The sequence below is a fragment of the Macrotis lagotis genome, chromosome 1 (assembly GCF_037893015.1).
Source record: "Macrotis lagotis isolate mMagLag1 chromosome 1, bilby.v1.9.chrom.fasta, whole genome shotgun sequence".
Lineage (NCBI taxonomy): Eukaryota > Metazoa > Chordata > Mammalia > Peramelemorphia > Peramelidae > Macrotis > Macrotis lagotis.
The window spans coordinates 870,845,042-871,088,834 of record NC_133658.1 but is presented as its reverse complement, the minus strand read 5'-3'; the positions used below and the strand labels follow the sequence as shown (position 1 = coordinate 871,088,834).

Here is a 243,793-nt window from a genome sequence, read left to right as displayed (position 1 = left end):
GCATGCATCCAGTCCTTAAGAAGGTAAGTCACATAATCTCCCAGGGCCTGAGTTTACTCGATGGTCTCTAAGGTCCCTTTCACCTCTCTTTTTCTGATCCTCTGATCCCTTTCACAAAGACAGAGAAGAGAAGGGATGGAGCAGGAGCTTATACTTCCTGTCTCTGATCCTTAGTTGCTTCATCCTCAAAACAGAGGTGATACGCCTTGTGCTACCTGCTTCATAGAATTGGTGAAAGTGCTATAAAGTCATGAATTTTTTTTCTGGGAGAGGGGAATCAAGGAAGCAATGATGCCCACATCTTTGGTTGGAGTGAGATCAGTTTGTCCAGAAGGGGCCATTCTGGCAGAGGTCTAATAAATAGTAGGATCAGAGATGACCAAAAGGAAACAGTCAACAATAATGGAATTATGGTGTTATTTAGATACTGTGGCCTCCAGTTCATTGTTTGATTCACCTGGAACAAAGACCTGAAACTGGGGTTTCTAAGCTTAACAACCTAATGCCTTAATTCATCCATCCATCCATTGATCCATCCATTGATCCATTCATTCATCCATTCATCCATCCATTTATCCATTCATTCATCCATTCATTCATTCATTCATTCATTCATTCATTCATTCATTCTCTCACCAGAGCAAGGACTTAACACAAGCAAAATAATCACAACATGTATGGGCACAATATACGAGATGTCACATGCACAAAGTCAACTACTCAAATGGTTCTTTGCTTTCTTGAATGTAGGGATCCCACCAAGGATGCAAAACCCAACCCCTCCCCAAGCGACCCATCCTTTTAAGTTACTCTATTTCTGCCTTCTCCCATATGTTTGCCATGGAAGATCTACTCAGCATGATAAGGGCCTTCCTCAATCCCCCTCCCTTTTTTCCCCCATATCTCTCTTGATATTACTAGGAGGCCAATGGAACACATAGATGTTCATTCCATGCTCTCATTAGGTGATCAGCCCATTTTTCAATCCAAGAAACCTAGAGAATTTTTAGTATGACCCTTTTATAAACAATATGACTTTTTTATAAATACACACTTTTGTTGCTGGGAAATTCTGCCCTTCATGAATTTTTTTTTGTCTCCTATTTTATACTGGATGTGCTACAGTGGAGGCTGTAGTTTTCCATTGGCCACTAGGTGTTTTTTTATCCTTGCCCAGGCTCATCTTTGTCATTGCAGAAATAACAGTAGATTCAGTGTTCTGTGAGGGCATCGTTCTGCCATTTATTAGCTAGGTAAAATGGGTTCACTTCTCTGAAACTCAGTTTCCTCATGGGCAAAATGGGTATAATATTTGCATTACCTTCTGAATATGAGAAGAAAGGCAGGAGGAGAGTTTTTACAAATTGTTAAGCACTACAGAAAGGTGAGCTATTATTCACTCATTCATTTAATTTCACTTTATTAAACATTCATTCATTCAACATCAATTTATTAAACAAAGCACAGTACTAATTATTATAAAGAGTAGTGAAGAAGCACAGGGTATTATATTCAAATATAGGCAGTATGAATAAGTGAAAGTTAATAGACTCAAATGAGGAAACGATCACAGGATCACAGAGTTCAGAAAGAGAAGGGAAAAGTCAGAGTATAGAGGGTCCTTACAACCCAGAATGTCAGAGTTGGGAGAGCCCTTAGAACACAGAATATCAGTACTGAGAGGGCCCTAAGAACACAGAATGTCAGAGTTGGAGGGGGTTTAGAACAGAATTTTAGAGCTTGGAAGGTCTTTAGAAGCCGGAATGTCAGTACTGAAGGGTCCTTAGAACCCCGAATGTCAGAATTGGAAGGGTCCTTAGAACACAGACTATCAGAGCCTGGAGGGCCCTTAGAACACAGGATGTCAGAGCTGGGAGGGCCCTTAGAACACAGGATGTCAGAGTTGGGAGGGTCCTTAGAACACAGGATGTCAGAGTTGGGAGGGTCCTTAGAACACAGAATGTCAGAGCTGAGAGGGACCTTAGAATTCATTAACCCACTGTCTAATTTGTAACTGCTTTCTATATTTTAGAGGAGGAAACAGGTCCAGGGATGTGAAAAGGTCTTCTGAAGGTCATCCATCTTCCCTTTCTGGGCTCTGGACATGTGAGGCCACAAAGGCCGGCCAAATAACAAAGCTAAAGGCTAGGAGAGCCTCTGGGTCAAAAGGGAGATCCCTGCTCACAGCAGCTGACGTCCAACAGCTGGCTGGGTAACAGCTGAAAGTCTCCCCTTTCTCCAGGGGTTCCTTAACAAAGGGCTGTTACCAACTTTGCCTGGAGACAAAGGCCCTGCTGGGAGAGAGCTGTCTCCTGACTACTCCTGGGGAAGAAGAGAGGGGAAACTTACTGAGATGGACACTATGGCTTGCCCGGACCCTTTTTGGGCAAGGTCTTGCAGAAATGGCAAGGTCTCTGTGATCTCAATTGGGTCACAATTTCTGGGGCCATGGTGGGGGAGGGCTGGTGACAGGCTTGGCCTGCTGGGTGGGAGTCTCTCTGGTCCAGGAGAAATGGGGTTCCCAGATGCCTCTGCTGGAAAGAAAACAGACCCTGTAACTTCAGAGAGAACTCAGGGCTGGCTCCCCCAGGGAGAATGCTTACATTTTCCCAATTTACTAATTCATTCCACATTGGGCCTTGACTAGGGGTAGGACTAAGGAAAGTTTGGCAGGAGGGGAAGGGGGGTTGGGAGTGAGAGACCAGATCATAGGCTCTAGAGCAGAAAGGGGCCTTGGACCATTATTTAGCTCACCCCCCTCCTTTTAGAGATGAGAAAACAGACCCCAAGCAGGAGTATGACTTCTTCCAGTTCACATGAGGCAAGCAGCAGAGCCAGAATCAGAATCAGACTTTAGGATCTGATTTAACATTTCTTTAAAAATGGATGGGGAGGGGCAGCTAGGTGGCGCAGTGGATAGAGCACCAGCCCTGGAGTCAGGAATACCTGGGTTCAAATCCGGTCTCAGACACTTAATAATTACCTAGCTGTGTGGCCTTGGGCAAGCCACTTAACCTTTGCAAAGCACTGCAAAAACTTTAAAAAAAATGGATGGGGAAAGTAGGGATTGTATGATCATATGGGAGAATTCTCTCTTCCTCTGGAATCTTATGGGGTCCCCCCTTCATCATGAGGGGCAGGAAGCCCCAGAGGTCAATGGGAATAATAGTTCTAAAATTTGACTCATTTCAGCAAATATCTGTCAAACCTCCTCAGGTTTGACCAATATGCTAAATGCTAGGAGAAATACAAAATTTAGATAAAACCTGGGCCCTGCCATCAAGAAATTTACAGTTCAACTGGGGTTAAGGCACCCAGATAGAAAAAAAAATCCTAAAACACAACAGAAGAGTCATCAGCAGAGGCTTAGATGCCAACTGGAGACATTTGATCACAGAACTCTTGATGCTGATGGAACTATGTGTCTTTTTTTTAAGTCTTAAAGGTAAAAAAGGGCATAAGGAAAGATGCCCTCCAAGGCTATCTTAAGATTTAGTGAAGGAAGAGCATTTCTTTGTTGGGAAAATCAAAGAAGACCTCCTAGAAGCAACACCCACATTGGGTTTTAGAGTTGATATGCATCAATTTATTAAGCACTTATGTCCTAAGTGGTGGGAATCTAAGTACAAGCAGAAAAAAAAAAGATACTGATTTAGGTTCATTGATTTAGAGTTAGAAGGGAACTCATCTGTCCCAATGCTTTGTTTTGTATATAATTAACTGAATACTACAGAGGGTCAATAATTTTTGCCACCTAGTTGGCCTTAGGGCCAAGAAGACCTGAATTCTGGTCCTGACTTTGATTCATCCTATCTATAAGAGTCTTTAACCTCTTAGCACTCTAGATAACTCTTCTCAAACTATGGTAGAGAAAGTACTGGACCCACATTGGTTTCTAGAGTTCCCTTTGTCAATGAAATCACTGGTCTAAACCTTATCTTTTATCACATAGGTGGCATAGGATTCTTCTCACTGGATCTCATCACCTCCAGGGATGGACAGGGATTGGTCCTAGGACTTAGAGGGAAGGGGAGCCCTCTTGGTGTGGAGGATGGCCTGAAAAAAGTCTAAGAAATCGAGAAGTTTAGGTCAGAATTTGACCCTTATGGGATGCCCTGATTTACACAGGTCTTCCATAGAACTTTATTATCTTGCCACGTAAGATTATATATTATGTTTACATGTCTTATGTGCCTACTAGATGGTGAACTGTGAGAACTATGTTATACAAGTGACTTTATTATACAAGCTGTGTATCTCCACTGTTTCACACACAAAAGAGAGTTTAAATGTTTGTTGAACTGTACTGTTCAGCTTGGCTGAAGCATGGATTATTTGTTGGGGAAGAGGAAGAAATAAAGGAGGAAGGGTTGGGTGGCATCCTCCTGGAGGAGAGCCTTCTCTGAACCTCAGGTTCATGGGGTTAGACTTTATTTGGTATTCAAAAATTATTAAAGGATTGGGGAGAGAAGTGGATAGTTAGTGGACAAGGGAGATTCAACTAGAAGCATGTTAAAGATCATTGAGCTCCCAGTCTAACCAACAGTAGCAAGAGGAGATGGTCAGGGGCAGCGGTTCTATTATGGGGGACTGAACTGATTCAAGTTTTGGCAGTTATAAAATAGTTGATGAGATGTGCTATGAAAAGATCTCTGGATCAAGAGTTAAGAAACCCAGGGTTTGAATCCCAGGGATAGAACTTAGTATCTGGGCGACCTTGGGGAAGTCACTTCCCCACTGCTGACTTGAAATTTCCTGCCCAGTGAAATGTAGATTTAACTCCCAGGTCCAGTTTCTATCCTGCTACATTGATGCCTTTGAATGGATAGTTCCCCAAATTCTAGGATGATTCTTCCCAATTCCCATTTCTTTATGTAATAAAGCTCCCATTTCCACAGTATTTCATAGGCCACCCAGGCTGAAAGCTCAAATTCTGTTGCCATTACAGATAGGGTGATTTTTGTTTGTTTTGTTTTTTACATTTTACAAGTTTCAAAGGGGAAGTGATTTGCCCCTCCTTGGTCACATACATGTTGGCAGGTGTTAGTGGGATTTGAACCCAGACATTCTGTGTTACAGACTCAGATCCATTGAATGAAGATGCCTCAAAATCTGTCAGGGGTAGGCAAGGATTGATGGAGAGAGAAGTATCTCAGAAATGGAGTAAGAGATGAAGGGATATCAGGGACCATTTCATCCAGACCCCAGGGAGGTTTGGTGACTTGCCAAGGTCCCTTCCCATCCCTCCCCGAAGGATGCTGCTTTGGGAGGTCCTAGGATATCTTCCAGGGGGCACAAGAGTTGTCAGGTAGGATGAGGAAGAGTCTAACTTCAGGGAAAGTCAGACCAGAAGCCCTCTGAGGTTCCCCGTGGTTCTGAGAAGCTAGGATTCTGTGATTTCACCAGTGTCGTCTTCTCTTTACCAGAGTAGGGAGCTTTGGCACCTTATCTGTACCTTACTGGATCATCTTCACCAATTATTTTGACTTAGGGATGAATCCTTGCACCTGTTTAGGCTGGTCCTTGCAAAACAGGGAGGTTAGGAGAGAACAAACTTTTTTACTTCATAAATCATATGATTATTCCCATTTTACACTTGAGGAAACAGAAGCAGATAAAGGTTAAGTGACTTGCCCAGGGTCACACAGCTAATAAATTTGACCTCAGATCTTTCTGACTTCCAGGTCCATCATTCTGTCCATGCACCACCTAACCGCCTCAGTGGACTCAGGACTCGTCACAAGATCTAAAGCCAAAGCTTTTCAAGTTGATAGTACTTGCTGGGGCAGCTAAGTCATCCAGCCCCCAAGAATGGGGGGAGAATTGCTGAAAGTAGGCATATTCTGCAAAGTAGCCAGCAGAGGGAGCTCCAAGAGTGTCATTTTGTGGATGAACCGGTAGGAGAAGGTAAAAGGAAGGAAGGCCAGATCTGCAGCCTCAGCTTCTGCTTCAGGCGCCCATACCTAGCCTTCCCTAAAAGGGGATGGTCTGGGTCAGAGTCGCACTGCATTACAAAAGGGAGATCTGGAAAAGACCTTGGAACATGACATGTCAGAGCTGGGAGGCCCTTAGAACACAGGCTGTCAGAATTGGGAGGGCCCTTAGAATGTGGGGTGTCAGAGCTGGGAGGGTCCTTAAAATAGGGGGTGTCAGAGCTGGGAGGCCCTTAGAACACAGGGTGTCAGAACTGGGAGGGCCCTTAGAACAGGGAGTGTCAGAACTGGGAGGGCCCTTAGAATGTGGGGTGTCAGAGCTGGGAGGGTCCTTAGAACAGGGGGTGTCAGAACTGGGAGGGTCCTTAGAACACAGGGTATCAGAGCTGGGGGTGGTGGTTTATAATCTGATCCAAAACTCTCATCAATGTAGAGGTGAGGCCTCCCCAGGTGATTAGGTTCTCACCTTTCCCCCTCACCCCCCACGCGCCCCCCCTTGGCTGCTCTCAGACACAGACAGGTGTGGCTCCCAGGTAGAAGTCCTTTATTATTTCAATTACAAAAGTGCCACAATGAAAACTACAGTAGCACAAAAAATAAAAATAAAAATCCCTTTCCCCCCGAGTTCACACATCCATCACATCACATACTTGGTAATGGGGTTAAGCAGGCAGCCTGAGCCCCCCACCAGCTCCCGCCCAAAGCAGCCCCTGACCCCTGGCTTCTTGTCCTGAGGGCTCCTGAGGAGAGGGGCAGGCCCCACTGTCTCGGTCTCCAGTAGAAGCCTAGGCAGCACCCGCCCTGAGCAGAGGGGAACGGGGTGGCCTCCCGGCTCCTGGTCTTTCCCTTCCATTTTTCTCTTTCTTTGTCTTGCCCCCTCCCCCAGCCCCACACATGTGGAAACAATCAGGACCTTCCACATTCCTCTGAAGGATTACCCGGCGATCACTCCCAGCTGGGATACCAGGTCGCCCTTCACCCTGCAACTCCTGAGAACAGAGACTAATGGAGGGGGTGGAGGGGGAAGGGAGGAAAAAGAGGAGGGAAGGAGGAAGGGGAAAGGAAAGGAAAACCATGGAGAGATGGGAAAAGAGGAAGGAAAGGAGAGAAGAAGAGGTGGGAAGGAAAGAACCAGAAGAAAAGGAGGCAACCACCACCAGAGGGCACCCCCTCAGACAGGCGTACTCTAGGACAGACCAACATATGCCCCAGTGATTGGACCCTGGCTGACCCTGGGTGGGTCACTTTGGCTTACAAGTGGGTCCTGGTCCACTAGCTTCAACTTCTGCCTTCAAAATCCTTCCTACCTTCTTTCCTCCTTCCTAAAAGGCCTCCCAAAGTCTGTAGAATTGGCCTGGTCCCCACCCCGAGAGCCGCAGATTTTTGCCCAGCACGGTGGGGTGATTGCCTAACACAGGGAGGTGCAGGAGCCCATTCCACCCGGACTAAAGAAACCGCTACATGACCCAAACTTAAGAAGATAATCAACAGACGGCTTAGGCTGTCTGGAGGCCCCGCTCAGAGTTCTGGGTCTTTGGGGGGTTCCAGACTTTAGCTAGCTTGAGCCTTGAGTCTCAGGATTGGCCTAGGGTAGCGGATCAATGGACTCTCAAAGAATAGGTCCAGGTTGGGAGGGAGGGGTGTGGGAGGTGTGGGCGGCCTCGAAAGCCAGTCAGACACTTGGTGCAAATTCTTTGTGGGAAAAAAAGAGGTTTTCCTTAGGGCAGAGCCCTAGATAAGGCACTAGAACTGAAAGGCTGGGCTGAGATGGGGCCAAGGTCACGGTGGGTGGGTGGGTGGGTGGGGGACCAATCCAGCCTTAGAGGCAAGAACTGCAAACCCTAGAGACCCCGGTGGTGTGGGAAAGAGGAGCCTCGAGTCCTTCAGTGCCCAAGAGGTCACTTTAACCCCACAGGTAGCTTGGGGTCAGCCAAGGGCAAAGAGGACGGACACTAAGATGTTTTAGCTTAAGACATAGCGGCTCGGGGGAGTTTTCTGACCCCCTACTGTTTCTCTCAGCATCCTCGGGCAGATTAGATTGTCAGCTTAGCCAGAGGACCCACCTCTAGCTGAACTTGGCCTGGGAGTGACCAGTGGATACTGAAGTGCCTGGATCTTGGAGGGGCTGAGCGTGGTGGAGGGAATAAGCAATGGGTACATATTACTCAAACAAAAAAGAAGAAAACCAAGAGCTCTGAAGCTACAGTCATCCCTTTTTTATGGGGCAGGGAGGTTTGTGGTTTCTGTTGGTAAATGCAGAGGATCTAAGTCATCCCACTCCCCAGCCCATTCCTCTTCCTATAAATTCCCTTTAAAATGTGGATTACAGATGGATGGGTTTTTCTTCCCTATTCCCATCCCCTGCTGGAAAATCAGAACCCTTGCTCAGGGGCTGAGCACTGGGTAGGGACCTCAGGATTTAGGTGCCAAGGAAAGGAAGGAGGGACGATGCCAGAGGCTGGTGCTGCCATTTTCAATCTCTCTTCCCCTAATCTCTACTTCATGGGACTCCTGAGGTGACCCAGCAAGGGAGTCCTGCAATTACTCTGAAAGCCTCAGCATGGCCTTCTGGCTCCCAAGGGCTTGAGCTCTGGGAATCACGGTCTCAGTTCAATACAACCAGCCCCTGCCTCAACTCAGCAGCCTGGGGAGGGGGCTGGAAAAGGTTGTCATTGTGGGGCTTCCCTTGTCCACAGGTTATTTAAAAAAATTAATAAATATACCAATCCTTTCTTCCTTTTTTTTTAAAAAAGTGTTTTAAATGCATTTTTTCCCTGAAGATTTCCAGTGTATTCCACAATGTTCCAAAACAAATTTCCCCGAAATAGATTTTTTTTTTAAAGCACTTAACATGGTGGTGGGTGTTTGTGGGTGTATCTGTTGTTACCCAGCACAGATAGGGCAAGTATAACAGACAATGACTCCAATTCCCTGCCCTTGACCCCAAGCAGCTGGACAGACACACAAACACCTGTCATGGCCATTACAAAAGTTGACTCACAAATGATTTGTGATTACAGGGGTTTTCACAGTGGATCCAATCTCTGGTTGGCACCAAAAGTCCATATTTTGGGACCCCTTCACATGGAGAGCTCTTCGAAGGAGGAGAGGGAGGGTGCTTAAGCAAGGAGGAGGGCCAGGGCAATGCCCTCGAGACTGGACAGACAGGGCCAACCTTTTCTTTCCTTCTTCCTCCCCTCCCCTCCCCCCAGGGTCTTTGTCCTGCCTGTCCTTCCCATCACGCCCATCCTCCTCCTTTCACCTGGATTCACCTCTACCAGACTTCACACTTTCGATGGGGGTTCATAGGGGAGCCAGGAGCACACTGGAAGTGTTCAGAGAACTCCTTGGAGTTGGAGACAGTGCCGATGACCCGGAAGCGAGAGGGACTGTGGGGATCAGTGATGAGGCCTTCGTGAGAGCTCTCGGGGGTACGGACTGAGCACCAGACCTGCATTGGGGAGCAAGTGAGAGAGGTCAAGATGGTTGGAGATGTGAAGGGAGTTAGAGCAGGATGCCTTCTTTACCTACTCTGGAATCTTAGCAGGAGGAGAGGTGGTATGATACAGTGGCAAGATTGGAGCACTTAGATTTATGGGTCTTGGGTTAAAATAGCAGTTCTGCCTTTTCCTACCTAAGTAATTTTGGATGAGCTGTTTAATTCAGTAGGGTCTCAGATTCCTCATCTATAAAAAGGAGGTAGTTGAATAAATATGGCCTTTAAGATCCTTTTACTAAGACCCAATAATAATAATGATGATGATAATGATGATGATCCATCATCATCATCTGACCTACTTTTTTTAGCTCTCTAGGATTCAAAAAGCACTTAAAATTTTCATTTGAGCCTTACAAAAACCCAATGGGGTGGATACTATTAGTATCATCATTTTATATATAGAGATATTTGTGGGAGGAAGAAAACAGGGATAGGATGGGTCTTCTATCCAACACCTTCTGGAATTGTAGTGGGAATAAAACCTATTCATACTCCCTACTGCATTTCCAGGCATGGTGGTCTAGGAGTCATCAACTCTCATATTCTCATAGTTTTAGGATTGGAAGGGAGTTCAGAAGATATGTGATTCACCCTTCTGCCTCAGTTTCCTCATCTGTAAAATGGGGGGTCATAGTAGCACCAATCTTTTTTTTCTTTTTAATTTATTTAAGGTAAATGGGTTAAGTGACTTGCCCAAGGTCACACAGGTAATTATTAAGTGTCTGAACCTGAATTTGAACTCAGGTCCTCCTGACTACTAGGCCAGTGCTCTATCCACTGTGCCACCGAGCTGCCCCAGTAGCATCAAGCTGATGCATTATTATTATTCCCCGGCAGTCTTCCCATTTGATCGATGAGGAAACTGAGGTGCTCAGAGATGAAGTGACATGTTTCCAGTCATCCAATTCATGAGTATTTGAACTTAGGTCTCTTTGACTCTAGCCCTAGTTGCCTTGTAGGATTTCCCATAGTCCATGTTCTTCTCACTCTCCTTACACTGTATGTCAAAGGGTTGTCTTGGTTGTTGGTAGAAGCTCAAGACAGTCTTGTAGAAGATAGACCAGAGAACACACCTGAGCAAACCCAAGGAAGAAGAGCTGGTTGTTGGTGAGGCCCAGGGTTGGCAGTGTCTCCTCCTCCCCATTCTTCTGCACCCAGTTCTGATAGGCCTGTTGGGGGACAGAGAAAAAAAATCTTAGTGGCTCTGTAGAACAGGGAGCTGAGGACATAACATTCAGAGAATGATGATGATGACTGAGCCCACTAGGGTCTTTTGGGGTCCTCCACTCAGCCTAGGAAGAAGAGAGATCATTCACTCATTCATTCATCAAACATTTTAAGTGCTAGGGATGACAAGATGAAAATGAACAATCTCTGACCCTACTTACATGCTTCTATTAATTACCCATTCAACAAACACCAAGCGCCTTCTATGTGATGGGCACTGTCCTCCTGGTCACCTCACTTTTTCTCATGTTCCCCATATCTAAACTGTTATTTCCACACCATCTCTCACATAGGTCCCCCTTTCTCTATTCACATCTTAATTTAGGACTTCTAGGCTGGAGGTACCAATGACTTCGGGTGGGCTTCAAATGTGACTCACAACACTTCCAAATGCAGCCCAAGCCAGATTAGAATGTAACTGGGAAATATTTTACAAAATAAATAAAAATATAATAAAATGCAAAGCAGAACACATTTGAAAAGTAATTTACCAAGCATCTCATGCATGGAGACCCTTATGTATGGATAGTGGCTCCTGTTTCTATTTGAGTTTGAAACCACTGCTCAAAGCTTAAAAAAATTAGTCTTTGTTATTCTGAATTTGAAAAACCCCAACAAAAATGAACATAAAAAGAGAATAATAGAAAAAAGAGGATTTCTATACAAAACCAAGAGTCTTTGCTGAGCCTAGCTTGTCTATTTTTTAACAAGATATCATAAAGCTATCATTTGAATTTCAAAGTGGTCCTACTTATTTGTATTTCCTTCTGAGCCCCTACTTCTTCAAATGATTCACCGGCGCTCTTTTCTTCCTCACCACTAGCCTCAACAACTCCCCCCCTTCAATTAAAAAAAAATATTTTTTTCTTATAACAAATGAGTGCGAACAATCAAAATAAATCCACCTAAAAATTTATGTTTCAATCTATTGGATGTAAGAGGCAACAGGGAGCCCCTGAAGTTCTAAGCACTGCTTAGGAAGATTTCTTTCTTTCTTCTTTTTCTCTCCCGCTTTCTTTTCTCTCTCTGCTTTTCTTCTAGCTCTTTCATTTCTTTGCTGCCTCTTCTGTTGATTATTCATTAAACCCCCCTAAAATCCCCAGGGAAGTTGCTTAGATCTTCAGGGGACTCTCAACAGTGGCTCCTGAACTTGCCAGGAAGGAAAAATGAGGGACATGGTTCTGAGCCCCCCCCACCCCCATCTTCTGCTCCTCAGCTTTCTTGCCTTTCTCAGAAGAATCCTTCTCCCTGAGGTGGGCAGTATCAGAGGCAGGAGCAGATGGATACTGACCTGATTTTTCAGCCTGTAGTTTCTCCTCCAAACCTGTTTATTTGGGTTTTTCTGGTGTTTATAAGGCCATGCTGCTCACCCTGTCCCTTCTCCAGAATACTCCATACCTGCCATCTTCCACATTAAAAACTTATACTATAGAAACTTCTTCCCTTCCCCATGCTCCAGTCCCTTAAATGAGATCTTTCCTTACAAGAATTAAAATCCACCAATCACAAAAGTCTACTGCTTTTAGCATCACTGGCTGGCCTGCCTCCTATTACTCTCCTCATTTTAACATACTGAGAGGTGGAAGACTGAAGGAGATAGAAAACAAGTCTTGGGGTCAGGAAGCTCTGTGTTTGAATTCTGTCTTGAAAACATGGGGCTGTCTGACCTGAGCAAATCACTTACCCTCTCATTGTTCCCTAAGCTCATAAGTTACAGGAAAGCAGTTGACTTTAATTAGACGTCAGTCCAAAAACAAAATCTCTTCTATGTTCCAGTCAAACTGGATACCTTTGTTCCCCCAAAAAACATTCTCCAGAATTCTACCCCCAGAACCTTCATCCACAAGTTCCCTACACCAGAAGGGCAGCCCTGTCCTCCAAACACTTTGTTGGATTCTTACCCACTCCTCAACGTACAGTTCAAATCCCACTTCCTCCAGAAGCCCTCTTTGATCTTTCCTGGAGGCCAGGGGTAGGAAACCTCTGGTCCACAGGTCATAAAAGGACTGCGAAATCCTTTGGTCTGCCGCACAGCAGGCAGGACTTAAAATTCAAAAAATCTAGGAGCTTTGTAGGGCCAGATTGTTGATAATTTTCTTTGGCCAGCAAATGATGCTATAAACATCTAAATGGCCCTTGACGGAAAAAGGTTCTCTATACCTGCTGAAGGCAATTTTTATATAGCTCTTAAAGACTTCAAAGCACTTTGCATGTGTTGTTTCCCTTGGTGTTAAAAAGAGTCACATAAGTTATATAGGTGAGGATCATTTCCCCTTTTTAGCCGAAGAAATCAAGAATATAGATTTGTTTCAGTTTATTTCTTCCAACTCTACTTATAGGTGCATGTAGGATGAGATTTTAAAAGCTGGTGAGTCTGTCCTCTAGATGAAGGAAACTGAGGCATAGAGAGCTTAACTAACTTGTGCAGGTGCTGGAGGTGGAATTTGAATCCAAGTCTTTCATTGTAGCTCCGGGTCTAGTTCTCTATTCACTAGAATGTACTGACTCCACCATGCTATTTCAGATAGAATGTAAGCTCCCTGAGGCAGTCCCATTTTTGTCCTTTGAATCCATGGTTCCCTGGCTCAAAGTCCAGTGCTTTTATTACTATACGATACTGTTTTTCATAAACTTCCTCATTAAAGCTGATCTAGAACATGGTTCTATACCTCTTCAAGATGTCAATCATCTAATAATGGTTTATTGTGTCCATCATTGGATTCTGATGGTATGTTGTCTCTACTGAAGAGTAGACTGTATGAGGGCAGAGTCTATTGCTGTAGTTCTACCCCTAATGTCCAGCCAGGCCTATGGTAGGCAGTTAATAGATATCTATTGATTTGAAATGAAGCTACGACCAATCATGATTAGAGAGGCTCTGTGAGGAAGCCTCCTGATGGAGAATTGATGGACTCAGGATGTAGCATGAGACAGACAATGATGTAAATGGCCAATATGAGAATTTTTTTGTTTGATTGTGCATTTTAGTTACTAGAGTCCTGTTCTTTCTTTTTCTCCACCCTGAAATGCAGGTTGGAGTGTGGTGGAAGGGAAAGAAAACATAGTTTTCTTAATTGGAAAAAAAATTAAATTAAAGTCCCTCCCCCCCAAATAAACAGTGGTTGACTGAAGAATTGATTTTTCTCAGGACCTAGTACAAAGAAGTCATCTAGTAGATGTTTTTTAGGATGAATATTTTATCCCTATCAGTAGACTTTGCAAAAAAAAGGCAAAAGCTGCCATGTCCCAAATAAATCAAAGAAAAGGATCTACAAAATTATTTATAGAGCTCTTTTGGTGTTGGCAAAGAAGCCGAAACTAAGGGAATTCACATTAAGTGGAGAGTGACTAAATAAGTATATAAATGTGATGGAATTCTATTGGGTTGTGAAAATGATGAAGGAAACAGTTTCAGAACCTGAAAAACTTGGATGAACTGATGCAAGATGAAGAGAGCAGAACCAGGAGAACAATTTACATAGTAACAGCAATACTGCAATGATAACGAACTGTGAAAGACAGAGGAATTCTGCTCCACTAAATGATCAACAATAATTCTAGAAGATCAATAATGAAGATATGATGGATTCACTATGCAGGATGAGACATATATCTGGGACATGGACAATGTGGGAATTTATTTTGGGTGTGTTCTAATGGTAGGAAAGACTGGAAGGGAAAGAAAATAAATTTTTGTTATTTGAAAATAATTAAATTAAAAACAAACAACCCCCATCCCCCAATTTAAATTTATATATACTTCAGTGGTACATAATAGATGTTTAATGCATATTTTTTTCAGTGAGGGATAACATCCCAGTAAAATATATCTAATCTCTCCTTGTTTCAAATAATAATAGCTATCCTTTGATTTTTCTTTTTCTTTTTTTTTTTTAAGGTTTTTGCAAGGCAAATGGGGTTAATTGGCTTGCCCAAGGCCACACAGCTAGGTAACTATTAAGTGTCTGAGACTGGATTTGAACCCAGGTACTCCTGACTCCAAGGCCAGTGCTTTATCCACTACGCCACCTAGCTGCCCCGTGTTCTTTGATTTTTCAAAGAAGACCATGCCAACCAATGGTGGTGTGACTTGTACCATTATGTTTATTATAGTGAGGGATATGTTGGGCAAAGACATCCTTCTCACTTGCCTCTTCCAGAATCATTTCATCCCATGACCTGATCTGATAGGAAACAGGACTTCTAGTAATGTTCTAGATGCTATGGGAGTCTCTTGACCTGTGAATACGGTTTCCTCACCCATATCAGTGAGATATCTCAGTGCTTCTCAGAGCTGGGAAAAGCACCAGTATGAGGTTTCTGGCAACTGAATGACCACACTGCAGTACATCCAAGTCTGTTTCTCAATGGACTAATTGTCAGTATAATCTTTTCCTCACTTATCAACAAGGTACCGTGATGTTTCACCATTGTTGGACTGTGACAACATAGTACATTCATGTCTGTCTCTTATTGGGCTAACTGTCAGTGAGGCCTTTGCTCTTAGACTTTCAACCACACTCCTCTTGGAACCCAAAGACTTTGCTTTCCCAGAAGTCTCCCGGGGAGTTATGGGAATAATGCTGCCAGATTTGTAGTTATCATCATTTATGGTTAGAACTATGATGGTATCTGATCATGTTTGTTTGTTTGTTTATTTAGGTTTTTGCAAGGCCAATGGGGTTAAGTGGCTTGCCCAAGGCCACACAGCTAGGTAATTATGAAGTGTCTGAGACCGGATTTGAACCCAGGTACTCCTGACTCCAGGGCTGGTGCTTTACCCACTACACCACCTAGCTGCCCCTTCTGATCATCTTTAAATCCCCAACTTTCATTCTTGATTAATGAACACATTCTTGTCAAATGTCTTGAAAAAACCGAAATTGGGGCAGCTAGGTGGCACAGTGGATAGAACACTGGCCCTGGAGTCAGGTGTACCTGAGTTCAAATCCAACCTCAGACACTTCATAATTGCCTAGCTGTGTGGCCTTGGGCAAGCCACTTAACCCCACTGCCTTGTAGAAACTAGAAAAACAAAACCCAAACCAATGAAACCCTTAGGCCTCAGCCCTTACCTTATAAGCTGCTTTGAGACCCCCATTGTCAGCAATGTTCTCCCCCAAGGTATGGCGCCCATTCACTGCCTCTCCATTAACTGTATAGTTGCTGTACTGCTCCACCATGCATTCAGTCTGCTGCTTGAAGGCCTCCACTGAGGAGTTCTTCCACCATGGTCGAAGATTGCCATCTTTGTCGTACTCCCGACCTAGGATCAGAGAGAAGCGTCTTGAAAAGGGGAAACCAACATGAGCCAGGGACCTTGCATCTTCCTTTGCCCTCTTCTCCAATGAAAGAACTTATGGTACCATATGTTATTATAGGAAAACTGGATTGTAAGCCTAGTGGGGGCTTTGTTTTATCCAAACTCTTTTTTAAAAAAATATTAATAATAGCTATCATGTATATGGCACTTAGAGAAGTACATGACCTTTTATTTGATCGTTGCAATAATGCAGGTTATTGTGATGTGGGGATAATGTCCCCATCTTACAAAAGAGGAAAAGGAGACACAGATCAAAAGCTCTTCCAAAGATCACATTGCTGAGAAGCGCTACCCATAGATGCGGTCTGAAAACGTTAAATGAAACACTGATTTCCCTGGGGTGACTGGGATGTGTCCTGAGGGACAGAGAGCCAACTGTTCTTGAGATAATATATAATAACCATTTTGAAGAATAGGAACATGAAGCCTAAAATAAAATAACTTTCTCATGTTCACACAGATCCAGACCCTCCAAAGATCCACACCTAGATTCTTAGCTTTATATCCAATCTGTATTGATTGCAACAAAGGGGGTGAAAGTGGGATCACCAAAAACTCCCTAGGAAGGTCTTTTCTATGATCAAATCACTTAATTTTCCTTGACTCAGTTTCTTTATATGTACAAGAAGAAAACAAGTATTAAGCACCTACTATGTTTTAAGAACTTTACAAATATCTCATTTGACTCTCACAACAACCTTGGAAGGTACATTCTATTAGTATCTTTATTTTTCAGTTGAGGAAATAGAGGCTGGGAGAGTTAAGTGACTTGCTCAGGGTCATACAGTCAGTAAGGTGGGATTTGAACTCATGTCTTCCTGACTCCATCAACGTTCTAATGCTTCTGCCACCCAGCTACCTCAAATGTAAAATAAAGTATATTCAATTAATAAATAGTCAAGAGATGTAAACAGGCAATTCTCAAGAAAAAATTTCTCAAGAAAAATTACATCTATCAACAACAATGTGAAAAAAAAATGCTCCAGATCACTAAAAATCAGAGAAATGGACATTAGAATAACTGTGTTAGTTTTATTTCACATCCAGCAGCTTGGCAAAGGTGACAAAGAAGGAAAGAGACAAATGTTAGAGGGGCTACAGAAAAGCAGGCACACTCGTGCACTATGGGTGGAATTGCCATTGTTGATGGTCCAGCCATTTTGAAAAGCAATTTAAAACTATTCCCTGCAAATCACTAGACTGCATATTCTTTGAACAAGTGACATTGCAACTAGGCTATACCCCTAAAAAAATAAAAGAAAAAGAGATGACATGGGTACAGTAATTTTTTTTTAATTTTATTTTATTTAAGGCAATGGGTTAAGAGTGGCTTGCCCAAGGTCACACAGCTAGGCATTTATTAAGTGTCTGAGGCCCGATTTGAACTCAGGACATCCTGATTCCAGGGTTGGTGCTCTATCCACTGCTCCACCTGCCTGCCCCCCCCCCCAGTAATCTTAATAGTAGTTCTTTTCTCTGGTGACAAACTTTATGGTGACATTCCCCATCAACTGGAGAATGGTTGAACAAATAATGTTCACATAGCCAGTGTGTGTTAGAAGTGAGACCTGAATTCAGCTGAGTATTCTGATCCCAAAGTCAACTTTTTATCTCCATCATACCTTTCATTAACCAAAATAACAGAATTATTAATATTTATTATATTTTCATTCATTAATTAAATGACTAATATTTATATAAGTGTTTTAAGGCTTATAAAGTGATTGCTACATAATAACCATAGTGGATTGTAAGGTCCAAGAAGGCAGGCTTCAAAGAGCAATTGGATAGGGGTGGCAATTTGTCAAGGGAGGATAACTATCTCAAAATTTGTGATGGAGGAGAGAAAACCTGGGAATCATCTAATATCGACACTAAATTTTGGGACAGCATCTTTCAAAAAGTTTGGAGAAAGAGTGAGTAGCATCCTATGAACTAAAATGATAGAAAAGTAAAAGTTCAAGATGGATAGAAAGTTCCCAAGAATAAAATCCCAGGCATGCAAAGAGAAAGATTCCAATGAGAAAGCTAAGGGGAGCTGTTTAAAGAGACTGGGGTAAGGGCATAGGAAATTTAGATAAGTTACATTTTTAAAATAATATATAAGCAAGGGCAGGAAATTGATAGTAAATACAAAACCTTGGCACAGGACTAAAGGAAAGAATGCTAAGAAAGTTTAAACTCTGAATAAATAGGGGCAAGCAAAGTTGGTTGGTTATTATCCACCAGAGGACCAAAATGGTACTATTATGTTGGAGTCAAGGTTTAGGATGGCCAACTATGGACTGATCAGACCAATACACGCTTAGAAGGCTCTACCGCAGGTCAGACTATAGTCCACACAAACATTTGGAATGAAGATGTCTCTGAAATTGTGCTCCTATTTCTTTTAAACTACTTCAATTCTGCTTTGTTCAGAGAGCACAACTTCTTTGATGTGGGCACCCCATACTGGGTGGTCCTGTGCAGTGTCTCCCATGTCACAAATCACTTCCAAAGTTCTTAGAGAGGCATTGAGTGTGTTATTGTAGCGTTTCTTCTGCCCACCATGTGAGGGCCTGCCTTGTGTGAGTTCTTCATAAAAGTCTTTTAGACAAACATACATTTGGCATTTGAACAATGTGGCCAGCCCATTGGAGTTGTGCTTTCTGTAGTAGAGTTAGAATGCTCACAGTTTAGCTTAAGATAGGATCTCAGTGTCTGGTATCTTATCCTGCGAATCTTCCTAAGACAATTCAAAAGGAAGCAATTTGTTTTCCTGGCATGGTGCTGGTAGACCCTCCAGGTTTCACAGGCATACAACAATGAGGTCAGCACAATAGCTCTGTAGGCCTTCAGTTTGGTGGGCAGCCTAATATTTTTCTCTCCCCCACTTTCCTTTGGAGCCTTCCATACACCGAACTAGCATCTCTGGAATGGATGGATCTTGGAAAGTAACTGCCAAGATAAGTGAACTTATCCAAAGGATTCAATAATTTTACATTTTCTGTAACTGCTGGTTCTATGTATGGATGCTGTGGTGCTGCTTCTGTTTTCTTAGTGTTAATTGGCCAAAGAAAATTTATACAAAATTGGCACATGTAACAGAATTGATCCATACTTCACTGCATCTCAGCTTCAAAGGCAGCATTGAATGCACAATCATCTGCAAACAAAAAACTATCCTTCCACTTTAGTCTTCGTTTGAAGACTTTTTAAGTTAAATAATTTTATGTAGTTGCTGACCTTGATGCCATTTTCATTCTCAATGAAGGCATCTGCCAACAGTGCTAAACATCAATATAAAAAGCATGAGAGTAAGCACACATTTTTTCTTCATTCCACTGGTGACTGGAAAAGTGCAAGAATATCATCCACTATTCAGAATCTGTGTATGCATACAGTCCTAAATCTGGTACACACTACTGATAAACTTCTTTAAGCTACCACATTTTGTCAGTTTTCCATTTTTCCTCATGATTGATCTCAAAGGCTTTGATCAGATCAATGAATATTGTGTACAGACTTCTATTCTGCTTCATATTTCTCCTGGAATTTCTGGGTAGCAAATCACATTGACTATTCCCCAGCCCTTTCTGAAGTCACACTGGCTCTCAAGTAGGTGACTACCTTCCAAGTAGAGGATCAGCTTATTAAGGATAAGGATGACTCTGGCAGGAATCTGGCCAGCAAAGACTAAGAAATAGCTATCCCTTCTCTCTCCCTCCCTCCCCAGCCCCATTATTGTTTCAGGACAATCTATTCTCTTTACCTTTAGAGAAATGTACCATGGAGATATCCTGGGACTTCTAGGGATTAACCTCTTCTTGCCTTATAACCCAGAAGATTTCAACCAGATTTTGTAAGAACAGTGGAGTCACTGTTTTATAAATGTCAGCTAGAATAAAATCAACACCAGGTGCTTTGCTACATTAAAAGAGCATAATGGCATTCAAAACCTCTTCTCTAGTAGAACTTCAGTTAAGGAGAGATTGACTTCAATCTGAAGAAAACAAGTCAGTGGCTTCAGTACTGTTTGATGATGGTCTGTTGAGAACACTAAGGAAATATTCCATTCATCTTTATAGGATCATGTCCCTATCACTAATCAATGTGGTTCCACAGGCACTGATGCACCATAGTTTTTTTTCCTTGCCCAAGGCCAGAAAGCTAGGTAATTATTAAGTGTCTGAGGCTAAATTTGAACTCAGGTCCTTCTGACTCCAGGGCCAGTGCTCTATCCACTGCACCACCTAGCCACTCCTGCATTTTTAGGTTTTTGAACTTTATATAGCCTTCAGATCATAAAAGTGCTTTGGATTGTTATTATCCACATAAAACTTAATTTCATCTGCCTTCTTACTAAGTCAAGAAAACCACATTGCTCTAAGCTTCACTTGTTCTTTACTTTTGATGAAATTAAATACTGCCTTCCTAGAGATAAACAAACTATTCTGCTGATAAACCTGTGGAGTCCTCAATTTTCATTTAGCGGCTTCTAAATTTCCCTATCAATCATTTTTTCTCTTTTTTTTTGAAGGCAATAGGTTTAAGTTACTTGCCCAAGGTCACACAGCTAGGTAATTAAGTGTCTGAGGCTGCATTTGAACTCAGGTCCTCCTGACTCCAGGGCCGATGCCCAATCCACTGCACCACCTAGCTGCTCCCCATCATTTTCATCAAACCAGTATTAATGTTTGTGAGTGTTCTGACCCTGATAAACAATGTAGTATTGTACTCCAAAACTCTGAAAGCTGCCCACACCTTTTCTAACCCTCTATTGCCAGCTGTGTGTTGGTTCAGTTTTCCCTTCAAGTTAGCAACAAAATTCCTGCTTGAATAAGTACTCTAATCTGTTGAAATGAATTCTTCCGGTAGTTAGTAGTTGTCTTGCCTTGGGGTCATCGTAGCTGTTGAATGCAAATACTGAACTTGGAGAGGATGAATCTGTGAGCAGTCCAGCATCCTGCACCACCCATTGTCTTCATCACTCTCACATCCTGTCTACCCCTTCATCATGACTATTAAATGTCATTGTTTGCTGTGAGAGTGCATCCATAAAGTTTTATTGTGCTTAGGCAAAGAGAAGACAGTGTTGGTGAAGAGAAGATCATAGAGATACACAAGTCTTCAATACTATTGCTGTTTCTGATTCTATTCCTTCTAAGGTCTCCCTGCCTTATCTGGTAAACTATACCCATACTAGCATTAAAGTCACCCAGAATTATAAATTTGTCCTCCTCTGGCACCGTGATAATAAGGTCTCCAGGTCTTCATATATTTTTTCTTTGACCACATTAAAGTTTCTCATGATGGAAGCATACGCACTGATGGTGGTTTGGCTTTTTCCTTCAAATGGCAATTGTACTGTCATAAGACTCCTTTTACTAGACATACAAGCTTATTGACTAGCTTAGTTTTGATTGTGAAACTTGTGTCAGCTTCAAGGAGCTCCTCTTCTTGTCCAGAAGAACATGTATCCAAAGAGCTTGTCCAAAAAAACATATATCCAGCTCTGACTTTAGAAAGCTTCATTTGTCAATTTTATTTCACTCAGGGGTACTATTTAGATGAAATACCTCCTGATTTCTCTTGCAACAAGGGCTATTTTTTTTTCAGGTCTACTGCATTTCATGTTGACCATAGGCATGCACACATTCCATGTACCAATAGTGAGTAAAATCACCTTGGCAAAAGTTTTTGTACTTTTTTGGTGTTTTGATTGCAAGGGCAGAATCTTTACATGCCATAATAAGCAGGCCAGAGTTGGATAAGCAGACAATTTTTAGGGCACCTTTTCCATAAAATATAGAGTACCTTCTTTATACTTGCACTGAAGGTGAGCAGTGTGATCCTTAAAATGCTGCTCACACACCTAGGGGACTGCTGAATCCCTTTGCTGCTTCCAATGAGTAGACAACCTATGACCTGGGTCATTTGTGCACAGGGTTGTGATTACAGCTCCCAGTGTATTTGAACCTGCTGCTTTGTCACTTGCCTACAGCCAAAGGACTTTGAGGTAGATAAAATGATATGAGTGATGCCTTTTGATTCATACATAAGTGAAGCAGAGTTGCATAAAGTTGTTGACCTCATTTTTTCTTCCACAGTCATTGAAGTCCAGTGGCAGGGCAAAAGTCAAGATGACAAGTGATGACTTGGGATGTAGAGGATGTAGATATCATCTTTGATATCTAACCAAACTCTAAGTGCTCCATAGTGCCTACTTCAGCCACAAATTGTTCTCATCTGCTTATCCCATCAGGGAAAGTCTTTATGTGTTTGGTAGACACCTCCCCAAACTGCCAATGAGCTTAAGAGACCTTAGTTACCCTCAACCAAGTTTAGCTCTTCTGCTGAAACAGTTTACCAAGTGTGACATCTTCACATGCTACAGCTTCTTGAGGCCACAGGTGAGAGTTGGGACCCCAAAGGTGGATAAGCAACTTTAACACCAGAGATACCAATCTTCCCTGAAACTACCCCTAAACCCCAATAGGCAAGGCATTTTATGAATAATAAAAAGGGTTATTGGAGTTTTTTAAATCTAATATATATAAAGTGTGTCTCAGTCCCTGAAGGCCTATATAAATGTCAGCAGTTCTGTTATTATTACTATGAACAAGCTTGAGCAGTGAAAAGAGCAGGATCAAAGAACAACCTAGCTTCCTCTTTGGAATGCATGGGGCAAGAATGATACACAGAGGACTGAAAGCTTTGGAATGGGAACTGATGAACAAAACTGGTTAAGTGGGAGTTGAGACTCAAGATAAGTAGGGAGATAATAAGTACCTGGTTGCTCTAAATGAATTCAAATCATCAAGGCAAAATAATGGATGCCTCCATTCTCAGGTATATTGTAAGCACTTGCAGACTTTAGTGTATGATGATCACAGAGGATGACTTAGCTATTCTCAGCAATATAATTGTATCAAAGTGTTTGCCTTCTCAAGGAGGGATGGAGGGATTCTGGAACTCAAAAATTATTTTTAAAATGTTAAAAATAATTCTTACATGTAATTGAGAAAAAAAGCATTCTTTAAAAAAAAGAAAGAGAAGTTACAGATGTGATGGCTTAACCATCACATTAACTGTCACCATTGCTGAAAGACTGTTGGGAAGGAGAGTTACCAGAAAACTGGAGAAGGGCAGTTATCTGAATTTTCAAGAAGGGAGGAGAGTGGCATCTGAAAACTGTAAGCCAGTGTGTATGACTTGGATTCTGGCAAAATTCTAGAATGGATGGATTAAGGGATGGCAAATGAACATCTGTAAAGGGAAAAAGTGACTGGCTTCATAAAGAACAGGTCATGCCAGATTAACTTTACTTCCTTTTTGACAGGGTTATTAGACGGGTGGATCCAGGGAATGCTGTCAGTCTAGTTCAGCTAGATTTTAGTGAAGCCTTGGGCAAAGTTTCTCAGGCTGATTGTGTGGACCAGTTAGAAAGCTCGATTTATTAGACAATAAAGAAGTTAAGTATGTTCTGCCTGGTTGAATGGCCAGAACCAATGCTTCAATGCCAACTTGGGAAGAGCCCTCCAGTGCAGTGACTTAGGAATCTGACAGCTGTTTGAGGTTTTTATGATCTAGATACAGGGAGAAATGGAAGGCTTATCCAATCTATGAAAAATACAAAGCTGGAAGAGATAATTGTGGGATGGTGAGATCGGGATTCAAAAGGACGACTTTGTGACAGATAAAAGACAGGGCTGAATAGATGGATCTTAATATGGACAAATGTCAAGTCAAACTTGGATTCAAAAAAAATCAATGTCACAAATATAAGATGGGGGAAAAGTAACTGATGAGCAGTTTTTAGAAAAAAATCTGATGGACATTTTATTATTAATATGTTAAATTTAACATACACTTTAAAAAACACTATGTAACATAAGTTCAGATTTCGATATACAATTCTCATTTCCAATCTTCTTTGTATAGAGGGTGTCAAAAACCTTAGTGAGGCTTTAAGCTTTCACAGCTTAAATACAAATATGGAAATATGAATGTTTGTCACATTCATGATAAAAATGAAATGGAGGGGAAAAGATCTGCAAGTTTAATTTGAATTTGAATTAGTTGTGGAATACAGGTGCTAAGAAAGCTAAAAGGATCTTAGGCTACTTTAAGAGAGGCATAGTATCCAGGCCATAGAGGTGATAATCCCCCTGGACTCTACCCTGGTCAGATCAGATCTGGAGTACAGCATCCACTTCTGGGCACTATAATTTAGAAACAATGCCTGCAGGCTGGAGAAGGTCCAGAAAAGGATAACTATGATGATGATGAGTGTTGAGGAAATTGAAAGAATGAGGCATAGAGACTTAGTGGGAACATGAAAGCTGGTTTCAAGGATTATTTGAAGGGCTGTGAATGGAACAAAGCTCCAGAGCATTGAACTAGAAACAATAGTTGGGAATTGCAAAGAGGCAGATTTAGGTCTGTTGTAAGCAATTAAAGATATCTGAAAAGCAGGAGATGCTGCCTTGGGAGGCCTCTGGTTTCTCCTCATTCTCCTTCATCTTTAAGCAAAGGTTGGAAGACTGGGAGCCAAGCATCTGCTGTAAGAAATTTATACTCAGGTATGGGCTCCACTAGATATCCTCTCAAGTCCCTTCTGACTTTGAGGGTCTACAATTCTGCATCTGAGCTTTATCTGAATTTTCTCAGGGCCTACCATAGGATTTTGCACACAGAAAGTACTTAATAAATATTTGTTAAAGCAATGTAATTATTATTATTGTTAATTTTATATCAAATTTAATAGTTTAAAATATATTTAATATAATAAAAAGAATTATCATAAACTATAATTTAAAATATAATAAATAATTATTTATTATTACAAATAGTAATAATATATTAGACTTATTAAAAGTATTATATTCATCTAATATTGATTACCAATTTAACAATAATAATATTATCTTTATTTTGATTTATATTGATTTATATTTTAAAATTGATTTCCACCCAGACAAGAAGTACAGGGGCTAGTCAGTCTTTTTTAGGGGATGTGGTGATTCCTGTTCCCTAGAGGGTCACCATATCGATCCTGGGTTTAGTGAGAACTTTTGATTGACTGGAAGCTATACCGGAGCTCAGAACTCTCAAGCTCAAGATATTCACTAGTCTTAAAGTCTTTTCAGCAGCAGAGGGGTATAGGCAAGCCCCACTATGCTTGTGTGGAATTATCACTCATTTTACAAATGAGGAAACTGATTCCCAGAGAGGGAATGCTACTTGTCTTAGGACCACATAATTCATATTAGAGGCATGATTTAAACCTAGCTTTCCTAATTTCTTTGTATTGTATCAGTAGTACCAAAAGGTTTTCTACCTGTGTGCTACCTCATATAGGCTGGTGGAAGTATATGGTGCACTGGGAAGTATGGCAGCTTATTTTCAAGGTTCAGATAAGGTGTCTGATTCTGGACTGCTCATGTCTGGGCAACAGCAAAATCAGACACCAAAACTGGCCTCTGAAATGCTGGGTCTTAGAAACTTCAGAACAGAGAAAACCCAGTAAGATGAGGGGTCTCAGGCAGCACAAGAACCCTGCAAATAACTCACCTTGATCATCAAAGGCATGAGTCAGCTCATGGCCCACAACAACTCCAATTCCACCAAAATTCAGTGACCTGCAGAGTAAGGAGAAAGGTGTTACATGGCAGATATAAAGGGTAGATTAGAAGGATAGTTATGAAGGGTAGATTAGAAGAATAGATATGAAGGGGTGCCAGCTTTTTCCTGTGAGAGTAAAAACCTTAGCTGGCCCAGCCACTATTTTAAGCTAGCCTCAGACCACTATGCCTCACTTTCTATCCAACCATTCACCATTGTCATCCTAGCACCTATACCCCCGTCTCCCATATATTTTTCATCTCTGGCTCTAGGAACAATAATTGAATCAATATTTACTTTGATAATTAAATCAATAATTGCTCCAAATGCAATCCATTACTTTCTAAGACCATGTACATAATCTATGGAACTGCTTGGACGCAAACTCCCTTACCTGATATGTTATCTCCTCCTATTTGATGTGAAGGGGAGGGAATGGTTCTCTTTTGCAGTTGTGTGCCCAGCACCAAATTAGTCATTAAGTCAAGTAAAAATTTCCAGTACACAGTAGGAGTTTAATAAATGCTTCTTCACTCATTATTTCCTATTCTAATGTCCCTCAAGTCAGAGGACTGTGGGATTTAGCTCCTTAAGAAGACTAAGTGGTCTCTAAATTCCATTTTCTCTCTGCATCACAAAAGTCAAAAGTCAACATTTATTAAGCACTGACTATTGGTTGAGCCAGTATTATACTGTGATTTAAGATTTGCAAAGCACTTTTTAAAAATATTATCTCATTGGAGATTGGCCACAATCCCTTGAGGCAGTTGGTATTATGCCTGCTTTTTCTGAAGTGATTAAAAACTTTAGCTGGCTCAGTCACTATTTTAAGCCAGCCCCAGAGCACTTGACTATTAAGGTAGAGGAAGATGAAGGGTCACATAACTCATAAGTCTCTGATTCAGGTTTTCCTTACAGAAACAATTCTCTGCCCTCAAGCAGCTTAGTCTAGAATCCCCTTATATTAGAGAAGGAACCTGATGCACAGAGTGGGGGAGAGCTTTGCCCAAGGCAAGTTGATAAGGAAATTCAGGTCATCAAGCTCTAGCTTTGGGGTTCGTTCCAGTATATGTCAGCTCCTTTATTCATTTGGGGAATGGTGAGTCCACCTACATGCTACATGTGACATAGATGACTCTAGCCCAAGCCACCAGCCATGAGCAAAGCCAGGTACCTGATATCTTGGTCTGAACAAGGCTCAGAAGGAGAAGAGGATAGTGAGAGTCAAGGCTCTATCTGCCAAATGTCTTGTCCCTGTCTCTCAGCTCCTCGTGGATGTAAGATTCTGTTTTTGCTTTTTTCCCTTTGTATTTGCATTAATTTAATCCAGTGAACTTTTTAAAGAAAAGTTTTCTGACCTACTGATTGAAGGAAAAGGTGATGGAAAGGGTGACCTAGGCAACAGGGATAGTCACTCTAGAGTCTCATACTTGGGTGATGTACGGGTGTAGAATGGAGCCTGGAGGATGCCAGCTGGAAACACAATCTCGTTCTTGGTGGGTGAGTAGTAGGCGTTCACCGTAGGAGGAGTCATACTCCACCTGTATGATCACAAGAAATCAAAGCGGAGGTCACTGGTGGAAGGGAAGTAAAGGATCACTCCTCTGTTCTGAAGTTTTGTTTAGGTCTCTAACACACGCCCTACCTTGCAATGTAAATATAGCAAATATATTTAGCCCATTTGTGTGGGATGACAGGATTTACAGCTGTAATGGTCCTTAGAACTCATCAGGCTATCTTCCTTACTATTTAGAAAAATGAGATCAAGAGAAAGGAATCTGTTTGTCCAAAGTGATGCAGAGAATAAATTTCAGAGCCAGAATTTAAACTTAGAATTTTGACCTCCAAATCTAGTGCTTTTCTTGCCTTGCTTCTTTCCATTTTATAGATGAGGAAATTGAGGTTTGGGTACATGTCTTGCCTAGCTTTTACATAGCTTTTACAGTGGTAAAACCAGGGTTAAACCCTGGCTTTCTGACTCCAGGTTCAGTGTTCAATCCCTTACATCTTGTGGCTTTACATACTACCTGTGATATTCAGTGGTGATCATCAGATAAACTGCTGAATTTATTAGCATTTGTTAAGCACTGACAATGGGGATACAAAGGCAGAAACAAAACTATCTGTCCTCAATGAGGTCATTTTCTACTTGGTAACACAATAAACACTCAGCTGCCACACGATTATAGATTTTAGAACTGGAAGAACCTTGGAGGTCATCTAATCCAATTCTTTCATTTTAAAGATGGGGAAACTGAGACCTGGAGAGGTTAAGGGACTTTCTCCTGGCTGCACAGGAGCTAAGTAGCAGATGGATGACTATCCTCCAAGCACTTTCCTTTTCTATCTAATGGGGTCTTATGGTTAGAGCCCTGATGCCTCCCCTATGATCCCAATGAGGACAGAACTTACTGATCCCTGTTGGGAGCTTTTCTGAGCTGGTCTGCAGTGACTCTGGATGAGAAATTGAAAAACCGCATGGCATTCTCAAAGTAAAGATCTGGTACAGCGATGTACTGGAAAAGAGAAAGATTTCTGAGACACATTCGGGTAGAGCAGTCTCCCACTTCCCTGGGCATAGTCCCTTTCAGCCAGTCACCAAGTATTTCTTAAACTTCTATCAAATTCCAGGCGATATGATAAGAGCTCAGGATACAAAGAAAGGCAAAAAAAAAAAAGTCCCTGCCCTCAAGTAACTCCCTAATGGAGGAGATGACATGTACATGATCTTTACAGAATAAATGGAAGGTAATATTAGAGGAAAGAGGCTAACAGTGCCAGAGACCAGGAAAGGTCTCTTGTAGAGGATGGGATTTGAACTGAGTCTTAAAGTAAACCAGGAAATCTGGGAAGTGAAGGTGAGGAAAGAGAACATATCAGGAGCTGAAGATAGTTTATGGCAAGCATTCCAGGTCTTTGTATGCTATATCCCAGGTTATTTTGAAATAATTTAAAGAAGAAATTTTCCAAATTCTGGTAAATGAATAGACAGAATTATAGTAAGGGGAACAGTTTGTGAACACTTAAAAAGAGTGAGACGATCATTAAGGAACGAGCTTGGGTTTACTAAGAACAAGTCATGCTGAACAAAGTTCATTTTCCATTATTGATGGGGTTACTAGATAGGAAGAATGAGGAGATATCATGGACAACACAATAAACTCAGGTATTGGTAAGGCAGTTGGCATTTGACTTAAAAATAGCATAATATTTTTAGTAAGCATGATCACCTAATGAAACCAATAGTAGGTTACTGTAAGTCATCATAGTTTTAAGGGAGAGGTGAAATATAAATATTTCTTCTAAGGAAATATTTCAGTTTTATGGTTCTAGTTTAAAGGAGAGATTTACCAGATGTTCTGACTATGATTTGTGATCAACACAGAACCTGTAACAGATAGCGTCTAGTTCCTCAAATTCAAAGGACACTGTGGTTTAGAAGATGGACCTAGTTTGTTCTATCCCTTTAAAATTTCAAGTTCAAGTTCCAATTTCAAGTTCTAAGAGGCTGGAAAGGGACATGTTTCTGGGAACCAAAGGTCACCAGAACAAGGAGTAGTTCTGTCCTGGGTATCTTTGGAGCCAAATTCTTGCCACTCCAATAATGCCCTTTGGGCACTTTTGGGATATGCTTCCATATCCTTGGGATATGGGATAGTTCCAGCTTCTTTTAACACCCCACACTTCAAAGGAATTCTGATCACTTGCAATAAAGTAATGGGGAATTCACCTGACTTGTTCATTTCTTCTAAAGGAGGTTAATGATTCAAGGGAGACATTTAGGTGGAATAGAGAAGGTGAGGATTGAGATGCTGAAGAAGAAGGAACCTCTAGGGACATCTTATCTATTGAGTACTTGAACAGAAATTTCCTCTACAATATGCCCACCAAATCATTCAGACTTCATTTGGAGTAATAGGCCACCATCTTTCTGAATGGTCCTTGTGCCTACCCAGTTGTCAAATACCATAGCAGGTTGATTCTAGAAGTGGCTCTGCTTTTGTCTGGAAAATGGAGCCCCCCCTCATCACTTATTTGTGACCTCATTGGTAATAATCTTCCACCTTGGGTCTCATTGAGCATTGTACTCTGTAAGGTTTGTACTCTCTGTGGCACATATGTAATGCTATATATTAGAGCTGCTTCCATTAGTATAAAGTAAGCTCCATGAAGGTCAGGGTAATGACTTATATAAACTTTGTCTCTTTTAGTGTCTGGCATAACATACAACACACAATAGATTCTTAATAAATAAATGTTGGATTGTATACCCCTCCGAAATTTGAAAAGCTACTAAATGTACAGCTTTTGGGTACAATCCTGTCTCCCCTCCTGAGTCTGCCTGGCAGAGGGGAGCCCCAGAAGGGATTCTATAGTGCAAAAGAAAGTGAAGAGTCATGAAGCCAACTCACATCATTGAAGACCTTGTCCAACTCCTTGGGATCCATGATGAAGTTGGGGTAACCAATCATATTGTAGATTGCATCTGCCTGGTTTGGGGAAAAAAACAATGAGACATGTTCAGTGCTGGTGGTGCTCAACAGGAGACACCTTGGTAGAGGGTAGCTTTTCTTAAAGTGTGGTCCAGAGAGCTCATTAGGGGGTCTGCAAAGTCAGAACTATTTTCATTGTAATTCTAATTTCTAAGAGTAGATATTGATAAATATAACTCATATAAACAAAAGTTCTTTGTGGGACAATCCTCAATAATTTTTCAGACAGATGGGGGCTTTTGCAAAAGGTTTGAAAACTGCTATTTTAGAAAATAGAAAAATGGGGCATGGCTGAGAGAAATGGAGTTCAAATTGAGACACTGACACTGAAAATCCAAACAAATTATTGTGTACCAATGAAATGGAAATGCTCAAAAGAACAAATGCAGAGAAACTCAGGAAGATTGATAGGAACTGGTACAAAGTAAACAGCGACAGGAGAACAATTTATAATGATTAGAATGTTGTAAAGGAAAACAAGTTGGACTTAAGAATTTTAATCAATGCAATGACTAATCACAACTCCAGAGGTCTGGTGATGATACAAGGCAGACTGCCTCCTGTCAGGGATGGGAGGAAGAATGTGACACACATTTTCAGATGTGACCAGTTTGGGAATTTGTTTTGTTTGATATTATATATATTTTTTATAAAGGAGAACTTTTTTTCTGATGGGGGAGATAGATGGTTATAGAGGAGGTAGAAGAGATGGTAATAGAAATTCAAAAAATTTCTGTGAAACAGTTAAAAATACAGAAAAGAAAGTAGAAAGAAGTTCAGAAGGGCTCACAGACAAATAGAGCTGCCTTTTGAACCATGTTTAATTTAATATGTATTTTCTTAAAAAAATGAATCTAATAGATATTTTACAATTTCATATACAATCCTCTTTTTTGCTTTTTTTTCCCTAAATGGAAATATTTGTATTTGTCAAGCTTATAATAAATTTTAAAAAGAGAAGAGGAGAAGGGGGGGGTCTAAGATGAGAGAAGGAGCCTCAAGATCTAACAGAAGAAATAGACACAGGTTCTTTGAAAATGTGAGTCAATTTACTGAGGGCTCATTAGATTCCATCAGTGGCTAAGAATGTAGTGAAAACGAAGGAAAGGTCAAAGATTAGGTGGTTCCCAAACAGGCTGATTGGCTCCACCCAGACAAAATGCTTCTTTGTACATGTTACAGACAATACCCTTCCCCCTACTCTTGGCTACAACATAGGAGTATGAACAGAGTGACTAGCCTACTACAACTAACCTGCAGTACTGGAAAAAACAACTAAAACCTCTAGAAGACAGTAGGATTTGGGGCAAGATAACCTAAGTTCAAATCTGGCTTCAGACACTTAATGCCTGTGTGACTTTGGGCAAATCACTTTGCCTCCTAGGCCTCAGTTTCCTTATCTAAAAAATGAAGGCTACTTAATAACCTCCAAGATCTTGTATAGAGGAAGCTTTATGGGGCCATAGTGCACAGAACACAGTCCTGAAGTCGGGGAAGACTCATCTTTCTGAGTTCAAATCCAGCCTCAGGCACCTCCTAGCTGTGTGACCCCAGGCAAGTCACTTCACCCTGTATGCCTCAGTTTCCTCATCTGTAAAATGAGATGAAGAAGTTAATGGCAAGCCCCTCCAATATCTCTGCCAAGGAAACTCCAAATGGGGATCAAAAAGAATCAAATATAACTGAACAACAACAAAGGTCCCTTCTAGCTCTATTACTAGCACTACTGCTATGACTTTTACCAGCCTTCATAGAAGAATTTAAGATGTACAGAAGTGCTTTACAAATGTTATATCATTTTATCCTCACAACAACCCTGGGAAATAGTGCTATTATTATTATTACTATTTTATAGAAGAGGAAACTGAAGCAAATAAATATTAAGTGACTTGTCTGTCTAGTCTTCCAGCTAGAAGTGTCTGAGGCAGGACTTGAACTCTTGTCTTCATGACTCCAGGTTCAGTGCTTCATCTACTTCACCATCTGGATGCCTATCTGTTCGATATGGTTTCTGAGGTGACTTACCTTTTCTTTGGCTGATTTCCGAGTGTCCTCATCCATCCACTGCAGGGTGCTTAGACTTTCTTCGAATGCTTTCTTGATTTCCAGGATCATTTCACTGGCCTGGGGAATACAGACAGGTATTAGTGGGGGCCTGCACAGCTGGCATAATGGGAGAAAAAATGTTCTGTAAGCAGGGAGGTTAACCTCTGGGCATAGTTTCAACCTGGGCAAAGAGGCTCTGCCTCCAAAGAGCTAGTACATTGGGCAAGTCGTTCCTTGAGACTTGGTTTTTTCCTTTGTAAAATGAAGAATCTCTATAGTTTGAGTCTTTCAAGTTCTGTGAACTTGCTTTTAAAATGTGTTTTGATCATTGTACTTTAATGTAATTGGTTTCCTTTGTCATTCTATATGTCATCTTTTCATTTATGCATTTAAAAGGCTACAGTGGTTTGACTGCCAAAGGGTCCAGAACACAAAGCCAGTGAAGACCCTCTGGAATGGACAATCTCTAAGGTTCCTTCCAACTCTAACACTTTCTGTTCTCAGGCCCCTTCCAGCTTTGAGTTAGTATTCTGATGTCTTTTCTCTCTCTGACAACTGTATATTCCAAGGTCCCTCCCATCCCCGACAATCTAGAATCCCTCCTCCATTTTAAGTTTGCTTCAATTCAAAACTCAATAAAATTCAATTAGATCCAATATCTATTTATTAAGTGCTTATTATTTGCTGTGCTATGTACTTAAAAAGGTTCTGTCTTCAAGGAGCTTACATTCTACCCACTCTAAATCCTCTAATGTTCCATGTGCTCGTGTCTAACATTTGTGTTCTAAGGTACTTCCCAGCTCTGACTATCTAGGACAGCTCTTCTCTGTTTTAAGCTCTTTTCCAGTTCTAACATCTTTTATTTTACAAAAGGTCCAGCAGACACATTTGAGGCTTAAGAGGAATGACTGATGTCCATGGGGCACCCAGTTATTGGCCCTGACTACTGTGCAATTTGCAAAGTTTGTCAGTGTTAATAAAAAAACTAAAGATAGATGAAGGAATGCAAGGCCAAGGACTCCCAAGAAAATTGACATTTGGGGAAAGTAGCATTTTGGTGGGTGGACAAAAGGGATCAGATTGGAGAGGGGAAGAATGAGAGCAGACTGGATAAATAAGAAGTTTCACGCCTAGAAGGGAGGCACTTGGCTAGGGTGACAACGGGGAGCGCCCCCAAGGGAAGGACTTACTATGTTCTTGCTGTCCTCTGCAAAGGTGGCTTTCACAAACATGGCTCCCAGGGCAAAGCCCAGGTTGTTATCTGTGTCACTCACGCAAAACTTCCAGCGTGGAAGGCACGTCTGTGAATGCAAAATAATATAGATGAATAACTCCAGTCTGTAGGAAGCATGGTGATGTGAAACTCCACCTCCACCATCTACTTGCCTGTAAAATGAAGAGATTGGACAAAATAACATCTAGGTTTTCTGGAAGTTCTCAATCCATGGGCCTATGCTTATCTGATTTCACTTTAGCCATCCTCTCTTGACCTGGCTCTAACACAGTGCTGTCATTTTGTTTCTCCCTTTATCTCTCTTTCCCAATGTCAACATGCTCTCACATCTTCCTTGTTATTCAGTCTTTAGGACCCTATTTGGAGTTTTCTTGGAAAAGATACTAGAGTGGTTTGCATTTCCTTTTCTAGTTCATTTTACACATGAGGAAACTGAGGCAAACAGGGTAAAGTGACTTGCCCAAGGTCACACAGCTAGCAAGTGATTGAGGTTGGATTTGAACACATGAAGATGAGTCTCCCTGAATCCAGGCTAGGACCTCTATCCTCTGTGAGACCTAGTTGCCCCATGTGTTCTTTAGATAACATTTAAAAAAAAAAACAAATGCTTTTGGACTCAATGAGGGCATTTTAAACACTTGAAATGGGTGATCACAGTATCCCTGAGAGGAAAAGGGCCTTGAACCCACTGTGATATAGTAGAAAGAGATAGAGATACTGGTTTCAAGTTCCAGCTCTGGTATATATAAACTATGACCTTGGGCAAATCAAGTCTCTTCTCTGGGGCTCAGTTTATGAAATAAATAGAATGAACTAACTGGTCCCTAAGATTCCTACCTACTCTAAATTATAAACTTCAAGGTCATTTTATGCAGGACTACAGACAGCAAGACAGATAAATGACAGCTGATATCACTGAAGATATTTCAGGGGACAAATAGGTGGCACTAACTCTGAAGTCAGGAGAACCTGAGTTCAAAGTTGGTCTCAGACATTTGCTAGCTGTGTGACTGTGGGCAAGTCACTGTAACCCCGATTGCCTTTCAAGAAAGAAGGGAAGTGGGGGGGTGGCTATGTGGCACAGTGGATAATGCACTGGCTCTGGAGTCGGGAGTAACTGGGTTCAAATCCGGTCTCACTTAACCCCGTTTGCCTTGCAAAAACCTTAAAAAAAAAAAAAAAAAGGGAAGGAAAGAAAAAAGAAAAGAAGGAAGAAATGAAAGACTCTATAGTCTTCTTCAGCTGCCCATGTTGATGGTTCCAAAATCTTATGGTCAAGAGAATCTTTTTTTTTTTAGGTTTTGGCAAGGCAAACGGGGTTAAGTGGCTTGCCCAAGGCCACACAAATAGGTAATTATTAAGTGTCTGAGACCGGATTTGAACCCAGGTACTCCTGACTCCAGGGCCAGTGCTTTATCCACTATGCCACCTAGCCACCTCCAAGAGAATCTTTTAATACAAAGCACATCTCTCATCTTTACATTCTTAGTCCTGAAAAGTCATTTTTGATATGATCTCCTTTTATACCTTAAGGCTACTTCTATTTTCCATCCCCTAGGTTGCATCATCTCAGTCTCTTTAACCTTTCCTGTCCTTTCCTTGACCTTCCTGACTGTTCATCCTTATCTGAATAGTTTAGAAGCAGACAGATCATTCTATGATGGGTCCAGTCCATGCCTAATACAATAATAAGTTCTTTAATTCTGTGTTCTGGGCAAATCTGTGGCTACATTTGTGGCAATGTTATGGTAAGTTTCATATCCACTTTGACATCCAAATCCTCTTCTAATGAACTCATATGGAGGGATTTTTCCTAGCCTGAATTTGTGTCACTACCAGAGGTCAAATCAGTTTTTCTTGGGTTTGGGGAAAGTTCAAAAAAATTCTTGTGCTCTTGCTGGGAAATTCCCTCCATTTGACAAGAATTTATTAAGCACCTACTATATACCAGGCACTGGGAATAAGAAAAGGCAAAAGTGAGACATTACCTGGCCTCAAGGAGCTTATATTTTACTTTGAGGATACAGGACAGCAGGTAACTACATAGAGAATAAATGCACTGTGATTTTTTTTTTTCTGAAAGCAAAAATAGAGCCCTAAAAACTGGGGGAACCAGGAAAGTTTTCTTTAAGGAGGTGACAGCTAAACAGTGCAGCAGATAGAGCACTGGAAGACCTGAGTTCAAATCTGACCTCAGACACTTATTAGTAGTATGATCCTGGGCATGTAATTTAATTGTCTGCCTTAGTTTCCTCATCTGTAAAATGAGCTGGATAAGGAAAAGTTAAACTACTCCAGAATCTTTGTCAAGAAGACTGCAAAGGGGGTCATAAATAGTCAGACATAACTAAAAAATAGTTGGACAACAGTACAAAGATTCTGAGAATATTCCAGATATTCAGAACAGAACCAGAAAATAAAATAATGTACTCAGAAATTAGCCAGCAGGCCAGCTAGGGAAAAACACAGATGCTCATTTGTAAAATGGTAATATCAATACTTGTGTTGCCTAAATCATAGGCATACTGAGAAATACCAGTCAGATAAGCTCTGAGAAACAGAAAGCACTTTGTAAACTTTCTAAGAAGCTACAGAAATAATAATAGCGATAACTCCCATGAATATAGCACTTCAAAGTTTTACAAAGCATTTTCCAAATCTTATCTCATTTGAGCCTCCTCATACCTCTGAGAGGTTATTTCCATTTTACTGATGTGGAAACTGAGACAGGCAAGGTTACCCAGGGTCACATAGTCAGAAAGGATTAAACCAAGTCTTTCTTCTGGACTCCCAGGCCAGCTCAACCCCCCCTGTAGCCTCTGTGGGTTAGTATTATTAATTGATCATTCTTAACATCCCCAAATCCGGTGGAGCAGGACTGTACTCCAGGAAACCTAGGAAGCCATTTTATTTATTTTGATTATCCCTTTCCTGTTAAGAGATGGCTAGACAATTAGATCAGAGGAAAAGGAGGTAAGTTTTCCACCACTGAGGGTCTGGCTCTGAGAGACCCACTTCCGACCATTCATTGCCTACTCTCATCTGGGTCTGTGTTGTCTCAAGAGACATGCTCAGTCTCACACTGGAGGAGGGAAACTCAGAAGGAGGAGGAAAAGAGCAGCAGAAAATGCCTCCAAAGAGGAAAAAATAATAACAGAAAGTCACCTTCCCAGAGCAATGGTGTAAAGCTTACAAAATGCTTTCCACAGAACTAGACCCTTGATAGACCCCTTCACTACCCATTTTATTTTTTAATTTTTTTAGGTTTTTGCAAGGCAGATGGGGTTAAGTGGCTTGCCCAAGGCCACACAGCTAGGTAACTATTAAGTGTCTGAGGTTGGATTTGAACCCAGGTTCTCCTGACTCCAGGGCCAGTGTTCTATCCACTGCACCACCTAGCTGCCCCGCCAACCCATTTTAAGAAAAATAGATTGAGTCTCTGAGAAGTTTAAGTGACATGGCCAAGATCACAAAAAAGCTAGTAGTTGTTGAAGTGGAATTGGAACTGGGATCTCCAACTGTATTCAGCATACAACAACGACTATCCAAAAACTTAATCATTCCACAAACATTTATTAGGCACTTTTTTATGTCCCAGGCACTCTGGTGGGCGCTAGGACTCTAAAAAATGACACAATCCCTAATCTCAAGAAGATTATATTCTGATGGGGAGACAGTAAGCACTTGTGTAAGTATATTCAGAATAAATTTGAAGAAAATGAATACACTATAGAGTAAGTAATTAAATACAAATTGGCAGATGGGAGGATCAGGAAAGGTTTCATGTAAAATCCAATGCTTAAAATATAGAATTATAGTCCAAAAGATACTAAAGTTTTGACCCAACAAGGACATACTTACACCTATTCCCTAAAAAGATATAAGAAGGGACCTATCTGTACCAAAAATGCATATTACAGCAGCTCTTTTTGTAGCAGCCCAAACTGGAAACGGGATATTCACCTACTAAACTGGTATATGAATGTAAAAGGTCACAACAAATCACCTTATGGAGAGTATCAGAGAAAACTGGGAAGACCTCAATGAACTGATGCAGAGGAAAGTGAGCAGAACTAGGAGAATGATTTATGCAACAACATCAAAGATATAAGGAAAAACAACTTAGAAAGACTGTAAAACTCTGAGTAACATAAATATAGATCCTGAATCCTGAGAACTGAAGATGAAACATGCCACCTACCTCCTGTCAGAGAAAGCTTAAAATGCGGAATGAGATATCTATTTTTGGATGTAGCCAGGATGGAGATTAGTTTTTCCTAGATTATGTATATTAGTCATGAAGATTTTCTTTCTTTTTTTTTAAATTGCTCAATTGGGCAGGGGGATAGAAGGAGAGAGAAGAGGGAAAGATAATAAATGCTTGTAAAAATAATAGCTAGCATTTGTAAATTGTGAAGTTTATAAAGCACCTTACAAGTATTACCTCCTTTTATCTTTACAACAACCCTGGGAGAGGAGGTGCTATCATTATTCCTGTTTTACAGATGAGGAAACCTAGGCATTTGAGTGTTTTATCCAGAATCACCCAACTAGTAATTGTCTGAGGTCAGATTTGAACTTAGGTCTTCCTGACTCCAGGTCCAGTGCTCCATCTACTGGGACATCTGGATGACTAAGATTTAGTCTTAGTTTTCTGGGTAGCCCGCATGTGTTGGAGACAGCACTTGACCTCAGACTTTCTTGGCTCCAAGCCCTACAGAAGGCTGACCATTGTTTTGTTCATGAAAGGTACTTAGCTTTAAGAGGAAACTGAGGACCCTGTGGTGAGCAGCAGAGCTAAGATCTGACCAAATCTCCTGACTGGAAGCTGTATGCTTTTGTTCATCATCAGCCTCCAGTAGATTGAGGCAGGATCAATGGGATCCCAAGCTGGGCCTGGGACACTTTCCTCCCATGTGAGAGAGGACTCCCCTCACTCACCTTCTTGGTCCCATACATCACTTCCATGAATTTCTCTTCAGCATCCTGAAAACGCTGATCCAAGAATGGACTCGTTTTTTTCACCAGGTTCCATATCATGTAGTTGTTCAGGAGGCTGTTGAAAAGAGGAGAGAATGTCGTGAGTCAGAAGGACCCTCGGATACTCCCTCCTCTATGAAGCCTTGTTATTCATGTGGGTGGTACCTTAGAATGTAAGAGGGAAGAGACTGTCTCACTTTTTCTCCATTAGGTGTTTAATAACTGTCTGCCAGAACAGGAGAACATCGCACACAGGAACAGCAACATTGTGTGATGATCGACTATGACAGACTTCGCTATTTCAGTAAGAGAGTGATCAAAGTCAATTCTAAAAGACTCGTGATGGAAAATGTCATCCGGAGAAAGAACTATGGTGCCTGAATGCAGATCAAAGTAGACTGTTTTCACTTTTTAAATTTATTTTTTCTTGTGATTTTTCTCCTTTTGTTCTAATTCTTCTTTTGCAACATGATTAACATGGAAACATAAGCGACATTATTGTAAATGGATAACCTATATCAGATTGCTTGCTGCCTTGAGGAAGGGGAGAGGGAAAATTTTACAAAAATTAAAGTTGTAAACTATATATGTAGTTGGAAAAAATATTATTAAGATTAAAAAAAAGATGTTTGCTAATTGACTGGTTTGTTGGGAACTCCTAACTGCCTTCAAGGTTCAGTTCAGAAACCACCTACTCAAGTGTTTTGCCAGATTGTCCTAGGTGTCTTGCCCTTTCTTCTAATTATTCTAGTGTTAGGCTATGTTGTAGCACAGTCTGGCAGTTAATTAAGTAGATAACTTAATATTTGACAGACATAATTTTCAGTCATGTCTGACTCTTCCTGACCTTATTTGGGGTTTTCCTGACAGAGATATTGGAGTGGTTTGTCATTTCCTTCTCCAGTTCATTTTAGAGATGTGGAAACTGAGGCAAACTGGGTGAAGTGACTTGCCTAGGGAAACACAGCTAGTAAGTGTCTGAGGCTGTATTTGAACTCAGAAAGATGAGTTCATGTACAATGGTGCTCCCAGATGCCCTTTAGTTAAGTCTGAGAAGACCGTATTTGAATCTCCCTTGTTTCTTCGGATCTCTCCAAGTCAATTAATCAACATTTATTAATCACTTACACTATGTATTATCAAATACTATGCTAATCACTGAGGATACAAAAAAAGGCAAAAATACACAGTCCCTGTCCTTAAAGAGCTACTTTCTAATGGGGAAGATGACATGTAATAAAGACACAGATAAAATAAATGGAAGGTAACCTCAGAGTTAGGCACTAGTAGTAGTGAGGAGAAATACAGGGAACCTGCATTAGGCAGAATTTGGGAAGACTTTTCTTTTTGAAGCAATTGGTGTCAAGTGACTTGCCCAGGGTCACACAGCTAGTATATATTTGAGGCTGGATTTGAACTCAAATACCCCTGACTTCAGGGTCAAAGCTCTATCCACTGTGCCACCTGCTATCCCAAATTTAGGTAGAGTCTTGAAACCAAGGAAGCTAGGTGGAAAAAGAAGAATATTCCATACATGCAAAGACATTAAATTGGGTAATGGAGTATATAGTATATGAAGAAAAGAAAAAGGGTGGCTAGGTGGCGTAGTGAAAGCACCGGGCCTGGAGTCAGGAGTACCTGAGTTCAAATGTGACCTCAGACACTTAATAATTACCTAGCTGTGTGGCCTTGGGCAAGCCACTTAACCCCATTGGCCTTGCAAAAACCTAAAAAAAAAAAAAAAAAAAAAAGCAAAGATGCCAGTGGGCATCTTTGGGCAGAGGAGAGTCTGAGAAGACTAGTAAAGTAGAAAAGAATCAGGTAGTGAGGGGCTTCAACTATCAAAGAAAGGATTTTATAGTTGATCCTGAAGGTAACAGGGAGCCAATGGAGTTTCTGGAGTGAGGTTATAACATGATCAGATCCATACATTAAGAAAATCTCTTGGGCAGTCTCATGAAGGATGGACTGATATAGGGAGGGTGCCCAGTTAGGGAGCTACTGTAATAGTCCCAGCAAGAGAAGATGAAACTGTTTTAGATATAGTTGTTTCCTCTCAGTAGAATGGAAGCTCTGTGAAGGCAGGGACTACTTGGCTTTTCTCTTTGTATCCTTGGTACCTAGCCCTTTGGTCAGTACTTCATGAATGTTTGTGAGACTAATCCAAATTATGTGTTCTATTCTGGTTTCTTGGCTCAGTCCCACTCCCGAGCAGAGGGGCAGAAGAAGAGGAGGGTTAGCAATGGGAAAGGGCATCAGGAGGAAATTCTAACCTTTTATTTATTCTGTGATTTTCCTTTAGTCACTCATCCCTGGCCCACTCAGACCCTGGGCCCTGTTTACCCTTAGGCCCTCTTTTGAGGGCTATTCTTGCATCCTTCTGAATGAACATCAAAGAGGGAAAAAGGAAATGTGTGGAAGCCCCATGTCAGGAAAGACTTTCTAACAATTAGAGAACAGAGGTGGCTAGGTGGCACAGTGGCCTTAGGCAAGCCACTTAACCCCATTTGCCTTGCAAACAAAAACTAAAAAAACAAAAACCACACAAAAAACCCCAACAATTAGAGAACAATCCACAAATTAAATGAGATTCCTTGGGAGGTGGTTGGCTATCTTACATGGGTGGTCTCCAATCAAGGCCTAATTACCATTTCATGGGGAATCATGAGGAGACTTCTATTTGGATACTGACTGGGTGTGTTCTGAGGGGGAACTGGGTAAGAAGTACTATGTGCAGAGTCTTAAGACCAGAGATATGCTTATTGTCCTTTTATTTCCTGGATCTATGACCTGGACTAGTCCACTCTCTGGACTTTGTCATCTATAAAATGGGGGGTGGGGGGTTGGCCAATTCCGGACCTAAATCTATGATCCTAGGAGACTATGATCTTAGAGATACTCTATTCTAAATCTTTATTATACAGAAGAAGAAGATGAGACACAAAGAGAGAGAGAAGGCACATGCCCAAGATCACCCAGTTGACAGAATTGAAACTTGTATCTAAGTAATCTTTCTCTTATTACTTGCTACAGATACAGCAATTCAGTCATAATGCTATGTGATTTACAGAATGCTATAATCATCCCTACCTAACCAAGACTGAGATGGACAAGACAGTCATATAGGAAGAGTCACCCGCTGCCTGAGTGAACCCTTTCCTTGTATTTTCCCCAGAAAGGAGGATCACCTTACCATTTGTCAGTGTTGTTGATGAGGTTAGAGACTTGCTCCAAGTATTCTTTGGCATAGACCACCACAGGCTCTGATTCATTGATCTCCACAGGGTAGAACACAGTCGTAAGGAATGGCATCCAGTTGATGGCAGGTGCCAAAACCTGGAAGAGAAGCCAAGGGTGTGAAACTGGCAGGCCAATCACTTGTCACAGCCCACATGGGTGCAAACTGTTATTGAATGAATGCCTACAGGAAATTTTCCTGACCCAAAGTCTTGACCGTGGCCTCCCAAGCCTTGCCAATAAGATTTCTGGTTGGCAGACCTTTCTGTAATCTCAGTAACACCTGGCACCATCAGAGCTTGGCAAGCTCACCTAACTGGAGGTGGAGCCAAGGGACAGAGAAACAGGAAGCAGACAGGACCAGAGATGATGCACCGGCCTCACAACTTGATGGCTCTGCTGAAATGTTTCATTCCAGGGTCTTTTGTGATAGACAATGTTGATGGCAGAGTCTCATCTTTGGCTATTTCTGCTCCAGGGTGAAAACTGAGGAAAGGTATCAAAGGTATTCCAGAACCCAATTTTAGGGCTATATATGGAAATCTTATTGCCTGAGTCCTAGGACTTCTGCCATGAATGGAAGGACTTGCCCAAGTCACCCAGCTGACAGAATTGAGACTTGGACTCAATTCTTGTGTCTAAGTAAAACCTCTTTCTCTTCTACCTTGCTACGGTAACAACAATTCAGTCATGGTGTACAGAATGCCAGTCATTAGACCCTCCTAGTTCTGACATTCGGTGTTCTAAGAGCCCTCCCACCTCAGTCTCTGTTCTAAGGGTCCTCCAGTTCTTATATTTTACGTAAGGCACCTCCCAGTTTTGACATCTATTCTCTAAGGTCTCCCATGTCTGACATTCATTCTATTCTCCCAAGATTACTAACCTTAACCTATGTCACAGACCCCACCCCACTTTGGCATACTGGTGAAGCCTTATAGACCTGTTCTCAGAAGAATATTTTTAAATACATAAAATAAAATACATCAGATTACAAAGGAAACTAATTAGTTTCTAAATATTGAAAACAAAAACCAAAACTAAATTCATGAAGCCCCTGCTCTAGTCTTTCTGGTCTAGCTCCTTGGTTCTAGTGGTTATAAGGCAACCTGGCATGGACAGCGGGGGTGGGAGGTGGGCCATGGGACCAAAGTCCTTAGGAATGAAAGGCAATTGAAAGAAGACTGAGCTTGTACTTGGAGGTCTTGAGTTCAGCATCTTGGTGCTGGTAGGTTCATGGTCAAGGCATTTCCCCTGAATTTCTTAGTTTCTTAATCTGAATTTTCAGGTAAGTAGGTGGATCTAGAGGGTCTCTCCTGGCTCTAATTCTCTGATCTTGTGATAAAGGACCTTAGAAAGGACTTAACCTAACCCTCTTATTTTGCAAATGGGGAAATAAGTAACTCCCTCAAGGTTAAGGTAGGATAGTTAAGGGACACCATAGTGCCTAGAATGCTGGAGTCAGGAAGACCAGAGTTCAAATCTGGCCTCAGTCACTTACTAGCTGTGTGACTCTGGGCAAGTCACTTAACCCCCTTGCCTCAGTTTCCTCATATGTAAAATAAGGTGGAGAATAAAATGGCAAACCACTCTGGTCTTGTTGCCAAGAAAACCCCAAATAGGACCATGAAATAATGGACACAACTGAACAACAACCACAAGGTTTAAGTGCCAGAGGCAGGATTAGAAACTGGGTCTGTATTCCAAACCCAGAGCTCTTTCTACTATGCTAGTAATGAGCTAATGTGCTCTAGGAACAAGATTTTAGGAGTGAGCTTTGATTCTTCTGCCATCAAATTAGCAAAATCTATCGATTCCAACTCAGCATTTGCCCCATTCACCCTGACTCATTCATGCTCTACTCACTATATCACTGTATATATCACTGTCCACTTACACTTTGGCAACAGATCTTCCTGCCCCTTTATGATCACAGAATTTCAAAAGTGGACATCCATGAAGAAGCAAGCCTTTCACAGGACATCTACCAAAAGTAGAACTTTGCAAACTTTTATCAGACTTCAAGGGTGGGAGCCCTATTGATGGTCCACTCTACTCTGGGACATCTCTTCACAACAAGAAGTCTTTCCTGACATCAAGTGCTTGCTAATCATGGGAGCTGAACCCATGAACCTAAATCTAGATGCTCCATTATTGCCACTGTAACTTATTGCCTTCCCGCTTCTGAGACTCCAGAGTAGGAAAAGAAAGCAAGCTGCCATGGCCTTGATATCTCTCCCTTGTTCCCCCCATACAGGTCTGGTTCTCGGTCTATATCTGCAAGAACTCTCATGAAGGTCTCATCACAGATCCCCCACAACCCCTCTTGCTTCCAGGTCACTGGCTCCATCTTCAACTCCAAGGAATTCTCTAAATACTTCCAAGTGTGCCCCTGGCACCCCTATGAACCCCCATTGAAAGTGTGAAGTCTGATAGAGGTGAATCCAGGTGGAAGAAGGAGGAAGGGGAGGACAAGAAGGACAACTACCCAGAAGCGAGGGAGAGAATGAAACAGCTGTCTGTCCAGTATTGAGGGCATTGCCCTGGCCCTCTTCCTTGCCTTTAAAGAGCTCTCCAAGAGCAATTTGGAATTATGCCCAAAGGGCAACAAAAATGTGCATACCCTTTGACCCAGCAATACCACTACTGGGTCTATACCCTGAAGAGATTATGAAAAAGCATAAAAACACCACTTGTACAAAAATATTCATAGTGGCCCTGTTTGTGGTGACAAAAAATTGGAAATTAAGTGAATGTCCTTCAATTGGGGAATGGCTTAACAAACAGTGGTATATGTATGTATGTCATGGAACACTACTGTTCTATTAGAAACCAGGAGGGAGGGGAATTCAGGGAAGCCTGGAAGGATTTGCATGAATTGATGCTGAGTGAGATGAGCAGAACCAGAAAAACATTGTACACCTTAACAGTAACATGTGGGTGATGATCAACCTTGATGGAGTTGCTCATTCCATCAGTGCAACAACCAGGGACAATTTTGGGCTGTCTGCAATGGAGAATACCATCTGTATCCAGAGAAAGAATTATGGACTTTGAACAAAGACCAAAGACTATTGCCTTCAAATTAGAAAAACAAAAAAACTGTTATCTTATTATGTAATTTTACTATCTCATACTTTATTTTTTTTCCTTAAGGATATGGTTTCTCTGTCATCACATTCAACTGAGATCAATGTATACCATGAAAACAATGTAAAGACTAACAGACTGCCTTCTGGGGGCGGGGAGGGAACCAAGAATGGGGGAAAATTGTAAAACTCAAAATAAATAAAATCTTTCTAATTAAAAAAAAAGGCTCTCCAAGTGAAGGGGTCCCAAACTCTCAAGACAATCAAGTCCAACTCTCTCCTTTTGCAGTTTCAGTAGTAAAAGTGAATGAAGCTTTCTTTGGAGTTAAGATGGACAAACATAGGTCAGAGACATGCTGTCTGAACTCCAGTTATTTTTCTCTTCCTCCTCTGGGATGCAGACTCTTCTCCTAAGTGAGCTTGTACTTGGAACCCAGGCACCATAATGCATCCTTACTATTACCAAAACCAAACCACACTCTACCACAGGGACACTTCTTGACCATTTCCAAACCATCCTGCCACTACTCTTGGAGGCCCTTGCCATTGTCACTTTATAATCCTACTTCCCCTTTATGCTTCTTTCTTCCCCGAGTAGAATGTAGACTTTCTTTTGTTTTTTGCAAGGCAATGGCTTAAATGACTTGCCCAAGGTCACACAGCTAGGTAATTATTAAGTGTCTGAGGCCAGTTTTGGACTCAGGTCCTCCTGTCTCCAGGGCCGGTGCTCTATCCACTGGGCCACCTAGATGCCCATGTGGACTCTTTAAGAGCAGAGACTGTTTAGAGACCTGTTTAGGTTTTTATCTTTAGGACTAAACCTGGTGTCTAGTACATAGTAAGCACTTAATAAATGCTCATTCATTCATCCACTCACTCACTCACTCATTCATAATAAAGCACAATTTCTCAACATAGTAGGTACTCAGTACATTTGTTGAATGAAATTAATGACTATCCAAATGTTTCTGTGCCATAGATAGGGCATGTATGTATGGAAACTTTAATCAACTCACAATTTCATGTCTACTCATTCTGGAGCCCCAGGCAAATACAGGAGAAAACCCTTTCTTAGAGACAGGGCCTTTTTTTGTCTTTTGCCTCTCCAACATCATTTTTGTCTATGTCTCTCCAATGCCTGGTGAAGTGGGTAGAGTACTAGCCCTAAAGTCAGGAGGGTCTAAGTTCAAATCTGGCCTCAAACACTTATTAGCTACCATTGCTTTACAAAAAAAAATAAATAAAGGACAAATATCATCATCAGTAGATCCTTAATATATCCTTGCTGATTGATTAAGAGAGCCTTAGGCCACAAAATGTCAGAAAAAACAGATGTAACTTTAGGAGGCATCTGATCCAACTTCATCATTTTAGTGAGAAAAGGGTCCACAAAAGGAAACAGATCCATCTTGAGGACAACGCCTGTCTTTGTGCTTTAGTATACATTTTTTTTGCAAGGCAATGGGGTTAAGAGACTTGACCAAGGTCACACAGCTAGGCAATTATTAAGTGTCTGAGGCCAAATTTGAACTCAGGTCCTCCTGATTTCAGGACTGGTGCTCTATCCACTGCACCACCTAACTTCCCCTTACATTTTTAAGTTTAATTTAAAATTTAAAACTAAATTTTAAATTTTAAAATAACTAAAAATTTTAATATTATTTAAATTAATTCATGATCTTTCCTTCCTTCCCTCCTTTTCTTCCCTTCCTCCCTCCTTCCATCCCTTTTTTCCTTTTTTCCCCCTTCCTTCCCTTCCTTCTTTCAAAGCTTTCCTCTTTCCTTTCTTTCTTGACTAGCCTGAGGTATTTAATAGTAGAACTAGGATCAGGACCCAAGTCTCCTTCCTTCTTATTCTCAGGATGAACAGAAGAAATGGATTAAGACTTCAGGAGCATTCAGAAGACGAGTTTCTCCCAAGGGGAGCCATTGCCTAGCCTCCAGTCTTTCTCCTCTCTCTTCTATCAGAGGCTGGGCTTCATCAGATATTCTGTACCCAAGTGACTGCTGCTTTGTATTGCTATGACAGCAACAATTAGATATTTTGCTCCTCAGATCTCTTGAAACCAGAACCAGTAGGTCACTGCAACCCAATGATTGCAGTCTGACCTGCTAACTGCTTTGGGAAAATGAGGAAGTCTACACAAAGCCACTGTTTACTCACCTCACACTGCCCTCCCACACAGGGTCAGGAATGTTAAACAAACTAAAATGATGAGAACTCTCTGGTCCAAGATATTAGATGTTATGCTTCTCTCTCACCATTATCTTCCTCCTTTAGGGAAAGCAAGTGTTTTGGAGAATGAAATGCTCACAATGGCTCTAATGAGGCAAGAATGTGGAAGGAGGGTAAAATATAAAAAAGCTCTAGGAAATGTATATCTCTATTTTTAAATCTTTTTTAAAAAATTCAATTGCCTTTCAACTAAAAAATTCATTTTCTCTTTTCCAATCCCTGCACCCCACTGGAAAAGAAAAACAAATTCCTTGTAACAACTATGCCTAGTCATGCAAAACGAATTCCCACACTGATCATGTCTGAAAGTGTCTGTATCATTCTATTTTCTCAATTCCCCACCCATTTCTCATAAGGTGGTCAGCACACTTCCTCACTGGTCCTAATGGAATCCTGTTTGATTATTGCATCAATCAGGGCTTTATGTCTTTTAAAGTTTTGTGTCTACCATTGTTGTCATGATCCTATTTTAAAATCTTCACTTACGGCTCTGTCCCTGCCTTGCTGCATCATCTGGATGAGATATCTTTTCTTGTCATTTTGTTCCCCCTTAAAATGATGGGAGGAGGGAGTAGTTCAGGAGAGCCTAAGCTAGAATCCTCTCTATTCCTTATCAGCTGTGTGACCACTGGCAAATAGGACATTGAGAAGAGTCTTGGATTTGGAGTGAGAGGTTTTGGGTTCAAATTCCAATCTATGTCTATCTGTCTGGCTTAAGACAACTACCCTCTGAGCCTTACTGTCTACAAGGGAAGGGATTGAACTAGATGATCTGTAAAGTCTTCTCCAGCTCTGACTATGAAGATGATGATGCTAAGAAGTAGCTGTTTTAATTTTGTGGGCCTCAGTTCCATCACCTATAAAATAATTATGCTGATAAAAGAATCAAAGAATTTGAGAGATGGAAGCAGTCTTCTAGTCCAGTCTTATTTTTTGTTGTTCTTTATCCTTTGTTTTGGAAGTGGAACAATGACATCATGGAGCAATGTCTTGACTTGAGGGGAAATTTGTATTTAAGTAAGGCAGGGTTGTGTCATTCTCTCTTCCAGAGTCTAGTCACTAGACAAAAGTCAAGGTGACTGATGGCTGGGATGCAGTAGATGACCTTGTCTTCTATGTCTAACCAAGCTCTAAATACTCCAGTACCTGCTTTAGCTGCCTTCATGGCTATTGGAATGAATTACTCTCATCTGCTCATTCCACTGGGAGAAAGTCTTCACATATTGGAGGCATCTATATCACTCCAACTTCTCAATAAGTTTGAGGCCTATTGGAATGATTCTTATCCTTCATTATTGAAGAAGACCAAAATGACATCATTATGTTTGAGACAACTTACAATGTGTCTGACTGTGGTTGATCAGAGCAATGCAAGCTTGGAATGCTCTACCACAGATTGGGCACAACTAGTTCATGTGAGTATTTGAGGTGGGTCCTCGAAATACACAGATATCCCATTTCCTTTAAACTGCTTCAATTTGGTCTTCCCCACAGAGCGCAGCACCCTCACTGATGAGGTTATACTATGCTGCGTGGTCCTGTGCCAGTGTCTCCCAAGCTGAACAATCAGTTCTAAAGTTCTTCAATGAAACCTTCAGGGTGTCTCAATATCGCTTCTTCTTGATTGATGCAATAATCCCTTGTGAGTGCTTGCCCTGTGTGAGATTTCCATAAAATAGCCTTTTTGGCAAGCATGTGTCTGGCATGCTAAGGTGTCCAGCCCATCATCATTAACATTCTCTGTAGTAATGTTGGAATGCTTGGCAGTTTAGCTTGAGAAAGGACCTCAGTGTCTGGTATCTTCTCCTGCTGGGTGATCTTTAGATCACCAAGACAATTTAAATGGAAGTGATTCAGTTTCCTGACATGGCACTGGTAGAATATCCAGGTTTCACAGACATATAGCAATGAGAACAGCACAATGGCTCTGTAGATCTTCAGCTTGGTAGTCAAGTACTCCTCTTCCAATATTTTGTTTTGGAGCATCCCAAATACTGAGCTAGCTCTGGCAATATGAGTGTCAACCTCCTTGTCAATGTGTGCCTCCTTGGAAAGGACACTTGCAAGGTAAGTGAACTTGTCCACAGTACTCAAAACTTCTCCATTTTCTATAATCGCTGGTTCCACATAAGGATGGTGTGGTGCTTGCTGGCTGGTGGAGCACTTGGGTTTTCTTGGTGTTAATTGTTAGACCAAAATGAGCACAAACAGCAGAGAATCAATTCATACTTTGCTGCATCTCAGCTTCAGGAGCTGCACTGAGTGCACTATTATCTGCAAACAGAAGATCATGCACCAACACTCCCTCAGCTTTGGTCTTGTCTTGTAGCCTTTTCAAGTTGAAGAATTTGACTAGTGCCCACACCTGACAAGATTTCCAAGGAGGCAGAACCCATTGGCTTTCTTGGCAAGCTATACTACTTTGTTGTTTCAGTCATTTCAGTCATGTCTGATTCTCCATGACCCCATTTGGGATTTTCATGGCAGAGATAATGCCATTTTCTTCTCCATTTATTTTATAGATGAGGATACTGATTTATTTTTTTTTATTTTTTAGGTTTTTAGGTTTTTTCGTAAGGCAAACGGGGTTAAGTGGCTTGCCCAAGGCCACACAGCTAGGTAATTATTAAGTGTCTGAGACTGGATTTGAACCCAGGTACTCCTGGCTCCAGGGCCAGTGCTTTATCCACTACGCCACCTAGCCGCCCCCTACTGATTTATTTTAAAGATGAGGATACTGCAAATGATTAAGTGACTTGCCCAGGGTCACAGAGCTAGTAAGTGTCTGAAGCCAGATTTAAACCCAGGAAGATGAATCCTCTTGATTCTAGGTCTGGCTCTCTCTCCAGACTCCATCACCTAGCTGCCCCCATTTGGGGACTAGTTATTATGAAGATTTTCCTGACATCTGGCCAAAACTTGTTCTTTTGCAACATCCCCAGTGCAGAGATTCTGCCCTCTGGAGTCAAACAAGAGCAAGGCTGGTCTCCCCTCCAATTGACAGGACTTCAAATATTTGAAGACTACTCTCTCATGGCCCTGAGTGATCTCTTCTGTGGTTTCTTTCAGCCATTTTCCATAAGACATGGACTCTCTGGTTCTTTTAGTGTTAGGTGAATATTAAAAAACAACACCAACAACTCTGAAATCTCCCTGGAGAGGCAGTGTATGACCAAGGAAAGAACTCTGGGCTTGAAGCAAGAACACTTGGGTTCAAATCTTTGGACCTGGAAGTGATGATCCCCTGGCTCAGTCAATCACTAAGTTCAGTGATTAACCATGCATCATCTTTCCAAGATTCAATTTCACTCTTTTTAAAATGGGGACAGTAAAACAAACACAGGTTGAAATATAAGAATATGAACAAAAGCCTCTTATAGCTATAAAATTCCATCTAAATATATCAGCTATTACTGGTTTTGAAACTTCCAGACAGAGTATGCTTGGCTTGGCTGACTTCACCTACAGCACAGCCTGTAAACATTGGTGGTGTCTCATCAACTTGGGAAGACCTGAACACATTACAGCATGTGAATATGTGCTCCATTATTATCGATCCATAAGAAATAAATTTGATTAATATAGGATTATTTAATAAATAATAATTAATAATGTAATTATTTGATGAATATATAATTAAAAGAACTATGGTAAAACTTGATATGGTCAAATGCTGAGTAAATGAGAAAAACTGAAACAATGGACACAGAGTGTAAAAGAGACAACACTGAATTTGGGAATCAGAAAGATCTGAGTTCAAATCCCATCTTAGACACTACTGTGCAATCCTGCTAAGTGATCAGTCAGTTGGTAAGCAATCATTAAGCACTTTCTGTATCCCTGGTGCTGTGTTGAGCAGCAAGGAAGCAAAGAAAGGCATAAACATGATCCCTGTTTCAAGGAGCTAACTTTCTAATGGGGAAACAATATGCATACAGCTGTTTACATGTGAAATATATAGAGTAGGGGCGGCTAGGTGGCGTAGTGGATAAAGCACTGGCCTTGGAGTCAGGAGTACCTGGGTTCAAATCCGGTCTCAGACACTTAATAATTACCTAGCTGTGTGGCCTTGGGCAAGCCGCTTAACCCCATTTGCCTTACAAAAAAAAAAAAACCTAAAAAAAATGAAATATATAGAGTGGGTAAATGGGAGGTGTGAAGGCAATTTTTATTTTTAAAGAATTAAAAAAACAGTATTGGTTTCTGTCATCACAAATCAAGATTTAAAGATCACTTGAAGTGATGTTGAAAAAAATGAGTGTGATATTTGGCATTTGGTTTCAGTATGGGAAATAGCAGAGTGAGATGATTTCAGCAAAATAAGGAAGGAAAAATTTGAGGAAATAAGATGGTCTAGAAGGGTGACAAGGGAGAAAGAACACAGGGTTTGGAGCAGGTAGATCTGGATTCAAATCTTAGGACACTTACTAGCTATGTGGTCTTGACCCAGTCTTTCAGCTCTTTGGACCTCAGTTTTCCTATCTGTAAAGTGGGGCTAATAATCCTTGTCTTGCTTATATGGCAATGTGTTAAACATGGCTGAACATGTATAACCTCTATTAGATTATTCGTCTGCATTGGGGTTTCATTGTTTTGAAGACATAATAATAATAATAATAATAATAATAATAATAACTCACATTTATACATACACACACACAGCCATATATACACAACCATTTATATATATACGAATATATATAGCAGGGGTGGGGAACTCTGGTCCAAGAATTGAATTGGTATGGCATTGTCAAGGAAGCTGCAGATGGGGTCTCGAAATTCAATAAATCTAGCAGCTTTTTAGGGGGGGAATTAATTAAATATTTGACCAAATATAGTCTGAGAATGATGTTAAAATATCCAAAAGGCCCTAAGCAGAAAAAAAAGGTTGCCCACCCCGGGGATATAGGATCAGCATGCATTACTATGTAGTGTTGAATGGTCCTGTCTTTTTGAGGACTTTGTACATATATGTATGTGATATATACATACATATATATATACATGCATATATATATAATTTCCTTTGAAACTCATAACAACCCTGTGAAGTAGCATTATTATTATCATCCTCATTTTTACAGATGAAGAAACTGAGATCTAGAAATGCCAAAGGGTAAAGAGCTGAAGCAACATTCCATCTCAGATCCTTTCCCTGCCTTCCTTTTCTTCCTCCTCTCCTTCCCCTCCCTTCCTTCCTCTCACTTTCCTTTTCCCTCTCCTCCCTTTCCTTCCCTTTCTCTTTCTTTCTCTTCCTCTTACTTTCCCTTCCCTTCCCAGTTGCCCTTATTGGGGACCACATTGGCTGACTCCATGTCCAGCCCTCTGCTATTGTCTAGAGGGTACTCTACCCACCCACATCTGGAGGGTCCCAGCTGGAAAGAACTTCAGAGGTGACCAAATCCAATCTGTTTAAAGTTACACCATTAATAAAAAAAAAAAACAGAACCAGACTTGAACCTGGGTCTGTTGACTTCCAATTCAATGTTTTCTTCCATAACCAGGGTCTCTTATGTCTTTAATAGAAAAGGACTCAGAGTGCTTATTTAAATCTGGGACCACCCCCCAGTACTCAGAACAGTGAGTGATTTGTATCAAATTATCTCCTCTGGCAATTAGTAAGAACTAAACAAAAGGTGAGCCTAGGTAAAGTGAAGTGTTGGAGGCAGGCTTCAGGGAGAGCTGGCACCTTTCCTCTGCTCTTGGGAGGAGCTGCCTGGAGAGCAAGCTGCCAGCTCCACCCTCCACCCCAAGCACCTCGGGCTGCCACAAAGGTGGGAGGGCTCAGTCTGGGTGCTGGGAGCCCCACAGCTGGAACTGACCTAATGAATGAGATACACACAGCTTGACCTTCTAGGGTTGCAGAAGAAAAACAGTGCCAGATGTCTCCCCTGGCAACAGGGGCCAGGGTTCTCCCTCCCCCTGCCCTCTGTCAACAGCTTCCACCTCCACCGCCTGGTATCACCTGCCGCCTCTCAGCCTTTACAGATTCACAGTGTGTCCTTGGACATTTTGGTTCCCAGGGTTAAGAGCTGTAAAACATCCCTTGTGTTCTCCGCAAGGGGGCAGCCTTAAGTCATCGTGAAACTCTCCATGGGCCAGAACTGCAACAGAAGCTCAGAGCTAGAACCACAAAACTTTAGAACTGGAATTGGAGAATTTCAGAACTGGAATCTTAGTATTTCAGAGCTAGAACCACAAAATCTTAGAACTAGAATTAGAGCATTTCAAAAGGAGAATTATAGAATCTAGAACTAAAATCACAAAAATCACCGAAGTTAAAGATTTCAGAACTGGAATCACAGAAGCTCAGAATTAGAATCACAAAATCTTCCAAATGAAATTAGAGAATTTTACAAAGTTCAGAAGCTTAGAACTGCAATCACAAAATCTCATGACTAAAAACACAAAATTTCAGAACGGGAATCATAAAATCTTAGAACGAGAATTAAAGAATTTCAGAACTAGAATTAGAGAAATTCAGACCTGAAATAAAAAAAAAACACTGGAATTCAGAACTGGAATCACAGAAGTTCAGAACATAGAGTCATTTGTTCAACAGTCGAAATCATTCTCTCCCCCCAACTTGCCCTAGTTGCTCCAATTCTTGTCCTGAGGGCTAAGAATGAGCCTAATCACTCCTTCATGAGGACAGTTTGTCAGACTTTTGAATTCAGCTCTCAGAATTCCCTCTGAATCTTTTCTTCTTTAGGCTAAACATTCCTATTCCCTTTGATCAATCTTCAAATGACACCAAAGTAACAACAAATAAGTGACAGTTAAACACTGACTTAGCTTTTTAAAGCAAGAAAGCTTAGAGGAGAAATGTGAGAATGGGCCCCCAAAAAAGCCCAACAAGGTTTGAACCAAACAGGAGGCTGCCCCCCTCTGCCAGGAGAGACAGCCTGCTTACCTGCAGGTCTCTAGCAGACACTTTGTGGTAAATGACTTCTTCATCTCGGCGCTTCTCCTGGGGAATCGTGATGTTGGCCAGTGCAGTCTCAAAGTCCAAGATCTGCTGCATCTGGTAACGGATGGATTCCTCATCTCCCCCTCCTAGGAGCTTGCCCAGCTGTACCATGTAGTTCAGGTAGCCCGTCAGGACCTGGGAGAGACAGGGTGACATGGTGAAGGGGCAGTGGATGGAAAGAACAGGAATGTGAGCTCTGTCCTACCTTGGTCATTAACTCTGTGGGAGAGTGGGCTTAATTAAGTCAGCTTCCCAACTCTGGGCCATTTCCTCAAAAGTAAAATGAGGACCTAAGATAACAATTTCTGGGGTCCTCTCTAGTTTTAGATCAAGATTCCCATTATTTTAAAAAAATTTTCTTTTTCTTCTATTTCCTATGCCATTGGAAAAAGAAAAACAAAACCCTTGTAGAAAAACATTTAAAGAATATGTATATAAAAAGCAAATTCCTGAATAGGTCATGTCCCAAAATATGTGTCTCATCTGGCCCCTGGAATACTGGGATTCCTTTCCCTGGGGACCTTGCTTATGATGTCTTCCCTGGTCCTCACACCCTGGAAATGATTGCTCATTTTTCCAATCCTATGGTATTTTGTACTCTTCTTATGAATTTATCCTATTGTGGTCTACCTTACATTTTATTTATTGGTGTACACAGTCCTATTAGACTGTGTTTCACCCATCATGTTATCAACTTTCACTCCAGTATCATGAACAGTGAAGTACACACAGTAGGCACTCAATAAATGCTTGCCGACCATTGAAAGAATGATGTGGCCCTCCAGTGTTGAAACCCCACTTGATTCTGTTCTTTCACATAATCCCAGAACTTCAGAGCTGGAAAGGGAATCAGACAACACACTGGACAGTTGATTCTGCCCACCTCTGCCTCTGCTCAAAATGAGGACCGCTGGGAAAGGTTTTCCTGACCTTGTCTAAATCTGTCTCTCTCCAATCAGCACCCAGTCTTCTGAGGTCAAGTAAAACAAAAGCCAGGGGCTCATCCTATGACAGTTCAAAGATGGATGGATATATGGATGGCTGATGGACGTATCCTACCTCCCACCCTTCAGATCTCCTTTTCTCCAAGGCAAACATCCAGGTTAACATCTAGTTCTTTTAAATCAGGGATCTTTAACATCTTGTGGGTCTTTAATAAATTTTGGGGCAGCTAGAATGCCAAAAATCAGAAAGATCTGAGTTCAAATCTGACCTCAGTCACTCAAGAACTTTATCACCGTGGGTGAGTTGCTTAACTCCGTCTGCCTCAGTTTCCTCATCTATAAATGAGTTGGAGAAGGAAATGGCAGACTACTTCAGTATCTTTGCCTAGAAAACTCCAAATGGAGTCAGTAGAGTTGGGCGTGACTGAAATGACTGAACAACAACAGCCTCTTCTGTGTCATGATTTCCTCTGACAGTTTGGGGAAGCCTAAGAGCTTTTCCTCAGAATAATGTTTTTAGATGCATAACATAAAATGCATAGAATTATAAAGAAAATCAATTATATTAAAATACAGAAATCAAAAAGACATATATATATATACATATATATATATATATATATATATATATATGTATATATATATATATACACATATATTAAAATGAACCTCTGCTTTCAAAGATCCTTGTCCAGCCTGGATTCTAGATCTTTCAAGATTCTGGATACTGTCCTCCTTTACTCTCTAACCTATACAAGTCCTTCCTAAAGTGGGAGAAGGACAGCCTTCCAGATATAGTCACTGTTTGACCAAGGGAGAGGACAACAAAACGTTAACTTCGCCAATCAGCTCCAGACGCGATGTCTCTAAATGCAACCCAAGAGGTTATTTTTGGTGACCATCTTATACTGTTGATTTTGCAATCCCCTAAAACCAACAGATCTTTTACCCCCCCAAAATGTATTTTATTATTAATTTAATCATTTAACATTGTCTTGATGAGATAAATTAAACTTGATTTATGACTAGTTTCATTTATAGAATGAATTTTAACACTCAAGCATTCATTTATTCATTCAAAAATCATTTATTTTTCTTTCCCATGCTAGGCAGGCATGTTTGGCATAGCTCTCTGCCCAGGGGCATCTCCCACTGTAACAGAGAGGAAGCCCATTTATCTCCTGCACTCATGTGACTTGTTCAGGAGAGGCTTAGGGGTTTTACTGCTGAACTACCATCAGTCAAATGTCATTTTTGCTCTTTACTAGCTTCCAAAACTCTCTGGTGGGGATGGGCTCAGTAAAAAGGGCCTATAGGAGGGGAGGGGAAGAAAGGGAAAGAGGAGGAAGAAAGGAAGGGAGGGGAAAGATGAGATCCTTGTACCTGGAGAAGGTGATCTGGGACCACGAAGGATATTTATCTGATCAGTGATACTCACCTTCTCATTTTCTGTCTTATTCAGATAATAATCTCTTGAAGGTAAGCCTAAACCAGACTGGTCCACCTGGAAGAAAACATAAGAAAAAAATCATCAAGAACAGAGGCCATACCTATCTCATTTCTCAAATATACAGAGACATGACTCATATTTATAAAAATAAAAGCCATTCCTCGATTGATAAAAGGACAAAGGATATGAACAGACAGTTTTCAGCAGAAATCAATGCTCTCAATATTCACATGAAAAATGCTCTAAATCAACACTGATTAGAGAAATGAAAATTAAAACAAGCAAGACAGAAAAGGAAAATTCAAATGCTAGAGGGGATATGGAAAAAATAGAAACACTAATGCACTATTGGTAAAGTTGTGAACTGATCCAACTATTCTAGGGAACACTTTGGAGCTATACCCAAACTACTATGAAGTTGTGCATATCCTTTGACCCAAGAACACCACTACTACTACTATAGTCTATAGTCCAAGAAACTCAAAGACAAGGGCAAAGGACCTACCTATATGTAGAAAAATATTTATAACAGTTCTTTTTGTGGTGGTTACAAATTAGGGGAATGCCCACTAATTGAGGAATGGATGAACAAACTTGTGATGGAATACTGTTGGAATGTGCTGTAAGAAATGATAAGGGAGACAGTCTCGAAAAAATATGGGAAGACTTTCATAAACTGATGAAAAGTGAAGTGAGCATATGTGGGGAGAACAGTATACACAGTAACAGCAATACTGTATGATGATCAACTGTTGAAGACTTAACAATTCTAATCAATACAACAATCCTAGGCAATTCCAAAGGACTCATGATGAGAAATCATCTCCAGAGAGAGAACTGATGACATTTTAGTGTAGGTTGAAGCATATTTTCCCACTTACATTATTTTTTCTTGCTTTTTCAAGTTGCTGTCTGCAATATGACTAATATGAAAATATTTTTACATGATTTCACCTGTATAATTGATGCCATATTGCTTGCCTTCTCAATCAGTAGAGTAGGAGATAGAGGGACAGAGAGAATTGGAAACTCAAAGTGTTAAAAATTAAATGTTAAAATAAATAGTATAATGAAAAAAGACATAAAACATTGTCCAACTGAATCATGAGGTTGGGGATAGAGCACTGCATATGGGTTTCTTGGAGGCTCTTCTCTTTGGACCTCAGTGTTCTCATTTGAAAAAGGAAAGAACTAGCAATGGTTGGGAGAAAGGGAGGGGCGCACAGATGTTCTGGGCAGGTAAGAGGCAAACTGCCCAGATGTTTTCAGCTACATAGGATGTCTTTAAACAATTCAGAAGTTAGGAGCCCAAATGGACCCGGGGTAGAACTCACCTGAATCACATTGCTGTTAGAGTTCTTTGAGTCAGCACTGACGTAGACAGAGAAGAAAGGGGAAGTTCGATAGTGAGCAGTGACCACCTGCAGAGTCTCCTGGAAATTGTCCTTGTCCCATGGACCTGTGATGTTCCAGCCACCAAGCTATAGGAGAGGAGAGAGAATAGAGATAAGGAATTTGAGGAGCTAATGAAAGTCTCTGTTTAATCACAGTGGAGCAACAACAGTAATGGCGCCTATTGCCATAGCCCTGGGATTAGGATTCTCATTTTACAGATAAGAAAACTTAGGCTCACAAAGGGACTTGCCCAGTTACACAGTCAGTAAAAGTCAAAGCCAGAGTTTAAAATCAAGTGTCTTCTTATTGCAAGACTCAAGTCCCTCAAGTTAAATGGGAATAAGAGAGACAATGAAATTCAGTAACAAGGTGGATAGAGGGCATCAGTATAATAAACTTGTGTGATGGTCATGAGTCAAATTTTGGAGAAATAAAAAGTGACTGTTTATATTTTTCTTCTAAGGAATATACACAGGATGTCAGAGCTGGGAGGGCCCTTAGAACACAGAATGTCAGAGCTGGGAGACCCCTAGAACTCGGGGTTTTAGAGCTGGGAGTGTCCTTAGAACCCAGGACCAGGAAGGGCCCTAGAACCTGGGACGTCAGAGCTGGGAGAGCCCTTAGAACATAGAATGTCAGAGCTGGGAGGTACAGCATTCAAAGTCTTTCGTCCTGTGCCTGCGCCTTTGTTAGCAGCTCATCACTTTCCAGCTCAGCTTGCCCACTGTGATGTCACAGGGAAGAAGATTAGAAGGAATGCTAAATGGCCCCCTACCTCCTTCCTGAGGGGGAGGGGAGAGGCCACTGGGGAGCCCCACACACAGAGAAGGTATCTCTCTAATCCTGGGCCAAGACCATCTGTCTTTCATGCATATACCCTTCGAGGAAAAGGAAGTAGCGACTTTGAGAATTTCCTGTTCAAAAAACATGCTACCCTGCATCAGATTAAAGTGAGAAGCGGAGGCAGTGTAGAAAGAACGGGGGAAAAAAAATCACTGCAAATTTCATTCCCCTGGGCCTCAGTTTCCTCAGCTGTCAAAACAAGAGATTGGGCTCAACAGCTTCAGCGATCTCTTCTAGTCAAGAAGCATCTCTCGTCTCTGATCCTAAAGTGCAAGCTCCCTACCTGCAAAGGTGATCCCCCAAAACCCTGGGCATCCTTGTGACTGCCTTATAAATGGCTTATACACTCTAAAATTCTTTTTAAAGTTTTTATCCTGGGGAAAGCTTGTGTTTGTTGATAACTGTTAATAAAAAGAAAGGGAGCCTCCTGAGAGGCCTGGATATGGTAGGACTGGGGAGAGAGATGAAGGGAGGACAAGAGGCAGCCAAGCCAAACCAGAGGGCAGGGAAACCCTACCTTCTCAATCAAAGCAATCAGAGGCTTTGCCCTTAGCTCCTCGATCTTAGACTCATTCATACAGGCCTGGTAATACTGCTGGGCCTTGCGTTCAGCCTCATTGGTGCTGGCGGTGGCATTTTCTGCAAAAACAAAACAAAACAAAACAAAACAAACAAACAAGAGGCAGTTAAAGCTGGGATCCCAATTGGGGAGATTTTACTCTTCTTGGACCAAACTCTCAGAAACTCTCAGTGTAATCCTGGACAAGTCACTCAATTTCTGACTGCCTCAGTGTCCTCAACTGTAAGGTAAGGATAATAATAGCAGCACCTTCCTTGGGCTTTTGAGGCTGAAAGTCATCTTAAAACTTGGGCTGTTTGAGCCAGAAGAGGACTTGGAAGTCAGAACTAACAGGGAGCTCTGACAGAATTGGTGGGACAGAATAGAGTGGACCTTGGGATGCAGAATATTAGGACTAGAGCAGACCTTAGAACCATAATGCCAGAGTTGGGAGGTCCCTGAAAACAAAGACTTTCAGAACTAGAAAGGAGCTTAGATTATAGAATATCAGAACAGGAAGATGAATTAGAGATCATTTGATTTGGCCTACTGGCCCAACTACCTATTTCTGTACAACCCGTGAGCAAAGACTGGATTTTTCATTTTAAAATTTTATTATATTTATTAGAGTCTAATCCAGTCCCTTGATTTTTTATAGATGAGTAAATTTTGGACCAGTGTAAGGAAATGACCACCCAAGGTCACACATGATTAAGAAGCAGAGGTAAGATTTGAAGATCCAGATGTCCTCACTCATAATTCATCATTTTAGTTCTTATCCCTGCACATCCATGCTTTTTCTTTGTATTCCTTGTTAGTAACCTGGCTAGGTCATCACCCCATTTTATTTAGTTTGTCAATTAAAATTTCAGAGACATGGTGTGCTCTGAAAAGGGCAGACTCCCTGATAATCCATAACAGCAACCTGTGTCTCTCCCTATTCGCTAGAAGGGAGGTCTGAAGCACATCCCCCTCCTCTACCCTTCCCTCAGATTACAGCTGAATCAAGTTAACCTAGCTGCTGCCATAATTTCTTCTGCCAAAGGAGACAAATGGTGGTAGCACAGTGGCTAGAACTCTGGGTCTGGAGTCAAGAAGGCTTGAGTTTAAATCTGACTATAGACATTTACTAGCAGTGTAATCCTGGACAAGTCACCCAATTTCTGATTGCCTCAGTTTCTTCAACTGTAAAGTAAGGATAATAATAGCAGCACCTTCCTTCTCTATTGTGAGGATTGAGATAATATTTATAAAACCATAGCACAGAGCCTGACCATAATAGGTCCCTTAGAAATGCTTATTTTCTCATTCCCTGTACAATTTAGGCTTGGGAACCTTTAGGCATAAGAAGGCATTTAGTGTTTCCATTCTTCCTCAAAATCTTCTCATTTGGAGGAGAGAAGAGGTGAAGAGAGGGAGAAGGGATTAGGGAATATGTAAGTCTGTTCTAATTTTCAGCTCCTAGCTCATATTTTTTCTATTTAAGGTTGTAGCTCACATAAACTCCTCAAAGTCTCATTCATTACTAATTAATTTCCCATCTCACTTTATCCTCTTCAGGTACATAGGCTATTTAAAGACTTGTTTTCCATTTCCCTTTTTCTTCCTTGTAAACTGCATCTTGTTTCATTCCTTCCTTTGGGTTTTTAGTTACCCTTATACAAAATCCATGCGGTTTCTTTATGGTTCTCCTTAGTAACCTGGATAGGATGACATCCCATTTTACTGTCTTTTTTTTTCCCAGTTAAATTTTCAGACATGGAGTGTTCTGATAAAAGCAATTCCCTGCTAACGCCTATTGTGCTAGGATCGGTTTCATACAATCAGTGTTTAAGCTGTAAGGGACTTTAGAACACATAATGTTAAAAACACTGTCAGGCCTGTAAGAATCCTTAGAACACAAAGTGTATCTATGCAGAAGGAAACTTAGGATGTAGAATTTCAAAATTCAAGACAACTAGAAGGGAGAAGACTGTTGGGGCATGACATGTCTGGGTTCAGAGAGATCATAGAATTTTAGAAAATAGAATATCCAAAATAGGAGACAGACCTTGGAACACAAGGTTAGAGCTAGTAAGGCACTTGGAATGTAGGAAGTCAGAACTTGAAAGTATCTGCAAGTGCAGACTACTATAGCGCAGACTGTCAATGCTAGAGGTTCTGTGTTTTAAAATCCCTCCCAGCTTTGACATTACGTGTTCTAAGTCTCTTCCCAGCTCTGATATTTTGAGTTCTAAGGTCTTACCCATCTATGATAGTCTATATTCTAAGTTTTCTCCCTATTCCTGCATGTTATGGTGCATTTCTAGCTCAATAATCTATATTTAATTTGTATGAAATAAGGCTATGGTGTGTCAACTTTTACTACATTGATGCTGACTTTATTTAATCATCTGAATTGCTTTTGTAAATAATAAATTTCACACTGTAGCACTGAGACATGCTTTTCTACCATAAGAGATTATGAAGAATAGCTAAGAATGGAGTGGTAGAAAAAACAATTTACAATTCTAAAATGATTTAAGGTTTACAGAATACTTTAAAAAGTCTGGGAAGGAAGAAAAAGCCTTCTGGAAAAGGCAGTGGTTTTCTTTGCCATAAGAAGAGGAAAAGAAAAAGATAACAGAGATGAGAATGAAAAGAAAAGGGGATGGAAGAGGAGGGAGAGGGAATGAGGAAGAAGGGGAAAGAGAGTGCAAAAGAAAGAGAGGAAGGAGAAAGAGGAGGAGGGGAAAGAGAGGGAAATGAAGAAAAGAACAAAGTAAATAAGATGAAGAGGAGAGTAGGCATGAAGTAAGTAAAGGAAAGAGGAGAGGAAGATAGTATAGGAGGGGAAAAGAACAGAGGAGGATAAATAGAATACAGAAGGGAAAGAAGGTACAAAAATGGAGCAGGGGGAATAAGAAGAAAAGAGGAAGAAAATAGGGATAAGAAATGAGATAAGAGGGAAAGTCAGAAGAGTGGGGAGGGAGAAAGAAAAAAAAAGATGTCTAAAGATGGGGAGCAGAGGGGCGGCTAGGTGGTGCAGTGGATAGAGCACCGGCCTTGGAGTCAGGAGTACTTGGGTTCAAATTCAGCCTCAGACACTTAATAATTACCTAGTCGTGTGGCCTTGGGCAAGCCACTGAACCCCAGTGCCTTGCAAAATCTAAAAAAAAAAAAAAAAGAAAAAGAAAAAAGATGGGGAGTAGAAAGAGGGAGGGGTAGGAGTAGAAAAGAGAAAGGGAAAGTGAAATAGGGAAAGGATAGGGGAGAGAGAAGAGGGAGAAAAGAACAAGGGAGGATCAGGGGTAAAAAATAGGAAGAGAAGTTGAAGTGTTTGGATAAAGTAGGGGAGAAGAGGAGGTAGAGGAGAGGGTGAGGGGAAGAGGACAGGCAGAGGGGGACTTCCCAGGGATCCAAGCCAGAGAGAAAGCAGCCTGGCTTTTCAGCACAAGACTTGTTTGAGAGTGAGAAAGCAGCTGGGAGAAGGGAGGGGGAGGAGAAGAGGTACCACAGGCGAGTCACATAGAGAAACCTGCGTTTCTATGGGAACCCCTCCTCAGCATCAGCTCAGAATCTGCTCCTCCTCCCCCTACTTTTTGCAAAGATAGGAGGCTGAAGGTCCAACCCAGAGTACGGGGTCAAATACCACAGGGCCCCCAGGAAGCAGAGGCTTCCCCAGCTCAACATCTGGCTCCAGTTTAGATCCTCAGTGCCAAGGTTGTGGTGGTGGTTGGGGGGAAGGGAGGGGCTGGAGTCTATGCCAGAAAACCCGGAGCCAGGTTGGGGCCCCCGCCCTCACCCTCCCTCAGTGACCAGAGGAAGGTCACTGGAGATAAGAGACTCAAACAAAGGATTGGAAAGAATGGTGAGCCCAGTCCTAAGCAGACCTCCCAAAGTTCCAGTAAATTACCAGGTTTGGGAGACTGGACCCCCCCTTCCCATTATGACTTCCATTCCCCCTCCAAATGTATCAGCACAACAAAGCTTGGGGAGGAGTCTGATGCACCAGAAAGTCCCAGCAGAAGGCAGATGCAGACTTGGGTTTGTACACCAAGGACCATAGGATTCTAACTGGCCACTGCCACTTGGACGCAGAGGGACTGACCACTGTTAAGTTATGTTATTTCTCTCAGTCCCAGTTTTCTCATCTGTTGAATAGGGATAATGGAGGAACTTACCTCTGGAGGGCTGATGTAAGGGTCAGACTGGAAAACCAGCATAAAGTGTAGCATTATATAGTATAAATAGTATACTAGTATAATAAATATCAGTATAAATGCCAGCTACTAGAAGAGCTACTTGGCCTCTGCATCTAGAAGCCCAGGATTCGAGGAAGTGATGGAGGGGAAAGAAGTAGACTTAGACCTAGGATGGGAAGGATCAGCTCAAGTTTGCTACTTCAATGGAACTACAGAGCTGGATTGAATTTTTTTTAAATATGATTACTTCTACTAAGTTTTCCTGTCTTAAGGGAGGCAGCTGTAGTCTAGTGGCCAGAGCAATGGATCCAGAGTCAATCAATCTGTGGTTCAATCCAAGCCACTTCTCTTCCGGCCTCTGTTTCCTCATCTGTAAAATGGGGATTTTGAACTTTAATGCTCAGGAGCAGAGATCTGTTGTTCTTTGCCCTGGTCAAACCACATCTAAAATATTATAACACTATAATAATAGGGTTTGAATAAATTAGAGAGATTTCGATAATTAATCAGGACAGTGAAGAAGGGCCTGGAGACCTGAGGATCAACTGAAAGAACCAGAAATTAAATTGATTATCTAACATGGAGAGAAGAATAATTACAGGTAATATGATTGCTATCTTTAAAACAGTAAAAACAACGATTATATTATTTTCCAATTTTTTAATCTGAACTTGGCAGAGGAGACTGAAAAAGGAGAGGATAAATCCTGGTTCCAGGTAGTAAATAACTGGATTCCTAAGATTAAATGAGTCACAAAATTATAAAATATTAGAATTAAAGGAGGTCTTAGAAAATATGTCAGAACTGAAAAGTTTAAGTTGGCTCGAAGGAGACCTGAGAATCTAGAATGTGAACCTTGTAACAGAATGTTAGAGCTGGGAGGAGCCTTAGAACACTGAATGTCAGAACTGAGAGGGCTTTTTGAACATCAAATATCAGAAAGAGAAGGAACCTTAAAATACAAAATATAAAAGTTGAGAAGGAACTTAGAACAAAGAATGTTAGAGCTGGAAAAGACCTGAGAACAAAGAAAGACAGAAATAGGAGGGACCTTAGAACATAGAAAGTCAGAAATAGGAGGGATCTTAGAACACAGAATGTCAGAAATATGAGGAAACTTGGTATATATAAAATATTAGTAATAGTAGGGATCTTAGATCAGAGAAAGTCAGAAAAAAGAGATCTTAGAACATAGAATGTCATATATGGGAGGGAACTTAGATCAGAGAAAGGCAGGAACTTAGAATGTCAGAACTTAAAGGAACCTTAAAGATTCTCTTGCCATCAAATTATAGATTTAGAGCTGAAAGGAATTTGTGGTTTTTTATGTCCAATCTTCATTTCACAGAAGAGAAAAATGTCTCCCAAAGAAGTGAAATAATTTGCTCAGTCATGTGTCTATGAATCCTGTGTAAGGATTCAAATTCAGGTCTTCCTGACTCCAATGCCAACAGTCCATTCACCAGAACAAGTTACCTCTCCTCCAATCCCTTCCTTTTTCAGATGAGGAAATTGAGACCCTGAGAAGGGAGGTTACTTGGGAATGTCGCATAATCAGGAAATAACAGGGTCAGAATTGGAAATCAGGTCTTCTAGGTCCTCCTCTCCTACTGGTGATTGTAGCAGGGTCTTCCTAGTCTAATTTCATCCATGAGATGGGCTGATTGTACTCTGAAACCGACTCACAGTCACACTCTCCTCCTCTGTAGCTGAGGATTATTATTCTCCCATGAACTATCGCTGAAATGCCTGCCTTATAATGACCATGTGATATGTTTGACCATGTTTGAAAAAAGAGGCCCATTTTATATATGAGAAAGTTGAGGCTCCACATGGAGAACTGTCTTGCTAGTAAGGATCAGGATGGGGAAAACTCAGGTTTTTCTAACTCATTCTATCTGCAGCTGCTCCCTTGAAGTTCCACCTTCTTCCTCTAAATACAGAGACCACATGGACAGGCCATCCTGGTCACTTCATTTTGGCCCCAGCTTCAAAGTGGAATAAATCACATTCAAATATATTTGTTGCTTTTCTGGCATGAGAAACACCCACAAGAAGACCCCTGGGATAGGCTCCCAATGGATGACAGATTCCAATGAAGGCAGAGGTTAAGAGAAAAACCGCACACTTCCATTTTTAAAGTGTTTCACAGGTTACAAAACTACTAAGGAATCAGAGGATCATAGATTTAGAGCTGGAAGTGACCTTAGAGGTCAATGACTTCAACTTTCTCATTTTATGATAGAAACTGAGGCAAAGCTTCAGTGACTTGCCCCAAGTTCACACAGTTAGTAAATGTCTGAGGTAGGATTTGAATTCAGGTCTTTCCCAATTCTAAGCCCACTGCTTCATGACCTAGTTTCCAAGGAAAATAGAAATATCCCTACTCTGAGACTGTTATGGCTGCCAATCCATAGTACCAATCATCATATAACCAGGCCATATTGGCTTTTCTCTTTTCTCACCATGACCCTATAAGCTAGACAAGGTGCAGACTATTATTCTCTACTGGACAGATGAGATGGTTGAGAATCAGAGAGGGAAAGTGCTTCCCTATAGGCACCCAGCAACAATGGGTGGGACCAGGACTTGACTCCCAAGTTCAGGGTTCTTATACTAAGACAGGGTCAAAGTCTACTGGGAGGAAGAAGCTTTTCTGCTAACTCTTGGCTGTCTCGTAGCTAAATAACTACCTGGCCGGCAACCCTGACATGAATTCTATGGACAAACAGCAACTGTTTTCATGGTCAACTGTGAACAGTTCTCTGGGCAGCTCAGAAAGCTCCTTTACTATTTACTATGTCTTATAGCAGAATGCAGAGGGCACAACCTCAACAGAGTCCTGCTTGACTGGGCACCAGGGATTTCCCTCCGGGATTAGCCTATGATAGAACCTGCTCTACCAATTTCTTGTGTGTGTGTGTGTGTGTGTGTGTGTGTGTGTGTGTGTGTGCGCGCGTGTGCTCGTGCGTGCACGCATGCACACAACTGTCTGTCTGCCTGTCTCTTTGTGTCTCTGTATCTTACTGTTTCTGACCAAAAACAGGACTCCAGGATAGCATTCCAGAACATAGTAGAAGAAGGGAGGCAGAAAGAAAACTGGCCTGGTGAATGAGGAATTGTGGCTATTAGTCCCGATTGCCTCCATCATCTCTGAGATCTCTGGGAAGTCACTTTCTTTCTCTACTACTCTCCAAGATCCTCAACTAGAAACGAAGGGGGGCTGGATTAGAGGATCCTCAAGGCTCCTTTGAGCTCTTAGATTCTCTGTTCAGATGTTTCCTGCTCTGAAGGCTTATGTTTGAGGGTCCCTCCCAGTCCTGACATTTTATATTCTAAGACCAGCTCTGATATTCTCTGTTCCAAGGGATCTCTCTCCCAGCTCTGGCATCTGTGTTGTAAGATCCCTCCCAGTTCTCTCATCTATGTTCTAAGGACCCTCCCACCCCTGACATTCTGTGTTCTGAGGTCCCTCCCACCTCTGACATTCTATGCTCCATCTAATATTCTACATTCTATGGCCCCTAAAGCTATGACATTTTATGTTCTAAAAACCCTCAAGTTCCAATGCTCTTTTCCACTCTGCCATCCTATATTCTAAGGTTCCTTTCAACTCTGGCATCTTATGTTCTAGATTTCTTTTCAGCTCTCCTCTTTTCATCTCTGACATTCTATATTCAGAGGTTTCTTGTTTGGACAGTCTAAGATCCTTCCTAATTCTGATATTTTATGCTGTGGCATCTTATGTTCTAAGACTCGTACTTGATGTGATGTTTCCTATTCTTTCTTCATCCCAAGATCCTGTGTTCTAAAGGCTCTTTCTGATCCGACATTCCATATTCTAAGGCTCCCTCTAACTAAAATTCAATGAGGCTGAATGGACTATTTTTCCTTTCCAGTAAGTTTTTGGTCTAGGAAGAAAGAAGAATTTTACTTTTTTTACTCAATGTAATTTTTAAAAATACAAAATCTCTCACCATTCCCTTTCCAAGGAAATAAAATAATCCCTGGGAGACAGTGAAGCCCTAGGTCAGGAGCTGTCACTATAGGCTCATCCTGAATGGATCTGTTATTAATTCTACTCAGTGTCATCCAGTGTGGCTGGGCCCAACTGCCAACAAGAGTAACACTAGAGCTTTGTTTCTGTCCAGTCTGGAATGTTTGTTTTCAATATGATGGACACAGTTCAGATCCCCAGAGGCCTAAGTTTTTCCCAAGCATGCCCGATGTTTTTACTTTACTTATATCTTCTTTCATTCTCTTCCCAGCCATCCCTTATAATAAAAAGTATTTTTTAATAGAAAAGAAAAAATTCAACCAAACTAATATATAGTGAAAGAAGCTGACTTGATAAAGTTACATAGCCAGATTTATTTTATGTTAATAAAGGGCAAAGTGCCCTTGAGAATTTTGCTTGAGGACCCAGACCTTATATCTACAATATTGTTAGCATCCCAACCAATAGCTACACTTAATAAAAATAATTCCCATTTCTTCAGCACATTAGTCTCTACAAAGCACTTTTCTTTACAAAAACCCTGTGAAGTAAATAGAACAAATACTACAATACTCATTTTTACAAAAAAAAGAAACAAACTGAAATTTACACATGTGCAAGGTCACACTAAGGTACCCCCTGCTCTTTAGTTTTCTTTTGGGTTTGGTTTTCCTCATTAGAATGGAAGCTCCTTGAGGGCAGGGTCTATCATTCTTTTCATTTTATATGTCCACAGTAAGTGCTTAATAAGGACTTTTGTATGTCTGCTCTGTTGATCCCAAGTCTTTCTATTGAAAGAAGATGAGAACTTTGGCTGATCTATCTTTCACTAGGCTATCCATCCCCCCTCCCCCTTTTTCTTCTAAGCACAGAGAGAGGGACAATAGCTCCCTTGCTAACAACTTCCCAACCTTTCCTGTATGGAACTCTTTTTATAACATGGCCTAACAGAGTCTCTCTCCCAGGGCTGTAGTAAGGATCAAATGAGATAGAGATGTAAATCACTTTGCAAACTTTAAAAGCCCCATGTGGTATGCAGATGTAACTGGTGCAACTGAATGGTAACCACAAAACTAATCTGTCCATCTCTTCACAGCTTAGCTCTCTTCCTTTTGCCCAGCTCAGCCAAACCCAAGCTGGGAGAGTGGCTCAGGGAAGACAGACACAAAGCCACTCCATTTTAATATCCACTTTTCCTTGACCTATAATTAATGAACATACCTTACTGGCCAACAGGTGGGAATTTGGATTCAGAATATCATAGGATTTAGTCTATTCGTAATCTTTTTTAGGTCATTGACCCATATGGAGGCATATGAAGCCTATGAACCCCTTCAGAAGACTGTTTTTAAAATGTATAATAATAAATTGAAAAAGAAAACAATTATATTGAAAGATAATCCCTGCCCTAAAGAATCTTATAATCTAACACAAGAGGAAGATGAAAATATATTTAAAAGATCAACAAAAATAATATTCAAAGGTCCCAAGATAAGAATCCCTCATTTAGAATTAGCTCAGACCATACTATACATCTGGTCCAACTGCTTCCTCTTCAGAGAGGAGGAAATAGATACCTAGAAGAAGGAAGTGATAGATATCTACAGTGACTTGTCCTTAGCAATCACTCATTAATCACTAGGTGGCAGTTATTTAGTATGGAAAAAGGGAACATAGGACTGAGTTTCCAGCTTGGTCCTGACTCTAGCAGGGACACTAGGATCAAGGGTAACATCCCCAAACTCCTTGAGTTTGTTTCCTCATTCATGAGGCCCTGTTTTTGAGAGACAGACAGAGAGAGAGATAGAGAAAGAGAGAGAATGAGAATGAACACCTACATCGTACATCACTCTATCAGAGAAAATGCCCCAGTGATGATGATTCAGACACTGAATAATAAAGTCGAAAAGAAAAAAAAAGTGCCATATAACAGTATTGCAAGGTATATGAATGACCTACCATTTGTGAGTCATTACCATGTAGCACAATAACAAATTGGGCAGAACATTCAATGTGCTATCCTATTAACTTTGTTCTATTTGGCAATAGTCAATAAACACATATTAAGCAGCTACTATTCACCATATACTAAGCTAAGTGCTGGGGGTTCATATACAAAAAGGTAAAGCAAGTCCCTGCCCTCAAGGAAGTTATAGTCTAATGAAGAAAGACAATATACAAGAGGAAGATGAAAGGCAGGGAGAGGGAAGGGGAGAAGTCAGACAGAGAAGTACCAAAGTGGCCCAACCAAGTAAGCAATGATGTCTGGGCTGGACTCTCTCCTTAAAGGGAGATTTGGAGTTCATGGTCTAACCTTCCAATCAGAGAGGCAAAGGGTAGGGATGAGATGGAGATTTTGATTTAATTACAACACTGAACAATGATCCCCTATGTCTTTATACTGCATAGATACATTAAGATAGTCATCTACTTAGAACTCAGAGAATCAATGACTGGGAAGGGATTATCCATTCACAAATCCCCTTATTTATATATGATAAAACTGAGGCTCAGAGATACTGATTTGTCCATGTTACTCAGCAAATTGGTGGAAAAGGTGCCCTAACTCAGGTCTGCTGCCTGTCAGTCCAGTGACCTTCCCACCATTTTCTATTTTGCAGTGAGGATGATTTAGGCTTGAGGTTGGGAATAACTCTCTCACAATTAAAGTGATTCAAAAGAGTAAGGGGCCAATCTGTATCCAGATAAGGAGATGTGGAGTTTGAACAAAGTTCAAGGACTATTCCCTTTAATTTAGAAAAAAACATATCTTATTATCTTGTTATCTCTTAGACTTATTGTCTCTTCTTTAAAGGATATGATTTCTCTCTCATCACACCCAATTTGGATCAAGGTACAACATGGAAACAAAGTAAAGACTGACAGATTGCTTTCTGTGGGGGTAGGGGGAGGGAAGTAAGATTGGGGGAGGAAATTGTAAAACTCAAATAACAACTTTAATAAAAACAAATTTAAAAAAAAAGAGTAAGGGGCCAGCTGAAGTTTGCCCCTTGTTTGAGATATCTCAAGGTTAGATAGCTATGTGCAAAACTTATTTTCTTTTTTTAAAAATTAGAGGGAACAATGGACAGGATATCCAAATTCATTAGTAAAGTTTTCCCAGACTACTCAATACCCTCTCTTTTACTGGTAATAAAGTCCCTCTTCCCTTATTTTCTATGTGAACTTAAGCCAAAGAGAAGTCCTTTTCATTACTTACTATGTGAAGACAATGCTACAATTAACTATTATCTCATTTTACCCTCAAAACAACCCTGGGAGGTAGGGGCTCTTGCCATAGCCATTTTACAGAACTGGGGTAGATAGAGATTAAGGGACTTGCCCATGGTCTTACAAATAGCGTCTGAGGCCATATTTGAACTCAGGTTTTCCTGACTCAAGGCCCTATGATTTAGCCACTGCCCCACCTAGTTGCCTCAAGGCATAAATGATAGTTGACTAGAGTGCAGAAGTAGCCCGATTCTTGTATCTTTTTATGGTTTGACTCCTCTCTCTTGTCCTACCGTCCCCCCTCCCCTGATGCTCAGAAGTACTCACCCAGCAGATGCTTCATGATGGCTTGGTTGTGCTCCCAGAGGTTGTTGAAGGTCCCCCATCGGGAGTGGCCATCAGGCACAGGATTGGCCTTTATCCAGCCCCCACAGGCATAGCTGAAGAAGTCTTGGCAGGGGTCCACTGTTTGGTCCAAGGAGCTCAGGATGGAGCTGGTCACTGAGATGCAAGCTTCACTTAGGCACAGAGTAGGGGGTCCTAGAAGGGCAACAAGAGGTCAATGAGAGGCTGTGGAGGATGCTGCAGGATAATCAATTGTTCAATAAACTTTTATTAAGGACCTATTATGTGATAGGCAGTGTCCTAATCATTGGGTATAGTTTCATTTGACAAATGATTATTAATATTTCTCCTTGTATAAGATGCACCTTAATTTTGGGGCCTGAAATTTGAAAAAATGTATTTCATAAAGTTATTGAATTCATTTTATTCATCATGAAATTCAAGGACTTTCTGCTCCTAGCATTCAGGCATCTTTCATTTATTAATTTGTTTGTTTGTTTTTATTTTTTTCCAAAGCAATAGGGTTAAGTGGCATACAAGTCTGGTGCCTGGATGCATGCTTAGTCCATTCCGTTTCATGAACCTGAAACACCATTTGTATCTGCCTTTAAAATCAGTAGCTTCTTTTTCTTTTCTTTTTAATTTTTTTTTTATTTATTTAAGGCAATGGGGTTAAGTAACTTGCTCAAGGTCACACAGAGTAACTTCTTTCTCCTCAACAACTCTTCTTGCTTCCTGCTGGACCATCTTGGTGGACACAGGAATTCCACTTGGCCTTTGCTCTTCAATCCCCTCTTTAAATCAGGCTATTTGGCTGCCTCGCCTCTCATGGCTGTCTTCTGCCACGGCATTTTCAGGAGGGTTTCTGCTTCCAGTCTTGCATTGTTTTGTCAGTAGGAGGAGGACCAAACTGATGATACACAGCATGACTGCCATTCACTTTTGCAAACTGGATCACTCTGAACTTGAGTTCAGCACTGGATGAAAATCTTTTCTGAGCCATTTCTGGGCAGAACATGGTAAAACATTACCTAATGTATCGGTAATAAATATGAAACAATGCACGCAAGGATACCAAAAAGCAGGAAATGCAAGAAAAAAAATCACAACTACTGTATAAGGGGCTTCCAGTTTTTAGTCCCCAAATTTTTTGGAAAAGGGTGTGTCTTATACATGGGGAAATACAATACTTTGTAGCTAGAAAGCAAGCTCATTTGAAGACAGGGCCTTTTTCATTGTGGTTCACTGTCACATAGTTAATACCCGAGAAATTTTTATTATCAAATTGATGAATAGATTGTAAGTAGAGAAGACTCAGATCTTCCTGACTCTAAGTCCTCACTCAATCCACTAAACTACATTGCTTCTCAATATAACACAGACTACTATAATACACAGTATTATATGGGCAGCAGGGGAGTCAGAGTGGTGGACTGGGAGTCACGAAGACCTAAGATCAAATTCTGCTTTTGGCATTCACTAGCTATTACCCTGGGCAAATTGCTTCACTTCTGCCTGCCTCAGTTTCCCTATTTATAAAATGAGAATGATAAAAGCACCAACATAACAGGGTTGATGTGAAAATTAAATGAGATAAGATAATAATGATTATGAAAAAAAATTAGAAAATTACAAAACTACTTTGAAGGCTGAAGGAGAATTCTCCTATTGACTGTGAAAATGAATACATACTTGGGTTTTAAAGAATGGATAGGAATATAACAGATGAAATGAAGGAACAAAGCCATTGGAGGCATAAGAACACATTGTCACCACTAACTAGGGAGCTCAGTAGATAAAATGTTAGATTTGGAATAGGGAAAATCTGAGTTCAAATCTTGCCTGTCAGGCAATAAGTATTTATCTTATTTTTTTAATTGATTGTAAAATCACAGACAAGTCACTTTCCCTTTTTTGAGTCTATTTTCACCTCTATAAAAATGAGAACTAGACTAGATAGAGGCTAAAGTCCTTGCCAACTCTAAATCCAATGAAATTTCAGCCCTCCCCCTTACCTATCTTCAAAGAGAAGCTAATCTGATCAACTGATCTTATCTAAGAAATTTGATGAGCATAGCCAATAAACTTTTATCTCCTAATTATTCAGGCAGCTATTGCTATAATACTTTCTTCTTTTTCTGCATATTGGACCAAGGTCTTACATGGTCTTATGGGCAAATCTAAGTTTATTATTTGGGAGGATATATATACATACACACACACACACACACACACACACACACACACACACACACACACACACACACATAGTATGTTGTAGATAGCAACTTAGAAAGGAGTTATAGCCTGGTTAAAGATGGAGGCTTGGCACACAAGTGGTCTGTCTTTCTCTCTTCCTTGTCCTATCATGTATAATGTTCAGGACTACCAAGCTAGCAAATTGGTTGTTTTGGGGCTTAGAATTAGGAGAACCTAGGTTCAAATTCCACTTCTTATGCTGGCTATCATTAAACCCTCTGTTCCTCAGTTTTGTGAGGCACATTAAATGAGGGGGCTAGACTCAATAGCCTCAAAGGTCCCATCTAAGTTTAAATCTGTAATCTTAAATTTATAATCCTTTTCTCTCTCTCCTTAGTTTTCCTCTTAAGAATTCAGAGCAGTGAGTCATTGATGTTGACATAATGTAGATTTGAGGACCTATTAAAGGAACTGAAGAGAGGACTCAGGGGAGATATAAGAGCTATTCTCAAGTATTTCATAGGCTATCACATGGAAAAGGAATTAGCCTTGTCCATTTGTCTTGAGGACAGATCTGGGAACAATAAGTGGGAGTTGCAAAGGCACATTTAGGTTTGATGTTAGGAAATGTTTCTAACAAGTGGAGATATCCAAAAGTAGAGTGGGATGACTCTGGAGGTAGTTTCCCCCATCCCGAACCAACAAAAGTCCTTAATAATGAATGTTCATCTATGGGGGAAAATGCAGACAGGTTTCTTGAGAAGCAGCATGGCATGAAAGAGTACTAGACTTGGATAGTACAAGACTAATCTTGGATTCAAACACAAATCTGGGTTTGCTGTTAGCTATTCATATCTGATCCTCCAAGACTATTATACTCCAAGAGGGCTGGGTCTTTGGTGTATTTTTCTTTCAGTATATGACCAGCAGCAAATCACATGACCTCAAATCTCAGTTTCTCCACCTATAAAACAGGTATCAAGACATTGTGGGCTTTGATTTTTAAGGTCAAAGAACTGAATGCAAATCCTGCCTTCTCTACTTATTTCTTGTGTATTATTAGGCAAGTTATTTAATTTCAATTGAAAAATGAGGAAGTTAGATTACCTATCCTCTAAAATCACTTCCAGTTAATAAACCTTTGATTCTGTAATAATCCAAAATAGTGGGAAGGTTAATTTAAGTTCAATATTGGGAACAACTTCCTAACAATTAGAGGTATGTGTCCTATAATAGAATGGGCTCTCTTGATGGATGGTGAGTTCCACATCACCAGATGAGAAACTGTTTGAATATAGAGAATGTACAGCCATTTGTCAGGGAGGTTATGAAGGGTATATATTTGACTCAATAAGATCTCTTATAACTCTGACATCCTGTTAACAACATCAGATGCTGGCTATTTGTGCTTGGAAGCAGCAGAGGGTGGAAGCAACAACTCCTCGAGGAATAAGGACTAGTGACCTCTCACTGGCAGGTGTTGGCCTCATCTCCCTTTGTAATTACAGTGCATAGGGCTCCAAAAGGTGACTTGTGAGCTTATTAACATCTGATGGCAACAGGAGGCATTTCCAGGCAGAAACACAGCTAGCAGCAGGAAAATAGCTTTCTAGGTTTAATTTTAAGGATCAGACTTGGTCTGGGGAATAATACTAATGGTTCCCATTACTTTTTAGTTTACAAAACGTTTTCTTCAAACATTCCTTGGAGGATAATTCTTATCTCCATGTTACAGATGAGGGTCAGAAGGGAAGTGAATTGCCCAAGGTCATTCAATTAGAGTGATGCAGAGGCAAGTCTTTTCCACTGCATTATGGTATTCTCATATTCTCTCTCTCTCTCTCTCTCTCTCTCTCTCTCTTTCTCCCACCCTTCCCTCCCTGTCTCCCTCCCTCCTTCTCTCCCTCTTTTCTTTCTCTCCTCTCTTCTCTGTTGGTCTCCTCTTTTTCTCCCTCTCCTCCTCCTCCTCTCTCTCCTTTCATCTCTCTCTGGTCTGTCTCTGTCTCTGTCTCTCTCCTCTCTAGGTCTTGTTTTCTTTCTCTGTTTCTGTCTGTTCTCCTTCGCATTCATTCACTCCCTTATCAGAGAAAGCACTTGTTTGCCTGCTGACACACACAGATGGCCTTGGCAGCCAGAAAGACCCAGACCTCCCAGACAACCCCCCCAGCTCCTCTTCCTCTCCCTCCCTTCCCTAAGCACTGACCACAGTGAGTCACTTTCTGAAGAGTTTGAGATAATCTTTGGAAACAACCTACTCTTTCTTTTGCTGCTCATGTTTGCAAAGGTACCTGTAGACCACACCAGGGAGGACTCATCTGAAATGTGAACAAATATGTATGGAGGTGCCCAGACATAACTCATAGGTGGAGATCTCAAGGATAATCAGAGGATTTGCTATGACGGACTTGATGTTTGCTCAGACATGACTGGTGCCAACTCTCACTGGGTAACCAGTTTGGTTGGCCAGGAGAACTGGGGCATCTTTCTCACTGAGTTAACTGACAAGAAAGCACAACTGCTCAGGTTGTGCCTGACCCCTGGCTGTGGTGTGTTGAGCCTTGATAAATAACTAAGAACTAAGAGAGAGATTCTGAGGTCAGATCCGGTCTCTGACTACCTCTGGTTCTGAGGTCAGTTCTGCTACTCCATCTCCTGACTGGCATTTTCTCTGGTCCATGCCTAGAATCATCTCCCTCCTCATCTCTGCTTCCCAGTTTCCTTCAAGTCGAACCCAAAATCCCACTTTCTTCCCACTTCTCCCAATCCCTCTTAAGTCTTCCTTCTGTTAATTTAATTCTATTGATCCTATATATAATGTATTTGTACATAACTATTTCCTTGTTGTCTTCCTTGTTATGAAAGCAAGGACTGTATTTTGCTTTTTTTTTTTTGTAGCCCTAGGGCTTAGCATAATGTCTGGCACCTTAATAAATGTTTACTGACTGACTGATTCTGGCAATATGACCCTAGTCAAGTCACTTAACCCTCCCTGACCCAGGCAATTCTCAAGATAAAAGCAGGGTCGGTTAGTAATGATTGGGATTGGCAAGAAGAGTTTTCTTGCCAGGAACTGACACTCACAAGAATTAAACCATTTGCCCAGATTCTTTCTGATAGTCAGTGGAAGAATTGGGATTTAAATCCAGAAGTAGATTTTTAAAAGAAAGACTGCTGGCTCTGGAGTCAGAAAGACCTGAGTTCAAATTCTGTGTGACCTTGAGGAAGGTGGTCTAGTAAAATGGCTTCTCCAACATAAAAAATGGAAAAAGTCCCACATGTTCAAAAATATTTATAGCAGCTTTTTTTTAAAGTGGCAGAGAATTGGATATTGAAGGGATGCTCATCAATTGAACAAGTTATGGTACATGAATACTATGGAATATTATTCTTCTATAAGAAACCATGAATGGGGCAGCTAGGTGCCACAGTGGATAGAGCACCGGACCTGGAGTCAGGAGTACCTGGGTTCAAATCCGGTCTCAGACACTTAATAATTACCTAGCTATGTGGCCTTGGGCAAGCCATTTAACCCCATTTGCCTTGCAAAAACCTTAAAAAAAAAAAAAAAGAAAGTAAGAAACCATGAATGGTTGGACTCTAGAGAAGCCATGGAAAGAATTACAGGAACTGATGCTGAGAGAAGGGAGCAGAACCAAGAGAACATTGTATATATCAATAACAACGTTATTTGATCAACTATGATGGATGAAGTTCCTCTTAGAAGTTCAAAAATCTAGGACAACCCTGGGAGACCTGTTATGGATGACACCATCCACATCTAGAGGAAAACCAAACCAAACAACTCCCCCCACAAAATCTGAAATGATACTTTGTTCATTTCTTAAAAACTTCTTGTATGTTTTTCCTTCCTATCCTATGGTTTTCTTTTTTTTCCTTTAATCTAATTCCTCATACACAAAATGACCAATAGGTAAACATGTTAAACACAAATGAACATGTACAACTTTTACATGACTGTTACTGGGGGGGGTAGAGGGGCAAGGCATGGTAGAAAAATGTGTAACTTATAAATAGCAAATAGATGAATGTTCAAACTTTTATAACTTTTATAACATTTAATTGGAAAAATAAAATAAAATATCAACCAAAAAAATCTCCAGTTCTAAGACCATAATCATTTATGCCCAGTTACTCTTGACATTTAAAACCTGCTTATTTCTGTGTGATGCTCAGCAAAGCACATAAACTTTCAGGGCCATAGATAACTCTCCCAGAGAAGGTACCAAACCTATATCTGCACAGGTATTTTCCTCATCTGGAAGTTCTCCATATCAAATAAATCCCAAATCTAGTCCTTTTGTTCATGAAGACTATCACATCAGGGAAGTAATGCCACAAGCACGAGAATTGAATTGGGTGGGTGGGGGGGAGAAAGGGCTGTGCTAAGTCACTAGCCTCACTTTCTCCTCCAGTCATCTGAGTCCTGTGACCAGATATGAATCAGGATGACTAAAGATGGCCCTAGATGTGAGACAATCAGGATTAAGTTACTTGCCAAGGTCACATAGCTTATAAGTGTCAAATGTCAGAAGCCAAATTTGAATTCAGGTCCTACTGAATCCAAGGTCAGGGTTCTATCCATTGAGTCATCTAGCTACAGAAACATCAGCTTAGAGCTAAAAGGAACCTTGAAAGATAAAACTTCCATTTTATAGAAGAGGAAACTGAGTCCCAGAGACCTTAAAGGGTTTGTCAAGGTCACATGTATAGTAAGCATCAGAAGCGGAATTTGAATCCAAGTCCTCTTTCCTCTGTATCCTGAGGTTTGTTTCAGCCAAGAGAAAGGAAGAAAGGGGCGAGTGCAGGGTTGGGGCTGGCTCAGATGGCACTTACTAGTTTTGTACTGAAAGGCCAAGACTGCCAGGGATGCCAACAACCCCAGTACCAAAAGGCCAATCACCACTGAGAGGCGCTTCTCGACATGAGTTCTCTCAGCCCAACAACTCCGACCATTCCTGGAACCTCGGAAATTCACCTGCAGGAGGAGGAGGAAGAGAAATTAATTTCAGATTCCTTCCCATCAACAAAAGCATCCCCACCCAACCATCATGGAGGACATGGTCAGCATGGTGGGAACAAAGCCAGGGAGATATTTGGGCTGCTCTCCCACCTTCAGGTGGGTCTAGTTCTCAGGGAATTAGCCCTAATCCGGTAAAGAAATCCCCGCCCTTGATCAGCAGCTCAGATTTGCTGCTCAAACATCAGAGATGCCAGTGGCTAAGCTTAGGAGGGTCTGTGTGTTTTAAAAGAGTCACTTGATATGGGGTGGGGGAGTAGGGAGGAGGGAGAAAGACAACTTTCTCTAATTCTTCCATCACCAAGTCCAGGAAATGACAGGACTCTGGACCTCTTAAGTCTCCAGAGAACATTCCAGCAGAACCTCCTTCACACCACCACAGAGGTGGAGGCCAAGAACTGTCCTCTTGGAGTTAGAGGAGCTGGGGTGATGTTGTATGGGTCGAGTTGTGGGTTGTGGGCTTGTCATGCCTTCATAAGATTGTAGTTTGAGCACTGGAAGGGACCTTAGAGGCCATCAAGGTTAACTCCTCATTTTACAGAATGAGGAAACTGAGGCTGAGGAAAGTTTTTGTGACTAGACTGAGTCACACCAGGGTAGGGGTAGGATTGAACTCATGATCTCAGACTAAATCTGGAGTTCCCTCCATATTAAAGAGGAGGAAACTGAGGTTCAGAGAGGCTAAATGATGACTTGTCCAAGGTCACACAGATAGCAAGTAAGGGGTAGAATTTCAATTCCAAATACAGCATTCTCTTGCAAAATACTGTGCAGCCTCCTACAATGTTTTCTCATTTATGAAATGGGATAATATCTGCATTTCCTATTTTTAAGGTTGTAAGGGAAGTATTAAGTTAATGTGAACTATTATTCCTCCTCCCCCCCATCATCCCAGAAAGCCTCACCACTCCTGATACCTCCAGAAAGACTAAGTTCCCTCTTAGCCTTTACCAGGCTTTTTCTACATTATATATCTGTTGTGTAATATTTTGTGTGAGAGACAGCATGGCAGAATGGTTAAAGGCCAGGGAGATGTGAGTTCAAGTCTAGCCTCAGATATATGAGCTTTGTGAGCCTGGAAAAGTCACCTAGTCCGCCAGATAACCTCCTAAGATTAAGTCACAAATAGTCCAATCAGTCTCAGTTGGAGGTGGTGTGCACATTAGGGAGCTCCACCACACTGTTGAAATCACAGGTCCTATTTTAACTCATTAAATAAATAGGTTTTGTATTAGGGTCATCAGTACTTGTATAACCTTTCCCCTGCCTATCTATGATTTCCATGAAGACAGGAGTCATTATTTCAATAAACTCAGTCCCTCTCCCAGTGTCCAGCACGGTACTGGGCAAACAGTAGGTACTTAATATTTGCTGAATTTAATGTACAGAGCCATAGACTCTTAGAGTGGGGAAAGGTCCAACTACTAACTTAACATCTTCCATCTACTCTATATTAATCAACACTTTCAAACTGTGATGCCCAAATAGGCTTTTGAGTGTTCCTTGGTCAGCAAGGAGATCAAATCAGTCAATTCTTAAAGAAATTAATTCAGACTATTCATTGGAAGGTCAAATACTGAAGTTGAAACTTAAATACTTTGATCATATAAGGAGAAGATTGGACTCATTGGAAAAGTCCCTGATGTTGAGAAGATTAAAGGCAAAAGGAAAAGAGGATGATAGAAAATTAGATGGATAGATAGTATTATGGGAACAACAAATATGAGCTTGGACAAACTTGGTGAGATTAGAGGGTCTGGCATGCTATAAAGTCTTTGGGGTCACAAAAAGTTGGCTATAACTGAATAAAAACAACAATGAAAGAAATAGGGATAGAAAATGGTCTCTGTCCTATATCAGATTGCCTTCTATTGGGGAGGAGGGAGAAGGGAAAGGAGGGAGGGAGAAAAATTATAAAACTCAACCTTGCAAAGAAAAATGATTGGTAGAAACTACCATTGTATGTAGTTGGAAAAACCAATAAAGTATTTATATATAAAAAGAAAGAAAATGGGCTCTGTGATTTCATTAATACAGGAATTTCAGGAGGAGGACATGCCCTCTATTACAGATTTGCACCTTTCCTGTAAGTGAAAGTCTCAATGAGCTGCTTGTAGCATGGATAGGATAAGTGATTCAACCAGAGTCATTGAGGCCAGGTAGGACATGAGCTCAGGTCTTTCTGGTTTGAAGACCAGCTCTCACTCCACTATGCTGTCTCTAATGTAACATATATTTATATTATATAATGTACATGCCATCTTCCCCATCAGAATGTAGACAGAGGAATGTTTTCTAATTAATTTTTTTCCATCAACAAAGATATGACTTCCTCCCTTCCCTAACCTTCTCCCCACCCTATCCCCCCACTAAAAAAAGAGAAAGAAAACTGCTACAAACACATAAAGTCAAGAAAAACAAATTTCTGAACTGGCCACATCCCCCTGCCCCCCAACATTTGCTTCCATGTTCTGAGACTTTTACCTATCCATAAGGAGGTGGGGAAGTTTCATGTTGCATTCCTAGTCCTCTGAAATCAGGGCAAATTATGACTGTCAGCTTTTTTTAATAGCCTGTCTTTACAATATGGTTGTCATTATATAAATTGTTCTCCTGGTTTTATCTTCACTTTGCATCAGTTCATGTAAGTTTTCCCAGATTTCTCTGGAACCATTCCCTTTATTTTCTTCTTTTTTTATTTTTTGCTAGGCAATGGGGTTAAGTGGCTTGCCCAAGGCCACACAGCTAGGTAATTATTAAATGTCTGAGGCCGGATTTGAACTCGGGTACTCCTGACTCCAGGGCCGGTGCTCTATCTACTGTGCTACCTAGCCACCCCCATTCCCTTTATTTTCACAAAAGCATTCCAATTCATCAATATACCATAGCTTGTTCAGCCATTCCCCAAATGATGGATAACCTATCAGTTTTGAGTTCTTTGCCACTGAAAACAGCTATAAATGTTTTTTGTACATCCTTATTTTTTTTTTTTTTGCTTATTTTTTGTTCAGTCCTGTCCAACTCCTGATGTTCCCATCTGGGGTTTTCTTGGCAGAGATGCTGATGTGGTTTCCCATTTCATTCTCCAACTTAGTTTACAAAAGATGAAACTGAGGTAAACAGGGTTAAATGACTTGCCCAGGATCCCATTGCTAGAAAACAGATGAGGCTGGATTTAAACCCAAGAAGAGAAGTCTTCCTGACTTTGCTGCTAAGTGAAATATACTTTTATCCAGCTTGGTCTGTCTATTTGTCTCTCTCTCTGAGTTAGGTTCAAGTGTCAACCACTCTCCTCACTGCTACTTGCAAACCCCAATTATGTGAGCTATTTCTCTCTAATCTTCCTCTCCCTCATCCCTACCCCACTGTATTCCTCTCCCCTCTATAATATCCCAAGTAAGCAGGCACTGAAATCATCAGTGAAGTGAAAGCTACTGGCCCCCTCCCCAGCGGATGCATCCACCCTGGGACAGCTGTTATTGGTTAGGTCAATCTAAGTTCCTCTTCATCGAAACTCTTCTTTCTCCCACCCCAGTCCAGTCCTGTGGAGCAAAATTCAACAACTCTAATCCCTCCTTCCCCAGCTACCCTTCAGATACCTGATAATGGCTCTTAGGTTTCCCTCTGTGTCTTCTTATCTCTAGGCTAACCATCCTCAGATGATCCTGGATTCACCCACAGATGATCCTGGATTCACCCATCAGTGAATCACTGATCTGGGTTCTTGGGAGTAACCAAAAATGGGAGAGGAGAGGAGGGGAGTGGGAAGAACAGCCTATTTTAATCAGAACACCAAGAATTACCAGCCAAATGGACTCTGACCTAAACAGGAAGGGCGTCACAATAAAGGGAAGTGCACCCGGCAACCAGCTGGAAGTCCTCGTCCCCTTCAGATGGAACTGTGGGGCTCCATCCCAGAAACACCCAGGCACTACCCAATCTAACCTGGCCTTGAAACTGTCATCTGATGTAAACCCACCTGGGTAATCTTGGATAATTCATGTAAGCTCAGGAGGGAAGGGGTCTCCTATTCTCCAATTGTAAAATAAGGAGGTCTGGGTCAAAAAAAATTGCAAAATATATCTAGGGCAAGGCTCTAACAGTGAAATGTGTGTGTGTGTTGTGGGGGAAGTGGAAAGATGAGAAGCTTCATGATTAAGGTCGCAATTGAGTTGAACCAAAAAAAAATCATTATTTATTCTTCACTTGTATGTCTTCAATGATGGTAAACTCACTACAGATTAAGCAGCCCACTTTCCTTCTGGACAGGTCTGCTAAGGTTCTCTTTTCAGATAGCCTGGGACCAGTCTGAGGATGAAGGCCCAAGGAATTCTGGCTTCTCCTCTAGCCTAGCTGCAGCTGCTCCCCATAAAGGCTGGGGCCTCTGTAATCAGTGTTTCTCTAAAAGTCATAAGGCCACCGGGCCATATGGAAACATTTGTGTACATAGCACTATGAGGCCCAAGCAAGGCTATAAAAATGACTGGCAGCTTAAGAGCCACCAGTTATGACCACAGGCCACATAAAATATAGTTGTTTGTCTTGGCAGCCCAGCCACGGTCCTGATTAGGTGTGATTGTGCTGGAGGTCACCAAAGCACTCCGAATGGCTGGTCTCTAACAGGTTCTTCTGCCTCTACTCTCACCCTCTTCCAATCCATCTTCCACATGTACCCAAACTCTTCAGCAGCTCCCCATTGCTACTGAGAAAAGTTCAACTCCCTCTACAAGCATTCAAACCACTCCAAACTTTCTCTCCTGTTTCTTCCTTTCACACACTCTATGATCACACCAAACTGGTCAGCTCCCTGCCCCCAAACATGCCCTGCATTTTCTAGCTTTCCTGCCTTCACTCATGTTATTACAAACGACTGGAATGCTTTCTTTATTTGATGAATGGAAGTATAGCCCAGATGGGATCTCTTATATGTAGCAGTAGAAAGAACACTGGACCAGAGTTTGAGTTTGAGCAAGTAGATCTGAATACTGGTTCTGCACCTTATCAATGGGACCTTGGGTTTCAGCTTCCTCATCTGTGAAATGGGAGGATTGGACTAGATTCAACACATTTGAAGTCTCTTCCAACATGAAATTTATAATCGTTTTTCAGATCCCCCCCAATTCAATAAGGTGACTGTTCCATAGGACTTCATCTATGAATTTTTCTGGCCCTTTCCAATTGCACTTATCCAGAATGTATATTGTGATTACCTGCCTTTGTATCTAATCTTTCAAACCCTACTAGAAAGGAAACTCCTGAAAATTGGGGACCTGGTCTCATTTAAATATAACAGCAGCATCTTGTACTTAGTCTAGGCTTCTATCCACAACTAAGTGCTCAATTAGGGGCAGGCTAATCAGTGGATAGAGCACCAGCCCTGGAGTCAGGAGGAACTGAGTTCAATTCTAGCCTCAGATACTTGAGACTTACTAGTTGTGTGACCTTGGGCAAGTCACTTAACCTTGACTGCCTCCCATCCAGGACCATCTCCAATCATCCTGATTCATATCCAATCACAGGAGCCAATTATCTCCAGAAGAGAAAGTAAGGTCCTTTTTCAAGAATGAAGGACAAAAAAGCCATCATCATCATCAAGTGCTCACTTGTCTGCTAAATTCTATGACCAGGAGTGCCAGCAAATACTACCTAGTCAGAAGGGTAGAAATTGGTCTCCCCTTCCTTCCTACCTCAGGTCTCACCCCACTATAGTCCACTCTCCACTCAGCTATCAAGCTAATCTTCCTAAAGCACAGCTGTGAATTATGTCCAGCCCCATTATCTCCAGGATAAAATACAACATCCTCTGATGTTTGACACTCATCATAACCCAGACTCGCCCTCTCTTCCTAATCTTTTTATACCACCTTCTGCTATCCAGTGACACTGACCTCAAATAAGACCTAAGATGCTCCATTTCCCAGATCTGGATATTTTCTCTGGATGTTCCCATCCCTAGAATCCTTTCCTTCCTTAACTCAACCTCCTGGCTTCCTTTAAGTCCTAATTAAAATGCTACCTTTCCCAAGTGCTCTTAAAGCTCATCTCTTCCAATTTTATGTCCATTTTTCTAAGTACATCTTGTTAGTATATTGCTCTTTGTTTGCTATCTCCACCACTGGACTATGAGCTCCTTGAGAATAGGGACTATTTTTTTGGTCTTTCTTTGTATTTGTTAACACAGTGTCTACTACAGAGTTGTTTGCTGCTCGGCCTTCATTCTCAAAGAGGACCATGACATCAGGGATGTGATGTCATGACAAGTAAATGAATTGGATTTAAGTGAGGGAATACTGTGAAAAGTTGCCAGTATCACTTTCTCCTCCAGAGTCATCTAGATCCAGAGGTGAAATATGGATCAGGAAAACTGTTTGGCCCTGGATGTAGTGGGAGACCTTGGTCTTTTTAAGTTAAGGATTTTTCCCAGGTCTCAGTTTGACTGAGGCAACAATCATTCAGTAATTAAAGACAGGTGGCTGTTGTTATTTGTTCCTCATTCTGAAAGAAGTGGTGGCTAGGTGGTGCAGTAGATAGAACACTGGCCCTGGAGTCAGGAGGGCCTGAGTTCAAATCCTGCCTCAGACACTCAGGTAATTATTAAAAATTTCCTATGTGACCTTAGCAAGTCATTGCCTTTCAAAAAACAAAGAAAAAAAAAGGAGGACCATGACATCAGGAAAGTGATGTCATTTCATACTAGTGAACTGGATGCAGTGGGAGACCTTGGTCTCTTAAAGCTGGGGTCTTTCCCAGTTTGACTGAGGCCAGGTAAGAAATAGGAGGATTATGCTGGAAGGTCTTTATTCTCTTTTACAGCACTGACATTCCTTGTTCTAAGATCCCTCCCAAATGATAATAAATGTAATCACTCCCTCCCCTCTCCAACATTCTATGTAGAAGGGTCCTCCCAGCTCAGATGTTCTATACCAAGGTCTCTCCTAGTTTTGACAATCTGTATTTTTAAGATTCTTCCCTCCTCGGGGCAGCTAGGTGGCACAGTAGATAAAGCACCAGCCCTGGAGTCAGGAGTACCTGGGTTCAAATCCGACCTCAGACACTTAATAATTACCCAGCTGTGTGGCCTTGGGCAAGCCCCATTTGCCTTGCAAAAACATAAAATAAAATAAAATAAAATAAAAAGATTGTGTGACCCTATGACTAACAATAGGTCCAAGTCCCACTCAAAAACCCGAGGGTCTTCCTTCCCAGATCGATTTCTTTTGACTAGGTAAAGGAGGTCATTCTTTGCCTCATTTCTCTTAACATCAGGTGTTAAAGACTTGGAACCCAGGTCTTACTAACACCACACTGCCTCTCCTCTTCCTCCTACTTTTTCTGGGTAATGACCATGAGGAACCTCACTTAATTAAGGGAACGGTATTTATTTCTCTTCAAAATGAAACTCAGATCTAAAAGTCCCAAAAGAAGAATTGAGAGAATCCAAGAACCTAAAAATGTAGAACTGAGGAAAGATACTTCTTTGTCTAGAAATAAGCAAATTTCTCACAAGTCTGGCTCCTTTGCTTTAAGTTCTTCAATTCAATTCAATAGCCATTTATTAAGCATTAGGCCAAGTACTGGGCTAATGCTGAGTTCATCCATTCTTTTTGTTTGTTTGTTTGTTTTGTTCTTTTTAGATTTTTGCAGGGCAAACGGGGTTAAGTGGCTTGCCCAAGGCCACACAGCTGGGTAATTATTAAGTGTCTGAGACAGGATTTGAACCCAGGTATTCCTGACTCCAGGGTCGGTGCTTTATCCACTACTGACACCTAGCCCACCCCAAGGGTTCATCCATTCTTAATTTCATCAGTGCATTCTATAGCTTGGTGTGAGAGGCAGCCAAAAGATTCTGAACTGGAGGCAGAAATACCTGGGTTTAAATTCATATCTTTTGCTTTTTGTCTACAGGATCATGAGGTTCTCTGAGGCTCCGTTTCTGTAAAATGGAGGTGATAATATAGTCTTCACAGGTTGTTCTGAAGTCAAGTTCAAGTAAAGAACTTTTCAAAGTTTAGTTTAGTATTTAAATGTTGGTTATCATTATTTCTATTGGAACAGTCAGGGTTTCCATAGTGCCTAGAGCCTGGCCTGGAGTCAGGAAGACTCCTCTGAGTTCAAATTTAACATCATCACTAGTTATGTGACTCTGGACCAGTCACTTCACAGTTTGCTTCAATTTCCTCATCTGTAAAATGAATTGGAGAAGGAAATAGCAAACTACTCCAGAGGGACTGAGCAGTACCAGTATGGAGGTGCCTGACTAGCATCCTTCCAATCCCAATCATTTGCTCTCTGTTTACTCTCTGATTTTCTCTCTTCCCTTCCACAAGGAAAAAAGCACTGGACTTAAGTACCCGGCAAAATATCTTGTAAGACCAGTTCTCATCTCTGGGTTTCAGATTCAGTGTCTGTAAAACGGTCTACAATGATAGTCGACTAGAACCTCACAGGGAAGGTGCCACTTTATAAATCATCAAGTGACATGGAAAAGTAAACATTATTGTCTTTATTCTTCCCTCCAACCATGTCTGTTTCTTTTGACCTCCCTGCAAGCCTCCCTGGAGCTATCCGGTATCAGGAGCCCTGGTCCTTCTCTCTGCCCTCCAAAGTTTTGTAAAGCAGCCAGAGCATCCATACTGGGTTATATAGTACAACAGATCTAATTTCATCCTGTATTCTAATCCCTTCTCTGACACCAAGTGGCACAGCATGTTGTTTCTTCTCTGAACATCAATCTCTTTATCTATAAGATGCCAAAAATAAAACCTGCAACTATGTCCCTTCAAGGTTTGTTAAGAGGAAAGAACTTTGCACACTTTCAGCTGCTATAGAAACTCAATTAAAATTCAACAAAAAAATTTTAAAATAAAAAATACACATATTAAATATTTTCTCATTTTCCTCCAACCTTGAACGACCAAAGTCCATTACACGGTGCTACCACTAGAGGTGCTGCAACAGAGCTTCTCTGCCTAAACTGAGCTGAAATAAATTTAAACCTGAACAGATGGCATACCCAGTGAAATTAAATTAGGAAAAGTCAGAATTAAATTAAAAAATCTGAGTTCCAGGAAAAGAGTTGCTTAGGGGATTTGAAAATAGAATTTTTAACCTCTGCAACATCCCTTCATCTCCTGGCACATATTGCCTGGCTAAGAGAGAGCTGGTTTCTGGGCTGGTCCCCAACAGTTAGTGAGCATGGTGCTAATATGGAAGATGTAGGCTCTCTCCTTGGGGATGGAGAAAGAAGGCTGCTGTAGCTGATCAAGCTTGGTCATCCCAAGGGAAAAGCTGTGTCCCCTACCCCCACCCCCCTAAAGATCATTGCCTTAGGAAGAACCAACTTAAAATGCACAAGTCTTTTTGATGGGAAGAGGAGATACAACAGCAGAGAATGGGTATTATGGAAAAATCTCTCACTTGGGAGTCAGGAGACTCCAATAATTCAATGGGTGATCTGAAGCAGACTGCTTGACATCCATTACAATGCAATTTCCTTGGAGTAGAGTTGTTTCTTTCTACTGGTATCCCTCAGAGCCTAGTAGAGAGCAGATGTTGAAGAAACATTTGTTGATTGATTAGTCTATGACTCTCCACTCCTTGGTAAACCAAGGGGGTTGGAGTAAATGGTCTCTTAGCTCCACCATTTTGTTCCTTCTAAGGTCCCTTCCAGGTCTGACATTCTTTATTCGAAGACCTCTTCTAGCTTTGATAAAGTTGTGTTCTAAGGTGGTCCTTCCCTGCCCTAATAGTCTATGTTCTAAGGTCCCTCACAGGAATTAGAACCAGAAAAACACTGTACACCCTAACAGAACATGGGGGTAATGATCAACCTTGATGGACTTGCTCATTCCATCAGTGTAACAATCAGGGATAATTTGGGGCTATCTGCAATGGAGAATACCATCTGTATCCAGATAAAGAACAGTGGAGTTTGAACAAAGTTCAAGGACTGTTCCCTTTAATTTAGAAAAAAAAATTGATATCTTATTGTCTGATCTTGCTATCTCTTATACTTTGTTTCTTCCTTAAGGATATGATTTCTCTCTCATCACACTCAATTTGGATCAATGTAAAGACTGATGAATTGGTGGGAGAAGGAAAGTAAGATTAGGGAGAAAATTGTAAAATTGTAAAACTCAAAATAAATAAAATCTTTAAAATCTAAGGTCCCTCCCAGCCCTGTCAGTCTATAATTCTAAGGTCCCTCCTAGCTCTAACAGTCTATATTCTAAAGTCTTTCCAGGCTTTTACATTCTGTATTCTAAGGTCCAGCCAAGCTCTTACATTCTATGTTCTCTAATATTCTGTTCCAAGGTCTCTCCCAGTTCTGATATTCTGTGTTCTGAGATCCCTTCCAGCCTTAACAAGTCTGTCTCCTAAGGACCCTCCCAGTTCAGACATTTTATGTTCTAAAGTCTGGCCAAGCTCTTATTTTGTTATTCTGTTCCAAGGTATTCTTCCAGTTCTGATATCCCAGGTTCCAAGACCCCTTCAAGCTCTACTTAGCTCTCAATTACTTTGATTCCAGATATCTGAAGAGGTTTGAAAAATAAAGGAGCCTTGATCACAGAAAATGTGCTCTGTGGCTGTTCAGGAATCTACTAGGTAGACCAATGGCAGGCTGCCCAGATCCACTTTGGGGAAGAGTGAGCTAGCACACCATGCCAGGGAACAGAGACAGTGAATGAGAACTGCCCTGTCTCTCCCTTAGGCAAGTCTTATTTCCAGCCTGGCCCTGGGTGGGAACTTGTCCCCAAACCTCTGGTTTCCCAGGGTTTTCAGAGACCACTGGAACAATGCGTTAATGAGAGGATAAATATTTAGTTACAGAAGTGACTCCCTTGACTAAGCTGGGCTTGGAGCACAAACGTGTTTTACAGGCAGGGACATGTGGATGGAGCTGAGGAACTGGGAAAATAATCAGGGAAGTAACCACAGGAGGGGCTCCCTTGCCTTCCTAGAGCAGGTTGAGCTTCCCACCATGATTCAGGAGACAGAGAAATCAAGAATGATCAGCCTTAGAGATGAGGGAACCAAGCTTCAAGGAAGAGAAGGGACTTACCTGGGCACCGCACAGCTCAGAGGTGAATGCTGGAGTTGAATTCTGGCTCAGGTTAGCCTACCATATTAGGGTTGAGTTTTAAAAGACAATAGATGGACAAGAGAATTGGATTTAAAAATCAGATGACTTGGGCCTGACCTAACCTCTCTTGCTAAATCACTACACTTATCAATTCAATTCTCTCATCTGTAAAAAGGGGATTATAATTTTTATTTAGCTCCTCTTCTGGTGAATCAATTTTAATTTTAAAAGATATTTTATTTTGTTTTTCCAATTACATTTTATGAAAATTTTTCAACATTCATCCACAATGCATAGGCATATTTTTAAATCACATAAATTCCTTCCACCCTCCCTTTGCACCCCCCCCAAATCAATTAATTTTTTTAAAAAACAACAACCACCCACCACTCAATCCATCTTCCACTTAACTGCCAAGGTGGTTGCAAAGATCTAAAGCAAAGATCTGACCTTGTTACCTTTCAGATCTCCATGAGCTCCAATGACTTGGGGGTCAACTAGAAAGGCTTCAGTTTCCCACTTTACAACCTAGGGCCTTCCTAACTTTCCAGTCTTCTTTTAATTATGTCTCAGGTCTCTCCACATACTCTTATATTCAACCACACAGGCCTACTCGGAGAATCTCACATACCTATTCAATCTCTCATCTCTAAGCCTTTGCACTTGATTTTCCCCAAGTCTCGAATGATCTGCCTCATCATCCCAGCTCTTCATTTCCCTGAGACACCGAAGAAGGAATCTTTTTTGAGGATTCAGCTCAAGTTCCATCTGCCATAGGAAGCTACTGCCAGGCTCCCCAGTGGATGACTCCTCCTCAAGAATAAATACCTGCCATCAATTCTGCAGATACTTTATGTGGACTAGTTTGCTGCATGCTGATTTCCTCCCTAGAATGTGACCTCCTTGAAGACCTTTTCTTTGTTTTTGGCCTTTCTTTGTATCCTTGGAGCTTAGTACAGTGACTGACTTAAAGTAAATGATTAATGTTAATTTGTTAACATTACTGATGACTTGTTAACTTACTGATAGTCAGCTAGGTGGTGAAGTAGAGAGAGCACTGGCCTTGAAGTCAGGAGGATGGGAGTTTGAATCCAGTCTCAGACACTTAACACTTACAGCTGTGTGACCTTGGGCAAGTCACTTAACCCTGATTGCCTCCCATCCAGGCCATCTCCAGTCATCCTAATTCATACCTGGTCACTGGACCCAGATGGCTCCAGAGAAGAAAGTGAGGCTGGTGACTTAGCACAGCAGCCTCCTCACTCAAATCCAATTCATGTGCTTGTCATGGCATCACCTCCCTGATGTCATGGTCTTCTTCAAGAATGAAGGGCAAGCATCATCATCAACTTACTGACACTTATTTAGCATCCACAGAGTGCAGAGCATTAGGCTCATCACTGGGGAAGGTACCAAGCTCCTTCATGTAATTTCTAAATGTAAAGTTTAGATACATATGCATATGTATGTTGTATGTACATGTATGCATACACATGCATGTATAGTTGTGTAAAATATAATATTCTATAGGCATGTGTGTATTTGTATAAAATTATACATGTACTTATTATAAGAGTATATTGCAAAAGGTATGAAGTCAGATGAATATTGATTTTTCTGGGTCCTGAAAAAAATGATAATTGAGGGAAAGGAGATTGAAATGGATATTTAAAAATCAAATTGGGGAATCAACCAGCTAGATATAATAATCTTGTCAAGAAATGTGAACATGTTCCTCACAATGACATGCTCTGACCTTAAAAGTTAAGTAGGATCTGACTGGACAAATTCTTAAATGAAGAGGCTTTAGAGCAGAAAATGCTTGTGCTGGTAGGTATGTTGGGGTTACTTAGTGGGGAGGGGTCTCAGAACAGAAAATGTCAGAGTTGAAAGGGCCCTCAGAACACAGAATGTCAGAGCCAGGAGGGCCCTTAGAACACAGGATGTCAGAGCTGGAAGGATCCTTAGAACACAGGATGTCAGAGCTGGGAGGATCCTTAGAACATAGAATATCAGAGTTAGGTGACCCTTAAAACACAGGATGTCACAGCTGAGAGAACCCTTAGAACACAGAATGTCAGAGCTGGGAGGTTCCTTAGAACGCTGAATGTCAGAGCTAGGAGGGCCCTTAGAATACAGGATTGTCAGCGCTGGGAGGGCCCTTAGAGCACAAGATGTCAGAGCCGGGAGGGGGTCTTACAGTACACTTCTATATTCATCTCTGAATTGTAAAGTAAATGAATTAAGTGAATGAATGAGAAAAGATTATTTTTGGACACTGCAGCCAAAGATTGGTAGTATGAAAACTATGTTTTGGAGCTGGTGCCCTGAGTTTGAATCTAAGTTCTGCTATTAACTATTTACATTTTCCTGGGAAGGTTATGATTTCTCTGGGTCTTGGTTTTCTCAATGGAACAAAGGGTAATAAAGAATATACCCACACTATCAGGCAGCCCCAAATGGAGGTGTACTAAACAAGCCTGGCTCTCTGCCACAGATGATCTTTCAGAGGAAGCAGCCCCTGACCACTTGGGCTCAGCAAACCCCACTGAGTCTCCACCCTGAACATATAAAGAAGTATTTCCTCCCCAAGTTTCCATGATGCACACACCCACTTATACTCAGTAGTAGCAACTTCTAATTCTGAACACTTTCAATTTTACGATGGGCTCTCCCCACAACTGTGAGATAAATTGTGTAAGCAATAATCCCCCCTCCCAATTTATTAAAGAAAGTTGAGGGTAAGAGAATGTAACTAGGAAATGGCAGAATCTGTTAGAAAGTATTTCCTGTTGTCCTATGAAGACCCACCAATACAGGGAATTCACTACCTTCCCAAGAAGCGGACAGCATTCTGTATTTGGACAATTTTTACTGTTAGGAAGTATTTCCTTATATGGCTCCAAACTCTATCTCCTACCAACTTGCACCCAGTTCTGCCCTCTGGGGTAAAGCAAACCAAATCTAATCTCTCTTCTACGTTAGCAAAAGGCAAAACAATCATATAAACACAAACTACTAGGGGAAAGTAGCTCTCTGAGGGCACTCAAGACAAATGGCCTGTTTTGATTAAGTAAGTTCTCTGAGTGGTATTTTTTCTTCTCTATTTTTTAATAGACCTCAGATAAAATGAAAGATGTTCCAAAAAGTCTTTGAAATAACAACTGATGCTGGAGCAATGGACTGAGTTCCCAAAAGATCCAGGCTGGGGTCAGCTCTGACACCAAATATGATGTAGCCTCTACTTCTCTAGATATCTGTTTTCCCATCATAAAATGGATCATGAGGCAGCCTGGAGTAATAATAATAATAATAATAATAATAATAATAATAATAATAATAATAAGCTAGCATTTATATAGTGCTTTCAGGTTTGATCCTCACAATACCTCAAAGAGGGAAGTGCCTTTAGTATCTCCATTTCACAGATGAGGAAACTGAGGCAAAGAGAGGTTAAAAGTGACTTATCTAGGGTCACATAACTAATAAGTAGCTGAGTCAAATTCAGTTCCAGACTCCAATACTTTATTCATAGTAATATCTGACTGTCTCAGTGGCAGAGAGTAATAGGCTTGAAGTCCAGAAGATCTGACTTCAAGTCCAGCCACAGACCCACACTAGCTGGGTGACCCTGGGCAAATTGCTTAATCTCTCAGTGCTCTGATCAATTATCTGGGACAATAAGCTGCAAGAAGAGAAAAAGAAAGTGCAGACCTGTTTTGGTAGAGGAAGTTCCTCACCACACCAGAAGTTCCCTATACTGATGAAAACATGGGACTAGTCAAAAAGAAAAATGTACCATAGATAAAAGGAAGTCGCAACCACAACCACTTTAAATGATGTCTGATCTCCCATTCCTCCATCTTTGCCCTATTTCCTTCTAGTCAAAGGCAGAGGTCTGTTTGACTGGGATGTTGCAGAGGTAATAGTTTAGGTATGGCTTTGGTCAGATGACTTTTCATATTCCTTCGAAGAGGTGGAATGATAATTAAGAATAACTAACATTTATCTAGCCCTTAAGTCTATCTCATTTGATCCTCATCAACAACCATGTGAAACAGGTTGTTATTATCCCCATTTTGCAGAAGAAAAACTGAGGCTGTCAGAAGTTATGGTGAAAAAGTTAGTAAAGGTATGAGGCTAGATTTGACAGGTTTTCTTTACTGTGCCATACAATCCAACTTGTTCCCACTTTCTGCCCATTTTACAGATGAAAAGCCTATATAAAGTCACAATAATGAGCTACACATCTTACAAAATTGGCTTGAGGAAAGTGTTCGGGGTAAACCTTGCAGTACCATAGAAAACAGAGTTAATGTTTAAATGGAAATTACTGCTGTTCTCTCCGGTTTACGTGACAACAAAAAAACCTTAGATGTGCATCAGCCTTGGCTAATGTAAGCACATTATCCTCTCATTTGATTTTCATAACAATCCCATGAGACAGGTGATTAAAGGATTTTTGTTTGAGTCTGGACCTGTAATTATTACACTGGTAGTGAAAAATCCAAGTATGAAAATTCCCTCCACCAATACAGATAAGCAATGTCTTGGGAACTTAATCAATTTAGAGAGCTTTTTTGCTACACTGAAATGTTAAATAAGTGCCTTGGCCAGGGACAGAATATCAGAGACAGGACTTGAATCTAGGACTTCCTGACTTCTGGATTGGGTTTCTATCCACCATGCCCCACTGTTCCTTCTATTTTACAAATGAGGAAACGCAGCTTCTGTGACTTGATTTTGGTCACCTGCTTAGTCAATTGTAGAGGTGAAGCCTGAACCCAGGGCTTCTGGCTCCAGATCCACTGTTCTTTACATTATACCAATATGTCTCTGCTCCTCTGGGCTATTTTATAAACATGCCAGGCAAGTGACCTACCTAGTGGATCTCAAGTAGCATGGGTTTAATAAACCTTGGATGGGGTGTATTAGGGACACCAAGGAGCATAGAATTGGGATGTCTAAGATCAAATCTGGTCTCAGACACTAACTAGCTGTGTGACCTTGGACAAATCACTTGACCCTGTTTGCCTCAGTTTCCTCATCTGTAAAATCAGCTGGAGAAGGAAATGGCAAACCACTCAATAACAATACATTAGACTAGGCTATTGGTGTCTGCCCACTTTCCTTTGTGGAATATCAGTGGGAAGCTTTTCTACCCAAACTTTCAAAGTCATATTTTAAAGCTAAATAAGTAAGCTTCCACTTGGAGGATGCCAGTTTGAAGTCCTGATTAGAGGTCTGCCAGAAGGCTAGACTTTCATACTAGACTTTCTTAGTCAATTAATTGCCCTGATGAAGAAATTTTTTGGCTAATTTTTGTTTTTTTTCTGGTATTAAGGGTATCTCTGGAAGGATTTGGGGAGAAGCTTCAAAGCAAGAGGGAAGCAGGTGAAAGCAATCTTCCCATCACATTTTCCACCTGCAGTCCTTTCATAGGATCATATCATTTCCCCCTGAAGAATATAAGTTCCACAAGAGCAGGTGCTACCCTCATTCTGAACTTTCCATCCCCAAGTTTAGCATAGGGCTAACACCTTGTAGACTCTTACTCTAAGTTCACTGGTTGATTGTTTGTGGGTTGGTCAGGAAGGGGCTCTTACAATTTAGAGGACAGAACTGTTGTTCAGACAAATTAGATGACTTGTCCAAGATCATACAGGCAAAAAATCCAAAGCTAGGATTATAACCTAGATCCTCCAACTCCAAATTCATGCAACACATGAATTCCCTTTAAATTCCTTAAGTCTTAGGGCGGCTAGGTGGAGGAGTGGATAAAGCACCAGCCTTGGAGTCAGGAGTACCTGGGTTAAAATCCAGTCTCAGACACTTAATAATTACCTAGCTGTGTGGCCTTGGGCAAGCCACTTAACCCCATTTGCCTTACAAAAGCCTTTAAAAAAAATCCTTTAGTCTAGAAGGCAAATTTGCTTTCCACTTTACCCAATCCAGAAAGTGTGTTGTTCAGAATAACCAACATTTGCTACTTTAAGTCTTTAGGGAGTTGAGTAGTTTGGTGGAAAGGACTCTGGACATGGAGTCAGGAGATCTTAACGCCTAAGTTCTAACATTCTGAGCCAGAGTGAGCAAGTTTCTACTCTTTGGGCCTCATCTTCAAAATTAGGGGGCTGGGAAAACAATACACACAATGACTATAATGTAAATAAAATGTACTACAACCAAAAACTCTGCATACTGTGTAATTATAATGACCAAGCTTGGGTCTGAAAAAAGACTTGGGGAAAACCTCTCTTCTCTCATTGCAGAGGAAGCAGCCTATGGGTGTGATATCTTGAATACATTAGCAGATTTGGCTGGACTGTTTTTTCCCCCCTTTCCTTTTCATTCTTTGTTTCAAAAGGATGGACTGACTAGGAAAGAGAGTAAGGGCATTTTTTTTGGAAATAAAGGTACTATAAATAAATAAAAGATTACTAAAACCATTTCAAAATTAAAAGATGTCAGACATGCCATTTGAGGCTCAGTCCAGATTCTAGGATTCTATTTACAAAATAATTTTCTCCCAACTGTTCTGGAGGAAAGCTATTCAAGGATCTTTATCCTTCTTTTACAGATATAGAAACTGAGGCTCAAAGAGGGGACCTAAGGATATATAATGTTCCCAAGGGTCAGGATGCATCTAATACTGATTCTCTCCTTCAACTTACACTGGGCCTGGATCCAGGCAAGTCACTTTAGCTTTTGAACTTTGGTTTCCTACTCTGTAAAAGAAGGGAATTAGCCTGGAAGATCCCTGTACTTCTTTCAGCTCTAAATCTGCGATGGTGGTGATAGGGAGAATCAGGACTAAGGAAAGCTGGGAAAACCCAGGTCAAGGACAAGCCATCAATCCAACTGAACCAAAATAGGAATGAAACTCATCTGTCAGCTACAAGGTCTGGCACTGGGCCAGTCACCCCGAAGACTGAAAGGGCTATTTATTCATTTCCAAGTCGATTTTTCTGAGCCTCAGTCTTCCCATCAGTAAAACTGGAATAACATTACTTATAGAACTTATATCATGGGGTTGTTGGGAGGTTCATATATGTTTTTGCAAGCTAAAGCACTATATTAATACAAACTGCTGACCAAGTTACCCACTCCCCTCAAAAAGCACCAGGAGCTTCTTATTACCTCCCCTGTTGGTTGTCCAAAGTCCTTCATAACTTGCTCTTCCTCCTCTCACCTTTATTACCTGTTTCATCTTGGAAAATCATCCCTCCCTCCCCATATGAGTCTCAGTTTCAGTTGCAAAAAGAAGGTGCTGGATCAGTTGAACTTAAGGGTCTCTTTCAGCTCTAGAATTTAACATCCCAAGGCCTTATTATCCCCATTCTGCTGATGAGAAAAATGAGGGTAAGAGAAGTTCAGTGACCTGCAAGCAGGTTTCTAAAAGTCAGGAGATGTTTTTGGTTTCTTGTTTCCATCAGAGGTATCCCCAATACTGCCTGGCTTGCAGCAAGAACTTAATGAATGTCCATTCAGTGGAAGGATCAGATCACCTGGATTCAAGTCCATTACTCTGTTTTCCAACCCTTCAGTCTTTAAATGTGAAGGGCTTTCCCCATTCAACACAGGAAATACAGGCCTCTGGGGACCAGCTTTTCAGGATGGAATGAATGGAGGGAAAGGGCTGGGCCTTCTCCACAGTGATGATGAAGTTGAAAGAGCCCTAGATAGGAAGTCAGAAGGAGTCCTAGGCTCTTGAATTCTGTTATTGGGTTGCTAGGTCACTTTTTTAATCTCCCTTTTACTGGGCCTCAGTTTCCTTATGGGTAAAATGAGGAGGTCAGTTCCTAGGACTCACTTTAGCTCTAATAGTCTATAATTCTATATCCTGAGACAAAACTGTCCCCAAGTGGAACTTCAGAGATATTTTTGTCCAAAGCCAGCTCTAGATGTTGCTGTCAGAAGCAGCAAGGAGAATAACTACTCCATTTCTAAGGGACATTTCTGCCCTGAGGAAGAATTCTGTCCCTAAGAGCCAAGGGACAGAAACTTCCTGTGGGCTGTCCTAGTTGGCATTCATTCTCAGAGGGACCCAGGTTGGCAGTGGTCTGCCTGCTTGGGGGAAGGGTGGCTCCAGGCTGGGGAGGGGGGTCTGACTGTTCCTCTAGATCCCAAGACTGGTCCCTGAATCCTTGGGGGAAGAAGGCATAGTGAGCAGGAAGAGACAAGCTGTGGCACAAATCCTCAGAAAAATAAATGAGGAAGTCAGTTGGCATACCTTACCCTAGACACCAAGGCTGGTCCCTGAATCCTCTCTGGAAAGGGAAGAGTAGAAGGGAGTGGTGGAGGATGGGAAGACAGAAAAGGAGAAGGGAGAGAGCCCCCAACCCAGAACTCTGCTAAATAACAACTACGTCTTATGGGCCAGGTATTTGGGAGAGTGGGGTGGTCCCTGGTTCCATTCTACTGCAAACCTCAAGGCTGGGCCTGAGCCTGCTAGTGGAGCAGAAAGAATAAGGATACATGGGGAGGATGAAAATTAAGGGGGAATGGAGATTAGAGAGACCTGGAAAGGCACAGGACCCAGAGAGAGAGGGTCAGGGGGTTCCTGTCTCAGCCTCATCCCACATCCTTAGATCCTCTTAATGAGATATGAGAGACAGAGAGAGAGAGAGAGAGAGAGAGAGAGAGAGAGAGAGAGACAGACAGACAGACAGACAGACAGACAGACAGACATTTCTAAAGCAGATAGGGGAGAGGTGGGGGAGTTCAAAGGCAAAGTTTGGAAATAGCAGATAGCTGAGGCCCAACCTAGGAGAGAGGTAGGAGGTCACCACTACACAAATCTGGTGTCCAGAATCTTCTCTAGGCCTTGGGAAGGAGGAGGAACAGAGGGAGGCAGGGGAAGCAGATACCCTTTGGAGTCTGTGTGCTGTGGGGGCTTTCCCTTCAGAGGGTCCTCCTGGAAATGAGGGGGTATGCTTAAGGAGAACTGGGGAGATTGACGTGGCCGGGGATGGGGTACAGAGCTCAATCCTCCTACTCTGAGCTTTTCTATGCAGGTGACTTCAGGCTGCCAGGCAGCAATTTCTGGGCCTCAGTTTCCTCAACTGTATAAAATGAGAGGCGCCCCGAGGTTCCTCCAGCTCCCCACCCAGGCTCCTCTGATGCACCGCACAGTCGTGGGGTCGGGGGCGTGTGGTGGCCCCTGTGCCGCTGGGAGGGGGGAAGGGGCTGGCCTACCTGAACGCCATTGGGGTACACCTCGCCCTCCCCGAGGGAGTCCACCAGGTCCTCCTCGTCCAGCGTGGCCCGCTTGTAGGACGACATCTGAAACAACAAATGCAGGATCGAGTCCCTCAGAACCTCCATGGCTCCTGGGCGGCGGGGCCCGCACCCCCGGCTCTGGCCCGGCCCGGGGCTCACTCACCCCCAGCACGGACAGCACGGCGGCCAGCGCGGCGGCCGCGGGGCTGGCACCGGGGCAGGGGCTCCGCATGGCGCTCCTGGGCTCAGGCCGCCCCGCTGGGGCCGGGGAGGGCCGGGGGTGGGGCAGGGGCAGGAAGGGGGCGAGGCCGCCCCCCAGAGCCCGCCCTGGCCGGGAGACAGCCCAGAGAGGCGGGCCTGGCTCTGCCCGCTCCGCTCCCGCCTGTGCCCTGGTCCCTGCCCAGCCAGAGGCCTGGACCGGGCGGCCCAGCCCAGCTGGCCCCCCGGGGCCGGACTGGATCAGGAAGGCCAGCCGGGGCCAGCCTCGGGGGCTCCCTGCCACCCAGGTGCCCCCAATCTGCAGCTTTCTCGGCGGGGCAGAGGCGGCCGGGGCGGACTCCTGGAGCAGCCAACTGTCCCGGAAAAGTCCAAGAGCCTTCCTCCCTTCCTCCTTCCTCCCCACTCGCTCTTTTCAATTTCTCCTCCCTTTCCCTCTTCTTCCTTCTGCTTCTCCCTCTCTCCCATCTTCCTCCCTTCTCCCCTCTTTCATTTCCCTCATTCCATCACTTTCACCCTCGCTTTCTCCCCTCTTCCTCCCCCTCCTTTCCTTTCTTCTGTTTTTCCTTCCCTTTCCCCTTGTTCTCCTTTCTTCTTCCTCCCTCTTTCTCGCCCTCCTTTCCCTCTCTTTTTCTCTTTTTCTCTCCATCACTTTCTCCCTCCCTTTCTCCTTGTTCTCCCTTCCTCTTTCCCACTTCTGTCCCTCCCTTTCCCTCTTTTTCTCCTATTTTCTGTTTCTTCCTTCTCTCTCTCCCTTCATCTCCTTCTTTCCATTACTCCCTCCCTTTTCCCCCTCTCTTCTTTCCATCATTTTCTTCCTCCCTTTCTTCTTTTTCTCCCTTCTTTCCCCCTCCCTCTTCATCTCCCTCTTTCCATCACTTTCTCCCTTTCTTTCCCTCCTTTCCCTTGTCCTCCTTTCTTGTTTCTACCTCCCTTTACCCTTTTTCTTCTTCTGTTTCTTTTCCCCTTCTTCCCTCTTTCCCTCCCTTCATCTCCCTCTCTCCCCTCTATTCTTTTCATCATATTCCTCCCTTTCTTCCCTCTTCCTTTCTTCTGTTTTTCTTCCTTCTTCCCTTCTCTCCATCACTTTCTCTTCCCTCTCTTCCCCTCATTCTTGCTTCTTCTGCTTCTCCCTCCCTCTTTCCCCCTCTCTCCTCTCTTCCCTCTCTCCTTTCTATCACTTTCTCCCTCTCTCCTTTCCCCTCTTTTCCCTTGTCCTCTTTTCTTCTGTTTTTCTCTCTCTCCCTTCATCTCTTTCCTACTTTCTCCCTCCCTTCCCCTCTCATCCTTCCCCCTTCTTCCCATCATTTTCTTCCTTTCTCTCCTCTCTTCCTCCTTTCTTCCTTCCTTCTTCCCCCTTCATTTCTCTTTCCATCACTTTCTTCTTCCCTTTCCCCCTCACTTCCTCCCACTTTCCCTCTCTTCTTCCTTTCTTCTCCCTCTCTCCCTCCCTTCCACCTTCCTTCCCCTCTTTCCATCATTCTTTCTCCCTCCCTTTCTCTCATTCCCTGATGGAGGGGGGAGGCTCACCAAGGTGCCATCCCAATGGCACTCAAACTCTGCTCTCCTCTTTCCAGTTACATCTTCCTCATAGCACTCCAAAGCAGTTTTCTAAAGCACAGGTCTGAGCATCACATCAATCAAAAATTATTTAAGTGCCTACTATGTGCTAGGGAAGCATTTTGGGATTCAAAGACAAAAACCAAACAATCATTGCCTTCAAGGAGCTCACTCATCACGTGCTCACCCCCCCCCAATCATTTTCAACAGTCCCTTAACACTTCTAAGGAAAAAAAACACAAGCAACCGGAAATTCTAGGCTCTTCGTTTTCTTGAAGTTTTCCTAGTTTTCCAAAGAGTATCTCAAAGGTGCCTTCCAGCTCTAAATGTCTACTCTGATGAGCATCTATAATCTATCTCTTTTGTAACATGATTTCTCTGTATTCCCCTTAAAAAACTCTATGTTTTGGGTCAAAATGAACTCCACACTCAGTAGGCATCTCCTGCCTCTCCTCACCCCATGCCCTTCATTGCTGAGCTCTGGTGCCTCTATGGTGAATCCTCCTGTGATGCTCTAGTGATACTCTCTTCTGCCCTATCCCTCCCTCCCTCCCTGCCTGCCTTGTGTCACACTCACCTATGGAGATGTCAGACCTTCCCAGGAGGAGAAAGCTCTCCAGAGGTAGAGACTATAACCTGCTTAGCTTTGTAGCCCTATCTGGTCTAACATGAGAGGCCTGTCCAGCTTCTGAGAAGTTCAATCAAACTGAAACTAGGGTTATAAGCTGTAGTAATCAGGGAACAGAAACTATCAGAGAGGGGAGGTTAAGAAATAAAAGTGAGGAAACAAAATGGGAGGGGAGGAGGGAGGGAGATGAGAGAGAGAGAGGGAGAGAGAGAGAGAGACAGACAGACAGACAGACATGGAGAGAGAATGAGAGAGATAGAGACAGAGACAGAGGCAAAACAGTCTCTAATGGCACTCACAGTCCAAGGGAGACAACTTGGAAATAATGAAGTACATAAAAGATATCTAGAAAGTAGATGGAATATAATGTAAGTTGGAAGGGGAAGACAACTAGGGAAGGAGGGGGAAAAAGATCTTCTATAAAATGGAACTGAGACTTGAGGAAAGCCAGGGAAACTTAAGAGATCAAGGTAAAGAAGGTGTTCCCAGTATGTGGGGAAACTTAATTCAAGGGTGCAGAGACTGAAGACAAAAGCAAAAACAGCTCCTGCCTTAAGAAGTTTATAAGGTAATTGGGGGTGTCATGTACTCTATATATTCCCATTCTCTTTCCCCTCCTCAAATCATCTTGTATCATGTTTATTTGTGTGTGTGTGTGTGTGTGTGTGTGTGTTTTGGTTGTGTTGACATGGAGGGAGTGCATCTCTGGTATCAGAATAGCTAAAACAAAGGCATGGAGGTAGAAGATGGAGTCCAGTGTATGAGAAACTGCAAGAAGCCAGTTTGGCCAAACTACAGTATACACAGAGGGAGTTATGCAATGTTTTAAGAGAACAAGTGGGAGTACGGAAGAGCTTGTAGGTCATCTATCAAGAATTGATGGAAAGAACAAGAAGGCTCCAAGACACATGGGAATTTCCCTTCCAACCTTCTTTGCAGAAGTAGGGGATTATGGTTGTGTAACAATCTGGGCTGATAGGTCCATTCATTTTTCTGAACTGCTTTTCTCTTTCTTTTTTATTCTTTGGTATAAGATGGGGGGCAGCTAGGTAGTACAGTTGATAGAGCACCAGCCCTGAAGTCAGGAGTACCTGAGTTCAAATATAGCCTCAGACACTTAATAACTAACTACCTAGCTGTGTGACCTTGGGCAAGTCACTTAACCCCATTGCTTTGCAAAAACAAGAGAGAGAGACAGACAGACAGACAGACAGACAGACAGAAAGGGTATAAGATGTTTCTCTGGGTAGGGAAAGGATATAAAGTGATATAGAAACAAAGGTAGCAAAAAATGTTTTCTAGAAGAAATTCTTTGATTCTCAAGAAACTGGACCCAGAGAAGCACTGAGAAAATAAATGCTCCCTCTCCCCTTCTTTGATGAGGTTATGTGTGGAATAATGCATATGCCATCTGACTTGTGTGCTTTTCTAACTTCTTTAAAAAAAAATCTTAGTTATGTGGCAACTAGATGACTCAGTGGATAAAGCACTGGGCCTGGGTCAGGAAGACCTGAATTCAAATTCTTTTTCAAACACTAGATTGTAACCCTGGACAAGTCACTTAACCTCTGTTTGCCTCAATTTCTTCATCTGTAAAATGGGATTATTAACAGTACTTACCTCCCACTATTGTTGTGGGATATTTGTAAAGTGCTTTGCAAACTTTAAAATGATACATAAATGCTAACTGCTGCTACTATAGTGCAATAGATAGGGGAAAGGAGAAAGCTATATTTGGAAATAAAGATGACTTGAAAATAAAAGATATTTGTCAATAAAAAAAATTTGAAAAAAAAAAAAAGAAATTCTATGCTTCTGAGTCAGCTTTGCTTCCTGGGCATTGTTTTCTCTCACTCTTACAATAAAGGCCTTCACATCAACACAGAAGCTTGTGGTCTAGGCCCAACCTCAAACCCCTATCCCTATTGTTTAAATCCTTGCTCTGTGACTCACTGCTTGTATTATGTTAGGAAAGCCGATTCTTTTTTCTGGGTCTCAGTTTCCCAACCAGTAAAATGAGTGGTTGGGTCTCAGTTCTCTTCTGAGATCTTAGTCAGTTCTAAATCCTATGAACTCTGTGTTGGTCTTCCAAAACATGAGAGGCTTAAGAGGCAGGCTCAGACAGGGACAGAGAACAGGCACATCCCTGCCATGTCTGAGTTTGCTAATTTGTTTGTTTCTACCTCATTAAAAATGTTCAGGGCAGCATGTGGGTTTATTATTATTTTATTTCATATTTTGCATATTTATTTGATTATTTGTTCTTGCAGATGGTTGTTTATAATTTAAAAAAAAACAAACCCAGCCCACAATGTTAGTGCTAGGAGAGACATTAGAAACATTATCTTATCCCTTCTCTTAAGGTTATAGTAATTGAAATCGAAGGAAGTAGTTTGCCCAAGGCTAGAGAAATAATTAGCAGGGAAGGCACATGGGTCACCCTAGCCAGCCATCTTCCCCTTTAGACCCTTTACTCTCCAGGGCTTCTCAGTTTAGTAGCTGAGGTGCTTAGGGATGCCTAGGTAGTACAATGGAAAAAATAGCAGGACTGGATACAGACTACTGTCAATAAGCTTCCTTATGTCTAAGAGCTGGTCACATTTCTTCTCTGCTCAAAAATCTTCCTCTTACCTCCTAAGCTAATTTCAGTCAGTCAAAGACAAGCAAAAGATGGTCCCTGCCCTCAAGGAGCTCACACTTTGATGGGGAGAGGTCATAGAAAAACTAAATCCAGAGAAAATATCTACAGCTAGACATATCTAGAGATCTATCCAGTATAAATGAAAGATATTCTCAGAAGGAAAACTGTTTAGTGCCAAACAGAATTGTTTAAATTTGACTTCTGCCTCCTGGTTTCCTTCAAGTCTTGGCCCAAATCCCACCTCCTACAAGAAGCCTTTCCCAGTCAGACCCCTTAACATTAGTCTCTTCTCTTACAGTTTATTCTGTATATACCTTACTTGCATATGGTTGCTTTCATATTGCTTCCCCTATTAGATTGTGAGAGTATATCCAAGGGAACTCTGGGTACAAGAATCGGGACTGTTTCTCCTTTCCTTGCATTCCTAGCACTAAGCGACAGCACCCCAGAACTTCTTGGCTTTTGGACATGACTTGATTCTTGAAAGTGATAGGGAGTCACAGCAGTTACTTAAGCAGAGGAGTGATATATTGTCCTTTAAGGAGTCTCTTCAGTCTGACCCTTCCAAAACGTTTTTTGTTTTTTTTTTTAGATTTTTGACTTGCCCAAGGCCACACAGCTAGGTAATTATTAAGTGTCTGGGGTCAGATTTGAACTCAGGTACTCCTGACTCCAGGGCTGGTGCTCTATTCACTGCGCCACCTAGCCACCCCCTTCCATATCTTTCTAATTTCCCTTCTAGTTCTTTTCATGTACAAAAACTTCAGTACCCGCTCTGTCCCCCATGTGCTCCATGGTTTTGGTGCTTTTGCACCCATCTTTCAAAGTCTTGCTCCAATGCTACCTCCTCCAAGAAACCCTCATGGATTCTTTAAGGGCAGATATACTATTCTATCTCAGCTCTCATTTAGTATTTGGTTTTTCCCCCCTCTCTGATGGGTCTTAGCAATTCAGTGAACTGTTAGGGTCCTATCCCTCTACCAGACTGAAAGTTCCAAGGCCCTAGAGCTTGGGTATTATCTAAAGTTTATCTCTCTTCCCAACCCCCCACTTAGCACATAGAAAGCAGTAAACATTTGGTGCAAGAATGAAGAATGACTTGCCCAAGGACACATAGCTAAGAAGTGTCAAAGCCAGGCCCGAGTTCAGTGATCCTATTGCTCCTGCTGCCTTGGGATAGAACATTATGCCCTCTTCTCTTCCCCACCTCCCTTTATCTCCGAAGTGAAGTGGGCTGGATGCCTAAGGGAGAAATCTGTCTTGAATTTGAGTTAGGTGCTCAAAAAAAAAATCCTTCAACAGAAATAGTTTCCTCCTCCTTTAGACTATTTTGGCCCTTGGTTACCCAGAAAATTCAGATTAAATGCAGACCATGTGTGCAGAATGCAGTGCCCATCCATGGAAACTCTAATATTGAGTTCAAGGGTACTGAAAGGAATCCCTAACATCAAAGGCCAGGGGTGAAGAGGGCTTTTCAATATTTTAAACGATTGTTATTCCTAATAACAGGGTGATGTCACTGAAGAATCTAGTCATTGTACTATCAGTGTCAGACCTTCCCAATCTCACAATATCCTTGTAGTTATCCCTAAGGGAACTTATTTGCATGAGTGTGTGTGTGTGTTTGTGTGTGTGGGTGGGGGGATCATAAAACAGATAATATTTAAAATATCTTCAGGAGTGGTAAAAATAGTAAAGGTTGACTCCATGGGGGGGGGGGGGATCAGAGGATCTCAGTGAACCCCAAGCTCAATATGGGTCAGCTGTAAGGCATCTAAATTTTGGTGAAAACCCCAAGAGACATCAGAATCCAGAATAGAACTGAATGATGACCAGTCTTGGTTTGATAACACTAATGGTGAAACACAGGCTTCCATTTCCCTTTAAAGGTAGTGGATTACAAACTGAGAACATTATATCTGCTGTAAGACTCAGTCACTGTGTTTTACATGTATTATCTATATCAGATTATTCACTGTCAAGGGAGAAGGGGAGAGAGGAGGGAAGGGAGGGAGAGTGAAAATGTGGAACCCAAAATCTTACCAAAAAATAAATGCTGAAAACTATCTTTGCATGTCATTGGAAAAATAAGTAAATAAATTTATTTATTTAAATGCATATTTTATATTATATTAATTTAAAATATAAATAAAATATATTTTTAAAAAGATAGTCACTGTGGGTCTGTTTTGGTTAGCTGTGTTCTTTGGTATGAAAGAGAGCTCTATCAGGTCAGAAGGTTATTAGAAAGTAAAAATGGAATAAATTAATTAAACAGAAATTAATGGGGGTAGCTAGGTGGTACAGTGGATAGAGCACCAGCCCAGGAACACCTGAGTTCAAATCTGGCCTCAGACACTTAATAATTACCTAATTGTGTGGCCTTGGGCAAGCCACTTAACCCCATTGCCTTGCCAAAAAAAAAAACACCTAAAAAAAAGAAATTAATTAAATTAATTAATTAATTGAAATATCACAGCTAGATATGGCCTTTGGTTTTAGATGGTACAGTTTAGGGAGGACAGTCAGAAGCTAGGCAACATCCAGAAGTCTACTAGGAAGATGAAGGTCTTTGAGATCACAACTCATGAGAATGGATTGAAGGAAATGGAGATGTTAAACCTAGATTAGAAAACACTCAAGGAGACTGTGACATCTGTCTTCAGGTATCTCTTGGGCTCTCATAGGAAAGGATTAGCCTTACCCCCAGTATGTAAAAAGAATTAAACATAATGAAGGCAATTTCAAAGAGGACCTTCTAGTTAGTCAGAAAAACCTCCAAAACCACTGGAGTCATCTTAAAGTGGGATGTGCTATCAAGGAAGGGAGCATGTTTTAGCTCATTGGAGGTCTTCAACCCCAGGTCAAGTGGTTTGGAGGATTCCTGTTCCAGTTTTTGTTGGATGGGATGGCTGCTAACTCCCTTTCTCTCTCAGAAAATAGGTAATATGATTAAAACAGAGGTTCTTAATCCGGGATCCAGGAACTTGAAAAAACGAATGACAAACATGTCTAAATGATTTCATTATAATTGTCTTCCTTTGTAATGTTATGTGGTTGATTTTTATGAATTTTAAAACATAATTCTGAGAAGGGAATCCTTAGACCTCAGCAGATTGTCAAAGGGATCCAGGATATCCAAAAAAAAAAAAAGCTATTGGACTAAAATTTCTTTTCTTTTTAAAAGAAAGGCCTTCATTTTATATGCCATTTATTTTCACATCTCATTCATTTCTGAATATGTTCCCACCCCAGGCAGCCTGCTTTTATTTAACCACCAAGGCACCTGCTGAATATTTTAAGACACTGTTCCTGTCTAGGTAAGGAATGAAATCCATTTTTGTCCCTCTGATGCAGAGATGTGAGGAGAAGAGCCTCCCCCCACCTCCAAATCAGAGAGGATAGGGATGGAGGCAATATCTCAACCAGGGCTGCAAAATGTCATTTTTATCATTGTATGTTACATGTTCATGGCACGTTCATTTAGTCCAACTGCTTCATTTCACAAAAGAGGTAAATTTCACTAAGAGATTTGTGCTTTAAAAACAGGAACCCAATTTGGCAATGCAAGCTGCTCTGGATATAGGGCGGTCATTAATGAGCAAGAAAAACAAACAAACAGAAGAGACCTGAATAAGCAACCAGAGACTCAGGGTCACATGGGATTAATGAATACTTGCTGAATGACCCATGCAGAGAAATTCTGTGGACAGTTTTCCCGTATAATAAGGCCAGAAATCTTAGGGTTAACAAAGGAGTCTGCAGGCCCTAGGGCCTAACTCCTTTGCTCAGAACCAACCCACCCAGGCAGGCAGTTGGAGAAAGTTTATCTTCTCAGCTTCTTTTCCACTCTCAGTTCTAGACTCAGCATGTTCAGGTAGGTCTCCATTTCTCATTGAGGTCTTCTATGTTGACTCATTTGCTTGCTTTCTGTTCTCCCAAACAATCTCATCTACCTCAGTTCTCACCTGCCCCTGAACAGGGATGGTTTATGTGCATTCCCACTCCCACCCCTACCATGACTACCTCAGTCTTGGGCATACTCATACATACCATCATTCTTACTCTTCTGAGATCTCTTTAAACAGTATTATGGAAAGAGGATGGGACTCAGAGAAGGAAGGCCATCTGTCTGACCACTCCTCATCTGCCTTTATTGCCTTAACATTTGAATCATGCCCACAATTGTGGCTGGCCCTAAGGTTTTTGCCCTGGATCCTCTGTTTTTCTTTCTATCTTTCTTCTCTCTCTCTCTCTCTCTCCCCTTTTCCTGTTTGTCTCTCTCTGTTTCTACCCTTCTCTACCTCTCTTTCTCTGTGTCTCACACCCCACCCCCCAACCACCATGAGTTTAGATGATTATCTCTACACAAAGAAATCTCAGATCTACGAATCTAGCCTTTCCCTCCTGAGCTCCAGTCCCAGATCACTAACTGCCTATTACACATCTCCAACTGCATGTTTAGGAGGCATCACAAACCCAATACACTGAAAAGAGAACATATTATCTTTCCCCTTTAATACCCCCTACTCCTAAATTTCCTGATCACTTAGTCTCTACAGTCACCAGCTTTAGCAAGCTCAGTATAGCCATTCAGTCCTCTCTCTTACTCATTCCACACATTCAGTCAGTTGTCAAATCTTGTTTCTATCTCCAGGACATCTCTTCCACTCTCACTACTCAAATAGCCTCTACCTACTTGTTTGGGCCCTCACCAACACTTGCCTGGACAATCAAAATTGCAGTCTCCTCCAAGATGGGGCCTCAAATCTCTCCTCAATCCAATCTGTCTAAATGCCAAAGGAATCTTTCTAAAATGCAGCCTGCTCCATGTCACTCCTCCACACAAGAAGTCCCAGTAACTCACTAATAACCTCTAGGATCAAAGGTAAATTCTATTTGATATTTAAAACCCTTTGCAGCCTGGTCCCAACCTAGTTTTTGAGAAATACTGAAATGATTTTTTTTTTTACTTTTCTCTTTATACTTTGGTTTAGTCCAACTGACCTTCTTTGCCATAAATGACTCCTCATATAATAATGCCTTTGCACTGGTTTTCCCCCCAGACCTGGAATGTACTCCTTCCTTATTTTGGTCTCTACAGGAAACCTTTCTTGATTTGCCAGTTGTAAGCACCTTCCACTGAAATTTATCTTGTATCTTTTCAGTCATTTGTGACCCCCAATTGAGATTTGCCATTTCCTTCTCCAGTTCATTTTATAGTGTTTGTGTGTGGGGCAGGGGTGGAATTGAGGACAACAGAGTGAAGTAACTTGCCCAGGGTCACAGCTATTGAGTGTCTGAGACCATATTTGAACTTAGGCAGATGAATCTTCCTGTTTCTAGGTCTGACACTCTATCCACTGCGCTACTTAGCTGCCCTACCTTGTATCTACTCTATATCTATAGTGTACATTCCTCTGTGTGTGTGTATTTGTACATATTTTCTCCCCTGGCTAGATTACAACCTCCTCAAGGGTAAGAATAGTTCTTGTCTTTACAGCTCCAGGTCTAAATAGAATGCCTGGCAACTCACTGGAGCTTAAATTATCATGATTGATAGAGTCCCTACTAGGATGTTCAATAGTTCTCTGACTTTGGGCAAGTCATTGAACATTTCTAAACCTTAGTTTTCACATTTATTAAATTAGGAGGTGGACTTCAATGGTCTCTATTGTTCTTTTAAGCCACTTATTATATGGTATTACTGACAAAAAATGTCCCTGAAGAAACTTTCGGGAACAGGAATCTCATATAAACAGATAAGGAGATACAAATAATAAAGAAAGGTAGTGTGGATAATTGGTTAGAAGATTTCTCCTAGAAATTGGCTGTGTGACCATGGGCTAATCACTTAACCAATCTGTGCTCTAGACAGTCTTCTAAGACCATAAATTAAAAAGGAGTTTCCAAAAGCCCTCTATGGACAAAGTGCATCTCCATGAAGATGCAAATCTGAATCCAGCCCTCCACCAAAATTACAATTCAGTGATGGGAAGTGGGGCTGGCATGGTATATATTCTTGTTTTAATCTTTACAAGAACCTTTCAAGTTGGGCAGGGCAAGGGACAGGGACAAGGGTGGAGTGAGGGAGAGGCCTTGGGATTGGTTAGCTGAGATTAGGATTGGGGTGGTTGAGTTAAGGTCCCATCTTCAGTCTTTTGACTCAGTTTAGAACACTTTTCACACTACTACTACCCTGCCCCTTTCATAATAGAAATTTGTTGAACTGAACAGAGTGGGAGATACCATAGAAATATTAGATATTAAGAGTCATCCTTAACAAAGACAGCTCCCACATCAGATTCAGGATTAATGGTTCCCCACAGAGGATTGACTTTTCTAGTCTCCAAGAATTATAACAATGTCTTGTAGGGAAATGGCAGAGAGGGATTCAAAGCAATATAAAACTCTTGTTTCTCCCTCCTCAGTTGCTTCCAAAATACCTGGCTCCTTTGTACCCTATGTTCCTACTTTGTGGAGGGCCAGTTGAAGGGACTGACTTGGTAAGGAGTGAATTCTCCATCACTGGAGATCTTCAAGAGAATATTGGATGGAGCTTCCTACCAGTTAGAACAGATAGCCTCTCAGGCAGCTGACAACTCAGAGACTCAGAAGATTTGTCTCCAAATTTACTTCCTCCTGGAAGCCTTCCCAGATTGGCCCCACTTGGATTATGCTTACTTGCCATACTATGCTTGCCTTCAGTTAGCTTGACATTTGTTTTACATTATGATCTTTTGTACTCATGTGTCTTCACTAACCCTAATGACTAATATCCCATACAATTCCTTTCAGAGGACCAAGACAACAATTGTCTCATTGGCATCCCCAATAACCCCTGAGGGAAGTAGCCATGGTGCAATATAGTGGGCAGCTAGGTGATGTAGATTGATCTTTGGGAGAACAGTGGGGAGGTTTTACAAGTGGATATGGGTAGGGACTGGGTCTGATTTTCTCAGTACTAGACTCCTTCTTCCTCTCCATGTTAAGAATCTTTGAGAGTTGCTTAGAGCATGGAAAAGTTAAGTTATCTGATTGAGGCCACACAACCAGAATGTGTAAGAAATGAAACTTGAGTTCAGGTTTTTTTTTTTTATTCTAAAAACCATGTCTCTATCAAGTGTGCTATACTGTCCTTGATTAAAAATGAGTAAGCAAGCTAAATGTGTCAGGTTACCCAGGTGGTAAACTTAACCAGATGGCCAGGGGCAAGCAACGTGGGGCTGAAGGAATGCCATCTGCACATCAAGAATGCTGGTGAGATCATTCCTGTGACTTCACCAAAACAGCTCTTATATACGTAAATCATGAGAAACACATGAGAAACCATGTGAAGGCATGTATTGTACTTCTCAAAATACCTCTTAGAGGAGACTCACTGAGGAGGGAAACCTGTCTGTTTTCTCCTACCCAGTCTTCCTCCTCTCACTGCTCTCCTGTTCCATCCTTAGTGAAGGTAACTAGCTACCACCTCTTTTCCAGAATTCACAGTGCTCCCATCTAGCTGGCTGTGTAGGCCTATCAGGGTCAGAGCTAAGAAGGGAGCCCCATACATCCAACCCCTATTTTGGAGATGAAGAAACTGAGGCTCAAAAACATGGAAACAATTTGCCTAAAGTCATAAAACTAGCAGAATCAAAACAGTAAGAAGAATGGCTAGGTTTATGTAACACTTTAAGGTCCAAAAGCATTTTTTTGTTGTTTGTTCTTGAGTTCTTTTTCAGTTGTTTATTACTCTTTGTGACCCTGTTTGGAATTTTCTGGGCAAAGATACTGGAGGGATTTGCTGTTTCCTTCTCCAGTTCATATTACAAATGAGAAAACTGAGGCAAACAGGTTTAAGTGACTTGTCTAGAATCATAAGGCTAATAAGTTGTCTGAGGTTAGATTTGAACTTAGGGAAAAAAACAAACAAAAATTACCTAGCTGTGTGACCTTGGGCAAGTCATGTGACCCCATGCCTTTCAAAAACCAAACCAAACCAAACAAACAAAAAGAAAAAACCTGACAAATAGATTTGAACTCAGGAAGATCAGTCTTCCTGATTCCTCAGCACTACAGTCACTGGTCCACCTATCTGCCCAACAAAACACTTCTAGTATTTTATTTGATCCTCATTTCACCTAGATAGATGGTGGACCTTCTGACTTTAATGATATTTTGGGATCTGTTTCAGTTTGATGTAGTCTATGCTTTAGCCACTAATATTCTTCCTAACTTTATTAAAAATAGAGTAGATAGGAAAGGCTGCACAGAATGCTTTTGGAAAAACCTGGAAGACATATGAACTCATGCAAAATGAAGTGAATAGAACCAGGAGAACACTGTACTTGATAATAGCAATAATTTAATTATGCTCAAATGTGAAAGATTTAGCTACTCAGATCAAGACAATGATCCAAGACAATTCCAAAGCATTCATGATGAAAAATGCTGTTTCTCTCTAGAAAGACGAATGATAAACTCTGAATGCAGATTGAAACTTATTTTTTCCTTACAGGTTTTTCTTTGGCCAGTTTCCTTTTGCAATATGGCTAATAAGGAAATGCATTGCATGACTTCACATATATAATCAAGATCAAATTGCTTGTTTTTTCAAGGAGGGGGAAGGTGAGAGGGAAAGAGAATTTGGAAATTGAATTTGTCAGAAATGAATGTTAAAGCTATTTTTAGGGGCAGCTAGATGGCGAGGTGGATAGAGCACCAGCCCTGGAGTCAGGAGGACCTGAGTTCAAATTTGACTTCAGACACTTAATAATTACCTAGCTGTGTGGCCTTGGGCAAGCCACTTAACCCCATTGCCTTGCAAAAACCTAAAACAAACAAACAAACAAAAACAACCTATTTTTAGGGGTGACTAGGTGGTGCAGTGGATAGAGCACTGGCTTTGGAGTCAGGAGTACCTGGGTTCAAATCTGGCCTCAGACACTAAATAATAATTACCTAGCTGTGTGGCCTTGGGCAAGCCACTTAGCCACATTTGCCTTGCAAAAACCTAAAAAAAAACCCCAAAACTATTTTTTTCTATATAATTGGGAAATATTTAATGAAATACAAATAAATTTAAAAAAGAAGCTGTGAGCAGATGATTAAATAGGCAGCAAAAAATGAAATCTCAACAAAATTTGGTGTTGTAATAAAATGAAAAGCACAACAAGGTTAATCTGACATATAGAACAGGAAGAACATTGGTCCTTGGGGTTTCTGAGTTCAAATTCCACTTTGATCTCTTAGTAGCTGTGCAATATATTCCTTGGGAAGTCTGGTGAAGATTATGAACCCTTTCTCAGAATAATTTTTTTTAAATGAAATCTGTAGGATTACAAAGAAACCAGTTGTATTGAAATAAAGTTCCTCCCTAGTCTGTACCCTGAACTTTATGAACTTTATCTAACCATGCCAAAGAAAATTCTCTACTCTGGAAGCTCACTACACTCCAGACTTCTCATATTGAAAGTGTTCTTAGCCCCCTTGGCCTCCCCTTCTAATCAGTTGATTCCTCCCAGAGACTCCATTTTAAGGACACTCAGGAGAAGCATGTCTTCATTCCTCTCTAGGCTGCACTTTTGACTTTCTCTACCATAATCCTGAGTTGGTATCTTTGTCTCTTCCCCCACCAGTTTTTCAGTTTCCTTTTATATGTTATCTTTTCCCATTAGAATGTAAGCTCCTTGAGGCAGGAGCTGTCTTTCTGCTGGTGTTCTTATTTTTAGCACTTAGTACAGTGGCACACATAGTAAGTGGCATACACAGTTGGCATTAATCAGAGGACAAATGCTCCAGTTTTTATTTTTAAATAAGGGAAATTAGTTTGACTTTGATTCCTGGAAAATTTGGATACAGGATCATTAAAAAGATAGTTGACAAACATCTGTAGAATCAAGCAATTGTTACAGAGCCAGCAGAGTCTCATTAAAACTAGGTCATGTCAGATCAAAAACATCAACTTTTCTCTCAGTGTTACAAAACGAAGAGCTGAGCAGAATGCTGTGGCTGGAGCAGAGCCTTGGGTAAAAGTTCTCATATTAATTCTTATGGGAAAAATGGAGGGATGTGTTGGTACAAATGGATGATTTAGGTCTAGTTAGACAATCAAATTCAAAGAAGAGTTTTGTATCAAAGTGGTATGAGGTCTCCAGTGAAAAACTCCAGAGATCTGTGCTTGGCCTTGGATTTGTGTTGTTCAACATTTTTATCAATGACAGATAAAGGAACAGATGCAGGCCATCCAACATGTAAATGGCACAAAGTTGCAGGATCCAATCTAGAGCATTAGAATGAATTTAATAAGATGAAATTCAATAGAGGTCAATAAAAAGCCTTACCCTGAGATAAAAAAAAAATCGACATCAGTAGAGAGGAAGGGAGGTATGGATGGACAGCAATAATTCTGGAAAAGATCTGGGGTTTAGTGAGCTGTAAACTCAGCAGTGTGATATGACAACTGAAAATGTTTTGGACTTAGCATCCAAAAGTTGAGAAATCATAATCCCACTGTGCTCTGTCCTAGTAAAACCCCCACCTAAAGTATTAGATTCAATTCTGGGGTGATGGTTTAGGCAGGATGTTTATAAGCTGGAGAATGTCCAAAGGAGGGTAACCAGAATGGGCAAGGGCTTTGAGCCCTTGTTATCTAAGGATCAGTTAAAGGAAGGGTGTATTTATCCTAGAAAAGACTAGGGTGGGGTGGGGACATATGTTATCTGTGCTCAAATACTTGGAGGAGGGATTAGAATCATTGTGCTGGACAGAATGAAGGCAGCTAAGTAGGGCAGAGGACAGAATACTGAATCTGGAGTCAAGAAGTTGACATCTGAGTTCAAATCCAACCTCAGATACCAACTGGTTGTGTGACCCTGACAACTATCTGCCTCAATTTCCAACAGGGCTGTTGTGAGGAGCAAATGAATTAATATTTGTAAAGGGCTTGGTATACAGTAGGCACTCTATAAATGCTTATTCCCTTTCCTTGGCACCAAAGGACAGAATTAGAGGCAAATTCTGACTTGACATAAGAAAAAACTTTCTAACATAGCAATCCAAAGTGGAATCAGCAGTCTTAAGGGGCGAGGGACTTCATTTCTTTGGAAATTTTCAAGCAGAGTTGGATAAACACTGCTCAGGTATGTTACAATGAGTTTGAGTTGCTCAGATGGCCACTGATGTCCCCTCTCTCTCTCTCTCTCTCTCTCAAAATCTGTGATTCTGCCATGCCCTTAATCACACAGCTGGTATGTATGATAGCTGAGACATGAAGCCGTGAATTCTTGACTTCCAAACTAGTCCACGCCCTATCACACCATATTGCCACTTGAGCTAGTATTATTGTTGTTGTTGTTCTTGTTATTATACTTAGTGATAAGCATAATCACTATTGTACAGCATGGGAACTACTTACGACTGCCTCAAAAGTCACTAAAATAACTCTAATTAGAATTCCTTTTAGAAAATAAATTTAGTACTTCTTAGGGTCAACTCCAAAGGGGAAGGCAGTGGGTAGGATAGGAAGTTGCTCTGAGGCCTATCTGAAGACTCTGGGAGCCAGCATCCAAAGACTCTTCCTTTTCGAGGGGAGGGTACCCACATATTAGACATTTCAGAACAATTCTACTTTGTAAAGCCCTCTGAAGACATTTCCTTGAGTCTCCTACCATCTTTCTGAGCTAGATGATAAAAGTAGCATTTATGCACTGTGCAGATAAGGAAACTGAGAGCAAACAATAAGATCACACAAGTAGTTAGTAAGGAAAGCCAGAATTTGAATTCAGGTCTCCTGATTTCAAATCCATCATTTTCCCCTGCATGTAAGGGCTGGTACATTTGCAAAGGGGGAAAGACTCCCCTTAGATGCATCTCTCATTATGGGGCACAGCTCAAGCAAGTAGAAGTTGATAGTATGGGCACCTCCCTTGGACCACTCAGGGGTGATCACAGGAAGAAAAGGTGCTGAGATATGTGGAAACTGGCTTAGACTTGGCAGGGAAAATATACGATGGTGGGAAAGTGCTTGGGTAAGAAACCCACATGAAGCTGTGAATAAGAGTTCAGCCATGATGTCAGTGCCCACAATGTTTAGTTCTGGCTTGGGGGTGAGGGTGATGCCATCACTGTGGCATATTAGCAAAACTTTTGAATTCCAGCTCTAGTTGGGTCACTTATTAGCTGTGAAGCCTATGAGAAGTTACAGAAGACCTCTCTGGGTCTCAATTTCTTCTTCTGTAAAATGGGGGATATTAGACTAAGGGTGTGTTTAGATTGTCCATTCTAACTCTAACATTCTATGTTCTATGACCTCCCTATGGCAAATATTCTATGGTCTAAGGGCTGTTCTAATCCTGATGTTCTATGTACAGTCTAACCCCACTTCCAGCTCTGACATCCTATGTTCTTTTTAAAAAATTATTTGTTGAATATTCTATTTCCCCCCAAGTACATATAAAAATGATTTTCAACATTTGTTTTTAAATGAGCTTCAAATTCTCTCCCTCCTTCCCTTCCTCTTTCTTTAAGGAAGCAACTTGATAGAGGTTCTATACATGTGTAATCATGACATCCTATGTCCTGAGGGTCTTCTTGACTCTCCCATTCTGTATTCCAAGTCTCCTTCCAATGTTCTAAGAGCCCTTCTAGCATTAACCTTCTATGTTCTAAGGTTCTCGATTCTTATATTCTACATACTAAGATCCATTCAAGCTCTGACCTTAGAAGTTCTAAGGGCCCTTCCAGCTCTGACAGCCTATGTTTTACGGGTCTTCTCAATTCTGACATTTGACATCATTCTATGCTCAAAAGGTCCTCCCAGCTCTGACATTCTATGACTCTAATTTATCAGCAAAACTATCAGCATCCCTCCCCTGATATTAAACGTGGTTTACTACGCATTGCAGTACTTATAATGAATGACAAGGACTGCAAATAAGGAGATTTAACAGCATTTCCTGATAAGGATCCTGCCAGGCTTAGCAATTACTTATGTGCTACCAACAAAATGATGTGTTTCCAAGCTGAGACACCAACAAGGACAATTCAGGCCCTTCCTCTCAAGAGACCTCTTATAATTGTCTCACCTGATGTTGCTCCTGCCTCTTTCTCCTGGGCCCTCACATTTCCAGGATTAAGACCCAAATACTCCCCCAATGTTGACTATCACCTAGAAGAATAGATTTTTAATACTAGAGCTAGATGGAGCTTTTGAATGTGGAACATAAGTTCATAAGAAACTATAGTTGGAAAAAGACTTTAGAACATAGAATATCAGAGCTGGGGTGGAAGGAGAACAGAGAATGTTAAAGATTGAAAGGTGTTAGAGCTCTGGATGTTCTGGAAAGACTGGAAAGGACATTAGAACATAGAATGTTAGAGCTGAAAGTGAACTAGAATAGAGAGCATCAGAACCAGAAGGGATATTAGAACATGAAATCTTAGAACACAGCATGTCAGAGTTAGAGGCAACCTTAGCAAATAGTCAGTCCAGGTCCTTCATTTTTAACTAGAGATATTGAGAACCAGATGGAGGAGTTGATTTATCCAAGGTCAGAGTCAGGGGCCACTCCAGGATTTCCAGAATCTAGAACATTAGTCTCCAAAATCCAATGCTCTTTCCAAATCTGCCTCCCACTGAGGTTAAGACATCTAGGAGGTAGTGATGTCATGACCTAGCCCATCCTACAGACTGCACAACCTCTTCCCACAAACTTTGTTCCTAATTAGTTTGGGTATTTTTTTTATCCTATCCTTAATCAGTCTCAACAACCCACCATTCTCTGTCCTCAGGTGTTTTCTCTATTTGGGGAAGAACAAATTTCTGCCCACCCCCTCCACTTGCCAAGCTCTTGGCTCTGATTCCATCCCATCAATCAGAGTTTTCTCTCTCATGAGGATGTCTGTTCCCTTCCACATCTGTAAACATGTCTCTATCTTTTTGTTACCAAATGCACCCAGGCTTGAATGTCTACTTTTCCAAGAGTGGTCTCAGGAAGGACATGCTGAGTGGAACTTTCATCATTCTTGTGGGGCACGCTACTCTTGGCCCCCTCCTAATTCCCCCATTGAAATCACATAAAGCCTGCCATATCTCCTTGCCTCTGTCAAGTTTGTTTTGCTCATTAGTCTCATGCTAAATACATTATTGTCAAAGAATTGTATAGAAATGAATTGCTGGAGGCTTATAGATTTCTGATACAGAGACATATAAAGATTTATATAGATATAGATAAATATAGATATAGATATAGATATGGAAATAGAATGAGGCAGCTAGGTAGAACAGTAAATAGTCTGGTGCCAGGAAGACCTCAGTTTAAATCTGGCTTTGGACAGAGAGAATCACTTATGTTCTATCTGCTTCAGTTTCATCAATTATAAAATGGGTTCAATAACTGCACCCACCTCTCAAGATTGTGATAAGAATCAAATGAGATAATATTTGTAAAGAACTTAGCAAAAATAGTAGGTGTTCTCTCAGTGCTAATTCCCTGCCCAATATAGGTACACACACACACACAAATGCAATATACATACAATTCAATTAAATTCTATGTGACCTTGGACAAGTCATTTGGATCAAAATTTACTCATTTGTAAAATTATGGGGTCTAGAATAAAAGAAATATGCTTCTTACTTCCAGACTGAGAGATGATGAATTAGCAGACTGAAATATATATTTTTGATCAGTTTGAAAACTGACTTGACTATATATGTTACAAGGGACTTTTCCCTCTTTTTCATAATGAAGGGAGGGAGAGAAAAATAAATTTTTGTTAATTGATTATAAACAAAACAAAATTTTAAACAAGAAAATACCAAAGGAAAAAAAAGAAAAAGAAAATTGAAGAGTTGTAGATGGCCTCTAAGAACCTTCCCAACTCTGACATTTCCTTTTTTTTTTTGGGAATTTTTTTAGACTACAGACCTACAGAAACAGTGGTATTGGTGGATCAAAGAGTATGCACAGTTTTATAGCTCTTTGAGCTTAGTTCCAAATTACTCCAGAATTTTTGGATCAGTTCACAACTCCACCAACAATACCTTAGTGTTCCTATTTTCCTGCATCCTCTCCAATATTTTTAATTTTTTTCTTTTCCATCATATTAAACAATCTTATATTTCTGAGGTGGTTCCTCAGAATTGTTTCAATATGCATTTCTCTAATCAATATTTTTGAACATTTTTTCATATGACTATAAACAGCTTTGATTTATCCATTTGAAAACTGCCTATTGATCTACATTCATATAAACTTGATTCACTTCTCTCTATATTTGAGAACTAAGGCATTTATAGAGAAATTTGCTGTTAAATATTTTCACAGCTATTACTAATTCCCTCTGTTCTATTTTCCCTGTTAATCTCTCTCTCTCTCTCTCTCTCTCTCTCCTCACCCCCCCAGTCCCATCCCCTCTCAAAAAAGGATTTTGATCACTACCTCCCTCAATCCAGCCTCCTTTTATCAAACCCTGCCCCTCTTCTCTTTTCCCTTCCCCCTTCTTTCCTGTAGGGCAAGATAGATTTCTATACTCAACTGAATATGCAAATTATTCTTTTTTTTTGAGAAAATTCAGATGAGACTAAAGTTCACACATTGTCCGTCACCTCCCCCCATCTTCCCTTCAGCTGTAAATGTTCTTTCACAGCTTTTTTGTGAAATAATTGACCCCATTTTACCTGTTCCTTCCCCTCTTCTCCCAGTGCACCCCTTTTTTAACCCTTTAATTTAATTCAAATTTTTTAGATATGATCCAATCATAAGTCAACTCACACTCAGCCTATGTATATTCCAACTTACTGCCCTAATAATGAGAAATTCTAAGGAGTTATAAGTATCCTCTTCCCAAGTAGGAATGTAAACAGTTTAATCCTAAGGAATCCCTTATGATTTCTCTTTCGTATTCTTGGTTGTTATCCTAGTTCCTTTATCCTTCAGAATATCATATTCCAATCCTTTAATGCAGAAGCTGCAAAATCTTGGGTTATCCTAATTATGGCTCAATAATATTTCAGTGGTTTCTTTCTGGTTGCTTGAAATGGCAGCCTTGGAATTTGGTTATAATATTCCTGGGAGTTTTCTTTCAATTTCTATTTAGCTTTAGTTTTGGGATACAAGGGCAATCTTCTTTGATAATTTATTGAAATATGACATCTAACTCTTCTTTTGATCATGACTTTCAGGTAGCCCAATAATTCTTAAATTTTCTCTCCTCAATCTATTTTCCAGTTCTATTGTTTTTCCAATGAAGTATTTCACATTTTCTTCTTTTTTCAATCTTTTGATTTGGTGTTATGGTTTCTTCAAGTCTTCCTGAAATTATTAATTTTCAGTTGCCCAATTCTAATTTTTAAAAACTTTTTTCTTCAGTAGTCTTTTTTTTTTTTTTAGGTTTTTGCAAGGCAATGGGGTTAAGTGGCTTGCCCAAGGCCAAACAGCTAGATAATTGTTAAGTGTCTGAGACCGGATTTGAACCCAGGTACTCCTGACTCCAGGGCCCGTGCTTTATCCACTGTACCACCTAGCCACCCCAAAATTCATCTTGCTCAATGAGCTTAGTTCCCTTAGGTTTTTTTTTTTTTTTTTGCAAGGCAAATAGGGTTAAGTGGCTTGCCCAAGGCCACACAGCTAGGTAATTATTAAGTGTCTGAGACCAGATTTGAACCCAGGTACTCCTGATTCCAAGGCCAGTGCTTTATCCACTAAGCCACCTAGCTGCCCCTCTCTTCAGTAGTTTTTTGCATCTCCTTTTCCATTTGATCAACTCTATTCTTTAAGGAGTTTTCTTCAGAGAGTCTTTGAAAATCTTTCTTCTATTTAACTAATTGAATATTTCAAGTAATTCTTTTCTTCAGTAGATTTTTGTGTCTCTTTTACTATTTAGCCTATTCTGGTTTTTTCAGATGTTATTTTCTTCAGTACATTTTTGTGCTTCCTTTCCCAAGCTGTTGACTAGTTTTCATGATATTCTTGCATCATTCTTTTGTTGGTTCTGCCACTCCAGAATCCATTATCTGGAGGAGAATTTGGGAGGGTTCAGACAAATCCTTGTTTTGATTCCCCTCTCTTGGACTTTGTATAATTTTGTATGGGTTTTATATAGTCCTATGGAGATGCATGTTGTCTCCCCCATTTCAAAGTAAACTCTTTCAGGGAAGAGATTATTTGGCTTTGCCTTGATATCTCTGTGTCAGCATGGTGTCTGAAACCTAGTAAGTACTTAATAAATGTTTGTTGATTGATTATGTCCTAAAGATCCTTCTGGGTGTGACATTCTATATGCTAAGATCCTCCTGGGGCAGCTAGGTGGCATAGTAGAGTGCTGGGTCTAGGGAGTTAGGAAGAACTAAGATACTTCCAAGTTGTGTGACCCTGGACAAGTCATTTAACCTTATCTGCTTCAGTTTCTTCAATTATAAAATGGAAATGCTAATAGCAGTTATTTCACAAGGTTATTATGAGGATCAAATGAAACAGTATTTATAAAGCACTTAGCACAGTAGTAGACACATGGTAGGCATTTAATAACTGCTGATCCCTTCTCTACCCTAGCCTGTCACACATTCACTCACACACATATACTTACACTCACTCCTAAACACATGCATACATACACTCACTCATACATACAGTCACACATATATACCCATGCATACTCTCTCTCTCTCTCTCTCTCTCTCTCTCTCTCACACACACACACACACACTCTTTAGGCTCTAATACTGCTAACATTCTGTTTTAGGAGTTTAGAGAAAGGAGGCAGTTTTGTGTGCTGGCAGTGCTGGGTAGCCAAATACCAGAATAAAGACATGCCGAGACTGGCTCCAAGGACTCAGAGCCAGCCTTGCTAACCTAAGTAACCAGCCCTGTTTTTGGAGGGAACTTGGGGTTTGCAGCTTGCAGGGGACCTGGCAGCCGGACTTTGTCCAAATACAGCCAAAGTAAAGGCCCTTCTGCCCTGGGTTAGCTGGCTTACTTCCCCAGCAGAAGCAGCATTTGTGTATTCGCTATTATTTTCCTGAGGCAGATTCAGAGTTGCTGCTTATGGGGGTAAAAGGTGGTTTTTTTCCTCTGTGGTCAGCAACCCCTCCCTCCAAAATCCACACTACTGGCTAGGATCAGCTTTTGATCTCAGTCCATCCTCCTCCTTCTGACATCCCTATTTTTTCCTAAAGGTCAATTGAAATAAGAACTTCCAAAACAGACAGTGACCCTGCATCCCTCTGCCTCCCCCCTGCCCCTCCTATTTCTCCTCCCTCCTCTTTTAAACATTTCAGCATGAAATTGCTGAACCATCATTCTTTCTTCCAGATCCAGGCCTTCCCTTGGTACTTCTAACACCTGGCCTCAGCCCACACTAGAGCACACCCAAGGGTGAAGGTTGATAAACACTGAGTCAGCAACACTCAGGTCACAGAAAGGCAAATTACACTGGGGAGGTGGTGACTGGTTAAGCCTCTGGGGTGTGAGGACAAGGCTACCTTCATTCATGAAAATGTCATAGCATAGAAGGATCTTAGAACCCAGAATATCAGAGCTGAGAGGGACATTAGAATAGAGAATAGGAGAGGTGAGGTCTTAGAACTATCAGAGAAGGAAGGGAATATTAGAACATAAATGTCAAAAGTGGGATGGATCTTCTAATATACATTAGTGCCACAAGGGAGTTTAGAATACAGAAATGTCAGAGCTGGAAGTCCCTTAGAATAGAGAATGTCAGAGGTGAGAGGAATTATAGGGAACATAAAGTCCAATTCCTTCCTTTTACATTTGAGGAAACTTGGGCCTCAAGAGGGAAAAGTGACTTGTCAAAGATCATTTAGTTGATTAGTGACAGAGTTGGTAGTAGAACACAGATTTTCTGTCTCACAGTGGAGAGGAATGATTAGATGTACTTTTTGCAAACTAATTCAATCCATTTTTATAGATGGAGTAACTGACACCCATTTATTTAAGATCACAGAAATAGCAAGTAGCAAAACAGAGACTCAAACCTGGTCTTCTGACAAAATGTTGATTATCTTTTTGGCAGCATAAGTCTCAGCTTTTCCATCCAGCATCATGAGAGGAAGTATGGCTTTAGTAGATAGGGTATAGACTCAGTGTCAGAAAGGTAAAAGTTCAAATCTAGGCTCAGATACTTACTGTATCTGAGTATATCAGATACTAACTGACATTGGGCAAGTCATTTAACCTCTGTTGCCTCAATTTCCTCTTCTGTTGCCTCAATTTCCTCTTCTGTTAAGTGTATAATAATAGCTCCTACATTCCAAGGTTATTGTGAAGCCCCAATGAGATAATATTTGTAAAGTATTTAACACATAGAATAAATGCTTAACATAGCATTTCTAAATGCTAGTTTTATATAGACATACATTTGTTGTCTATACATTTATTTTCAGGCATGTCAGAATCTCCATGACCCCATTTGAGATTTTCTTGGAAGATACTGTAATAGTTTGCCATTTCCTTCTCCAGCTCATTTTACAGGTGAGGAAATTGAGGCAAACAGAGTTAATTGATTTGCCCAGGATCACACAGCTAGTAAATGTCTGGGGCTAGATTTGAACTCAGGAAGATGAATTGCTCTGACTCCAGGTCAAGTACTCTATCCATTTCCTATACCAATAAAATCACAGATGCAGTCCCAATCCCCAACCTTTCTACCTACAGGACCTTAGGAAATAAATATAACTTCTTTGATCCTCAGTTTCCTCTTCTATAAAACTAAGGGGATTGGACTAGATGATCCCCTAAGATTCTATCTAGCTCTGATGCAAACATTCTGTCTTACATATGCTGCCTCTCCAACTAAAGCACAAATTCCCTTCTAAGATTATAAGTTATAGACAAGTTACTGGTCTGATTTGGTGAAAGGAGTTTCCACACTAGGAATTTCCTTACACTGATCATGGGTCAGACCATCACCCTTCTTCCCAGTGTTGTCTCCCAAACCAGGCTGTAAGATCCCTGAGAGCAGGGACTGTATTCACAATGCCTAGTGGTTTAACACATTCTAACAGAGTAGAAAGGTGAAGGTCTTATTTCACCATGGACTACAGCCCTTAGCCTTATCAGACATAAAGCTTGGGAAAACCAGCATGTGCTTTTAGAAAAGGCCAGGCTTGCTCAATGCCACCAAGCCTGTACCCAGGGTGGGGGTGTCACTTTTAAAAGGGAAGGAAATGGTAAGGAACAGATAAGCCACGCTGGCTGGTAGCCAGCAGTAGCTGTGATAAACCCACTCCTTTACTGGGAAGACTTCCCCTTTGATTAGGTCTCTAGCATTCCTCCCAGCATCCTCTGTTCTCATGGTATTTGGGCATTTGTTCATATTATCTTATGCTGTTCTCTCCCTCCTTGAAATTAGGGGCATCCAAGCTAAAAGGTGCCCCAGAACATAGTATGTTAGAAAGCAAAAATGTTATTCTAAGAAAGTGTCCATAAGTTTCATCAGACCACTAAATAAAAGGTTATGAACTCATGGACACTACTGAGGATCCCAGGCCTTAAGTCTTAGCTGGGTCTTGAAGGAATGTATGACAAACTGAATTGATAAAATTTGGGGTTGAGAGAATGTGGGTTTTCCTCTTTTGGACCAAAAACCCCTAGGTCTGTCTTTTGCTCATTTGACAACACTAGCTTTCAAAATTTAATTGGAGAGGTCCAAATTGCATGACTGAAACTTCTATGTGTCCACTAGCTACACTTATCCTTGGTCACAGGCTGTTCTGCCAAATCTCTGATCACCATATTGCCCATGTGTGAAATCAAGCAGGGAACTGACCCAACAAAGAAATGTGGACAGTTCAGTATGGCATACCTCCATTACTGGAGAAACCACTAATGACCCATGTGTCATTGAAGATGGATGCTTTCTGAGGTAGGTAAGAGGAAGTGCAGCTGCCCTCAGAAGAAGAAATGTCTTTTGGAGCCCATGCAGATGGACTTTCTTGGGCAAGTCTTCCTCTTTCTGACAAAGGAAGCTGCCCTCCTTTGGTTCTGAAACTTTACCATGGTTGTTGGGTGCCAAAACCAGTTCATCCTTTGGCTTATTTGCATGATGCTTGCCCTGTAGGCAGCTGGAGAACAAATGTTCCCCACCAGGCACCTCTCTGACATTAAGGACACCCCTCTGACACCAAGGACAGACACTCTCAGGAGGTTCCATTTAGGCTGCCTGTAGGGCAGAAGCTATTCTTATCAGCAGCAGAAGAGAAGTAGCAGAAGCACAGTGAGCTGAACTGGGGTGAACTCAAGTTCAATTCTATTCTCTATGATTGTAGAAAATGCACCAGAGTTCTCTGGGACTCAGTTCGCTTATCTGCAAAATAGGGATATTAATACTAATGAAAGGTCATGTAGCATAGTGGATAGAAAGCCAGCTCCAGAGTTAGAGAGACCTGGATACAAATCCTGTCTGTCAAATATGTGTTATAGGGTCCTGGCTAAGTCATTTGAGCTCAGTTCTAGACAACTCTTTAAGACTAAGTTGCAGAGAAGGAGCCAAGTTGCAATGGTATATATGAATGTATAAAATCACCTGTCCAGTTCCCATTCCATTGTTACTTCCTACCTCACAGATTCCCTGGGAAGAAGAGGTTTTTATAAGTTTCAAACTAATCTAAAAATATGAATTACTGGCATTCTTTCCACTATACAAAGAAAGGCAACAGAAGGGCTGGTTTCAAATTCTGCCTCAGCTCCTTATTGACTGTGTGGTCTTGGCCAAGTCACCTCCCATCTCTGAGCCTCAGATTCCTCATCAATCATATGGAAATGATAAGATCTTTACTTAAGCTTTACTTAATTCCCAACAGGAACTTCAAGTGTGGTACCACGGATAGGGATCTGACTTTAGAGACAGGAAGACTTGGATTCAGATTCCCTCCTAGCCTTCCCCCAATTCATACAGTGTTGCCCTTCTTAAGCTACTGAACCACTGAACCTGGGTAACTCTCTAAAGTGACCAATTACAGTGCTTTGCTAGGAGGAATTTTCTCACCTGAGAGTTCCTTATATTAATGACATCACAGATCCAGGCTATATCCTTGCTCCTACTACCTATCTCAGAGAGTTGTCATGAGAATCAAATGATTTCATGTATGTAAGCAACCTTCCCAAGGTTGAAGGGAGTTTCCTCACTGAGATTTCCCCATGTCAGTGAATTCACAGGTCTGTTCCCCTCCCCCCATAATGCATTACTCCCCACCCCCCCCCCCGCCAGTAAATTGTGGATTGTAATACTAATGTCATCTTTAATTACAATAAAAGCAAACAAAAATAATGAGTCTAGTTCTGCAATTACCTCTAGAGGGAAAGGGAAGCAGGTTAACTGACATATTAACTTCTCCCAAGCACCTACAGGAAAGGTAGTGGGGAGGGAGAATAATTATCCAATTAAATGACTATGCCAGTGAACCAAATGCTACCCCAGCAATTAGAAACAGCCTTCAAACAACAAAATCTCATTGCTATTTCCAGCAGGGACCAAGCTCAGGGAAGGCTGATTTAGGCTACATTAAGAGAGGCCTCAGGAAAATATTTCTAACAGTTCTTTTTGTGGTGACAAAGAATTAGATGAAGGGATGCCCATCAATTAGGAATGGCTGAACACATTGTGGTACATAAAGTGATAGAATAATGTTGTTCTGTAAGAAATCATGAGCAGGGGTGGCTAGGTGGTGCAGTGGATAAAGTACCGGCCCTGGAGTCAGGAGTACCTGGGTTCCAATCTGGTCTCAGACACTTAATAATTACCTAGTTGTGTGGCCATGGGCAAGCAACTTAACACTATTTGCCTTGTAAAAACCTAAAAAAAAAAAGAAATCATGAGCAGGCAGACTTCAGAAAATCCTAGAGAGACTTACATGAACTGATGTTGAATGAAGTGAGCAGAATCAGAACATTGGATACACTTTAACAGCAACACTGTAAAATGATCAGCTATGAATGCACTTAGATCCTTTCAGCAATAGAATAATTAAAGATAATTCTAAAAGGCTTTGTAATGAAAAATGTCACTCATATCCAGAGAAAGAATTATGGAATCTGAATGCAGACCAAAGCAAACTATTTTCACTTAATTTAAAAAATTTTTGCTTTCATGTGGTTTTCCCTTTTGTTCTGATTCCTTTTCACAAGGTGACTAATATGGAATATTTTTGATGTGATCATACTTGTACAACTTATAGCATATTGACTGGGGAGAAGAGAGGGAAAAGAAGGAGGAGGAAAATACAGAACTCACAATCTTGCAAAAAATGAAAATTGAAAACTATCTTTACATGTAATTGGAAAAAATAAAATACCAAAAAAGAAAGAGAAGGGGTGTGTGTGTGTGTGTGTGTGTGTGTGTGAGAGAGAGAGAGAGAGAGAGAGAGAGAGAGAATGTGAGTGTGAAAGGCAGAGGTTTCAAGTTCAGGACTAGGTCCTCTTAGACAGCCAAAAGAGACTAAGACACAGAAAAGATTAAGAAACCTTGGACTAATGATCTCAAAAGTTTCCTTTCCACTCTGAACTTATGATAAACTGGACAGTGTTTAAGGGAAGACAATTAGGAGGGTGAAGGGTCTCCATTCCCCATCCCTGGAAGGCTCTTCCTCCTCATTTCCGTCTCCTGGTTTATCTGGTTTCCCATCTTCCAAAAGAAGCCTTTCCTGATCCTCCACTTAATGCCACTGCCTTCTTTCTGGTAATTATCTCCCATTTATCCTGTCTATAGCATGTCTGTACATTGTAATTTTCATGGTGTCTCTCCTGTTAGACTAAGAGCTCCTTGAGGACAAGCATGTTTTTTGTCTTTCAATGTATCCCCAGCACTTCACAGTGTCTAGTAAACAGTAGGCACTTAATAAATGTTTACTGACTGACAGAAATGGAGTAGGCACATCTAGAATGCTCTGCCCTCTTGAACTCTGCCTCTTCTAATCTTTAGTTTCCCCCAAAACTCCACTCAAAGGTTACCTTTGGGCAGGAGACCTTTGGTGCTTCTCTTTCTTACAAGTTTGCTGGTATCTGTTCCCCCAAATAGTCTTATATTTATTTTATATAGACTTATATGGATAAATAGAATTTAAGCACCTTGAGGGCAAAGATGCTTTCATTTATATCTCAGCACCTTGGACAGTGCCTGGAACACAAGGAGCTATGTTTTGATTAATTGTTTAAGGAGAAAAGGCCCAAGAAAGTTATGATTGCCTTCTTCAGGTATCTGAAGACCCTTGCAATGAAGAGAGATTAGATTTGTTCTACTTGACCTTGAAGGACAAATCAAAGAATAACAATTACATTAATAGCTAATATTTTATACAACCAATTCTCTAAGTCCTTTCCAGTTAATAAAATATTGTCCTCACAACACCTGGCAAGGTAAAGAGATCCAGGGTTATTAATGTATGTTTTTAACCAAGGCAACAGAGGTACAAAAGGGAAATACATACTATGTGAGGTGCTGTACTCTTTGCAATCTTATTTCATTTGATCCCTACAATAATCCTGGGAGGAAGATGCTATCATCCCCCCCCCCCCATTTTACAGATGAGGAAACAGTCATTTAAAAGAAATTAAGTGATTTGTTCAGAGTCACACTGTTGTAAAGTTTCTGAGGTTGTATTTGAGCCCAAGTTTTTCTGACTTCAGATTCTATGTTCTACCAAGTACAATAAAAGAATCACAAATAGAAAACTGGAAGTGATCTTGGAGATTATCTAAGAACAATGAGTAGAAGTTGGAGAGTAGTACAGATTTAGGCTTGGTGTCCAAAAAGAATGATTGAACTGACCATATGCGGGATGAGCTGCCCCTGGAGGTAGTGGCCTTCCCCTTGTTGGTCTCTGCCCAAGCAGAGACAACACACCTGACAAGATGTGATAGAGGGGAGGCTTTCCTAAAGAAAGGGCTACACAGTGACCAAATTCCTTTTAGTTCTTAGATTACGGGATTCCGAATTGCTCAGGGAATCTTTGTGTCAGCTGAACAAGCCATGGCATCACTGGTTCATTCAACAAAGATTGTTGATGATTGTGTTCCTGGTCTAGTACACTATGCTATGTGGGATGTGAAACTTACTCTGACTTTGGGACTGAGTGGGAAAAGTGCCAGCTTTAGAGTCCATAGACTGGATTTGAATCTTGCCTCTGATATTGAGATCAAGTTCTCCTGGCTTCAGTTTCTCTACTTGCAAAAGGAAGAATCATCATCGTTGCTGTTGTTACCGCACTATCAAATGAGTGCTGTCAGGAAAGGACTTTGCCAATCTTAAAATCCCATGTAAATACAATAATAGCAATTACCAATATCTCATCTTTTTGAGAGTGTTCATATAGAAGTAGTTATTATAAATAATTGCTATCTCAATATAAGTGATATATTATGATATATAATAAAATAACAATATTAATAGTGATAATAGCTAATGTTTAAGTATTATGCATTATGTGTTATTATGTATTGGACACTCTGCTAAGTATCTTACTTATTTAATATATTATATGTATACTTAGATATATTTATACACTCTGAAAATTATATAGATGAGGATTTGAAGAAGCAAAAGGAATTATGTTACAAGACCCAGTCCTGAAAACCATCAAATGAGTGACACTGGCCAACATTCTACTGTTAGTTCATACATTAACATTAGACCGTGGCTAAGTGTTACCAGTTCATTAAACTTTGTCTATCAAACATCCTTACTTCTAAAAGTCTACAAACAGAAAAAGAAAAACATTTGATTCTTCCTTTTCCTTTCCTCTTCTCCTCCCTAATCCCCCTTTTTTGTTTGTTTGTTTTGTTTTGTTTCTCTCATCCCTAGTTCTCTCTTAGTTCCCTGGGTCCTCCTTCCAAGTCACTGAGAGTCAACATATTGAGATGGCAGAAGAGTGGGTTATGGTAGGCATAAGGTCATAGATTACTGAAGGAAAGAAGACTTACTAATACAGATTGTCAGAACTAGAAGAGATCTTAGTATAGAGAATGTCAGACCTGAGAGAGTCCTTCAACATAGAACGTCAGAGCTGGGAGGGACTGACATTTAACATCAACTGGGAGGGATCTTAGACCAAGAATTGTCATAGTTGGAAGGAATTGAGAACACACTTAATGTCATCTGAGAGTGATCTTAGAATAAGAAATATCAGAGCTAGAAAGGAGAATAAAGACCATAAAGTCTAACTCCCTCATTTTACAGATGAAGAAACTGAGGCTAAGGAAAGGGATATGACTGTCCCAGACGTAATGTCTTTGGCTTGAGTTCAGCCCAAACACATTATTTCTGGGCAAAAAAACACATTCACATCATCTCTTATGTGACCAATAACACATATCTTTGAGACAGGTCACAGCAATGGAATGAATAGTCTTTCCTTTGAACAAAATCAACTAGAGGATTGAGCTCTCTTGCCAGCCCACAAGATACAGTTGGGGTTAGGAAATACTGGCATGGATAAACAGTGCTATGAATTTAGAGGTGGGAAAGAATGCTGTGGGTTGCCAGGCATATGCCATTAAGCCCAAGGGAAGGAGCTGATAAGAGGGCAAATCTCTCCAGAGATGGAGAGCCAAGACACTGAAGCAAGTCAGGACAACTTCATATCTCTGCTCACCACCCTCTTCTCCAAGGGAAATTACTTAAAGCTCAGATGGGGGATCCCAGGTTTTCCAGTCCAGCAGCCTCTGGTTGGACTGCAAGCTTGATGGGATTGGGCAAGAGAATGTCAACAGCAACAGATAAAAGTATTAGTTGACCGGGGATTTGAGTTACTATTTGCTGTATAATCACAGAGCAATCACTTTATCTTTCTTGTCCTCAGTTTTCCCATCTGTAAAATGGACTTAATTAAATGGTCTCTAACTACCCTTCAGCTACAGTTCTGTATGATTCCCATAAATTCCTTCCAAATGGGTTGCCTTAAATGTGTAGCTCTCATCACAGGCTTTATAGAGGTCTCCTAGTTCAATCCCTTCATTTTATAGATGAAGAAAACTATGGCCAAAAGAGGGAAAGTGAGTTTCTTCAGGTCGCCACAAGTCATTACATGACAGAGCTGAGATTTGAATTCAGGTCTTCTGAACTCAAAGTCAGAAAGACTGTGGCAAAGAAATAAGAGTAGGAAAAAACAGAATAGATTTGGAGTTAGAGACTCCAGATTAAAATCTGAGCTCTACCTTGTACTATTTATAGGACCATGGGTACACTATGTAATATCTCTGGGTCTCAGTTTTCCTTGAAAAAATATGGAGTTTGAAGTAGACAGCATTGGTTCTAAATCCTCAGTTATAATTCTGTAGCCATAAAACTTGTGCCAATCATGACAAATGAAGGGGTTCCTCCCCTTTTAAAACCCTCTTGGTTCAGTCTGAGGGAGCTCCAGATGCTTGGTCTATGGGCTCCCTTTGGGATGAGCTTCAGGCTTATATATGCAGAGGCTGGAATTAAGTAGAGGAGAATCTGAGCTTCAGTGCTGGGTCTGATGTGGCAAAAACAAAACCACTGCAATGATCTCTCAAAGGTCGCTCCATCCCCATCCTAGCCAAAACCCCAGTTCCAGTTTGGCCTTTCTCTTCTGGGAGAAGCTTAGGAACTCCCAGCTCCCGGGAGCCTGGCCAAAGCCTCTTAAAGTTGCAGACCCCATGCCTGCGGCTTACAATCTGGCCCAGTCAGAGTTCCCTCTAATTCTGCCCCCCTCCAAAAAACCTCTAGACAGTAATACGATCAAGAGATTTAAAGCTGGAAGGAAATTTGGAGATTATTTATTTCAAACTGAGAAAGCAAGTTCTAAGGAGACGGAGTTTTTCTACCATCACAAATAGAGTAACTGATGGGGGTGAGATTCAAGCTCCAATCCTCAGCCTCCAAAATCCAGAGCTCATTCCATTAAGTCATGATGGAAGGATCAGAGAGAATCCCCTGAAGAAAACCTAGCCTGGGGCACACTCAACTCCTGGGACAGAATCTTAAGGTGTTCCTCATCAGTTTTTCCTCCCCAAATCCAGGGACTGCCCAAAAGATTGCCCAGAGTCCTCCTCACTCACAGCCAAGCCTGGGGCAAGACTTAAGTCACAGAACTGTACAAGTCTCTAGACAAATATTTAAGGACTAAAGAAATTTTAGTCATTATGCTTGTTGCTGCTGTGATTACCTGCTGTGCATATAGTGTACAAGGGTAAGGATAAGCGCTAATATAGATACAACTATGTGCTGAGGCAACCAAGTGGTGCAGTGGTTAAAGCACTGGGCCTAGAGTCAGAAGACCTGAGTTCAAATTCAGCCTCAGGCATTTACAAACTGTGTGATCCTGGACAAGTCATTTCACCCTGTCTACCTCAGTTTCCTCTTCTGTAAAACAAGATAGAGAAGGAAATGGTGAACAACTCCAGTGTCTCTGTTGAGAAATCCCCAAATAAGATGATGAAGAGCTGGCCTTGACTGAACAACAACAATGCTGTCTTAAACCCTTTATAAGTATTATCCTATTTGATCCTCACAATCCTGTGAGGAAGATGCTATTATAGCACCCATTTTACAGTTGAGAAGATTCAAGTGAACAAAAGTTAATTGACTGAGGCAACCAGGTGGTGCCGTGGATAGAGCACCGGCCCTGGAGTCAGGAGGACCTGAATTCAAATCTGGACTCAGACACTTAATACTTGCCTAGCTGTGTGACCTTGGACAAGTCACTTAACCCCATTATCCTAAATAAAAAACAAAAAAATATTCTTTAAAAAAAGTTAAGTGATTTATCCAGGGTCATACAGCTAGTGAGTGTCTGAGGCAGGATTTGACTCAGATCTTGACTCTAGGTCCAGGGCTTGATTCACTGCTCTACCTAGCTATAAATATGCAAACACATATGGGCATATGTGTGTGGTACACATGTGCACATGTATGTGTACATATATAATTATACTATATGATTGTGGCTGTATCTGTATATGTTATACAAAAACACATGTGTTTACATACATACACAGCCTTACAGGTCATCTAATCCAAAGCAATCATTTTAGAGAGGAGGAACCTGAAAGCCTAGAAAGGTCAAGTGTCTTACAATCAGGACTGTCACAGTTCTTAAGTCCTCAGAGGTCATATTGAGCAATCCCTTTATTTTACAGATGAGGAAACTGAGGCTTGGAGAGGTTATATAATTTGTCTAAGGTCTTACACAGGATGTAAAGCTCAGGAGAGAATTGGAACCCAGGTGTTCTGAATCCAAACCCAGCACTCTTTCTATTGTACCATGGAGCATTCCAAGGGAGGTGCACAATGTAGACAGTACATAATTGTGGAGAGGCCACTCAGAGTATAGAAAAGAACAGTGGATTTAGAATCAGAAGGCTAAGTTCCAACGATTCTCAGGCTGTTAGATTCTGGGTAAGTCACTCTGGCCTCAGACACTTAATAATTACCTAGCTGTGTGACCTTGGGCAAGTCACTTAACGCCATTGCCTTGCAAAAACCAAAAATTAAATTAAATTAAATCTTCTCATCCTTCTAGGAGCTCACAGAATATAGCAGGAAGATTTCAATCCAATGGACCACACACTAGGAGGCCCTGGCTGCCTGCCTGCTAAGTACAATGGAAGCAAGATGAATGTAGTTCAGGGGTGAATTGAAAATTGTTTGGGAGGGTCCAGAGGATGGCTCAATTCCAGCTTCCTCTGTACCAGCACCTATCACTCTTTTTAATCCAAAGCTCCGTCTTCTAGACTCCCACTCCAAAGTCTGTAAAGTTCACCTGGAAGATGAACTGGGAAGATTATTGTGCCCATTTCAGAGATTCTGAAACTGAGCCTCAGCAAAACACTATCTCATCTAAGACCACAGTTTTCCTGTGGTTAATAAAGTTGTCTTTTATTGTTCTCATGGAGTCTGCACTGAGTGGTGTTGAGGACTACAGAGATCACATCAATACACCTGATACCATGTTGCCTCATGAAAGGTAAGCCAGAGGAGGCCCAGGAAAAACAGGTGAAACATCTTGTAAGTGGATGTTAGAGGAAACTGATACCCAGGTCCCTCCAGCCCTGGGATCATACAGGCCCTCCCATCACTGATTTCCTGTATTCTAAGGGCTCTCCCAGTTCTGACATCTTATGTTCTAAGGGCTCTCCCAGCTCTGACATTCTATGATTTTACTGAATACATTTTCTTTTCCCTTTCCAAGTCCAGTAACCTGAAGGCCAAACTACTTTTCTGCTGCCATGACATGATGGCCTATACTTTCCTGTCTCTTTGTCTTTGCTTAATCACTTGTGACTGACATGTCCTTCCTTTTCCTCTTTACCCATTCTTTAAAACCAAACTCAAAGTATGCGTCTTCTATGAACCATTTTCCTGGAGGCCCAGATCAGTAAAGACCCTGCCCTTAGCCTATCATATGACTTGACCAGGGTCACATAGCTAATAAGTGACTGAGATTGGATTTGAAGGCAGATCTTCTGACTCAAGGTCTATATTCTATCCCCTGGACTACCATTTGTCTCCTTCCATGTTGCTTTCACTCCTTATGCTATACCATATTCTGTCATGTATCCTATCTGTCTGTATGTGTATCTGTATGTATATGTAGTACTGTCCTTTACTGGAGCTTCCTATTGTATACAAAAGAGTCCATCAATGAGCACAAGGATTTGCACACAAAAGGTGCTTAATAAATATTTGGCAAATAAATGAAGGAATCCATCCATAATGTCCCAAGTCAATTCCTATTCAACTTAGCTAGAACTGGTCTGTGGAATCTGCTTGTTAATCTCCTCGTACTGTGAAATTCCTTTTGGGTACAGAGTGTTCCTCCCCAGCGTGGACGACCTGCTCCACTTGGTCTCCTTCCCCTGCTGGGGGCTGCCCAGGTCCCGCCTGCCAAGCAGCTTCCTCCCCTATCACTTCACCAACAGGGTCACTCCTTCACTTGAGATCCATTACCTTCTCATCAAGCACCAATCCCCAGTGGAGGACAGACTAGAGATTAAATGGGAGCTGCCACCATGATAAGGAATGTTAGCATTAATGACTCCCACGCTGTACTCAAGTTTTTTCTACTTTCTATGCCACATGAGGATTTCTGCTCCATCATTTCCCCTTAAAAACACATGTGTCATCCTGGGTCTTGGCTCAGCAGGCAGTTTCATGGGGTGGAAACGCCTAGCTGGAAGAGGCTGGGGCCAGGGTCCCTGGCTGACAGCTGGGGACCAATGCTGATGTTGGAAGAGAGGGATGCCAAGTTTGTTCCATGTCACCAAGAACCAACGCCCAGAAAAGTCCCCAAAAGTCCCCAAAGTTGGGGTACAGTGGTGAAGTTACAGAGTGCCAGACTTTAGTTAGTCTTGCCCTAAAGAGAGCATATGTACACAGAGAAAATCACAGAACTGTAGAGTTGGCATTGCCCTTAGGATATAAAATGTCAGAGCTAGGGCAGGGGATGGGGAAACCTTAGAACACAGAATGTTAGAGCTTGGAGGGACCTTGGGACATAGGATGTCAGAGCTGGGAGGGACCTTAGAACATAGAAGGTTCTGACCTTGGAAAGGGAATATTACACTTGGGAGAGATCTTAGAGATCAATTAAGTCAATTCATTTTCAAGGAAACAAAGACAAGAACATAAATGGAAAAGGGAAATGGTTTGTCCAGGGTTACATGAAGCTGTGGCCAGAACAAGGAACAGAATACTGATCTGATTACACAAGGAATCCCCAACTTTGTTCTCTCTTCCTACTTCTTTTCAGGAATTGTGTAGGCTGTATGGCATACTGAATTTCTACTGATATTTCTACTGATATTCTGGTTATGGGACCGAGGACTCTTTTCTTCAGTTAGAATGCAGTGAACATTCTGTGACCACTTGCAAACTGAGAATCATAAAGGGAAGTTGGAAACCAGACTAGTAATGAAGATTTTTCTAGAGGAAAAAAAATCTAGCTAGATTGCAACATGCCCTCTGCCACTAATACATGCCCCTGGGATATAGAGAGGTAGTATAGTATGGTCCAGAATAAAACATCCTGGATGTAGAATTAGAAGACCTACATTTAAATCCTTACTCTGGAACTTATTTGCTAACTACATGACCTTGGGTTTTCTCTCTCTCTCTGGATGTTTCTCCATATGTAAAGTGGCAGTGGGTTAGATGATATCTAGCTCTAATGTTCTGTGTTATAACATTCTATGTTTTGAGGTCCCTGCCAGCTCTAATATTCTATATTATAAATCTCTTTCAGCTCCAACAGCTTGTGTTCCAAGATCCCACCCAGTGCTAACATATTGAGCCCTAAGGTTTCTCTTAGCTCTGACATTCTGTGTGCTAACCACTACTAGACCTATACTTAGTAAAAAGAGATAAAAGGAAGAGGGAAAGGACCCAAATGTACAAAAAAGTTAATTGTAATTCTTTTTGTGGCAAAAGACTAAAAGCTAAAGTGAGTGTTAATCAAAAAGGGAATGGCTGAACAAATTATGATGTATGAATGCAATGGAATACTATGATGCCATGAGAAATGATAGAAGGGATGGTTTCAGAAAAACCTGGAAAGATCTGTATGGATTGATGTAGAGTGAAGTGAGCAGAATCAGAAAAATAATTTATACCAAAACAATGCACTGTAAAGACAAACAACCATGAAAGACTTAATTCTGATCAAAGAAATGAACAACCACAATTTCAGACAACCAGTGATGAAGAATGTTAGCCACCTTTGAAGGACTCATAATGGAAAATGATATATGTTTTAAAATTTTCCTTGACTCTACATGTTTATTATAAAGATTATTTTTAGATTTTTTAAATTTATTTTTTATTGGAAGGGATGGGGGGGGAGTTGAGTTATTTTCATTTGAGGCTTTCTTGGTATAGTTAAGAGAGTGATTTGCAATTTCCTTCTCTAGCTCATTTTATAGATGAGGACCTGAGGCAAAAAAGGATTAAGAGTCATGAGGATTGGGGCAGCTAGGTGGCGCAGTGGATAGAGCACCGGCCCTGGAGTCAGGGGGACCTGAGTTCAAATTCACCCTCAGACACTTAATTATCTAGCTGTGTGGTCTTGGGCAAGCCACTTAACCCCATTGCCTTGCAAAAAAAAACAACAACCCTAAAAAAAAAAAGTCAGGATCAAATAGCTAGTAATTATTTGAGACTGGATTAAACTCAAGTTCTTCTGATTCCAGGGCCAGTATTCTATCTACTTGCCATCAAGCCGAAAATTGGGGCACTAATGCACTGTTGTTGGAACTGTGACCTGATCCAACCATTCTGAAAAGCAAATTGTAATTGTCCAAAGGCTAAAAAATTGTACATACCTTTTCACCCAACAATGCCACTACTAAATCTGCATCTCAAGAAAAAAGGGAAAGGATTTATGTGTACAAAAACATTTATAGCAACTCTTTTTGAAGTAGCAAAGAATTGGAAATTGAGGAAATATAATTGAGGAATGGTTAAAAATTGTGGTATATGATTGTGATGGAATACTACTGATCAATGATAAGCAGTATGATTTCAGAAAAACCTGGGAAGATTTATATGAACACATACAAAGTGAAGTGAGTAAAGCCAAACTGCTGTATATAGTAACAATAATTCTGCACAATGATCAATTCTGTATGATTTAGCTATTCTCAAAAATACAATGATATGGGGTAGCTAGATGGCCCTGTGGATAGGCCCTGGAGTCAGGAGGACCTGAGTTCAAATTTGACTTCAGATACTTAAAAATTAGCTAGCTAGTGACCTTGGGCAAGTCATTTAATCCCATTGCCTTGCAAAAACCTAAGGGGAAAAAAAAAGACAGTGATATAAAACAACTCCAAAAGACTTATGATGATCAAAAATGCTATCTCCAGAAAAAGAGCTAATGAAGTCTGAATGCAAATCAAAGGATACTTTTTTTACTTTATTTTTCTTGGTCTGTGTTTTCTTTTGCAACATGGCTAATATGGAACTACGTTTTGCATGACTGCACATGTAGAATCTATATCAAATTGCTTGTCTTCTCAATGAGGGGGGAGGGGAAGAATTTGGAACTCAAATGTTTTTCAAATGAATGTTAAAAATTGTTACATGTGATTGGAAAAAATAAAATATAAGCATTTTCACTTGAAATATAATTTAAATTAAAATTTAACTTATTTTAGTTTGATTTCAGTAGAAGAAAAAAGATTTATAGCATTTATAATGTTTCTGTCAATTAAAAACAATTTTTATTTAAAAGAAATCCAACTCTCCCTATGGAAGATCTCTTTTAGCTCAGATATTTTGTATAAAAGCCCCTCATGGATCTGACATTCTGTGGTCTTGTGAGTAATGTGACTGTTACCTCCCACCTCCACCTGCACCCTACCCCAATCTCCCAGAACTTCAGCTATAGAATCTGGTCAGATGTATTTAGTGACTTTCCTCACCTTCTCTTTGCCCTCCCCCACTCTTCTCATCCTCCTCCCTCTTTCTCCTCTGCAATCCTGTCTCTGGCTAACTTGTCTTCTCTTCTGGAGCCAATTTTCAATTGTACAATTAGCCATTAAGAAGCCCTTTCTCCTCACAGAGGTGAAATAACATGTTTCTGTCCCTGTGGACCAGAGAGGCAGCTGGGATAAGGAGGGGAGAAATAAGTTGTTCTCCCCTGCTCCCCCCACACCCCACTCCCAGATGACCTCAGGTTGGGCAGGTATTCACATTTTCGTCATAGGATGACCAATTCTCTAAGTCCTTTCCAGTTTATAAAATATTTTCCTCACAACACCTGGCAAGTTAAAGAGTTTCAGGGTTATTAATGTATGTTTTTAACCAAGGTAACAGAGGTACAAAGGGGAATAATCAGCTCATGGTCATCTTGTAAATTGGAGGAAGAGCTGAGACTTGAACTTAGGTAGATTGACTTAGCTCTCCTCAAGCTTTGGAAGAGCTAGGATCAGCAAGGTGGTACAGTGGATGGAGCACCATCCCTGGAGTCAGGAGGACCTGAGTTCAAATTTGATTACAGACACTCCCTTGCTTTGTGACTCTGGGCAAGTCACTCAACTCCCAACTGCTCTCCAAAACAAACCAAACAAACAGACCTGGAAGATCTGTCAAATTTCTTATGGCTTTTTCTGCTTGGCCCTGGAATAATACAATAAGAAGAAATGGATGGCCAATTTCTGTCAGATCCAAGTGAAACCATTCTAATACCCTAAGCCTTTCCCAACCTCTCCCTTAAAATTTTTTTTTTTATTTATGGCATTGAGGTTAAGTGACTAGCCAAGGTCACACAGGTAATTATTAAGTGTCTGAGGCCACATTTGAACTCAGGTCCTCCTAACTCCAGGGCCGGTGCTCTATCCATTTCGCCACCTTAGCTGCCCCTTTAACCTCTCTTCTTAAAAAAATTTTTTTTTTTTGGCAAGACAGTGGGGTTAAGTGGCTTGCCCAAGGCCACACAGCTAGGTAATTATTAAATGTCTGAGGCTGGATTTCAACTCAGGTCCTCCTGACTCCAGGGCCAGTGCTTTATCCACTGTGACACCTAACTCCCCCCCAACCTCTCTTAATTCTAAATCCTTTCCTCTGTTTAATTATCTCCTATTTATTTTGTCTACAACTCATTTGTACATATTTGTTTGTGTGTTATGTCCCCCATTAGCTCCTCAAGGGCAGGGGCTTTTTTGTCTTTTTTATTTTCCTTATTTAGCACTTTTTGATAAATATGATAAATACTTTTGATAAGTGCTTCTATTTATTGAAGACAATGACCAAACTAGGTAGTGCAGTGGGTAGAACACCAGTCTTGGAATCAGAAGGACCTGAATTCAAATGCAGCCTCAGATGCTTGACTCTTACTAGTTGTGTGACCCTGGGGAAGTCACTTAACACAGCCTCACATCGAGGACCATCTCCAGTCATTCTGATCCATATATGGTCAATGGATCTAGAAAGTTCTGGATAAGAAAATGAGGCTTTTCCCTCACTCACCTCCCTGATGACAAACAATAACAACTATTTATTAACTGCTTGCCTACTACACACTGAAATATATACATTCATCTGAAATAACATACACATCTCCCCAAGTGCAATGGCCTACATGAATGGGAAGAACAGCAAATAAGGGATTAAACATTCCTGGAAGTTGGTTGAACACTTGTTGCGGCTGCTGGGCAGAATGCAGCAGTAAGACTTTTGGGATATCACGCATGCCAAATTGTGGGAATTGGATAACGAGCTTCTTGCAGGCAGGAGCAGCACCTTCAGGTTACAGGACCATAATAATAGCAATGACAATCATGCTAGCAGCTAAAATTTAAACAGTGCTCTGAGGTCTGCAAAGTCTTATTCATACATTTATCCCATTTGGTCTGCCAAAGACTCTGTAAGTTAGTATTGTTGTCATCCCCACTTTACAGAAACAGAACTGAGGCTGAGTAATTTTCCTAGGGTCATAGGTTATCTGAGTCAGTGAATTCTAGCCCCTCTGACTCCATGGGCCAATGAACTATTCCAATGTACAGATCTAGAGCTGGAAGGTACTTCAGCAGCTATCTGATTCAATCCTCTCATTTCATTTATTTATTAACCCCTCCCATTTTAAGCATTTATTCAAAGATATGTACCTTATTCTATATATTAGTTTCTGATCTCTCTTTCAGGAGGTGGAAGCCTGCTTCATCCTGGGTCTTCTGGAATCAAGCTTGACTCCTGCATTGATAAGAACTCTTAGGTCTTTCAAAATTGTAATAACTACTAGCATTTATAGAGCACTTTTATCTCATAACAACCCTATTTCCATCCCCATTTTACAGATGAGGAAACTCAACCAGACAGAGGATAAGCAATTTGCCCAGGGTTGGGTAGCAAGAAAATATCTTAATCTGGATCTGAACTCAAGTCTTCCTAACTGTAAGACCAAACAATTTATTTACTGGGTCATCTTGCTACTCCAACATTTTAATAATCTTGGTGTCAGGTCATAGGTGACTTTGCAGATTTCATTCCCTACAGCACAGTAACATTCCAACACATTCATATAACATAATTTGTTTAGTCTCTCTCTAGCCGATATACACTCAATATCCTCATTTTACAGAGGAGGAAACTGAGGCCCAGGAAAGCTGACTTGCTCACATCACAGCAGAGATCAAGGCTACAGATAAGCTTCCAAAGATATGAATTAAAATCCAAGTGCCATAAATCTAAAATATGACAAAAAGTTTGCTATCACCTCGATTATAACTAGAATGTTGATTGGTTTATTGAATATTTAAAACTAGAAAATAACATGTCAATCCCTATTGAAAACTGAATATATTAGTAGAAACAGACCACATTGAGCATCATTGAATCTTTCTCTAATGGCTTAGGAATTGACTGCAGTTTTCATTCTCAACTTCTGTAAAGTAAGGTGCAGAATATTGATTGGACCAGATTCAATTGGATCCCCAGGAATGGAATTCTGTTTCAAAGCCCCAACCCCATCTCCAGTAATCTGACTGAGGAAGGATCAGCAGGGATCAGAGTGAGGGAAAGAGTTTCTCATCAAGAGACAGGCTGGCTCTAATCACCAAATTCCACATAGCTCTGTTGACAGGAAGTCTCTTTGTAAGCAAAATGAAATTCTTCAGCCAGGACTCCACCTGCCTCTTCCATTCCCCTCCTTCTTCCCCTGCCCTGGGTCCAGCTGAACACTTGGTATAGATTATTGGAATAAAGCCTTTTTTCCTTCCTTTTACTCTACAGTAGGGAAATGAGTAGAATTGGGAAATCATTATCCACAGTGTGGTGGTCAATTGTGAATGTCTAAAATATTATGATCCATTTGATGATCCTAGACAATTTCTAAGGATTCATGTTCACAAATATTATTTATGTCCAGAGGGAGAACTGATGAATTCTGACTGCAAAGTGAAAAACAATTTTCTCACTTTTTAAATTTTTCTTGCTCTGTTTGACCTGGCTAATATAGGAATGTGTTTTGCATGATTTCACATCTACAATTGATATTATATTGCTTGCATTTTTAATGGATGGAAGAGGGCTGGCTGGAGGCAGGCAGAGATTTGGGAATTTAGAATTTAAAAAGACAGAAAGTTAAAAAAAAAAGGATAAATGTATTAAAAAAAAGAAAAATCCACAGCAACTTTAAGCCTCAGAAGCTCACAGCAATACCAACATTCAGCAGAACAGGAAGCTAATTCTCCTACTCATCCAAGAGTCTCTGGGCCCATCCAGGAAAGAATCTGATTCAATCCTAAACATGTATTGGGCCCAGGACAGATGAATAACTTGGGACCCAGAGGAGAGTACATTTAAGTTTTTTGCTATACTGTGATAGAACACACACAGGATCACAACTGTGGCATTCAAGGCCCTCTTGAGAGTTAGAGAGGATACATGAGTCATTAATCCAACTTCTTCATTTTCAGAAAACTAAGGTTCTATGATTGCAACTCAGGTCCCCTGGTTGGCTCCATGCTGTGTCTAAACTTATTCCTCCAGTCTTATCTAATAATAAAACTCAAATTATATATGTAACATTCATAAAGTCCATTCCTCATAACAAACTTATGTTATTATTATAAATATTATACCCATTTTACAGATAAGGAAATTGAGGCTGTGATATGGGATATGATTTGCTCAAGAACACACAGCTAGAAAGTCTTGCAGGGGGGGCTTACACCCAATTCCTGATGGCCTGCAGTCCAGTTCATCTTCCATAAAGCTGTCAAGCTGTCAGTTAAATGAGAAATTATTAGCCAGCTACTGGTTGGTTTGGGAGCCGAAAAGGGGTAAAAGACAACTTTCAAGGAGCTTATGGTCTAATGGGAGAAACAACATACAAACAAATAAATTATACAGAATAAATTGGAAGGTACTAGACCTAAGGAAGGATTGGGATTTGAGAAGGCAGAATTTTACTTGGGTCTTAGGGGAAGCCAAGGAAGTCTGGAATTAGAGAGATAAGGAGGGAGAGTATTCCAGGCATCATATTTCTAAAGCAGGGGACAGCTCCATCTCTATCTATTGAACTTCCCAAGTCAGATGTCTTTTTCTCCATAAAACCATCTTTGACATTTTCAGGTGCAAGGGAGCTCATAGCATTCACCAGGACCTCTCCTTTATGACCTTTATAATACAGGAGACAAAATGTTGGACCTGGAGTCAGGAAGGTCTGAGTTCAAATCTTGCTTCAGACATATATTGTCTATGTTATCCTGGATAAGTCACTTAACCTCTTTTAACTTCTGTTTTTTATCTATAAAATGGGGATAATACTATCTATCTCAGAGGGTCAACTGAGACATCATGTTTACGGTACCTTGCAAACTTTTAAGTACAAGAGAAGTGCTAGCTATTATTATTTTTATCATAGCCATTAATGTACTTTATATAAAAGGCATTTCTTGAGACTAGAGCTTATTTCTTATCTATACAAAAATGCACAGTATCTTGATATATACAGTAGGGGCTAGAGAAATATTGAGTTAAATTAAGAGAGCCTCAGAAGACTCCTGAAATTATTTATCATGTATCTGCTTTTCTGTGCACATGTTATAACTTCAAAGTAGAATGTAAGCTCCTTGAGGGCAGAGTTCATTTGGTTTTTATCTCTGAATGCCTGGCATCTAGCCCAGGACTTGTCTTGGTCATTTATTCTATGAACTCAAGCAAGTTACTTATCCCATAGGCCTGTGTCCTCATTATTATATGAGGATTGGGTAGTAAGAATTCCTTTTTTTTTAGTTTTTTTTTGCAAGGCAATGGAGTTAAGTGACTTGCCCAAGGCCACACAGCTAGTGTCTGAGGCTGGATTTGAACTCAGGTATTCCTGACTCCAGGGCTGATGCTCTATCCATTGCACCACCTAGCCACCCTGGGTAGTAAGATTTCTAAGACTTCTTCCAGATCTGACATTCTGAATTCTAAGCCCCCACCCCAGCTCTGATATTCTGAGTTCTAAGACCCCTCCAAATCCTGACATTCTGTGTTCTAAGGTCCCCTTCCAGCTCTGACATTGTGAATTCTAAGGATCTTCCCAGGTCTGACTTTTTCTTCCAAAGGCCCTTCCAGCTCCAACATTTTCTGTTCTAAAGTCCCTCCTAGCTCTGATATTCTATGTTCTAACTCTGACATATTGTGTTCTAAGGCCCCTTTTAGTTTTGACTTTCCCTATTCCAAAGGTCCTATCAGTTCTTACATTTTATGGAAGAAATACAGGCCCTCCTGGTCACAACTAATTCATCAGGGACCAGCCAACTAGCCAACAAGCCCTAAACTGATAGACCTAAATCAAGTGCCCCAGTTTCTGACCTCAGCAGTCATTTTTAGGGCTAGTTTTGGGGTCTCCAGAGTTTCATTAAGTCTTTTTAATAAAGGAGAAGAAAAGGATGCCTACATTCTGCCACCATGTCCTTCAATCTGAAGGACCTGTCAGTTTGGCCCCAGCACTATGGGGGGTGGGGGTGGAGAGACACTAACTGGTCCACAAGAATACTCAGCCGGAGTAGACTCTATCCTCTGGCATTAGCTGTAAAATCCAGAGCAAGTCACTTATGGAAACTGAGATGTTGCCTATGAAATTGGAATAATAATATCTCTTAGGATCATGGCTAAAGTGCTTTGTAAATGTCAAAGTGCTATGGAAATCTCAGCTTTTGTTTTTATTATGTTCTTCCAGATAATGTCTCTAAAGGGAAGAGCATGCCTAACCAGTTGACATGGGAATTCTTATCAGTTTGGGGTCTTTTCAACAACAAAGATTCTGCTTCTCTTTCAGGAAACCTTCATGAGTAATCCTCAGAGGAATTCCCCAATCAGGAAAAGGGTCACTGATGACTCCTCAACTGTCGGTGTCTGATATGGAGACATTTGTCCTAATCTGGTGAAACACTTGCCCTTGAAGGAGGTGTGTTGAGAAGGGCCCAAGTCGGGTTCCAATGTGCCCCAGGAGGGAAAAGTCCATTTCCTTACTCATTCAAGAAATATTTACTAAACTCTAAGTAGAAGTCATTTTGGGGAAATAAGACATGGTTCCTGGTCTTGAGGAGCTTACAATCTAATATGCTTAGGTAATCTTTCTGGGAAGAAAGGTGGTGTTTTGTGAGAAAGAAAAATCCATCTTTGTTCTTGCTTTCTTTTCAGCATGGCAGAAAGTAAAGAGAATGGATGAAGTGATAGGACATAGGTCAAATCCTAGCTCTTGTCATTTTCTATCATGAAACCTTGGACAAATTACTGCTTCAGCTTTCCTATTTATAGAATGAAGGGTCTGGATTAGATGATTTCTAATACAATTCAAAAAATATTTAGGGGCAGCTAGGTGATGTAGTGGATAAAGCACTGGCCCTGGAGTCAGGAGTACCTGGGTTCAAATCCGGTCTCAGACACTTAATAATTACCTAGCTGTGTGGCCTTGGGCAAGCCACTTAACCCCGTTTGCCTTGCAAAAAAACCCCCCAAAACCTAAAATATATATATATTTATTAAACACCTACTATATAATATGTACTGCAACTAAAACACAAATCAACATCCTATTAGGGAGGAATGACAGGGAGCCAGATCAGTAAGTGAAGGATAAGGATAGTTTGAGAAAGAAGAAAACCATTTCAGAGATGGGGGGGGAGGGTGAAGAATGAAAGAAGTAACATCTAGAATAGCATATATAATGTTGGACTTGGAGTCAGAATACTGAGATTTGAATCCTGACTCTTACTAGCTGTATGGCCTGGGCAAGTCATATCTCTCAGAATCTCAGTTTTCTTATCTCTAAAATGGAGACAGAATTTGGCTCCTACCTCACTGAATCACCCTGTAGCTCACATGAGTTAACATTTATAAAGTACATTGTAAGTACTATAGAAATAGAACAAATATTTTTATTACCATGGAAAGAAGATGAGAATTCAGAGAGAAGGCAGAAATGCAGAGACGGTTCATCTCTGGCCTGGCAGACAGTTCGTGGAGATGTACTAAGATGGGAGATGGAATATCTCAATCCAGTTTGGTTAGAATGTAGAGAGAGAGAAGGGAAATAATGTAAAATGAGGACGGGAAGATAATTTGGGGCAAGAGTGTGAAGGTGTTTGCACAGAAAGTTGAAAAGTTTGCATTTTTCTCTTAGAAAGCCCTTAAGGTCTCTCTCACCTCTTAAAATCCTGAGATCTCAATGTTTCTATTCCCTTGTCTATTCAAATTTACACAAATTCTAATTCAGTAAGCATTTATTAAGTGCTTACAATATAAAGCCCTGCGTTATCTGGCATAGAGAAAGTTTCAAAGTATACATAACATATATTCCTTGCCATCAGGAGAGAAAGGTAACACACACATAGATAACTGTGTAACCCCAGCTTAATTTGTCCCTTTCTGGCTACCGTTACTGTATCTTGGGGGCCGGAGGGGAGAGAGAGACAGAGACAGACACACAGACAGAGACAGGGAGACAAAGACAGAACGAGACAGAAGATAATAAGAGAGAAAGAGAGAGAGAGAGAGAGAGAGAAAACAAAGAAACAGACATAGAAACAGAGACAAGACAAAGACAGACACAGAGAGAGAGAGAGAGAGAGACACACACAGATGCAGAGACAGACACACAGAGAACAGACTCTTGAGACAGTTAATTATCATGGCAGGAAGGAGTCTGGTAAAAGTAAAATGTTATTGAGTTCCAAGAAGGGACAACATTATTGGCAAGGTGGTAGAGGGATTAGGAAGGCTTTCTGAAGGAGACAGCACTTGAGTTGGGCTTTAAAGGACAGACTGAAATTCAACAGGACAGCACAGGGAGGTCATTCCAACCCAATTCCCACGATGATTTTTGCCTCCAAAGTTCCGAGGTGACTCTTCTTTCTGGCTAAAACCTACTGTCATAGTCATCTCTGGAAACCTCTTCATATGGTAGGGTTTGGGATCAGGACTTCCTGTATGTAACACAGGGATCCCAGCCCAATAGAAAGGTAGAGAGGAGGTCCAGTACCTTATCTCAGGGATCCACTCCTAAATCTCACCAGGCAGTCCCCAGGCCCTGTTTTTGCTGATGTGACCCCAAATGAAAAGAATTAGCGGTTTTTTCCAACACTTGTCTCCACCCAACCTGCAAAATAGTTTCATTTCCTAGAACTGACCTCAGGGCAGTGTCTGCCCCTCCTCCACCACCCCCACCACCCCATTCCCTTACCCTCCTCCACACAAAGTCCAGGAATCCTGAAAGAGGAATTCCCAGACCATCTCATCTGGGTCTCAGAAAGATCTTGGTTGCCATGGGAACAGAACTAGAGGCTGGAGTACCTCATCCGGCTGTCTATTGCCAACTGGTGCCCTGGAGTCAAAGGGCACCTGGAGGGTTTTTTGTTTGTTTGTTGTTATTATTATTTTTAACCACAGTCCCTCACCTCAGTAACAGTAAGTACAATTAGTAGGCATAAGCCCAAGTAGGGCAGAAAGAAAAGGAATGGGGGGAGTGAGAGGGGAGGGAAGGAGGAGAGCAGAGGACAAAAGAGGGACTGAGGGGAGAGGAGAAAAGGAGCCAAACTCAGGCCTTCATCAGCTCTTGGAATTATAGATTTATAGCTGGAAGGGATAAAAAGATCATTGAGTCTAACTGCCTCATTTTATATACAAGGGGAACTGAAGAGAGATGAGGTGACTTGCTCAAGATTCAAAGGATGAAACTGGTAAGAGCCAGGATTCAAACCCAGTGCTTCTGCCTCCAAAGCCAGCACTTGCCAAGAGGTTTCTTACACCAATGGAATAGCTACCTGTCTTTCTGCCTTCACTATCTTCCCTCTCCAATCTATCTTCCACACAGCTGCCAAAGCAATCTTCCCAAGCTGCACCTTTTATATGACACTCCCTATGTTCAAAAAACTTTCCAGGGACTCCCCTTTGCCTCCAGGATAAGCTACAAACTCCACAGCTTGTCATTCAGAGCCTCCCTCAACTTAACACAGAAAAACCTTTCCAATTCTCCATTCCAAACCAGCTACTTGATCTCAACCTTTCTTCCCCTAACTCTATGTATCTGCACAGGCTGTCTGCCCACTCCCACTAGCTGTCCTCAAAGACTGAAATGATCTCCTTTCTCATGGCAACCTTCAAGGGTACTTTGTTCAAAGTACAGTTCAGGGGCATCTAGATAGTGCAGAGCACCAGCCCGAATCAGTGCCTAGCTGTGTGACTTTGGGCAAATCACTCTTAACCCCATTGCCTTAAACAATTATTTTTAAAAAAGTACAATTCAAAGTGCTATTTCCTTTATGAAGCTTGCCCTGATTCTCAATTCCACCCTATCAGCTGAAAGTAACCTTGCCACCCTTAAATTTCTCTAGAGCATTTTGGATGATTCTCCTTTGCCTTTAACATCTTCTACTCTTCTAGGGGCAGTTAGGCAGTACAGTGGATAAAAGTCCTGGCCCTGGAGTCAGAAGGCCCTGAATTTAAATCTTACTTCAGACATTAGCTATGTGAACCTGAGAAAGTCACATATACTGATTGCCTCTGAAAAAATAAAACAAAATAAAACATCTTTTACTTTGTATCATACTTAGCAAGGTCCATCTCACATCTTTTCCTAACAATATTTTTCAAGAGCAATTTGACTAGATAACCTCTAAAATCCTTTCAAAGCTCTAAAGGTCAGAAATTTAGAGCCAGAAAGGACCTTAGAGACCACTGAATCCCATCTGCCCAAGCAACTAGCACTTTGTTCAAGGTCACATACCTAGCCGCTCAAGGGGAAGAATTTGAACCCAGGTTTTACTAATTCCATTTCCAATAACTTTATCCCCTACAATATGCTTCCTGTTTGTGAACTGAATGTCCATTTTAAATTCAACATGTCCAAAACTAAACTCATAATTTTCCCCTCCAAAACCTCTCTTTTCTTGCCTTTTCTATAATTTTCAAGGGTATCATCTTCCTCCCAATCATTGAGGCTTGAAATCTAGGGGTCATCCTTAACTCCTCATTCTCTCACACACCTTCCCCCATATCCTATGAGTTGGCAAATCTTTTGTGATGTATCTCTTTTTTGACAACATTCTCATCGCCTCACAATGTTACAACTATAATAATTTTTTAATTTTGACTTAATTTTTTCCAATTACATGTAAAAACAGTTTTCAATATTCATTTTGTTTGTTTTTGGTAAGGCAATGGGGTTAAGTGACTTGCCCAAGGTCACACAGCTAGGTAATTATTAAGTGTCTGAGGCCAAATTTGAACTTAAGACCTCCTCACTACAGGGTTGGTGCTCTATCCACTGAACCACCACCTAGCTGCCCCCTCAATATTCATTTTTTTTTTTAGGTTTTTGCAAGGCAAACAGGGTTAAGTGGTTGCCCAAGGCCACACAGCTAGGTAATTATTAAGTGTCTGAGACTGGATTTGAACCCAGATACTCCTGACTCCAGGGCCGGTGCTTTATTCACTACGCCACCTAGCCACCCCATCAATATTCATTTGTAAAATATTTTGAATTTCACATTTTTCTCCTTCCCTCCCCACCCCCATGAACAGAGAGTAATCTTATTTAGATTAAACATGTATAATTATGTTAAACATATTTCCATATTAGTCATGTTGTGAAAGAAGAATCAGAAAAAAAGGGGGGGAAACTGTGAGAAAGAAAAGATATATGACAAATTTTTAAAAAGTGAAATGAAGAAAGATGGGGAGAATATAGGCTTTACTCTATATGAGAAAAGCATCAGTATGGTCAGTTATCTCATGGCTGACTATCTTGGATGGAGGAACAAGCTACACTCCTTCATTGGCATTACAATGGAGAGTTAGCTCATTGGCCAATGGATATACTGATATAGCATTTTTTTTATTTATTTAAGGCAATGGGGTTAAGTGTGACTTACCCAGGGTCACGCAGCTAGGTAATTATTAAGTGTTTGAGGCCAAATTTGAACTCAGGTCCTGACTCCAGGGTCAGTGCTCTATCCACCCAGCTGCCCCACCCTGATACAGCAATCTTAAAAAGTCATTTTAATCTAAGTAGAGACTGTATCCCTAAAATGAGATTTCCTTGAAAGTTAAAAATATAAAAATGCATGCATATGGGCATGCCCACATACATGCCTATATGTATGTGCTGTACATATTTACACATATGCATTGCAACTCTTCAATATATATGTGCACATGTACACATGGATACATGCATGTGTGTATATACCTATATACCTATACATACACAATTCTTGCTTTGATGTTTTCTTGAGGAACAGAGGGACTCTGGGCTCTCCAAGATTAGGAAAACAGAGCAAGCAGTCTGCTACATCTTATGAAAGGCTTTAAGAAGAGACCATGAGTCTCTTGTCCATGGACAGTGCTTCTCTTACCCAAAAACCAGTTTAACAAAGGCTGGAGATACTCCTACCCAGGCATCAGATCACAGAATAAGGAATCCTTTGGCCATCCATGACACATGAAACAGATTAGAAAGAAAACACTCCATAGAATAAACAACACACTTAGGTTTTATACCAAGTATGGCATGAATTATCTGTTGATTTGCAAAAATCACTTTGCCTGTCTTGGTTTCCTTATCTTTAAATATGAGAGGATTGGTCTAGAAGGCCTGAAGTCCCTCTCAGATCTAAATCTATGATTTTGTGATAAATTATTTTGCCTACCTTGGTTTTCTTATTTTTGATTATGAGAAGATTGGTCTAGAAGGCCTGTAAATACCTTCCAGATCTAAATCTATGATCTGTGATAAGTTAGTTTACCTCTCTAAGCATCAGTTCACTCATCTGTAAAATGGACATAATCCTGGTAGTGTCAATCTCAACAGAGCTGTTGAGAGGCTCCACAGAGAGAAATAACATGCATGAATTTTTGGAGGACAAGAGGGTTCATATTTTGGTTTCTACCTGCTACCTTTCCAGTTTTGTTCCTTTTTTAAATTTCCTTTTTTTATTATTATTATGAAATTGACAAACTTCAAACACGAACATTTGCATATACAAAGAACATGAAAAAAGTTTAAATATAGGGGTATGAAGCCAAGGATTCTGAAGTATATAGAGTGAAATCTTCTAACTACAATAAGATTTTGGGACTCCCCTAAATAATTGATAGTACCAACACCACTTTACATGTCCATGTTTACTTTTTAAACTGCCTTCTGTTCTTTTCTGAGTATTTAAAAAAATTTCTTGGGTGCAGCTAGGTAGCACAGTGGAAAGAGTACCGGCCCTGGAGTCAGGAGTACCTGAGTTCAAATCTGGCCTCAGACACTTACTAATTACCTAGCTGTGTGGCCTTCAGCAAGCCACTTAACCCCATTGCCTTGCAAAAAAAAACTAAACAAAAAATATCTCTTCAAAAAAATTTCTTATTGATGCTTTTCCCCCCAATCTTTTTTTTCTGGCACCATCATCTCCACTCCCCTCCATCCCTGAGCTCTCCCTGTCAATAAGCATTTATGAAGCACATACTATGTTCCCAGACCCTGTTCTAAATGCTAGGGATACAAAGAAAGGTAAAATATGATCCCTGTCCTCAAGAAGCTCCCAGTCTAAAGGGGAGACAAATGCAAACAACTACACACAAACTTCATGTAGGATAAATTCAGAAAAACTAACAGGAAAGCATAAATTAGAAAAACTGAGCAAAACCAAAACTAAAACAGAGCAGATGCTTAATAAATGTTTATTGAGTTATTGAATGTTGACTGATTTACTGAAAAACAATTCATATGCTGGCCATGTTTAAAAATTTATTGTACCAATAAATAAAGACAATTCTAAAAAAATCTGTGATGGAAAATGCCATCCATATCCAGAGAAGGAACTATGAAGTTTAAATGCAGACCAAAGCTTACTTTCTTCCATTTTTAAAAGCTGTCTTATGTATTGTTGTTTTTTCTCTAATGTTTTTTCTTCAGTTTGAATTTGATTCTTCTTTTACAACAGGATTAAAATGGATCTCTATTTAGCATGATTATACATGTAGAGCTTTCTCTCAGGAGGAGGGGGAAGGGAAGAGAGGAAGGGAGAAAAATGTAAAACTCAAAACTTTGCCAAAAAGCATTGTTGAAAACTGGTGGTTGGAAAAATAAATGAAGAAAAAAAATTTAAATTTTAAAAATGTATTGTATACTTCTCTATCACACCTCTCTGCTAAGACATTCCAAGCTTATTTCAAATTAATCCCTTTTGTTTACTCTACAATCAAGGCAAATGAGTCAGTTAGTTGCTACCTGTAGGTGACTGTCCATCTCCAACCTACAAAGCTTTGCCCAAGCTTTTCCCCATATCTGCAATGTACTCCTTTCTCAACTTCACTTTATAAAATGCCTAATCTCCTTCTAAGCCCAGCTCAGATGCTCCCCCCACAACATGAGGTCTTTCCTGATCCCCCCAGTGGTTAACTCTGTCTCCCACCCGAAATTTCTTGGTATCGATCTCCTATTTATATAAGTACATGCTCTCTCCTCTGTTCCTTGAAGGCAGGAAAGTATTTCCTTTTTGTTTTTGTATCTTCAGTGCCTTGAGTACAGAAGTCATTTAATAAATATTCCTTTAATAGGAGATACAAAATGAGGCAGTCCCTGTCCTTGAGGAGCTTACAATCTAATGGAGAAGAAAACATGTAAACAAATGTATGCAAAACAAGTTACATATAGGATCGATAGCAAATAATTAATAGAAGGAATACACTAGAATAAAGAGGGACTAGGGAAAGCTTCTGGTAAAAGATGGAGTGTTGGCTGGGGCTTAAAGGAAGCCAGTAAAATCGCTGAGTGGAGTTGAGGAGAGAGATGATTACAGATATTGGGGGATGGTCAGAGAAAGAGCCTAGAATTGAATGTCATGTCACTCCTGTTGCACACACTTGACTTTCAAGCCCAAACTTGAAGACTTCAAGGTTAGGAAGATCAGTCAAAGCTTGTTGCCGTGGCCTTTAAAAGGCCACCGTCCTCACACTCCTCACCATCTCCTTCACCAGTACATAAAAAGCTTCAAGAGACCAGTCACAGCTTGTTGATATGGTCTTCTAAAGGCCACCATCTTCCTCACCAGTTCTGGAAGAGCTTCAAAGTAAGGAAAATCAGTCATAGCTTGTTGACATGGCCTTCAAAAGATCACCCATCCCTCACCACCATCTCTCTCACCAGCATCTGAGAACTCTCTGCCAACAAACATGGTCTGGACCTTCTTGCTTCCATTCCTTTGCTAACTCTGTTCCCCTCTTCATCCTCCAAGAAGCTTCCCTGATACTCCTCAGTGATGATTTTAGACCTCACAGAACTTGATCTCCAGCTCTCTAAAGCACTTATGTACCATTGGGCACTGCTGCTTAACACTGATAGACCCTGGCTCTGGAATGTGTAGCAAGTTATTTGACCTCTCGATGCTTAAGTCAAGCAAAGTCTTTAAGATAAAAATCACAAAAAGTTGCCAATCTGTACTGGTAAAGGGATTTTCCTCACCTGGGAGTTCTCTGACAAATGAAACCAGAAGTCCAGTACTTATCCCTCTAGTTAAGTATGCTGTTTGTTATCTCCCTGCTAGATGATGAGCAGAATCATCTTCTCTAAACTTTTTCCAAAAACCTAGAGCAGTGGTATCCACTGTCTTTAATAAATGTTCCTGGACTTAAATTACAACATATGGTCCTTTCCCTCAACAAGCTTTCCAGCTCAGTCGCCACACATCTGTCACAATGGGAACAACTGGAACATTCAGTGTCTGGGGAGTAAAAAAGGGCCTCTGACTTGGAGTCACATTCTTTTCTGGTCTCTGCCAGGAACTAACTCCCAATTTTATTATCTATCTGAGCTTTAACTTCTCCAGGAAAACAAAGGGATGAATCTTAACACACTCTAAGGTCCTTCCAGCTCTGAGGTGTCACACAATTCTGTGAGTTTAAAAGATTTGAGGATTTGACCAAAAGTAACTTCCAGAGTAAGACCAAGAGGAATCTGCTGAGATGAAGGCAGCATGAGTTATGAGTCATTAGGATAGCAACATAAAACAAGAAAGTCAATTAAACTCTGAGGACAGTTTCAGCAACACCCTGCTCCCTCTATGACCCAGAGAAAGGCAAGCTGCCCGGTCAGCCATAATATTTTGGGTCAAAACAATAAGAATTTATAGAAGGGATATGGCTAGAAAAACCACAGCTAGAAACCCATGTAAGTACTGCTAATGTAGGAGGAAGCCCTCCATCCCCCAGTACACAGATAATATTCTGCCCAAAAATCAGTAGAAAAAAAAAGTAAGGGATTATGGGAAATTTAGCTCACTGGTGGCAATGCACATTCAAAAGGCAAGCTGTTGTTGAAAGCTGTATAGGGATTGGAGAAGGAATGGAACCATGCTCTTCCCCTGATGATCAGATGCTATTAACTGAGTTTATAAAGTAAGATTCATTCTCCATTTTTCTTGCCTCATGGATATTATTTATCTAATGTCCAGAAAGCCCAGTCACAACTGGTAGTACCAAATAACTCATGGATGTCAATTTAGAATCATGACTGTTGTGCCCTTCATTTGTCCCAGTCAGTCAGGAACCAGAGGACAGACCTACACACTCGAATTTCAAGAAAAGGGAGATCCTCCCTCCTTCCTACTCTAGTACACTCACACACAGATCAATCAATCAATCAACTTTTATTAAGCACCTACTTACCAGGCACTCTGCTGAGGGCAAAAGATAGTCCCTGCCCTCAAGGACTTTACAATCTAATCTGGGAGAGAGCAAGCAAACAAATACATACTAAGCAAACAATATAAGGGGTAAATAGAAAATAATGAATAGAGGAAGGAACTAAAATTAAGAATTAAGGATGCATGCCTTCTGCTCAAACTCTGGAATTGGTCATGCATCTATTTTGATCTTATTTTGATAAATGGTATTAGATATGGTTTATGATCAATTTCTGCCAGACCCAGTTTCCCAAAAACATTTTTTTTACCAAAAAATGAACTCTTATTCCCAAAACTTAAGTCTTTATACTTGTCAAATACAAAGTTACTGTTGTCATTTGCTGCTACAAATTATATGTCTACTCTGTTCCATGGATCTGCTTTTCTATTTCTTAGCCAGTACTTGATAGTTTTTAAAATTATTGCCTTATAATCAAGTTTAAAATCTGGTACTGCTAAATCTCCTTCCTTAACATTTTTTTTTAGTAGTTCCTTTGATTTTCTTGACCTTTTGATCTTCCAAATGAATTTTGCTATTATTTTTCTAACTCAGTAAAATAATTTTTTGGTAATTTAATTGGGATTACTTTGACTATACTATAGTGTAGATAAAATCGTCATTTTTATTGTATTGACCCTTCCTGCCCATGAACAATTACTATTTATCCAATGATTCAAATCTGAATTTATTTGTATGAAGCTTTAAAAAATAACTGTTTATATAGCTCCTGGGTTTTGCCAGGTATTTTAAATTGTCTGATAATGATATACTTGAGTTATGATATACTTGGAAAATCCCAAAAATTCACCAAAAAGTCAGTTGAAACATTTTAGCAAAGCAGCAAAGTAAGACCACATATAAGCATCAGCATTCCTATATATCACCAACAAAACCCCACAAGGAAAGTTAGTAAGAGAAACCTTCATTTTAAAACAAACTGTGGAATAGAAGAAGAAAGGACAAGTTCTCTAAGCTGGGATTCTCTAAGTATGGTTGTGGGGATCACTTGGGGGTACTGTGAGGGGACCCCAAGAGGAAAGGTGAGATGAACAGCTCTACTTGGCTGGATCCCTAGGAAATGGAGGCCATCCTTGAGCACTAGGAAAATGGGACAGTAGATGAGAAATCCTGGGAACTCATTAAAAGAGGGTTGACATTTGATTTCTACCTTCTAGTTGGTGCTGGTTAGAGAGCTGGTTCTGAAGTCAGGACCACCAGAGTTCAAATCTGTTCTCAGACACCTATTAACTGTGTGACCTTAAGGAAGTTTATTTAACTTGATTGTCTTGCAGACAGGGCTATTCCTAGTCAAGCTGATCCGTATCTGGCCCCTGAATACAGATGGCTCCAGAGGAGAAAGTGAGATTGGTGATTTAGCATAGCGCCCCCCATCCAAATTATTCCCATACTTTTCTCTAATTTGTTCATTCACTCATTCACCTAACAATTAATATTATTATAGAATTATAGCCAACATTATAGTGCTTACTATGTATAAGGCACTATGCTAAGTATTTGATAATTATTCTCATTTGATGTTCACAACAATCCTAGGAGATAGATGCTACCATTAACCCCATTTTCAGTTGGGGAAACTGAGGTTAACAGAATTATATGATTTGCCCAAAATCTCACAGTTAATAAGCATCTGAGGCCAGATGTGAACTCAGGGCTTCCTGACTCTAGACTCAACAGCATGCTAACCCCAACAAGTACTTATTTTGCTCTGACTCTACTAGGGACTGAATTAAGTACTGGAAAGCACACACACACACATAAATACATACACAGACACATACAGACACACTAATCCCTGCTCTCAAGGAGTTTACATTTTAATGAATGAAACATGTACTCAAATAAATCAAGACAAAATATATGATAAAGTAAATACAGAGTAATTCCCAGTAGGAAGACACTTGGCTAGGATTACCAACAAAGCTGGCCTCTAGGCAGAATAGTAATCAAGGAATATAACTAGAGTTTGGTCCCAGAGTGTCAGGAGGTGATGCCAATTTGATATTAGGCTCCCCTGCCATCCATAGCAGAATCCCAAATTGCCACTCCCAGCACTTGACATCACAAGGACTCCTTGGATCCTTGGCACTCCTCTCCCTTGCTCTCCTCCCACCAGCATTATATCTAATCTTTTCCTTTCGCCTCCTCCTGGGAGTTAGGTATAGGGGGTCCTGGCAGTTAGCCAGGATTTGCTGTGGATTTCTTAGCCAGATTCTCTTTAAAACAGACTACTTCTAATCTTGATGAGAGTTGAATGGAGTCTCAATGATCACAGACTCCAACCTATACCTTCACAGGTCATCATCAAACCTCTCTGTCTTACAGCTATGGAAGAGCTCACTACCTAGAAAAAGCCCATTCCACTTGGGACAGCTAGCACTAACATTTCTCCATCAACCTGTCTCTTATATCCCTTAGTCAAAGGAGAAAGGATTAGTAGCTCCCCAGAGGGAAAGCTTTGGGTTACCTTTAACAAGGAAGTCCTATAATCTGGGTCTCCAAATTGTCAGAGATATACATTAACCAGACTTTTACCCACCATGTTATCTACAAACAAGAGAAGTGTCTAGAAGTAACCCATCTTTCAATAGGTATGGGAAAAGGTTAGGGACTGGACCTTGCAGTTTCATCAATATAGATGCAAACTGCAAATTTCTGTAGTTCATGCTCCTTAGAGAGTTTACCTGCAGAATAGCAACATGACTTGTCCAGGGTCACACAGTCAGTATATTTTAGAAGTAGAATTTGCCATGCTTCCTCTTACAATATACTTTTGCAAACTGTTTACAGAGGAAATGAAGATGACCACATATACCCCTATTATGAGGAAGTAAAGAGCCACAAAAACAATAAAACACATAATTCACCAAAATATAATCTGTAATTTGGGGAAGTGTAAAATATTCCAGGGGCTTGTTAAGATGAAGAAGGGAGACAATGTCAATGTAAGGATGATGGGAAACAGAAGAAGGGTTTGCCTATGTTCTTTCACCATTCTGAACCTGCTCTCTCACCCACAATATGAAAGAAAAGAATTGCATGGAAACTTCAAATAATTAAAAGATAGGGCTTTAGGGGTGGCTAGGTGGTGCAGTAGATAAAGTACTGGCCCTGGAGTCTACTACAGTTCAAATACAACCTCAGGCATTTAATACTTATTAACTGTGTGACTTCAGGCAAATCACTTAACCCCATTGCCCCACATAATAAATAAATAAAGGATAGGGCTCAGAAATAAACATATGTTCTGGATATTATTGCTTAGAGGAATTGTTTAGGAATGGGTGAGCCTAGAGATCTGTGAGGTTCCTGCTAAACCTGAGATTCTGTAACCAGATAAGGTCTATGATCCTTTCTAGTTACCAAAAAAAGGGGAGTAATGACTGATTACAACAGTGAATATGGAGTCAGTAGGATATGGGTTCAAATGCTACCTGGGGACTAATTAACTTTGAGTGAATTGCTTAAAACTCTCTAAGCCTTGAGTTCCTTATCTATTAAAGATAATAAGGGCGGTTAGGTGGCACATTGGATAGAACACTGGCCCTGGAGTCAGGAGGACCTGATTTCAAATTCAGCGTCAGACACATAAAAATTACCTAGTTATGTGACCTTGGGCAAATCACTTAATCCCATTGCCTTACAAAAAAAAAAAGCTCAAAAAAGATAATAGCAGTGACCTCAAAAGGAAAAAAATTAATCAATATATGTAGAGTATAATAGAAGTCTAATAGATTATATAATCCCTTCTTCCCTCTCCTTCTGGCTTTCTGAATATGGACACTGAACCCCTTTTCATGTAGCTTTCCCCCTTTCCTTGAGAGCATGGATTGATTTTCTTTTGGCTTATATTTGTATTCCCAGAGCTTAAAGACAATGCCTGGCAAACAGTAAGCACCTAATAAATGCTTGTGGCCTAGAGTATTTGACAAATTTTAAAGCCCTGCATATTGAAGTGTTATTGTGTTGCTCATTGTCATCATCATCATATTTTATGAACCTATGATCTTTAGAGTACTAAAAAAAGAAAAACCTGCCTAAGTGAGTTCAGCACTATCCACAGGGAGGAGAAAGGAAATAAACATTCATTAGTGTCTATATATGCCACCACTATGCTAAATACAACAAATATTATCTCATTTGACCTTCACCAACCTCACTGAGAAGTAGGTGCTATTGTTATCCTCATTTTTACAGATGAAGAAACTGAAGTTGATAGAGCTTAAGCGATTTGCCCATGAACATAGTCAGTCAGCGTCTCAGGTGGGATATGAATTTCAGTTTTCTTGACTCCTGTCCCAGAGTTCTAGCCAATGGCTCTAAAGGGAAGTCCTGACCAACCAGCATATAGGGTGGTTAGGAGGCATAGTAGATAGAGAATTGGGTCTAGAATCAGGAAACCCTGAGTTCAAATCCAGCCCAAACACTTACTAGATGTGTGACCTTGAGCAAGTCACTTCACTCTGCCTCAGTTTCTTCATCTGCAAAATGAGTTGGAGAAGAAAATAGCAAAGTACAGCAGTATCTTTGCCAAGAAAATCTCAAATGGGGTCATGGAGACTTGGAGATGACTGAAATGACTGAGCAACAATGAGACCCACTATCAGGAACATCCTGGTCTGTTTAATAGCCTTATGCTGAGAAGGGTGAAGGATGAGTCAACAGACTGACATGAAAGAGCAATGAACCCTGGATTAAGGATGCGGGCAATCTAGGTTCAATTCCCAGCTCTGCCTCTGTACTCACTATAGGACCCTGGGCAAATGACTTCCCTGCTCTGGGCCTCCATTTCCTTTTCTATTAATGAAATATGGATTGAGGCTTTGCAAAAATCCCTTCCATAAGGTCTATTAATAGTTTTAGAATAAATCTTTTCAAGGGAGCTTCTGAAACTACAAAGACAATTCCTGGCCAATTTGGTAAACTTGGATAAATAATCCTTACAAATTGGTAAACCCTCCCATTTATAAACCCCCCCAACGAAGAGTTCAGCCCCCATCATCTTTGTTCTGGGACAGGGAAAATACTGCTACATTTTTCTCAGAGGAAAGGTTTTCAGAAATGGAAAATACATCTATTCTGTGGGTCAAATAAGGGAGCCAAAGCTAATTTCTTTCACCCAAGGCTTCAGGGAGGAATTAGATACTCAATGGCTACACTCCTTGGGGGACGGGGAGGCTCCCAAATTCAATCCCATGATTTAAACATCTGAGTCTCCGGGTTCCACCCTACTTAAGTCCCCAAACCATGAACTGCAGTAAACAAATACTGCAAGAAAAAGCACAGACTATTAAAATTTGCCCTCAGAACACAGACTGCCAGAACTTGCAGGAACCTTGGAATTGAGGAGCAGAGCTGAAAGAGTCAGAAGAGCAGAGAGTATTAGCCATTCTAGCCCAGCTTCCTAAATTTAAATTGAGGAACCTCAGGTCCCAAAAGTAACTTGCCCCAAGACAAACAAGGAAATTAGTATCAGGGCTGGATTTGGAACCTCAACCCAAAAGCAGCCTCCTAACTGTATTCTCACCGATTCCACAGAACACAGAATGCTAGAGTAGTATGGAGCCCTCCTTCCTGGAGCTTTTCAAACAGCATCTAGACAATTACTAGGCCACAAGATGGCATCACAGATAGATACCTGGATTTAGAGTCATGAGACCCAAGTTCAAATGTAGCCTCCGTCACTTTCTAGCTGTGTAATCCTAAATGTTAATCCTGTCTGCCTCAGTTTCCCCATCTGTAAAATGGGCATGATGATAGCACCTTCCTTTCAGGGTTTTATGAGGATCAAGTGAGGATAACATATAAAGAGCTTTATAAACTTCAAAGAGCAATAGAAAGACTAGCTATTCATATGATTTGGTATATTATAGTAGAGATGTCCTTTTGGAAGCGGGTTAGATGAGATGATCACAGAGATCCTTTCCAACTCTCAAATTCTGTGGCTAATATTTGAATGGGGATAAATGAATTCCAACAGGAACACAGTTAGTATCCCTTCCACATCACAGGGTTAGGGTGCAGCACCCCCACAATCTGGATAATCTGTGTAAAAAATGTTGGTCCTCCCTTTATACTAGAGAAGTTTGAATTACTATGATATTAAAAGATAAGACGTTTACTTTATACAATGCTATACATATATTTTATGCATGTCTGACTTTTTAAGCTTTTTCTTTGTCATCTCTTGGCTTTTACTATTATCTGTGGCTTCTGAAAAACTTCCCCAAAATTCCCATTTAATTTAATTTATTGATCTATGATATATCAAAATCCTCAAAGAGGAAAGTCATGATTGTGAATGGATAACTATCCTATGCTTAGAATAAACAAATCAGCTGTTCAGTTCATGTGATAGAGAATTGGGAATTCAATGGATTACAAGTTCAATGTATATGAACATTAATATATAGTATATTAATAGTATATATATATGGAATCTCAGGGTCCATTAATTAACTCTTCATGACCCCATTTGAGGTTTTCTTGACAAAGATACTAGAGTGGTTTGCAATTTCCTCTTCAAATCATTTTACAGGTGAGGAAACTGAGACAAATAGGGTGAAGTGACTTGTCCAGGGTCACCCAGACAGTAAGTATCCGAGGTTGCACTAAAACTCAGGTCTTCCTAACTGCGGGTCTGGCACTCTATCCACTGCAGTGCTACCTAGCTGCCTTAGGGTTCAGAATGAGGGAAGTGATGTTCTATGCTACTCTCTGTACCAAACTGTACCTGGAACATTATATTCATGCACTTCTAGAAGTTCCAAGGATATGTGGCCAGAGGAGGGCTACTATGCCATGACCATGAAGACAATGGAAACTGTGCCCATGGGAGGCCAGGCTGAACAGGCTTTTTAGCCTGAAAAAAAGAGACAAACTGTGAGAATAACAGTTTTCAAGAATCAGTAGCACAGTTACAGGGAGAGGGATCACTTCAGTTTTGCTTGGTCCCTGAGAGCAGAATAGGGACAAGGCAGATCACAGTTCAACAGAAATAAGCAAAAGAGAACCCACACCTTTTCATAAGGAGAGCTGTCCAAAATCAGGAGGAGTCATTTGGACAGGGAAAAAATGATTGGAAAAGTGCTGTGGAAGGGTTTCCAATTCAGAGGCAGCTTACACTAGATGATCAAGGAGGTCTCTTACAGTTCTGAGATTTTTATCAGAGTTGACAGGAACTTTAGAACCCAAAGTATCAGAGCTGGAGAGTCCTTAGAACACAGAATGTCAGAGTTGAGAGGGCCCTTAGAACCCATGATGTCAGAGCTGGGAGGGTCCTTAGAACAGAAAATGTCAGAGCTGGGAGGGGTCTTAGAACATAAGATGTCAGGACTGGGAGGGTTCTTAGAGTAGAGAATGTCAGAGCTGGGATGGTCCTTAGAACAGAAAATGTCAGAGCTGGGAGGGTCCTTAGAGCACAATGTCAGAGCTGGAAGGTCCTTAAAACACAGAATGTCAGTGCCGGGAGGGCCCTTAGAATACAGAATGTTAGAGTTGGCAGGACCTTTAGAACTCAGAATATCAGAGCTAGAAGGGACTTTAAGAACACACATATCAGAATCAGGAAGGATGTTAGAATATAAAATATCAGAAAGGAAAGAGGCCTTAGAATACAGATTGCCCAAGCTATAAAGGAACTTAGAATGGAGAATGTCAGAGCTGGGAGGGCCCTTTAGTGATTATTTAGTTCAACCCTCTTTTTTTTTTTTTTAACATGAGAAAACCTAAGACAGAAAGTGACTAGTCCAATGGGACTTTTATCTGAACAAAAGGAATTTCTTATCTCTATTCCCCCCCATCCCAAACCACTCAAGGATCCTATTTACCTTGTTTACCCCCTAAAAGGCAGTGAAGTTCCTTCTTTTTCAAAATGTTTAAGAAATAGTTGCCCAGTCCAAGTACAAATTGATGAGGGTCAGAATCCTGTGGGTAGAGAACAAAGGCTGAACGGGAGAGGTGTTGCCTAGGTAGAACTGATAAATTTGACTGGAATGGGAATGATGCTAAACTAGGACAACATCAAATGACTAGGAAGAGTAGTGGTAAACCCTTCATTATAAGAATGGGCTCAGACAAAAAGATAAGATGCTTACAGGATATTACACTGGAAAAATGTGGAGCAATCTGATTCAATTCAAAAAACACTTGCTGAAGCACTGAGTTAAGTGCTGAAGATACAAATTAAAAAAAAAAAGACAATTCTTGCCCTCAAGGAGCTTATAATTCAAGTCAAAACCAAACAGAGCTGCTGACAGCTGAATTTGGGAAGTGATTACTGCTCCACCTTTTAGCCCTCCCATCAGAGAGGGGAAAGAACTGAGGAAGCTGAGGAGGTGTTGAGTATCAAAAATGGAGTCTGTCAGCCTAGCAAATGAAATTTCAGGTGATTGGCTTACCTTGGGGGAGGCATAATGTTCCTGTAGAGTCTAAAACTAGGAGAGTTGCTCATGGAGAATGGAGGATTAACTTGGCAGGCAATAATAGATGGAAGGTGGATTATTAGATCTAAGAGCCATTGTGTATGTTTTGCAAATTACTAATCCAGGTCAGGACAAGAAGACCCCTCTTGTCATTGGTCTTAATACTCTCTTCCCATCCTACATCCCCAAGAGTCCTTCTGTTCAGGTATTCATTATTCCATTGCTTGTAGTAACATTCTGGAAAACAACCACAGTGGACAACTTGGTAATATGAGGGATTCTATAGAAAAAAGTTCTGCTCTTAAGAGTCAGAAGAGCAAAATCAGAATTCCAACCCCTCCATCTGCATTAACTTTGTGACCTTGAGTAAGTCATTTCTCAGGGCCTTAGCTTTCTCTCTACAAAAGGAAAAAAAATAGTTACTTTACCTACTGTGAGAAAAGCACAACTGTATACTGCAAAATGAGGCATAGAGGCAGCTAAGTGGCACAGTGGATAGAGCATCAGTCCTAAAGTCAGGAGGACCTGAGTTCAAATGCAGCCCTAGACACTTAATAACGACCTAGTTATGTGACCTTGAGCAAGTCACTTAGCTCCATTGCCTTCAAAAATTATAAATAAATGAATGAATGAATACATTTTAAAAAGTAAAAATAAAAAAATAAGGCATAATTCAAGTTTCTATTTTTACCAGAACATGGACACTTCTGGATTGACCTTCCTTCTCTGAAGGTTCCCTCCAATCCAAAAGTATTTACTGTTGTGCAAGAAGAGTCATGTAGGTTTATTCCTATTTCCTTACTCCAGGCCCAGTGCTCTTTCCACTACACCACCTGACTCAGGATAATATTCAAATGGCTTTGCAGCCCCTGAGTCCACCAGGTGGGCAACCTGGAATTAAAGCTTACTTCACAAATCCCACAGGAGGGATAATCGTACTTGGAGGAGAGAGCCCAAACATCCCAGGGAGCCCACCCAGCTCTCACAAGCAATGGTAGATGGATGTGAACTGAGTCTGTATACATTAAGATAGTCTCAGATAACTCTCATACTTGTGGTTTATCAAGTTAGGCCTGAAACCGGCTGCTGGTATTTCCATCACTTCTCCATGATTCCCCTTGATCCTGTGGTCAGAATTCTCTTTAAACAAGGAATGGGGGGGGAGTGCAGAAGAGGAGGCCACCGCCCAGCTCTTGCCTGACCACTCACTCCCTAGATGGGCAGACAAAAGAGAAACAGCCCAGCTCCAGAACAGTGATTCATCTTCCAAAGGGAAGAACAGCCTAGCATGCTACAGACCCAAGAAACCCACTCATTCATAAATCATGTTCTCCCATTCTGATTGGCCAGATTCTGAGATGCTGCAAGAAAGCTGGTGGACCCCTCAGGATTTACACACATCTAGGGGACAGCAAAGAACCTTTCCTTAATTAATGGAGATCTAAAGTTTATTACATAGTGTTCCCCATAGCAGCCTGAAGAAAGATGAAAAATTCCTCTTCCCTTTCCCTAAAGAGCTCAGTCAATGATTCATCACTACCCAGGGACAAGTAACAATACTCAAATAGAAAAGATGAGTCAAAGAGATAGAGAAAGAGAATAGGGCCTGGATAATATATTTTCAGTGAAGGGGAGTGCAGGATGGGAAATGGGAATGCTCACTTATCACAAAACTCAAAATAGAATCCAAGGGAAAGGGAAAGGAAATAAGTCGTTTTAAAGGATAGGCACTTGCTAAATCAGAGCTGGGAGGGCCCTTAGAATGTGGAATATAAGGGTTGGGAGGGGTCTTAGATCAGGGAATGGCAGAACTGGGAGGGACTTCGGAACATGGAATGTCAGGGCTGGGAGGGCCCTTTAAAACCTGGAGTGATAAAGCTGGAAGGGGTCTTAGAATAAGGAATGGCAGAGATAGGAGGGGCTACAGATATGGAATGGCAAAACTGGGAGGGCCTTTAGAACATGGAGTGATAGACCTAAAAGGGGTCTTAGAATTTGAAATGGCAGAGCTGAGAGGGTTCTTAGAACATGAAGTGACAGAGCTGGCAGGGCCTTTAGAATATAGAATGGCAGAGTTGGGAAGAACTTTGAAAAATATATTAAACCCTATATTTAAAAAAATTGATTTCCTTTACAAGTCTATGCACATTATTTTATGAATTTAAAAACATTTTTCTATGAAGGGGTCCATAGTTCTCACCAGACTTCCAAAGGGGTCCATGACATTAAAACAAAAATTTATAATATAAAACAAAAATTTTAAATTCCAATTTCTAGACCAACCTATACATTTTACTCAAGTAGAAATTGAGGCATGGACCATGAAAGTGACTGATCCAAGGACACAATGAAGTGGCAGGAACCAGACTAGAAGCTGTCCATTGTTTTATTGTTTGTTTGTTTGTTTTTTAGGTTTTTGCTAGGCAATGGGGGTTAAGTGGCTTGCCCAAGGCCACACAGCTAGGTAATTATTAAGTATCTGAGACCCGGATTTGAACCCTGGTACTCCTGACCCCAGGGCCAGTGCTTTATCCACTGCACCACCTAGCCGCCCCCGTCCATTATTTTCAAAGAAGATCATGACATCAGGGAGATGATGCCGTGACATAAAATTGAATTGGATTTGAGTGAGGGAGAGTTGTGCAAAGTCACCAGTCTCATTTTCTCCTCTGAAGCCATCTAAGGTCAGTGGTCACATGGATCTAGATGACTGGAGATGGTACAGGATGCAGTGGGAGACCCTGGTTTTTTTAAGCTACAGTCTTTAACAGCTCTCAGTTTGACTAAGGCAACATTTATTAAGGCTAGGTAAGAAAGAAATGAGACAGAGATTGGCCTTTTTAACTATTATTTGAAAAAAAATACTTCCCAACGCATAGTCTGGCATTATCCTTTCAGGCTTCCTCTGTCAAAATCATTTCTCCTTTCTCTAGCTTCATATTCCCTTTTTCTAAAATGAGAGAAGGGGCTGCATAAAAATAAATGATCTGAAAGTTTTTGAAATACTCTAAGCCAACAGAAACTGTTTTGCCAGACTGAAATGCCAACAGGGAAATTACTTGAATCACTTAACAAAAGACTGCCTTGCAGTCTGGCAGACATTGGAAATGAAGCGAGTCAATCAATCAATCATTAAACATTTATTAAGCACCAGTCCTATGCCAGTCACTGTGGAAAGCGCTAAGTTTGGAATACTGATTCATAGTATGAAGGACACACTCATAACTTACTATACAATACAACAGAAAAGGCATTGGACCTATTTCATATAGGAAAGAACTAGATATCCAGGAGTTGGGGGAAGAGAACAAGCTCTTATGTAGAACCTATTATGTCTGAAGAACTACACTAAGCATTTTTTATTTAAAAAAAAAATTGGTCCTCAGAATAACCCTGCAAAGCAGGTACAACTATTATCACCTCCACTTTACAGCTGAGGAAACTGAGACAAACAGTGATTAAGTGACTGGCCAGGGTCACCTAAATAATAAATATCTGAGCCCAGATTTGAATTGTGCTTTTCCTGACTCCAAGCTTTGTACTCTATTCATTTCAGCTGCTTCTGAGGAATGGCTAAACAAATTCTAGTGTGTGAATGTAATGTAAATAATACTGTGCCATGAGAAACAATGAGTATGAAAACTGTAGAGAATCATGGGTAGACTCATAACAACTGATACAAAGTGAATTCAGCAGAACCAGGAAAACAACATACTCAGTGACCTCAACATAAATGGGAATAAAAAAAACCCACAACAATATGAAATTTGACTTCCGTCCCCTCTATTTTTTTGTTTCAATGGATGACTCTTTGGGGAGGGGGAAAAGTGGTACATTTGGAAAGAAAGTTTATATGAAAACAAAACTGAATCAATAAACATTATTTTAAAAGACAAAAGACATGGTACTCAGAGTCTGAAAAACTGAATGAAGCCTGATTTTTATCAATAATTTGCTTTTGTGAGTTAGTTTAAAATGAACCTCCTATCTTCTTCCAAAGTGCATCCTTCCTCCATTCCCCATTTTCATCTGAGTGTACCACCATCCATGGTCCATGAGATTCCCAACTCATTCCCTTAGCACAGGTGGTTCTCCCAGTGCAGTATAGTCTCCACCCTGAGTCTGCCACTCAGTGAGACACTACCTTAAAAGACCCCAGATTCACAGCATCAGACCCATTCTTCAAACCAGCCTTCCTTTACCATCTTCCCTCCAATCAGCTGCCAAATATAAAGATTATCACCTTCAAAAATTCTCTTGCATCTATTCATAAAACTCTATCCTATTTAAAATCCATATCATCTCTTCCCTTGAATATTTTAAATTGCTGCCTTGTTTCTACTCTCTTCCTCCTCCAATCTATCACCCCTACAAACATATGTGACCAAGTCATCCCTTCACAAACACACCCTCAAAATTGTTTAGTGGCCCCTTATGGGTTAAGGATGAAGGAGCAGCTAAGTGTTGCAATAGAACACTAGCCCTGGAGTCGGGAGGATATGAATACAAATCTGGTCTCAGACACTTGATACCCACTAGCTGTGTGATCTTGGGCAAATCACCTAACTCCTATTACCTCCTCAAAAAAGTCCCAAACAATAACAAAAGGATAAAATACAAAATCCTCAATCTAGAATTTAAAAGCTTCTACATAATACTCTTCTGATACATTGATAATAGAAACAATCTTTTTATTTTGTATTTCCAACAGTGTCTGAAACATAAGATACTTCATAATGCTTGTTGTTTGACTGAATGTAGCATCTACCTGTTTTTCCAGTATTTTCCATTCTCTTTTGTTTTCTCTCCCCATTCCAGGTAATTTGGCCTATGAACAGTACAGGGAGCTCTCCCAAGAGTGGTATAGTCTCCCCACAGAGGAAACTTGGAATTAGGAAGACCTGGATTCAAATCCTGTCTCAGACATTTTTTGCTATACGATCCTGGTAAGTCACTTAAGTCTCAGTTTCCCTATTTGTAAAACAAATGGATTGGACTTCATGGCCTTTAACGTCCCTCTTAATTCTAGAGCTTATGGTGGCTCTCCATTCCTTTCAAAGCATGACTCAGGAGCCACTGCCTACAGAAGACCTTTCTTGAGCTACCTTCCAGTGTTCTCAAAAAGACCTGAGTTCAAATTTTGCACAGATATTGTGAGATACTGGGCAAGTCATTTAATCCTCTTTGCCTCAGTTTCCCCACCAGTAAAATAAGCTAGAGAAGGAAATGGCAAACCACTTCAGTAGCTTTGCCAGGAAAACCCCAAATGGGATCACTAAGGATCAGACATAACTGAAATGACTGAACAACAACAAAAATATTTATCAGGGTAGACTTGAACCTAGGTCATATCTTCTGATACATATAATAGCTCTATATAACTATAACTTTAACTGTGTGTGTGTGTGTGTGTGTGTGTGTGTGTGTGTGTGTATCTGCAAATCACTTGTCCCTGCAGAAGGCAATTCTCAGATTAATAGAAGCACAAGAAGTAGGTGGCCTCTAGACATCATGATGGGGAGAATCTTAGATCTGGAATCAGGAAGGCCCAAATTGAAATCTTGTTTTTGACCCTTATTAAGGTGTGTGATTCCACGTAAGTAACCTATCTAAGTCACAGTTCCCTCATCTGTAAAATAGAGATAGTAACATAAGGACTGAGTAGGAGAATAGATGTCAGTGTATTATACAAACCTTAGCAATATATAAATGTTAACTATCATTAGTACAATCTCTTTGCCAAGGAGTTCCCCATATCAAAGAAGTCATGAAATCACAAGTCCTATCATTCTTTTTCATCATCAACCAATCAAGCCTTTACCACATACTATTCACAGTACTATATTCTGGGGTGCAAAGACCAAAAAAATAAACAAACAAATCATTTTTATCCTCCGGGAAGCTCACTTTCATCTTGGGAGACAACCAGTACCCGCAATTTGGCCTGTCCAATTAGAGCCCTATCCAACCAGAAGCTACTGTCTTCATGGCCTGGTTCAAATCTCAGTCTTTCAAAGGAATCCTAGGAAAATCATTTCCCCTCATTTAAGCCTTGATTTCTCCAACTAAGCAATGGAAATAAAAAAATGTTTACACTACTACTACCTACCTCTCTGGGCTCTGAGGAGGATAGTGACTGGTAAAATCTAGCATGCAACATATGTGAAATGGGGATTCATGGATCCACAATCAATTTCTTTTTTGATTTTGCTCTAGCTGTATGTGCAGAAATACTCAATTTTGCAAAAGTTAAAATTCATTTTTAAAAAATTGTAAAGAAACAACTCCCAAACAGCCTGGTCCAAGATTTTCCCTGTCTCCTCCCTCCATCACCTACCCACACACACACATGCACAAACACATACAACATACATTCACATACACAAATACAAAACACACAAATGCAGATATACACAAACACATGCACACATAATACACATATACACACAAATGCACCACATATAAACTCACACATATGCACAAATACAAAACAAATGAATGTACAGATCTACACATACACAAATACATACATAAAAACAAATGCTCAAATATAAAAAACACACATACAAATGCACACATATACACACAAATGTACACAGATACATAAACACATGCATATAAATACACACAAACACACATATATGTACAAAGACAAAACTCATGGAGGCACAGAAATACCTACACACATACACACACACACAGAATCCTGACTACTGATCTATTATCAAGAATCAAGTCTGGACAGAGGGTTATGGGATTAGCTTTGTTTCCTTTCTCTCTCCTTATTTTCCTTTGAAATATTTCAAAGGGAGAGAAGGGCAGGATCCCCTGATGCAGGACTGCCTGTTCTGTGGCCTCACAGGGCCCCTGAACCATGCTGAGAGGTCAGAGGGAAAGAAGCTGGAGGTCAGAGGGATCTGCTCCCTTCTCCTGTGTACTCCCTCCCCATGCATCAATCCATAAGGCCCCCATGCAGCCATGAAAGGACTTCCCGACTGAACATAAGCATCATGTCCCCCAAAAGGGTCAGCTGGGGCACCTGGTGTTTGAAAGGTGGGGGCCCAATGGGAAAGAGTGCCTCCCTCACACAAGCTTACTGGATATCTGTTTGGCAAATACAGGGCTATTCCCCCTCTCTTTTGCCCCAGCTCTGTGTCTTCAAGTTCTCAAGACCAGGCAATATGGTATATAAGAAGGATTAGGTAGGAAGACGCCTGAGCCCTACTATATACAGTGACCTTGGCAAAGTCACTTCCCTCTGAGTCTCAGTTTCTCACACTGTCTTATGTGTGGGGTGAGGTGTTTGAATACATCATTTCTAGTTTCTTCCTGCTCTAATGTTACAGAATATGCTTTCCCCAAACACATCTGAGGACCCAAAGGGTACCCTGGAATCACTGAGTTTCATTCATTAACAATGTATTGGACATGTTTTGTTTTTGCATCACATTCAATACTTAATTGATCCTTCCCCTACTTCTCTAGATCTCTCTAAAATCCTACTACAGAAACAAGTAGCTAGGAGTCCAATCCAGGAGCTTGTCCTGCCCCATCCCACACAACTATTTTCATCCATGCAGCTGGAAGGAGATGGAAGACTAATAACAAAGCCATTCTTGCCAAACACCCCCTTTTCCAGAAAGCTCGTCACTGCTATGCCATCCCCATCCCTTCACAATACTTAGAATAATATTTGGCACATAGTAGGTGCTTAATATACTTGCTGACATGGTTTGACTTTTCAAAAGAAATCTCCACTGATTGGGGGTGGCTAGGTGGCGTAGTGGATAAAGCACCGGCCCCGGAGTCAGGAGTACCTGGGTTCAAATCCAGTCTCAGACACTTAATAATTACCTAGCTGTGTGGCCTTGGGCAAGCCACTTAACCCCATTTGCCTTGCAAAAACCTAAAAAAGGAAAAAAAAAAGAAATCTCCACTGATAGAGCCACTATTACAACCTGGCTAGGTGGTACAGTGGTTAGAGAACAAGACCTGAAGTCAGGAATAAGGAAGATATGAATTCAAATCCAGCCTCACACATTTGTATGACCCTGGGCAAGTGGCTTATCGTCTGTGTGCCTCAGCTTCCTAGTCTACTGATAATCATAGGACCTCTCTCCCGGGGTTGTTGTAAAGATCCAATGAGATATTTGTAAAGTGTTTTTCAGACCTGAAAATACTACAGATAAATGCTATGGTTATTGTTCTTTCTACCATACCAAGTTGAATATTTCTCTCTGTCTCTCTCATAGCTCCCTGTCCCTCCAGATCCAGGACCCGGGTGCCAGGGTCATTGCTATTTAGATATCAGGTAGCTCTCCCTCCCTTCAAGAAGCTGGCCTCCCAGGAGCAATGAGTGGAATCGGATATTTGTGTTTGGAGCAGGAACGGAAATGCAGGCAGGGATGCTGGACAGCAGCCCAGGGCCTGAGACTCCAGAGTTCTGCAGTTTGCCTGGGAGTCTGTGATTTGATATTCCCACAAGGCCAGAACCTGGGTGGCTCTGTCTAAGGAGAGACCTCCTAGAAACAGGGATGGGGGTGGGGTGAGGAGGTTTTTTCACAAAGACCTGAGCCCTGTCCCTCAGAAATGTGGGGCAGGAGGCCTGAGATAGCAAATGCTAGACAAAGGCCTTTTCAGATAATCTTAAAAAGAAACTTTCTTGGGCAGAGGCCAAGATGGACGCTGGTTGTTGTTGTTATTCAGCCATGTCTCATTATTCCTGACCCTGTGGATCACACTGTCCATAAGATTTTCTTGGCAAAAATATGGACTGCTTTACTATTTCCTTCTCAAGTGGATTAAAGCAAATAGAGGTTAAGTGACTTGCCCAAGGTCACATTTGAACTCAGGTCTTCAGAATTACAGGTCCAGTATTCTATCCACTGAGCTTCCTAACTGCCTCCTAGAGAAATAGAGGTTAAGTGATTTGCCCAAGGTCACACAGCTAGTGTCTAAGGCCAAATTTGAACTCAGGTCTTCCTGAGTAACCTATCTGCTGCCCCTTCAAACTGAATACTTTTCTTACTGATTCCCCCTTCTTTGAACTGCCAAGGCTCTTCCTGCCAGCACCAATACAAGACCAAGTTGTGGACGCCCAAAATTTTAGAACCAGGAGAATGCTTAGACCATGAAAAGTTCAGCAAGAATTTTAAAGATGGAAGGTTCCAAGAGGGATTTGGGATCATAGGGCACATTAAGGCCCTGCCAAGTATAGTTTGTTGAGCCTCTTTGACTTCAGTATCTAGTCTGTAAAAAGAGGAGGCTGGCATAAAGACCTCTAAGATTTCTCCTATTCTAAGGCTGGGATCACAGGGTTGGAAGGGACCACAAAAACCTTGACTGTTAGAGCCCACAGAGACCTTAAGGGAGCATGAATGGTGGTGACTGACTTGGAACTGCAGGAGCAAGTCTTTTGCTTATCTAAGCCTAAGGCAGCCTCCCCCCCATCATTCCTGAGAGACCCAAGTTGTGGGGGGTCCTCTGCCCGAATCCCTCTTGCCCTGGGGCCTAAATCCCAGCCCTTGGAGTGGGTGGCTAAATCTTTTTGCGGTGTGAGGGAGTGTGGGCACTAGTCCCAACAGGCAAGGGAGCATCCCTCCCTCCTGCTTCCCCTTCTGCCAAGTGTTTAGGGAGGCAGCCAGAAGGAATAAGATTACACCATAAATACTGCAATGTCAATATTTACCTGTAATGTCAATATTGGCCTGAAACCAGAAGATTTAGTCAAGGGAGAAGACCCCAAGCTCTGTCAAGGTATATATGTGTGTGTGTGTGTGTGTGTGTGAGTGTGTGTTCTGACAGAAGTGGTGGCCATGATGCTGCTGAATCTGCAGCTGGGACTGAGATACTACTCATAGATCTACCACTAATTATGTGACCACAGGCATGTTTCTCCATATCCTGGATCTCAGTTTCCCCATGTGTAAAATAAGGGACTTAAACTAGATGGTTTCTAATGTCCCCTCTCAATTCTAACATTCTGTGTTCAAAATAGTATATTTTAAGATCTCCTTTGAACTGACATGAAAACTGACATCTCTTTCAACTATGACATTCCACATTCTAATATTCTTTATTGTAAGTTCCCTTCCAACTCTGACTCTCTCTGTTCATTCTCTGAACCTTCCAGCATTCTAGGTTCTCCCCTCGTTTTTGCTATTCTCTATTGCAAACTCTCTCCCAGTTCCAACATCTTTGTTCCACCATCTCTCCAGCTCTGAAATTTTCTGCTCTAAGACCCCTTCCAGCTCTGACATTTTCTGTTCTAAGGGCCTTCCAAGTTCTGATATTCTGGAAACTAAGAGGTAAGAAAAGCTAACAACATTTCAGAGATTTGGGGAGGGAAAATTTCTGCTGCTTCATTCACCTCATTTCTTGGGTAGTGTTTCTTACCCATCTCACAACTGACCTGGAATCAGAATTAATCACAACTGACATTGATGGGCAGAGATTATGCAAGAAGAGAAAGGTCAGTAAGACTAACCCTCAGTGTCTTTATAAAATGCCCATTTGCATTCTTGAGTTTCACAGAAATACAGAGGCCCTGCCCTCCTGGAGCTAAAGAATGATAATATTAGCTCACATTGTCATAGTGACTTGCAAGTTTACAATCTCCTTTCAAAATCATTGCCTGAAAAGAGTGAAAGTGTCCTTGTCCCATTAACCAGATGAGGAAAATGTAGTTCATAAAAGGGAAATGACTGCTCAAGTCACTCTTTCAGTGGAAGAGCTGTGATTCAAAGGAATCCCTCCCACCTGCCATCCAGGACACTGTCCATGACTTTGAACTGTCTGAGATGACAACTATGCGGACAGAGGAAGGTGCAGCTCAGCAGACATATCAGGCAGGAGTAAGTAAATTAACTTTCTTGGGTGGCAGGGAACTGAAAAGTGGGAAAAGAAATCAAGAAAATTAACAAACAGGGATAGCTAGGTGGAGAGTTAAATCTTCTCTAGGCAGTGTGCGGGAAAAGCTACAATAATCCAATCCAGGAAGACTTCAAAGAGGGGGAGGTGTTTCAGGGTCATTTACTCAATGGAAAAGAAGGCCCGGGAGCATTGGAAGGAACCTTTGGGGGCATCTAGCCCTACTCTCTCATTTTATAGACATAGGACTTGGAGCCTGGGGAAATTAAGCAACTGGCCCAAAATCACACAGGAAATCTGTGGCAGAACCTAAGTCTTTCACATCACTCAAGATTTAAAATATGAGTGGTGAGGAACAAATAGCTCACATCGTCATAGTGATATGCAAGTTTACAATCTTTCAAAATTTCTGCCTCATAAGAGTGGAAGTGTCCTAATGCTCCTTGTCCAGATGAGGGAAACTACAGTTAAGAAAAGGGAAATCGATTTGCTCAATGGTCACTCATTCAATGGAAGAGCCGTGATTCAGAGGAATCTCTCCCACTTGTTATTCAGGACATTCTAAACTGTCTGACATGAGAAACCTACACAGTGGGCAAGCAAATACCACTTCCTTTGAAGGTGACCACATTCATCAAAGGATATGGACAGTTTTCAGATGAAAAAAATCAAAACTATCTATAATCATTTGAAAAAGTGATCTAAATCACCATTTATCAGAATAATGCAAATTAAAACATATCTAAGGTAACACTTCACACTTAGACTAGTTAATATGACAGGAAAGGAAAATGATATGTGTTGAAGATGTGGGAAAACTGGAACACATGCATTGTTGGTGGAGTTCTGAACTGCTCCAACTATTCTGGAGATCAATTTGGAACTATACTCAAAGGGCAATCAAACTGTGCATACCCTTTGATTCAACAAAACTACCACTAGATCTGTATCCCAAAGAGATTTAAAAATGGTAGGGGATGGGGGAGTTGGGAGGGGAAGGAAGAGAGGAATCTACTTGCACCAAAATATTGATAGCAGCTCTTTTTGTGATGGCAAATTATTGGAAACTGAGGGAACACCTATCAATTGGAGAATGGCTGAATGAATTGTGGTATATAAATGTGATGGAATGCTATTGTAATATAAGAAATAATAAACAAGATGATTTCAGAAAAAACCTTGGAAATACTTCCAAGAACAGATACAAGTAAAATGATGTGAACCAGTTACAGCAACACTGTGCTCTTTTTGTGGTGGCAAAAATTAAACATTGAGGGGGACACTCATCAATTGGGGAATGGCTGATCAAATTGTAGTATATGATTGTAGTGAAATAATATTGTGCTATAAGAAATTATGAGTAGGCAGATATCAGAAAAACCTGGAAAGACCTATTATATGAAGTGATGCAAAGTGAACCAAGAGAACATTGTACATAGTAATAACAACACTGTGCAATGATCAGTCATGACTGACTTAACTCTTCTCAGCAATACAATGATCTAAGATCAAAGACTCATGAGGAAAAATGCCATTCACATCCAGAGAAAGAATCGATGAAGTTTGAAGCTTATTATTTTCACTTTTTTCCCCCAAAGTTTTTTGTTTAGGCCTGTTTCTTCTTTTGCAACATGACTAATACTGGATATGTTTTACAAAATTGTGTATATATAACCTGTATCGAATTGTTTATTGTCTTAGGGAGAAGGAAGGGAGGAAGGGAAAAAATTTGAAAATCAAAATTTTTAAAATTAGTGTTAAAATTTGTCTTTGTATATGCTGGAAAAAATAAAATACTATATAAAAGAGTATTATTTTCCTATTGCCCACCCTTTCTCCCCATACTCTATGCCAATCTTGTCAGGAAAGCAGACATTCACAGGGTTCTCCAAACTCCCTTCTGCTCACTATGTGAAAATATGAGAACAGAGAAAATGATTAAAGGAAAAAAAGGGAAGTAGGGAAGGTTAGATCCAGGAAACTTTGGTACCCAATCATACTGCTCTCCACCGCCAGACCTGGTTTCTACAGAATCCTGTGGTTTTGTGTTTCCCACCAGTCATCTGCTTATGTCATTAGACTGGGGCCAATAAAAGGACTTCCCATTGATTAAACCTTGCTAGTTATAGGGCATGTATTTCCATCCTAGGCTCCCATCACGCTCTCTTCTTCACCCCCTGCAGAAGTTCCTCCTCTTCCTTGACTCAACTACTGTCTACTCTAAGAGTATACTTTGCCAGTATCTCCCAGAAGGCAGAGATATCTCTGTGCCCAACCCCTTACTTTTTACTTTATATTTTATCATATGGTTTATAATTGTCTTTACATGTCTTATTCCCCATTAGACTGTAAGAAAGGGATAGGGGCTAGATTGTTATAGGGAACTTCTAAGGGGATGAAGAAACTCTCTACCAAAGCAAGATGGAACCTTCTTTGCAAATGATAGTTTGAAAGATATTATCTGACTTATGCAGGGTCTCACAGTCACAGGATTTGCAATAGGCTCTGCCCTGAACTTGGATTTTCATGCTGACTCTATCTATACCACACTGACTCTCTATAGCCTCCAAGCTCTTTAAGAGAGAGAGAGAGAGAGAGAGAGAGAGAGAGAGAGAGAGAGAGAGAGAGAGAGAGAGAGAGAGAGAGAGATCATGTCTTATTTTGATCTTTCTTCTTCTCTGGGACCTTGTCATTTGGTAGAGACTTGTGGCCAAAAAAACCAAAACAAAACAAAACATAGGACAATGTCAAAGAGCTGGGTTTAAATCCTAACCTCAACAATGATATGTGATCTGAGGTATCTCTTTCTGAGTCTCAATTTTCTTATCTGGAAATTAGACAGAATATAGTTCAGTGATTTTTTTTACATCTAATGATACTGATACCAGACAAATCCTGTGATACTAGGGATAGTCAGATGCTGGAGGTCAGGAGAAATCTGAGGTAGTTCTTTCACTAGGCTGGGTAAGATCACTTAGGGTTGCTCTGAGGATATATTCATTGTGTTGAGTCTTGAAAAATTGTTTTTTTTACCAGAAACCAGGTTAGAGAGTCATAGTATCATGTCTTAGCACTGGAAAGGATTTCAGCAGTCATCTAGTTCATATGATTATTTTACAGATCAAAAAATTGAGGTTTGAGGAGGGCAAGGAACTTGTCCCAGATCACCCAGGTAACAAGTAACAGAGGGTGGACTTGCCCCCAGAGCTGACCCCACAGCTAATATTCTTTCCCAAGGATAGGGCCAATATGAACAATGAGAATTAGGGGGAAACAGAAAGTGGGGTGGGTACCCCTGAAAGAGAGTTATAGTCAAGTCAGATAGGAAGTTCCCAAGTTCCTCCTTCTCCCCTCTTTTGCAGCTGCCTTGATTCTGCTGGTGAAACAAGGTATCAATGTTATTTATAAAGTTTCCAAACAGAACAATTTGTTCATCTCCAGTTCTGCAAGGGAAACATGAGTAAATCATATAACCAACAACTGGCCTTTGGCAGACCCTGCCTAAATTGACAGTTTAGGTTCCAAGCATTAGCTTCTCCAAAAACTCACTTCCCCCTGCTTGCTGGTCCAGGCCCCCCTCCTCCCCTTCCGGTCCCACACACCCACCTGGGGCTTTCCACAAAATACCTGGATTTCCAGCCCACTAGAGACTGTTCTGTTCCTCCCCTGTATTTATTCATTGTTCTCAGCCTCCTATCTGGCTCCCTAAGATGATATCACTCCCAGGGTGGTCCCAAACTTAGCTCTGGATCAAACTGCATGGGAAGAGAATCCTGGGAAGCTATGGAGAACTACCAGGTTCTGGCAGAACCTTCACTGGCTCCCTAGTGCCTCTATAGCAAGGTCCAAAGCAAGGTCATTAGTAAACTAGCTCTGACCTACATTTCTAGCTTATGTCATACTATACTGTGCCATGGGTTCTACAAACTGGCTCATCTCCAATGTCCTTTTTTGTCTGAACACATCCCGTACTCTCCCACCTCCAAGACTTTGCTTATACTGGAGCTGGGAGACCTTGGATGAGAGTCAGAGATGTGCATCAGAAACAGCATTGATTCTGAATTTGGAATCTAGTTCCAACACTTCCCAGATTGGCTAATGTACGTGTAGAGTGGGGAGAGGAATCACTTAAACCTTGCTGAGGCTTAGTTTCATCATCTTAACAACCAGAATAAGGACTGCATTTATGAGTTCATCGGTAGAGGGAGGTGCCAAAGAGGACCACCCTCTCCTAAAGCAGCTGTAATTCATAAAGAGGTGCCTAGGAGCACTGAGACTGAGATTTAAGTGCCTTGCCCTGTGAGTCAGTTAGGACTTGAACCCATGACCTCCTATAAATGGGGACAACAATTCTCCCATTATGCATGTCACAGGTTTATTGTGTGGAAGGTAGTCTGTAACCTTTAGGTTATAAGGAAGGCAGCATGGCAAGAGCAGGCAGAGTATCAGACTTGGAGTCCACAAAGTCCTGGTTGGGAGCTCTAGCCACTGTACTACATGGCCTCCTTGCTGTGAAACACTAAGTGGAACAATGGGTAGAGTTCAGTAAGACAGAGTTCAAATCCTCTAATATATACTACCTGTGTGATCCTAGTTAAGTCATTTTACTTTTGTCTGCTTCAGTTTCCTCATCTGTAAAATGAGATGAAGAAGGAAATGGTGAACTACCTTAGCATTTTTTATCAAGAAAACTTCAAGTGACTCTTTCTTCATCTGTAGAGATAATAATAGCAACTACCTCCCAGGCACATAGTAGGTACTATATAAATCTTGATCATTTTTTTAGGGTTTTTTTTTTGCAAGGCAGTGGGGTTAAATGGCTTGCCCAAGGCCACACAGCTAGGTAATTATTAAGTGTCTGAGGTTGGATTTGAACTCAGGTCCTCCTGACTCCAGGGCCAGTGCTCTATCCACTGTGCCACCTAGCTGCCCCTAAATCTTGGCCATTTTTAAACTTGTAAGCACTAAAGAAATGTGAACTCTTAAAATTTTTTATGGTAGACCTACGTCTATTTTTTAAAATGCTGTTTGACTTCAGGCAAGTCCATTAGCCATTCTAGGCTACTTTATAATACAGCTGAAGAATTACCACCCCAACAAGGGGAAGTATATGAATGTAAGGATTCAAAAACTTGCATGGGGATTTCATCCAATTTAAGTTAGCCCTGTGGCATCAAGGGGAGAGAGAGTTGGGCTAGAATTCCAGCTCCAATATCCACTAGCTATGGAACTCTGGACAAACCTCTTCATCTCTGAACCTCTGGGTCCTTATCTATAAATTGAAGGTTTTGTCTATGTGTCCTCAAAGGTCCCTAGAATCTTACAGGCCTTTCATGTCAGGTCTAACTCCCCTAGAAGGGTTAATGGCCTGGTCTGGGGATTGGGGACTATTAGCTACATCCAGAGGATAGCTGGGAAAAACAGACTGTGAACTCTCTGGGAACAAGTCATGGAGAAGAACCCTGGGGGATGGAGGAAACTTGGCTGAGCAGGCGGGGAAGAACATGGTTTTGTTTGGACGGTGTTGAAATCCCCCCACATTCCCCCCTCCTCCTACCCTCCCAGACAGGGAGATTCCAGCAAAACACAGTACAAAGGGCCTTGCCTATCAGTGGCCTAGAGTTACTCAATCTTGAGAGGATCACTTCTACCACTCCGTCTAAAGAGCAGGGACTGGCTTAGGAACCCTATGTAGGCACTTGTGGGTGTCAACAATTCACACCATTATTTTGTGATGGACTTATCATAAAGAATGTGATCCACCTGCGACAGAGCTGGTGGTGTTGGAATACAGACTGAAGCACATTTTTTATTATTATTATTATTTGGGGGGGGTGCAGGGCAAATGGGGCTGGGTTGCTTGCCTGGGGCCACATAGCAGGGTGATTGCTGGGTGTCTGAGGCCGGATTTGGACCCGGGTGCTCCTGACTCAAGGGCCAGTGCTCTGTCCGCCACCCAGGTGCCCCTACTATTATTACTATTTTATTTTAGGTCTTTTTTTCCCCTCTTTTTTTGGTTTATGCAGGGCTGTGGGGTTGGGGTGGCTTGCATGTCACACAGCTGGGTGACTGTTGGGTGTACGGGGCCAGATATGGGCTTGGGTGCTCCTGGCTCCAGGGCTGGTGCTCCATCCACTGTGCCACCTGGCCATACCTGCAATTATTACTATTATTTTTCTAATTTTAATTTTAATTTTTTTCTCTTCCCTTTACTTTATCACTCAACTGAGTCTATATTTTTGGGGGGAGGGGGTATTTTGTGTACTTTTAAACAAGAATATTTTATTAATGCATAAAAAACAATGTTTGTACAAAATGAGAAGCAATAAATATTAAATAAACAATTCACACCATTAGCTGACCCAGTTTCCTCTGAATCTCATTTTCAGGCTCCTCAATCTGTGATTCTAAGAGCTCTAACAGGCCTGACCAGCCTGCCCTCTCCCCAAAATCTCAGGGAAGGAACATCAAACGTTGTTAATTCAACCTGTACTTGAAAAAGAATTCCCTCTAGAAGACTAGCTGCCTTACCATCTAGCCCATCCCTAAATGTCAGATGTTATCTTTTCTAGATTTTTTTTTGTTTTCTTTTTGCAAGGCAATGGAGTTAGGTGACTTGCCCAAGGTCACAGAGCTAGGTAATTATTAAGTGTCACATTTGAACTCAGTTCCTCCTGACTCAAGGGCTAGTGTTCTATCTACTGCGCCATCTAGCTGTCCAGAGATGTCATCTTCTCCATGAAGCCTTATCTGAGTATGTATGTATACCCCCCCATCCCAGAAGTAAGTTCCTTGTTCTCCTCATGTCCACAGCACTGATGAGAAAATCCACTACTTAGAATAAAAAAAAAAAAATGGATTCCAGTCTCAGCTAATGTGAGCAATAAGTATCTATTTGCTAGCTGAATGGATGTCAGTAAATCACTTTTTTTTTCTGAGCCTCAGTTTTATCTGTAATCTGGGAATAATAACTCCCTTGAACCACTCAATTCTACATCGAAGATTTTTTTAAAAACTAAAATCTAACCTCTCTTATTAGACTAAGTTCCATTAAAATAGGGACTGTGTCATTCTTCTCTATTCTCCCCCCTAACTTGTATTGTCTTCAGGACTTACACATAGCAGGTAAAGTTTGTTACCTTCCTCCTTTCCATGATATCCAAAGAATTTCTCAGTTAGAATTCAGAGTTAACAACATCTCAAAGATGGGGCTTCAAAGGCTAGTCAGTTCAACCTGTAGTTAGAAAAGAATCCCTTCAAGAATACCCCCAATCAGTGATCAAACAACCCTTGCTTGAAACTTCCAAAGAAGGGAAACTCACCTCCCTCGAAGTAGACCAAACTTTTGACCACTTTCAATTATTACCAGGTCTTACCATCTGTCCTTCTGCTGAATCCTCCAGACCAACAGACCTTACCATCTTTCCTTTTGCTGAACCCTCCAGACCACTAGTCCTTTCCATCTGCCCTCCCATATTAGTTCATTCCCTCAATTCGAATGTGAAATTGTGAATTTGAAAGGAAGCTTTTTCCTCACGTGGAACCTAAATCTGCCTCTGGCAACCTCCATTCATGGTTCATTCTCATCCCTGGATCTAAGCAGAACAAACCTAATTGTGTGATGATGAGTGTTAATAATAACAGTGGCAATATCTTGTCCTGGTAAAACCTCTGGCTCTAGTAACCACTAGGCTGCCAACAAATGATAGATAGCTCTTGAGTTCTAAGGGTCCCTGGAAGTTATCCAATCCAGTCCTACTCCTTTATTTTCCAGATGAGGAAACTGAGGCTTAGAGAAGGTCACATAGGTAATAACACAGCTGGATTTGAATTTACAGCCTATAAATCCAAATCTGTCACTCTTTCCCCTATGGTTACCATATTTTCTTCCCTGAAGAGACCGAAAGGATCTGGACTTAAATCCTGACTCTATTCCTTAGCAGCTGTGTTAGGTTAGGACAGTAACTCTTGCCCTTAGCCTTAGTTTCCATACTTGTAAAACGTGGGGATTGGTCTAGCAAACCCCCTTACTCTTTTATCCAGTGAACTTAATTGTAGGCTCAGAGGCAGCTTTCCATGTGAACCATGGGAAAAAGAGAATCCTGTTGACAAGAAAAGGCAGCTGTCCATTTGTAAACCACTAGGGTCTTTCTTTACAAAAAAAATGTGAGGAAGATAGTACAAAGTGCAGGCCCTTTTACAGATTTAGGGAGGGAAAAAAAATCAACAACCAGAATCTTAGAGAATAAACTCCCTTGTCCATGATCATGTAGCTAATAATGGCACACCAGAGCTGGGTTTCCAGATAAGTCTCCCTCCCTGTTGTTTTTAAAAGAAAAGACAGTTATCTTTCTGGAATGAATAAAAAATAGATCTGCGAAGAAACAAGGGGGCATCCCACAGATGTAATGACTTTGTGAAGCTAACCTCCCCTCAGTGTACTATAACCTTAACATAACCTGAAATATAGAGAGAGTGAGCTCCCTGTCCCTAGAGGTATTCAAGCTAAGGTTGGGAGATTTACCTGTCAAAGATGCTATAGAGGGGATTTCTGCACTGGTAAATGACTGGTTTAGATGACCCAGTTGAAGGGTCCTTCTAGATCAGAGTTGACTCAACTGAAAATATCATTTCTGGGAAGACACAGTATATAGCCAAATGCTATAGGAATAAGGAGGAATTAGCTGGCAAGGAGGTCGGGAAAGGAAAGAATAGCCTATGGGGGGGGGAATACTCCTATTGGAGGATCATCACTTAATCTCAGAGTCACTTAGGGTTCCTATTCTCTGGAGGAAATTAAAAAAAAAACAGAATGTCAGAGTTGGGAGGATCCTTAAAACACTGTCAGAGCTGGGAGGCCCTTAGAACATGGAATGTCAGAGCTGGGAAGGCCCTTAGAACACAGAATGGTAGTACTAACAGGTGCCTTAGAAACTTTCTAGTCCTATCTCCTTCATTTTATAGTTGAGGAAATTGGAGACCCAGAGATAAGTAAGTAGCTTAAAGGGCAGCTAGGTGATGCAGTGGATATTGCACTGGTCTTGGAGTCAGAAGGATGGGTATATGAATTCAGCCTCAGACACTTGCCACTTACTAGTTGTGTGACCTTGGGCAAGTCACTTAACCCTGACTGCTTTGCATCCAGGACCATCTCTAGTTGTCCTGATTCATATCTAGCCATTGGACCCAGATAACTCTGGAGGAAAAAGTGAGGCTGGTGATTTAGCACAGCCCCCCTCACTCAAATCAGATTCATGTGCTTGTCATGACATCACCTTCCTGATGTCATAGTCTTCAAAGGACAAACATCATCAAATGGCACAAGATCTTTCATGTCCCAGTCAAAGCAATCTCAAGTAGGTAAAAAGTAATAATTGGTACCCTAGCTGGGTCCTGGATATCAACATGGCCTGATGATCCTATTTTTCCCAGGATGAAGCACCCACAACAACAAAGTTACAATTCTGCCTTTTAGACAAATCTAAGAACTTTATACCCATTTCACAGAGTAGAAAAACTGAGGATCATAAAGAGGAAAGAACTTTACCAGGATCAGCAGAACAATGGTAGTACCTACCCTAGAATTTGGGCTCCCTATTACAATACACAGCAGGTTTCACATTGGTTATTGCTAATAGGAAGAGGCCAAAAAAAAAAAAAAAGACCCAGAAACCTGTCAATTGTTTTGGCTCAACAACTTACTAGCCTAGGGAAATTAGACAAGTCGTTTAACTTCTCTGACCATCTTTCCACCAGGTAGCATGGCACAATAGGATAAAGTGCTGGTCTTAGAGACAAGAAGACCAGAGATCAAATCCTACCTCAAACATTTACTAGCTGTGTGGTCATAATCTCTCTGAATCTCAGTTTCTTTATCTGTAAAACAGGGATAATAATGTCTGTAGTACCCACACTGCAGGATAACTGACAGGATCAAACAAGATATCGGTTTGAAAGAGTTTTGTAAATATGAAATTAAGATATATCAGTTGTTATCATTTCCTCCTTTAACCTGAAAAACTTAGGAGAAATCAACCCAAAGGTCTTTTTCTATCTGCAATGTTCTATGTTTGCAATGTCCCCAGCTTGGACCCCTTGTAGGATACCTCAGAGTGCTGTTCCAGGAGCTCCACTTTGGGCCTATGGAGCAGACACCTGGAAGCCCAACTTGGGTCCTTCCCCTTCCTCCCCTACATAAGACCTAAGCAAGTTAGGACAGCTACCAGGAACCTGAGAGGGCAAAGAGAAGCGTGGAGGATAGAAATAACCTCCAACTCCCAATATGATTCTGGAACTTTCCCCCAAAACTGTAGGTGTTGGGGGGCAAAAGCATCCCCCCCCCCAAAAATCCTCCTCCATCTCCTCCCAGGAATTCAGTACATATATATATATATATATGGGGGGGGGTCTCACTTCTGTTTGTTCTTGCTTTCCTCCCAACTCTTTCCCCTCTACGTAGCTCTTCTTCCCTGTCTGTCATTCTCCTGCTTCCCTCTCCCTGAAGGGTATGAGTTCTTCATCTCCTCCCTCCCTCCGGGACTTTCTCCCCATCCCACAATATCCACTTGTCTCCTCCTCAGCCTCCTCCTCCTTCCTCTCCTCTCCCTCTTCTCTTTACCCCATGTCCTTGATTTCTCTGGACTCCCTCCCCGCCCGGCCCCATCTTCATCCCCGGTCCTGTAGCATCCTCCTAGCGAGCACCTTGCTGTCCCTTGTTCCCTCCGGGGTCGCCTTGCCCCTGTTGCCTAAGTCGTGTCTCCCTGTGAACATAAAACAGAAGCGGGGTGGCAGAGCCCTCTGCCCTCCCCATCCTTCCTCGGGTCCAGAACCCTCTGCACACAACAGAACCCCAAATTAAACTTAATCCTAACCCGCTGCTCTAGAATTCTCTGCACCAAACCCTGGTGCTTTCCTCCGAAGACACCCCAACCCGAACGCTAGAGCCCTTTAGCCCGATGCACCCGGACGGGGAGCCCGAAGCCTAGAACTAAGGTCAGATACAAACTAGAACCTCTCACTAGGAACAACACCCATCAGCCGTCTGGGAAGTGGACAGGAACCAGACCAGCCTGCTGGCACACAAACAGCCCTGCCACTCCGGAGGGCACCATCAGACCCAGCCTCACGACTCCGGAGATCCGGAACGCACAAATCAAATCAAATCAAACCCAATCTTGCAACTGCGGCCGCACGCGCCGAACTGTGCGGCAGCTCCGAAAGGCCGGCGTGGAGCCCTCGCGGCGCTCCGGGACGCGGCCGCTGCCCAGCAGCCCGCGCCCCCGCGCTGCCCGCCGCCTGCCCTTACCATAGCTCTCCTTCCGACAGCGCCCGGGACCCTGCGGCTCCTCCCCGCCGCCGCCTCCGGAGGGATCGGGCTGCTCGCCCGGCGCCGAGCGGGAGCGGGAACGGGGCCGGAGCGGGGCGCAGCGGGGCGGGAGCGGGGCGGGAGCGGAGCGGGTCCGGAGCGCAGCGGGGCGGGAGCGGAGCCGGAGCGGAGCGGGTCCGGAGCGGAGCGAGGCGCAGCGGGGCGGGAGCGAAGCGGGGCCGGAGCGGAGCGGGGCGGGAGCGGGTCCGGAGCGAAGCGGGGCCGGGGCCGGAGCGGGGCCGGAGCGAAGCGGGTCCGGAGCGGGGCCGGGGCCGGAGCGGAGCGGGGCGCAGCGGGGCGGGAGCGGCGCCGCGGCTCCGCCGAGCCTCCCCTTTAGCAGAGCCGCGCGCTCCCCTCCCCCCCAGCGGAGCCCGAGGGGCGGGGCCAACTGGCGGGCCTATGGCCAAGCCCCGTGGGGGGGCCGGGCAGGAGCCGAGCAGCCAATCAGCGCGCGGCGGGACGGACTTCCTCACCCCGGGCCTTAACCCTTCGTGGTGACCTCGGGGCCGGGGCGACGCGGGGGGAGCGGGGGGAGGGGCGCACGGCCAAGGCTCGGGGAGACTCGGGGCGCGAAGGGCCCGGCCGAGGGTCAGGCGGGGGCGCCCTCGGGAGCTCCGTGACCTCTGCCCGCGCGGGCGCCGGGGCGGGCGGCCGTGTGCCCTGTGCGCGCCCGCACGTGAGCGCGCCCGCACGTGAGTGCGCGGCCCGGAGCGCCGGATCCCGCTCCTGCTTGTGCCGCGGAAGGAAACTGAGGCCCGGATGGGCAGTGAGCCGCCCGGGGCCCCCGGGTCTCCTCACTCCTGGGGCTTCAGTACCCGCCGCGGGGTCACCCGCTCCCGCCCACGGCCCTGCCCCCCCCAGGCCCCTGACCTGGGGGGCGATGACGTCATGGCAGCACGTGAAATGGATGGGGGCGGGGCCCCCCCGAGCCGTCCGGTCCAGGGCCAGAGGTGCCTCAGGATGATGGAGATGGCCCTTGGGGGCGGCGGTCACGGTCCAGTGGCCTGCCCAAGGTCACGCGGCTACCCACCATGTGTCCAGTTGCCCTTTTTCTCCTGTTACAAATGAAGAAACTGGGGGCGACTAGGTGGCGGTGGCTAGAGCACCGGCCCTGGAGTCAGGAGGACCAGAGACCTCAGTGATGACCCAACTGCGTGGCCCTGGCCAAGCCACTTAACCCCGGCGCCTTGCAAAAACCCTAAACAAATGAGGAAACTGAGGTCAGAGCGATCAAAACATTCCCATGTCACAAAAAAGCCAGTGAGTAGTGGAGCTGGCCCTTGAACCAAGGTCTGCTATTCCTCTTTCCTTGAAACCAAGAAATGTCATGGGTGACCTGCCTAAGACAACCATGACCACAACCAGCGTTTACATAACACTTTCATGGATGTGATTCTTCTTTCACAACAGGATTCGTAGGGATCCATGTTTAGCATGGCGAGTATCCTGTCAGAAGAAGCGGGGAGGGAACGGGGGAAGGTTGGTGCTGTTATCACAGAGGAGAAAACTGAAGCAGAGAAGTGACTTGCCCGAGATCACACAACTAATGTGTGAGATCAGATTTATGTTCCACTTCAGATTCCAAGTCCAACACTATCTTCACCACCTTTCTTCACTGCCTGGTTACACAACAGTCCTTTTCAGGCAGCACTTTAACACAATAAACAAGTGAGATAGGGAACATTAATTATCATTTCCATTTAATGGATTAGAAAACTAAGGTTCAAAAAGGGTGTGGTTTGACCCAGATCACTTTCAGTAATTGGCAGAGCAAGGAGTTGGACTAAGCTGCTTTGGCTTCAAAAACAGCCACATTTCCTGACTACCTGTCCACTGTACCTCCATGGTTACCTGTGAGTTTCAAACGTGCAGAAATGAAAAGGGAAGGAAGAGAAAGGAAAGGAGAGACACCAGATGGGAAGGCCTTTTACTCTCAGAAACTTGTGCAGCAGATTTCCTGCCTCACCCTGGACTCCCCCTTGGAAGGGGGGGGGGGTTAATATAAAACGTTAGTATGGGAAGGGGCATGCTAGGGAACTAAATAAGGTATTGAATTCATAGGGTTAAGATTCCATAACTGTCACTATGGGAAAATTACATAACCTAGGCTCTCATTTTGCTTAATCAAGTTGAGAAGAAAAAATATTAAGGTAAAAATGTACCTAATTGGCCCCTTTAACTGTGTGACCTTGAGTAAATCACCCACCCTTTCTCTGGGTCCCAGTTTCCCCATCTCACAGAGGAAGAGATGATCTCTAAGTGATCTTTTCCCAGCTTTAATTAGAAAGTCCCTTCCAGCTTTAAAATACCATGATCCAAAGTCTCTTCCAGGTCTGATGTTACATGTTTTAAGGTTCCTTACAAATACAACCTCTAGCACTATAAAAGCCTAGGTAGTATGTCTTCAGTTCCAAATGAAAGGGAGCTCTGAGAAAGGGTGAGGGGGTAGGAAAGATGGGGATTTGGGGGTGAGGGCTAAATCCTGGATCTGAAAACTTACCAAAGTGAGTTTATGTTATTTTCCCTCTCTGGGCTTCACCATTCTCAGCTGTAAGAAAAAAAAAAAAGGGGGGGAGCTTATATTAGATGATCCCTAAGGTTTCATGCAGTTCTAAATTGTTTGTTGCTCAAAATGAGACAGGGGCTAGTATAAGCAGTGGCTTTTTGGAGGAGTGGGCCTTGATCTGGGGTTTGAAGGATGGAGGAGAAATGAATTAGAAGTTGATCTGATCATCTATAAGAGTGGAGAGGAGCTGGTCAGAGAAGGCTAGTGGCTGAGCAGCAGCACAATTCATCTAAAAGACCTGTTGAAGGAGCTGGGAGAGGGAGACATGTCTGAGGTTCCATCCATCTCTAAATAAAAAATTCCTTAATCTGAACAATTTCCTGTCCTGTCCTCTAAAGCAGCCAACCTGGAAAGGGAGAAGAAGAAAAGAATCAGAGAATCATATCTTTAGGCCATTGAGGCCTAGGTCTTGGAGGGAGGCCATTGAACCAGTGGCTCAATGGGCCAACACTCATTTTATAAATGAGGAAAGTTAGAGGGCTTAAGCAATTTATCCAAGACCATGTAGAAAGTATCTAAGGTAGGATCTGAATGCAGGGTTTCCAGATTCCAAGGCCAGGCTTCTAGGGCATCTAGTTGCCTCCTCATGCGAGCCCTTTGGACAACATGCCTACTGTACATTCACACACCTCTGTGATCTAGTGATGTGAACCAGGTGTTCCTCAAACAAGACACTCCATCTCCTATCCCTGGGAATTGTCTCTGGCTGTTCCTCAGGCCTGAAATTCTTTCTCCTCATCTTTGATTCCTGATTTCCTTCAAGCTACAACTAAAATCCCACATTCTTTGAAAAACTTTGCTCACTCCCCCTTGATCCAATACCTTTTCTCTGTTGATCATCTCCAAGAATTCCTTTCTATAGTTTGTTGCACATCTTTGTGAATCCTCCTCCTGTAGACTCCTCCTTGAGAGCAGGGTCTATCTTTTGCTTTTCTTTGTATCCCCAGCATTTAGCATAGTGCCTGATTGAGAAACTCCTCTAGGGATCACCTCTTCATTAATGGCATCTAGTTGTGAAAATAGGTCAAATGCACATTGACTATAATCAACAAGAGATGTCCTCTCATACCTCAAAATCCAACCAAGTCACATGAACCACTGGATGAGCCTGAGCATTCGAGATTCCCTTGTGCTTAGCCCCTAGAATCTCCTGACCTCCTCATTTATAGGACTAGTCTTGATAATAGAATTTCAGAAGTGGAAGGGGCCATGGAAAATAGAATCTTTGAGGTGGGAGGGAAAGCCCTAGTAGCAAAGAGCAGATTAGAGTCTGAGGCTCTGGAGAGATTCTTTGTTTAAATGGAATCTCAGAACTGGAAGGAATGACCATAAAAAATAGAATATTAGAGGGAACAGATCTTAGAATAGAGGGCCTTAAAACTTGTCAGTCCTAGGAGGGGCCATAGATAGAGGAAACAGTTTTTTGAACATAAAATTGTTAGAACTAGACATAGAACATAGAGATTTAGAGCTGGAAAGAAGCTTAGAAAATGTTTAGTCCATCATTTCATATATTCAGAAATTGAGACTTAGACTTGCCCCAGGTTATACCATTTATAAATGGCAGGGTTGTGCCTAGACATTGTAATAGCATTATTATCTGACTTAAATAGAAATGTGACTTTAGATAAATGACAACTTCTCTGAAAGATGCGTCTAAAATCCAATTCAATTAAAAAGATCTCAATGCCTTCTGTCTATTGGGGGGGGGGGCTTCTAGGGCCTTCTGCCCTAGATGCTGGTGATACTCTAGTCAGCGAAGTATCTCCAAGAGTTTCCAAACTGGTATTGGGAGAAGGGGTTAAGGAAATGCATATTTAAACATGATACAAAGTCAATGTTGATAGGGTTAGGAGAGCCTAAGATGAAGTACTCTCAAGAAAATTTGAGGAACAAGAGATAATTATTTCTCTTTCTACTAATAGTGATGAGGAAGAAATCTATTGCAGGCATGAGGGATGACCTGCAGGAAGGCGTAGAAGCGGGTGAGGACCAGGACAAGATAGACTAGGTAGTATTCTAGTTTGACTGGAATGCATTAATGAAGAGAGGAAGAATATGAAAGGTGGATGGAAAGATAGACTAGATTACTATGCAAGTCACTCCTAAATCTAGACATTCAGCCCCAATCTTTGTCCCAGATCTACTCCTCTATTTCTGGTTCATTTTTTTTTTTTTTGCGACTTTCCTATTACACTTATAATCAAGGCCTCCCTGTCACTTAGGCTCAAAATATCTTGGACTCCTTCTTCCTCATCTCCTACATCCAATCACTCATAGGGTTCTGTTGACACACTTTTGCAGTATCTCTTGATTCAAAACCTCACTATCTACCAGGGTCCTGCAAAAAAAAAAAAAAAAGTTTGTCCTTCATTCTCTAAGAAGACATGACATCAGGGAGGAAGCAAATGAATTGAATTTGAGTGAGGGGGCTATGCTAAGTCACCAGCCTCACTTTCTCTTCCAGAGCTATCTGGGTTCAGTGGCCAGATATGGATCAGGATAACTGGAAATAGTCCTGGATAGAAGGCAGTTAGGATTAAGTGGCTTGCCCAAGGTCACACAGCTGGATTTGAAATCAGGTCCTCCTGACTCCAGGGCCAGTGTTCTAGCCATTGTACCACGGGGTTGCTAAGGTCCTATGACTTCTGACACAGACCCACCCCAGTTAATAGGAAAGACCCGATCAGAGAAGGTGGATATTAGATGTTCTCAAGACCATATTGCCAAGACAGTGATAAGCCTCATGCATAAGATAGTTCTCAGAGACACTCACACAACATGAGGAAGTAAATCCAGACATGCAAGGAAAGTCACTAAAATTCCCAGAGATGCACTGCTATGACACAGAGAAATCTTTCCATGCTCTCTTGCTGTCCTTCCTGTCCACACCCTTTAGCTATTACAGCCCCACAGGCTTAGATTCTTGCTATTTCTCAATTCCTCAAACTTAATGATATCACAATAATTCTAAGTGATCTTTCACTTGTCTCTCTCCCCTCTGCAATCTATCCAGTACATAGTTATAAAATAATCTTCTCAGTGCTCACTCAGACAGAGAGGGAGAAGAAGAGAGAGAGAGATTGAGGGTGAGAGAGAGAGAGACAGAGACAGAGAATCAGAGACATGGTGACAGACAGTGAGAGATGAGGGGAGACTCACTCAACCCTTGTTGAGAGACAGCCATTGCCTATAGAATAAAGTAAAAAGGCCTGGTGCACCTAGGTGGCATAGTAGTTAGAGCACCCACCCTGGAGTCAGGAGCACCTGAGTTCAAATTGAGTTTCAGACACTTAATACATAATTAACTGTGTGACCTTGGACAAGTTATTTAACCCTATTGCCTGGCAAAAAGAAAAAAAAGTCCTTATCTTGACCTTTAAGGCCTTCCATTGGTAAGCTTCAAACCTAACTTTCCATCAGTCTTTCACATTCTTCCACTCCACACACTCTGCATTCCAGTCAAACTGAATTAGCACCTGTCTGTTTCGTCCTGTCCTCACCTGCTTCTGTACCTCCTGGAGGTCATCCCTCACACCTGCAACAGACTTAAGCCTCATCACCACCTGTTGCAATCCTTCCCTTCCTGTTAAGACCCAGCTCAGAAGTCATCTTCCCTTAAGCCCCTCTCCCCCAAACCAACAAATGAAGCTGTGTGAGTGGATGGAATTGTTAAATGGCAAAGTAGAAAGAGAAGAAAGGCAGAGACAGAGCCTCTAGTGAGGATAGAGTGCATCCATATGGATGAGTAGGGGAAAGAGATAAAGTATGAAAGAAGACTGAGCTGTTAAGAGAGCTAGGAGGAGAAGCAGAAAGGAACAATGTCATGGAAACCCAAGGAAGAGTTTCCAGGGGGAGGCAGCATAGTATCTTGGAAGGAGGACTGCTTCTGGAATCCAGGAAACTGGATTCAAATCCTTTGTCTCAAACTCACCATCTTGTGACCATTGGTCATTTCACCTCCTTAGTCCTTGACTGTAGTCTGTAGTGTAGCCAGGGGTTTGGAGTATGTGGAAATAGGTCAAGAAGGATCAGGAAAGGACGTGACATTTGGTGATCAAGGTGCCCTTAGTCATCTTTCATCATCAGTTGACAGTCTTAGTTGAATTTTTATTGAAGGATTAGACAGCACATGAGGGATGAGGAAGTAGGGTCCATGCATGACCTTAGAGATTCTTGCCTGAAAGCTAAAGGGAAGATAAAAGGTAAGAGAATTATAGGGTCAAAAGAAGGGCTCTCATTAAATTGGAAGACATGAGAAGTAGTATGACATAAAGGGACAGAAAGATAATTTTCAGACAGTAAGATCTGAGTTAAAGGCCCACTGATGATTATATATATATATATATATATACTAGTTATATGACTCTGAGAAAGTCACAGACTCCCAGTGGTCCAGATAATTCTCTAAGACTAGAAATGGCAGAAACAAACTATTGGTTTGGTTATTGGAACATTTTCAATGGCAGAGACAGAGACAAAGGGAAATAAAGACATAGAAAAAGAGACCGACAGGAAGACAGAGAGGGAGAAGAAGAGAGACAGAGATAGAGGGAGGAAGGGAGGGAGAGAGAGAGAGAGAGAGAGAGAGAGAGAGAGAGAGAGAGAGAGAGAGAATCAGAGACATGGTGACAGAGAGTGAGATGAGAGGAGAAAGCTGTGTATATTTAAAGGCAAATGGAAGTACTAGTAAGAGAAGGAAAGATTAAGGATGAGGAGGAGGGATGGACAATCACTGCAAGGAGATGGAAGGGGATAGAGCAAGAGCACAAATGAAGAGAAGGGGACTTGACTGTCATCTATGTGCACACATTTGGTGTATAAATGAGCTAAATGGGAATAGAAATAAGTTCCTGATGCTCCATTCTTTGCCCCCCCCCCAGTCTGCAGGAAGTCAGGGGTCAGGTTTCCTAGAATTATTTCCTAGAATTATTAGGGGGGTGCCAGGTGCTGGAGTCTGGGGTCTTGCTCTAGAGTCCTGCAGCAACAACCTCTGCAGCTGGAAAAAGGAAGGGAAGAACAGGAGGCTGAGGAAGAAATGGGAAGGGAGGTGTCTCGTGACACCCATAAAATCAAAATTGAAAGAAATTGCTTGGATGCTGTGACCTGAAGGAACGGAAAGATCTGTGCTGCCTCTTTTCTCTTTTCTGCCATCACAGAGTGAGCAAGTCACTGCTGGAAATAATGAGAGGATGGAAAATGAAGATAGGAACCCAGCAATTAGTGGGTACATGGCCCAACAAACAGGAACAAAAGGACTTTGGATCTATTTGGAGGAACTGGATCCCAACCTCCACAGAAAGCCAGACTAACTGAGCCCAGATTCAGGGAAGATGCTTTTAAGGCAATTGGTCCCCATCTCCCATCATTCTTTTGTTATTCTCTGAGGTCCCCATCCTCTTAAGGAGAGCTTGATATTTGTCACTGAATCTCCCCAGAGCTTTTCTTTGATTGGTAGCAAATGGGACAAACAAATCGAAAGAGCTCTGGATTAAGAGTCAGGAGCCTGGAGTCAACAACAAGTCAATTCAACAAATATTTGTTAGGTGCCTACTATGTATTGGGATACAAAACAAGGAAAAAACAATTTTTATCTGAAGGAGCTCAACAGTCTAAGGGAAACAACATACAAATAAATATCTGTATAAATAAGATACATACAAAGTAAGTCAGAGGTAGTCTTAGAAGGAAGGTATACTGATACTGGAAGGGACCTTAACAAATAGAAAGTTGGAGCTAGAAAGAATGTTAGAACATAAAATATTAGAACTAGAAGAAAGTCTTAGAACACAGAATGTCAGAACTGGAGCAGGGCCTTTAGAACAGAGGATGTCAGATCTGAGAAGACCCTTAAAACACAGAATGTGAGGGCAGCGAGGGGCCTAAGAACACAGGATGACAAATTTGGGAGGGGCCTTAGAACAACTAATGTCAGACCTGGGAGGCCTTTAGAACACAGAATGTCAGAGTTGAGATGGGCCTATGAACATAGGATATCAGAGCTGAGAGGGTCTTAGAATACCGAATGGCAGAGCTGAGAGGGACTTTAAAATATAGTGTACAAATGCAAGAAGGAAGCTTTACACAGAGAAGGTGAGAATTGGAAATGACCTTAGAAATTATAGAATGTGTGCACTAAAAGAAGCTTTGGAGCAATGATTCCTAGAACAGGAAGGAGCCTGAGAGACCATCCTATTGTCAGTCCAATGCCTCCCTTTGATAAATGTTCTAACAGAGATCTAAAAAAAGGATAAAGCTGGAACTTGAACCCAAGTCTCCAGACTTCAAGGACTAAGCCACTCTTTACTATGCTCTGCTATAAAGATAATGAATCACTGAGGATTGATAATGAGATGATAAATTGCCTGCATCATTTGAGAAAAAAAGTTGGGTGTGAAAGGGGCTGGGAACCAAGGCAACCCTTTCCATAGGCATAATATTTTAGGTCAGCTGGTGCTAAGGGAGTAGAGTGGCTTAAAACTTCTTTTTGAAATAAAATTATTTATTTATTTTTCCAACTACATGCAAAGATAGTTTTCAGCATGCATTTTTTTGGTAAGAGTTTGAGTTCCACATTTTTCTCCCTCCCTCCTTCCTTACTTTGCCCTCTTTTTAGTGAGTAATCTAATATAGGTTGTATATATGTAGCCATGTTAAGCATGTTTCCCTATTAATCATGTTGTGAAAGAAGATTCTTTAAGAAGTTCTTGTGCCTCTCATCACACTCAATTTGGAAACAAAATAAAGACTGACAGATTGCTTTCTGTGGTGGGTGGGGTGGGGTGGGGGGAGGGAAGTATGGGAGAAAAATTGTAAAACTCAAATCAAATCCTTAATTAACAAAAAAAGAAGTTATTGTGCTATGAGAAACGATGAAGGAGAGAGTCCAGAGAAACCTGCAAAGACTTGCATGAACTTATACAGAGTGAAGTGAGCAGAATCAGGAGAACAATTTATTCATTTATACTTTTAACTTTAAAAACCCCAATCAATACAGTGAGTCACTATGTTTCTGCCAATAATGAAGCATGTTGTCCATTTTCTGGTAAAGAAATATCAGATCAAAAATGCAGTATGAAGCACATTTGTGGATGTGAACAATATGGAAATTAATTTTGCTTGATTGAGTATACTGGTTAAATTTTTTCTTACTCCCCCCCCCCCCCCGGGGTGGGGGGGGAAGAGATAGAGAATGGGAGGGAAAGAAGACAAACACTTGATACTTTTTTAAAAGTTGAAAAATAAAGGAGCCAGTTTTTGCTTTAGTCCCTGGCATTGGTTAGGCTCCAGGGCTGGCAGGAGTCATGCCATCAGCTGCCCTGGCTTCTCCAGCCAGTCCTTCCTTAAGGGAGTCCAGGCTGTGATTGCTTCCTAGTGCTGAGAATGGGTGGGGCTCTTCCAGGTGCGTTTCATACCCCCTCCCCACTTCCCTTATCATTCCTGCGCCGTGACTCACACTGTTTGCACTGCAGGTGCAGGGACCTGGGAAGGCTGAGAAGATGAGGTCACTGACATCATAAACTATCCGCTGAGATCCTCATCCAGGCAGCAGTGACCCCTCTGCCTCATGGCCCTCGGGCAGAAGAGAACAGTGTCTGTGCATATGAAATGGGGAGATGGTAGCTGTTGCAATAATAGTCTGAACAGGAGAAGGAAGTACAGATAAGCAGGACAGCTTTGAAAGTTCTGTTAAATGTAGTGTGGGACTAAAAAGAAAAACAAGCTGCACATGGAATAGTCTTATCCCGTCTGATCCTTTCCTTCTCTTCTACAGTGAATGTACATGGAAACATTCATATAATTTGGTGTTTGTTAAAGTAATCATTTTTTTAATTTAAAAAAAGGAGGGAAAAAAAGTTGCCTTGGATTTAATAACCCTGGTGTAAACTAAGGTGGTAGAGATAAGATGATGGAATAGAGGTAGCAACACTGCAAACTCTCCCAACATTCCCATTCAAACAAATTTAAAATAATACAAATGAACTTTTGGAGTGGCAGTCAATAAAAGATCAGAGTGAGACATTTTTCCAGTCTCAAATAGCTTAGGACATTGGCAGGAGAGGTCTGTGAGACTGGGGTGGAGGCCAGCCCAGAGTGCATGGGTGGCAAGGTGTGGCAGCACCAGCACCCCCAGTAGATTTTGGAGTTGGCCAAGTGAGGGCAGCAGCAGCTGCAGGGGCAGAAGGGTTGGACCACTGGTTCAAAAGAGATTACAGGGGGCCCTTTGCTGGCACTGGGTGCAGCTGGCACTAACTGGCAACACTATTGCCCATACGCAGTTCTGGGTCATAGTTCCAGTATGGAGAGGAACACTTGTGGTCTGTCAGAAGGCATCAAGGCCCTGATCAAAGTTCCAGGGCAGAAAGGGCCTTCGTGCTTGCAGTTGCAGAGGAACAGGGGTTCTTCCTGGATAAAGACCAGAATCCAGACCAGGGGAGGAATGACCACATTTTCCTTAGCTCCTACCACCTTGGAAGCACTAAATACATGCAGACTCTGGAAACTAACTCTGAAAGCAGCAGCATGAAATGATCTGAAGCTTGAGACTGAGGCAGGTCTTCCCAGCTCTGACATCCTTTATTCTAAGGGCCCTCCTAGCTCTGACATTCTAGATTCTCAGGATCCTCCCAGCTTTGATATCCTGTGTTATAAGGGCCTTCCCACCTTCTGATATTGAGTTCTAAAGTCTTTCCCAGATCTGACATTCTGTATTCTAGGCTCCTTTCAAGTTCTCTTAGTCTAAAATCTAAGACCAGCTGTAACATTTTATAATTCTAGAAGCTTGGAAAGCATCTACACAAAGAGTGTGTGGAGCTCACCATCCTCATCTCCTCATCATTATATATCATTTTAAGGAGCTCAGAATTCTTACATATATTATCTCATTTTCCCTCCCAACAGTGATGATTGGGAGGTGCTGGTCTGGTCCCCATTTAATAGGTGAGGAGACAAGTTAAGTGACTTGTTTCTGTCTCATAGCTGCTAAGTGTTTGGGGCAGGATTTGAAGTCAGGTCTTCTTAAGTCCAAGTCCAGAACATCCAGGTCACAGCCTGAGGGTCTCCTTCCACACAAATTGGTCCCTGTGGAGATGTGGGCCCTGTGTTATTAGCCCTGGACAAGCTCTCACACCCTGTAAAAACAAGGTGCTGCAATCAAAGCCCTTGGAGAGGAGAGTCTCATTGGAGTGGAGCTGGGGAAAGCAGTATGGCCCAAGGTTGCCCCCTCGTGGGCAGAGGCTGGAACTCATCTTGGTCAAGGCTACCTGGGTCTTAGGCAGATGATTAAAAAACCAGAGACAACAAATCATTGAGACTTGCTCTGCAGGTGATCTGGAACCCTCATGATCTGCGGGACTGTTGGAGAAAAGCGGAGAGTTCATCCTGAGACCCATGGGCTTTGACAGGTCTCATCTAATAAGGCAGGGGAGCAGTTAAAGAAGAGGGGAACCAGCATGGCTAATCCTTTTTGATCCTAATTTTAAGTAAAAGCTCAGAGGTAATGGGAACTGAACCCATACAGGTTACTTGGCTACCCTTAGACAGGGTAAGCAGAACTAATGTCAGAGATGGAGGGCCCTTAGAACGCATGAATGTCAGAGCTGGGAGGGTCCTTAGAACACAGAACATCAGGACTGGAAGAGCTCTTAGAACATCAAATGTTAAAGCTGAAAGGATCTCTTTAAACACAGAAAGTCAGAGCTCAGAGGGTCCTTAGAACACAGAACATCAGGGGGCTGCTAGATGGCGCAGTGGATAAAGCACTGGCCCTGGAGTCAGGAGTCCCTGAGTTCAAATCCGACCTCAGACACTTAATAATTACCTAGCTATGTGGTCTTGGGAAAGCTACTTAATCCCGTTTGCCTTGCAAAAAAAAAAATCTAAAAAAATAAAATAAAAAAAGAACACAAAACATCAGGACTGGAAGGGCTCTTAGAACATTGGGGTGGCTAGGTGGCATAGTGGATAAAGCACCGGCCTTGGAGTCAGGAATACCTGGGTTCAAATCCGGTCTCAGACACTTAATAATTACCTAGCTGTGTGGCCTTGGGCAAGCCACTTAACCCCATTTGCCTTGCAAAAACCTTAAAAAAAAAAAGAGAGAGAACATCAAATGTTAAAGCTGTTAGAATGTTAAAGTATCAGAGCTGGGAGGGCCTTTCTAGACAGAAGATATCCCCTTCTCAATCACAATAACCAGTTATACATCCAATTTTCCATCATCTGTCTACAAATGAGATACTATGTGGGAGGAACTAGGGCCTCCCCAGTCCACCTGATCTGCCCAGCAATGACTGTGAAGATAAAGGGGTGCATAAATGTCAAAAAGGAGGCGTATGTGTGTATCTCTGGCTACATTCCGAAACCCAAGACAGGCCTAATCCTTCCATAATTCAAGCTGTGCAGCTTCGAAATTGTCTCTTGTAATTTCATTTCAGCATAATAACTAGTTGCTCCAAATCTCATTTCCAAGCAACAGGACCTGGAGAGGAAACAGATGTACAGCCTTGTAGAGAATTAGAAAGCCGGAAAATAGGGAGGGTTTTGAGAAGGAAGAGCCTCTGGCCAAGGGCAGGATCTGGGACTGTGAGGTGGGGGAGAAGTTAAGGCAGAGTGGAGTAGGAAGAGTAATTGGGGAAGAATCAAAGGATCTGGGTTTGAATCCAGACCCTGATACTTGGTAGCTGTGTGGCCTGGAACATATCACTTCCCCTCATTTGGTCTGTAAAAAAAGACATTGACTTTCAGATTTCCTGGAGTTGTCATTAGGAAACTACTTTGTAAACCATGAATAAGAAGTTAGCATTTATATAACTTGATTTATAATATTATCATTCTATCTTCACAGAAGATCACTTCACAGAGAGGCAGGTGCTATTATTAACTCCATTTTACAGATGAGGAAAGTGAGGTAGGCAAAGGTTGGTTGACTCATTCAAGGGGCAATGCAGCTAGTACTCTGTCTGAATTTGAACTCAGATCTTCCAGATTTGAACTTAAGACTATCTGCTGCATCACCTATCTATCAATTTTAAAATGCTATAAGAACTGTAAGTAGGTTCAAATCCGGTCTCAGACACTTGATAATTACCTAGCTGTGTGGCCTTGGGCAAGTCACTTAACCCCATTTGCCTTGCAAAAACCTAAAAAAAAAAAAAGAACTGTAAGTAATTGTTTCATCAGTAGAAAAATTTCATAGAGAACCCTACCTCAGGCCTGATCTTTTCTGCAGTCAGAACTTTCATTGTTAAAAAAGTAACTATATTAGACACACACACACACACACACACACACACACACAGAAACTGTATGCTATTCTACAATAATTATATAATATACAATGTTATCATATTTTCATTATATATAATATACTCATATATAATTTTTGCCTGTGCCCTAAAATTAAATGAGAAAATACTCTTTCCTACCTCTTCTGTGCATCGAAGGGGAGTGTTGACATATAATGAATATACCAACAAACAACAGATATATATTGGTTAATTTTGCTGAATTTTTTTTCCCCTTTTCCTCTTTCTAAATTTTTTTTTTTTTTGTTTCAAGAAATGATTGTCTGGGTAGGGTTGGTGGGAAGATAGATTCAAGAATAAGGGGAGTGTGAAAACCAAACATATCAATACAAATTTAAATTTTTTAAGAGCATGATAATCACAGAGATGACCTAGAGAAGATATTTGGTATGAGGATTCCTTATAATAATTGTGAGCCAAGCCTTTTTGGATATAGCATTCAACAAAATGGGAATTATATTTATAGAAATTATGTTTGATGATTCAGTGCTTGGGGCATACATGCCTCTGGAGCACTTACATTCTATTCATAGTAAAGAATTGGCATATTTCATCAAAATTTATTAAGCACCTACTATAAGCCAGGGGCTGTTCTAAGCAGTAAGGATGGTTGGATAAATAGAAGATTTATCAAGATTCACTAAGATAAATATGAACAAAGACATTCTCAAAGGGCTTAGAGTCCAATAGGAGGGTAAAGAGCAACAAAATGGAGCTGGAAAGGGGTCTTGTCAGTGCAGTGTACTGATGTGGTGGAAATGGCCTAGAAGTGTCAGAAAAACCTGGTTCCAGGGTAATACCCAAGAGAAGAGTTCAAGTTTGGGAGGTGGGGTGGAGTGGAATAAGAATAATGGCTAATGTGAATGCAGTATGGTGAAGAGATGACTAAAATGAAGGGTGGATTCCCTGGTAAACTGAGACTAAAGCACTCTTACTAGTGTCTGAAGACCCACAGTCAAAGTTTGTGGGGGTGGCATGAGGATCTGAGATAAAAAATGAGGAACAAAAACATCAACATGTACACAGAAAGTTAATATAAAATGTAGATATATGTTGTCCCAATGCATACAAAATAAATGTGATTTCTGACTGGTGGGAAAAGGAGAAGTAATATTAGGGGAATCAGGAAAGGCCTCCAGTCAACAAGAATTTATTATATGACTACAATGAGCCTCTTGAGCCTTGAAGAGAACTGAGTGTTTCAAAAGTAGCTTATTCCATGCATGATGGATAGTCTTGCAAAAACTTGGAAGTGGGAAATGAGATTGGAATGTAAACCATAACAGGCTAACGGTGAGAATGTGGGAGATAATGATCCTGTTATATAGTCTCTGTCCCAATTTAATTTAAGTGGAAAATTTCTGGGTACCAGAGATTAGGAAGGACATTGACAGACTGGAATGTCAGAGGAATCTCCTTAAGATTGTACTTTACAAAAGTTGTCCCTATGAGAGAAGAGGATTGACAGGCAGAATATACCTAATCTCATTTTGTGGTGTCAGAGGTAGGGTGGGTAAAGGTCTAGGGGAGTATTACTATGTGGTATGGATAAGCATCATGTTTGCATATGATAGAGATTTGTGTGTTGTGACCTGGTAAGGGAGAGAATTAAAAGAAGGAATGATATTGATTAACATTTTGATCTAGAAAATGGAAAGTCTGATCAAGTGAAAACACTGCAAGTAGAGGACTTAGTGTTTCACACACACACACACACACACACACCCCGCCCCCATCATCAGAATCCTAGAGTTAAAAACGGCCCATTTAACAATCCTAATGTAGAACATTTAGTTCACAAGCACATTGATGATAGTAATAATGATAATAATTTTATATTGATTAATGAATAAAAATTATTCCCTCTGATTTAAAAAATATGAATAGAAATATACATTTTAATTTAAAAAATCAAAACAATGGTTAAATGATTACTGATTACTCAATTATACTTGAAAATTTTTTATAACTTATATGAGTGCACATTAGATAAAAGTCTGCAAATTATTAATACAAAATTGCAGATGAACATACAAATCAGATGAACTGAGCTGCTGTCAACTTTTTTCTCTCTATGAACTGGAGGTAATTTTCTACACACTATTAAATGACCAGTCTTTAAAAACACATTTGCAGCATTTCTATTTTAACAACAGGGAGAATACAAACATCTAAAGAGAGAAGGGAAGGATGGGGGCTAATCTCCCCCCGTCATTATTTGGTGAGAAATAGTTATGAAAGATTAAAGAGGAAAAAGCCACTATCTTCAGGTTGATGTTAAGCAAAAGCTACTTTAAAAAGGTTTTAATAAAATTCAACAAGGAGGAATGGGAGACAGCATGACAGAAAATGTATGAAAATAGAAATTGAAGCTATTTTTCACAAACTACTTTGAGTTAATTGCTTTTTACCCACAGAGAAAATGTAAATCAAATGAAAGGAATTACCTTTGAATCCCCAGTGCCTTTTTAGAGTTTCTCCATTTTTTGCCCATTTGCTCAGCTAAGATTTTTTGGAGGCAATGCCACTGGGCTGGGTTTCAATAAATAGAAGACTTAGCCCCCCTGAGTCTTCTGAGCAAGGGTGTCTTTGGGGTGAATGATGTGTCATATTGGCAGTGGATGGCTTGGTTCTCTGTAATTGTGCATCCAATTGGGTCTTGGTGAAAAGCTTTAGAGTGTTGGGATGAGGACAACAGGTGGGAGAACATCTGTACATCTTTGTGTGAGAGTAGATGGCCACCCTGGGAGTGTGCACATGAATGTTTACATTGTAAACTGGGAGACTGCATCAGCAGGGGGAAGGGAGAGAGAGAGCAAGCGCGCGTGTGTGGCGTGCTAGGGACTGCATCTTGGCAGGAGCCTCCTTCATTTCTGGCTCCTGTCAGACTCTCCAAAGACTGATGTATTGTGGGCACAGCCAAGAACCACATTCAGTATTTATTCACCTAAAAGATTGAGTGGAAGGGAATTAAAAACCCTGATGAGCCACAGATGTTTCTAGCCTGAGCAGCTGGGTTTGGGAAATTCTCAATGAATACTGGTATTGGCCAGCAGGGAGCAGCAGCAGCTCACCCAGAAGAGGGAGAGCATTGAGGCCAATAGAATTTGGAGGACTAGGGCTAGAGGGGATGGGAAGATGGGGGGAAGAATGGATAGCTGACTCCTAAATGAATTTAACTTCCTTCCTGCATTACCTGTTGTGATATCCTCTGACAAAATGAGAGGGTTGGACAGGAAGGTCTCGGAAGTCACTTCTGGCTCTGACTCTATGATCTTAGGATTTCCATTTGTCTCTCCTCTATGCATCTCAGAAGAAAAAAAAATTCATTGACTGCTTTAATAATAGAAGGTAGCACTGCTGAGCCCATGAGGTGAGACCATTTGTCTCTCTCCCTTCTCCACTAAAGGGACCCATTTATAAAATCTGGACAAGTTTCATCCCTGGAGGAATCTGACCACCTAGAAGACCATCTTTACTTGCATTTACTGACTTCTTATTCCTTCTGATCCTGATGCTCTGTGGGAAATTGCCTAAGGCTTAAGTTTGTTCTCACGTTGGGAAGATCTCCCCATAGTCGTGTGTGTGTGTGTGTGTGTGTGTGTGTGTGTGTAAATGAGAGTATGAATCACTGACAGCATGAATCAGAAATGGGACAGGCATTTATTTTGTACAAACCAAAGAAATACTAAACATAAAACACTCACAAATATGCAATCTCAAAGACTTGTTTAGTCATCTCAATCATGTCTGACTCTTCATGACCTCATTGCGAATTTTCTTGGCAAAGATATTGGAGTGGTTTGCTATTTCTTTCTCTAACTCATTTTATGGATGAGGGAAATGAGATAAACAGAGGACACAGCTAGTTAAGTATCTGAAGTCAGATTTGAACTCTGGTCCTCCTGACTTAGAAGTCAGGACTCGATTTATTGAGTTCTCTAGCTGTCCCTAGAGACAGTACCAGATGCTGTAGTACTCTACAAAGAGATTGCTAGTTGAAAACATCTCAATATGAAACAGTTTATGGTACTGCTGGTTAGTCATTTTATGTCTCTGTTGAGCTCTATACTATCTTCAGCAAAGTGTATGTCATCTGGGAAACTAGGCCTGGGTTTGGACTCATACTCCAGTTAGAGATTATCTTTTCCACTACTAGAGTAGTGACCAATGACTCCTCCAGTTGCCAATAATCCACTCTAACTAAAGAGTCTGGGAATATGGAACCTCTCACTCACAAGATGGCCTCTACAGTCAGACACATCCATCCTGGGATTGATACTTGTTCTCCTAGGATCAGAAAAAACAAACTCAAATCTAGAATCAGGTTTACTTAGACAGGAGATAGAGTTTAACTGCTATATACTCATAGCCACATGGTGACTGGAAGAGAGACAGAGTGAAATGTGTTTCTCTTTACCCATTATGGAGAGTAGCTTAATGCAGTACATTAACCAGAAAGTGAATAGAGAAAAGAAAATCAGGGGAAGATTCGACCATTTATAAAGACTAGCTGAGGCATAATCTCATTAGGGTCATTTCAACAATGTACCATGCTCTGGGTCACTTCCATTCAGCCATGGATGGGAATCAGAAAGGGCAGCTTCAGGCATGGCCTGTTCAATGCCTGGTTATAATAGCATAACATCTCCAGTGCTATAATGAACCTCATATGCCAGCTGCTCCAACCTGCTCATCTTCTGGATGAAGAAAATGCAGACCAGAGTTAGGCGATTAATTAGTCCAAGCTCAACAGGCAGTAATTATGAGGTATGGGATATTTGCCCTTCTTCCAATTCTTCCTAGAGACATCATTCCATTCTCCCAATCTTAACTATATATTCCTAACCTCAGAGAGACTTTTCTCTCCCCCTGACCCTCCATCCTGAATTGATCTTTAAGTTAAAAAAGTAGCACCTTAACTGAGACTAAGTTGTTTAGGAAGGAAGGCAGTCAGGAAAATTCAAATCTAGCCTCAGACATTTACTAGCTAGGTAATCCAGGACAAATCACTTAACCTCCATTTACCTCAGTAAAATGGGGATAATGAAAGCATCTACCTACCAGGATTGTTGGAAAGATCCAATATAAAGCATCTAACAGGTCCTGATACATAGGTGCTCAATAAATGCTTATTTCCTTCCTTCCTTAAAGGAAGCTAGGAGCTCTAAAAAGTGGAGGGGAAAGGGGAGCTTATTCTAAGAATAGAGGAGAGCCTAACCAAAGGCATAGAATTAGAAAATGGAATGTCAAGTACAAATTCAGGAAAATAGCATCTTGGACAATTAGCTGGAATATAAATTATAGATATGGTAAGAAAGTTGGAGAATTATGTATAATTAACCTAGAAAGTTATACTGAACTGAGATAATGGAGGGTCATGATGCCGAGCTGAGACATTTTTAGTTTCTCATGAAGGCAATAGGGAGCCACTGAAAATTCTTGAAGATGACAGTGACATACTCATATCTGTACTTTAAGATTATTTTGAAAATGTGAAATTCAAAAATCTTACAAAAATGATTATTGAAAACTATCTTTACAGGAGCGGCTAGGTGGCGCAGTAAATAAAGCACTAGCCCTGGAGTCAGGAGGACCTGAGTTCAAATCCAACCTCAGACACTATTACCTAGCTGTGTGGCCTTGGGCAAGCCACTTAACCCCATTTGCCTTGCAAAAACCTAAAAAAAAACCCCTATCTTTACATGTGGTTGAAAACAATAAATATATAAATTAAAATGTTGAAAATAACATACTGAGAAATTCATGGGTCTTGTGATAAATAATTTAAAAAAAAGCTAAAGGTTTAAAACTTTTAATTTTGATGTTATTTTTCATATTTTTTTCCAAAGAGAAAAATTTGGAAATAGAGAATTAATCTTTGTTCCAAGTTAGCAAAACTTCTCATGTTTTAAAATAAATTATTCTATGAATCCAATTAAAAAAATTTTAAAGGTTATTTCGAACAGCATCAAGGCAAATTAGGAAGCTATTTCAAGTCATTGAGGACTTGCATTAGGTGGTTACTGTGTGAGAGAAAGATAATAGTCTTTTCTTTTGTGATTTCCCTAAGGGAATGCTTTCAGTTATCTTGCATCTCTATGAGGGTGTGTGGTGTGTTAAGGAGGACTAGCACCTTTGATATGAAAGCCTGCCAAGCTCTTTTCAGGCTGCTCATCCACCTTTGTCACCTACAGTTCCAAGAAGCAGTAGTACAGAGCAGCCACACCCATGTAGATGGTATAGAAGACGGGCTAAACCAGGTTGGGAGTAACTAACAGGCCTCAAACCCATCTTGGGGAGTTAGGGTGATGTTGGCCCCAAGTGTGTGAATGCGTAGAAAAGAAAATTTTGTCTCAGTGGCCATGAGGGCAGAGAAAGCAGGCGTTGATACCCACTGCACCCTAGATCATTGCCAGTCCAGCCTGACTTCTGTCTTGCCACTGGGACTTCAATGACTAAGGAAGAGAGAATGAAGCTGATGAATTTGGGCACCTCTACCTCACTTTAATCCAATTCACCCAGGAGTCCAGGCATCATCCCTGATGTCACTGATCTTCTTCAACCTAGGAAGAATAAACAACAATAACATCCATTTGTCAGTTTACATAAGAATAAGAGATCGAGGTCAGATTTGAATTCAGGTTTTCCTGACTCCAGAACTGGAGTTTTATCCATTGGGCAGCTAGGTGGCACAGTGGATAGAACAATGGCCTTGAAGTCAGGAGGACAAGAGTTTGAATTTAAACCCCAGACACTTGAATAGTACTAGCTTTGTGACCTTGAGCAAGTCACTTAACCCTGATTGCCTCACATCCAGGGTCATCTCCAGGTGTCCTGATTCATATCTGGCCACTGGACCCAGAAGATTCTGGAGGGGAAAGTGAGCTGGTGACTTCACACAGAGCCCTCTCACTTAAATCCAGTTTATGTGCTTGTCATGGCATCACCTCCCCAGATGTTATGGACATCTTCAAAAATGAAGGACAAACATTATTATTACATAATAATAATAATGATAGCAGGATTTACATAGTCCTTTAAGATTTACTGAACATTTTACAAATCTTATCTGATTTGATCTTCGATACAACTCTGGGAGAGAGGTGTAAATATTATCCTCATTTTACAGATGAGGAAACTGAGGCAGATAGAGGTTCAGTGACTTGAGCAGGGCAAGCTCAAGGTCAGGAGGTGATGCCAGGACACCCTGAAGATCTTTTTTTTTTTTATTATTTTTCAAGGCAATAGGGTTAAGTGGCTTGTCCAAGGCCACACAGCTAGGTGATTATTAAGTGTCTGAGGCCGGATTTGAACCCAGGTACTCCTGACTCCAAGGCCGGTGCTTTATCTACTGAGCCACCTAGCTGCCCCTAAACATTCTTTTTTTAAAATAAAATTTTGAGTTCCAAATTTTTTACCTTTTTCCCTCATTTTGTCACCTTTCCTCCTTCCTACAATGGTGACCACTTTGATATAGGTTAAAAAAAATATGTGCAATCATGTAAAACATTTCTATATTAGGAAAACTTTAAATTACAGAGAAGATGTCAACATGCATTTGTAGAAGTTTCCTCACCTAGGTGTCCTATGTTGCTGTTCAGCTATGTCAGACTCTCTGTGATCCCATTTGAGATTTTTCTGGCAGATACCAGAGTAGTTTGCCATTTCTTTCTCCAGCACATTTTACAGATGAGGAAACTGAAACAAAAAGGTTAAATGATTTGTTCAGGGTCACAACAAGTGTCTGAGGTTGTATTTGAACTCAGGTCTTCCCTATAATAGGAAGCACCACTTGGCTGCGCTGAAGTTGCCTCTATTATGTCCTATTCTCTATCAACAAGCGTTTATTAAGTGTTTCATATAAACAAGGTAGTGTGCCAGAATATAACAACACAAAACCAAAACTGAAACAGTTTACACTTTATAGGAGTTTACCTTGCACTCGTAGATACAGCTTATAAACATCCTAGATGCTGATTGGTTGGTTTTTGTCCTTTTTTTTTAATTTAAGAAAACCAAAATGGCATTAAAATGTTAGAGTTGAGTTACATTGTGGCTAGTCAGACCAATATGAGCTAGGAATGCTCTACCACAGGTTGGGCACAAATAATCTATATGAACACCTGGGGTGCTTATCCTAAATTTACGTATCTCACATTTTCTTTGCTTTGGTTCTGCTTTGCTCATAGAGCTGAGCACCCTCTCTGATGAGGGCATGCCATACTGGGTGGTTCTGTGTCTCCCATGCTGTACAATCAATTCCAAAGTTCTTAAGAGGGATCTTCAGGGTGGCTAGGTGGTGCAGTGGATAGAGCACCAGCCTTGGAGTCAGGAGTACCTGGGTTCAAATTCGGTCTCAGACACTTAATAATTACCTAGCTGTGTAGCCTTGGCCAAGTCACTTAACCCCATTTGCCTTGCAAAAAAACTAAAAAAAAAGTTTAAAATTGCCTTTACATATAATTTGGGAGAAATACTATTTAAAAGAGAAAAAATACTGGTGCCTTCTATGATGATTTTCTTCAATTTGTCCTATATATCTTTGTACATAGTTATTTGCATGTTGCTTCCCTTGATACAATATGAACTCCTTGGGAGCAGCAATTGGTTTGTGGGTTTTGGTTTTGGTTTTGTTTTTGCATTTTTGTGTATACTCAGAGATTACCACAGTGTCTAGTACATAGTAGGTGCTCAAGAGACTTGTAACTTATAGCCTTAAATAAGCATAGCAGTTTTGAAAATTACGTGTTGTCTTTATTACATATTTTAAAAGAAAAGCAACTGGGACACTAATGCATTGTTGGTGGAATTGTAAACTGATTCAACCATTCTGGAGAGTAATTTAGGCAATCAAACTGTGCATATATATATCCTTTGATCCAGTAATACCACTACTAAGTCTGTATTCCAAAAAGAGCAATGAAAAGAGGAAAGGACCCATCTGTACAAAAATATTTATAGCACCTATAGAAAAGGATTAGAAATTGAGGGGATGCCCATTAACTGTGGAATGGCTGAATAAGTTATAGGATATGATTGTGAGGGTATAGTATTGTTCTGTAAGAAATAGAAAAGATGACCCTGGGGTGGCTAGGTGGCATAGTGGATAGAGCACCGGCCTTGTAGTCAGGAGTACCTGGGTTCAAATCTAGTCTCAGACACTTAATAATTACCTAGCTGTGTGGCCTTGGGCAAGCCACTTAACCCAGTTTGCCTTGCAAAAACCTAAAAAAAAAAAAAAGACTGGGTAACCCTAAAGTGGGCACATCCTTGGAACACATTCACTGTCTCGAAATGCAAATTCTTCCCCTGATTCCCATTGGTAGGGCACTACAGATTTGGCAATTTTATCTTTTATCAGAAGCACCTATTCCCTTCCCGTGTGAGTCTCAGAAGCTGATCAAATCATCATTTCCCCACAATTGGGTGACCTAGTCCCTTAGGCTCTTCTGCCCTTATTTGAATAGATAACACAGTGGTGTGAATCTGATACCTAGATTGTCCCCAGCTTATTCATTCATTCTCCCAACATTCCTATTCTAATTTTATGTTTTCTCTTTATAATTCAACCATCACTTTTTCTATAGCTGCAGCTTCCTCTTTTACTGTTTCCTGGGTTCCTTGTGGAAATGAATATTTCTTACACACTACATAATAAAGACCTAAAGTTTCATATATGATTTTTTTTTCTATTCCATTATATATGGAGAGAGACCTACCCATTTTATTTGGCTTTTGCTAAGTTTGAAGAAAAAGCAAATTCATTTTAAAATGTTACAGTCTTTAAAAGTTGTCTGGGGACAATGAGAAGTTAAATAGATTGTGAAGAGTTAAATAATCAGAATGTGCCTGAGAAGGATTTGAACCCAGGTTTCCCTGGCCAGATGTCTATCCATAACACTATCCTACCTCTCATTGAATTGTTGAAAAGAGAGAGTAGGTGGCAGAGATCCATAACACTGGGAGGTAGTTGGGGCCAGGAGGTGGGATTAGGGGAGGCAAGACTGAGGTATAATGGTTGGGGACTCAGAGCAAGAAGACCAAGATTAAGGAGCAGAGTTCACAGGTTGAGGATAGGATGGGCTAAGAGAAAGAGGGGTTTACCTGAAGTGAACACTGAGGACTGGATCTTTGTGAGTTCTTTTATATATTTCCAGGGAAGTTGCTCTATCCAATGTGCCACTTAGCGCCCCATTGGGGATATATTCTTTTATTTTTTATTTATTTATTTTTTTTAGGTTTTTGCAAGGCAAACGGGGTTAAGTGGCTTGCCCAAGGCCACACAGCTAGGTAATTATTAAGTGTCTGAGACTAGATTTGAACCCAGGTACTCCTGACTCCAGGGCCGGTGCTTTATCCACTACATCACCTAGCTGCCCCGGGGATATATTTCTAATGCTTATCAATTCAAGTTTCAATTCAGGTGTATTTTCCCTTACATTGTCAGATGATATTAATTAACTGGCCAGATTTAGAAAGGGGTATTTACTAAAGTAGTATAGTAAAAATAGTTGGTGTAAAAAAAAAAACAAAATAAAACATTACCCATTTCTCTCCCTTAAAATTTTTTTTTATTGACACAGGATCCCATAAATACAGGCAGATCAATTGGGGAATGGCTGAATAAATTGTGACACATGCTTATAATACCTATAATATAAGAAATGATGAAGGGGACAGTTCCAGAAAAACCTGGGAAAACTTAAATGAACTGATGCAAAGTGTTAAGTGAAGAACACTGAACACAGTAACAGCAATATTGTAATAATAATCTGCTATGAAAGACTTGGTGACTCTGATCAATAGAGTGATCCCTGACAATTCCAAAGGACTCATGATGAAACTGTGATCCACCTCTAAAGAGACAACTGATGAACTCTGAGTGCACATTGAAACATATTTTTCCACTTTATTTTTCTTGTTCTCTCCCACTCCCATTACATGACTAATCTCAAAATAAAATTTGCATGTCTTCATAGGTATAAGGTATTTCATATATCTTGCCTTCAGTGGGTGAGGAACAGACTGGAAGAAGGGGAGACTTTAGAATTGAAAATAAAAATTTTAAAAAATTAAAAAATATATATGCAGAGTCTAGGAGAAAGTAGACTCAGCCTTAGACTACACATGCAGCAATATGGTAAGTCACAGCTTTAGTAAGGGTTTTTTTTTCCTGTTTTAGTCCTCAAAATGTGCCCCTTAACTTTTCTGCTGGACTCTTTGTAGAGCCGGGTATTCTTGGTTCCTGAGGGCTAATATTGATATTAGCTGATCTGAAATTCGACTATGATGCTGAAAGGAAGACAGAAAATCCAAAATCTCCTGAACCTCTGAAATTATAAGGTCCTCCTCTGGTCAAGGCTTGGATAGAGAATAGGAAAGAAGCCAAAACTGGGACCAAGGTGTTCTTCCCTTTAAAAATAATGTTTATCCTTCATTTTCATGGGAGGTGATGCCATGACAAGAACATGAACTGGATTTGAGTGGGGGGTGCTATGCTCAGTCACCAGCCTTATTTTCTCCTCCAGAACCATCTGGATCCAGTGGCCAGATAGGAATCAGGATGACTGGAAAGGGCTCTAGATGTGAGGCAATCAGAGTTAAGTGACTTGTCCAAGATGATACAGCCAGTACAAGTAAGTGTCTGAGGCAGAATTCAAACTCCCATCCTCCTGACCTCAAGACCAGTGCTACATCCACTGTATGACCTAGCTGCCCTTCTTCCCTTTACTTTCCACCAGACAAGTCCCTCAGGAATTAGGTTGAGATTCTGTCTCCTGGCTTCACACTACCTTGAATTGCTTGGATACTGAACTAGTTCCCTGATTTTATATAGTCCCTCACTCAATGGGAACTGACTTCAGACATTAGAGATACCAAAGACTTGATTATACCAAGTTTTCAGTGAGTCAGTTCAGTTGGACTTGACCCTTTGAGGTCTCATCTGGGGTTTACTTAACAAAGAGACTGGGGTGCTTTGCCAAGCTCGAGCTCATTTTACAGATGAGGACACTGGGGCACATGGTGCTAAGTGACTTTTCCAGGATAACTATAGTTAGTGTCTAAGGCTAGATTTAAATTCACAATTATTCTTCCTGACTCCAGGGCCATAGCTCTATGCACTGCACCACCCATAGAACATAACTAGTGAGCAATTGATATGTATTCTCAGCTTATCAGAGTTTACTTAATACTAAGTGGGATGGTAGAATGAGGGAGCTTGATTGGGTTTATTCAGTCAGCTCCATCCTTAAAGGAAGAAGAAGGAAAGTTAGAAGGGCAACATCTGAAGTCCTGAGCTGCATGTAGGAGCAGCAAAGGAGGGGGATTTCTAGCATCTAGGGGCAAGGACGAAAGGGCTATGATCTAAGGTGAGGGCAATACTATGGCTACTCCCTGACTAGGGGATGTTTATGTGTGTGTCTGTGGTGGTGGGGGTGGCTAGACTGGGAAAAAACAGATCCAGGAGAGATATACTAAGAAAGAAAAGGAAGAATGGGCAGCTAGGTGGTGCAGTGGATAGAGGACCAGTCCTGAAGTCAGGAAGACCTGAATTCAAATCCAACCTCACATACTTGATACTAGTTGTGTGAGCTTGGGCAAGTCACTTAACCCTGATTGCCTTGTGTCCAGGGCCATCTCTCATCATTCTGATTCATACCAGTCCTCTTGATCCATATGACTCCAGAGGAGAAAGTGAGGCTTAGCATAGCACCCCTCACTCAAATTCAATTCATGTGCTTGTCATGGTATTACCCACCCCCTGATGTCATGGACTTCTTCAAGAATGAAGGACAAGGGGTGACTAGGTGGTGCAGAGGATAGAGCACCGGCCCTGGAGTCAGGAGTACCTGAGTTCAAATCCAGCCTCAGACACTTAATAATTACCTAGCTGTGTGGCCTTGGGCGAGCCACTTAACCTATTGCCTTTGCAAAAAAAAAAGAATGAAGGACAAACGTCATCATCATCCTAGAACCCCGAAATGTGAAAGGCCAAGTCAGTAAAGCCCTAGGTTGGAATCCTGCCTTTGGTACTAACTATATAGTCATGGATTGCATGGCTTTACTTCTTTAAACCTGTTTCTTTGTCTGTAAAAAGGGAGGACAGTGTCAATAGCACCGACTGCACGGAAAAAGAATTTGTGAACCAGACACACTGAAATAATAGCTCAAATTTTGTAGTACTTTAAAGTTTTCAGATCACTTTACAGATGAACTCTGAAAATAACAGACCCTTTCTATTGGTGTGGCCTTTAAGGGAACATCCACAAGGTCAGGCTTAGCACAATATACCCAAGAGACAACCAGAGAAGGCTGCTAGAGCTGCCCACTATCAGCCTCCTGTTGGAGCCAGCATTGACACCCCAAAAACCAGGGTAGACCACCAACACAGAAAAGGTAGCATATGGTTCATGAAAGGGCCAGGTCATCTGGAGTAAGAGGACCTTAGATCAAATTCTGACCTTTCTACTTGCTGACTCTGTGGGGGTGGATAGGTGCTTTCATTCTGCTGGGCTCTGAAATGAGAGGATTAGATCCTATGACTTTTAAGGGAAGATTTTTTTTAGCTCTAGATCTATGATTCCATGAATTCCCTTAATGTGGGAATAGCAGAGAAAGGATGTCCCCAGGAGCCTGCATGTGATGATTTCTGGGATATGGTAGGATGCAGGTATCTAATATGGTCTTTACTCTATACTTCAAGATGGTGCCCAGTCAGGGCCATAGCTTAATTGGAGAATCAGGGAGGCAGAGGTTTCTAACCTCTTGAGCAAGATACAGCCAATGAAATATCAATTAGCTAAGAAATCAAATGCTTCTAGGTTGTAAGATGTCAGATATAGGAAGTGCCAGATAAAGGATCATATAAGAAAGGTTGTCAGGTAGGAGAAGTGGGCATGATAAGGTAGATAAAAAATCTCTATTGAACAGGAAGTAGGGCAAGGTAGAAAACCCTAAGTATTACAGGGAATGAAAAATATTGGGAACTGCCAATCTTATCTAATCCCCACGTTTTATGGATGAGGGAACTGAGGATCACAGAATCAACTATTCAAGGTAATAATTAGGAGAATCTGTAGTCAAACCCCTGTCTCCTGAATTCAAATAGTTTTCTTTCCACTATACTATCTAATGTTTCAGAATAGCCTCTTCTTTGGGCAAATGGACAGAAAGCCTGCAGTGTGGAGCTTGGAAGGGACCAAGATAGAGTCAGAGATCAGATTAGGAAATAGAATTGTGGATCTGACAGTTTAAGAGAATCCTAGGGATCATCTTGCCCGAGTTCCTCATTTTACACTTGAGTAAACTAAAGTGAAGGGTCTGGCCCAGGGTTTCATGTGCATATCATGATTTTCAGAGCCCAAGATGAGACCCAGGCCTTCTGACTCCAGAAACCAGGGGTCCCCCCCCCCAACTATGGCAGGATGCCTCATAGAAGACCAGAGCAAGGAAAGAGGAAGGGGAAGGGGAAGGAGTGGCCCTTCCCTGAGAAGGAAGAAGAATCAGCAGGGGACTGGAAAGTAGTCTCTCATCCAGGTTCTTGGAAGGCTGCCAGAGAAAGTTCCCAGGGCTGTCTTCTCCATACCTCGCCTCCCACTGGTACCCCCAAGCCTGAGACCAGGGACAGAGCCCCAAAGTGACCCTGGTGGGTGTGAACAGGATTCCATTTCCTTACCTCCCTATCCATCTTTCTCCTGCTTCCTCCTTTCCTTTGCTTGGAAGCAGCTTCTCATCCCTGAAGACGATTCAGAGATATGAAGTTAAATAGTTTAGGTATTATAAGGAACAGCTAGGTGGAGCAGTGGATAGAACACCAGTCCTGGAGTCAGGAGGGTCTGAATCCAGATCTATTCTCAGACACTTAATATTTACTAGGTGTGTAGTTACTTAATCCCATTGCTTCACAAAAACCAAAAAAAAAAAAAGAAGCGGCTAGGTGGCACAGTGAATAGAGTACTGGTCTTGGAGTCCAGAGGCCTCTAAGAGGACAGAGTTTGAATTTGGCCTCAGACACTTGACATTTACTAGCTGTGTGACCTTGGGTATGTCACTTAAACCTAATTACCTCACACCCAGGGCCATCTCCAAGCATCCTGATTCTTATCTGATCAATGGATCCAGATGGTTCTGGAGGATAAAGTGAAGCTGGTAACTCAGCACAGCACCCCCTTACTCAAATCTAATTCATGTGCTTGTCATGGTCTTCTTTTGATAATGAAGAACAAAACATAAGAGAGCATCTAAACCTACTACTAATTCACTGTGTGACCCTAGTCACATCACATCATATTCCTCAGTTTCCTGAGTTTTAAAATTGGGGGGGGCAATGGTACTTACACTATCCACCATCAGAGTTGTTGTGAGAATTAATATTCATCCATGGAAGGTATTTCCCAAACAACTGTCATCTGTTATTAGAAATAGACCTGAGTTTTAAGTCTTTCTTCTGACACATAATTTGACCTGGACTAATCATTTGATATCTTGGGTCTCAGTGACTTCATCTATAAAATGATGTCATTGTTGTTTTTATCCTTTGTTCTTAAAGAGGACCAATGACATTGTGGAGTGATATCTTAACTTGTGTGTGAATTGTATTTAAGTGAGACGGTGTGGTACAAAGTCTTTAGCTTTATTCATTCTTCCAGAGACATCAAAGTCCAGTGATAAGACAAAAATCATGACAACTAGTGATGACCGAAGATACAATGAATGACCGAGTTCTAAGCATTCCATATGCCTGCTTCAACCACCTTCATGGTCACTGAAACAGATTGTTCTCATTTGTCCAATCCATTGGGGGAAATCTTCAGATGCTTGGGGTAGACACCCCTAACCCACTGACAGGTTGGAGGCCTGTTGGTCTCCTCCAACCTGGTTTAGCCCACCTGAGGAGATGATTTTATCTGGTTGTGACCACTAAGCATGCTACAGTTTCTTGCAGCCATCGCTGAGTTGAATAAAGGTTGGACACTATAAAGGTGAATGAGTGGCCCTCACACCTGAGGCACTTGTCCTCCTGAACATTCTATAAATCCTACAAAATGATAGGATCAGCCCCCAGAGTCTCTGATGTCTCTTCAAGCTCTAGTTTCAGAGCTTGATAAATTTTTAGCTTCTTTCCAGGCTCAGCTTGTGGTATTTCCTTTGAGATTTCTTCCTATTTTCTGCAGTTGTTAGAAATAGAATATCTGGCATTCATTTTTATATAATTAAGGATTCCCTGATCAAACTTCCTTACATGTGTATTTTATATTTATTAATTTATCTGGGCACATGTTTAATCCTCCTCCCTCCCCCCATCCCAATAGAATCTGAACTTTCATTTTTTTTTTTTTTTTAGTTTTTGCAAGGCAATGGGGTTAAGTGGCTTTCCCAAGGCCACACAGCTTAGGCAATTATTAAGTGTCTGAGGCCGGATTTGAACTCAGGTACTCCTGACTCCAAGGCCAGTGCTCTGTCCACTGCCGCCACCTAGCTGCCCCATGAACTTTCAATTTTTGTCTTTTTAATCCACAACCTGATGTTTGGTATTTAATAATAAGAGTACAAGGAGGTGGTGCAGGGGATAGAGTGCCAAACTTGAGGGCAGAAAGACTCATCCTCTTGAGTTAAAATCTTGTCCCAGACACATACTAGCAGTGTGACCTTGGGCAAGTGACTTAATCCTGTCTGCCTCAGTTTCCTCATCTATCAAATGAGCTGGAGAAGGAAATGATAAACTACTCAGTATCTTTGCCAAGAAAATCCCAAATAGGGTCACAAAGAGTAGGACATGACTGAATTGACTGAACAGCAGAAGGGTTTGTTGAATTGAATTGACATTGGGGAAGTCATATTATGTCTTTGGGTCTCAGTTTTCTTATCCTTGAAGTGAAAAGGTTGTGAACAAAGTGCCCTCAGGTCTAGAGCTTATGAGCATCTGACAATTCTGGTGTCAGATCTGCTCTGGATGAACTTGAACCAGTCACCTTCCTTCTCTGGGACCCAGTTTGCATACCTGCAATAGAAAAATTTGTACAACTCCTTCCAGTTCCAAAACACTGTGATTTCTTAAAGTTGGTGAAAAACCATTGAGAAAAGAGTGAGATAAAAAGAAAAATGAAATGCCAGGCCTAGAGAGATGAAATCTTAGGCCTATCCAGATAATTGTAGGTTTACAGAAGCCAAAGATAGTACAAAAGCATTCCCAGGACCCTGGTAGTTCCCATTATAAAATAACGTTCTTTTTCAAGCCCCACCAAGGCAAATAGGGCCTGAACCAGAACAGGAAACAAAGCTGCTAGAGGAGGAGCATAAAAAATGTATAATAGTGGCAACAACATCCAGAAAAACATAAACAGACCAAAGCGATCACAATGGGAGGCAGGAGAAAACAGGATGGTTTTGTTATTAATTTGTTCAAGTTATTGCACTTCACCAAAAAAACCCCAAAACATTTTCTATCAGGTCATTTCATACACACACATATACACAAACACACACACATACACATTTATTTTCCCCAAAAATTTTAAAAATTAACTTTCCCAGAACTATATGAGTATATATAAAACACATGTACATGTATGAAAATTAATTTTTTCCTTTTAATTGATGTCTTTATAGTTTATAGCTTAATTGACTTTATAGTAATTCCTGGGTCTATCCTCCTACCCCAACAGTTAAGCAAAAATAATTGATACATGTTATACAAGTAAAACAATGTAGGTGATATTCTGTCTGAGGAGTTGCTACCTTCCCATGGCACACCTCACCCCCATCTGGCACCAGCCAACATTGAGAAGGGGCCCTAAAATTGGGTATCTATTATCCAGAATCATCCTTAGTTTTTCCATTTACTAAGTTCTGGTTTCCCTTTAGAAATCTGCATTTTGATCATTATAGTTATTGGATATATGGTGCTTTTAGTTCTTCTAATTTCACTTATACACACTTTCCCATGTTTCTTTGAAATCATCTTACATATTATTTCTTAATCACAATAATATTCTAACCTACTCTCATACCTTCTCTGACATACTAACTGTGGACCTTGAGCAAATCATTTTTGACAATACTCCAGGTCAGAAATTCTAAAAAAAATTTTTTTTAAATCTCAGGATCCCTTTGTAAGTTTAAAAATTATTGAGGAAGGGGCAGCTAGGTAGTGCAGTGGATAGAGTACAGGCCCTGGAGTCAGGAGCAACTGAGTTCAAATCCAACCTCAGACACTTAATAATTGACTAGCTGTGTGCCCTTGGGCAAGTCACTTGACCCCATTGCCTTGCAAAAACCAAAAAAAAATGTATATATTGAGGAACCCAAAGAGTTTATATCTATTTATATTATGCATTAAAAAGATATCACCTTAGAAATTAAACCTGGAAGAATTTGCAAATATTTACTAATTAAAAATAAAAATGATAAAGTCATCACAGCTTAATATAAATAAACATTTTTAATGAAAAAGATCAATATTTTCCAAAGCAAAAATTTTGCTAAGAAGAGTGGCATCGTTTTACACATTTTTGCAAATCTCTTTGATGTCTGACTTAATGGAAACCAGCTGGATTCTCCTGTTTCCATATTCAATCTGTTGTGACAGGAAGTTTTGGTTGAAATAAATGAAGAAAATTTGAGTTCACACAGATAGATAGTTGTAAAAGAGAGAATTTTTTTTAAAAGGAAAATAATGTCTTAGTATGAAAAAAAGTTCTCATCCCAAAGGATCTCTGGGATCATTTAGGTACTAGGATTATACTTTGAGAACTGGGACTCTAGGTAACTCTCTAAACCTTTAAGTTTCAGAGAAAGTAAAGACTTGCTTTGGTGGAAGAAGTTTCTTCGTCCCTGACTCCCTATGTTAGTGAAATCACAAATCTAGTCACTGTCCACTCTCAATTCTTTTTATTTTTTTTATTTTTTTTTTTTTAGGTTATTTTTTTTTGCAAGGCAATGGGGTCAAGTGGCTTGCCCAAGGCCACACAGCTAGGTAATCATTAAGTGTCTGAGACTGGATTTGAACCCAGATACTCCTGACTCCAGGGCCTATCCACTGCGCCACCTAGCTGCCCCTCCACTCTCAGTTCTTACATACGTGTACATCTTGTTGTCGTTGTTTAGTAAATTAGTTGTATCTGACTCTTCATGACCTCATTTGGAGTTTTCTTGGCAAAAATACTGGAATGCTTTGTCATTTCCTTCTCCAGTTCATTTTATAGATGAAGAAACTGAGGCAAACATGGTTAAGTGATTTACCCAGAGTCACACAGCTAGTGTCTTAATTTTGTGTGTCTTGCAAATTTAAAGAGTTTTCTATTTATGCCTTTATCCAGACCACTGAGAGTAATGTGAAACAGCAAAGTGCCAAACAGAGATCCTTAAGGTATTTCATTGGAGAAACATTTGGACAAATATATCCTTCCCCCATCCCACTCTCTTTCCTAACAAGCCCTCAATATAGCAAAGCACTGAAAAAGAGAGAGAAAAGAGAATTCAGAAAAACTCTACTGTATCTGACAGAATATGCAATACTTTTCATCCATAGTCCTCTACCTTTGCACTGAAGACAGGATGGTGATTTTTCTCAACTTTTCTCTGGGGTCAAGTTTGGTCATCCTGATGATATCAAATTGAGTTTAATTATTCTTTCCATTTACATCATTGAGGCCCATATGTGTATAGCTATATCTATATGTCACATATACATACTTGCTTACTTCACTGTAATCAGTTCATCTAAGTCTTGCAGTATTTTTCTGAATTCTTCAAATTAATAATTATTTATGGCACAATAATATCCTTTTTTCTTTTTTTAAGAATAATATCCTATTAATTTTATATATATATATATATATATATATATATGTAATTTGTTTAGCCATTCTCCAATAAATAGGCTCTTCTTTTAAAAAAAATTTATTTTAAGGTAATGGGGTTAAGTGACTTGCCCAAGGTCACACAGCTAGGACTCAGGTCCTCCTGACTCCAGGGCTGGTGCTCTATCCACAATACCACCTAGATGCCTCTTCCCCAAAGAATGGGAACCTATTTTGTTTAATGTTATTTGATGCCATAATAAGAATTTTTTTTCTTAAGTTGATATTTTAGTGTTTATGACATTTCTTTTGGTCTTTGAACTCCTTGGAAAATATAGATCACTGAAGAGATTTGAATGGGAGAATGACATAGTTAAAGTATGCTTTAGGAAGATAGTTTTGGTTTTTTTTAGGTTTTTGCAAGGCAAATGGGGTTAAGTGGCTTGCCCAAAGACCACACAGCTAGGTAATTATTAAATGTCTGAGACCGGATTTGAACCCAGGTATTCCTGACTCCAAGGCCGGTGCTTTATCCACTATGCCACCTTAGCTGCCACCTAGCCGCCCCCTAGGAAGAGTTTTTGCAACAGTTTGAAGAATGGAAAAAGGAAGAACTTGAAAAAGGAAAAGCTTGGGTGGGTGACTGGAACACGATATTGGCCTGATTCAAATATTTGAGGGACTGTTCCCTGAAAAAGAAATTACATTTTCTCAGTCACATAAGGCAGAATCAGGAGTAATGTTATTTATCCCTCATCAAAGAGGATCGATGACATCAGGAGGGTAATGTCTTGAATTGCAAGTGAATTGTATTTAAGTGAGACAGAGCTGTGCAGTCATCAGCCTCACTCTCTTCTCCAGGGTCATCTGAGTTTAGTGGCAAGACATAGATCAGGATGACTGAGGATGACTCCAGATGCAGTGGGAGACCTTGACTTTTTTAAGATAAGATCTTTCAATCTTAGTTGAACACCCTTTCAGTGATTTAAAGTTAGGAAAGAAATGAGGCAAAAGGTGGTCTAGTTTGTTTATTTAAAAAAAAAAACCCAAAACTAGACCCTCAGGGTTTCTGGTCAGAACATAAATAATTGCTATTTACACTCTCTTTTGAGCCATCAAGACCCAAACAATGTCCAAGTGAGGCTTGTGCTGGGATATTATTGGTCAATCAGTGAGAGTGAGAGTGATTTGAATTTTATCTCTGAATCCCAATGGACTTTATCAAAATCTGGTTTTCCCCAGCCCTATTTCAAGAAAAGATAAATGAAGCTACAAGAGACAAGAGAGTTAATAGTCCCAGTTTTTTTTTAAATGATAGCATGAATAAATAAGGAAGAGGGAAAAAATCTAACCCATAAACCCAAAGATCTCTTGTAAGGTTTCAGCAATCAAAATTTATATTCCATTAGGCAGAGCACTCAAATGTAAGGATCTGATTCTTCATTTGAATAGAGGGAGAGAAGGGAGGAAGGGTGGACCGAATTACATTGGTTCTTCTTAGCACCAGAAAGCAGTATCAGGAGTAATGAACAGAAGCTACAAAAGGGTAAAATTTAGATTGATAGCAGGAGAAAACTACTTAACAATAGCACTGTCCAAAAATGAAATGGACTGTCTCAAGAGATGGGGGATTCTCTCTCATTGAGGATTTTTTTAGGTCTGATTTGAACTAGCAGGTTTTGATTCCCATCCAATTCGATTCTATAATTAAGATTCTAAGGCCAATTAGAGAGAGTGCTATTACTAAAGTCCATTGGGTAGAGACCACTGGAGTTGAGATTCAGATGTGAGAGATTCTATTATCAATTAACTCAGTCTAGGGGATAAGGAAAGAAAGTCTGATATTCTGTGTTTTAGGTTCTACCCCCTCTGCCCCTCAGCTCTGACATTCTTTTTCTGAAACCAATCAGTTCTGACATTCTGTATATAGAGATCACTTCCAGGTCTATGTTTTAAGGTCCCTTCTATATTCTAAGGAATGCTGACATTCTAGATTCTAAATATAGAATTCTTTATTTTTCATATTCTATGTTCTAACCATCTACATTCTAAGATTCCTTTCCACTCAGCTGTTTTGTAGTCTAAGATTCATTCTAGAATTTTCTGTGTTCTTAAACTGTGTGTTAGGTACCTTCCAGATCTGACTTATTAAATTATCTAACATTCCTTATTACAAGATCTGTGTGCCCTTTAAATTCTGGTGCCCTTTAAATTTATCAATCTTTTCAGTTTCTGGTGTCCATTTTCTTCCAGGACTTTTATATTCTCCTTTATTCTCCCAAGAAACACAAACATGGGAAAGAGAGGAGGAAAAGAGACATAATTGTCGAATCTATTTACATTCTCTTGTTTCAATGAGATAATACTTAGAACCTGAATAAAGTAAACAGAATGCTCACTATGTTATTAAGATTACAGAATGTTCAGACCATAATCTGGAGCCCATGCATTTGGGACTCACAAAATTTCCCAATTCACACATTGCTCACTCTGAAAGAATGTGGGTTTGGGTATTTTACTGCATTATCCATAGGCCACAGATATGAATGGAAAACTGGCATGGGTTGTGATGTGCTTAAGTGGGTAGATAACTAGTAAGAGACATGGATTCAAGGCCTATGTGCAGAAATAATGGTGAGTGTTGGAGTAATGATAATTTTAGTGGTGGGTGTAACATGGGTGATTATTGTGCTGGTGATGGTGACAGTGAGACTGGTGGAGGATGATTCTTTTGGTCATGGTGAGGGTGATGGAGACAGTGGAAATAGTGTTTGGGAAATAGTTTTGTGATTACATTGGTAGAGTGAAATCTCAAGAAAAAAATTCCTCCCACCAAGGCAGGTCTGCAGATGTTTTCTAATTTACAGACTAGAAGGACTGTCTGGGTACCAAGAGATTTAGTGACTTGCCAGGAGATAGTGTTAGTGATAGAGAAAGTGTTAATTAAGTTGGTATAAAGGGTAAGGTAAAGTAATAAGAATTGATTAGGCTCTGTGCATTAGAGATACAAATGGAAAGATAATCCCTGCCCTTAAAGAGTTTATATTCTAATGAGGGAAGACAGCTTTTAAAAGGGAAGAGGGGGAAATAAGAATTACTTGGGGTAGTGAATTCCACAGTGACAGAAGCAAAACTGTGAGGAGAATGAAGTTTGACTTGTCTTGTCCTATCCCCAGAAGGGAAACCCCAAATGAAAAAGGGAGGGCTGTTATGTTGGAAGGTTGTTGCAGTGTGAGGTAATCCCAAATGCTGATGGAAGGTCTAGGGCGGTAATTAGGATTGATAGGCTTAGTGGTGAACGTGAAGAGGATAAGTGATAGTAGTGATAATGATGACAGTGACAAAGAAGGGTATGATGAAAATAAGTCATGCAATAGTGATGGCAGAAATCCTGTTAGTGGGAATGATAATGATGACAGGGATATTGGTGATAGGGATGCAGTCAGGGATGGTGATGGTAGTAATAAAGATAATGGTGAAGATGATTGCAGTGTTGGCAATGTTGGCAGTAGAGATAGTGATGGTGGTGATGGTAATGATAAAATTGGAATGTTCACACTCCTTTTTTTTTAAGGTTTTTTTTTGCAAGGCAAACAGGGTTAAGTGGCTTGCCCAAGGCCACACAGCTAGGTAATTATTAAGTGTCTGAGACTGGATTTGAACCCAGGTACTCCTGACTCCAGGGCTGGTGCTCCATCCAATGTGCCACCTAGCCGCCCCGAATGTTCACTTCTTGAAAAAGGAATCATTGATTTCTTTGCATTATATCCCCAATTTGCAATTGTATCCCCAATCCCCAGTCCAGAGTCTTGCACTTAATTAATGTTTGCTGATTGATAAGACAGTAGCCATAAAAGCAGCATGCTGTAAGGAAAAAAAAAATAGACTTTGGAATCTGACATTTTATTAACTATGTGATAGTAGCAAAATTGCCCCATTTATCTGAGTTTCCATTTCTTCATCTGTTAAATAGGGATAATAATACCTATACTATCTTTTTTCTCAGGGAGGTAGTAGGGAAAGTGCCAAATGAGTGGTAAAATGTCAAGAACCTGTGAACTGAAATGGAGGTGGCCATGGTGATGGTGGTATCCTACACAGCTAATAATACCTTGGTGTCTTTCACAATTGGCTTCTTTGCTGAGCAATAAAGACTAAAATAGAAATTCTGAAAAATCAAAGCAGAGGTTAGCAAGCAAAAGAGCAAGAAAACCTACGAGATGATAAGTGAAATTCACATTTTAAACCAATTAAAAAGTTAATATGATTTAAAAGGATGGGAGAAAAGCAGATTGCCAGGATCAAAAATGAAAGTTGCTGAGAGCAAATGAGGAAAAAATTAAGGAAATTATTAGAAATTATTTTGTTAATTATATTTCAACAAAACTGAAAAAATCAAATGAATTAATATTGATATAAAATATAAAACATAGAACTTTGAACAGAAAAGAAATAGAAAATTTAAATAATCCAACCTCATAAAAAGTAATTGAACAAGTCATTGATGAACTCCTCAAAAGAGAAAAAGCCTCTAGGATCAGATGAATTTATATATCAAACATTATATAAGAAATTATATTTGAAACATAGTATGATTGTATGAAACCAATTAAACCAAGTATTACTGAAACTTTTTGCAAAAATAAGAAGAGATCCTACTAAATTCCTTCCTTGATACAAATATAGTCTTTGCGGATAGACAAAGCAGAGAAAGAATACTATACACCAATATTCCTAATAAATATCCACTCAAGATTGTGGAATAAAATATTAGACAGGAAGCTATAGTTGGGTGTTGTATCACATACCTGTAGCGACTACTTCTGGGAAGACTGAGACTAGGGGATCACTTGAGCTCAAGAGTTCTGAACTAGGAGGGGCAGAGCCAAGATGGCGACAAGAAGGGATTGAGTCTTAGGCGCTCTCTGATAAAACTTGAAACTAAGGACTCTAACTGAACTTTCAAGAGACAGAACCCATAAAGGGACCCAGTGAGGCAGTTCTCCTACTCAAGGTAACCTGGAAAAGAGCAGAAAGGCTCTGCTCCCTGGGATCGGAGGGGTGGCTGCCAGAGCAAAAGAACCTCAGCCTCCCGGAGGCAGCTCCAGGGCGCTGGGAGCCGTGGCTCACAGCAGCAGGTGAGTCTCCTGAGTTGCACCCCAGGGAGCACCGGGCACAAAGTGGGGGAGCAGTGGGGTCCTCTGCCAGAGCCAGCACGTGGAGCCCAGCCCTCAGGGCACACAGCTAGCAGCTTGGTCTTTCCTCAGCCCAGATCCAGAAACAGAAGCAGGCTGAGCTGGTAAGCAGGAGCCTCCAGGGCATGAGCCCATTGAACCTAGGGAGGGGAGTGAAGAGAGAGAGAGACTGCCAAGCTCTGTCCTCTGCCCCTGGAACAGGACTCTGGGGCTCTGACCACATTCAGATCCTGAGCGCAGTCTAGGCCCCCCCATAGAACAGCAGGGCCCCCTCCCACCTCAGCCCCGTGGCAGAATGGGGCACTTATGGTCATTCACAGACCAGGAGGGAGGACAGAGCCTCACACACTGAGACCCTTGTGGGAGTGTCCCAAAAGTTCAAGAAGCACCCCAAAACAGGCACAGGCTGGGAAAATGAGCAAGCAGAGAAACAAGAGGAAGACTATTGAGAAATATTTTGCATATGGGCCCAAGAAGGATCAAAATACTCAGTCTGAAGATGAGGAAGCACAAGCTCCTGCATCTAAAGACTCCAAGAAAAACAGAAATTGGGCTCAGGCTATGACAGAGCTCAAAAAAGACTTTGAAAATCAAATGAGGGAGTTAGAAGAAAAACTGGGAAAAGAAAGGAGAGAGATGCAGGAAAAACATGAAAATGAAGTCAGCAGCTTAGTCAAGGAAATCCAAAAAAATGCTGAAGAAAATAGCATGCTAAAAACCAGCTTAGGTCAAATAGATAAAACAGTTCAAAAAGTTATTGAGAAGAATGCTTTAAAAAGTAGAATTGGCCAGATGGAAAAAAGAGATAAGAAAACTCTCTGAGGAGAACAAATCCTTCAGACAAAGAATAGAATTCAGGGAGATTGATGAATTTACTAGAAATCAGGAATCAATACTTCAAAACCAAAAAAATGAAAAATATCTCATTGAAAAAACAACTGATATGGAAAACAGACTTAGGAAAGATAATTTAAAAATTTTTGGAATACCTGAAAGTCATGATCAGGAAAAGAGCCTTGAAATCATTTTCAAAGAATTACTACAGGAAAATTGCCCTGATATTCTAGAAGCAGAAGGCAAAATAGAAATGGAGAGAATCCACCGATCCCCCCGAGAAAGAGATCCCAAAAAAACAACCCCTAGGAATATTATAGCCAAGTTCCAGAACTCCCAAGTCAAAGAGAAAATATTACAAGCAGCCAGAAGGACACAGTTCAAATATCGTGGAGCTGCAGTCAGGATCACACAGGACTTAGCAGCAACTACATTGGAAGCTCGTAGGGCTTGGAATATAATATACCGGAAGGCAAAAGAGCTTAGAATGCAGCCAAGAATGAACTACCCAGCAAGGCTGAATGTCCTCTTCCAGGGAAAAAGATGGACTTTCAGTGAACCCCGGGAATTTCAAATGTTCCTGTTGGAATGGCCAGAGCTGAACAGAAGGTTTGATCTTCAGATACAGGACTCAGGTGAAGCATGGAGACTGGAGGAGAGGGGGAAAATATGAGGAACTTAATGATGATGAACTGCATATATTCCTGCATAGAAAAATGACACTGATAATACTCATATGAACCTTCTCATTTGATAGAGCAGGTAGAGGGAGCTTTTATAGTTGAAGCACAGGAGAAAGCTGAATTCGAAGATAAAATATGGTGTAAAAATGGAGTCAAAAGAAAAAAAGGGAAATTTAATGGGAGAAAGAAAAAGGAGAGGGGGAATAGGCCAAGATATTTCATATAATAAGGTTTTTTTTATTACAATGAGCTATTGCAATGATATGGAAGGGAGGAGGCAAGGGGGAATGAGGGAACCTTTGCTGTCATCAGAGAAGGCTAGGAGAGGAAACAGCATATATACTCAATGGGGTATAGGCATCTGGAGTAAGAAGGAGGGGGGAGCAGGGGGAAGGGGTGGGGATGTGAATAAAGGAGGAGAGGATGGACCATGGAGGGAGAGTGGTCAGATATAACACATTTTCTTTTTTACTTCTTGCAAGGGGCTGGGATTGGAAGGCCTGTACAGGGACATAGGGCCAGGTGGATTCTGGGCCTAAGGGGTGGTATGGGGGCTCAGGGCCTCTTGGCCCCATGACCAGGGATCCATCTGCTGTGCCACTCAGCGACCCTACAGCAGAGTCAGAGTGAAAGGAGAGTGAAAATATAGTACATGGTAGTGGGGAAATAAGAAAGGAGGGAGTTGCGATCATCAATGGCAAAGGTGGAAAAATATGGAAGTAACTTTTGTGATGGACTTATCCTAAAGAATGTGATTCACCCATGACAGAGCTGCTGGTGTTGGAACAAAGACTGAAGCACATTTTTTATTATTATTATTTGGGGGAGGGTGCAGGGCAAATGGGGCTGGGTGGCCTGCCTGGAGCCACATAGCAGGGTGATCTTTGAGTGTCTGAGGCCGGATTTGGACCCAGGTGCTCCTGGCTCAAGGGCCAATGCTCTGTCCGCTACCCAGCCACCCCTACTATTATTACTATTTTATTTTATTTTGGGTCCTTTTTTTTCTTCTTTTTGGTTTTTGCAGGGCAGCAGGGATCAGGTGGCTTGCATGTCACACGGCTGGGTGATTGTTGGATCTATGGGGCTGGATGTGGGCTCGGGTGCTTGTGGCTCCAGGACTGGTGCTTCATCCATTGCGCCACCTGGCCATACCTACAATTATTACTATTATTTTTTTTAATTTTAATTTTTTTTCTCTCCCCTTTACTTTATCACTCAAGCAAGTCTATATTCATGAGGGGGAGGGGGTATTTTGTTTACTCTTAAACAAGAATATTTTATTAATGTAAAAAAAACATTTGTACAAAAAAGAGTTCTGAACTAGAACAGAAATAAAGTTTACTGAGTAGACTACTTCTGGTATCAATATAATAAATCCCTTAGTGTGGCAGGCCAGGTCAAAAATGGAATAAGTCAAAGTTTCCATACTGATCAGTAATGAGTTCAATGCTCTATCCAATCTGGCCCCCTAACTGCCCCAAAGGTAAGGAATATCAAACTCCAAATTATAGAGAGTGAAATAGATGCAAGCTAAAATAACTTCAAGGTTCCACATTCATCTGATTTGAAAAAAATGATAAAAAAAAGGAGAAAATGATAATTGTTCAAAGGGTCATGGGAAGAAATGTATACTAATTCGCTATGGGTAGAGTTGTAAATTGGTTCAACCATTCAGAAAAGCAATTTGTTACTATCATCAAAAAGTCTCTAAATTGTACATATCCTTTTTTTTTAGGTTGTTGTTTTTTTTTTTGCAAGGCAAATAGAGTTAAGTGGCTTGCCCAAGGCCACACAGCTAGGTCATTATTAAGTGTCTGAGACCCAGGTACTTCTGACTCCAGGGCTGGTGCTTTATCCACTATGCCACCTAGCCGCCCCCTGTGCATATGCATATCCTTTCACTCAATAATATCACTACCGAGTATATTCCCCAATGAGATTAAAGGCAGAGGAAAACAAGCCACTTTATAAAAATCTTTATAGAAACACATTGTTGTAGCAAAGAACTGGAAACATTAAGGAGAACTCAAAAATTGGGTAATGGCTGAACAAATTATGGTATTGGAATATAATGAAATAGTATTGTACCATAGGAAAAATATTTTTAATTTTTTCATTCAGGAAATATTTATTTTTTTACTTACATTCCATTTCATCCCTCTTCCCAAGGTGGGTGGAAGGGAGAGCAAGAAGGAAAAACAAAACCTTTATAGAAAATAATCCATGCAAAACAAAACAAATTTCCACATTAGCCAAACCTAAAAATGTGTATCTTGTTCTTTATTTTAGCCCATTATCTTTCCACTATAGTTATAAAATGGACAGTATTCTTCATTATCAGTCTTCTGGAATCATGTCTGATCATTGCATTGATTTGAATCATTAAATCTTTCAGAATTGTTTTTACAATGTGAATATTATAGGATAGTTTGTTCTCCCAATTCTGCTCACTTTATTCCACATTAGTATCATTCCCTTCATCATTTCTTAGAGTCCAAAGTATCCCATCACATTCATACACCATAATTTGCCCCATAAAAAATATAGGAATGAGGGGCGGCTAGATGGTACAGTGGATAAAGCACCAGCCCTGGAGTCAGGAGTACCTGAGTTCAAATCCGACCTCAGACACTTAATAATTACCTAGCTGTGTGACCTTGGGCAAGCCACTTAACCCCATTTGCCTTGCAAAAACCTAAAAAAAAAATAGAGGAATGGGTTCAGAGAAATCTTGAAAATTTTATATGAACTGATGTGGGGTACAAAACCAGAAGAAAAATTTATATACTACAACATTATAAAGAAAAATATTCTGAAGTAATTAAGAACTCTGATCAACATGATAACTAATCATGACTCCAGAAGATTTTTAATGTAGCAAATTCCCCCATCTCCTGACAGAGATGAAGGGCTAGATGAATGAAATGAGAACTACTTTTAGGAAGCATGGCCAATGTGGGGGTGTCTTTTGCCTGTATATGCTTATTTGTTACAACAGAGGTGTGTTTTTTTTTTAATTTGTGTGAGCAGTTAAGGATTAGAGGATAAGATAATGCCAAAAAAAAAAAGAAAGAGAGAGAGAGAGAGAGAACCATTGAAACAGTTTTTAAAATTCATAAATAAAGCACAAGGAAGCTCCAGAGGAAGATAAGGACAATTATAGAAGCTTTGAAATGAGTGTTAAATTTATTATAGCTGTTAAAAAAACAAATTATATGTAATAGAAATTTGTTTTTCATAGACAATGAAACTTATTTATTTGTTATTTGTATATGGAAATGCTAGTGTTAGTGTTTCCAAGATGAGAATAAATAAATATGCATAATAATTATATAGTTATTCTGATCTTGACATATGTGAGCTGATATATTGTATATGCATATGAATATATGTATACATCCTGGTCCAGACTTACTATAGATAGACATTTGGCAGATAGATACAAAGATAATTAGATAGATAGATAGATAAAATGGTACTGTATCACTTCTGCTGAAGTCCATGTGAATGCTTGCCTTGTGTAAGTTCCTCATAAAATATTTTTCAGTATGTTTGACATTCAGACAACATGGTCAGTCCGTCAGAATTGTACTCTCTTCAGTTGCATTTGAATGCTTGGCAGTTTAACTCAAGAAAGGACCTTGAGAACAGGGACTGTCTTTTCCCTTTCTTTGCTATCCCTAGTGGAGTCATCACCAGTTGTCCAGATTGACCTCTGGCCACTGGACCCAGGTGACCCTGGAGGAGAAAGTGAAACTGGTGACTTTGCACATCATCCCCTCACTCAAATCCAGTTCACTAGCATACCTCACTGATGTCATGGTCTTCTTTGAGAAGGAAGGATGATAGACATCAACCTTTGTGAGTAATAGGAATTGCCCCATTGCTGACAAGTGGGGCTACACGGCTTCTCCCTCTTCCTTCCTTCCTTCCTTCCTTCCTTCCTTCCTTCCTTCCTTCCTTCCTTCCTTCCTTCCTTCCTTCCTTCCTTCCTTCCTTCCTTCCTTCCTTCCTTCCTTCCTTCCTTCCTTTTTCTTTTCTTCCCATACTTGCAGGTACTCTGCCCAAAGTCTTGGTAAGATTTATTGTGCTTTAGAGGTTTCAAATCACTCTTACTCTCCTTGACTGGCCAATAATAGGTCTCAGACTAAGTTCATTTGGTCAATGTTTGAACCCCGATTGGTTCAAATGTAAATAACAATTATTTCTGTTTTGGCCAGAAACTTTGAGGGATTTACATTACCAAATTAATTTTTTTTGGATTATGCAAAAGAGACTATTTTTGTTATGTTTTCATTCTTATCTGCCTTAATTTCTGAGACTCCCTGAAGGTCCTTCCTTCCTAGCTTAGTGATTTTTTTTTTAATATGGTCATTCTTGACCTCTTTGCCTGATCTCTCGCTGCTTACCTCACTTTAATCACTGAATAGGCATTGTCTCAGTCAAACTGTGACCTGAAAACAACCTAGCTTTTAAAGGTCAAGGTCTCCCACTGCATACAGGAACATCTCCAGTCTTCCTCATCCATATCTGACCACTGGAGTCAGATGACTCTGAAGAAAAATGTAAGGCTGGTGACTTTGGACAGCACTCTCTCACTCAAATCCAGTTTACATGCTTGTCATGATATTACCTTCCTGATGTCAAGGTCTTCTTAGAGAACTGAAGGTTAAACATCACTAAGTATCCCCAATGTTTAGCATATTGTTTGATGTCTATTAGCTACTTAAATGTTTATTGATTTATGCCATATAACCTGGAAAATTTCAGTCAGTTTTTGGATGAGCAATGGACCCTCCACCTTGTAGATCTCAGCTAGAATAAAATCAGCACCAGGTGCTTTGTCACTTGAAAGGAACCTAATGGCATTCAAAACTTCTTCTTCAGTTGGAACTTCAACTAGGGACTGATTGACTTTAAGTTGAGGTAAATGATCAATCCTTTTGCATTGATTAATGAAGTTCTGTTAAGAATACTATGGAGGGTGGCTAGGTGGCGCAGTTGGATAGAGCATTGGTCCTGGAGTCAGGAGTACCTGAGTTCAAATCCAACCTCAGACACTTAATAATTACCTAGCTGTGTGGTCTTGGGCAAGCCACTTAACCCCATTGCCTTAAAAAAAAATCCTAAAAAAAAAAGAACACTATGGAAGTGTTCAGCCCATCTCTTTAGGTTCATGTCCCTATTGTTAATCAATGTAGTTCCATCAACACTGAGAGGTTGAGGTGTACCATAGGTCTTTCAGGGTAATCATAAAGGCCCTTTGGTCTGCATAAAACTGTATTTCATTTGGCTTCTTACTGAGCCAATGGTCCTGAATTTCTCTAAGCTTCATTTGTACTTTACTTTTGATGGAATTAAATGCTGCCTTCTTTTTTTTTTTTTTTTTAGGTTTTTGCAAGGCAAATGGGGTTAAGTGGCTTGCCCAAGGCCACACAGCTAGGTAATTATTAAGTGTCTGAGACTGGATTTGAACCCAGTTACTTCTGACTCCAGGACCAATGCTCTATCCAACTGCGCCACCTAGCCACCCAAATGCTGCCTCTTAGAGATGGAGTTTCTAAGTTTTTTAAGAACTGTGGAGTTCTCTTTTTTTTTTCATTTAACAACTTCTGGGGGCTTCCTGGGGCTGAGTTACACTGCATGAGGGGGTCCTAGTGATGGATGTACTGCTCTTTGAGCACAAACATGGTCCTTCTTTGCCTTCCCGAACCTCTTCTGTGCAGGCTAAAGCATCTTCTGGATGTCATTGGCTGTGGTCACCTTGGTCCACTGGGGTGACACTCAGGGCCCCAAAGCAAAGAGCAGTGGTTAAGGCCCCAGGTGGCATCCCTGTCCCAGCTCAGCCTCTGGTATTAGGGACAGGTCACTGTCTGGGACTCTGCAGCCCTGCTGGTTCTGAACTGGCCAGCACTTCAGGAGGTCAATCCTACTCCACAAAATAGCAGATGGTACTGACCACTCATGCCCCCTTTGGCCAGGGGGTCCAGTTTGCCATGCCCCTGCACTAGGTGTTGTATCTGGTTCACAAAGGTGAGATGCCTGCTTGAGAGATAGCTCTCAAGATCAAGGATCAACATTTCTATTTTTCTTATGGGTAAAGGCAGACATTTCCCTAACATGAGGCACTTCAAAATCACCATGGAAGCCTATCTGAGTCTGTGAATTCTCAGCATGGAGATCCAGTAACAAATGAAAAGACAGGAAAACCCAATATAAAAAAAATAACAGCTTCTGTATTTCCCCATCATTTTCATCAAACTAGTCTTGATGTTTGTGAGTGTTCTGAACTAGATGAACAAATGCAGTGCTGTATACCAGATCTGGCTTGGAGTTGATACACGTTAGTCAAAAAGCATAAATAATTGCCTAAAGGATGTTGTTGTTGAGTATGTGTGATGACCCCATTTGGGGTTTTCTTGGCAAACATACTGGAGTAGTTTGCCATTTCCTTCTTGGGCTCATTTTACAGATGAGGAAACTGAGGCACAAGGGTTCTCTATCCACTAGCTGCCCTCTTCACCTCTAATATCATAAAGAAATATGAAATGCCAGAAGGAATATTTGCAAATATTCCAAACCACTAGTTCTATAGAGCCCTGTGATTGTCAATGCAACGTTCTCAGAGATCTCATGAATAGCTAAAGTTATTGAATGACTAATATAACTGCCAAAGGCATAAGCCTAAAACATAACCCATTTCCAATCCACATCTTTTTACTAAATAAAAAGCAATTAACTGTGCAAGGGTCATCAAAATTACAATCCATATCAAATTGTAATCTGGTTTCATTAAGAATTTTAATTCCAGATATTTGGCCAGATTTCCCAGCAATGGCCTGCATGCAACTGGTCTATGTGCACTCAGCTGAAGTCTTGCCACACACAGACATCTGTGGCTGGGGCACACAGCCCAGTCTGGAGTCTCAGGATGACTCACTGAGGCTGAAGGGAGAAGCATGCACAGCCCTTTTCATTGGATTTCTGATCAATTTTCTGTCTGGTATGAATCTAAGGTTTTTGCTGAGTAGGTATGGGGTATCTAGGTAGTCTGCCTCTTGTTCAGACAGCCATCTACTCTATAAGTGTTATAAAATGGGCCTTTGTCTTAAAGAGAATCTTTGGATCATTCACAATTTCCTAAAGAAGCCTAAGCCCTTACTCCTCCCTTTTCCCCCTTTTATTAAATTGTCCATTTCCAGAATCTAAGATATGTGTACTGACAAGCTAACTAATTCTAAGAGTTCTCTACTCAACTGTATACCATAATCTCGGCAAAGGTCAATTTTTTTCATCCACTTGAGTGTGTGTCATAACCCCATTTGGAGTTTTCTTGGCAAATATACTGGAATAGTTTGCCATTTAGTTCTTGGGCTCATTTTACAGATGAGAAACTGAGGCACAAAGGTTGCTCTATCCACTGTGCCACCTAGTTGCTCTCATTTTTCTATGTGAATAGCTAAGGCAAATTCTTTGGAGCAATTATCTAATCTCTCTTAAGAGTACTTTGCAATGGTCTGAGTCTTGATGGCCCAAGAAGGAAAAAGGAATAAAGCTGCCACATTTTCCTATTAAAAACTTCATGATGCGGATCATAGAGTCAAATAGGAGAGAAGTAGTAAATCAAGAGGCATGCCCAAGAAGTAGCCCTGATAAGTTGCAGTGAAGAAGACTGGGAGAACAGAAACCTTGGTTCAAGGTAGAAGGGGAAGGAACTGTTTTAGAGGAGTGGCAACACCACACAAAGATGGCAGTTTTAGGAGTATATCAGATGCCCATGAGGAGCAATGCAGGTCACAATGTCATTCAGGCTTAATGTTATATAGAGTTTTAAAACAAATTTTTGACATGGAATTCTCAAAAGACTACTTTTTTTGCTATGATTCAAAGTAATTGGATATTTGGATTGGGGAAATAGTATATTTTCTGAATTACCTACTAAGGAATGGGGAATGAGAAGCTGGAAATTTTGCTGTGCTACAGCCTAAAAGTGACTCAGAGGAGGAAGATCAGGCCTCTGAATCCTGGGTCCTGGGTCACTTAACCTTAGCTTAGATGCATACCAAGATCCAAAAAAATTGTATCAAGTATCAGGAACTTGATATAAGCCCAGAAATAGGAACAGAAATGGAGCAATGTGGTCGATGATACTGGACTCTGGGGCCAGGAGACATGTCGGTTTAGTTGTGTTTTGCTGAGTTTATACAGGGGGGAAAGACCTAATACACTAGTCTTAGACTCCTCACTTTTCTCCCTGATGTGTCTTTCCCAGGAGAGGTCTGATTTCCCCCTTTTTGTTTTAGATCAGATGTCTCCAAGATAAATGTGATAACCATTGTACTAATCTTTGTGTTTCATTACTCAAATGTAACAGAGAAAAGGATATGAAGAAGAATACCTGAGATTTCACAACTCCTATATATGTGTATGTGGATACACATATATAATTATATATATATATATATTATAGTTATTACTATATAACAATTAGCTCCAAAATAGTTGGTAGTTTTTATATTATTTTAAAGTTAACTATTATATAGTTATATCTATCACATATAGCTAATATATGATAGTATTATACTATATAATATAAATTGCATATATACTATATATAATAGTTATAATTATATATAAATTATATGTATAGTTATAACTATATAATAGCTAACTATAAAATAGTTTATAGTTATTTTATCATTAACTATTATAAAGTTATAACTAAAATTTATATATAGTTGTATTTATATAGTATATAAATATCGATATATGATATAATGTGATATGTGATATAACATAATATAATATAATATAATATATATTAGGGTAGTTAGGTGATACAGTGACCTGAAGCCAGGAGACCCTGAGTTCAACTCCAATCTTAGTCATTTACTAGCTGTGTGACTTTGGGCAAGACACTTAATCTCTGTTTGTCTCAGTTTCTCAAGTATAAAATGAGGACCTTGGAGAAGAAAATGGCAAACTACTTCAGTATTTTTGCCAAGAAAACCCCATTAAATGGGATCACAAAGAGTCAGACACAACTAACAGTTAATATTAGATTAATAGATAATTATATGTGATATCTATTATCTGTTTTTTTTTGTCTGTGTGTGTGTATGTGTGTGTGTGAGTGAGTGTGGGAGAGAAAGATAGAGACAAAGAGAAGGGGGGGGGGAGAGAGAGAGAGAGAGAGAGAGAGAGAGAGAGAGAGAGAGCGAGCTTGATGGAAGGCAATTTTCTTGGTTAGGAGCCTGAGCTGAACAAAAGAGAATTATTGATTCATTTTCTGTAGCTTCTCAGAACAGGGAGAGGAAAAACATTTGTGGACCTGGATTATCCTTTGCGATGAATTAGCAATTTTAGTTGCAGCAGGAAGACTGTGTCTAGAATGAGAAGTCAGGCCACAGGCATTTACTTTTCCTATTGACTACCCATAGAATTTGAAAGGAAAACTTTTTGTACTTCTATCCCTAGAAGCTAGCAGAATCTGATACACAGTGAATGTTGATTGATTTAGTGATATATTGAAGGGCAGAGCTGATGGACAGATTAGAATTAAGATCCCACCTGAGAGGACTTGAAGTGGGGATGGGAAAGAATGATGCTGTCCACAGGCGGATGAGGGCTTGTGGGAATTGTACTTCTTTCTTGCCATTTGTTTTTCTAGAGGTATCTGATCAGGAGTGGAATTGTTTGGTCAAAGCCCATGAGTACTCTCAAAATTTCAAAATGACTTCAAGAACAATTGTACCAGGGGCAGCTAGGTGATGCAGTGGATAGAGCACTTGGAGTCAGGAAGACCTGAGTTCAAATCGGCCTCAGACATTTAATAATTACCTAGCTGTGCGGCCTTGGCCAAACCACTGAACCTCATTGCTTTGCAAAAGCCTAAACAAGCCAAAATAAAAGGACAATTGCACCAGTTCATAGCTTTACTAACTGAAAATTATTCTTGTACCTGACTCCCTCCATCTCTACCAGTTAGTTATTCCTATTTGTTATCATCTTCACTAATTTGATGATCTTTATCTGGATTTTAGTCTGTTTGAAGATATTGAAGATAGATATTGTGTCCCTCCTAAATATTCTCTTTTCCAGGCTAACCATCCCCAGTTTCTTCAAATAGAGGCCTTCCATTTTGGTGTCATTAACTCAAGGTCCTCTCCCATTCTCATGACCATCTCTCTGTTTTCCCTTTGGGTGACTGGAAATCTCAATTATTTCAAGGTGGTGTTGATCTATTGTTGCCATGCTATTTTAAGATCATTCTCAGATAATCCTGTGGGGATATTCTGTCTCCACAGCCAGACTGACAACTTTAGAAGGATGGCTGCTGATGTCTTCTACCTCATTTAATAATTACATTTTCCAATTCTGAAGTGGTTTTCATAGAACTTCCATCTGATGACCTTGTGAAGTAAACTGTGTAAGTGTTATTATTTGCGTTTCTCAAATTAGGAAACAGGTTCAGAGAGAGGAAGTGACTTGTGCAGTGTCACAACATCAATTATACCTATGTAATGCCATATATAGTAGGTGTGCATACAAAACATAAATATATAAACATATATAACATGGTTATCTATAGGACACTTACATATTCCATAGAAATAGAAAGAGACTTGCCATGTCACTCTAAGAACTGATTGATTCACTCATGACTGATTTAGATTCATTCTTTAATTCAACCAATATTAGAGACAGTCATGCATTTATCTTTGTATTTTCCCTAGTTTTTTTTTTCATTTCTGGTGTCTCATTTACAGCAAGCAGTTAATGAATGTTTATTGAGTTGAATTTTGCTCTCCATTTGTTGTGAGTCATACAAACTTTGATGCCTATTGGAGATGGGGTATGATGAAAAGCCACTTGAAACTGGTAAAGAATCAACTTTGCCTCCCCCCACCCCATCCCATCCCCCTTCCACTATCACTTAAATATCCCTTTGCCCATCCTAAGCAAGTTTCTCAATTCAGGTTTTCCCTCTTTTCTTTATACATCTCTACCTGTCAGCTCTGGTTTAAACCTAAATCCAAGATATGGCTTAGATTCACACCTGCTAGGACAGTATCAGTCTTTTTTAATGTGATGTAAAGCTATCTGAAGCACTGAAATAGAGAAAAAGGACATTAGTCACACCCCAGTAAAGGAAACATAATTCCACTCTCAATTTCAATCACAACCAGATACTTACACTTTGTAAGAAAAGAGATTTTTCAGAGCTAGAACAAAGTCTTCATTCTTTAACCTTGTTAAATTTATACCAAAAAGTATTTCTATTTTGGAAGGAGAGCAGAGCTTAGGGTCAGCAGAATTCAAACCTATCTCTGTCCCTTAACAGTTAGGTGAATATGAATGCATCATTTCTCCTTTATGAATCCAAGTTTCCTTCAAATATGGAAAACACAGTTTTTAGAGATACAAGGAACCCTAAGAGATCAGTTAAACACTGATGTTTTACAGATGAGGAAATGAAGATCTAAAGTGCCTAAGTAATGTCACCAATATTGGTCAGTTGATAGATAACTGTCTCTAAAAAATACTTGAAGCTTAAAAAATAACAATAAAATGTCAAGAATATCAAGGGAGTTAAAAAAATGACAAAGAAATAGATGAAATAATATATGCATGGTCACATAACTAGTGTCTGAAATAGAATTTGAGCTTTTTGTTTGTTTTTTTTAAACAAATCTATTTATTTATTTTTGAATTTTACAAATTTTTCCCAAATCTCACTTCCCTCCCCCACCTCCCACAGAAGGCAGTCTGTTAGCCTTTACATTGTAAAATAGAATTTGAACTCAATTCTTCCTGATGTGAAGTTCAGAGTTTTATCCCTTCTGTGACCTAGCTTTGTCAAACTCTTAATTCTCCTTTTAAGCTATTGTTGGTCCATTTCCCGTTTCCTAACCATTTCAGTCAAATCTTACAGGTCCAGTTTTTGTTGGAAGTTTCCCAGTTTTCTTTTGGCAGCTCAGCCTAGGGTTTTCCTGAAAGAGGATCCTGGGGATCAGGACCTTGGTCTTGTTCTGAGAGAGGAAGGCTGGTATTGTAAACTACAACATCCTGGACTTGGAATCATTGAATCAGGTTTGAATTCCAGCTATACTTTTGGTCAACTTAACTTTTCCTTTCTTGCTGCAGTTTCCTCATTTGCAAAATAAGAAAATGAGGATTAGTCTATCTCCAAGATCCTTAAACCTGTGAAGTTCTAGTTCACATTGACTAATCCAATCATGCAACCCAGAGGGTCTTAGGAAGGGAAAAGGGGACACAAGCCTCCTGCTCACCCAACTGAAGCAGTCTGTTTTGCTGAGCTGGGGCTGGTGCATGCCAAGGAAAATTCTGAGATGATCAGAAGGGCCAGTGAACACAATCCAGGAGTTGGCACTGGGAAGGTGTTTCATTCTTGCCTTATAGCTAACAAGTTGCTACTTGAGCCCCTCCAGGGTAGGATCAGGTCTTAAATGGGACAAGGGACATGTAGTGTCATCTGGTAATCCCTGATATCCTTAAATGGACATGATCTTGATTCATGGACTGTCTCTTGCACAACATATACACATAGAACTTCCAAAGGGACAGAACTATTTAATCATCATCATCATCACAGTTAAACAAAATGCGAGTTTGCCTAAATTTTCTCTCTTGACAAGTCCATTTTAATTGCTCCAAGGCCTGCCCCTGCCATAGGAAATTTTGTTCCAGCATCTCATTTTCATTTGTTCTAATAATATTTCTTGTATTTATTAGTATATTGATTGTTGTCCCCCCCATTTTATCATTCTATCCCCTTTTTTGTTGAGGAGTTTGATCCATTCATATTTGTTATAAATCTCAGGTCTGTGTTTTTCTTCATTTAATTCTATTATGTTCAGAGGATCATGCCAAGCAAGATTTAAAATTGGAAGGGACCCTATGAGTCTTCAAGTTCACCCTCCCAATTTGATAGATGAGGAAAAACAGTCTTAGAGAGGTTCTTCTCCAAAGTAGTAAGCTGCAGAGCTAGGTTTTGAATTCAGACACTTTAACTCCAGAGCTCTTTCCATTTTATATATATAAAATACATTTCCATTATATATTTGATTTTCTTCTTTTTTTCTCCTTCTGACTCCTGAATTTTATTTTGCTACTTTCATTTGAACCCCATCACTACACATGGATTCTTTCCTTTCCTTCCCTTTGCCATTGCCCTAGCCCAAAGAATTTGAATTTGCTTTTATTGTTATTTTCTCTCTCTCTCTCTCTTTTGTTCCCTTTTAATCCTTCCCTTCTCCAATTCAGATAAGAATTTGTTTCAGAATAAAGTTGATCCAGCAATACTACTGCTGGTTCTGTATCCTGAAGAGATATGAGAAAGGGTAAAAATCCCACATGTATAAAAATATTCATAACAGCTCTTTTTTGCAGTGGCAAAAGGTTGGAAATTGAGGGGATGCCCATCAACTGGGGAATGGCTGAACAAATTATGGTATATATATATATATATATAATGATGGAACACTATTATTCTATTAGAAATCATGAGGGGGAGGGGCGGCTAGGTGGTACAATGGATAGAGCACCGGCCCTGGAGCCAGGGGTACCTGGGTTCAAATTTGGTCTCAGACACTTAATAATTACCTAGCTGTGTGGCCTTGGGCAAGTCACTTAACCCCATCTGCCTTGCCAAAAAAAAAAAACCCTAAAAAAAAGAAGTCATGAGGGATGGGATTTCAGAAAAGTCTGGAAAGACTTGTATGAATTAATGCTAAATGACATGAACAGAACCAGAACATTTATACACTAACAACAACATGGGGTAATGATCAACCGTGATGGACTTGTTCATTTCAGCAGTACAATAATTAAAGGCAAATTTAAGGGACTTGTGATGGAAAATACTACCCATAAGCAGAGAAGGAATTGTGGAGTTTGAATGAAAATCAAAGCTGATTATTTTCAATTTTTAAAAATTTTCTTATGTATTATGTCATTTTGTTCTCTCTAATGTTTTCTTTCCTCCTTTTGGATCTGATTCTTCTTTCACAATACGTTCAGTATCAATTTATGTTTAGCATGGCTGCAAATGTAAAACCTATATCAGATTGCTTTCTGTCAGGGGGATGGGGGAGGGAAAAATTGTAAAACTCAAATCCTTGAAAAAATGATTGGTAAAAATTACCATTGTATGTACTTGGAAAAACAAACAAAATATTTATATTGAAAGAATAAAGCTTGCCCTCAACCTACTCATTTAATTTGAATGAAATTCCTTTATGGTACCCTTTAGAAGAAGTGTTAATTTTCTTTATCACCTTAATTGCTCATTTCCTCTTTTTTTTTTTGCAAGGCAAATAGGGTTAAGTGGCTTGCCCAAGGCCACACAGCTAGGTAATTATTAAGTGTCTGAGACCGGATTTGAACCCAGGTACTCCTGACTCCAAGGCCGGTGCTTTATCCACTCCACCACCTAGACGCCCCTATTGTTCCTTTCTCTTAAAGGCTACAATGGAATCTAATTTCCCATTATGGGTTTTGTCATTACTCTCTTTATCCTCTCTGATATCTGTCATATAAAACAAGACCAAAATCTGGTTTCTTTCTCCATCCAGCCCATCTTTTCCAAAGAACCTTCTTCTAAGCAGCCTTACTCCCAGAAATATTAATTCATGAAGGATAATACTATGGCTTAGTGCAGGTAGAGGACCAATCCTAACCAATGCCCTTACAATCTTACATTCACTGCCTGTTCATCCTAAGAATTTTTTTTCAGTGTTGTCTCACATCCTAGTTAGGGATTTATATTTCTTCCCTTTCTCTCCCCTTTCCTCTTTGGTCAGAAATAAAGGAAAAGAATCACCTTTCCATCAAAGCTTTCCACTAATGTTGATGATGGGGGGCATGGGTGGTGCTGCCACAAAGATCAGAGTTCTTGGAAGTAAAAAATTCATGATTAGCCCTGGAGGTAGGAAAGCATGGGTTTTTTTTTTTTAATTTCACAATTTGCAAAGTTCACAGATTAAACTTTTTCCAGAAGTGAAAACAAGATACTTGAGAACAGACTGAAAAACAAAAGTCTAGGTAAGAATGCCTGAGGGAAAGAGAGAAAGGAAAACAGTCATAAGAAATGGCTGGGCTAAGACTTGAGTGAATGAATTTGACTTGGAGGAGAATAAGGGATAAACTTTTATAGTTTTGCCCTCTTCCTGTGAAGGGAGGAGTCAAGATTAAAGAGGGCTCCCACTCCCTCTACATGACTGGGGTCAGGTACCCACTTTGAAAAACTGAGAGGCAGGAAGCTGGAGGAGGGATAAAGAGTTGATGAGCTGAGGCTGCTCTTATCTTGGTGAATTTACATTTAACAATAAAGTTAAATTGAACAACCAGAGGGGATTTTCATATGATTAAGGCTTATGGAAGTCCTCAGAAAATATAGACAGGCACAATAGACGTTTTCCTAATAATGAAAAACCAGAAAAATATTTCTCCTTCAGCAATGTAACATCCCAATAGCTAAATGATCATTACTTAATTGACCACAGGGTGAGGAAAATTTCAGTATCGGTAATTTTTTTTTTTGCAAGGCACATGGGGTTAAGTGGCCCAAGGCCACACAGCTAGATAATTATTAAGTGTCTGAGGCCGAATTTGTCCTCCTGACTCCAGGGCTAGTGCTCTATCCACTGCACCACCTAGCTGCCCCTGCATTGGTAATTCTTGAAGAATATCTGTGAAATCACAGAGGGGACATGGACTCCATGGATGGAATCAATAAAGTCTTGAATTCTTGGAGGATTGATCAACTCTAATGGATATTTTTATTGCATTTTCCATTTAGAAGACAACGTATATGATTACCACTTTTGATCCTCACAAAAATTCTGTGAGGGAGGTAGTACAAGTATTATTATTCCCATTTTATAGAAGCACAGATGAAGGCTCAGTGATATATATTAACTTCTTCAAGGTCACAGAACTAGTAATAATAGCTCACATTTCTATGATTTTTTTCAGGAGTCTAAGCTATTTCCTCCATAATAATGCTGTATGGTGAATAGTACAAAGATTAATTTTTCCAACATGGTTTCATATTCCATGAATTATATATGCATAATTATTTTGCATTTGTTGATTAATTCCACATGGGAAATTTGGGTACAGTTTGAATCCTCACCCTTGCAGCCCTGGACTTGAAACTGGCCTATCAAAGAATCCCCTTAGGTCGGTAAGGGACACTTCAGCCAAACAGGGTCAGGCTTGCAGGAAGCAGGGGCTGTTGGCTGACATGGTTCTCCTCTGTCCTCCACTGCAGGGAGAGAAGGGATTTAGTTGAGTTCCTTGTTCAAAAATCTTGGAAACATGATTAAAGCTGCCAGGAGTTTGTCAGTGGGTAGGTACCACATGGCCAGCTCCCTTGACAGTGCAGAAGGTGATGTTGTCAAACTCCTTCACAAAGCCAGCCTTATGCTCCCTGTTACCATCAGACACTAGCCTTGACCAATGGTCCATCTCCACCTTCTGGTTCAAGGATTCACAAACCACTCATCTCCCATCAAGTCACAAGTCATAGCTACATCTCAATTACAGACCAGGATGCAGTATTTTTGAGCATTGAGAAGTATTGCTCATTCATGGTCTGATAGAGGGAGTGATAATCATTATTCACCACATACTTGTACATATTCTTGCATGGGACAGATTATGTTCCTGTGTATGTATGGCCTTTTGCACACAGAGGTTGTTTAGATCGGTGGAGGTGTGAAGATGTTGGTACAGGGGTACAGTGGTACCTCTGTTCCATTTCTCAGCAGTGCCTGGTGGAGTATCCATTTGATTGGCAACTAAGTGAAGAGATTCCCTATTTTTTGTGTTTGCAATGTATCCTTCTCATTCCCTTCTTAACACCCTATAGTCTACCTTCAGATTTCATCATTCAACTAAAACAGCTCTCTTCAAAGTTAACAATGATCTCTTAATTGTCAAAGCTAGTGGCTAGTGACCTTTTCTCAGTTCTCAGTCTTCTTCATCTCTCTGTGGCCTTTGACACTATCCATGACCTTCTTTTCCTGGATAGTCTCTCCTTTCTAGGTTTTTGTAACATTGATTTCTCTCTTGTTTCTCTTCCTATTCACCTGAACACTTCTTCCCAGGCTTCTTTGTTGAAACTTCCTTTAGTTAGATCAGGGCTATCCAACTTTACTTTTAAAAGTTTTTATTGAAACAACAGACAATATATTTTCATTTGCCATTTTAGTGAGAATTCTGCAGTAGCTCGGCTTCATTTGCTAAAGCATTCAGTAAGCCCACAAGAAGCTACATAAAATTGCATTGTGGGCCACATTTTGGACAGTCCTGGTTCAGATCATACCTGTGCTTTTTTGCTAAGTGTTCTCATCTCATCCAGTTTTCATGGATTCAATTATAATCTCTAACAGATAATCTTCAGATAAACTTATAAAATCCTAATCTTTTTCTTTATATCTGAACACAGTAAGCACTTAATAAATGTTTATTGATTGTTGATTGAGTAGATAGAAGGGGAAACCTCAGAATCATTTTAATTTGTATTTATCTTGTTGTTAATGATCTTAAGTATTCTTTCATATAGTTATTACCGATTTGCAATTTTTAAGAAAAGAGTTGCTTGTTATTTCTCTTGACTACACAGATTTATTACAAGAATTTGTTTCGGGGGCTCCTAGGTGGAGTAGTAGATAAAGCACCAGGCCCTGGAGTCTGGAGTACCTGGGTTCAAATCCAGACTGAGATACTTAATAATTACCTAGCTGTGTGGCCTTGGGCAAGCCACTTAACCCCCATTTGCCTTGTAAAAACCTAAAAAAAAAGAATTTGTTTGGTTTTCTTTTTCTTCCCTAGTGGAGGAAATAGGGAAAGAAAATAAATTGAGGAAAAAGAAATATTTGTTCATATCACTTGGAACATCAAGCAAAAAATCAATCAAGAAGCATTTGTTTAGCCTCCATCACATACCAGTCAATAGCCCAAATACTAGGGATTCAAGACAAGTCAACAACAAGCATTTATTAGACTCTTACTATATACCAGGGACTGTGAGGAAGTTCCAGTGATATAAAGACAAAGCTAAAACATTCCCTGCCTTTGGAGGAGAAATCAAATATAATAAATTATAAAAGGATGCAGTAAAGAGTCTCATCCACTATTATTAAAAATATTTGTTCTGTGATGGAAGGCACCTGCAGTTGTCCCTTAATCATTACCTTAACTGTTTTAGATTGAATAGACTTTTAAAAAAATCATAAAAGTGCTTGGTTACCCCATCCCATCCCATTCTTTTCTGCCTGAAAATAGAGATCATTTTATCATTCTGATAAGAGATTCTGTAGGTTACATTACAAATATATCCCCAGACACTCCCTTTTCTTCCTTTTTCATTTCTCCTTCCTCTACCTCACTTTTCCTGGTACTACTTTATCCATGCCAAATTCCCATAGATTGCCATTGGTTGGCTGTGTACTCCCATTGGGTGTGAAAAATTATAAAAACCACATTGAACCCTAAGAAGCTGAAGCAGTATCAAAAAGCAGTTTTCCTAATACTCTGCTTCATCTTTTTCTTTTCAATCTGACTGTTCACATTATTTGACCTCCAGTCAGCAGATTAAGCTACTAGGTGACATTTTCCCAGGCTGAGAAATCCCCCAACACCCTCAAAAAATTTACTTTTTAATGGATGAGA

The 243,793-nt window shown here is 40.9% G+C and overlaps 1 protein-coding gene and 1 long non-coding RNA gene across 5 annotated transcripts; both read right to left on the bottom strand.

The window, feature by feature from the left end:
• Positions 1-6,460: 6,460 nt before the first annotated feature.
• ECE1 (endothelin converting enzyme 1) lies at positions 6,461-184,857 on the bottom strand. Of its 4 annotated transcripts, none has more exons than XM_074218208.1 (19): positions 184,643-184,857; positions 98,334-98,420; positions 77,872-78,013; positions 70,801-71,013; positions 59,020-59,141; positions 57,599-57,745; positions 56,253-56,318; positions 53,814-54,005; positions 41,535-41,677; positions 38,303-38,417; positions 33,318-33,428; positions 32,107-32,205; positions 30,001-30,078; positions 28,001-28,104; positions 27,019-27,129; positions 25,538-25,605; positions 15,735-15,925; positions 10,506-10,601; positions 6,461-9,384 (listed from the first exon to the last, which is right to left on the bottom strand). In XM_074218208.1, the coding sequence occupies exons 1-19, from the start codon at positions 184,643-184,645 to the stop codon at positions 9,208-9,210; spliced, it is 2,265 nt and encodes a 754-aa protein (XP_074074309.1). In that variant the 5' UTR covers positions 184,646-184,857; the 3' UTR covers positions 6,461-9,207. The 4 variants fall into 4 exon arrangements, with proteins under 4 accessions (XP_074074309.1, XP_074074310.1, XP_074074308.1 ...); XM_074218209.1 differs by lacking the exon at positions 184,643-184,857 and adding an exon at positions 100,711-100,729; XM_074218207.1 differs by lacking the exon at positions 184,643-184,857 and adding an exon at positions 98,521-98,604.
• On the bottom strand, positions 126,724-183,961 carry LOC141509026 (uncharacterized). The gene is made up of 2 exons (XR_012474562.1): positions 162,445-183,961; positions 126,724-161,971 (listed from the first exon to the last, which is right to left on the bottom strand). It is a non-coding gene; the product is annotated as an uncharacterized LOC141509026 (long non-coding RNA).
• Positions 184,858-243,793: the final 58,936 nt, after the last annotated feature.

Coding starts and splice junctions, on each gene's coding strand:
- ECE1 (XM_074218207.1), bottom strand. CDS start 98,589: ATGCGGAGCCCCTGCCCCGGTGCCAGCCCCGCGGCCGCCGCGCTGGCC. Junction 54,006..56,252: donor ATAAGACAGAAAATGAGAAG/GTGAGTATCACT, acceptor TGTCTCTCCCAG/GTCCTGACGGGCTACCTGAA. Junction 33,429..38,302: donor TGATGTATGGGACCAAGAAG/GTGAGTGAGGGG, acceptor TTGCATTCACAG/ACGTGCCTTCCACGCTGGAA.